This window comes from Macaca nemestrina, chromosome 18, assembly GCF_043159975.1.
Source record: "Macaca nemestrina isolate mMacNem1 chromosome 18, mMacNem.hap1, whole genome shotgun sequence".
NCBI classification, from domain to species: domain Eukaryota; kingdom Metazoa; phylum Chordata; class Mammalia; order Primates; family Cercopithecidae; genus Macaca; species Macaca nemestrina.
In genome coordinates this window covers 3,290,214-3,519,018 of record NC_092142.1, presented here as the reverse complement: position 1 = coordinate 3,519,018, position 228,805 = coordinate 3,290,214, and the positions used below count along the sequence as shown (strand labels likewise).

Genomic DNA, 228,805 nt, shown 5'->3' with positions numbered 1-228,805 from the left:
TCTAGTTATTCCCCAATATCTGTTCTCCCCTTCTATAATGGGAGCTTTTTGATGGACACATCAAAAAGAATTGCTTGGACTTGGGAGGGGAAGATTGCAGTGAGCCATGATCGCACCACTGCACTCCAGCCTGGGTGACAGAACCGTTTAAGAAATGCCGTTTAAGAAAAAAAAAGAAAGAAAAATAGAGAGGGCTAGGTGTGGTGGCTCATACCTGTAATCCAAGCACTTTGTGAGGCCCAGGCAGGTAGATAACTTGAAGCCAAGAGTTCAAGACCAGGCTGGACAACATAGTGAGACCTTGTCTCTACAAAAAAAAAAAAAAAAAAAAAAAAAAAAGGCTGGGTGCGTGGCTCATACCTGTAATCCCAGCACTTTGGGAGGCTGAGGCAAACACATCACCTGAGGTCAGGAGTTCAAGACCAGCCTGGCCAACATGGTGAAACCCTGTCTCTACTAAAAAAACAACAAATTAGCTGGGTGTGGTGGCGGGTGCCTGTAATCCCAGCTACTTGGGAGGCTGAAGCAGGAGAATCGCTTGAACCTGGGAGGCAGAGGTTGCAGTGAGTGGAGATCACACCACTGCACTCCAGCCTGTGCAAAAGAGCAAAACTGTGTCTAAATATATATATATATATATTTATATATATATATATATATTTATATATATATATATATATATATATATATATTTTTTTTTTTTTAGTTAGCTGGGCTTGCTGGCACCTTAGTCCCAGGTAGTCAGGAGGCTGAGAATGGAGGATCAGTTGAATACAGGAATTCCATCCCAGGTGCTGTGAACCAGGATCATGCCACTGCACACCAGCCTTGGCAACAGAGCTAGATACTATCTCTAAAAAATAAGTGAAAGTAAAGAGTATCTTTACTCCTTATATGTATTCGTATAATTTCTTCTAAGGGACATTGGCTACTCATAATTTCTATATCTTCTTGAGTAAATTTTGGTAGTTTATATTTTCCAGAAAATCGTTTCTTTCATCTACAATTTCAAATTTATTAACAGAGTTGTGCATAGTATTCACATGTGATTAAAAAATTTAAATTTGGAATTGTGAGATGGCACTTCAGTGCCCCAGGAGGGGTAGCTTCAATGATGGAGGGGCCGCAGGCTGCAGGGAACCTGAGTCCCTGATCACTTTGTGGGGTAGGGCTGCCGAACCGGCCCCACCCCAGACTGCCTGCCTCCTGCCCACCTCCAGATGCTACCATGAGAAATAGGCTTCTATCTCGTTAAAGACACTGTTGAAGACTCAGCACACAGTAAGTGCTCAATAAATAGCAGCTAGTCCCAGGGAACTACACATCACCAGGCATACCCCCAGCAGGGTGGGGCACATGACAGAGTGAAGGAAAACAGCGCAGGACAGACACAGGAGGGTCCATCTGTCTGACAAGTATGCAGGGGTATGACCCGGGCAAGAAGTCAAGTTCGGGGAAGTTCTGTTCTGTAGCAGCTCTTCGCAGGGCAGGCGAGTGCCCACAAAGGCAGTTCCAAAGGAATTTCCTTCCTCACCTATCAGTTCTGCTTTTTTGGATGGGCAGGAAGCACTTCTTTGAGAAGACCCAGGGCCCTGGTTAGAAACACTTGTTTCTGGACCCAGCAGGGAGTAAATTTTGCTGCCCACTGTCTTTACCATCGCGTTGTTTTTATTAAATGGATTTCTGTATTGAGAAGCAGTAGAGCTGAAGAGTTACAGTCTAGTGCTCTGGAGTTCAATGGACCTGGATTTGAATCTCAGCTCCACTGCAAATATCAGAGATCCTGGGAGGTGACAGCCTCTCCGAGCTCAGTCTTCACTTCTGTAGAATGAGGATAATAATGACGCCTTTAAGGGCTGGTGCAAGGACGGAAGATGACATAGGTCAAGTGAAAACATTTGTTTGCTGCAAATTTGACAGTTAAAAAAGCATAGGACGCAGCATGGGGACAGCCAACAGATGGCAGTAGTAACCCTTGGTATTGGCATATTACCACTGTAATCTATTTATTTATTTAGAGACAGGGTCTCACTGTATCACTCAGGCCGGAGTGAAGTGGCATGGGGACAGCCAACAGATGGCAGTAGTAACCCATGGTATTGGCATATTAGCGCTGTAATTTATTTATTTAGAGACCGGGGGTCTCGCTGTGTCACCCAGGCTGGAGTGCAGTGGCATGACCATAGTTCACTGCAGCCTCGACCTCGCCAGCTCAAACAATCCTACCCCCTCAGCCTCCCCAATAGCTGGGACTACAGGTGCATGCCACCATGCTGAACAACATAGTGAGACCCTGACTCAAAAACGATACATAAATAAAATAATAGGCCAGGCGCGGTTGTTCACGCCTGTAATCCCAGCACTTTGGGAGGCTGAGGTGGGCGGATCACGAGGTCAAGAGATCAAGACCATCCTGGTAATGTAGTGAAACCCCATCTCTACTAAAAATATAAAAATTAGCCGGGCATGGTGGCACACGCGTGTAGTCCTGGCTACTCTGGAGGCTGAGGCAGGAGAATTGCTTGAACCCGCGAGACGGAGGTTGCAGTGAGCCGAGATCGTGCCACTGCACTCTAGCCTGGCGACAGAGCAAGACTCCATCTTAAATAATAAGAAGAATAATATAATAAAATAAACTGTTTCATTGAGACACTTGTGTCCTCTGAAATATACTTGTCACTGTTCTTTGCTTGCATTGGAACCCCATAGTGCATGGCCAGACCCAATTCAATATGCACATGTTGTCTGCTGCCCCCATGGAAGGTTCTGGGTCATCCCTGGATCTAGGGCCCTTGTGGCTGAGACACAATTATCAAGTAGGTGGCATGGCCACCCTGTCCCCAGTGCTTCTCTTGTGCCTTGGAACAGAGGAGCTGGCAAGAGGAATTAAGAGAGTCCATGCAAGTCTCCCAAGGCCCCCAAATTTTTGGTGCTACCCACATAGCCCCCTGACTTACCTACCTCTTCAGTGCTGCCTCGTTGGCCCCATTCTGCCTCTTTAGCTGCACTGGCTGGAGTTTCTTCAGTGTTTACTTGGGGAAGTGGTTTACCTCAATGCTTTGAAGCAACAGAATCTCCTTGTCCAGGAATCATAAGAGGAAGTCCAACGTGTAGGAGATAGCAGTGGCTGCTCTGATTATATAGCTGGTGCCTGAGATTTGCCCAGCTGGCTGTATCCTTCATTGTCCCTAAAGCTCCAAAATGGACTGTTGTAGCCCCATGAGGGCCACAGTTGGAAGAACGCAGGCTCCAACACTAGCTACCGCCTAACATTTTGGGGAGGCTCCCATAGTTCCGCATGGGTGCTGCCTGCTTGCCTGGGGGATCTTGGATTTTTTTTGTTGTTTCTTGTTTTTGAGACGGAGTTTTGCTCTTGTTACCCAGGCTGGAGTGCAATGGCGCAATCTCAGCTCACTGCAACCTCTGCCTCCTGGGTTCAAGTGATTCTCCTGTCTGCCTCCTGAGTAGCTGGGACTACAGGCACCCACCAATGCGCCTGGCTAATTTTTATATTTTTAGTAGAGGCGGGGTTTCCCCACATTGGCCATGCTGGTGTCGAAGTCCTGACCTCAGGTGATCCACCTGCCTCAGATTCCCAAAGTGCTGGGATTACAGGCATGAGCCACTGTGCCTGGCTGGCTGGGTGCTCTTGTAACCACGCAATCGATTCTCCTTGCCAGCTGCCCAGATGAAGCCGGTTAATCAATACAGGGAATTGCAATAGAGAAACGGCTTAATTCACACAAAGTTGGCTGAATGGGAAACCGGAGTTTTACTACTCAGATCACTCGCCCTGAAAATTCAGAGGCTGGGGTTTGTTAAGGATAATTTGGCAGCTATGGGGGCCATGGAGTGAGGAGTGCTGATTGGTTGGGCCTGAGATGAAATCACAGGTTGTCTAGTCGGTTCTTGTTGTCTTCCCTTCCTGGGTGGGATTGAAGAACTGGTTTAGCCAGATTACTGGTCTGGGTGGCGCCAGCTGGTGCATCACAATGCAGGGTCTGAAAAATACCTCCAGCACTAATCTTAGATGTTAAGATAGTGATGTTGGCCGGGCGTGGTGGCTCACGCCTGTAATCCCAGCACTTTGGGAGGCCGAGGTGGGCGGATCAGAAGGTCAGGAGATCGAGACCATGGTGAAACCCCGTCTCTACTAAAAATAGAAAAAATTAGCCGGGCGCAGGGGCGGGCGCCTGTAGTCCCAGCTACTCGGGAGGCTGAGGCAGGAGAATGGCGTGAACCCGGGAGGCGGAGCTTGCAGTGAGCTGAGATTGTGCCACTGCACTCCTGCCTGGGCGACAGAGCGAGAATCCGTCTCAAAAAAAAAAAAAAAAAAAGATAGTGATGTTATCCCTAGGAGCAAATGGAGAAGTTTGGAATCTTACAGCCTCTGGCTGCATGACTCCAAAACCATAATTTCTAATCTTGTGGCTAATTTGTTAGTCTTACAAAGGCAAGCTGGTCAAGCAAGAAAGGGGTTTGTTTTGGGAAAAGGCTGTAACTATAAACTAAATTCCTCCCAAAATTAGTTCGGCCTACACCCAGAAATGAACAAGAGCAGCTTGGAAATTAGAAGCAAGATGGAGGCTGGCCACGGTGGCTCACGCCTGTAATCCCAACACTTTGGGAGGCTGAGGCGGTCGGATCACCAGAGGTCAAGAGTTCAAGACTAGCCTGGCCAATATGGTGAACCCCCATCTCTACTAAAAATAGAAAAAGTAGCCAGGCATGGTAGCACACGCCTGTAATCCCAGCAACTCAGGAGGCCGAGACAGGAGAATCCCTTGAACCCAGGAGGCAGAGGTTGCAGTGAGCCGAGATCACACCACTGCACTCCAGGCTGGGTGACAGAGTGAGATTCCATGTAAAAAAAAAAAGGCGCTGGGTGCGGTTGCTCACGCCTGTAATCCCAGCACTTTGGGAGGTCAAGGCAGGCGGATTACCTGAGGTTGGGAGTTTGAGACCAGCCTGGCCAATATAGTGAAACTCCATCTCTACTAAAAATACAAAAATTAGCCGGGCGTGGTGGTGGGTGCCTGTAGTCCCAGCTACTCGGGAGGCTGAGGCAGGAGAATCACTTGAACCTGGGAGGCAGAGATTGCAGTGAGCCAAGATCATGCCAGTGCACTCCAGCCGGGGCGACAGAGCGAGATTCTGTCTCAAAAAAAAAAAAAAAAAAAAATTTTTTTAAAAGGCTGGGTGCAGTGGAATCCCAGCACTTTGGGAGGCCGAGGCAGGCAGATCACTTGAGATCAGGAGTTTGAGACCAGCCTACCCAACATGGTGAAGCCCTGTCTTTACTACAAATACTAAAACGAGTTCAGCATGGTGGTGCATGCCTGTAATCCCAGCTATTCAGGAGGCTGAGGCATAAGAATCATATGAACCTGGGAGGTGGAGGTTGTAGTGAGCTGAGATCATGCCTCTGTGCTTCAGCCTGGGCAACAGCAAGACTCTGTCTCAAAAAAAAAAAAAAAAGAAAAGAAAGAAAGGAAGAAAGAAAAATATGCGAGCTGCTAAGCTAGGCAGTTCTGGCTCAAGATCATGATATTGCACACACCACACCAACGAGGACCCCAGTCCTCTGTCACTGGAGGACCCACTTGGAAGGCGGATCACTCACATGGCTCTTGGTAGGAGACTTCAGTTCCTCCCCACATAGGCCTCCCTATAGGACTGCTCGAGCGTCCCATTTGCCAAATGATCTACATATGTTCCAGTTTTGACTGGCTGCTCTGCAATGTGGACCGTTATCTAGCAGATTCAGTGGGGCTTGAAGGGTCAGTTCCTGCTGCAGGGATGTTATGTGGAACCTTTTGTGGGCCGCTATAGATGAATCATAATATAAACCTGTGCTAGTTATTGATTACGTCCCAGTTCCTGCATTGCCTGCTGTGTGAAATGGTTGTGGCCCTTTAGTTTTTCCTTTACTAGCTGGCACGATCTTATGCTTTGTCAGTAGAGGGCGCTGGAGAGACATTTCAGGAGAGTGGAGTTCCCTTCCTGCTTCTGGTGTGTTCTCTCCAGGCTCCGGCATGACGGGTGTCTTCCGAGTCTGGCTTCTGCAACACACAGGGCTTCGCCAGCACCCAGCTCCTGCAGCACGGGCAGCTCCTGTGACAGCAGGCGCCCACAGCCTACAAAGTTTCTCCAGTGCCGCCTCCTCAGTGAACCGCAACCGGCGGCACCTAGCAGCTTTCTCCACCGCTCTCTTCAGGTAGTTCTGTAACAGAGCCGTCTCTCGTGAGACCCCTCCCAGTGAGCAGTTTTTTCTACCCCTGCGGATGGATTTCCAGCAAGTTCTGCCCATGTGGTACCACAGCCACTTCTCTGCCATTCAGTTAAACTGCAGTTAAACCTCTTCAAGGTCTGGATCTAAGCCCAGGGACCAGGAAACCTCTTGCTTGAGTGCTGGAACTCAGGCCAAGAAGGTATGGCTGCTGCTCTCTGCTGTGACACAAGAGAATGAGAGTTCTCTTCACTTCTTACCAGCCAACCTCTTGAAAATACCAAGGTTTTTTTTTTTTTTTTTTTTTTTTTTTTTTTTTTTTTTGAGACAGAATCTCGCTCTGTTGCCCAGGCTGGAGTGTATTGGCTCACTGCAACCTCTGCCTCCTGGGTTCAAGTGATTCTCCTGCCTCAGCCTCCCGAGTAGCTGGGATTACAGGCATGTGCTACCACGCCCGGCTAATTTTGTATTTTTAGTAGAGACGGGGTTTCTCCATGTTGGTCAGATTGGTCTCAAAACTCTCGACCTCAGGTGATCCACCCGCCTCAGCCTCTCAAAGTGCTGGGCTTACAGACGTGAGCCACAGCACCCGGCCTAAGCCCTTTATAGCTTAATTCTGTATATTAAATTTCCCAGTTCAAATTACTGTGTGCTTCCCCTGTCCTGACTGGACCTTGCTTGATACAAAATTAGTATAAGGAGTGGTCTCAAGAGATAGATGCACAAAGAAGGGATATGGGGACTGATTTGGGTATTTGGGCTTGAGTGCAGACTGAGCTGCCTGACAATGAGAAATAGGATCTTTATTAGTAAGGGTTCTCCAGAAACAGAATAACAGAATCTATATATATATGTGTGTGTGTGTATGTGGAGAGAGAGCTTTTATGTAGATATATATTTTATATATATATATATACACACACACACACACACACTAAAGTATTGGCTCACATGATTATGGCGGTTGAGAAGCCCCACAATCTGCTCTCTGTAGGCCGGACACCTTACAGTGGTGTAGTGTTTTTTTTCAGACGGGGTCTCCCTCTGTTGCCCAGGCTGGACTGCAGTGGCACAATCACAGCTCACTGCAGCCTTGACTTCCCCAGCTCAAGCAATCTTCCCATCTCAGCCTCCTGACCAGCCGGGACTACAGGTGGACACCACCACACCCAGCTAATTTGTTCCATATGTATATATATGTGTATATATATATATATTTTTAATAGAGATGGCCTCTCCCTATATTGCCTAGGCTGGTCTCGAACTCCCCTGGGCTCAAGCTATCTGCCTGCCTCTGCCTCCTAACAGTTTTGTAATTTTAAGGCCTGAGAGCCAAAGGTCAATGGTGTAGTTTCCAATTCAAGACTCAAGGCCTGAGAATCAGGAGCACAAGACCAGGAGATGAATGTCCCAGTACCCAGGTCTCAAGTACTCAGACACAGAGAGAATTCATCCTTCCTCTGCCTTGATGTTCTGTTTAATTCTATACTGGATGAATGCTGCCCACCCATGTTGGGAGCTGTCTGCTTTACTCACTCGGCCAATTCAAACGTTAATATCTTATTGAGAAACCCTCACAGACACACCCAGAAATAATGTTTAACCAGCTGTCTGGGCATGCCTTGGCCGAGTCAAGTTTATACATAAAATTAACCATCACAGGATGCTGGTTATCCACGGCATGTGGTGATAGCATAATTAATCAAGTAGCCACCTGCAGGTGATTATGAAGTGCCAATGAAAGCACGTACCTGGTGGGAACAAGTAGCTGCCGCACTCAGCCATTACGGTGTCCACAGATGTATCATGATGATTATACAACCATGGGATGGGATACATGATTTTTAGTGCACTTGAGCATTTACAGTGAGAAAATGGCAAGCCCAAATCCCTTAGCTCAGTTCAAGTCACGGTCTGAGAACCTGAGAACTTCTGTGATAGCTTAAGAGCAGCACTTACTTCTTATAGCCATAATAGCATCACTGAAAATCAAACAGAAAACTTAACTGTAGAGTCGCTGAATAATAATGACAGCTAAATTCCCAGTCCCAACACATTTCTCACGTGAAAGCTACTGTGCAGATTGGTAAAGACAGTCATCCTGGCCAAGTGTAGTGGTTCAGTCCTGTAATCCCAGTTACTCAGGAGGCTGAGGCAGGAGAATCGCTTGAACCTGGGAGGTGGAGGTTGCAGGGGGCTGAGATGGTGCCACTGCACTTCCACACTGGGCAACAGAGCAAGACTCTATCTCAAAAAACAAAACAAAATGAAAAAACAGAAGGTGATCCTGAAACTCAAAGTGGGGATATATGTTTGGACCCAGATGAAATTGACAGTCTTGATTCCTTAAGTCACTCTGAGCCTCCTTTACCAGTAGAAGTAGTTTGCCCTCAGTATCTGAATAGATTAGCCTTTCTCTGCTTGAAAACCTTAGGATAACCTCCCCAGGGACAGATGACCTAAAAGGGGATGTCCATTCTCCTGAAAACCCACCACAATTGCGCTGCATTGCCAGGAAACTCATAACAACTAGAGTTGTCTCAACAGAATTTATATGTGTGTGTAGAGAGAGGCTGCACAAGTGTGTGCAAGAGACAGAGAGAGGGGGAAAGATACACATTATGACCCGGGAGGAAATAGCTTATACACTAAAATAATTCACTTTGTTAATACAAACTAGCAGAAACCTGGGGAACAGGTGCAAGAGTGGATTCTAAGGATAGCATACCAAAGTGAACAGAATATAAAAAGAGATAAGATTAGACCCGGTGTAGTGGCTCACGCCTGTAGTCCCAGCACTTTGGGAGGCAGAGGCAGGAGGATCATCACTTGAGTCCAGGAGTTTGTTGTCAGTTTGGGCCACATAGCTGAAACATAAAATACAAAAATTAGCGGGGTGTGGTGGTGAGCACCTATAGTCCCAGCTACTCAGAAGGCTGAGGTGGGAGAGTCACTTGAGCCTGAGAGGTCAAGGCTGCAGTGAGCTGTGATCATGCCACTGCACTTCAGTCTGGGTGACAGAACAAGACTGTGTCACACACACACACACACACACACACAATGAGAGATCAAATTCGATGATATAGGTGCATTTAGTACATTTCAAATTGAATGTTAGCATGTGTGGTGTTGGTGGCTTTTTAGCAGTTTACTCCATTGGTTGGCTGAAATTTGGACTCAATGGTGGCCTTCAGTTAACAAGGTTGAGATGGCTGAAGTGGCATGATAGGAAAGAAGGAACCCAAAGGCTCCTTTTCCTTAGAGAGATGGAAATGTTCAGTGGCCTTATCATGGGTGACCTATGTACCTACCGCATCCCCAGCTATCTTTTACCAGTAGACACTGGCCTCACTAAGTCTCTGAGAAAGGCATTAATGACAGGATCACCTGAATCCTTGAAAAGCTCTGTGGTTGCTCAGTTGCTCTGTGAGATGTGTGTTCATCTTCATGACTAGCCTAGGGCTTTGTTAGTTGAGAACACAAAAATCGCTGTCTTAAGTTACTGAGGTGCAGGCCATTCATTGGGTGCCGCCTTTACAACAGGCAGGAAGCCCGCCTGACCCCATGTCTCAGGCTGCCAGAGGAGCATGCAATGAGGAAGGCTGGACTATCTTCACAGGACACCAGGGAGAAGCCTCGAGCCACAGCCTCCTGACAAGTCTCAGCTCTCCAGCCTCATCTCCTGGCTCCCCTCCCCTCCACACGGGGGGTGGGGCGGGGAGGGTTGGGGGGCTGTCATTTCAGCTCCTGGGCACCAATCTCCTCCACGTTTGTCCTGTTCCCTTTGCTTGAAAGCTTCTTACTCCAGATCCTCGTAAAACGGCTTCTCACCCTTCGAATCTCAGCTTAAATGTCCCCTCCTTGGAGGGGTCTTCCCTGACAATGAAGCACGACCATCCTCTCCTGCTTTACCTTGTTTATTTCTTTCTGGCATTTGTCACTACTTGAAGTTAAAGTGTGTGCCATGTATGTGTCTGTCAGTCTCCCCCACCACACTGGAACCTCATGAGGGCAAGGGTCTTGTCTGGAATCTTCATCACTTAAGACTCAACATTGAGCAAAGGACCTTTGCTAAATTAGCAGGCATTCATTTCCTATTTGAAAAATGAACGAGTGAGGCTGGTCGTGGTATCTCACACCTGTAATCCCGGCACTTTGGGAGACCGAGGCGGGCGGATCACTTGAGGTCAGGAGTTCGAGACTGGCCTGGCCAACATGGTGAAACCCCATTAAAAATACAAAAATTGGCTGGGCGCGGTGGCTCACGCTTGTAATCCCGGCACTTTGGGAGGCCGAGGCAGGGGGATCACGAGGTTAGGGGTTCGAGACCAGCGTGGCCAACATAGTGAAACCCCGTCTCTACTAAAAATACAAAAATTAGCCGGGCATGGTGATGGGCGCCTGTAGTCCCAGCTACTCGGAAGGCTGAGGTGGAAGAATCGCTTGAACTCGGGAGGCGGAGGCTGCAGTGAGCTGAGATCGCGCCACTGCACTCCAGCCTGGGCAACCGAGCAAGACTCCATCTCTGGCAAAAAAAAAAAAAGAAAAAAGAAAAATGAATGTGTGAGGAACGCAGCAAAGCCCCTACTGTTAACGTTTGCCGCCCTCTGTCCCACAGGCACTCCAGAGCCGCGAGCAGCCTCGCACAGTCCGCGAGTTTCTTCTGCTGCCCCAGAAGAGGACACGGTCTCCTTCCTGGCCTCTCTCCGCCGGCCGTACCGCACGACAGCTGGCAGCACCGTCAGCCACTGCTCGGGAGTTAGGAAGATGCTCCAGCTTCGAGGCATGTGCAGCGAACGCACCCAGCCCTGGTGCAGGAGCCAGTGCCGCAAATTGGCAGGGCCGGAAGTGGCCCTGGCCCTGCGCCGTATGCTTTCTAGGACTGCAGGAGGCTCGGCATCTCGGTGATAGACCCAGGAAATGAGTGACGGGGCGGGGCGCGCTGTGAGGACTGAGCTCTGCAGCGAAGCCGAAGCCCAGGCCAGCCCCGTGGTCTTTGCTACCTTCGGCAACCAACGCCCAGCGAAGGGTAAGAGGGAATGTTTCAAAGACTGGCGCCTGGAGCAGTTGCCGGGGCAACCGTGCGGCTTGGGGCGTGGCGGGGGGGGAGAAGAGGGCCGGACACAAACGTCTGCCGTGATTGGCTGGTTCTGCTGGCGCCGCCTTTCTCCCCCGCCTCGATGCCTGATTGGCTAAGGGCAGAACGTGGGCGTGGCCTCCTGGATTCAGTCCTGCGGGAAATGGGGCCGCAGAGCGAGAGGCTAGGCCCAAAGGACCCTGCGGACTCTGGGCCTCACTACACGGCCGGGCCCGGGAGTTGGGAGACAGTATTCCAGGCTAGGAGGGCGCTGACGCCGATGCCCCCGGCCCAGGGGGGCAGCGCCGCCAGCCGATCCCTGAGCGCCTGCAACACGGACCTGGGGCCGCAGGGAAGCAGGTGGGAAGCCAGGATGGAAACGTTCTGCCTCTCCGCCTCTGCCCTCACCTTGCTCCTGACACTGCGTCGGTGATGATCTAGTGGGGTTCTCTAGTGGCCAAGAAGCCCCGAGGAAGCCAAGGAAACCTCTGAACCTGCTCACCCTCTACCCAGGGAGACACCAAGACCGTTCCCTGGCTTCTTCCCTCCAGCCTCCCACTTCTCAGTGATGCCCGTAACCCACCAAACTATGAGTACCCTTCAGCCTGGCGTTCCAGGCCCTTCCATGGCACAGCCACTACTCCTCCCTGTCTTATTTGTGCTTGTCGAATATTTCCCAAACTGCCAAGTTCCACTGTTAAGATACTTTTGCCAGATCTATCCCACAATGGGGCCTCTGGAGGGATCCCTAGAGGGAGAAGTGGGCCAGCCCTAGGGAATGGCCATCTGCAGGCACCCTCCATGGGGCCCTTGGAACCTGTGTCCCTGCACTCTGCCACAAAAGGGGAAACATTTCTCCAGGATACTTTGTGCTGTCTGGGCTCCCTGGAGGCCAGAGTGAAGTGTTTTGTTTTTGCAAAGGAGTCTCGTTCTGTTGCCCAGGCTGGAGTGCAGTGGCGCAATCTTGGCTCACTGCAACCTCCGCCCCTCCAGGTTTAAGCAATTCTCTGCCTCAGCCTCTGGAGTAGCCGAGATTAACAGGAGCGTGTCACCATGCCTGGCTAATTTTTTGTATTTTTAGTAGAGACAAGGTTTCACCATCTTGGCCAGGCTGGTCTTGATCTTCTGACCTCATGATCCACCCGCTTCTGCCTCCCAAAGTTCTGGGATTACAGGCGTGAGCCACCGCGCCCAGCCCAGAGCGAAGTTTTTAAATAACTCCCTAGATCACTCAACAGTCTTTTTTTTGAGACAGGGTCTTGCTCTGTTGCCCAGGCTGAAGGGCAGTGGTTTGATCACAGTTCACTGCAGCCTCAACCTCCCAGGATAGGCGATCCTCTCACCCCAGCCTCCCAAGTAACTGGTACTACAGGCACACACCACCATGCTTGGCTAATTTTTTTAATTATTCGGAGACGAGGGTCTCCCTATGTTGCCCAAGCTGGTCTCAAACTCCTGACTTCAAGAGATTCTCCTGCCTCAACCTCCCTAAGTGCTCAGATTACAGGTGTAAGGCACCACACCAAGCCTCGACAGACCTCTGAATCACTCAAGTCCTGACATCTGGTCCCTGGCACGCTGTTCATGGAGCCTAAGGAACTGAAATTAAAGGAAGCAATAGTCACTGTGCAAGTGAGTACTCTGCTCAGCTCTCTTGCCAAGTGATGACGGCTTCCAGGGTCATTTTAGCAACTCTCCCACCTCTGTCTCTCTCCTTACTTAGAAAATGAGCTCTTTGAGAGCAACCCTGCTTTACAAATGAGTCTCCCTCACCCCCTCACACTGAACCAAGCAGAGCAATCCTATTTCTGGCTAAGTGACTGGCGCGTGAAGACAAACTGAAGGTAGAAAACAGCTTTTTTTCTGGCCTGAGAAATAATCATTTAATTCAACCAATCCTGCCAGCCTCCCTAGCCTAGATTCCAGAGACCTCCTAGACACCATCAAGTCCTGCCTGGGCTTCCACTAGTGAGCAGACCCCTAGTGTCCATTTGATTACATCTCACCCCACCCACATCCCTAGCTGAGTCTAACATTCCTGAAGGTCAAATCTATTGTCTTACTCTCTCTCTCTTTTTTTTTTTTTTTTTTTTTTAGACAGAGTCTCGCTCTGTCATCCAGGCTGGAGTGCAGTAGCAAGATCTCAGCTCACTGCGACCTCCACCTCCTGGCTTCAAGCAATTCTCCTGCCTCAGCCTCCCAAGTCACTGGAACTATCGGTGCCTGCCACCATGCCCAGCTAATTTTTGTATTTTTAGTAGAGACGGGGTTTCACCATGTTGGCCAGGCTGGTCTCAAACTCCTGGACTCAAGTGATCCACCCACCTCGGCTTCCCAAAGTGCTGAGATTACAGGTGTGAGCCGCTGTGCCTGGCCTTGTCCTCCTCTTTTTAGATAGCCCTGCATGGGGCCTAGTAGGGTACACCAGTAGTCCCAGCTACTTGAGAAGCTGAGGTGAGTGGATCACTTGAGCCCAGGAGTTCCAGGCCAGCCTGGACAACATAGCAATACCCCATCTCTATTTTTTTTTTTTTTGAGACGGAGTCTCGCTCTGTCGCCCAGGCTGGAGTGCAGTGGCCGGATCTCAGCTCACTGCAAGCTCTGCCTCCCGGGTTTTTACGCCATTCTCCTGCCTCAGCCTCCCGAGTAGCCGGGACTACAGGCGCCCGCCACCTCGCCCGGCTAGTTTTTTGTATTTTTTAGTAGAGACGGGGTTTCACCGTGTTAGCCAGGATGGTCTCGATCTCCTGACCTCGTGATCCGCCCATCTCAGCCTCCCAAAGTGCTGGGATTACAGGCTTGAGCCACCGCGCCCGGCCCCCATCTCTATTTTTAAAAAGACAAAAAAAACCTGGGCTAACAATGCACACTTACATTGTTGTGGAGAGCCGGGGTGCTATATCTACAGTGCTTGGCCCTGTGCCTGGAAGAGCAGCTGCTTGACAACTGGCAGCTATGATTATCCTTCTCAGTCCACCATCCTCGGCAAGCCACTCTTTTCCTTAGGATCTGGGAGCCAACCAGGGCTGTGGCCACCCTGGTGGCCCCATAATCCACAAAGACAGGTAGGGTCTCAAGGGCCTCCCTGGTGCAGACATCCTCATGGTCAGTTGGTGTCAGAGCTGAAAGTTATCTTGGGACCTGGGCCACAAATAAGGGATGACAGGCCAGCTGAGTCCATCCCCACCCAGGGAAAAAAGCAGAGAATGGGAGTTGGGAGCTACAGAGGTTAAAACCAGGGGAAGAGGCCAGGCACGGTGGCTCATGCTTGTAATCCCAGCACTTGGGGAAGCCGAGGTGGGCGGATCACCTGAGGTCAGGAGTTCAAAACCAGCCTGGCCAACATGGTAAAACCCTGTCTCCACTAAAAACACAAAAAATTAGCCAGGTATGTGGCGCACACCTGTCATCCCAGCTACCCGGGACACTGAGGCAGGAAAATCGCTGGGACCCAAGAGCTGGAGGTTGCAGTGAGCCAAGATTGCGCCAGTGCACTCCAGCCTGGGCGACAGAGCAAGACTCAGCCTCAAAAAATGAAACAAAAACAAACAAAAAAGCAGGGGGCCGGGCGAGGTGGCTTAGGTCTGTAATCCCAAAACTTTGGGAGGCCAAGGTGGGTGGATCACAAGGTCAGGAGATCAAGACCATCCTGGCCAACATGGTGAAACCCTGTCTCTACTAAAAATACAAAAATTAGCCGGGCATGGTGGCGTGCACCTGTAGTCCCAGCTACTCAGGAGGCTGAGGCAGCAGAATCACTTGAACCCAGGAGGTGGAGGTTGCAGTGAGTGGAGATCAGGCCACTGCACTCCAGCCGGCGACAGAGTGAGACTCTGTCGCAAAAAAAAAAAAAAAAAGGCCAGCAGGAAGACTAGGAGTAAATCAAATCTCAGAGCCAGGCAGGGGCGAGCAGGGCGAATTATAAAGGACATATACCAAGAGGCCAAGAAGGTGAGACATAGCAGAGGCAGGTGACAGCAGCTGCAGCATGGGCCAAGAAGGAAAGTGGCCCCTGGTGAGGAGCACAGGCAGGCCACGGTGGGAGCAAACGGCAAAGGCCAGTCACAAAACTGAGCCACCGATGCCTCGGTGAGAAATGGGGCAGGCAGGAGTTTCCGGACCAGTTCTGCCTGTTCCTGGCTTCCAAAGAGAAGAGCCACGGGAGAGTGCGGGCTCAGTAAGCAGTGCCCTTGGGACAAGTGGCGGCAGCGGCAGACGGCCGGCGAGGGGTCCCCAGGTCCAGGAGTGGTTGACTGGCTTCAGCCCTGGAAACCTCTCTGTACTTGAAGCCTTTGCTTGCCAATGTGTGCAACGCTCTGGAATGGGCCTTTGACAAAAGGGAACCCAACCCCGGTGGGGTCCCAAGCCAAGAGTGGTGACTCGGGGATGCCTCGATGAGGACAGGAGATTGACCCAGGAGCTCCCCCACACTCGGGGAATCAGCACCAGGGCACCAGGAGACAAAGCTGTGTAGGCGGGCGCTTCAAGTCCAAGGCCTTTAATTCGCAGAGTGTCTGCCCCTTCTCGCCCTCCCCCGTCGCCATGCCTCACCCCATGCCCTCACCGCCCTAGCTCCCTTCCCGCTCCCCTCTCTCCTCCCTCGGAGCCTTGACTCCAGTGGGGCTGTCCCAGTGGCCCCGGGCCCCCCGCTTCCCCTCTCCTGGCCTCCTAGGTGAGAGCAGGTGGGGGTGTGGCCAGAGCCCCCGCCGCCGCCGCCCCCAGCATCAGCATGGCCAGGGCCTTGGGCCCGGTGGTGTGAATCTTCTCATGCCGGTGCAGGTTGGAGCGACGGCTGAAGCTCTTGCCGCACAGTGGGCAGGCGTAGGGCCGCACGCCGCGGTGGGTGCGCTGGTGCGCGGTGAGGTGCGAGCTGTGGCTGAAGCTCTTGCCACAGTCGAGGCAGTGGTAGGGCTTCTCGCCCGTGTGCGTGCGGTTGTGCGCGATGAGGTTGGAGCGCTGGCTGAAGCACTTGCCGCACTCGGGGCACGGGTAGGGCTTGACCCCGGTGTGGGTGCGCTGGTGGGTGACCAGCGCCGAGCTCTGCGTGAAGCACTTGCCGCAGATGGGGCACTTGTGCGGCTTGGCGCCCGTGTGGGTGCCCTGGTGGGTGACCAAGTCCGAGCGTCGGGTGAAGCGCTTGGTGCAGCGGTCGCACACGTAGGGCTTCTCTCCAGTGTGGATGCGCTGGTGCTGGATCAGTGTGGAGTGGTGGCTGAAGCTCTTCCGGCAGGCGGGGCAGGTGTAGGGCTTCTCGCCCGTGTGGATGATCTGGTGCTGGATGAGGTGCGAGCTGCGGCCGAAGCGCTTCCCGCAGTCAGTGCAGGCGTAGGGCTTCTCGCCCGTGTGCGTGCGCCGGTGCGTCACCAGGTGCGAGTGCCAGCTGAAGCCCTTGCCGCACTGCTCGCACCGGTAGCTCTTCCTGCCCGCCTCACTGTCAGGGGCCAGACCCTCCTCGCCACTCTCCGGGGCTCCCTTCTCTTCCTCGCTGGGCTTCTCCGGGACGCGGCCCTCCTGGGGCTCCGTGGGACTGGGGTCTGGCTGAGCTGCAACTGGAGTGCCATCTGGATTAGCCAGCTGCCCGGAGTCTTTGGCCGGCCCTGAGTTCCGGCCGCAAGCTGCTTCCTGCGCGCACTGCGGAACGCCCCCCTGGACTCTCCCCGCCCTGTTTCTGAAGGGCTTCACATCTCCAAGGGCTGCCACCGATGAAGTCGGCATCCTCTGCCCCACCTCGATAGCTCCTGGAAAAAGAAAGTCGTTTCCAGCGAGGGACGAGCTTTCCTAAGGGCGCCAGGAGGGTGGAGAAGGCAGAGCTAAGGGTGGGGGCTGGATTCTCGGAGACCAAAAAGCGCAAGGGCCGCCCTGGGCGCAAACGGTCCAGGAGGGGGTCTGGTGTCCCTGCCCCACTCCCACAGACAACAGCCAGAAGGCCGGCGTCTGCACCCCACTCCCGCAGACAAAGGCGCGCGCCAGTCCCTCACCTGAGTACGCGCCTCTCCACTCCTCCTTCTCATCTCCTGTCTGCCGGCTGGAGCCTGAGGCCTCGCCCTTGCCCAGCGCTTGAGGGGCCCAGAAAGGCCTGCTGAAGGGAAAGCCTGCCCAGAAAAGATGCGGTGCTGTTACAGGCCTTCTGGCACTGCCCAGCTGCAGACAGCATTCCCCCAAAACTGATGGGGCCCAAGTCAGGGGTGAGGCTCTGGAAACATGGGGTAAAATAAAGCAGTTTCAAGAAGTCCCCCTGGGTCAGGGGTCTGCCCCCTGGCTGGGGGCTGCCAGAGCTGAGTAGGCCTGTCTCTTTCCCTGAAAGAGCAACAGAGTTTAAGGGAGAGGAGTGGGCAACACCCTACCTCACCTGGAGGGGCGGGGGTAGTGGCCCTCCAAGTGGGAGGACCTGGGACAGGAAGGCCAGGGTCGCCAACAACTAAGGTCATCCCATTTGTCAAGTCTTAGGGGTGTGTGGCCCCAGGAATTTTGGTCAAGTCAGTAAAAGAGCAGAGGGGGCCCTGGCTTCCACCACCCCTGGGAAGAAAGGAATGTGTTGGACCAACCGGGTGGCTTGGGGCTCTGCGAGTCCTGCCGTGGGGCTGAAAATGGGTGCTGAGTTCCTTCTGATCCCCCAGGACTTGCCTGGGCTTGCTGGCCCAGGCACCGGGGAACCGTAAGAGGGGTGGTGAGCAGCCTGAGCTAATTAAGGGGTGAGCATCCCTGGTGCCAGCCAGCGGGGCCTCGGGACCACCATGACGCCACCAGCTGGAACTGCTGAATCCTGGATTCTGCCCGGACTAGCAAGTGTGCTAGCTGGGTGTTGGCCAGGCGCAGTGGCTCATGCCTCCAGCACTTTGGGAGGCTGAGGTGGGCGGATCACAAGGTCAGGAGATCGAGACCATCCTGGCTAACATGGTGAAACCCCATCTCTACTAAAAATACAAAAAAAAAAAAGATTAGCTGGGCATGGTGGTGGGCACCTGTAGTCCCAGCTATTCGGGAGGCTGAGGCAGCAGAATCACTTGAACCCGGGAGGCAGAGATTGCAGTGAGCCGAGATCACGCCACTACACTCCAGCCTGGGTGAAAGAGCGAGACTCTGTCTCAAAAAAAAAAAAAAAAGAAAAAAGAAAAAGAAAAAAAAGCTAAGTGTCAACTGAATGAGTGAATGAGTAAATGAATACTGATTTTTCCATATGAAAACTAAAGTCTGAAACTGAGGAGTCCAAAGCTGTGGGATGGCTGGGCACAGTGACTCATGCCTATAATCCCAACACTTTGGGAGGCCAAAGCAGGAGGATGGCTTGAGCCCAGGAGCTCAAGACCAACCTGGACAACATAGTGAGATCCTATTTCTACCAAAAAAAAAAAAAAGAAAAAATTAGCGGGGCATGGTGGTACCTGTAGCCCCAGCTACTCAGAAGGCTGAGGCAGGAGGATCACTTGAACCCAGGAAGTCGAGACTGCATGAGTCGTGATGGTGCCACTGCACTCCAGCCTGGGTGACAGAGCAAGGCTCTGTTTCAAAAAAAAAAAGAAAAAAAAAAAGCTCTGGGACTTAAATACTTACCATTCAAGAAGCAAAGGGAACCAAGGCCCCTCAGAGACAAGCACCTGCTCCTCAAAGCAGATGGGACACCCCAGGGTCTGCGGGGCCTGGGGAGTTTAGCTCATGCCATCTTCCTCCAGGGCAAGTAGCCCCCGGGCCCCGAAGCTGAGCTTGCTGCTCAGACACTTCTGAAGTAGGGGGCTTGGAAAGGCAGATGGAGCTACAGGAGTGAACCCTGGGGATGAACCCAGGAAAAGTGGACTTCCTGGGGCAGCGTCCAGTACAGTAGCTGCTAGCCATATGTGGCTATTTAAACTCTCATTTGAACTAATTAAAACCAAGTAAAACTGGCCGGGCATGGTGGCTCACGCCTGTAATCCCAGCACTTTGGGAGGCCGAGGTGGGTGGATCACAAGGTCAGGAGATTGAGACCATCCTGGCTAACACGGTGAAACCCCGTCTCTACTAAAAATACAAAAAATTAGCCGGGCGTGGTGGCGGGCGCCTGTAGTCCCAGCTACTTGGGAGGCTGAGGCAGGAAAATGGCGTGAACCCAGGAGGCGGAGCTTACAGTGAGCTGAGATCCGGCCACTGCACTCTGGCCTGGGTGACAGAGCAAGACTCCGTCTCAAAACGAAACAAAACAAAACAAAATCAAGTAAAATTAAAAACTCAAGGGCTCTACCCACATTTCAAGCGCTCAGCGGCCACACATGGCTTGTGGCTCTTATCCTAGCACACACAGAACATTTCCATCATTAAAGAAGTTTCCATGGAAAAGTGTGTCTCGAGGGACAAGGAGAAGGGTGGGAGGGATAGGGAGGGAAGGGAGGAGAGAGGAGATGGCAGAGCAGGACCCCTCCCTAACACACCAGTCCCCACTCCAGGCGAGTGCTTACCCAATGACAGCCCGTTTCCCTTCTGCAGGACATCCCTGTAGAAGTTCTGCTGCGTGTGGTCCAGCCGACCCCACTCCTCCCGGGAGAGGTATAAGGCCACATCCTCAAAAGTCACTGGCATCTGAAACAATATGAAACATCCACTCTCCAGGACATGCCGTGGACACGGTGGAGGGACACCATGTCATGAGATGTGTGGTGAGACCCTGGACTCCCAACCCGCTGTCTCTAGTGAGGTCTGCCACTTCCATCTGATGGGGAAGCAGGTGAGCCACCCAAGGCCTTCTGGGGCGTTGAGAAAGAACAAAGACCAAGCGGTATTTTCAGGGACCACAATTAAGACTTAGGATGTCCATGCAGCCCCCATCCTCAGCTCAGACCTCAGAGGATGGCTCCAAACGGCTCCCAACGAGAGGTCCTGTGTCTCTAATTCCTGATGCTTCTCCTCCAGCCTTGGCCCAGGCCTGACCATAGGCCTTGAGCCTGGAAAATTCCAGCAACACTAGCAAGAGCCCCAGGCTTCAGGCTTGGCTGCAAGTGGGGCCAGCGGGGTTCTGGCTTTGCACACAGAACCAGCAGATGCAGGAAGGGCTGAGCACCATGCAGGGGCTGGGGAAAGGCCACTCACCTGGGACCAGGCAGTAAGGAGTGCCGCGGCCATCTGCCGGTCTCTGGTCCTCCCCTCTCGGGAAAGCACCGGGATCCGGGGGGAAGGGAGGGCTGTGGAAGGAGAGGGGTCCTCAGGGTGACCAACTCATCCTGCTGGACCTGCTGCTACTCCAGCTGCCTCAAACTCCGCCCCTGGCCCGACCCAAGGACAGGTCAGATGGCTCTGAGGCTGCCATGGGGAGAACACGTCCTTTGCCAGCATGGAGACTCTCGGCCCCACCTGGACCTGGGCCGAGCCACCACCTCCCCATAGCTGCCTCCCTGGGAAAGCGCCTCTTCCCCATCCCTCTCCTACCTCCGCCAGGCAGGAAGAGAGCTTTCTCCTTAGAGCCGTGACTTAGGGGTGCCCAGCCCCAAGCACCTTGAGCCCCATCCTCCTGCGATGCCCCCTCGGGGTGTAGCTCTTCTGGCTCCATCTTAATGTGCAATGACTCCTGAGCGTCCCCTGAAGGCACTGCCTCCCCCAGCTTAGAAAGCATTTCCTGATGAGAATGTCCACGATCTGGAATCTAGAGAGGACAGCCTCATCAGCACCCGGATGAGTGGGAGAGACATCCAGAGCTGCATGCCAGGGCGTTCCAGCAGGGTTGGACACCAACATGCAAGACATAGCTTGAAGGACTGTCCTTGCTGCCTCCATTGAGCTCACCCCAGCAAGGATGGGTGGCAAGAGGAGGAATATTCATCAAGCTGCTGCCACAGTGCCGGTGGGCGTGGTGCCCGAGGGCAGCTAGCTACCCCTTCTCAGCTCTGCCTCACACTGACCTCAGCAGTGTAAACTGTTGTTTATTAGTGTATGAGGAAAACAAGCGTAGTGGCTTGAATAGTGTCCTTTAAGAATCCATGTTCTCCCTGAACCTCAGAATGGGGCCTTATTGGGGAAAAGGGTCTTTATACAGGTAAGTTAAAGATCTTGAGATTAAATCATCATGGATTTAGAGTGAGCCTAAAATCTAATAATGACTTATGTCCTTATAAGACTACGAGAGGACACAGAGACACAGAGAAGGAAGCAGAGACTGGAGGGATGCCCACATCAAGGACACCAGGAGCCCCCAGGAGTTGGAAGAGGCAACAGAGGATCCTCTTAGTCTAGAGCTTTCAAAAGGAGTGTGACCCTTCCAACACGTAGATTTTGGACTTCAGTCCTCCAGAACTGTGAGAGAGCCAATTCTGGTTGTTTTCAGCCCCTGAGAGGGTGGAAACTTGTTACAGCAGCCACGGGAGACTAACACACCAGGGCTGGGGATGAGACACCCCATGACCACATAGCTCAAAAGTCAGGGAGGGCCCTGGTGGGGCCTCATCCACAGCACAGGGACTGGCTGGCCTTCTGCTGGGGACTCACACCCCTTCCTCCATGCCCTGTCTGTGTTTGGGTCTTGAAGAGAAAGAACCTCAGGCCATGAGTCAGGGTGCCTGGGTGCGACACCCCTCCCCAACCAGGTAGCCTTCAGGACGCAGCTGCTCTGCCCCTGCACAGAGCGGTCGTGAGGTTCACACAGATAATGATGGAGAAGGAGCTGCCGGCTCAGGAAAGTCCTGGATAAACACAGGGCAGTGCTGGTCATTATTCCCTTCCCTGTGCGCCAGACAGAAGCCAGACAGAAGCCAGCGCCAGCAGAGAATGCCAAAGTGTGGGGCTCTACTGACACACACAAGGTGTTGAAGGTACACGGGAAGTGGATGGGAAACTGAACCATGCTAACAACTCTTTGTGCTTCTATGGTATGAAAACCATAGATGATGACGTCTCATGCCTATTATCCTTAGAACCTCCCCATGACCCTGCGAGACAGGTGGGAATGGCAGGCATGTGGTCTGGTTCCCAGAGGCCAGGGACTGGCCCCCGGCTTGTTGATGACTCACTCTCCTCCCACTCCAAGCCCGAAGACCCAGGTCCCCCACAAATAGTAATTACACACACACACTGGTAGCAGGTACAAGGAAGAGGAAGGACCGGGAGCTCGGACCCAGAGAGATGAGAAGCTGTGGTTACAGATGGAGAAGCACGGGGAAGGAGAACAGGTTTCCCTGTGTGCTCTGAGCACTGCTCAGAAAGAAAACCTCACCGATAGGACCCCCACCCAGACCCCTGCCATCTCTTGTGGCCACTGACTAGAGAATTCACCAGCAAAACAAAACTGTTATGCTGTAAATTCCAGACAGAGGGTGCTACCCAGCATGCCAGCTCTTCTTTGATCCCCCCACCCCAGTGAGTCTAACTCTTCCAGGGGTCCAGACTCCGTGCCTTGAAAATCTCCGCACCAGCCTCTTCCATCGCATGCCTCCCTCACCCAGCCCCATCTGTACCTCCGGGGGTGTCTCCTTGTCCTGGGCGGCCTGGATGCCTCCACCGTCTGCAGACATTTTCTATTTCCGAGCTAAAAAGAACAGCTAAGTTGTTTCTGCCTCTTTTTGTCCAAGCCCCCTCGAGCTTCTGGCCAGCAGCCTGGAAGAGCAGAGAGAAACCAGCCCTCGCTTCCTGGACACCTCCAAAGAGCCCTGAAAATCCCCACGAGGACCAGCGCTCCCTGTCCCAATCGGAAAGAAAGTCTCCCAGACCCTATCCAATGGTCCCACTCTCTGTGATGTTTTCTGGGTCCTATTTTTGAAAGAATGCTATTTTGTATTGTCCCCTTTATCGGTGAAGCAAGAGCCTCGCATCTCAGCGTAACCGGCTCAGGTAAAGCCGAGGCTAAATTGGAATTGCTATTTCCTGTCATCAGGAGCAGAAAGTTCTGCAGAGATCCTGCAAAACAGGTGCTGGTGGGGACCCGCCCAACAAGGCCAGGGGCAACCAGGCCCTGCTGTCCCCGACACCAGGACATGCACCGTGTCCCTACCTGACTCCCAGCCCCACCAGGAATTCAGAAATCAACCTGCCCGCTCTCAGCAGCCCCCTTGCAGCTGCAGCCACCTGCCCCAGGCCTGGAATGCCCATCCTCCTCTCGGTCCTGGCAAACAATGTCCTTCTCCTTCCCATACCCAGTCCTGGCCCCCTTCTCTCCTGCCAGCTTGAAGCCTTCCACCTTTGACCCCATCCCCTCCTGCAAGCTGATCATCTGCGCCGGTCTCAGGATCCAGATGCCCTCCCTAGCACCCCCTTCTCACCAGGGTGGAGGCAGAGGGGGCACCTGCAGCAGCGGGAGCCCCCTCCCCCGGGAAGGGAGTCTCCACAGCCTGCACGGGGCGGGCGGGGGAGCCGGGTGGAGACTGGGATTAGGGACAACAGGAAGTCCCTCCCAGATCCCATTCCCCATGCAGCCGCAGCCCTACAGCGTTCCCAGTTTTGAGGGTTCCGGGTCTGGAGTCCTGAGCCTGGGTTGCACCTGCTCTTGGCCTGGAGGTGACTCCCAGAGCCTCAATGCCAGCTCGTGAGGATGGCTTTACCCAGCCCGCGTTCATGATGCCAGCAAGGCAGGGCCACCAAAACAGAAAAACGGAAGATAAATTTTGTGGAAAGATTGTGTTATTTGAAATTTCAAAGAGAGCGCTGCAGTCGTCCTCACAGGTAGAAAGAAGGGCATTTTGCAGGGTGGAGAGGGCAGGACCATTTATTTTAGCACTCGGGGTTTCTGAAGGTTGTTGTCTCCTGAGAGATCCTGAATTCATTTAAGGACTGCTAGTCAAGGGCCCTCTGGGTCCCCCCAAGACGGGCACAGAACTCTCTCCCTGAGTGAACGTGGGAAACAGGCTGGGGACTCCCCCCAACCCGGATGCCCCACACCTCGGGAAGAAGTTGTTAAATCTGATTCTTCCAGACCCATTTCAGCTTGGGGATAGAGGGTGTGATCCTGCTATAAGTGGGGTCCTAAGTTCTCAAACACGCCTGGCAGCTGCAGATTCTGCCTTTCAGGCACCGTTTCCCTTTACACCCTGAGAAGTAAGGCCTCAAATGGAGAGGACAGAGACTGTGCTTTACTTTCTGGGGGAAGGAACCCTTTCTGCTGGGCAGGCATGGGGCTGGGTGTCAGGAAAAGGGCCAGGGACCTAGTCCTGGAATCAGATTCCAGGAAGGTTCCCTAGGAAATGCTCCCATGCCTGCTGCCTTTGGCTCACCAGAATCCCCTGAGATGCACAGCTTCACACAGTATGACAGGCACAGAGTTGCTCCTATACCAGCTCGTGATGTGTTGTGTGGGCTCTCAAGGGTTTGTTTATTTATTTTGTTATTTGAGACAGGGTCTCACTCTGTTACCGAGGCTCAAGTGCAGTGGCACAATCATAGCTCACTGTACCCTCAACCTCCTGGGCTCAAGTGATTGACCTCAGACTCCCAAGTAGCTGGGGCCACAGGCGCCTGCCACCATGCCTGGCTAATTTTTTTTTTTTGAGACAGAGTCTCGCTCTGTCGCCCAGGCTGGAGTGCAGTGGCACAATCTTGGCTCACTGCAAGCTCCGCCTCCCAGGTTCACGCCATTCTCCTGCCTCAGCCTCCTGAGTAGCTGGGACTACAGGCTCCCGCCACCACACCCGGCTAATTTTTGTATTTTTAGTAGAGACGCGGTTTTACCTCGTTAGCCAGGCAGGTCTCAATCTCCTGACCTCGTGATCTGCCTGCCTCGGCCTCCCAAAGTGCTGGGATTACAGGTGTGAGCCACCACATCCGGCCAATTTTTTTGTTTGTTTGTTTTTTGTTTTTTGAGACGGAGTCTCGCTCTGTCGCCCAGGCTGGAGTGCAGTGGCGCTATCTTGGCTCACTGCAAGCTCCGCCTCCCGGGTTTACGCCATTCTCCTGCCTCAGCCTCCCGAGTAGCTGGGACTACAGGCGCCCGCCACCTCGCCCGGCTAATTTTTTTTGTATTTTTAGTAGAGACGGGGTTTCATTGTGTTAGCCAGGATGGTCTCGATCTCCTGACCTCGTGATCCGCCCGTCTCGGCCTCCCAAAGTGCTGGGATTACAGGCTTGAGCCACCACGCCCGGCCTATCCGGCCAATTTTTAAAATTTTGTTGTGGAGATGGGGTTCTTGCTTTGTTACCCAGGCTGGTCTTGAACTCCTGATCTCAAGCAATCCTCCCACATCCCAAAGTACTGGCATTACAGGTGTGAGCCATCATGCCCAGAGGGTTTAATTTTTTTGTTTGTTTTTTGAAATGAAGTCTCGCTCTGTGGCCCAGACTGGAGTGCAATGGTGTGATCTTGGCTCACTGCAACCTTCGCCTCCCCAGTTCAAGTGATTCTCCTGCCTCAGCTTCCTAAGTATTTGAGATTACAGGTGTCCATCACCATGCCTGGCTAATTTTTGTATTTTTAGTAGAGACAGGGGTTTCACCATGTTGGCTAGGCTGGTCCCTGACTCCTGACCTCAAGTGATCCACCTGCCTCGGCTTCCCAACATGCTGGGATTATAGGCGTGAGCCACCGCGTCCAGCTAATTTTTTTTAAACTTAGTTTTTAACACGTAAAAATTGAGACTCATAAAACTGATTCTTTTTTTTTTTTTTTTTTTTTTTAGACGGAGTTTCACTCTTCTTGCCCAGGCTGGAGTACAATGGCGCAATCTCAGCTCACCCCAACCTCTGCCTCCTGGGTTCAAGCGATTCTCCTGCCTCCGCCTCCTGAGTACCTGGGATTACAGGCATGTGCCACCACACCCGGCTAATTATGTATTTTTAGTGGAGATGGGGTTTCTCCATGTTGGTAGGCTGGTCTCGAAATCCTGACCTCAGGTGATCCGCCCACCTCAGCCTCCGAAAGTGCTGGGATTACAGGCGTGAGCCACCATGCCCGGCCTATAAAATTGATTCTTTTTTTTTTTTTTTTTTTTTTTTTTTTTGAGACGGATTCTCGCTCTGTCGCCCAGGCTGGAGTGCAGTGGCGCGATCTCGGCTCACTGCAAGCTCCGCCTCCCGGGTTCACGCCATTCTCCTGCCTCATCCTCCCGAGTAGCTGGGACTACAGGCGCCCACAACCGCGCCCGGCTAATTTTTTGTATTTTTAGTAGAGACGGGGTTTCACCGTGGTCTCGATCTCCTGACCTTGTGATCCGCCCGCCTCGGCCTCCCAAAGTGCTGGGATTACAGGCGTGAGCCACCGCGCCCGGCCTAAAATTGATTCTTTAAAAAAAATTAGAACATTTACCGATGCTGGACCCGCCTTCCCCACCTTCAGGGTCCACTTTCTAGGTGGCCACAGTGCCTACTTGGCCCCTATAGCATTTGAGTTTGCAACTCTGCTTTTGGAGTTAAACATGTTTTAGGAGTCTTGGGATTCTGATTGATGCTATTGTCAATTTGATGAAAGAAAAATTACTCCTGGGGTTTGTGTCTGGTGTTTTCCAGGTGTTCTGTTTTTGGGATTTTGTTGTTGTTTTGTTTTTGTTTTTGTTTTTCTGAGACAGAATCTTGCTCTGTCACCTAGGCTGGAGTGCAATGGCACCATCTCAGCTCATTGCAACCTCCACCTCCCAGGTTCAAACAATTCTCCTGCCGCAGCCTCCCGAGTAGCTGGGATTATAGGAGTGTGCCACTGCGGCCAGCTAATTTTTGTATTTTTAGTAGAGACAGGGTTTCACCATGTTGGCCAGGCTGGTCTCAAACTCCTGGGCTCAAGCAGTCCACCCACCTTGGCCTCCCAAAGTGCTGGGATTACAGGCTGAGCCACTGTGCCTGGCCAGGTGTTCTGTTTTTGTTTTTGATTTTTTAGAGATGTGGTCTTGCTATATCACCCAGGCTGGTCTCAGACTCCTGGTCTCAAGTGATTCTCTCACCTTAGCCTGCTAAGTAGCTGGGACCACAAGTGCGAGCCACCACACCCGGCTTCTAGGTGTTTCAATCCTCAAGGCGAAGAGAGACATGCAACTTAGCAAGTCAGTACTGTATTCAAGCCAGAGTGAGCAATGAACTGAAAGCTGAAGTGGGGAGGAGTCCTGGAAATGATGACACTCTTCACTCTGCCAACCAAGAGGAGAGCTGAGTGTCCAGGGTCAGGGAATTTGTTCCTGAAAGGGACCCTTTCACCCCACACAGTCCCAGGAGTGCACCAAGCCCCCCAAAAGTGGATGTGTCGATGTGTCCTGACTCTTGGGCAGAAGTTTCTCTACCAGCAAAAGTGGACACTTTAGGGATACTGGGGGAGTCCAAAGGTTTGGATCCCTCCATGGGATCACCTAAACTAGGTCAAATGAAGTCTGAGCATCTATTTAATTGTTCAAAGAATATTTATTGGACATCTACTATAAGGCAGACATTAACTTCTTCTTGAGAATGAGAGGTATTCCTTCCAAGGCTGGCTTTTGGATCTAGGCAGGTCTAGGAGAGAGGGTTACCACAGTTCCCATGTGGCAATAGCAGCTTCTAAAAGAGCTCCAAAAGGCGTCAGGGCAAGGTGAGTCAGTAAGCAGAGCAGACATTAAAAACTTAAATGGGGCCGGGTACAATGCCTCGTGCCTGTAATTCCAGCACTTTGGGAGGCCAAGATGAGCTGATGGCTTGAGCCCGGGAGTTCCAGACCAGCCTCAGCAACGTAACGAGACCCCAAATCGATTTATTTCTTTCTTTATTCATTTAGAGACGGAGTTTTGCTCTGTCGCCCAGGCTGGAGTGCAGTGGCATGATCTCGGCTCACTGCAAGCTCCACCTCCCAGGTTCACGCCATTCTCCTGCCTCAGCCTCCCGAGTAGCTGGGACTACAGGCGCCAGCCACCACGCCCGGCTAATTTTTTGTATTTTTAGTAGAGATGGGGTTTCACCGTGTTAGCCAGGATGGTCTCGATCTCCTGACCTTGTGATCCGCCTGCCTCAGCCTCCCAAAGTGCTGGGATTACAGGCTTGAGCCACCGCGCCCAGCCCCCAACTCTGTTTAAAAACAAAAACTTAAATGCCTCCAGCCACCAGCTTATATAAGGGACCAATGGCTTGGGTGTAAGATGGGAGGGCGAAGGGACTTCAGAGGCCTTTGAGAAATCATTCTAGAAAAGCCAAGAAACCATTAGATTCCTCTGTGACTTCCTGACTTTTAAATTGATGAGAATTTTTTTTTTTTTTGAGACGGAGTCTCGCTCTATTGCCCAGGCTGGAGTGCAGTGGCCCGATCTCAGCTCACTGCAAGCTCCGCCTCCCGGGTTCCCGCCATTCTCCTGCCTCAGCCTCCCGAGTAGCTGGGACTACAGGCGCCTGCCACCACGCCTGGCTAATTTTTTTGTATTTTTAGTAGAGACGGGGTTTCACCGTGTTAGCCAGGATGGTCTCGATCTCCTGACCTCGTGATCCGCCCACCTCAGCCTCCCAAAGTGCTGGGATTACAGGCATGAGCCACCGCACGCGGCCGATGATGACAAAGTTTTAAAATTTAAGAATTCCATACAAGTCCAGCAGAACACACCTGCTGTCTGCATTCAACTCACAGGTCATCTGTGCAGGGACGTACTTACCTCTCAAGAATTGACTATAACTGGGGCCGGGCACAGTGGCTCATGCCTGTAATCCCAGCACTTTGGGAGGTTGAGGCGGGCGGATCACCTGAGGTCAGGAGTTCGAGACCAGCCTGACCAAAACGGAGAAACCCCGTCTCTACTAAAACTACAAAAATTGGCCGGGCGCGGTGGCTCAAGCCTGTAATCCCAGCACTTTGGGAGGCCGAGACGGGCGGATCACGAGGTCGGGAGATCGAGACCATCCTGGCTAACACGGTGAAACCCCGTCTCTACTAAAAAAATACAAAAAAAAACTAGCCGGGCGAGGTGGCGGGCGCCTGTAGTCCCAGCTACTCGGGAGGCTGAGGCAGGAGAATGGCGGGAACCCGGGAGGCGGAGCTTGCAGTGAGCTGAGATCCGGCCACTGCACTCCAGCCTGGGAGACAGAGCGAGACTCCGTCTCAAAAAAAAAAAAAAAAAAAAAAAAAAAAAAAAAAACTACAAAAATTAGGCGGGCATGGTGGCACATGCCTGTAATCCCAGTTACTTGGGAGGCTGAGGCAGGAGAATTGCTTGAACCTGGGAGGCAGAGGTTGTGATGAGCCAAGATCACGCCACTGTACCCCAGCCTGGGCAACAAGAGCAAAACTCCGTCTCAAAAAAAAAATTTGACTATAATGCACAAAGCCGCTTAGCAGAGCTTCGGGCATAGTAAATACTGAACAAATGCCAACTCCTGTAGCTGGCGGCTTCACTGACTCTGAGTAAGGAGAGGACTCCTCCATTAGTAAATAAATGATGATCTACTCTCAGAGATCGACCTGACAGTTAAGTCAAGACTTAAAGAATAATAAAAAATAGGGGAAAAAGACCCCTCTGAAGTAAGAAAAAAATAATAGGTACTAATTAAGATGGCTAAGCCAGGTTGGAGACAGGGAGATGTAGATTGCCTTAGGAAGGAAGGAAAGAAGGAGACGACCATAGGGGAAAATAAGAGAACTGAGCAAGGTAAAGAAAAATGAGAATAATAAAGAGCAGAGCAGGCCTGGCGCGGTGACTCACACCTGTAATCCCAGCACTTTGGGAAGCCAGGCGGGCGGATCACGAGGTCAGGAGTTTGAGACCAGCCTGGCCAACACAGTGAAACGCCATCTCTACTAAAAATACAAAAATTAGCTGGGCGTGGTGGCGAGAGCCTGTAATCCCAGCTACTTGGGAGGCTGAGGCAAGAGAATGGCTTGAACCTGGGAGGCGGAGGTTGCAGTGAGCCGAGATCGCGTCCAGCCAGGGCGACGGTGCGAGACTCCGTCTCAAAAAAACAAACAACAACAAAGAGCGGAGCAAATATTTAACTCTAAAAGAGGAGAAAAAGAAACCAGCAGAAGTGTTAGATAGGACCCAGGGAATACGCATTTTTAAAAGATGAGAATTCCTAGGGCCACCGGACACCAGGGCGTGAGAGCCTCCGGAGGCGGGGAGGCTACCCGGTCCCCGAAACCGACGCGGCCGCAGGAGGCCCAGGAGCCCCACGTGCATCTGTCCGCACAGCCCAGCTGGGCCGCACCGCCCAGCGACTCAGTTCACAGAACACAGACGCTGGAGCGAGTCGCCCAAGCAACGGCCCCGCCTCGCCCACGGGAGGCGCCGCTGATTGGCCGCATCCCCGTGGCCCCGCCCCCTCCCCTGCCCCCTACCTCCCCGCCGCCCTCACCTGCGCGCTCTGGTCCGCGTCCCCAGCGGGCAGCTCCACGGAGCGGGGAGGGTCACCCTAACGGGGCCGACCCCGGCCGGTGTCCCCGCGTTTTCCGTCCGGCTGCCCCATTGCAACTTCCGGCTTGCTGGGCCTTCTCGCGGCGCCCCACCTGTCCGGCCCGGGGCGCGGGGGCAATCGCCGCGAGGGCACCCCAGCCTGGAGTCGGCTTCCGCCCGTGGGGAAACTGAGGCTGCCTGGTCGAGGGCCTCCACGGGGGAGCGCCGAGGCCTCCTCCATGCCTGGGACCCGGGAGTCTTAAGAAGGAAGAGTCCAACCTCCGGGACTGGGATTCCGATCTATGAGGCGTCAACCCCCGCCAGGGCGCCCGGGTCCAGCCTCCCCGGCCGAGGGTCGGCCTCACACTCCCCTGCTTCGGGTGTTTGGTTTTGTTTCAAAAACGGGACTATACTATATGGTCTACCTGGGACTTGCCCCCTCTTTGTGGGTGATATATATCCTAGAGAATGTTCAACATAAAAAACATAGAGAAAAGGAGAAAAATAGGAGAAAAATGCAGCGTTGCCTTGCTTTTTTTTTTTTTTTTTTTTTTTTAAACTAGGCTGCATTCTCTTATGTGGGTCTGTTACAGTTTCCTTAACCAGGCTTCTACTCACCACCCACGTCTTGACACCCTTGCCTTGCAGTAACAGGAAACACCCCAACAGCTACTACCGTGGAGCCTTGGTGGCTTTCTAGGAATGAACAGACATCTGAGCTTGCAAATAGGGCGGGAGTGGAGGCTATCCTCATACGCCCGCGGGAGTGTCCTCAGCCCCAGGATCCTGGCCTAAGCCTGGCTCACAAATCTCAGCCTGGGCAGCCTGCCTATCACAGTTGGGAAAACAGCCTATTCCTGTCTTGAACAAACCCGGGGAGGACAGGAAGAGCATCCCTAGGCAACAACACCAGGTGCTTCTCACTCTGTCGCCGAGGCTGGAGTGCAGTGGTGTGAGCTTGGTTTGCTGCAACCTCTGCCTCCTGGGTTCAAGGGATTCTCCAGCTTTGGCCTCCCTAGTAGCTAGAACTACAGGTGCACGCCACCATGCTGAGCTAATTTTTTGTATTTTTAGTAGAGACGGGATTTCACCATGTTCATCAGAATAGTCTCTAACTCCTGGCCTCAAGCGATCTGCCCACCTTGGTCTCCCAAAGTGCTGGAATTACAGGCGTGAGCCAGCACGCCCAGTCAGCACTTCTTTATTTGATTATCAGGCTTGTTAGCTTCAGGCAAGCTGTGAACTTCAGGACAAGAAAACCCCAAATACCCACATCCTAGTATCCAGTACAGTGTCTCTACCTGGGAGCTGAGACAGCTTACAGGATGGGCAGGCCGGAGACTCTTTATTGGAACTAAGTTCAATAGTCCCTCACGCAGGCTTTGGGGTTGGCCCTGTGGGTTGGAAATTAGGGTAAATTAAATTACTCTCCCTTTAGGGGTTGGTGGATTTTTAGGAAGCCGGGACTCTGTCATCATCTGCAAATGCCCATTTCTGATGCTACTGCCATTCCCTGTTACCTGATACTCAAAGCATCGCCCAGTGTTGGATGGAGTTTCGGCTGCATTCACTCATACATGAGCCAAAGTCGCTGAAGCCGGCAGGGATGGGAGCCTGTAGGAGCCACTCTGACCAGCGCGGCATTGGAGGAACCCTACTGGAGGCCCCTCACGGGAGCAGATGGCAAGGGCGCCCAGGTACCTGCCTTGCTGTCCTTTTACTTCCTATCCCCACCCCAGTCTTGAGATTCCCTCCTCTCCATTCTTTCCCACAAATCTCTATCATGTTCTTCTCACTCTCTTGAGTGTGAAAAATGTAGAATTTCCATGTTTTCATCTCATTCTTTTAAAAATTGTGTTTTTGTGGCCGGGTGCGGTGGCTCATGCCTGTGATCCCAGCACTTTGGGAGGCCAAGGAGAGCAGATCACCTGAGTTCAGGAGTTTGAGACCAGCCTGACCAACTGGAGAAACCCCATCTCTACTAAAAATATATATATAAAATACAAAATTAGCCAGGTGTGGTGGCGCATGCCTGTAATCCCAGCTACTCAGGAGGATGAGGCAGGAGAATCACTTGAACCCAGGAGGCAGAGGTTGCAGTGAGCCAAGATCACACCATTGCACTCCAGCCTGGGCAACAAGAGTGAAACTCCATCTCAAAAAAAAAAAAAAAAATTCTGTTTTTGCGAATGCTTTATACTGTTTTGTTGTTGTTGTTGTTGTTTTAAGAAACCAATTAAGGATAAGAACCAGGGCTCCTTAGATAAATGGCCAGTTCTAGGACTCTGGTAAGAAATGTGAGATGAGGCTGGGCGCGGTGGCTCAAGCCTGTAATCCCAGCACTTTGGGAGGCCGAGACGGGCGGATCACGAGGTCAGGAGATCGAGACCATCCTGACTAACACAGTGAAACCCCGTCTCTATTAAAAATACAAAAAAACTTAGCCGGGCGAGGTGGCAGGCGCCTGTAGTCCCAGCTACTCGGGAGGCTGAGGCAGGAGAATGGCGTAAACCCGGGAGGCGGAGCTTGCAGTGAGCTGAGATCCGGCCACTGCACTACAGCCTGGGTGACAGAGCGAGACTCCGTCTCAAAAAAAAAAAAAAAAAAAAAGAAATGTGAGATGAGCCTGGAGAATCTAGTGGTACCAGGAAGGACAGGAATGCTAAACAAAACAAAAAAAAAGTTAGTGACAGGGCATGTTTTCATTTATTTTTATTTATTTATTTATTTATTAATCATTATTATTATTTTGAAACGGAGTCTCATTCTGTCGCCCAGTCTGGAGTGCAGTAGTGCAGTCTCCAATCTCGGCTCACTGCAACCTCCGCCTCCCAGGTTCAAGTGATTCTACTGCCTCAGTCCCCCAAGTAGCTGGGATTATAGGTACCCACCACCATGCCCAGCTAATTTTTGTGTTTTTAGTAGAGATGGGGTTTCACCAGGTTGGCCAGGCTGGTCTCAAACTCCTGACCTTAGGTGATCCACCCGCTTCAGGCTCCCAAAGTACTGGGATTACAGGCGTGAGCCACCGTGCCCAGACACCCAGCTAATTTTTCAAAAATTTTTGTAGTGACGAGGTCTCACTGTGTTGCTCAGGTTGATCTCAAACTCCTGGGCTCAAGCGATTTTCCCGCCTCTCAGAATGCTGGGATTACAGGTGTGGGCCACTATACCCAGACCTACTTCCTTCTTAATAATATATTTCTAAGTAATAACAGAATTGCCCAAATGAGCATCCTACAAGCAGTTGGCTCTGTGGAAACTCTGTTATGTCTCGGGGGTGCCCAGTGCCCTGGCTTTCCCTGCAGTACACAATTCTGCACTTGCAAAGGGGAGTGCCCCAAACAGGGAACTCTCTGCAGGTCTTGCTGGAATCAATATGTAAATACTAGAGAGGGATGTACTGCCACTCTTTAAGCAGTCACCTTGAAGATTGCTACTGGCAATAGAGCTTTCAGAGAGAATGACAAAGCAGAAAGTTCAAGGTCCTTTGAGAAGGAACTGACATGCAAATATTTTATGTTGTGTGTTTGTTTGTTTGTTTTTTCTTCTTAGAAACAGAGTCTTGATATTTGCTCAGTCTGGACTCCGACTTCTGGGCTCAAGTGAGCCAATGGCTCAGCCTCTCACGAAACTGGGACTACAGATGTGAGCCATTGCACCCAGCTTATGCTGGGAGTTATTCAGAATCATATGATTTGGCACTACCTTGCAGTAAGAAAACTAAGGTGCTTAACCAGTTAGAAGGGCCTCGCTCCTTATAGGGGTTTCAGAGCAGGGCCAAGATGGTCCTGAACAAGCCATGCTGGGACCACCCCCAGGACAAACCGTGGAGGTAGGTTCAACACTCTCTCTCTCTTTTTTTGTGGCCTGTATAGGGACCAAAATACTTTCCCAGTGCTGTGCAGTCTTTGCAGCTGGGACATGGTTCTCTCTCTCTCTCTCTCTCTCTGTGTGTGTGTGTGTGTGTGTGTGTGTGTGTGTGTGTGTGTTTGAGACAGGGTCTGGCTCTGTCATCCAGACTGGAGTGCAGTGGTGTGATCATGGCTCACTGCAGCCTCAACCACCTGTGCTCAAGTGATAGTCCTGCCTCAGCCTCCTAAGTAGCTGGGACTACAGGCATGCACCACCATGTCCAGCTAATTTTAAAATATTTGTAGAGATCTCACTGTGTTGCCCAGGCTGGTCTCAAACTCCTAGGGTCAAGTGATCTTTCAACCTCAGCCTCCCAAAGTGCTGGGATTAGAGGTGTGAGCCACTGCACTGGCCTGGACTGTGGTTCTAAGTGCTCACCCTCCCAAATCCCAAATCAACAAAAATTCTACTGACTGGGAGTGACCTACCTTCTGGGCAGGTCTTTTTTTTTTTTGAGACAGAGTCTCGTTCTGTCACCAGGCTGGAGTGCAGTGGTGCCATCTCAGCTCACTACTATCTCCGCCTCCTGGGTTCAAGCAATTCTCCTGCCTCAGCCTCCCGAGCAGCTGTGACTACAGGCGCCCGCCACCACGCCCAGCTAATTTTTTTTTTTTTTTTTTTTTTTTTTTTTTGAGACGGAGTCTTGCTCTGTCACCCAGGCTGGAGTGCAGTGGCCGGATCTCACTGCAAGCTCCGCCTCCCGGGTTTACGCCATTCTCCTGCCTCAGCCTCCCGAGTAGCTGGGACTACAGGCGCCCGCCACCTCGCCCGGCTATTTTTTTGTATTTTTTAGTAGAGACGGGGTTTCACCGTGTTAGCCGGGATCGTCTCTCGATCTCCTGACCTCGTGATCCTCCCGTCTCGGCCTCCCAAAGTGCTGGGATTACAGGCTTGAGCCACCGCGCCCGGCCCTAATTTTTGTATTTTTAATAGAGACAGGGGTTTCACCATGTTGGCCAGGCTGGTCTTGAACTTCTGGCCTCAGGTCATCCACCTGCCTTGGCCTCTCAAAGTGCTGGGATTACAAGAGTGAGCCACCGTGCCCGACCTTGCCGGGCCTTTAAAATAATAAATTTGCTGCAAATCAAGCTGCCTCGGCTCATTTTCTCCCTTCCCCGGTGTCCCCCAGGGCTCCTTCCTCATTTCCCATCTCCCCTTCTTCCTTGCAGAGGTTTTGGACTCCTAATTATTTCAGCAAGCAGCTGTGTTCTCCTAAGAGACCCCAGTGCCCTGCACTTCGCCTATTGTTATTCTTCCTCCGCCCTCCAGCAGCCACAATAGTCTTTCTCCGCAGGAAACACCACAACTCTGAGGTCCCAGAACCGCCCCAAAGCCACAGATGGCTATTGAGTGCTTTAAATGGGGCGAGGCGGAGCTCAGATGTGCTCTCACTGTAAAATGCACACTGGATTTTGAAGACTTTTATGAGAAAAAAGAATGTGCAGCAAGTCATTAACAATTTTCTGTGTTTGTTGAAATAACATTTTGGATATAACGAGTTAACTAAATCGTATTATTAAAATTAATTGCTGGCCAGGCACGGTGGCTCAGGCCTGTAATCCCGGCACTTTGGGAGGCCGGGGCAGGCGGATCAACTGCGGTTGGGAGTTCGCGACCAGCCTGACCAATATGGAGAAACCCCTGTCTCTACTAAAAATACAAAATTAGTCAGGTGTGGTGGTGCATGCCTGTAATCCCAGCTACTCAGGAGGCTGAGGCAGGAGAATTCTTTGAACCCAGGAGGTGGAGGTTGTGGTGAGCCGAGATCGGGCCATCGCACTCCAGCCTGGGCAACAAGAGCGAAAATCCGTCTCTCAAAAAAAAAAAAAAAAAAAAAAAATTAATCGCACCTGTTTCCTTTTACCTCTTTAATTGTGGCTACCAGAAAATTTAAAATTGCGGCTGTGAGTGGCACCACACTTCTCTTGGAGGACACTACTCCAAAGGTTCCCCCTCCCACTCGGCACACTTCACCCCAACCCTGTAGGGACCACACTCTCTTTAGCGCCCCCTAGTTTCAGGTACGGATTCATACATGTTTATTATCTTTAAGGTCTCAGTGCTTTTGCAAACCTCTTCTGCAACCCTCTCCTGCAATTCATCTGGCAGGTAGGATCATCGTTCATGCATTACAGAGGAGGCAGTGATGGTTTTCAAATGAAAAGTGAGTTCGCCAAGGACACATGCAGCAGGGCTGTGGAGGGCCTAGGGCTAGAAGCTCAGTCTGTCTCCTTTTACATCCCTCGTTTATTTCCAGAGCTGTTCCTACACCTGAAAAGCACCACTCCCCCTGCACACCCTGGCAGATGACCAGATTAGATGTCACTGGCAGCCTGAACGTCAACAGACACCCAGCATCTTTCTGAAGCAACCATAAGCCATTCGAGGAAACATGCACAGGGTCCTGCTTGTCCTGGTCTTGTCCCCAGTGCCCAGGGCAGTGAGAGCAGCTCTGCCCGGAGGCCAGTCCCTGAGGCTCCCTCAGTGGCCTCAGAACTCGGAGTATACACGTGCAGTCCTTACCTCCCAAAGATAAAACCTCCCACTTTCCTCTTCACCTATTTCAGACTGCTGTCCCATATATGGTCACCAGAGACATATGAGAACAACTACAGATAGCCCCAAACTGAAAACTGCCCACTGTCTACCCATAGTAGAATGAATAACTGATGTAATGAGGAAAATCATTCAGCAATGAGAGGGAAAGAACACTCGATGGCATGGAGTCCCAGCTGTAGTCCCAGCTCCTTGGTAGACCAAGGTGGGAGGATCACTTGAACCCAGGAGTTTGAGTCCAGCCTGGGAGATATAGCAAGACCTTGTCTCTAACAAAATAAAATAAAATAAAATAAGTGGAATTGGGAGAATTACAATTTTAAAAGAAACAAAAATTTTTAGTAGAGATGGGGTTTCACCATGTTGTCCAGGCGAGTCTTGAACTCTTGACCTCAGTTGATCAAAGAGGCTGAGTGCAGTGGCTCATGCCTGTAATCCCAGCACTTTGGGAGGCCAAGGCAGGTGGATCACCTGAGGTCAGGAGTTCAAGACTAGCCTGGCCAACATGGTGAAACCCCATCTCTACAAAACATACAAAAAAAAAAAAAAAAAAATTAACCGGGTGTGATGAGAGAGTCTCCACGCCTCTCGCTTCCCAGCCTCTAGTGGTTGCCTGGTCCCGCCAAGGCCACACCCGCTCCGGCGCTACAGCACCCCACCCCGCCCCGGACACGCCCCCTCCTGCCCTACAGAACCCCGCCCCGCCCCTTGGCCTTCGGACCCACTTCCCTGGGGGCGGGTTTTTCTGGCCCTGCCATTGGACAAATTATGGTGTGGGAGGAGCCCGCGACTGGAAGCGCGAGGCGCTGGACGCGGGGAATGCAGAGCAGACCAAGGAGAAAGACCGTCGTGCGCAGGGAGCACTAGACAACTGAAATAAGAACAGGATGAGCTCAGATGTTAAGTGCAGGAAAACAAAGACCCGGCAGATGAGCCAGTCAGGCGGGTCCAGGCCCCAACAGACCGAGGGGTCTAGGCCGGGGAAACGGCCAACACCTGAGAGGTGGTCCTGACTCCCCGCGGGCTCTGAACGCTCAGTAAGGCACGAGCTGCAGCCAAGGGCACAACCCAAGAAGGCACTTTAAGCACAGGGAAGGAATTGGTTTGGGCCCAAACGCTGTTGGTGAGGTCACTTCCCTCCTGGGGAGCCCTTGCTTCGTCATCGGTAAAGTTGGGACAAAACCACCTGGCAGGACTCGGAGGACTTTAGGTGACCGTGTAGATGGAGCAGCCTCTGCCCCACCACATCCTCCTGTTCCATTTTTTCCTAGCACCGTCGCTGCTCCTTTGCCTTAAAATGTAAGACCCTGAGAGCAGGGCCTTATTCCTCCAGTTTCTCTCTGGGTCCTTAGCCCCTGCTTTGTAACAGTGCCTGGCACACAGGAGGCCATTGCAAAGAGTAGTCACGTGAATGAAAAGCCTAGCAAAGAAACCAGCACACTGGGCATTTAAAAATGGCAGCTCTTAGCCCAAAAGAAAGATGGGCAGACCTGCAAGGGGCACCAGGCCAGTCTTCATTTGGGAGGTGGTAGTTCTGGCTTGGGGGATGGTTACACTCTCACACATGCTGGGATTGAAATCTGGATTTCTCACTTTGTCTTCATGTCCCTGGCCCCGCCCTCTTCCCATCCCGCTCCCAAACTGGGAGCTTAAGGGTTAACTCTAGGAAGCCCCTCATCACCTGGATGGGATGGGACTGGGGCAAAGAACTTCCTGTTCCATTTTCCCAGAGCCCTTCCCTAGGCTGGCGGAGGCTGGCTTTGGCCCTGGAGTCCTCAGAGAACCCCCCTAGCATCTCTGCCTGTGTAGTGGGGACTCGGAGTGGTGAGTTGGAGGGAGGCCGGGGTGCAGGCTGCCAGAACGGGTGCTAGGAGTTCACAGCAGCTTGGAGAGAGCAGGGGAGGCTCCAGGCCTTGGTGCTGGGGTGGGGGCTGGAAGAGCCTTGGGAGGATGTAGAGAGTCTGCTGGGGAGCCTTGTGTTAGCCAGCTTGGTGGACCTGTTGCGATGGGGGCGTTGGGGAGGAGGGAGATCGCAGAACTTCCTGTGACATTGAAGAAGGCTGGCTTCACATGCTCCCAGGTGGACTGATGGGCCTTGTCCACTCAGCCCAGCACACAGAGGGAAGCCCACCAACAAACAACAAATCAGGCAGCTGCCAACAGTGTCCAGGGAGAAAGGGGGTGTTCCTGGCCGCGGACCCCACTTTTGCCCCCTTCCCCAACTCTGGGCTCTCACATGACCTGGATGGGTCTCGTGGCAGCACCTCCACTCTGGGCTCCAAATTAAGCTGGTCAAATGTTGGATGGTGGCTGTAGAGCCTCCGCCTGCTTCCCTACCCAGCCCACCCCCAACAGAGGTGCATATTAACAGAGCTTTTGTCCTGGAGATCTGGGGGGAGGGAGAAATTCTCTGAAGCCAACTTGTCTCGAATTCCACCTCTTTGAAACCTTTTGGAGAGACCTCACCTGGAGATTCCGGCCTCCCTGTGTGGCTCGGCCTGAGGGCTGAAATTTGGAATCCTCTTATTTTTTTTCTGTTTCATGCTGTGATATTTCGGTTAAGGCTAGGAAAATGGCACAGAGCAGGTGGAGATCAGTTCCTTTTCTGTTTGAGAGCTTTGGCACTGTGTTCTAGACCTGCGTTCTCAGCCTAAAGCAAATCTTGGCTCCATCTGGTGTGACCCTGAGCACGTCACCAAGTGCAACTTTGCACTTCGCAAAGGGAGAAATGATTATTTAGTGCATGGGCTGGACCGGGATGAAATGAGCCTAATCGCTGGACGCTCAGTACCTGCCCGCTTCTTCTGCAGGGCAGTGGATGAGCAGTGATTGGTTTTCTTGTTATTTTGTGCATGCTACTAAAAACCAGTGAAACACAATCCCATTTTCTCTCCCCTCCCCCTCACTTTTTTTTCTTTTCTTTTTTTTTTTTTTTTTTTTTTTTTTTGAGACAGGGTCTTCCCCTTTTATCCAGGCTGGTGTGCAGTGGCGCGAACATGTCTCACTATAGCTTTGACCTCCCGGGTTCAAGCGATCCTTCTGCCTCGGTCACCCAAAATGCTGGGATTATAGGCATGAGCCATCGCATCCGGCCTCACAACACCATTTTTCTGATCATTTATCACAGACCTTTTCTGCCCTAGACGTTGTTATGTGCTTTCCTTTGAGATGGCCAGAATCATTGCCATTTCCTAATTTCTGCTAATAGACATTGAAGTAACTTCAAGTGCTGGATGAACACTCATTGAACTAGTCACAGCTCCTACTCCCAGGCCAGGCAGAGAAATACACTCATCTGTGATTGAGGCACTGCATCACCCTAGTGGGGAGAGACGGGTTGAGGGGGATGGGGGCTGCCTGGAGTGGATGCCAGAGGTCAGGAAAGCATAGTTCTGGCTCGGGGGTTGTTACACTCTCACACGTGCAGGGGTTGAAATCTGAATTTCTCACTTTGTCTTCATTTATCTGGCCCCACCCTGTCCCCATCCGGCTCCCAAACTGGGAGCTTAAGGGTTAATGCTAGGAAGCATCTCAACACCTGGATGGGATGGGACTGGGGCAGGGAACTTCCCAGTTTTGTCGGAGTCCTTCCCCAGGTAGCTGAGGTTGGGAGATGGAGGGGAGATGGAGTGGGGGTGAGGGGCTTGGAAGATACCGTGTGTTTCGGGGAGGTTGGGAGAGATGGGTCATGTTCTAGCATCACCTCCCCCTCCTTCTCAGCGGCTAAGCTTAAAATCCCCCATTCTGTACCACAACACACACCCCACCTGAGAAGGAGGTTCAGAGAACCCTCAGGCTCATATTAAGTGGGTACACCGAACTGGCCAAGGCTCTCAACTAGGCCATTGTTACCAGGGAGAGGCTGCCCAAGGCTGGGTTACCTTTTTTTTTTTTTTTTTTTTTTGAGACAGAGTCTCATTCTATCGCCCAGGCTGGAGTGTAGTGGTGCAACCTCAGCTCACTGCAACCTCTGCCTCCTAGGTTCAAGCGATTCTCCTGCCTCAGTCTCCCGAGCAGCTGGGACCACAGATGCATGCCACCATACCCGGATAATTTTTTTTTTTTTTTTTTTTTTTTTGAGATGGAGTCTCACTCTGTCGCCCAGGCTGGAGTGCAGTGGCATGATCTTGGCTCACTGCAACCTCCGCCTCTGAGGTTCAAGCAATTCTTCTCTCTCAGCCTCCTGAGTAGCTGGGGCTACAGGTGCATGCCACCACATCCAGCTAATTTTTGTAATTTTAGCAGAGACAAGGGTTTCACCATATTGGTCAGGCTGGTCTCGAACTCCTGACCTCAGGTGATCCACCCACCTCAGCCACCCACAGTGCTGGGATTACAGGCCTGAGTCACTGCACCCGGCCACTGGGTTACCTTTTTGCTGAGCCTTAGTGTCCTCGGCTGTAGAATGGGTGATGGGTCCAACAGAACTATGAGTCACTGCTGCGGTGCCTGGTGTTGTAATCAGCAGCAATGAGAACAGTAATAGCTCGTGCTCATGGATGCCTACTGTGTGCCAGCCACTATGTGCTGGACAGTGCCCTGTGCCACTCAGGTGGGGGGAGTGGTGCTTCAGGCTTTCTTCACATCCCCCTACCTGGGGTGCCAACTGGGAGTGGAGAGTGGGAGGCTCTAGGAGAGGTTCCCTTGTGTAGCCCTGAGGCTAGAGAACAGGAAGGGCAGAAAGCAGAGGGCAGGAGCCTGGGTTTCCATGTCTATAAAATGACCCCTGTCTGAAATAAAATGTAAAAAGTGCCTCAGAGATCTAACAAAAATACGAGCCTGCTCCGCTCAGAAAAGCTTCAGTCATCCAGCCTCAATTAGTTGAGCAGGACTGAACTGAATCCCCTGTGGGTGGCACTGGGCTACCAGACCAGGAAGGAGAAGCCCCACAGTCCTAGACTTGGGAGGAGGTTGGGGGAGGTTGTCAGTGCCCCCTGGTGGCGATAAATGACTTATTTTACATTTTTTATTTTTTGAGACAGGAGCTCACACTGTCGTCTAGGCTGGAGTACAGTGTTGCAGTCACAACTCACTCACCGCAGCCTCAACCTCCTGGGATCAAGCAATCTTGCCACCTCAGCCTTCCAAGTAGCTAGGACCACAGGTATACACAACCATGACTGGTTACTTTTTTTTTTTTTTTTGAGACGGAGTCTGGCTCTGTCACCCAAGCTGGGGTGCAGTGGCGCGATCTCGGCTCACTGCAAGCTCCACCTCCTGGATTCACACCATTCTCCTGCCTCAGTCTCCCGAGTAGCTGGGACCACAGGCACCCACCACCACACCTGGCTAATTTTTTGTATTTTTAGTAGAGACGGGGTTTCACCGTGTTAACCAGAATGATCTCAATCTCCTGACCTTGCGATCCACCCTTCTCGGCCTCCCAAAGTGCTGGGATTACAGGCAAGAGCCACTGCGCCTGGTAAGCTAAATTTTTAATTTTTTTTTTTTTTTGAGAGGGAGTCTCGCTGTGTCGCCCCGGCGGAGTGCAATGGCATGATCTCGGCTTACGGCAAGCTCCACCTTCTGGGTTCACGCCACTCTCCTGCCTCAGCCTCCCGAGTAGCTGGGACTACAGGCACCCGCCACCACCCCTAGCTAATTTTTTGTTTTTGTTTTTGTTTTTTTTTGAGACGGAGTCTCGCTCTGTCACCCAGGCTGGAGTGCTGTGGCCGGATCTCAGCTCACTGCAAGCTCCGCCTCCCGGGTTCACGCCATTCTCCTGCCTCAGCCTCCTGAGTAGCTGGGACTACAGGCGCCCGCCACCTCACCCGGCTAGTTTTTTTGTATTTTTTAGTAGAGACAGGGTTTCACCGTGTTAGCCAGGATGGTCTCGATCTCCTGACCTCGTGATCCGCCCGTCTCGGCCTCCCAAAGTGCTGGGATTACAGGCTTGAGCCACCGCGTCCGGCCTAATTTTTTGTATTTTTAGTAGAGACGGGGTTTTACCATGTTAGCCAGGATGGTCTCGATCTCCTTACCTTGTGATCTGCTTGCCTCGGCCTCCCATAGTGCTGGGATTAACAGATGTGAGCCACTGCACCCAGCCCTACATTTTTAATTTTTTTAGAGATGGGGGTCTTGCCATGTTGCCCAGGGCTGGCCTTGAACTCCTGAGGCTCAAGTGATCCTCCTGCCTAGGCCTCCCAAAGTGCTGGGATAACAGGCGTGACTCCAGCCCCTCTAACCTTTTATTCTGAAAATTTGAAAACATCCAGAGAACTTGAAAGAGCAGTGAAATGAACATTAATATATGTATCTCATCGTCAGTCCATAAATGTGGCTGAGCCTTCAGGCCCCTTCTCCAAACTCTTCAGCGTATCCTAAGAACGCAGCCATTTCCTATATATTGCAAGACTAGACTCTCATCTCAGAAATGGGTAGTCATACTATTATCGTCTAGTATCCATCCCCACCATACTCAAAATTTTCCAACTGGCCCCAGGATGTCTTTTAAAGCCTTTAAAAAAAAGGAATGAGGATCCAATTTAGGTTCACCCACTTGGTTGTGAGGCTTCTTTGGGCTACTCTCCAATAGCGCCTCCTACAGGCACTTACTTTTTATGACACTGAGTAACTCAGGCCAATTTCTTTGAGAGATGGTCTGACTTGTTCCATATTCCCTGCAAGGCCCTAAACATTGGAAGTTGGATCTAAAGGCCACAGTTAGGCCGGGCAGGGTGGTTCACGCCTGTAATCCCAGTACTTTGGGAGACCGAAGCGGGCGGATCACCTGAGGTCAAGAGTTCGAGACCAACCTGGCCAACATGGTGACACCGCGTCTCTACTAAAAATACAAAATTAGTGGGGTGTGGTGGCGCATACCTGTAATCCCAGCTACTTGGGAAGCTGAGGGACGAGAATCACTGGAACCCGGGAGGCGGAGGTTGCAGTGAGCCAAGATCTTGCCGTTGCACTCCAGCCTGGGCAACAAGAGTGAAATTCTATCTCAAATAAATAAATAAATAAAGGCCAGTTGGATTGAGATTAGGCATTTTTGGGCTAGGCACAGTGGCTCACACCTGTAATCCCAACACTTTGAGAGGCTGAGGCAGGTGGATCACTTGAGCCCAGGCGTTTGAGACCAGCCTGGGCAACATAATGAGACCTCATCTCAACAAAAAATAAGTAAAATTAGTCCAGCGTGGTGATATGCACCTGTAGTCCCAGCTGCTCGGGAGGCTGAGGCAGGAGGATCACTTGAGCCCAGGAGATCAAGGCTGCAGTGAGCCGTGATTGCGCCACTGCACTGCAACCTCGGTGACAGAGTGAGACCCTGTCTTAAAAAAGTAAATAAATTACTTAATTAAATTAAAAATTAAATAAACAGGCTTGGTGCCAGTGGTTCACACCTTAATCCCAGCGCTTTGGGAGACTGAGGCGGGCTGATCACTTAAGGTCAGGAGTTCAAGACCAGCCTGGTCAACATGGTGAAACCGTTGTGTCTACTAAAAATGCAAAAATTAGCTGGGCGTGGTGCCACAGGCCTGTAATCCCAGTTACTGTAAACCCAGGCTGAGGAACGAGAATCGCTTGAACCTGGAAGGTGGAGGCTGCAGTGAGCTGAGATGCCACTGCACTCCAGTCTGGGTGATATAGCAAGACTCCATATCAAAAAAAAAAAAAAAAAAGCTGTAAAAAACAAACATTTTTGGTGCCACGTGCTCCCAGTGGCTACATGAGGAAGAAGGGAAGGGCAGGTTGTTTCTCTTTCAGGGATGGTCACTTTAGTCACTTGGGAAAAGTGATGCAAATTTCTCTTTTTTTTTTTTTTTGAGACAGAGTCTCACTGTGTCGCCCAGGCTGGAGTGCAGTGGCGCGATCTCAGCTCACTACAAGCTCCACCTCCCTGGTTCACGCCATTCTCCTGTTTCAGCCTCCCAAATAGCTGAGACTACAGGCGCCCGCCACCAGGCCCGGCTAATTTTTTTTGTATTTTTAGTAGAGACAGGGTTTCACTGTGTTAGCCAGGATGGTCTCGATCTCCTGACCTCGTGATCCGCCTGCCTCGGCCTCCCAAAGTGCTGGGATTACAGGCGTGAGCCACCATGCCCGGCCTTTTTTTTTTTGTTTTGAGACAGAGTCTAGCTCTGTTGTTCAGGCCGGAGTGCAGTGGCATGATCTCGGTTCACTGCAAGCTCCACCTCCTGGGTTCACGCCATTCTCCTGCCTCAGCCTCCCCAGCAGCTGGGACTAAATTAGCTCCGCTAATTGTTTTGTATTTTTAGTAGAGACGGGGTTTCACCGTGTTGGCCAGGAAGGTCTCGATCTCCTGACCTTGTGATCCGCCCGCCTCGGCCTCCCGAAGTGCTGGGATTACAGGTGTGAGCCACTGCGCCCAGCCAAGTGATGCAAATTTCTAAATGCTTTAAGGAGGGATGATAATACAGAACTGTCAGTTTTCTCTGGCCTTTGCTTTGTTGGTAACCCTGAGACCGGGCGCTGCCCTGCCCTCATGAGCCATTACCCAGTGAGTAAAACTCTTCCTCTGGGTCTGCGTATTGAGTGTCTTTTAACATGGATGACCTAGGTGTGCGGCCAGCTTCCTCTCAGCAGATCCTAACCCAGGGTGTTCACCTTCGCAGGTGTGGGAAGAGAGGAGAGAGACCTGAGAGTGGGGCCGGCTGTAGGGAGGCATCCCCACAGTGAAGGATGCTTGAAGAATCAATCTTGGCTGCCCTGGAGCAGGAGCAGCTGGGGGAAGTCAAGTTGGAGGAGGAGGAGGCTGCCAGCCCAGAGGACCCCAGGCGGCCAGAGTCCAGGCTGAGGCCCGAGGTGGCTCACCAGCTGTTCAGATGCTTCCAGTATCAGGAGGACATGGGGCCACGGGCATCCCTGAGCCGGCTCCGGGAGCTCTGCGGCCACTGGCTACGGCCGGCTCTGCACACCAAGAAGCAGATCCTGGAGCTGCTGGTGCTGGAGCAGTTCCTGAGTGTGCTGCCTCCGCACCTCCTGGGCCGCCTGCAGGGGCAGCCACTCAGGGATGGGGAGGAGGTGGTGCTGCTGCTGGAGGGCATCCACCGGGAGCCCAGCCACGCGGGGCCGCTGGTGAGAGGGTGGGGCAGTGGACTGAGCAGTATACAGATGATGGGGACTTGATCGCCCCAGTGAACAATCTCTGGAAACTCCACTTTCCCCCACCTGACCATTCCTTCTTCACCTCTTAACTCCTGCCCTGTCTGACTCTCACCTCGTTTCTGTCCCATGTCCCCTCGGAGTCAGAAGGACACAGGCTGCCACCCCGGGAGTCATTTAACTTGAATGTGTTTTGAACAGGATTTTAGTTGTAATGCTGGCAAGAGTTGTCCCCGAGCAGACGTCACCTTGGAGGAAAAGGGGTGTGCTTCCCAGGTCTCCAGCCACAGCCCCAAGAAGGAATTGCCTGCAGAAGAACCTTCAGTGCTGGGCCCATCGGATGAGCCTCCCCCACCCCAGCCAAGGCCTGCCAAGCCTGCTGAGCTGGGACATTGGAGACTTCCCCCAAGTTCAAAGCAGCCACTGAGCCCGGGGCCCCAGAAGACATTCCAGGCCCTGCAAGAAAGCAGTGAGGAGCCTGTGCCCTAGGAGGCCAAGGACTGGGTGTTGGGGAGCGGCCTGGATGTCTGGGGTGGGGTGAGAAGTGGGGCCTCCCCAGGTGACCGGGACAGGAGAGCGCCAAGGTGTCTTCACAGGGCCCCGATGATGTGGTGCATGTCCTTGCAGCCACATGGCAGGCAGGGCTGCCTTCTAACAGTGCTTCCTCCCCTGTTCCCCAATGCTGTCAGGCCCCCAGGGCCCCTCACCATGGCCAGAGGAGAGTTCCGGAGATCAGGAGCTGGCGGCTGTGCTGGTGAGCTGGGCCGCACCCCAGGGTGTTCTCAAGCCCCAGGAACTTCCCTACCACTGTAGTTTTAGCAAATCCATACCTTCCCTGATTCAGTCCTGGGAAGTGTTTCATTCCCCACAGGTTCCTGAGGCATGATCCTCTCTCACCAAGGGTTTCTGCTCTTGATACAGGAGTCCCTGACCTTTGAGGATGTGCCAGAGAATAAGGCGTGGCCTGCACACCCCCTGGGTAAGCAACCCTTCCCTGGAGTAGTGACCACTGATGCCTCTTTCTTTTCTTTTTCTTTTCTTGTCTTTTTTTTTTAAGAGATGGAGTCTCGCTGTGTTGCCCAGGCTAGTCTCAACTCCCGGGCTCAAGCAATCCTCCCATCTTGGCCTCCCAAAATACTAGGATTACAGGCGCGAGCCACCGTGACCGGCCAACACCGTTTCTTTGCCTGAAGTTCCAGACCCTACCTGACTTTTTGGCCTTTTTGTTTTTTGAAACAGGATGTTACTCGCCCAGACTGTGGCACAATCATGGCTCACTGCAGCCGGGAACTCCTGGGCTCAGGTAATCCTCCCACCTCAGCCTCCCGAGTAGCTGGGACTACAGGTGTGTGCCACCATGCCCAGCTAACTTTTTGTTTTGAGGTCAAATAAAGGGGCACCCTTGTTTGACCTCTATCCTCTCTACCCACCTACCAGGTTTTTTTGTTTGTTTGCTTGTTTGTTTTGAGACGGAGTCTCTCTCTGTTGCCTAGGCTGGAGTGCAGTGGCACCATCTCGGCTCACTGCAACCTCCGCCTCCCGGGTTCAAGTGATTCTCTTGCCTCAGCCTCCCGAGTGGCTGGGACCACAGGCGCACGCCACTACACCCAGCTAATTTTTTATTTTTTGTAGAGACGGGGCTTCACCATGTTGGCCGGGCTGGTCTCGAACTCACTCCTGACTTCAAGTGATTCACCCGCCTCGGCCTCCCATAGTGCTGAAATTACAGGCGTGAACCACCGTGCCTGGCCTTTCACCTACCAGCTTTGCAGGATCCTGGGTTTCTTTCCACTTCCAGGCCAATCAGGTTCTGGTGATTGATAGGGGCCCTGGGAATAGGCCTGACCATCTCTGTTTTCTCTTGTTTCCCAGGATTTGGAAGCAGAACCCCAGACAAGGAGGAATTTAAACAAGAAGAGCCCAAAGGGGCTGCCTGGCCCACTGCCATCTTAGCAGAGTCTCAAACAGATAGTCCTGGGGTGCCGGGAGAGCCTTGCGTCCAGACGCTCGGACGGGGCGCTGCGGCGAGTGGCCCTGGTGGAGATGGGTCCCTTCTTGGCGGCAGTGAAATTTTGGAGGTCAAAGTGGCTGAGGGCGTCCCCGAGCCCAATCCGGAGCTGCAGTTCATCTGCGCAGACTGCGGGGTGAGCTTCCCGCAGCTGTCTCGCCTGAAGGCGCACCAGCTGCACTCGCACCCGGCCGGGCGCTCCTTTCTGTGCCTTTGCTGCGGGAAGAGCTTCGGCCGCAGCTCCATTCTCAAGCTGCACATGCGCACTCACACGGACGAGCGGCCGCACGCCTGCCACCTGTGTGGCCACCGCTTCCGCCAGAGCTCGCACCTGAGCAAGCACCTACTGACCCACTCCTCCGAGCCGGCCTTCCTGTGCGCCGAGTGCGGCCGCGGCTTCCAGCGCCGCGCCAGCCTTGTGCAGCACCTGCTGGCGCACGCCCAGGACCAGAAGCCTCCCTGCGCTCCTGAGAGCAAGGCCGAAGCGCCACCGCTGACCGAAGTCCTGTGCTCCCACTGCGGCCAGACCTTCCAGCGCCGCTCCAGCCTTAAGCGCCACTTGCGGATCCACGCCAGGGACAAGGACCACCGGTCCTCCGAAGGCTCCGGCAGCCGCCGCCGGGACTCCGACCGGAGGCCCTTCGTGTGCAGCGACTGCGGCAAGGCCTTCCGGCGCAGCGAGCACCTGGTGGCCCACCGGAGGGTGCACACAGGCGAGCGGCCCTTCTCCTGCCAGGCCTGCGGCCGCAGCTTCACGCAGAGCTCGCAGCTGGTCAGCCACCAACGGGTGCACACGGGCGAGAAGCCCTACGCCTGTCCGCAGTGTGGGAAGCGCTTCGTGCGCCGGGCCAGCCTTGCCCGCCACCTGCTGACCCACGGTGGCCCTCGGCCCCACCTCTGCACCCAGTGCGGGAAGAGTTTCGGCCAGACCCAGGATCTAGCCCGCCACCAGCGCAGCCACACTGGCGAAAAACCCTGCCGCTGTAGCGAGTGCGGCGAGGGCTTCAGCCAGAGCGCCCACCTGGCGCGCCACCAGCGCATCCACACAGGGGAAAAGCCCCATGCCTGCGACACCTGCGGCCACCGTTTCCGCAATAGCTCCAACCTGGCCCGCCACCGCCGCAGCCACACGGGCGAGCGGCCCTACAGCTGTCAGACGTGCGGTCGCAGCTTCCGGCGCAACGCGCATCTGCGGCGGCACCTGGCTACCCATGTGGAGCCAGGGCAGGAGCAGGCCGAGCCCCCGCAGGAGTGCGTGGAGTGTGGCAAGAGCTTCAGCCGCAGCTGCAATCTGCTGCGACACCTGCTGGTGCACACGGGCGCCAGGCCCTACTCCTGCACGCAATGTGGCCGCAGCTTCAGCCGCAACTCCCACCTGCTGCGCCACCTGCGCACCCACGCCCGCGAGACGCTATACTAGCTTGGCCCGCCTTCCGCCAGCCGTGCCCTGCGCCACCTACCCGGGGTCCTCCACAGCGGAGGCCTGCAGGAATGTCCTTTCCTACCACACCCCACTTCCCTCTCCTTCCACTTTCATGGCTGTCCTTCCCTGCCCGAGGCATTGCTTTCTGGCCTCAGCAATGTAATTAAAACGCCCGAAGTAAAATGGCCTTCTCCAAAATGGCCCCTCTTTATTTCTTTACAAGTCCACCAAAATTTGAACTGTCAGCTGTCCCTCTGGGGCACAGGGACACAGCTGCACCTCTGGAGCAGGCTGCCTGGAAGCAGGTGGGGGGAGAGTGTTGCCACCCGAAGTGGGAGAAAAGGGGGAGATGTCAGCCTTCACAGCCAGCTGTGGGGAGGGCCAAGGAATCTGACCCTGGAATGTTTTCTCCTCTGGAGTCTGCCCTTGATCTGTGCTGTGCAGTAAGTACTCACTAGTCACATAAGACTCCTTGACTTGGCTCAGCGTGGTGCCCATGCTCCCAGCACTTTGAGAGGCCGAGGCAGGTGGATCACCTGAGGTCAGGAGTTCAAGACCAGCCTGATCAACATGGTGAAACCCCTGTCTCTACAAAAAATACAAAAATTAGCTGGGCGTGGTGGTGTGTGCCTGTAGTCCCAGCATCCTGGGAGACTGAAACAGAAGAATTGCTTGAACACGGGAGGCAGAGGTTGCAGTGAGCCTAGATCATGCCATTGCACTCCAGCCTGGGCAACAGAGTGAGACTATGTCACCAGATGTTGCAGGAGAAATTCCTCTCGTGGAAGACCCCAGGAAAGGACATTTCAAGGAGGAGGGATCAGTCAACTGAGAGATGGAGGTTGAAGAGTTGGGAGAGGCCACATTTGAAGCACGGGAAGCCCTCCTGATGTATTGAGTGCCTACTGTGTGCCAGGGAAGGTGCTGGGTTATTGAGGGGAATAAGGGGAAGGCGGCCTGGGAAGAATGTGGGAGGGGCGTCCCAGGCAGAGGGAGTAGCAGGAAGCCAGGCCTGGGGAAGGGAGGATCGCCAGATGCAGCTGGACAGCATCGTCCCGGAGGGGGACAAAAAAGCTCCCAATGCCTGGGGCCTGACAGGTCAGCCCTGGGCTCGTGTGCAATGGGAGACCTGCAGAGGGCTCAGGAAGGGAGGGATTTCTTCTCTAGTAATAAACTCACTTCAGCTTTGGCTACTGCATGGAAATGGCTTGAGAGAGGCAAGACCAGAAACACCAGCTAGGAGGCTGCGACTGCTGTCCAGGCTGGGGGTGACAGAGTGCCTGGGGACCACAGCACAGCAGGAGGGATTTCTAGGTAAGAGGAAGCCAAGGGGGACATGAAGGGTGAGTCAAGGGGGACACGGAGTCACTGGAGAGGTTGGGGAAATGGTGGAAAGAACTTGAGCAGCTGGGCGCGGTGGCTCACACCTATAATCCCAGCACTTTGGGAGGCCGGGGTGGGTGGATCACCTGAGGCCAGGAGTTAGAGACCAGCCTGGCCAACATGGAGAAACCGCGTCTGTACTAAAAATACAAAATTAGCCGGGCGTGGTGACATATGCCTGTAATCCCAGCTACTTGGGAGGCTGAGGCAGGAGAATTGCTTGAACCCAGGAGGCAGAGATTGTGCCATTGCACTCCAGCCTGGGCAACAAGAGTGAAACTCTGTCTCAGAAAAACTAAACAAAACAAAAAACTTGAGCAGTGGTGGACAGGAGATCCCAGCATGTGGCACAGGGTAAGGAGAGGCGGGGCCAGGGTTGGGCCATGGGCGGCCCCTCAGAGCTGGGGTCTCAGACCAGAGACAGTCCTTCCAGGATAAAGGGACATCAGAGGTTTCTGCAGGATGCGGAGGAAGAAAGCCTGTGGGGCCCTTTGAGGCTCTGCAGAGAGAACTCTGGATCCAGCTGCCTCCTTCCTCAGGAAGGCTGGGGGCAGCAGGGTCCAGAGAGCCTGGTGACACCTTTCCTTCCCCCTGGTCACCTCCCTCAGCCCTGCAGGAGCTGCTGGGACAGGGGCTGGAAGCAAGCAGGGCCCCTCAGAGTGACCAGGGCCACCAAAGGTGACTGTCAGGGTTGCTGTCCTGCTGTTTCCCCAGCTGGGCTCTAGGTTGGAGCCAAGGAGGGCTTGCTCCGAAACTCAAGAGTGCATCCAATGCTCTGAAAGGGCAGACCAGGGAGGGGCATACTGACCTCCAGCAGTGTTCCTGGTCCCCAAGCCCCCCACACCCTTGAGCACACCCCAGTGTCCCTCCCAGACCACAGGCTCAGCCCTAGGAGAGCTGCTCAGGGAGCCTCCCTGTGGGTGTTTGCTCTTCCCCAAGCCGTGGCCCATTTCCCCTTCCTCCTTCCTCCTCAGCCCAAAGGCAAGAGTCATGGAACCCCAGGATAGGATGGGACAGAACAGGACAGGGCCCCCAACCCTATCTTTATCTCACCAGCTGCTGCTGGCTGCCAAGCCTCCCCTAAATGGGGTAGGCTGGTCTGTGTGAGTAAGCAGAGGCAGGAAGTGGAGGACGACGGGAGCCTCTGCAGGGCCAGTTGAGCGTGGCCTCCGAAATGGTGAGAAGTGCCCTCCCAGTCATTCCTCCTGGCTGCCCCGGGCTCTGCAACTGCAGGGTGCTGAGGCCTCAGGCCCAGAGATCTGACCCCTGCCTTCTTGCCTCTCCCCTGAAACCAGGGCCTGGTGGGGGACTCCGGAGTCCCCTCTGCCTCAGCCCCTGGGGCCCTTGATCTTGGGAGAAAACCAAGGAGAATTTGTGGCCCCAGCCCTGCCCGGGGGATGAGGACGGAAGAGGGAGTCATGACAAGAAAGATGTGGGGGCCAAAGTCCCCTCACGCCGGGGGCCCAGGGGTGGCGATCAGGGAGGAGTTCTGTGCTTCCAGCTCTGTGATCAAGGACACACCAGGCTGAAATCCTCTAGTCCTCAACCAACCCACTAGGGCACGGAGACCCATGCACCATTATCAGTAAGAAAGTCAGGGGCCTGGCCTTGCTCTTCCACATCTAGAACCTGGGTAGGTCCATCGGAGCCACAGTCTCTGCTGTCACTACTGGGCCCCCTGCCTCCCTGTGCCTGCCTGTCAGAGAAGCCTGGAGATACGCACCTGATTCCATTTAAGCAACTGTTATTTTATTTTATTGTTTTCAGGGGAAAGCATGAGTGCAGTACCCCACTACCACAAATTATGCAGCCGGGTGTCCCACACTTGGGGAAATCACAGGGGTCAGCACATCCGGGGTGCAATTGAGACGGTTTGGCTCTGTGTCCCACCCAAATCTCATCTGGAATTGTAATCCCCACATGTCAAGGGAAGGACGTGGTAGGAGGTGATTGGATCATGGGGGCACTTCCCACCATGCTGTTCTGGTGAAAGGGAGTGAGTTCTCACGAGATCTGACGCTTTTCTTGTTTGTTTTGCTTTGTTTTGTTTTGTTTTGAGATGGAGTTTCATTCTTGTTGCTCAAGCTGGAGAGCAATCGTGCAATCTCTGCTCAGCACAACCTCCACCTCCTGGGTTCAAGCGATTCTCCACCTCAGCCCCTCTAGTAGTGGAGATTACAGGTGTACGCCACCACTCCCAGCTATTTATATTTTTAGTAGAGACGGGGTTTCACCCATTGGCACAGGCCGCAGAGCTCCCTGGAGGGTGTGCTGTGCCTCACATTTGGGGTGGGGCAGTGGTAGAGAATGAGAGGTCGGAGGGAACCCAGGAAAGGAGGAAGAGACACCCGGACCCACACAGGCCCTACTCTTGGGCCTGCCCAGCTGAGCCAGCCTCTGAGAGGATCGTTCTCTGAGTCGTTTCCAGGAGAGCCCTGCCCCATCCCTGCCCCGGGCTTTCTGCGCTGTGAGGGGCTCCTGGGACAGGTGCTCCCTCTCATCTGCACCCCTGCCATTCTTCAGCGCCCCCGACAGATGTGACCTCCAGCGCCTCCAGTGACACTCTCACCCCATCACTATCCTCCTGCCACTGGGCGTCCCTGACTGAGCCCTGACACACAGGCACCTCGGGAAATACTGAGGGCACCCGCACCCTTACGGTCTGTTTTCAGACATGCCCACAAAACACACGCATCCTCTCACTCACCTTCATGAAGCACATGGCGGCCAAAAGTTCCAGGAGCCAGGGCCCGCTGGCGAGGAACAGGTGTGAGGAAAAGTGTCTCAGAGAAGCACCCTCCTCCCCAGAGGGTCCTCACCTTCAGAAACCCCAACTCCCCACCTGAGATGACCCAGCTCCACTGAGACAGTCACCTTCTACACCCAGTCTTCCTGGCACAAAGACACAGCTGGTTTCATGGGGGAAGTGGGGAGTAGTGGGCGGAGCCTCTCCCAGGGCAGGAGAGAAGGAGGCCACTCCTGCACCAGCTAAGTCATGCTCTAGGCTTCAGCTCCAAGAGACTGTCTCTCCATGCCCCCCAATCCTAGACCCTCCATGACTCTCACAAAGGCCACCATCCGAAGGCATCTTGGGATCCATCCAGACTGTACCTTGTTTTTATAGCTTTACGGTGATGCAATTCACAGGCAAAGCAATTCACTCACTGACCTGTGCAATTTAAAGCACAGAACTGTGCAGCTATCACCACAACCCATTTTAGAACATTTTCATCACTTCTAAGAGAAATTCTGCCCCTCTGAGATCACCACCAGTCCTCATTTCCCTGGACAACCACTCATCTACTTTCTTTTACTTTTTCTTTTTTTTCTTAGACAGAGTCTCCCTCTGTTGTCTAGGCTGGAGTGCAGTGTCACGATTTCAACTCATTGCAACCTCTGCCTCCCGGGTTCAAGCAATTCTCCTGACTCAGCCTCCCGAGCAGCTGGGATTACAGGCACATGCCACAACAACCAGCTAATTTTTGTACTTTTAGTAGAGACGGGGTTTCACCATGTTGCCAAGGAGTCTCGAACTCCTGACCTCAAGTGATCTGTCTGCCTCGGTCTCCCAAAGTGCTGAGATTACAGGCGTGAGCCACTGAGTCAGGCCTCATCTGCTTTCTCACTCAATGGATGCATCTCCCCCACACGTTTCCTGTAAGTAGAATTACATACTAGGTGACCTTCTGTGTCTAGTGTCTTTCACTGAGCATCGTGTTCTTGAGGTTCATCTGTGTTGTAACATGGATCAGTCCTTCATTCCTTTTTTCTGGCTGCATAATATTCTACTGTGTGGATAGACCACAAGCGGTTTCTCCATTTACCCGTCAAAGGACACTTGGGTTCTTTCCACTTTTTGGCTATGCTGAATAATGCTACTGTGAACATTCACGCACAAGTTTCTGTGCAGACATATGTTTTCACTTCTCTTGGATATGTATGAAGGGGAAGAATAGCTGGGTTACATGGTAAATGTGTTTTTATCCTTTTGAGGAACAGCCAGACCATTTTTCAAAATGTCTGTCATTTTACATTCCCAGCAGCAGTGTGCGAGGGTTCTTGTTTCTCCACATCCTCAGAAACATTTGTTATGCTCTGGGTCTTTTTAATTCTAGCTATCTTAGTGGGCTGAAATGGTATCATGTGACAATTTTTTTTTTTTTTTGGATACAGTCTCACTTGGTCGCCCAGGCTGGTGTGCCATGGCATGATCTTGGCTCACTGCAACCTCCAACTCCCGAGTTCAAGCGATTCTCCTGCCTCAGCCTCCCAAGTAACTGGGATTACAAGCATGCGCCACCACACCCGGCTAATTTTTGTATTTTTAGTAGAGATGGGGTTTCACCATATTGGCCAGTTGGTCTAAAACTCTCGACCTCAAGTGACACCTGCCTCTCAAACGACTGCATCAGCCTCCCAAAGTGCCTGGATTACAGGTGTGAGCCACCGCACCTGGCCTTTTTTTTTTTTTTTTTTTTTTTTTTTTTGAGACAGATCTGTTGCCCAGGGTGGAGCGCAGTGGTGTGATCACAGCTCATCGTTGCCAAGACTTCCCGCCTTCAAGTGATTCTCTCCTCTTAGCCTTCTGAGTAGCTGGGACTACAGACTCGAGTCGCCACCACGCCCGGCTAATTTTTGGATTATTTTGTAGAGACAAGGTCTCACTATGTTGCCCAGGCTGGTCTTGAAATCCTGGGCTCCAGCCATCCTCCTACTATGACCTCCCGAAGTGTTTGGATTATAGGCATGAGCCACTGCGCCCAGCCTCTTTCCAACTTTCTGGATTATGTCCTTTGAAGCACAAAAGTTTGAAATTTTGATTATGAGAACATTTTAAAAATAAAAATAATTGCTTTGACATGACATTTTTGTGTAGCAGTTATAAAATTTTAAAGGCTCTGGAAGTCTACATGGAGCCATGAGGCAGTCTCAATTCCACAGTGGCCGACTGTCCTCCAGGTGCCCCATAACCAACTTTTGGGTTCCTCTCTACTTCTTCCTCCCACTCTTCTTTCTTCTTTTTCTTCTTCTTTTTATTTTATTTTATTATTATTTTTTTTGAGACGGAGTCTCGCTCTGTTGCCCAGGCTGGAGTGCAATCATGAGATCTTGGCTCACTGCAACCTCCCTCTCCCAGGTTCAAGAGATTCTCCTGTCTCAGGCTCCTTAATAGCTGGGATTACAGACATGCACCACCATGCCTGGTTAATTTTTTTTTTCTATTTTTAGTGGAGATGGGATTTCTGCATGTTGGCCAGGCTGGTCTCAAATTCCTGACCTCAAATGATCTGCCTGCCTTGGTCTCCCAAAATGCTAAGATTAAGGTGTGAGCCACCACACCCAGCCCCACTCTTCCTTCTTAGATTCCCCATCAACCCTGGATTCCTTCTTCTGCAAAGCAGGGAGATTCAGGTCGTCCAGTTCCCGCCACCACACTTCTCCCTAAGTCCATCAGTGCTCAGAAGAATGAAAGGGCTTTTTGTCCATTCATTTTTATTGTCCTGACTGGGATGAATAAGTTTCTAAAATACAAATTTCTCCCTCCTCATACATGGAAAAGAAACTGACAGAGGCCCAAATCGTTTCTCAGAAGCCCAGAATTTCCAGGTAACTGACTGACCAAAGTCTCCTGCCTCTGTCCTCATGCTGATCTGTTTGTATGAGAAATTGGGGGAACCCCTTCCCTGGTCGCGGGGATGGCTGCCCACAGCCTCAGCTCCAGGAAGCACTAGGGGGTCATGGAGGCTGGACAGCAACTTAGGAAGTGGCCCCTAAGTGACTACCCATGGGGGTCAGGCCGTCAGTGTGGCTCTGTAGAGAAGATATGAAGAGATTGGTCCTGGGATGGGGGAACACTTCAGAGCCACAGAAACGCCACGAGACAGTCAGCTACTGCCCCCCACAATCCCCGAAACTAGTTAAAATGCAGATTCCTGACCCCACCCTGAGTGAGGATTCAGGGTGAGGTGTGGGATCTGCAAACTTAAATTTCCCAGTGATCCTGATGTGGGATAGCCTAGAAAAATAGTTCCAGAGGCAATCATTTAGATCCTAAAACTGTGGGGAGTAGGGACAGGGTGAATCAGGTGCCCCCAGGTTCCACCCACCCCTCACTCTAGAACAAAGGCCTTCCAGGAGAGAGTGCTGAGGGGGCAATGACCAGGCCTGAGCCACGGTTCGTCCCTGTCTTTCCACCAGCATTGAGTTGATGGGAGTTAAGCTGTTCTCTCCAGGGTGCAAGCAGGGAAGGGGTTCTTGGGGATAGAAGGGTGCTCCATTCAATGGGAGGCAGTTCTGGGCCCAGGGAGGTGCCCAGGCTGGGTGGCCTGAGGAGGAGGAGACGGGTGGCAGGGGAGGAATGGAAACAAGGTTAACAGGGTCTGGAGAGCAAGGATCATCCCTCCAGCCACTGATGCCACCACCCAGGACGTGGCGCATGTGTCCTCAAGGGTGGTATCTGGGCTGGTTCCGGGTCTGGGTCCCAGGTTCCCACCAATGTGGCAATGACTGTAGAGGGGCATCGTGGAAGCAGAACGGGGTGAGAAACTGCGGGTGGGAGAGGGCAGGGCCCAGCTTCGCAGTAAAGCCTGTCCTCTAACGACCCAGGAACGCCAGGCACAGTGGCCAGGCAGGGCGGGGCTGCGGAGAGTCCCGGGACTGCGCTCCGAGAAAAGCTGCCTTTTCCTGGAAAAGGACAGTCCTTCGGGGGCAGCTCGCGGCCAGGGACCGCCGACCCTCCGGGTGAGGCCGCAGGCCCGCCCCTTGTCCTCCCCGGGCTCGGTCCTATCCCCCGGGCAGCTGCCGCGAGAGAACGACGGGGGCGGTGACCGACACGTGGACCAAGCGCGCGCGCGCCCCCTGGCGGCCGGTTCAGGTGGCATCGCAGGGGGCGGGAGATCCAGCGGAGACTGAGCCCAGCGCCAGGGCGACCAGTTCCCGCTGCCGCCGCCCCTGCGCGGGAGATCCACCCTGCTTAGTCCGCGCCCAAGCCCCCGTCTGTGGGAACAGACAAGGGGCCTCCCCCCAGCGCCTCACAACCCCCGACCAGGTCCAGCTGCGGGGGACTCGGCCGTGGCGGGCGCTGTTCCGTCTGGATCGCTCCCCTCATCAGCGGGAGGCGACCACCCTCACCAGCAGGGGCAAGAGGAGCAGCGGGAGGGGAGCGGGCCGCCGTCCTGCGGCCTGGTTGAGCTCGCACTGACAATCGCAGGCTCTGGACTCGGGGGTCGCTTTGGGGGGCCTGGGGGCGCGGGGACCAAAACTTGGGGCGGGGCAGTCCAGCCAGTTGGGACCCATGGGCTGGGGGGCGTCCGGCTCGGCCTTGATGCTGTTCTTGGGGAAGCGCCAGTAGTGGGCACCCTTGAAGAAGTAGGTGTCACCTGGGAGAGCAGAGCTTGAGTCCCGGTCCCGCCCCGCCCCGCCCCGCCCCCCCTCCCCGCTGCCCAAGGACCCCCATCCCCGCAGGGTGGTCTCCATGTCCCCATTCCCCACACCCCTCTCCCCACGCAAGGCCCAGTAACCCGCAGGTCACCGCGCTTCCCACCTGCGTTGCTGACGGTGACATCGTCAGGGGAGGGGGGCGCGCCTTCCCAGAGGCTCAGGTCGCGAGGGTAGCCAGGGTCCGGGCGCGCCGCCGACTCATCGTAGCGCCAGTACTGCCGGCCGCGGACCAGGTAGGTCTTCCCGTTCTGTGGCCACGAGAACACGGCATCCACCTCCTCCCCGGGGGGCAGCCCCAGCTCCGTGAGCGGCCGCGCCCCGCGCTCCAGCTGCCGGTCCTGGAACACCCAGAACTGGGGCCCTGCAGAGCGGAGGCCGGGAGGTCAGCGTGGGCTCCCCGCGCCGGCCCCAGCGCGCTCCACGGCCGGCCCCACTCACCGCTGAAGAGAAGGATTCGGCCGTCTCCGTGCCGGGCATAGGCGGCCTGCACTACCCTCACCTGGGCAGGCAGCCCCTCCCAGAAGCGGTGCAGCCGCGCAGGCCGCGGGGACACCAGCTGTCCAGAGGGCTGGAGGCGCCAGAACCAGGGGCCTGCAGGGCACAAAGGGGTTCACAGGAAGGCATGAGACAGCAGGAGGTCTCCTCCCGCAGCGTGTGTGGCTGGGTAGGGAGGGGTCCCATCTGGAAATCAAGGGCGCAATGGATCTAGGGTGACCAGCCCATCCTGGCCTGCCTGGGACTTTTCCCTTTTTAGCACTAAAAGTCCCAGGGCCGTGCCTGGTGGCTCAGACCTGTAATGCCAGCACATTGGGAGGCTGACAATGGAGACTCACTTGAGCCAGGAGATTGAGACCAGCCTGGACAATATAGTGAGACCCCATCTCTACAAAATAAAAAAATAAATTACTAGCAAGGCATGTTGGCATGTGCCTGTGGTCCCAGCTACTAGGAAGGCTGAGGTGGGAAGATCACTTGATCCCCGTATTTTGAGGCTGCAGTGAGCCATGATCACACCACTGCACTTCGGCCCAGGCAACAAAGCAAGACTCTGTCTCAAAGAAGAAGAAAAAAGTTCCACTTCCAGGGTAAGCCCACAACCCCAGTGGGTCACTGAAGTGGGCAGGAAGCCAACATACATGAGGCCACATGAAATGACTCACCTTTGAAGAAGAAAGTTTCCCCTCGGATGTTGGCGATGGCGTCAAAATTGCCCTCACATCGATCAGGGATGGGGAAGGATGGGCTGGGGAGGAAAGGAAAGGTGAGCGGGGTAGGGGGCTTGTTTCCTCCAAGGCGGAGACTCCCACCATCCCCATCTCAGAGGACACTGAGGCTGGGCAGCTGGTCACCCAAGGTCACCCATTTAGTGGGGGACTCACCTGTCTGGGGGTGAGACTGGGGGCCGGGGAGGAGGAGCCAGGGGTTTCCTTGTGGGCTTGTCATATGGGGTTTGTGGTGCCTTCCCTGTGGGGAAAGAGTCAAGCAAGTGTGGGTCCCCTGGCCTGCTGCAGAGGACACTGGATGTGGCAATGATGGTTTCACGGCGGGTCCCTCTCCTCCTACCATAGAGCTGCTGCAGGCCATCACGGTCATCCGGAGACAGGCGGTACTTGTCAGGGTTGCCCACCGGACCCTGGTAGAAGGGCCTCATAATGGAGTTGGGGGCTGAGGAGTGGCCCAGGCCCAGGGCGTGGCCAAACTCATGGACAGCCACGGCAAACAGGTCCGTCCCCTCGCCGTCTGCAGGAGAAAGTGGACGGAAGCTGAGGCTGCCCCTGCCTGGGGAAAGGGGGCACAGGAAGGCCCTGCGAGTGCGGCTATGGAACAGCAGGACACCCTCCAGAGGTGGCCCCAGCCTCCTCTGCCCGGGACCCCCCCGAACTCTCCATCATCCCTGTCTCGTCACCCAGTCAGCATGGCTGTGCTGGACACTGGACCACAAGGCTGAAAAGACCCAGAGAACACGCAGAGGAAGAGGCCACCTTACACACAGATGGAGCCCCTCCTCTGGGAAGGGAGCACTTTTTGCACAGAAGTTTGAGGGGAGGAGCTGGATGTGGTGACTCACACCTATAATCCCAGCACTTTTGGCGTCCTGGGTGGGAGGATAGCTTGAGCCCAGGAGTTCAAGACCAGCCTGGACAACATAAGGAGATCCCCATCCCTATAAAAATAAAAATAAAAAAATTAGCCAGGAATGGTGGCGCACGCCTGTAGTCCCAGCTACTCAGGTCCCAGGTTGAGGCAGGGAGGCAGGAGTATTGCTGGAGCCCGGGAGGTCAAGGCTGCAGTGACCCATGACCGTGTCATTGCACTCCAGCCTGGACGACAGAACAAGACTCCGTCTCAAAAAAAGAAAACAGAAAATAAAAGAAACTTGAGAGGGCGGTGGGGCGAGGGCAGGAGCCTACAAGGTGCGTGCCATTCTCTGCAGACAGCCCCAGCCCTGGGAGCATCCCCTCCTCCCAGCTACAGTCTATGGTCAGCGACTCCCACCCCTCTCCCCCTTGCCACCCCCATCCGCTGGGGATGTAGGTCCATGTCCTTGACCCAAGACCTTCTCCCATTCCTGCCTCCTACCCCATTCCTACCCCCATCCCTCCTCAAGTCATACCCCTTACATTCCTTGAGTCCTCCATCCCCCCTCCCCATCTTCCTGTCCACAGCCTCTACCCCTCCTCATCCTACCCTGTACCACCCCCACCCCAAGTCTTCCTGCATCTCCTTGGGAACACAGAGCTCCTCTAGCAGGCACTCTCAGACCACAGCCTGCTGGCCCCAGCACCCGGCCTCACTCCCAGCCTCTTCCCACCACAGCAGCCTCTTCCCTCCAGATTCAGCTCAGGCGCTCAGGACCGCCAGGACCCAGAGGATTCACACGCCAGCCTGGCTGAAGCCCAGCTCCTCATCAACTGGTGAGCCGCCTGCTGCCTCCTGCTCCGGCTGCTGAGAGGCCAGAAGAGACCAAGACAGAGACACAGCCCCGCAGCACCACAGGGAGGCCCCGATGGCCCCATGCGGATGAGTTTCATGGCCATCTCCAACTAAGGTCAGCACTGTTCAGGGCAGGCTCGTAGGTAACGACCTGGTGAACTGAAAAGCAAACTTATCGTACTCGCTAAAGCCACTTGCTGAGCGTCTAAGCATGAAACGTGAGTCCTAAGAGGGGTAGCAAACACGTTTTCATTCACTTCTCACCAAACCTGTCTCCTAAGCCCATTTTACAGAGGAGGAAACTGAGGCACAGAGACTTCAAGGTAGATGGCCAGGTACCCTGGCTCTGCCGGCCTGCCTTTCATCAGGGGTTTCAATGGTCTTGGTCAAATCACATCTGCACTGATGAATTTCCCTGTCGACTGTAGGTTCTCTTGTTGCTCTGAGTTCTTTTTCTGAGAAACTGGGGGAAGTTTGGTGTTTCAATCAGAGCGATATCATTCATCTCTCACCTTCTTCCCTGCCTTGTCTCTCCTTGGCCATACTGAGCTTCCGGACCCTGCACCCCTTCCTGCACCCTTGTCACGCCATGCATCTCGGGGAAATTACACAACCACAACTGTGCAGCCCCAGCCCTACGAGATTCTCAGAGGGCAGTCCACAGGGGCCCCAGTACCTCCTATCATCCTTGCCCCAGGCTCTGGCAGGCAGCTCCTGCACGCTTCCCTCAGTCCCATGGCAGGCTCACAGCCCCTCGAGCTTCCAGTCAACCCCAGCCCCCAATTCTCAGATGATAAATGTGTTTCCTGTTTCATCAAGACAGGACATCAATGTTATCTGTAACTTCCGGTGCACTGGGGCACACAGCTGCATCTCCCCATGCTCACCTCCTGCCTCTTGCTGTGCTCAGTGTGAGGACTTAGCCTGGATCACCTCCTCCAGGACAAGAACAACCTACCCTCATCTGTCCATCCAATCTACCCACCCATCCATCCCTGCCTCTGGACATGTATCCTTCCATCCATCCATCCCCCGCCTCTGTGCATGCATCTGTCCGTCCATCCATCCCTGCCTCTGTGCATGCATCTGTCCATCCATCCCTGCCTCTGTGCGTGCATCTGTCCATCCATCCATCCCTGCCTCTGTGCATGCATCTGTCAGTCTATCCATCCCTGCCTCTGTGCATGCATCTGTCAGTCTATCCATCCCTGACCCCTTCTTTGTATCAGCTCATCCAGTGTTCAGTGCTCACAACTCCCTCATCCTAAGATGCTCATTGGACCTATTCCCTCCCCTCACCCCACGCGGCTCTCTGCCCTCCCTTCCCAGTCAAGTTCTCCAGCCAGTGGTCTCAACTCAATCTTCACTTCCTCTGCTCCTCTCATGCCTAAGCCCACTGTGGCCTAAATTCTTCCCCAATGCGCTGGGTCTACAGGCACTAAAAAGGTGACTTTGTCCCTGGATGACCAAATACAAGCCAATGTAATTTACTGGGCTTGTTTTTGTCCCAGCCACGGCTGACCACTTCCTCCTTCACTCTTGTTGTTGATCACCTTTGGGCTCAGTCTTTCTCCATCTCTGTTGATGTCACCTACCCCTTCATGGTGGGGTTCTCTGTAGCTCTGTATCTGACCGTCACATTCCACCCTTTCCTCCCAGAAGCTTGCCAGCCCCCATGGACTGCTGGCTCTCAAGGCGGCCACTAGCCCAGCTCTGACAGCAGATGGCAATGCACACTATGTGGCCCGGGGCAGGCCCTGTGCTGAGAGGCACGGGTGAATCGCTCATTTCATTGGCAAGCCCATGCCACCAGCAGGCACCATTCTCCTTGCATTTCTCAGGCAAGGAACCTGAGACAATGAGGTGAAGGAAGTTATTCATTACGAGGGGAAGAACCCTGACTTACTTGAATTCAACTTTGAAGCCCACATCCTCCTTTTGTGTGTGACAGGGTCTCACTGTGTCACCCAGGCCGCAGTGCAGTGGTGTGAACACAGCTCATTACAGTCTCAACCTCCCTGACTCAAGCAATCCTCCCGTTTCAGCCTCCTGAGTAGCTGGGACTACAAGCATGTGCCTCCACGCCTGGCTGAAGCCCACATGTTAATGTTGCGGCACACAGCCTCCCCAGCTTTTGCCTCGCCCAAGCCCTCCGCAGGACCTAGGCACCTCCCTGGCTTCCCCTCTCCCCCCGTCACTCAGGCTCCCCAGCAGCCCACAGCCAATGTAGTTAATATGGGGCTACAAAGAGCTGGGCCTGGCCTCAGGCGGGATCGCCTCCCTGGCATTGCCATCCCTGCTGCAGAGCTCCCGTGGGATCAGGCTCCTCTCCAGCTGAGACCACATCCTCACTCAGCTTCTAGACTGTTCCTGCTTACCATCCCCCTTAGCACACGGCCCCTGAGAAACTGCTTGCACAAGAATTTCCCTCTGGAGCTCCACCTCTAGGGAACCTGACCTCAGACAGAGGAGACCAAGCTCTAGGGCAGGATCCTCAACTTCCTGGGCCCCACCTGCATGGCCAGCCCGGAGCTCTGCAGACTCCCACCCAGAACTGCACTCATGCCTGCCTTCTGCAAGCCTGCTCCTCCCTCTCCCACTCTCCCACCTGCATTAACAGCACCACTAGGACACCATCCTCCAAAGGCCCCAGCGTCATCTCTCCTGTCACCAGGATCCAGCCAGATCTCAATCCGTGCCCATCCTAACTGAACCTCCCTTAGATCCATTCACTGCCCCCTTCCCCGGGAGCACACTCCACCATCTCCTGCCTGGACCGTGCGAGAACTTCCTGCCTCCCTGCCTCTATCCTACCCCCGGACCCCGCTGAAGTTGATGATAGTTCCAGAATGCAAAACCCCTTAATGATTCCCCAACTGAACAGTCTTCCACATGCTTTCAAGGTCCTTGGTGATCTGGGACCTGCCACCTTCTGCAGTCTCCCTACTGATGCCATAGTTTTGGCGTCCGGCCTCAGATGTCCCGGGTCATTTCCCTGTTCACTGGCTCCTCGTACCCTTGACTGAGCTGACTCGCTGCCTTCCTATTGGATCTCAACCCTGTGTGCCCGGGGAGAGCGGAACCCTGTATGTCTGGTCTTGTGCTAGTAGGCGCTCAGTGTGTATGTGTGGATATTCACATATATATATATTTGAGATGGAGTTTTGCTCTTGTTGTCCAGGCTAGAGTGCAGTGGCACGATCTCGGCTCACTGCAACCTCTGCCTCCTGGATTCAATAGATACTCCTGCCTCAGTCTCTCCAGTAGCTGGGATTACAGGTGTGTGCCACCACACCCGGCTAATTTTTTTATTTTTTAGTAGAGACGGGGTTTCAACATGTTGGTCAGGCTGGTCTCAAGCTCCTGACTTCAAGTGATCTGCCTGCCTGTGCCTCCCAAAGTGCTGGGATTACAGGCGGAAGCAATGGCGCCCGGCCTATATTCATATATATATTGAGGGAATGAAGTCATCTCTTCTAGGAAGCCTCCTCTTGCCCAAGAGCTTTGGGCCAACATCTCTGAGCCCCTGCAGGCTTGAGGACTTCCTCTGCTGGGACTCTGTGCAGCTGTGTCACTGTGGGTTTTGTCATTGCCAGTCACTCTTCTGACTCAGCTGCCAGGTAGAGATTGGTTTTCATCTCTGTAAGCCCCCAGCTCTGCATTGGAGCTAGGCACCTGCTAGGCCTCTGTGATGGTCAATTTGGCCCAGCTGTCGTGCCCAGCTGGTTGGTGAAACACCAGTCTAGATGCTATGGTGAAGGTGCTTTGTAGATGCAATTAACATCTACAATCAGTTGACCTTAAGTCAAGTAGATCATGCTCCATACTGTGGCTGGGGGTGGGGCGGGGGCAGAGCCAATCGGTTCAAGGCCTTGAGAGCAAAAGCTAAGGTTTTCTGGAGAGGAAGGAATTCTGCCTCCAGACTGTCACTGAAATCCAGAGTTGCCAGCCTGCCATACAAATTTTGGACTTGCTAGCCCCTACAATCACATGAGCCAATTCCTTAAAATAAATCTCTTTACATACACACACACACACACACACACACACACACACACCCCTCCCCACACACACATACACACACAGACACATCCCACACACACACATCTTATTGGTTTTGTTTCTCTGGAGACCCCCTAGATGATAGAGCCTCCATCAATAAATATAACTTAAACCTAATTATTGGCCAGGAGTGGTGGCTCATGCCTATAATCCCAACGCCTTGAGAGACCAAGATGGGAGGATTACTTGAGCCCAGGAGTTCAAGACCAGCCCTGGCAACACAGTGAAGCCTGGTCTCTACAAAAAATTTTAAAACTAGCCAGGTGTGGTGGTGCACATCTGTGGTCCTGGCTACATGGGTGGCCGAGGAAGGAGGATTGCTTGAGCCCAGGAGGTGAAGGCTGAAGTGAGCTATGATCGTGCCATTGCACTCCAGCCTGAGCAAGATAATGAGATCCTGTTTCTACAAAAGGTAAAAAAAAAAAAAAAAAAGGCCAGGTATGAAGGTGTGCACCAGTGATTCCAGCTACTCTGGAGACTGAGGTGGGAGGATTGCTTGAGCCAGAAGTTCATGGTTGCAGTTAGCTCTGATTGCACCACTGCACTCTAACCTAAGGAACAGAGCGAGACCTTGTGTTTTTTTTTTTTTTTTTTTTTTTTTTTTTTGAGACGGAGTCTGGCTCTGTGGCCCAGGCTGGAGTGCAGTGGCGCGATCTCGGCTCACTGCAAGCTCCGCTGGGTTCACGCCATTCTCCTGCCTCAGCCTCCGGAGTAGCTGGGACTACAGGCCACCCGCCACCGCGCCCAGCTAATTTTTTGTATTTTTAGTAGAGACGGGGTTTCACCGTGTTAGCCAGGATGGTCTCGATCTCCTGACCTTGTGATCCGCCCGCCTCAGCCTCCCAGAAAACTTATTCTGACCGAGACCAGACCTGGCAAGAGGATCTCTCATAAGAAAGGAGATTTTACCTGTTGACCCAAAAGTCCAGGTCTCCTCATCGTCAAAGTGAGTGTCCCCAGAGATGGGGTGCTCCCCGGGGAAGAAGGCATGGGCTAGGGTGCCCCCTAACCCGTCGAAGGGGTAGCTGTCCTGGTGGAAGGCGCGGGCAAAGTCGATGAGGATGTCGGGCTCCTGGACCTGGGAGTAATCCACCTCATGAAATGTGAGGTCTGACTCCATGCCCCAGGCCATCAGGGCATAGTTCATGAGGACCCGCACGGTCTCCTGGCTCAGTTGGGAGCTCTGGGGGAAGGAACGTACCCTGGGGAGAGGGGAGCAAGGCGTAAGGGTAGCCGTGGAGGGAGTAGGCAGCCATTCAAAGCTGGAGCCCAGCAGGCAGGCCCAGGGTGTGGGTGGGCCCCGGGACCTACCTCCATGTCAGGGTTCGCTTCTTCCACACGCTGCCGCTCAGAGCATACCTGCGACGTCGCCTGACCAGCCCCGCCACCCCCAGCACGTCAGGCAGGGAGCAGCGGGGCTTTCGCATGGTGGCCACTGTCTCTGGGTCTGTGGGAGACATTTGGCGATGTGGGGGAAAGGGGTGCACAATAGGAGAGCCTGCCTTAATCATAGCACCAGTCAACTTTCTACATGGGAAAACTGAGGCTCAGAGGGCTTAAGAAACGTGTCCTCGAAGGCCCCACAGCCCAGATTTGAACCCAGGTAGTCTGTCTCTAGAAGCCAGCTCCTACCAAGCTATTCCCACTGCCCTTTGGAGTGGCGTCACTTGGCCTGGGACAAACTGGCTGCATGCAGGTGGTGCTCAGAGGCTCAGGCCAGGATTTCGCATCCAGCTTTCCTGGGCCCTGGTGGGCAGACTCTGGAGAAAGGAACCCTGGGTATGTAGTGAGGACCTTTGAGGCTGGAACCCTCTGGGAGCTGTGCAGGCCTCACACCATCACTGCAAAGCTCTCCTCAAACCCAGATTAAGTCCAAAGTCCCCAGGCCGGCTGGGTCTCTGGCCTCCTGTGGCAAGCCACCTCCTCCGGGGTTAGGTCTCTCCGGGGTCCCCTTTCCCAGTCAGGCTCCATCCCCAGTAGCCTCATTTCCAAATTAAGGTCAAACTGCACCTCATTTGTTGAGACAGCAAATAGTAGTGAAGGACATATAGATGCCAGACACTGTTCTAGGCTGTTCGTGAGTCACCAGGACAGAGAAAGGGCCTACCTTTCCTTGTAGTGAGCCAGATCCTTCAATTTCCCTCTTCTTACCCACTTAACCCCACAGAAGAGTTCCTTGGCCCTGCCTCCAAAATATACACCCCGAATCTAACTACTCCTGGCCACATATGCCACCCATCCTCCTGCCACCATCCCTCGTGTGGACTCCGCAGCCATCTTCTGCCTGGTCTCAGGGCTCCTGCCTTTCGTTCTCCATCAGGACTCAGAGGAAGCTTAAAACTGCAAGTCAAGGCCGGGCACAGTGGCTCATGCCTGTAATCCCAGCACTGTGGGAAGCCAAGGTGGGCTGATCGCTTGAGACTCAGAGTTTGAGACCTGCTTGGCCAACATGGCAAAACCCTGTCTCGACTACACATAAAAAAAAAATTAGCTGGGCATGGTGGCGGGTGCCTGTAGTCCCAGCTGCTCAGGAGGCTGAAGCACGAGAATCACTTGAACCTGGGAGGCAGAGGTTGCAGTGAGCCGAGATTGCACCACTGTACTCCAGCCTGTGCAACAGAGTGAGACTCTGTCAAAAAAAAAAAAAAAAAAAAGAACTGCAAGTCATACCAAGTTCCAAGTTACTTCCCTTCTGAGAACACTTGCGCAGTTGCTAATCACCGTTGGAATCAACCCCAATCACCTTTCAGGGCCCTTGGCTGAGGCCTCTCGCCAGAGCTCTTCAATGCTCCTTTCGCTCCAGGCACACAAGCTTGTGCGTGCCATGGGGTCTTTGCACTTGCCCGGGACATTCTTCTTCCACATCTTCCCATGGCTGGTTCCTCCTCTTTGTGGTCTCAGCTCATATGACACTTTTCAGAGGGACCTACCCTAACCTGACCAGCCCCTCGGTGCCAATAGCATTTTATTTTTTTCCAAACACTCACCACTATCTGAAATTATCTTGCATATTTATGTTCTTGATCTGTATCTCTCTCCCTCGAGAAAGTTAGCTCCATGAGAGCAGGAACTTTACCTACTTTATTTATCACTATACCATTGGAGCTGAAAGGGCATGCCATCTAAGAGATGCTCAAAGTATATTTTGTTAGAGAGACTGGATCTCCATGTGTTGCCCAGGTTAGAGTGCAGTAGTGCAATGATAGCTCATTGCAGCCTTGAACTCCTGAGCTTAAGCAATCTTCCCACCTCAGCGTTCTGAGTAGCTGGGACCACAGGCCTATGCCACTACACTCGGCTAAGTTTAAAAAAATCAGGCTTTAGGCCAGGTGCGGTGGCTCACGCCTGTAATCCCAACACTTTGGGAGGCCAAGGCGGGAGGATCAGGAGGTAAGGAGATCGAGACCATCCTGGCTAACACAGTGAAACCCCGTCTCTACTAAAAATACAAAAAATTAGCCGGGCCGGGTGGCGGGCACCTGTAGTCCCAGTTACTCGGAGGCTGAGGCAGGAGAAGGGTGTGAACCCGGGAGGTGGAGTTTGCAGGGAGCCGAGATTGCGCCACTGCACTCCAGCCTGGGCGACAGAGTGAGATTCCGTCTCAAAAAAAAAAAAAAAAAAAAAAATCCTTAGAGGGCTGGGCACGGTGGCTCACACCTGTAATCCGAGCACTTTGGGAGGCTGGCCACCTGAGGTCGGGAATTCGAGACCAGCCTGACCAACATGGAGAAACCCCCTCTCTACTAAAAATACAAAATTAGCCTGGCGTGGTGGCGCATGCCTGTAATCCCAGCTACTCAGGAGGCTGAGGCAGGAGAATCACTTGAACCTGGGAGGCAGAGATTGCGGTGAGCCAAGATCCTACCATGGCACTCCAGCCTGGGCAACAAGAGCAAAACTCTGTATCAAAAAAAAAAAAAAAAAAAAAATCCTTAGAGAGTGGGAGGCGTCTCACTTTGTTGGCCAAGCTGGTCTCAAACTCCTGGCCTCAAGCAATCCTTGAGTCTCCGCCTCCCAAAGCCCTGGGATTACAGGCATGAGCCACCAGGTTCTTGATAAATGCTTATGGAGAGATGAATGTCTGAGGCCCTCTGGGGTTGGGGCCTGAAATCAGCATCTTCACAGCTCCGTGTTCCAGGAGCACGCTGAGGTCTAAAGACTGTAGGGCGGTGGTCAGGCCGTATGCAGAGGCAGGGCTGGGGAGGGGTGGGGGCCACCTACCCATGCGGCCGGTCTCAGGCAGCCCCGCGAACCTCTGCATGACCTTGATGGCATCACGCAACTTCGCAGGGCTCTGCAGCTGGGCCTGGGCAGGGTTGGGTGGCGGCAGGTAACCATAGCGCGTCAGCCAGTCCTAGGGCATCGGAGGGGACAGGTGAAGTGGGCTGGTGAAAAGTATGGGCTCTCCCTGCCCACCACCATCCTGGCAGCCCTGCCCGTCTCAGGCACTCAGAGCCGAGCGCCCCAGCCCCGGATGCCTGCCTGCTCCCCTCCGGAGGTCCCCACTTCAGTCCCGGGTTTGTCAGTCTTTGTCTGGACTTCAGCTCCTCACCTCAGCTCCTTTCCAGAGCTCCAAATCCCAGCCCCAAACCTCCCCACAGACCAAGAATCTGGGAGCCCAGACTCCATCCTCAGTCACTCTTTGGATATTGGAATCTTGCCCCTGCTTTCTCCGGACCCAGGAGTCCGGACCCGGCTTCCCTCTCAATCTCCCTGCAGACCCCAAGAAACTGCAGACCCCAAGAGCCTGCGGACACCGCGCTCACCACGCCCAGGCTCACGTCCTGCGCCGAGGGCTTCGGAGCGCGCGCGGGTGGTGGCAGCAGCGGGAGCAGCAGCGCCAGAAGCCGGAGCCGCAGCCGCATGGCGCGCCCCAGCCCTGGCCGCCGGCGGGGTTCGAAGGGGGCCTGGCTGGGGCCGCCCCGGGAACCTGGGGAAAGAGATCCGGGTCTGGAGAGGGCCGGGGGCACCCGGCACGGAGCAGGGACGGATGGGCTGGAGGGCTGGGGTGTGTTCGAGGGTCCTGGAAAGCGCGCAGTGGAGTCAACGGAGGGTCCAGGAGGGCCAGGGTCGCGCCGCTGGGTGGGTGGGCCTGGGAATCCCAGGACGGTAGAGAGGACGCGGGAGCGGCGCAGCCTCTCGGGGTCCCGGGGCTCTGCGCCGGCGGCCCCTCCTCTCTGGGCGCGAGCTGAGGGCTGGGTGGGGCGGGCCGGGCCGGGCGCACCCCGATAAGCGGTAAGGGCGCGGCAAGGGAAATGGCCCAATCTTCGGACGTCCAGGGACAAGGGGCGGGCCAAGAGGTGGCCCCTGCCCGACCCAGAGACCCTCCTCCGACGCAGGACGCCCGGGCGGGGGCCGGGGGTCCACGGCTCCAACTCCCTCGCTCGCAAGTTTCTCTTCCTAGATCCCCCCTCCTGTGGGACTCCCCGGGGCAGGGTTCGCTTCTGCTTTCTTGAAGCCGCGCGGCCTGGGGGAGGGCGGCCCGGGCCTCCGACTTAGCCAGCCCTCCCCATCCCTGTATCCCGCCCCGCTCCTTCCCCCCAGGACCGGTGCTGCGGGTTGTCTGAGAGCCGGGGGGATTTCCGGGCAGCAGGAGGCTGGGAAGGAAGCCTCCTTCCCTAAGGGGTCCCGGTCCGCCCTCTGCCCCGCCAGCTCCAGCTGTGCGCGGTTGCAGCTGCCAGAGGGCCGGATACTCAGTCCCCCAGCCCACGTGGGCTGCGCGCGGGACTCGGCTTGGGCAAGCGGGGGTTTGGGCCGCTCTAGATCCCGGGAACAGGAGCTGCTCTGCGACTGCGCCCGTCTCCCCAGGTGCCGGACATTTAAATGCAGCAACCACTGCGCGGAAGCCGCAGCGCCGGCCAGTGCCGGGAGCCGGAGACCGGGGAGTGAGTGGGCGGCGGAGATCCGGGAAGCTGAGACCTGGGGGTCTGCGAGCCACCCCCTCCCGCGCCGAGACCACAGGGCTAGGAGGCCGGACAGGTGGGGAAGGAACTGGAGGAAGCGGGCGGGAGGCTTCCTGGGGAGGGCGGGTGGGCGAGTGTGAGTTACTAACTGCTCAGTCCTGGAGCAGCTGAGGTGCACCCGCCGGGGCTGCTCACAAAATAAACAGCGAGCAGGATGCGGAGCTGGAGATGCAAAGGCAAACACTGCGATCCAGCGCCGGCTCGCAGGGGCCGCCAGAAAAAAACACCACGGACTGGGAGGCTCAACCAGAAGTTTACGTTCTCACAGTTCTGGAAGCTGGAAGGCCAAGATCAAGGTGCCTGCGGGGCTGGTTTCTCCTGAGGCCTCCTCCTGGGCGTGCAGATGGGCGTCCTCTTGCTGTTCCCGCAGATGGTCGTTCCCCTGTGCCTGCACACCTCAGAGGTCTCCACTTTTTTTTTTTTTTTTTTTTTTTTTTTTTTTTTTTTTTTTTGAGACGGAGTCTCGCTCTGTTGCCCAGGCTGGAGTGCAGTGGTGCGATCTCGGCTCACTGCGAACTCCGCCTCCCGGGTTCACGCCATTCTCCTGCCTCAGCCTCCAAGTAGCTGGGACTACAGGCACCTGCCACCAGGCCCGGCTAATTTTTTGTATGTTTAGTAGAGACGGGGTTTCACCGTGTTAGCCAGGATGGTCTCCATCTCCTGACCTCGTGATCCGCCTTCCTGGGCCTCCCAAAGTGCTGGGATTACAAGCGTGAGCCACCGCCCCGGCCATCGACCTCTTGTAAGAAGTCAATCATGTTACAAGGGACCACCCTAAAAGCCATCTTACAAGGGACCACCCTAAAAGCCTCATTTTAACTTAATCACTTTTTGATCAGCTCTATCTCCAACTACAATCACATTCTGAGGTATTGGGGCTTTAACATACAAATTATTCTTCTCTCTCTGGTGTTTTTGTTTGTTTTTGTTTTGTTTTTTGTTTGTCTGTTGGTTTCGAGCTGGGGTCTTGCTCTGTCTCCCAGGCTGGAGTGCAGTGGTGTGATCATGGCTTACTGCATCCTCGAACTTCTAGGTTCAAGCAGTCCTCCTGTCTCAGCCTCCCAAGTAGCTGGGACTACTGGCCCAAGCCACCATGCCCATCTTTTTTTTTTTTTTTTTTTTTTTTTCTGGTAGAGATGGGGCCTCCCTGTGTTGCTCAGGGGTTTCTTGAACTCCTAGGCTCAACCAGTTCTCCTGCCTCAGGCTCCCAAAGTGCTAGGATTACAGGCGTGAGCCACCATCCCGGTTCAACATAGGAATGTTGACAGGGCACAATTTATTCCATAACAGATCCCATGTTTGTCATCAGATTGGCAAAATTTTAAAGTCTGACAATGCCAAGTATTGGCCAGGTGTGGCCCAGATGAAATTTGTGCTGTAGCCAGGTGTGTGGTGACTCACACCTATAATCCCAGCACTTTGGGAGGCCAAGGCAGGAGGATCCTTTAAGGCCTGGAATTTGAGGGACACCCAGCCTGGGCGGCATACTGAGACCCCATTTCTACCAAAAATGGAAATAAACAAATTGATGCTCTGCAGGAGAGGCAACATTTGTTCATACAGAAATAAAATAAATAAATAAAAAGAAATTCACTCTCTGCAGATAGAAGCATGTTTTGTGATTTACCCTATGTCCCAAATTTGGTTCAGATTAGAGACCAATAAGGCCACAAGCACACCAAGAGAATAAGAAGAGTTTGATTACTCAACGATGAGGCTTTCTGGGAGAGCAGAGTGGGCTCCCAGGCAGCTCTGAAAGTGGTTTGAGAGAGCAAGGAGGGTTTTGTTGTTGTTGTTTTGTGTGTGTGTGTGTGTGTGTGTGTGTGTGTGTGTGTGTGTGGTTTTTTGTTTTTTGTTTTTTAATGGAATCTCACTCTGTCGCCCAGGCTGGAGTGCAGTGGCACGATCCAGGCTCACTGCAACCTCCATCTCCCAGGTTCAAGTAATTCAAGGAGGGGCTTTTATTGTTGTTAGGGGATAAAGTGGGATGAAGGTCCCTTCCAACCAGTCAGGGCTTTCCTAATTTAAATTCCTCTGTAGTGCAAGGGAGAGAGCACCAGGGCCTTCGGATTAGCTTGCCTAGATGTGGGCACAAGGAGAAGAGAGGCAGGGGCTTTAAAGCTGCCAGCTGTAAAACATCAGAAAGGGAGTCGGATACTTTATTACCTAGTATAAATTAAAGCCTATGCGTTAGGCCAGGCATGGTGGCTCATGCCTGTAATCCCAGCACTTTGGGAGGCCAACACAGGCAGATAGCTTGGGCCCTGGCGTTCGAGACCAGCTTGGACAATATAGTGAGACCCTATCTCTACAAAAAATACACAAATTAGCTGGGAATGGTGGTGCACACCTATAGTGCCAGCTACTTGGTAGGCTGAGGCAGGAGGATCACCTGTGTCTGGGACATTGAGGCTGCAGTGAGCTGTTCCTGCACCACTGCACTCCAGCTAAGTGACAGAGTGAGACCCTGTCTTAAAAATAAATAAGCTGGCCGGGCGCGGTGGCTCAGGCCTGTAATCCCAGCACTTTGGGAGGCCAAGGCGGGTGGATCACGAGGTCAGGAGATCAAGACCATCCTGGCCAACACGGTGAAACCCCGTCTCTACTAAAAAGATAAAAAAATTAACTGGGCGTGGTGGCGGGCGCCTGTAGTCGCAGCTACTCGGGAGGCTGAGGCAGGAGAATGGCATGAACCTGGGAGGCGGAGCTTGCAGTGAGCTGAGACTGCGCCACTGCACTCCAGCCTGGGTGACAGAGAGAGACTCCATCTCAAAAAAAAAAATAAATAAAATAAAAATAAAACAATAAAATAAATAATCCAGGCAAGGTGGCTCATGCCTGTAATCCCAGCACTTTGGGGGGCCGAGGTGGGTGGATCACTTGAGGCCAGGAGTTCCAGACCAGCCTGGCCAACGTGGCGAAACCCCATCTCTACTAAAAGTACAAAAAATTAGCCAGATGTGGTGGCACTCACCTGTAATCCCAGCTACTGGTGAGGCTGAGGCAGGAGAATCACTTGAACCCGGGAGGTGGAGTTTGCAGTGAGCCAAGATCACACCACTACACTCCAGCCTGGGCAACAGAGCACGACTCTATCTTGAAATAAATGAATAAATAAATAAAAATAGGCAGGCACAATGGCGTGTGCCTGTAGTCCCATCTACTTGAGAGGCTAGGGTGGGAGGATCGCTTGAGCCAGGGAGATGAAGGCTGCAATGAGCCATGATCATGCCACTGCATTCCAGCCTCAGTGACAGTGAAAGACCCTCTCTCAAGAAAATAATAATAAAATATGAAGATAATACCTGTGCTTTGAAAACCAGCTTGGCTATACTGACTAGCGTCGAAGGGCCGGGCATCTGTGATCAGGATGGCTGCCATTCCTTTGCTGCTCCTCTCAGTAGAGGTGGAATCTCATCTTCTCTGCCTGAGCCTGGGCGGGCCTCAGTGCCTCCCTTGACCAGCAGAATGGTATAGAAGTGATGGTTCTAGGACATCCAAGGTAGGTCTTAAGAAGCCTTACAGCTTCTACCAAAGCCTTCCGGAACCTCACATTAGAAGAAGTCGGCCATGATATAGGAAGTCTGGGACAGACCTGCGGTGAGGAGGTCCAGGCAGGCCACATGCAGAGGCTGTGTGGAGAGCGAAATGCTGCCGGGCCCCGCTGATCCAGCTATCCAGCCCAGGCACTCGACATGGGCATAAACAGCCCCAGCCATGTCTCCCTGCAACTTAATGAGATCATGGCAGCAAGAACTGCCCAACACAACTCAACCTGCCTGCAAAACTGAGAGAGAGAAAAGCCAATTGTCTTTTTATTTATTATTTATTTTAAGGCAGGGTCTCCCTCTGTCATCCAGGCTGGAGTACAGTGGCACAATCACAGCTCACTGCAGCCTCCACCTCCTGGGCTCAAGTAATCCTCCATCTTAGCCCCCAAGTAGCTGAGACTATACACATGCACCACCATGCTCAGTTAATTTTTATAGAGTTGGGGTCTCATTGGCCAGGCGTGGTGGCTCACGCCTGTAATCCCAACACTTTGGGAGGCCAGGGTGGTCAGATCACAAGACCAAGAGATCGAGACCATCCTGGCCAACATGGTGAAACCTCGTCTCTACTAAAAAAAACGAAAAGTCCCAGCTACTTGGAAAGCTGAGGCAGGAGAATTGCTTGAACCCGGAAGGTAGAGGTTGCAGTGAGCTGAGATCGTGCCACTGCCCTCCAGCCTGGCAACAAAGTGAGATTCCGTATCAAAAAAGAGAGAGAGAGAGACGGGGTCTCACTATGTTGCCCGGGCTGGTCTTGAACTCCTGGGCTTAAGTGATTCTCCTGCCTCAGTCTCCCATAGTGCTGAGATTACAGGAATGAGCCACTGCTCCTGGCCACAAACTGTTGTCATAAGCCTGTAAATTGTGGAGTAGTGATGCCACAAGAGATTACTGGAACTCTCACCCACTAATTTGACTTCTAGGTGGTGACAAAGTGAGAATTCCGCCGTGTGTCTATGGAGATCTATGTACAAGGATGTTCTCTCATACTCCTATGAGAAATGGGAGTGGAGAAATAGTGGGAGTTTATTTTTATCATATTACGTTCTTTATGTTTGTTTGTTTGCTTTTATTTATTTATTATTTTTTCTTTGTGTTTTGGGGGGGTTATTTTTGTTTTTTCATCTTTTTGTTTTGTTTTTTTCTAGGAGTTTAAACATTGGATGGGTTACTATACAGTGGTTAATAAACGCAAGCTCAACCCAGATGCGTCATCCTGGATACAACTCAGAAATAATTTTTTTTTTCTTAGACAGAGTCACGCTCTGACACCCATGCTGGAGTCCAGTGGCGCAATCACAGCTCACTGCAGCCTCGGACTCCTGGGCTCAATTGATACTCCTGCCTTGGCCTCCCAACGCATTGGGATTATAGGAACAAGGCACTGCACCTGGTCTTAGAAACATTTTAGAAACAACTGCCTGAATTATTCAAAACATGTGAATGCCCTGAAAGACACAGAAGACGGCAAGGTGACTAACCCCATCTCTACTAAAAATACAAAAAATTAGCTGGGCGTGGTGGTGGGTGCCTGTAGTCCCACCTACTAGGGAGACTAAGGCAGGAGAATTGTGTGAGCCCGGGAGGCAGTGCTTGCAGTGAACCAAGATCGCACCACTGCACTCCAGCCTGGGCAACAGAGCAAGACTCTGTCTTAGAAAAAAAGAGAGACTAAATAAAAATGACAGCTAAAGGCCGGGTGCAGTGGCTCATGCCTGTAATCCCAGCACTTTGGGAGGCCGAGGCGGGCAGATCACGAGGTCAGGAGATCAAGACCATCCTGGCTAACACAGTGAAACCCCGTCTCTACTAAAAATACAAAAAAATTAGCTGGGCGTTGTGGTGGGCATCTGTAGTCCCAGCTACTCGGGAGGCTGAGGCAGGAGAATGGCATGAACCCGGGAGGCGGAGCTTGCAGTGAGCCGATATTGTGCCACTGCACTCCAGCCTGGGCGACGGAGCAAGACTCCATCTCAAAAAAAAAAAAAAAAAAAAAAAAAATGATGGCTAAATGAAATATATGCAGGCCGGGCGCGGTGGCTCAAGCCTGTAATCCCAGCACTTTGGGAGGCCGAGACGGGCGGATCACGAGGTCAGGAGATCGAGACCATCCTGGCTAACACGGTGAAACCCCGTCTCTACTAAAAAATACAAAAAACTACCCGGGCGAAGTGGCGGGCGCCTGTAGTCCCAGCTACTCGGGAGGCTGAGGCAGGAGAATGGCGTGAACCCGGGAGGCGGAGCTTGCAGTGAGCTGAGATCCGGCCACTGCACTCCAGCCTGGGCGACAGAGCATGACTCCGTCTCAAAAAAAAAAAAAAAAAAAAAAAAAGAAATATATGACCTTGGATTGGATCCTGGATTTTTAATTGTTTTCTTTTTGAGACGGAGCCTCGCTCTGTCACCCAGGCTACAATGTGGTGATGCCATCTTGGCTTACTGCAGCCTCTGCCTCCCAGGTTCAATCGATTCTCAACCTCCGGATTAGCAGGGGTTATGGGTGTATACCACCACACCTGGCTAATTTTTGTTTGTTTGTTTGTTTGTTTGAGACGGAGTCTCGCTCTGTCGCCCAGGCTGGAGTGCCGTGGCGCAATCTGGGCTCACTGCAAGCTCCGCCTCCTGGGTTCACGCCATTCTCCTGCCTCAGACTCCCGAGTAGCTGGCACTACAGGCGCCTGCCACCACGCCCAGCTAATTTTTTGTATTTTTAGTAGAGACAGGTTTCACTGTGTTAGCCAGGATGGTCTCGATCTCCTGACCTCGTGATCCACCCGCCTCGGCCTCCCAAAGTGCTGGGATTACAGGCGTGAGCCACTGCGCCTGGCCTAATTTTTGTATTTTTAATAGAGATGGGGTTTTACCATGTCGGTCAGGCTGGTCTTGAACTCCTGACCTCAGGTGATCCACCCACCTGGACCTCCCAAAGTGCTGGTATTATAGGCGTGAGCCACCGCACCTGGCCTGGATCCTGGATATTTAAAAAAGTAATCTAAAAAGGGCATTCCTGGGAACATTTGAAAGTGGGAACATGGGCTGTATATTAGATACGGTCATTGTATCTATTTTACCAGTGTTCACTTTTTTGAATGAGATAATGTTCGAGATTATGTAGGAGAACATCCTTATCCTAGGGAGATGCCAGCTGAAGTAGCCAATGGTTTAGCAAAATGTTTATGGGTGTGTGTAGGCTGAAAGGAACATAATGCAAAATCTAATAGAATATTCATCGTTGTAAGCCTACTTGGAGGCTATTCATTGCACTATTCCTGCAAATTTTCTTTTCTTTTCTTTTCTTTTTTTAGAGACAAGAGACAAGGTCTTGCTGGCTGGCGTGGTAGTTCATGCCTGTAATCCTAGCTCTTTGAGAGTCCGAGGTGGGTGGATTACATGAGGTCAGAAGTTCAAGACCAGCCTGGCAAACATGGTGAAACCGCATCTCTACTAAAACTACAAAAATTAGGCCGGTGCGGTGGCTCACACCTGTAATCTCAGCACTTTGGGAGGCCAAGGTGGGTGGATCACCTGAGGTCAGGAGTTTAAGACCAGCCTGGCCAAAATGGTGAAACCCCGTCTCTGCTAAAAATACAAAAATTAGCCAGACATGGTGGCGCATGCCTGTAATCCTAGCTACTCGGGAGGCTGACTCACGAGAATCACTTGAACCCAGAAGGCAAAGGTTGCAGTGAGCTGAGATCACACCACTGCACTCCAGCCTGGGCAAAAGAGTGAGACTTTGTTTCAAAAATAACGATAATAATAATAAATACAAAAATTAGCTGGGCCTGGTGGCACGCATCTATAATCCCAGCTACTCAGGAGGCTGAGGCAGGAGAATTGCTTGAACCTAGGAGGTAGAGGTTGCAGTGAGCTGAGATCACACCATCATACTCCAGCCTGTGCAACAGAGAGAGACTCTGTCTCAAAAAAAAAAAAGGCCGGGCGCGGTGGCTCAAGCCTGTAATCCCAGCACTTTGGGAGGCCGAGATGGGCGGATCACGAGGTCAGGAGATCGAGACCATCCTGGCTAACACGGTGAAACCCCGTCTCTATTAAAAATACAAAAAAACTAGCCGGGCGAGGTGGCGGGCGCCTGTAGTCCCAGCTACTCCGGAGGCTGAGGCAGGAGAATGGCGCAAACCCGGGAGGCGGAGCTTGCAGTGAGCTGAGATCCAGCCACTGCACTCCAGCCCGGGCTACAGAGCAAGACTCCGTCTCAAAAAAAAAAAAAAAAAATAGAGAGGGTCTTGCTGTCTTGCTCTGACTGGAGTGCAGTAACTATTCACAGGCTCCATCACAGCACACTGCATCTCCCACTCCTGGAGAGTTGGAAAGAAAAAAGGAAAAAAGAAAGCAGATTAGTGGTTGCCAGAGGCTGGGGTGGGGAAACAGATGGACTGCCAAGGGGCAAGGACAACTTTTTGGGGTGGTTCATCAAGATTGTGGTGGTAGTTTTGTTGCTGAATATATTTGTCAAAACTCGTCAACTGAAAGACATAAAATTGATAAATTTAATTATATGTAAAGTGTTCCTTGTAGTGGGTTAAATTGCATCCCCCAAGCTGGGCACAGTGGCTCACACCTGTAATCCTGGCACTTTGAGAAGCTAAGGCCGGTGAGTTACCTGAGCTCAGGAGTTCGAGACCAGCTTGGGCAATATGGTGAAACCCCATCTCTACTAAAATACAAATATTAGCCAGGCATGGCAGCGTGCACCTGTAATCCCAGCTACTCAGGAGGCTGAGGCAGGAGAATCGCTTGAACCTGGAAGATGGAGGTTGCAGTGAGCCAAGATTGTGCCACTGCACTCCAGCCTGGACAACAGAGTGAGACTCCGTCTCAAAAAAAGAAAAAAAAATTGTGTCCCCCCTAAAAAAAGATATGTACAAGTCCTAACCCCAGGTCTGCAAGAACGTGGCCTTATTTGACAATAGAGTCTTGCCGAGTGCAGTGGCTCATGCCTGCAATCCCAGAACTTTGGGAGGCCAAGGCAGGCAAATCGCTTGAGCTCAGGAGTTTGAGACTAGTCTGGCAAACATTGTGAAACTCCATCTCTACTAAAAATACAAAAATTAGCTGGGCGTGGTGGCACGCACCTGTGGTCCCAGCTACTCAGGAGGCTGAGGCAGGAGAATTGCTTGAACCCGGGAGACAGAGGTTACTGTGAGCCAAGATCGCGCCACTGCTCTCCAGCCTGGGTGACAGAGCGAGACTTCATCTCAAAGAAAGAAAAGAAAAAAGAAAAATGGGTCTTTGCCGACATAAGTTAAAAATCTCAAGATAAGATCATCCTAGATTTAGGGTGGGCCCTAAATTCAACAGCTGATATCTTTATAGAAGAGGGAAATTCAGAAGGAACCAATCCTCATTTCAGGCTTCTGGCCTCCAGAACTGTAATACAATAATTTTCTGTTGTGTAAGCCCAGTTTGTGTTTTTTCTGTTTGTTTGTTTCCTTTTATTGTTTGAGACAGGGTCTTGCTCTCTCATTCAGGCTGGAGTGTAGTGATGCAATCATGGCTCACTGCAGCCTCGACCTCCTGGGCTCAAGGGATCCTTCCACCTCAGCCTCCCAAGTAGCTGGGACCGCAGGCATGTGCCACTAATTATTATTTTTGTTTATAGAGAGGGGGTCTTGCTCTGTTTCCCAAGCTGGTGGATATTTTGTTACATACATCAGCCCTAGGAAGCTAATACCTACCTCAATAAAGCTGATTTTTTTTTTTTTTTTTTTTGAGATAGGGTCTTGCTCTGTCACCTAGGCTGCAGTACAGTGGCACAATCTCAGCTCACTGCAGCCTCCATTTCCTAGACTCAAGTGATCCTCCTGCCTTAGCCCTGTGAGTAGCTGGGACTACAGGCACACGCCACTATGCCCTGCTAATTTTTATATTTGTTTGTAGAAACGGGGTTTTGCCATGTTGCCCAGGCTGGTCTGGAACTTCTGGCCTCAAGTTATCTGCCCACCACAGCCTCCCAAAGTGTTGGGATTACAGGTGTGAGCCACTGTGCCTAGCCAAAGCTAATTTTTTTTTTTTTTTTTTTTGAGACAGAGTCTCGTTCTGTCGCCCAGGCTGAAATGCAGTGGCGCATTCTCAGTACACTGCAATGTCTGTCTGTCTCCCAGGTTCAAGCGATTCTCCTGACTCAGCCTCCGAGTAGCTGGGATTACAGGCGTCTGCCACCATGCCCAGCTAATTTTTTGTATTTTTATTAGAGAGGGAGTTTCACCATCTTGGCCAGGCTGGTCTTGGACTCCTGACCCCATGATCCACCCGCCTCCTCAGCCTCCCAAAGTGCTGGGATTCCAGGCGTGAGCCACCATGCTTGCCCTGATTTTTTTTTTTTAAATAAGTGGGAGAAAACACTTGGAAACATAAGCATACATAAAAAAAAAAAACGAACAAAAAACCAAGCTGCAGAACAATGAATTCTGTGTGAAATATTTTATATAAAGGTTTTTACTGTTCCAAACAATACTACCTACTGTTCATGGACTTAGCATATGTCATAAAAGCCTGGAGGCACCTGGATCTGGACCCAAGTTATTTCTACCAGGCTGCTTCTGGGGAAGGGCAAGAAGCAGAGTGGGGTCCTACTGGCCTCTGGATGCCCAGCATAGACTCCCAAGGCATTGTGAAATCTGAGAAAGCTTCCCCAGGGACGACCCCTCCTCAACTCCCAGCCAAGACTCAGAACCCCCCAGGGCTCAGTGGGTGGATGGAAAGGCGGTGAGGGCATTCCAAAGTAAGCACCTGGGAAGCTGGCTTGCTTGGGCTGGAGAGCAGGTGAGGCTGAGTGATCATCCTTCCCTTCTTTTTTTTTTTGGAATGGAGTCTCGCTCTGTCACCTAGGCTAGAGTGCAGTGGTGCGATCTCGGTTCACTTCAACCTCTGCTGTCCGGGTTCAACTGATTCTTCTGCCTCAGCTTCCTGAGTAGCTGCAATTACAAGCGCGTGCCACCACGCCCAGCTAATTTTTATATTTTGTTTTGTTTTGTTTTTTGATTTTGTTTTTGTTTTGAGATGGAGTCTCGTTCTGTCTCCCAGGCTGGAGTGCAATGGCATGGTCTTGGCTCACTGCAACCTCCATCTCCTGGGTTCAAGCGATTCTCATGCCTTATCCTGCTGAGTAACTGGGACCACAGGCGCGTGCCACCACACACGGCTAATTTTTTATATTTTTAGTAGAGGCGGAGTTTCACCGTGTTAGCCAGGATGGTCTCGATCTCCTGACCTCATGATCCACCTGCCTCGGCCTCCCAAAGTGCTGGAATTATAGGCGTGAGCCATTGCGCCCTGCCAAATTTTGTATTTTTAGTAGAGATGGGGTTTTAGCATCTTGGCCAGGCTGGTCTTGAGCTCCTGACCTCACGATCCACCCTCCTTGGTCTCCCAAAGTGCTGGGATTACAGGCATGAACCACCGTGCCCGGCCAATCCCTCCCTTCTTAACCAGACATGTCCCAGCCTCCCTGGGCCTTCCCTGAGGTCACTGTGTCCCTCCTATTCATCTTTCTCCTGGGATCAGCAAGGAGCCTGGGGGTGAGGCGAGGGCTGAGGGCCCCTGTGTGCTGGGTGGCCAAGACTCTTAGGCCCAACAGGGAGATGGAGGCCAGGACTCCTGGGTCCAGAGGAGACTGAGGACCAGATTCAAATATACAAAGCCAGGCACACTGGCTCATGCCTCCAAGTCCATCACTTTGGGAGGCCAAGGCAGGAGGATTTCTTGAGGCCAGAAGTTGAGACCAGCTTAGGCAATATAGCAAGACCACATCTCTACAAAAAGTAAAAAGGTTAGCAGGGCATGGTGGCATCTGCCTGTAGTCCCAGTCACTCAGGAGGCTGAGGCAGGAGGATCGCTTGAGCCCAAGAGTTCAAGGCTGCTGTGAGCTATGATCATGCTACTGTACTTCAACCTGGGTGACAGAGTGAGACCCTGTCTCCGAAAAAAACAAAAACAACACAAATTTCCCAAGAGTGACTGAGGCTGAGAGCTAGGCAAGCTGGGATGAAGGCTGTGCTATGTACCCACAGACAAATGACTTCGCCTTTCTGAGCTGACCTCCTCACCTGTGAATGGCATGACCTCATGGGGTTGCTCTGAGGATGAAATACATTGTGACATGCAGGTGAGTCATCTCTGGTGGCCATGCGGAGATCACCAGCAAGGACTAAGTGCTGGCACTTCACCCTCATTTAATCCTCACACCTGGCCAGGCACGGTGGCTCACACCTGTAATCCCAGCACTCTGGGAGGCGGAGGTGGGCATATCACCTGAGGTCAGTTGAAGACCGTCCTGGTCAACACAGTGAAACCCTGTCTCTACTAAAAATACAAAAATTAGCTGGGTGTGGTGGTGCACGCCTGTAATCCCAGCTACTTAGGTGGCTAAGGTGGGAGAATCGCTTGAACCCAGGAGGCAGAGGTTGCAGGGAGGCGAGATCTCACCACTGCACTCCAGCCAGGGGGACAGAGCGAGACTCCATCTCAAAAAAAATCCTCACATCCCTATAAGCTAGGAACTATCATCCTCATTTTACAGATGGGGAAACTGAGGGCTGCAGAGGTTAATCAGCTGAAGGGCACAGGCACACACATCACATCTGGTATGTGGCCAACTGGCTCCTGGACTGAAGCCATGTGATGCCAGCACCCATGGGCCAAGCACCTTTGCTGTACTGTTTTATTGGTTCATTTCTGGTTTATAGGACTATGCTCCCTCCCATGGCCCAGGTGAACTATGAACCTTCTGGAAGTAGGGCTGTGATCACTTCATCCCGGGATGAGCTCAGTCTGCCTGGCAGGAGACGCTCAAGATGTGCTAAGTGTGGGTGTGAGTGGGGCCCAGGGTGACTGGCATTTGGAGGGGACACTGAGCTTATATTTCCAGAGGGTCACATAGCAGCACTCGGGGAGGCTGGGATGTGTTCAGCCCTCCGGAGGCTACCAGGCTGCTCCCACAGGTGCAGTGGGAGAAAGTGGCAGCCTTGCTGGGCAATGTGGCTCTAAGACAAATCAGCTCCCCTACTCTCTGCTGGTGGAAAACCCTGTCCCAGCCCCAGGATCCAGGAGTCCCAGTTCCTAAGTCATCCCTCCAAGGAGTCCTTGCTCCCCTTTTCCCACAAGCCAGGAGTCCCAGTGCCCACCTTCCTCCTATTTTTCTAGAACCCAGGTAAGTAGCCCCCAGTCCCCCAAGACTCAGGGGTCCTGACCCCCAGCCAGAGGTGCACGGACCCACCTGACACCGGCCAGCCACAGCTGATGTGCACGGCCCCTTCTACCTCCGAACTCAGTGAGGCCAGGTGAGTAGCTGAAGTCAGCCAAGGAGCGTGTGTTGCATCATGGAAATTGGCAAATGCAACCAGCGAGGGCTTCTGTTTTAACCAGGGAGCCTGTTGTTAAATGCTTACCAGCACATCGCTGCTCCCAGCCTTCCATCTGACCTGCTCTCCAGGCCAGGAGCCCCTGTCACGAGGCCCAGGGAGCCCTGGAGTCTGGAGATAAATCGTGACAAGACACAAGGCCATGGCTGGGGCATCACTGCTGCCCAAGCCACCCTGGGTCCCTAGTCCCAGACCTTCCCATCTCCACACCAAGGCCCCTGTCCCAGACAACAGCATGGTCCTCAGCTCTGCATAACTCAGGAACTGAGAGCACCAGGTCTGGAGCCATGTGGACTCGGGCATGGCTCTGGGCAAGTCACTTTCACTGCCTGTGCTACAGTGTCCTTGTCTGTGGTATGGGAATCAGTAAAGAGCATGACCCTAAAGCCACACTTGTGCTGTTCACCTTCAAGTTCTGACCGGGGACCCCAAACAAGGTGGAGGACCCCCCCGCCCCCGAGCCTTAGCTTCCTCATCTGTAAGATGGGGATGACAACAGTTCCTCCTCATCAGGTCATCATGAAAGTCAACAAGTTGAGCCGGGGCGGTGGCTCACTCTGTAATCCCAGCACTTTGGGAGGCCCAGGTGGGCGGATCACAAGATCAGGAGTTTGAGACCAGCCTGGCCAACACGTTGAAACCCTGTTTCTACTAAAAATACAAAATTAGCTGGGTGTAGTGTTGCACACCTGTAGTCCCGGTTACTGGTCAGGCTGAGGCAGGAGAATCACTTGAACCCAGGAGAGGAGGCTGCTGTGAGCTGAGATGGCACCACTGTACTCCAGCCTGGGCAAGAAGAGTAAATTTCCATCTCAAAAAAGAAAAAAAAAAGGTCAACAAGTTATGCCTATAAAAGAGTTTACTTGGCCAGAAGCAGTGGCTCATGCCTGTAATCCCAGCACTTTGGGAGGCTGAAGCGGGAGGATTACTTGAATCCAGGAGTTTGAGACCAGCCTGGGCAACATAGTGAAACCCCACCCCTACAAAAAGTACAAAAATTAGCCGGGCATGGTGGCATGTACCTATAGTCCCAGTTACTGGAGAGGCTGTGGTGGGAAGATCACTTGACCCTGGGAGGACGAGGTTGCGGTGATGGTGCCACTGCACTCCAGCCTGGGTGACAGAGCAAGATCCCATCTCTAAAAACTAAAAAAGTTTAGTTAGCCGAGTGCTTAAGATGTCAGATTCAATGTTGTTGTCATTGCTAATGAGTTCCTACCCCCACAGGGCAAGGCAGTCCTGACGGCAAAGAAGCGGCGGCTACCTCAATGTAGGATCTGCACACAGTAGGTGCTCAGTTAACTGGCCGGGCCATGTGCAACCACAGCAGGATGGGCCAGTGCCCCCCACCCAGGTGGAAGCGACTCTCCCTCGACCCCGCCCGGCCATTCAGGCAGCTAGGGAGCGCCCCGGCCTCTCCCGCGGCCCCGCCCCTTCACCTGTGTCGGCTGCACACCTGGAGCCGCCTCCGGAAGAGGGGACCGGAGACCGCGGGAACCTCGGAGGGAGCCCGGCGGCTTCGGGTGAGAGTCTGGGGGACGCCGAGGGCAGGGCCCCTCGAGTTGGGGAGGGACTTGTCCGGCCGCGTCGGCAGAGAAGGTTGGAGAACCAGGGCGGGGGCAGGGGAACCGAGATCGCCGGGGAACCGGGGGCGCCGGCAGGAACTCAGCCGTCGGGGGTGAGCCCAGCCCCTTCTCCGGGCTTCCGACACCTGGGGCCAGGGGTCGGGGGGCTGGAGGCCCCAACACCTGGGCAGCTAAATGCGGAAGGGTAGGGGGAGAGGTTTCCATGTCCGGGTCTCTTGGGTGGAGGGGGTGGGGGGAGCGGGGCCAGCGAGGGCCAAGTCAGGGAGATTCTCGGGAGCGGCCTAGGGGCGGCTGGGCTAGGACCACGGTGACACTCAGGTCCTGCGAGCAGGACTGCACATGGACATCGGGCGAGAGGAGGAGGGGGAGCACAGGTGTGTGCACCTAGTGAGTGGAGACCCCCCTGAGGGCTGGGGCTGGTAAGCCCGGTGCGTCGGGCCCTCTGACCTGAGCCCCTGAACCCCAACCCCTGAGCAACCCTAGGGGAGCGCGGGGCTCCCGTCCCCAGGGGCGGGCCAGGAAGTAAACAGAAACTCCGAGCCGCGCTGCAGTCGGGCGGCCGGCACAACCTGTTACCTCGCCCTGTCCTGGGCCCTACGCCAGGGCCCTGGGAAACTGGGGGGTTGAGGGTCAGGACTCCTGACTCCGGAGGGGTGGGGACGTGAATGCCTGAGTCCTGTGGAAAGTGGGGACTGAGGTGGGAATCCTTGGTGGGGGACATTGGAGGTGGGGACCTCTGAGTCTGGAGGGCGGAGTCAAAGCACCTGCTCAGGAGGTAACAGGAGAATGAGTGCGAGAGAGCTGGGAGGTCAGCAGCCGGGATCCCGGCTTCTGGTAGGGAAGGGAGCTGGATTCCTGGGGGCGAAGACACCTCAGTTCCCAAGTCTTAGGGTCCTGCATTCCTGGGAGGAGAAGGGGCTGGGCTCAACACCAACTGCTGAGTCCCTGAGAACCTGGGTTCTGGGAACTGTCTCAGATGGCAGGGGGCTAGGAGCCAAACTGCTGGGTTCTGGGAAGAGAGGGGAGAGGGAGCGGAGGTGGCCTGTGGCTCTGGAGCACTGGAATGAACTTTCCTGGGGACAGAGATTGTCTAGCAGAGGCCAAAGGCTGGGCAGGTCATTTCCTTCTGCTTGCTGCCTCAGTTTACCCCAGGGACATTAACGGAACTGGGTGGCCAAAACACAGGTCATTAACCCTTCGTGGCTCAGGAAGCCCTGGCTGCAGGACCTGGCAGGCTGGCAGCAGGTGGAGAATTCCTGGAGGGCCAGGTGTTGGGCGGAGGGTGAGCCCCTGTCAGACTGCAGAGTAGAGTGTCCCGCAGTCACCTGTCCCCGCAGATGCTGCAGGTGACATGAATTCTCCAGATGGGCCCAGCTTCCCGTCGGGGCTGCTCTCGGGGGGCGCCTCTCCCAGCGGCGACGAGGGCTTCTTCCCCTTTGTGCTGGAGCGGAGGGACTCATTCCTGGGAGGGGGCCCAGGGCCTGAGGAGCCCGAGGACCTAGCCTTGCAGCTGCAGCAGAAGGAGAAAGACCTGCTATTGGCGGCGGAGCTCGGCAAGATGCTTCTGGAGCGAAATGAGGAGCTGCGGCGGCAGCTGGAGACGCTGAGCTCCCAGCACTTGGAGCGTGAGGAAGTGAGCTAGCACTGGACTGGGTGGGTGGCCGGGTGGGCAGAGGAGGATGGGTGGGCCTGGAGAGGACAAGGGAAGGGGGTCAGGCACAGGACGGAGAGAGGAGCCAGGGAGGACAGCGGGGCAGGGGGAGGACATTGGAACAGATCAGAGCTGGGCCCAGTCCCCCTGGCAGTGTTGCCTAGTGGTAAATAACAGGAACTCTGGGTGCCGAGCACAGTACCTCACACCTGTAATCCCAGCACTTTGGGAGGCCAAGGCAGGAAGATCACTAGCCCAGTGTTCAAGATCAGCCTGGGCAACATAGCGAGACTCTGTCTCTACAAAAAAATAAGAAAATTAGCTGGATGTGGTGGTGGCACCTGTAGTCTCAACTACTCAGGAGGCCGAGGCAGGGGGATCACTTGATCCCAGGAATTTTAGAGTTTGAGGCTGCAGTAAGCTATGATCCACTGCACTACAGCTTGGATGACAGAGTAAGATCCTGAAAAAAAAAAAAGAAGGAAGGAAGGAAGGAAGGAAGGAAGGAAGGAAGGAAGGAAGGAAGGAAGGAAGGAAGGAAGGAAGGAAGGAAGGAAGGAAGGAAGGAAGGGAGGGAGGGAGGGAGGGAGGGAGGGAGGGAGGGAGGGAGGGAGGGAGGGAGGGGAGGGAGGGAGGGAGGGAGGGAGGAAGAAAAAAGAAAAGAAAGAAAAAAAAGAAAAGAAAGGAAGGGAAGGGAAGGGAAAGGAAAAAAGGCGTGAATTCTCAGGCCAGGCATGGTGGCTCACACCTGTAATCCCAGCACTTTGGGAGGCTGAGGTGGCTGGATCACTTGAGGTCAGGAGTTCGAGACCAGCCTGGCCAACATGGTGAAACCCCGTCTCTACTAAAAATACAAAAAAAATTTAGCCAGGCATGATGGGGTGTACCTGTAGTCCCGGCTACTTGGGAGACTGAGGCAGGAGAATCACTTGAACCTGGGAGGCAGAGGTTGCTATGAGCCAAGATCATGCCACTGCTCTCCAGCCTGGGTGACAGAGTGAGACTCCGTCTCAAAAAAAATAAAAAATAAATAAAAAATAAAAAATAAAAAACTGGGTTCAAACCCTTGTCCAGCTGTGTGACCCTGGGTCAGCTGCTGGCCCTCTCTGGATCTTGTGTCTAGCTCCTCAGCAGTATCACAGAACACCAGGCAACAGTCATGGGTGTCTACACCCTGCCTGGCACTGGGCTGAGTGCTTTCCATGACTCTCCATTGATTCTTGCCCAGCCCAATGAGGCAGGAACAGTTCCCTCTACCCAGGTTCTATTTTTGGTCAAATTCTTGCTCTGGGGCTCACATCTGGTCTCCTGAACACCCTCCTTCATCTGCTGCACTGGCCCCAACCACTGCCCTGAGCCTGACCTGGGTAGCTAACCCTCTCCACCAGGCCACCTAGTGGGCATCTCAACACAAGTTGCACTTGATTCCACACCCTCGATTCCATGCCCACATCACCTGCTGTCCCCATCCTTGCCTTCCCACTTGAGGACCAGGGCCTGTGCACCTCCTTGGCCTTTTTTTTTTTTTTTTTTTTTTTTTTTTTTGGCAAGACACGGGCTCCCTCTGTCACCCAGGCTGTAGTGCAGTGGTGCAATCATAGCTCACTGGAACCTCAACCTCATGAGCTCAAGCAATCCTCCCATCTCAGCCTCCTGAGTAGTTGGGACTACAGGCACACATGCACCACCATACCTGGCTAATTTTTGCATTTGTTGTAGAGATGGGGTCTCACCATGTTGCCCAGGCTGGTCTCAAACTCCCAGGCTCAACCAAACCACCTGCCTCAGCCTCCCAAAGTGTTGGGATTACAGGTGTGAGTCAATGCGCTCAAACTTTCTTGAATGTACAAACTCCCCCCAATATCCACAAGCCCTTTTGATTCTTCTAGACTAGACTCCAACCACCCACTTGTTGGCTCTGCAGCCTCCAAGCTGATCACAGATCACAGCCTCCATCACCTCTGCCCCAGACACTCCAGCCACCTGCTCCTGAGTCCCCAGCTTCCACTCTTTTATTATTATTATTTTTTAGATGGAGTCTCACTCTGTTGCCCGGGCTGGAGTGCAGTGGTGCGATCTCAGCTCACTGCAACCTCTGCTTCCCGGGTTCAAGTGATTCTCTCACCTCAGCCTCCCGAGTAGCTGGGATTACAGGTGTGTGCCACCAAGCCCAGATAATTTTTGTATTTTTAGTAGAGACGGGTTTTTACCATGTTGGCCAGGCTGATCTCGACTTCCTGACCTCAGGTGATCCACTTGCCTCAACCTCCAAAAATGCTGGGATTATAGGTATGAGCCACTGCGCCCAGCCCCCAGCTTCCACCTTTGACCCCTGGAGCCCATTCTCTAAGGGACAGCCTGGAATTTTCAAAAGCTGCAAATCACATCATTTCACTCCTCAACCAGAATCTCCCCCTCACACTTAGAATGAAACCGAAACTCTTCCCCAGAGCCTAAAAGTCCCAGCGAGCTGGGCTCCTCCCTGACCTCACCACAGCAACACCACCCCTTTCTCCCTTCCTCCAAGAAGGGCAGCCGATCCACCCTCTCCCCGACAATGAGGGCTCTTTTCAGTTCCTCCAAGAACTCACGCTTGTTCCCTCAGGAACTTTGCACTTGCTGTCCCTTAATGCCTAGCCTTCTTTCTGGTGGCTCTTCTTGTCCTGCAGAAGTCAACTCAAACACGACATCCTCCTTGAAGGACCCTCCACCCCCACCCCACTCCTTACTCTCCATCACTTCCTGGGTCTCTTTGCAGCCCTTACTGTCCCCCTGAAATTACCTGGCTCCGGCATGTGTCCATGCCCTCTGGACTCTAAGCTACTTGAAGCAGTGAACTTGGTGGTCTCATGTGCCGCTGACAGCAGACCCCAGAGCAAGCGGAGCTCAGGAAATATGGGAGTATTGATAGTAGTGTGGGTGAATGGACTTAGAGATATTGTGTCCAGGCCACAAGGCATCAGCAGAGCTGAATATCAGCCAGGACAATGTGACCTTGAACCTGACAGCTTAATCCTGAAGCTGTATTGTCCCTACAGGATTTGGTTAAAAGTTTTGCTGCCTGAGTTGGCATCCCTGCTTTGTGAAGTTATTGTGTGGGCATGGTGGCTCACGCTGGTAATCCCAGCACTTTGGGAGGCCCAGGAGGGTGGATTGTTTGAGACCAGGAGTTCAAGACCAGCCTGGCCAACATGGTGAAACCCCATGCCTACTAAGAAAACAAAAAAAAATTTGCCAGGCAAGGTGGTGCACACCTGTAATCTTAGCTACTTGGGAGGCTGAGGCAGGAGGATCTCTTGAACTTGGGAGGCGGACATTGCCATGGGCCGAGATTGTTCCACTGCACTCCAGCCTGGGCAAAAGAGTGAAGATCTGTCTCAACAAAATAATAATAAATAATAAAAACAAAAATAAATGACTGTGTGTCCTTAGGCAAGGCACTTAGCAACTATGAGCTTCAGTTTCATCTAAACCCAGGACATTAGTGATTCTCCCTCTAGTGGACGAAATGAAGTAATGCAGATAAACCCCTAATGCAGGGTACCTGCCAGTCACTGCAGTAGCTGTGGCAATTGTCACCTTCGTCCAAGCCCATCCCGCTTTGAGGGCCTAGAGAGAGTGGGCCAGAGGTTAACCCCCGACTCATCTGCTTCCCCACGCTGGGCATCTGGGTGTGCCAGGGCGTTCCCCCGCTGGTCAGACAAGTTTTGGGGCCGGGGCAGGGCTGACCAGGGTTAATTAGAGGGAACTGGCTAGCAGGAGCTGGGGAGGGGGCTGGGCAGAGTCCAGGCCTCCAGAGCCCCTGGGACACAGCAGGTGTGTGCTGCCATGGGCCGGGGCTTGAACTCTGCCAGACTCAGGCGCCAAAAACGGCGCTTGCGACCTCGGGTCCAGAAGCCCAGGCAACAGCTGGAGGTGAGTGGTCATCAGAGAGCCCCATCCCCACCCTTGCCCTGGGCCCACGCGTCCTGTCTGCCCAGAACCTTCCCTCTAAATCTCTGGGTCTTGCTCATTCTTCCTCCCTCATTCTCCCTTGCTTTTGTGTCTATCTTGGACACAAGGCCCCCTTAGGCTTTCTCCCTAGGTGTCTGTCCCTCCATCCCCATCTCTCTGTGCCTGTCCAGTCTCATCGGTGCCTCTCTGCCTCTGTCCCTCTGCCCTGGCCCCTACAGCGGCTCCAGCAGGAGAACCATGAGCTCCGGCGAGGCCTGGCAGCCCGAGGAGCCGAGTGGGAGGCCAGGGCCGTGGAGCTGGAGGGGGACGTGGAGGCCCTGCGGGCCCAGCTCGGGGAGCAGCGCTCGGAGCAGCAGGACAGTGGGCGAGAACGGGCACGGGCCCTCAGCGAGCTCAGCGAGCAGAACCTCCGGCTCAGCCAGCAGCTGGCTCAGGTGGACAAGGTGGAGGAGGACGCCTTGGTCCCCAGTGGGGAGTGGGTGCATTGGGCATGGTGCTGAGGCTCCTCTGCCCCCCTTTCTACCTTCTCAGGCCTCCCAGACTGAGCAGGAACTTCAGAGGGAACTGGACACCCTGCGGGGACAGTGCCAGGCTCAGGCACTGGCTGGGGCAGAGCTGAGGACGCGGCTGGAGAGTCTGCAGGGGGAAGTGAGTTTCAGCTGGGGCTGGGGGATTGTCTGAGACAAAAAAGCCGGGCTAGGGGCTGGGAGGGGGCTGCCCCCCTCCCCAGCTCTCAGGCCTTTCCCCAGAACCAGATGCTGCAGAGCCGCCGGCAGGACCTGGAGGCCCAGATCCGAGGCCTGCGTGAGGAGGTGGAGAAGGGCCAGGGCCGACTGCAGACCACGCACGAGGAGTTGCTGCTGCTGAGGCGGGAGAGGCGGGAGCACAACCTGGAGGTGACCTGCAGGGCTAGGGGATACAACTGCCTGGACCCTTAGCAATGGCTTCAGGGTTTTCTGGGAGATGAGGCCAGAGCTGGATCACTGGGAGGTCCAGAGGCTGGCCCACAAGAGCATGGGCATTAGCCCATGGGCAAGTGGGAGCCATGGAAGGCTGTTAAGCAGGGGAGGCATGCTCTTAGAATACATCAGAGCCTGGCAGCTGAAAGGGCAGGGAGGGGGCTGATGCCAGAGCTCAGGCCAGGAATGACAGCCCCTAGACCATGGCTGGGCAATGGAGATGGAGAAAAAGAAATGAAAAGAGGACGCGGGGTCTGATGTTAGAGATCAAAGGAGTCTGCACTTTGGGGTCAGCTTGCCTGCCTTCACATCCCAGTGCCCCTTTTTGCTACTGTGGGACAAGCAGCCTCAGTAGCACCGATAAATGCTGCATGAAACAATTAGTGAATGAGGAGGTAGACTGCGCAGGGGAGGGAATAGGGCTCTTCGAGGTGGGGCCCTGGTTTATAGGCGAGGAAATTGTGTGTCTGCTGAGGGAGGTGCATGGCCCAAGGCTCCCAGCGATCCAGGAATGGGAACAGCCTGGGCCGATGGGGTGCGGGGCCCTCCACGGCGCCCCCGCGTGGACCTGCCGCGGGATGCCGGCGCTGGGTGCGTCCCGCTGACCACCTGCGCTTCCGTCTGCGGGACCGTCCACAGCTGGAACGCGCACGGTCCGAGGCCGAGGAGGCGCTGAGCGCGCTGCGGAGGCTGCAGCGGCGCGTCTCCGAACTGGAGGAGGAGTCACGCCTCCAGGACGCCGACGTGTCGGGTGCTTCGTTGCAGTCAGAACTGGCCCACAGCCTCGAGGACGGCGACCAGGGCCAGAGCGCCGAAGCACGCGGAGACACCCCGGTGAGCTCGTGGGCCCTCAGCCCCCTTACCTGTGCCATCGAGAGGGTCGCAGGCTCCGCCTTTCCTCCTTTCCCTAATTGACTCCACACCACTAACCCATTTCTTTGGCCCACAGACCACCCGGTCCCCAAAGACCCGAGAGGTATCCAGTCCCCAGCCTTCACCCCCGGAAGAGAGCTTAGAGCCCCCCAAGAAGCGAACATCCCTCAGCCCAGCGGAGATACTGGAGGAGAAGGAGGCGGAAGTGGCCAAGCTGCAAGATGAGGTGGGGGAGAGGGCACTGTGCTGGATGCAGGGCCCCTCTAGCTGTCAGTTTCTGTCTCCCATGTCCACTTCCCAGCCTTTGCCCACTAAGCTCCCCTATACCTGGATCGGTCTTCATCTCAACAAACTTACTTCAAGAGCCAGCCTGCATGCCACCTCCTCCAGGAAGACTTCCTAGACAGCACCTCCCCGCTTAGTTCCACTTCCACTGCTTCTCCCTGCATCCCTCCTGCAGGGTTATACCACTCCCACTAGCCCTGCTCCACCCCACCCTGCACCAGCCTGAGGGTCTCAGAGGGCTCATCTTGGAGTCTCCAGCACAGGGCTACAGCTGCCTGGGGTGTCTGTCGCAGGCAGAGGAGGGCTGGGGAAAGCCAGAGTCGGGGCTGCTGGGAGAAGCAGGGACTGAAAGGCCCATTGGATCATCTGCCGCACGGCCCCTCCTCTGCTCACAGATCTCGCTGCAGCAGGCAGAGCTGCAGTCCCTGCGGGAAGAGCTGCAGAGGCAGAAGGAGCTGCGGGCGCAGGAAGACCCTGGGGAGGCCCTGCACAGTGCCCTCTCAGACCGGGACGAGGCCGTGAACAAGTAAGCCTCAAGCCATCCACCACCACCACAGCGCCCTCTGGGCCCTCCTGGGCTCCTGATTCCTCTTCTGATACGGGTTATAATGATCCCCACTCCCACCCAGGGGCCCACTGACCTCCTTGAGCTAGGTGTTGGCAGCCCTCCTCCCGTTCGGGTCCAGAATTCCCCCGCCACCCCGGCTCCCTGAAGCCCTAGCGCCCTCAAACGCGTCGTCCGCCCCTCCCCGCCTAGGGCCCTGGAGCTGTCCCTGGAGCTCAACCGCGTCTCGCTGGAGCGAGACTCCCTGTACCGGGAGCTGCTGCGCGCCATCCGCCAGAAGGTGGCGCTCACGCAGGAGTTGGAGGCCTGGCAGGTGAGGGGCGGGGTCCGTGTGCGGAGGAGGGCAGGGGGCGGGACCGGTGCTGAGCCGACCACGGCCTCCCGCAGGACGACATGCAGGTGGTGATCGGGCAGCAGCTGCGCTCACAGCGCCAGAAGGAACTGAACGCCGCCGCGTCGTCGTCGACCCCGCGCCGTGCCGCGCCCCGCTTCTCGCTGCGCCTGGGCCCCGGGCCCGCCGGTGGCTTTCTCAGCAACCTCTTCCGAAGGACCTGACGGCTGGGCCCAGGGGCTGCCCTTGCCCGCTTAGGGGCTCACTTTCCTCTTCTGGCCAATTAAGTGACAGGGCCTGGGGCCTGGATTATCTTCCAAAAGGAGATGATGCCCTCCCCACCCCAGGATGCTGGGCAAGGGCTCATCGGGAGCAGGGGCTCATCCGGAGCAGGGGCCAGCTTTGTGGGGCAGGAGCCCCTGGTGGGTGGCAGGGGCAGGTGAACAGAGCTATTTTCCGAATCAATATAGGTCTATCTTTTCTAGGGCAAGGATGGGGCTGGGTATTTATGTATCAAGATGGGACAGAGTAATATATAAATCACTCCACCGATTTAGCCTCCATTCGTGGAAAGAAAGAGCACGGAAAAAAAGCCTGAAACTTTATTGTAAAAAAGAAAATGAAAAACACTCTAAAACCCTGGGTTGGCTGGGGGTGTCGTCGGAGGTCAGAAGGACAGGGAGAAGGCTCGGTAGCCCAGGTTGGTGAAGACATCCACCCGGCAGCTGTTACCTGCAGCTGTCAGGACCTGGAGGAAAGAGGGGCATGACTGGCCTGCCCACACCCCTGCCTCCCAGCCACCCCATGGCCCCTGCCAGACCCACCTTGCACTCGGGCGCGGCGGGCTGCTGGTTGAGGCTGAGGCTGAGCAGCCCTGGGGAGGAGCCAGGCACCTGGGCCTTCAGCTCCCCGCTCAGCTGCCACTGGTTGACACAGCGGCCCTGGCCAGCCGACAGAATCTGCAGAGGACAGAGAAGGTGCTCGGGGGTCACGACTGAAGGGAAGAGTCAGTTGGGGTGGCAGAAGTGAGAGAGAGGGACTCACCAGGTCCTGGTAGAAGGTGACATGCTTCTGTGGCGCCCGGATGGGGAAGACAGTGGTAGGTGTGGAGGATCGGAGGTGCCAGAGGGTGAGGGCTGGGCCCCCTCCACAGACCTGGACAGAAAGGTGGGAGTCCCCAGCTGTGAACTACAGGCCCACAGCTGACAGGGCCCGGAGCTGCCATCCAATCCCACAGTCTGCCCAGCTCACCATCCAGTCGGAATCAGTTGCCAAGCATCCGATCCAGCGTCCATTGTGGGGCCTTGAGCACTCCTGGGCGGCGGGGGAGGGAAAGAGGTGAAGACATGCAGAATTCAAGGAGCGGGAGGGGAAGAGGACAATGGCCATGGACAGACCCTCACCTCGTGCTTATAGACCTCGATCGTCTGGACCTCCTTGGCTGTGCGCAGGTCTGCGGGGAAAGAACTGTGAGTGGTGCCCCATTCACCTCAGCCTCCTTCACTGCCATCTTGCCCTCCAGCCAGCCACCTCCTTACCCCAAAGTCGAACAGCTCCGTCCTCGCCACCTGACAGCACCTCTGGGCTCCTTTCCCGCAGTGCCAGGCAATGGATGTAGTCTGTGTGGCCCCGGAGGACCCGCTGCATGTAGAGGGGCGATGTCAGGAGGAGACCTAGGAAGAGTGGCCTCTCCCTGGCCTGGACCTGCTCTAGGGCTCCAAGACCCTGCTCACCGTGAAAGTCCCAGTTTCAAGGTCCATAGTGTGCAACTGACAGTCTCCCCCAGCCAGGATGAGGGAGTTCTCCTGTGGAGGGAGCAGGGTGAGGCAGGAAGTCAATGTCAAATCAGGGTAGGCAGAGGGTGAAGGATCAAAGTTTGGACAAGAACAGTCACATGGGGCTCAGACCTTGGGGACCAGCAGCAGAGCATTGATCTCGGGCACTTCCAGGCTGGTCCTGGGGAAGGAAAGGCAGGGTCAGTGAGGAAGTCACTTCACCCCGATGCCCCCTCTATCCATGTGGCCCTGGCTCACCTGTATGGAGGCTGCCGATGCCACAGCTCCTTACACCCCTTCAAAAGGGAAAATACCAGTTGACCTCAAAGGCTCTCTCTGGGTCCCGGCACCCCAGCCCTTTCCCGAGCTCAACTCCTTACCTTCTTGAGCATCTCCGCCCAAAGCCAGGCCTTCACCTCCCCATCCCCAGCACTAAGCAGATGTCGATCGGTGGAGACCATGCTATAGACAGGCCCATCATGGGCTAAAGAGAAATGCAGAACTGAGTTGACCAATTCCACCCAAAGTCCCGAAGCCAGACTCCACAGCTATACCCACCTTGGAAAGTCACCACCGGCTTCTTACTTTCCTCTTTGGCTTCGGAGCTCAAAGCAGCGGACAAGCTGCAGGGGACAGCGGAGGGGACCCAGGAGTCAGAAACAGGGGCATCCGTCCCATGAGGGCCAAGTGCCAGGGCTAATGGGTGGACAGCGGCAGAGGGTACCTGAAGATGGCAATCTGCCCATAATTGTTGCCAGCCGCCAGAAACTTCCCACACGGTGAGACGCTCTGGGAGAAGATGGTCATATGGAGCCGCTGCAAGGCCTGGAACACCTCTGTCTGCAGGGAAGAACTGGATGAGGCCTGCCTGGGATGTATGAAACCTCTCAGCCACAGACTCCTTCCTGCTTCCCCCAACACCTGCCAGGCCTCCCACTGTCCTGACTTCTCAGCCCTCTTTTGAGGCGGCCCGGCCCCAAGCCAGCACTTGCCCATGCAGTCCCATGGGCGGCTCCAAGAAGACACTGAAGAAGGGGCGAGTCGAGGTGATGCCTCAGGGACCTCTGAGCAAGCACCCAGCACTCTCCTACCAGCTTCCTCAACTGTCAAGTGGAGCTCACAGAAGATTCCATCACCATTAGATGAGCTAGTGTATAGACAAGAGCTTTCCATGGGGCTGTCACTCAGTGCTGAAGCCGGGTGTGGTGGCTCATGCCTGTCATCCACTGCTTGGGGAGGCCAGGAGTTCGAGAGCAGCCTGGTCAAAATAGTGAGACTCCGTCTCAACAAAAAATTTAAAAATGTGGGGCCGGGCGCAGTGGCTCACGCCTGTAATCCCAGCACTTTGGGAGGCCGAGGTGGGCGGATCACCTGAGGTCTGGAGTTCCAGACCAGCCTGACCAACATGGAGAAACCCATCTCTACTAAAAATACAAAATGAGCTGGGAGTGGTGGCGCATGCCTGTAATCTCAGCTACTTGGGAGACTGAGGCAGGAGAACTGCTTGAATCTGGGAGGCGGAGGCTGTGGTGAACCAAGATGGAGCCATTGCACTCCAGCCTGGGCAACAAGAGTGAAACTTCATCTCAAAAAAAAAAATGTGGCCAGGCATGGTGACTCACACCTGTAATCCCAGCACTTTGGGAGGCTGAGGCGGGAGGATCACCTGAGGTCAGGAGTTCGAGACCAGCCTGGTCAACACGGTGAAACCCTGTATCTACTAAAAACACAAAATTAGCTGGGCATGGTGGCACACGCCTGTAGTCCCAGCTACTCAGGAAACTGAGGCAGGAGAATCGCTTGAACCCAGGAGGCGGAAGTTGCAGTGAGCTGAGATCGTGCCACTACACTCTAGCCTAGTTGACAGAGTGAGACTCCGTCTCAAAAAAAAAAAAAGTGCTTTGCAGGAACTAGAAAATTAAAAAAAAAAAATAGGGGTGGCTCTACTACCCCAACATAGAAAAACGTACTGATTTATAATCCCTACTCTCTGACTTGCGTTAAGCCCCTGAGGCAGTGCTGGGTTACTCTCCCGCCCCCCGGTCAGCGTCTGAGTTCCACAAATAGCCCAGGCAAAATAGGACTCAAAGGGCACAATTCCCTGCCCGCCCCGTCCCAGCCATGAATGGACTACAAATCCCAGAAGGCAACGCGCACCACGTCCGTCTCACCTGACCCAGCGGTACCGCGAGCGGCACAGCTCGCTCCATCTCCAGAACTACAAGTCCCAGAGTGCTCCGCGTGCGACGCAACTTCACGAGGCCTTACGTGCCTACAGCGGTTCCTCTCCGTGGCGCCCTACTGCCTTCGGCGCGAAGGTGGCTGCTGCGTACCGTCCTGAACCCCAGGAGCCGAGGTGAGCGCCGCGAAGACCCCCGACATTAAGAAGTGGTGTCCACCGCAGCCCCGCTAAGCCGGATACCCTCCCCCACCCCGAGGAGCAAGCCTGCCTTCCGCCACGCGCCGCCCTTCTTCCGCGCCCGCGCAGAACCTCGCCGCTGTGCCCGCCTAAAGCCACGCCCATCCTCGCTGGGCCACGCCCTCAGAGACTCCTCCCCTGTCGCCCAGATCCCACCCGCAGGACCCCAAAACCCAATGATCCTTCAGCAGCCCTTGGAGCGAGGCCCCCAGGGTGGGGCCCAGCGCCTCCCGCGGGCCGCCTTGGGGGTGACTCGGGGCCTGGACGCCAGGTGCGTGTGGGGGACCAGGGTGGGCCTGACCAAGGGCCGCAGGAGCTTTGGCTGGGTGCTCAGGGCTGGTCTGCAGGATGAACACGGGGTGGGGCGAATCGGTGGGGCTTAGGCGTGAGCTGAGATGGTATTGGGGCTGCAGTTCAGGGTCCAGACTTCCGAAGTACGCTGCTGGATGGCCCAGGAGAGGGGGGACCAGCACCAGCTGAGACAGTAATGGGCTTGGGGCTCCTGGCTGATGCTGCAGGCTCAGGCAGGCATATCCTTGGGAAGGGGCCAAGAGGGTGGGGTGCACCAGGCTCTCTTTTTTCCCCAGCTCCCCTCTCCGAGGAGCTGTGCCCATGAGCACCAAGCGGCGCCTGGAGGAGGAGCAGTGAGTTTGGGGGCAGGGAGGGACTCCCAACGAGAGCTCTGTCACCTCTGGTCCCCAACAGGCTGCCTCCTGTCTCAATATCCCAGCCTGCCTCTCTCCCATCTCTCCCCAGGGAGCCTCTGCGCAAGCAATTTCTGTCTGAGGAGAACATGGCCACCCACTTCTCTCAACTCAGCCTGCACAATGACCACCCCTACTGCAGCCCCCCCATGGCCTTCCCCCAAGCCCTGCCCCCACTCAGGTAGGCTCCTCCACTGGCCAGGCCTTCTGCAGAATCACAGGCGGTCCTCGCAGCTGACCTCAGGCCCTGCCTCATCGTGCCATTTTTAGCTCTAGCTGACCTCTGGGTTGTTTCTCATCTTCACTCTTTGGAAAGTGCTGGGAACCCAGGAGTCCCTGGGGACCTGGACCTGGTGGGAGGTGCTCAGCTAGGCCAGCCTTAGCCCCATGCCCTGACAGTCATTTCTTCTTCTAGAAGCCCTTGCTCTGAGCTGCTTCTCTGGCGCTACCCTGGCAGCCTCATCCCCGAGGCCCTCCGTCTGCTGAGGCTGGGGGACACCCCCAGTCCCCCCTACCCTGCAACCCCAGCTGGAGACATAACGGAGCTCTGAGTGCTGGTGGACTGCCCCTCCCACCTTCCTTCTTCCCCACAACAGAAGAGACCAGCGACTCCTGCAGAGGGACAAGGTTCCTCCCTCTCCTGCAGACCAGGCATCTGGGCACCAAGACCTTCCCTCAACAGAGGACACTGAGCCCAACGGAGCTCTGGGATGGGAGGGGTGGGAGCATGGGAAGGGAGGCATCCCACCCCCAAGAAGAACTGAATAAAGATTGCTGAGCAAAGGAAGGCTTCAGTCTAGAACCTGGGGCTTTTGGGGATGGTGGAGAGGGCAGAGGTGCGGGATGCTGGGGTTTCTCCTCAAGATCTTCCCTGGAAAACTGTTAGGGCCAGCCAGGTCCTGGCCGGCTGAGTTCCAGGCATTGAGAATGTGTGAGTCAGAGCCTCACCCCCGCCCCCGCGGCTGGCTGACTCACTCCCTCCCTCCAGCTCAGGGGAGTCAGTCGGGGATCACTGCCTCTCCAAACCATTTAAAGTTAAAGATTCTTTTATTAATAAATTCTCCCTCCCCTCCAAACTCTCCCCAAAATAAATATCTCCTCCCCTCTTTAGGGAGTTGGGGGGGTCGGTATCTTAGGGCCAGCCCTCCTAGTGGGCCAGCCCCCTAGTGTTAAAAATAGGTCCCTAACCCCCCAGGGTGACCCCCATGGTGGAATTTCAGGACATCTGAGTGGGGCCTAGTGTCAAGTCTGCCCCCCAAGTCAGCCTGGCCCCCAGGGCCTCTAGGAAGGAGGACACCCCCCCCTGTGCAAATGCTGCAGTTCCTTAGTCAGTGTCAGCTGTTTTGTGTGAGCCAGCGTGAGGCTCCCTTTCTGTTCTGGGGCCAGAGGCAGGGCAACCAGACACCTTGGAAGGTTCCTCTGAACCCTGGGCCCAGGCCTCAGAGGTGATTCACCGCCCCCCACCCCCCTTGTGGTTGGAGGAGCTTGGCTCCTGCCGCGTCTGGGAGGCAGAGACTGGCTCTAGAATGGATGAATGAATGATGAGTGGGCGAGCCCCGGCTGGCAGGGGGCACATTGTCACTGGATCAGCGCCACAGCTGGGCAGCCCTCTCCGCCGGTCTCCTCTATGGGGGCTGCAAGATAAGAGGTGGGGTCGTCAGGGGCAGAGAAAAGGTCGAGTGCTGACAGGGCTGGGCAGGCCAGGGCGCACTTACTGGTGAACTTCTCTCTCCTGCGGCATCGTCTCCAGACCAGAAAGCCAGAAAGCAGCCCCAGCACGAAGGTCAGACTCAGAGCGCCCCCAAGGATGGGCCAAAGCAGCCGGAAGGGGGCAGGAGGTGCCGCAGCGCCTGGGGGCGGGACTCGGAGTCAGACCTCGCCCCTCTCCAGGCCAGCCCTGCCCCCTAAGACTGAGCCTTCAGCCTTCTCCCAACCGTGGCCTCCTCCCTGACCCGGGCCACCTTCCAACTCCCACCTTCTCCCGATTGACTTCCCCGATGCAAAGCTCTCGGCCCCCCTCTCCGCACCAGCCACCCTCTCTCCCAGTCTGGGGTCCGCTGGCCACTGGCCCTGCCCCCCAACTCACAGCCCAGGCAGAAGTCGCTGTGCGGTCGCGCCCTGCAAGACGCGCAGTCCATGCACTTGTCCAGGTCCGCGCTCCAGGAACTGCCGCGGGAGCAGGGGGCGGTGCCTGGGGAGGGGGCCTCGGGTCAGAGGCTGGGGGCGGGACTCGGCTATTCTGGGGTCTGAGGTCAGGGTCGGCCGGCTCGAATAACGTGAGTCACTGGCGCCCTCCCCGCGCATTCCTCACAGGTGACCGCACGGCCCGACCGGGACACGGCAGCTCCGGGAGGGAGGGCGTAGCGCGGGACGCTGGGGGTGGGGGGGGGGGGTCAGGTCCCCACAACCCCCCTGCCGCCGGCGAGTGACTCACTCCTGGGCACCGGGCCCGACCCCGGTCCCTCCCCCCGCATAGCTGGGCACTGAAGTCACCGGATGGAAGGGGGCACCCCACATGGTATAGAGGGCACAGACCCTAGTGCCTCTCGACGGCCTCCCCAACTCGTCGGTCACTGGGGCTAGTTAGACCCTGTACTGACCAGGCTGGGGGCGTGCCCCTTCCTAGACTAAACATCCCGCCCTCACTCACTTTCTCTCTCCACTTCCAAGTACTTTCGGACTTTCGGAACCGAAGAACCCACCCCAACCCCAATTGGACGGTGGGAGAAACTGAGGCCCGGATTGTGAATGAAACTTGGAGAGTGATGGAAGTTCCCACAGCCGGGAGCGAGCTGTTAGAAGGCCACCTGAACCCAGATACCCACATCCGCCTGTTCCCCCAGTTCCGCGCTGTTCTCCAGGCACCCAATCCGGCTCCCGAGCCCCGGATCGGGGTTCTCCGACCCCCAAGTCCCGCGTACCTGGCGCTTGCTCCCCAGCCACGGAGCGCAGCAACGCCACCCAGAGCCCCAGCACGAGGAGCCGCAGCAACCGGCGCAGCGAACCCCGAGCCATAGTGCACGTCCCGCACCCGCCGCTGTCTGCGCCCGCCGCCGGCCGGCAGGGACCCACGGCAGCCGCCCCGCCCCCGCCCCCGCCTTCCGGGGCGGAGCTCTCGCCTCCGCCCGCCTTGAGTTTGGCTGCGGGACGCCCCGCCCCGCGGGGCCCGCTCAGTTCAGTCATTCATTCAACAAAGTCCTGGTGCGGGAGCTGCCAGGACCCCGCAGGGACGCAGACCCCTCCCTTGCCCAGCAGGTGATCTAGTCCAGCGCGCATGGGGTGGGGAAATAAAAAATCAGACACGAGTGCTCTCTTCGGCATCTCATATAGAAATCAGACATGAACGGCCGGGCGCGGTGGCTCACGCCTTTAATCCCATCAATTTGGGAGGCTGAGGCAGGCGGATTAGGAGGTCAGGAGTTCGAGAGCAGCCTGACCAACGTGATGAAACGCCGTCTCTACTCAAAATACAAAAATTAGCCGGGCGTGGCAACGCGCGCCTGTAATCCTAGTTACTCAAGAGGCTGAGGCGGGAGAATCGCTTGAACCCGGGAGGCGGAAGTTGCAGTGAGCCGAGATGGCGCCACTACACTCCAGCCTGGGTGATAGAGAGTCCTTCTCAAATAAATAAATAAATAAATAAATAAATAAATAAATAAATAAATAAATAAAATCAGACACATGAACAATCCATGCAGAGATCACTGCAGCTTCCTTTTTTTTTCCTCCCCTTGAGATCGCGTCTTCCTCTTGTTCAGCCTGGAGTGCAGTGGTACGATCACGGCTCTCTGGGCTCGAGTCTCCCACCTCAGCCTCCCAAGTAGGGACCACAGGCACTGCGCCAGCACACACGACTAATTTTTGTATTTTTTGTAGAGACCAGGGTCTCACTATGTTGCCCAGACTAGCCTGGCCACTGCAGCTTTCTTAAGGCCCCTGGGGGTATAACAATTAAACCTGAGGTCAGGAGTTCGAGACCAGCCTGGCCAACATGGTGAAACCCCGTCTTTACTAAAACCAAAAATAAAAAAAGAAAGAATGGCCGGGCGCGGTGGCTCAAGCCTGTAATCCCAGCACTTTGGGAGGCCGAGACGGGCGGATCACGAGGTCAGGAGTTCGAGACCATCCTGGCTAACACGGTGAAACCCCGTCTCTACTAAAAAATACAAAAAACTAGCCGGGCGAGGTGGCGGGCGCCTGTAGTCCCAGCTACTCGGGAGGCTGAGGCAGGAGAATGGCGTAAAAACCCGGGAGGCAGAGCTTGCAGTGAGCTGAGATCCGGCCACTGCACTCCAGCCTGGGCGACACAGCGAGACTCCGTCTCAAAAAAAAAAAAAAAAAGGCCGGGCGCGGTGGCTCAAGCCTGTAATCCCAGCACTTTGGGAGGCCGAGGCGGGCGGATCACAAGGTCAGGAGATCGAGACCACAGTGAAACCCCGTCTCTACTAAAAATACAAAAAATTAGCCGGGCGCGGTGGCGGGCGCCTGTAGTCCCAGCTACTCAGGAGGCTGAGGCAGGAGAATGGCGGGAACCCGGGAGGCGAGCTTGCAGTGAGCCGAGATCGCGCCACTGCACTCCAGCCTGGGCAACAGCGTGAGACTCCGTCTCAAAAAAAAAAAAAAAAAAAAAGAAATTAGCTGGGCGTGGTGGTGGGCACCTGTAATCTCAGCTACTTGGGAGACTGAGGCAGAAGAATTGCTGGAACCCGGGAGACGGAGGTTGCAGTCAGCTGAGATAGCGCCATTTCACTCCAGACTGGGCGACAGAAAGGGCCCCCATCTCAAAAAATCAAAACAGGCCGGGCGCTGTGTTTCAGGCCTGTAATCCCAGCACTTTGGGAGGCTGAGGCGGGCGGATCAGAGGTCAGGAGATCGAGACCATCCTGGCTAACATGGTGAAACCCCATCTCTACTAAAAATACAAAAAATTAGTCAGGCGTGGTGGTGGGCGCCTATAGTCCCAGCTACTTGGGAGGCTGAGGCAGGAGAATGGCGTGAACCCGGAAGGCGGAGCTTGCAGCGAGCGGAGATCGCGCCACTGCACTCCAGCCTGGGCGACAGAGCTAGACTCTTTACAAACAACAACAACAAAAATCATAACAACATAAAAATAATATTATCTGGCCGGGCGCGGTGGCTCAAGCCGGTAATCCCAGCGCAGTGCGAGGCCAAGGTGGGCGGATCGCTTGAGCCCCAGAGTTCGAGACGCCTGGGCAATATAGCAAGACCCTGTCTGTACAAAACATAAATTAGCTGGGCGCGGTGGCGTGTGCCGCCTGTAGTCCGAGCTACTCAGGAGGCTGAAGCGGGAGGATCGCTTGAGCCCGGAAGGTCGAGGCTGCAGTGAGCCGTGATCGCACCACTGCACTCCAGCCTGGGTGACACAGTGAAAATATTTCTCTAAAATAATACCAATAGTTTGCCCTGTAATTTGTAACTTAGGACGTAGTTACATAATAAAATGCAGACTTACCTCCATTTTACGGAGTAGGAAACGAAGGCTCGGGTAGGTTAGGTGAGTTCCCCATGTCATCGCGCTGCTTAAGTGGCAAAGCGGAGACTCAAGCTCTGTTCTCCCCTAAGCCTGGCGCCCTCACCCTGGGTGAGTCTGGCAGCTACCTCAGCCTCCAGCGCCCCCCTCTGACAAGCCTGGGATTCGCACGCCCGCTGCCGTCGGGGACAGGGTCTCTGCCCCTCCTCCGGGGCGGTGGTCCAGTGACGTCACCGCTTCTTTAAGACCCCCGCCTCCGCCCTGTCCCGACACTCGGCCTAGGAATTTCCCTTATTGTCTTCGCAGGTGAGTCCCGGGCAAGTGTGAGTGTTGGAGAGACGCCTCTTGGGGCCGGGTGCAGGGTGCTGGCGGCGTGGGTAGGGGTGCGTGCGAACTCGGGCTGCGGCCACCTGGATGCGCGAGTCCCTCAGGGGGTCGGGCGGTCTGCGCCCAAGCCGCCGAGGTGATCGGGTCCTTCGAGGCTCCCAAGGGTTAAACGCCCCTCCCCCCTCCCCAGGGACAAAGACACCGAAACCCCGCGCGCCCCTCCCCCACCTGTCTTGCCTTTCGGGGCGGGGCTGCCCTCCCCCTTCCCCCTCGCTTGGGGGAGCAGACCTTGCGGCCACTGCAGCTATAGAACCCTTCCTGGGCGAGCGGCTCCCAGGCTGGAGGGGTCGGGTGGGCCCGGGCGCCCTCGGACAGAGTCGGGCCTGCAGTGCATGGAAAAGAAAGGGGCAGGGGCACACTCACAGGGGAGAGGCTTGGGGCGCCTAGACCAGCGTGGCCCCGACCCTAGCTCAGCCAGAGGCCTAACGGCCGGACCTGGGCGTTGGGGCAGCCTGCCCCAGCCAGTCTCCCCAAGGTGGCCTGCTCTGCCCAGGCCTGGGACCCCCGGCTAATGAGTAGAGCCTGCCCTCCGGCCACTGCTGGCCGGGATAAGTTTAGGTCCAAGCTGTACAATGGAAGAACTCTGGGCAGTGGGAGGCCCCAGCAGTGGGAGGCCCTGGTCAGAAATGATCCCCTCCGCGACCTCCAACACTGCCTGGGATATGAGGGGACACAGGTGCAGGCCAGGTGGTGGTGGGAGAACTGCTGTCCAGGGGAATCTAGCACAGCATTTGGTCTAGAATTCACAGGAAAAGGCCCTCAAGTTTTGAGGCTATGCTCTCCAGCCCCTAGGGGAGGTCAGAAGGGTGGGACCAGGGAGTCATTGAGTGACTTTGGGGAAGGAACTGCTTTTAGGTGGAGGATTAATGATGTTTTTCTTCATCTCTCCTGCCACTGGTGTCTGCCAGCCTGGGGTGTGGAACCAAGTTGTGAGGAATGTTGGGTGGTGGGAGGAAGCTTGGGATCTTCAATCTTAGTGTTGAAATTAACAAGTTTTGGTCCGGTGCGATGGCTCACACCTGTAATCCCAGAACTTTGGGAGGCTGAGGTGGGCGGATCACCTGAGCTCACGAGTTCAAGACCAGCCTGGCCAACTTGGTGAAACCCCATCTCTACTAAAAATACAAAAATTAAGGCCAGGTGCGGTGGCTCATGCCTGCAATCCCAGGACTTTGGGAGGCCGAGGCGGGCAGATCACGAGGTCAGGAGATCGAGACCATCCTGGCTAACACAGTGAAACCCCGCCTCTACTAAAAATACAAAAAATTAGCTGGGCATGGTGTCGGGCGCCTGTAGTCCCAGCTACTCGGGAGGCTGAGGCAGGAGAATGATGTGAACCCAGAAGGAGGAGCTTGCAGTGAGCCGAGATCGCACCACTGCACTCCAGCCTGGGCGACAGAGCAAGACTCCCTCTCAAAAAAAAAAAAAAAAAAAAAATTATCCGGGCGTGGTGGTGTGCAGCTGTAATCGCAGCTACTTGGGAGGCTGAGGCAGGAGAATCACTTGAACCTGGGAGGCACAGGTTGCAGTGAGCCGAGATTACACCACTGCACTCTAGCCTGGGCCACTGAGCGAGACTCCTTGTCTCAAACAACAACAACAAAAAGAAATGGACAAGTTTTGAGCCTTAAACTCAGGGCTAGAACTGAACCATTCTACACGGAGACTGCTTGGAAATCACACTGTCTTCTCATCCTGCTTTTTGCTGCCTTGCAGCCTGATCACTGGCTCTGGCCTTGGACTGTCATTGCATAGGTTTCATCCTGTTATTTTTCATTTGCACTCAGAATAGCCAGGGCAGGGCTGCTTGCACATTCACTGTTATGAGCCAGTGCCTATCACATAACTAGAAAGAATAATAAATGCTAAAGCATTAAGTGTTCATTTTGCCCATGAGAAGTGAGGCTCAGGGAGCATGTCTTGACCGAGTTCCGGGATGTGATGACCACTTTCCATGGTGTATGCCCCTAGTGTCCTGTCCACATGTGGCCTGAGGTCTGGGCCTGCCAGGCCTCACCTTGCTGTGCTTCTGTCCCAAATACAGTGCAGCTCCTTCAACCTCGCCATGGCCTCTGCCGGAATGCAGATCCTGGGAGTCGTCCTGACACTGCTGGGCTGGGTGAATGGCCTGGTTTCCTGCGCCCTGCCCATGTGGAAAGTGACCGCTTTCATCGGCAACAGCATCGTGGTGGCCCAGGTGGTGTGGGAGGGCTTGTGGATGTCCTGCGTGGTGCAGAGCACCGGCCAGATGCAGTGCAAAGTGTACGACTCACTGCTGGCACTGCCGCAGGACCTGCAGGCTGCACGTGCCCTCTGTGTCATTGCCCTCCTCATGGCCCTGTTCGGCTTGCTGGTCTACCTTGCTGGGGCCAAGTGTACCACCTGTGTGGAGGAGAAGGATTCCAAAGCCCGCCTGGTGCTCACCTCTGGGATTGTCTTTGTCATCTCAGGGGTCCTGACGCTAATCCCCGTGTGCTGGACGGCGCATGCCATCATCCGGGACTTCTATAACCCCCTGGTGGCTGAGGCCCAAAAGCGGGAGCTGGGGGCCTCCCTCTACTTGGGCTGGGCAGCCTCAGGCCTTTTGTTGCTGGGTGGGGGGCTGCTGTGCTGCACTTGCCCCTCAGGGGGGTCCCGGGGCCCGAGCCATTACATGGCCCGCTACTCGACATCTGCCCCTGCCATCTCTCGGGGGCCCTCTGAGTACCCCACCAAGAATTACGTCTGACGTGGAGGGGAATGGGGGCTCCGCTGGCACTAGAGCCATCCAGAAGTCCAACAGCTTTGGGATAGGTTGGTATCTTTTGTTTCTGCCTTCTGCTGTTTTTCTTTTGACTGAGGGTATTTAAAATTCATTTGAAAACTGAACCAAGATGGCTCAGACTCCCACTTAGGCTCTGCTGTTTCTCACCCTTGGATGATGGAGCCAAAGAGGGGATGCTTTGAGATTTTGGATCTTGACATGCCCATCTTAGAAGCCAGTCGAGCTGTGGAACTAACGTGGGGGCTGCTTGCTGTGCTGGCCTTTGCAACAAGACAGACTGTCCCCAAGAGTTCCTGCTGCTGCTGGGGGCTGGGCTTCCCTAAACGTCACTGGACAGCTGCCCCCCATCCTACTTGGGCCTCCGGAGCTCCTCTCATCACCCCCTGGAAAAGCAAGTGATCTGCTAACAAAGGACTGCCCACCCCTGGAACTTCTGACCTCTGGCTCTTCCATCCTGATAGGACGTCCACCCCCGGGGCCAGGTCCCAGCTATGTAGACCCCCACCTCCACCTCCAACACTGCACCCTTCTGCCCTGCCCGCCCCTTTACACTCACATTTTTACCAAATAAAGCATGTTTTGTTAGTGCGTTTGGTGTTGCAGGGGGTTACTGAGTGCCCACCCTGGCTAGGGGAAGAGGTGGGCATAAGTGAGTCATGATCTCCTCTGCCCATGGCTTGAGTGAGCATACCTACCAGGCAGAACCTGGAGCCAGACCTTGGCCTGACAGCCACCAAGGGAGGCTACCTGGCTGTCCCTGCCCAGCCCTAGTGGCGGCACACAGATTAGAGGGAGCCCAGTTACAAATGCTCTTTATTTCCAACTCGCGGGTGGGGGTGTTGGGGAGGGGAGGTGATGGGCAGGCCCTCCCTGCCAACTCCAGGGTTGGGAGGGCATGGTCTGCTCCTTGGTTTTGGAGCCAATGAGCTGTTGCCCTTTCGGTGAGGTCAGGGTTCCTGGGACAGGGGAGGGCTCAGAAGAGAAGGAAGGCCAGCCAGTATCCTGGGCAACGGAAGGAAACAACTACTGGGGAGGCGGGGGCAGGCCAGGGTGCCCAACACCTCTAGGCTGCCCAGCTTGGGGGAGAACATCAAAGGGGACCCCATTGAGAAGAGCTCAGCCAGGCCAGCTGACCCAGCCCTGCGGCCAGGTATAGCTTAGGCTTTTGGAAAGTGGGTTTTCCTGGGGAAGGAGGTTGTGGGGAGCAGGGCATCTGGTCACCAGGCCAAGGTGGAAGGTGCGGAGCAGTGGGGAGCAGCGGGCTCCCAGGGGAAGCCTCTGCCTCACACGTAGTCCCTCTTGTCCAGTCCAGACGCGCCTGAGCGGGAGGGGATGGAGTAGCCCAGCCTCGGTCCACGGGGCCGCTCGACCTGGGGCGGGGGGCACGTGCAGCAGAGGAGCCCCCCGCCCAGCATAAGCAGTGCAGCTGCCGCCCAGCCCAGGTAGAGGGAGGCTCCCAGCTCCCGCTTGAGGGCCTCAGCCACCAGGGGGTTGTAGAAGTCCTGGATGATGGCGTGCGCCGTCCAGCACACAGGGATGAGCACCAGGATGCCAGCGAGGAGAAGGATGACTCCCGCGGTGAGCATGATACGGGCCTTGGCACCTTCATCCTCCACACATGTGGTACACTGGGCACCTGTGATGGCCAACAGGAGGCCAAGCAGGGCCAGCAGGAGGGCGATGACACAGAGGGCACGTGCAGCCTGCAGGTCCTGTGGCAGTGCCAGCAGCGAGTCGTACACCTTGCACTGCATCTGGCCCGTGCTCTGCACCACGCAGGACATCCACAGCCCCTCCCACACCACCTGGGCCACTACGATGCTGTTGCCGATGAAGGCGGTCACCTTCCACAGGGGCAGGGCACAGGACACCAGGGTCCCCAGCCAGCCCAGCACAGCCAGGGTCATGCCCAGAAGTTCTAAGCCAGTCGAAGCCATCTGGCCCCTCGGTTAGGTCTTCTCAGCCCCAGGCAGCCTAGGTGACTCAAAGGGTGTGTCTGGTGTGCTGGGTGGGTGTCTCTGTGCCCAGCAGGAGGGAAGGCTTGTTGGTGTCCCCAGGCCAGGCCAGTCCTCAGTTCTGTGAACCTCTTGAAAGGCTCCTCCTCTCCGTGCCTCTTGCAGGTGTCTCTGGTCCTTGCAGAGTACAAAGCAGACTCCTGGTCCCACTCAGCTGAGTGGTGGGTGTCACCTTGAGGGGCCTCTGCCCATCAAATGCCGTGAGGGTGCTGCTGCTCTTGCCACCCTGCTGTCACACCTGGGCTGAGCTCACACGGGCCCTCCGGATGCACTGCCAGGCTGAGGACATCTGCGTCCCCTGCGGGCTGGCACAGGTTCCCACCAAGCGACTCTGACAGTGCCACCTGAGGACTCTGCAGGCTCTCAGCTGCAGGCGGGGTTTTAAGGCCCAGGTAGGGGAGGAGCAGAGTGAAGTGCAGGGAGGCCAGGATAGGGGAGACCTGAGCCATGGGGAGGGTGCGGGGCTGGGGATTCGTGGGCAGCGGGTGGATGAGGGGCCTGGGGGGTCAGTGGGGGACGCCACGACTGAGTGGCGACAGGGGAGGAAAAGCATCCATAGCATCTGTGCATGTGGGAACCAAGGGTAAAGGAGGGGAAGATGGAGGACAAGCTGAGGAAGAAGAGAGGGATTGGGGGCCAAAAAAGTAACAGGCTCAGGACAGAAACACACACAGGGGGCGTTGGCCTGCCTTCCTGAGCCTCCTTCTCCCACAGCCCCTCCCGGCCGCCTCTGCTCTCCCCCAGCCCAGTTCCGTGATGCAAACATGCCCCAGCTCCCCGAGTATCACACACCCCCACCCGCCTGGGACTCTCAGGAATCTGATCCATCCCCGTCTCAGCCCAGTGGCCCTGCTAGCTCCCAGGGGAAGAGCCCCGCCCGTACTGTTCCCCGGACGACAGGTGCCTGGCACCCAGCTCAGGTGGCGTCACCCTGGCAACGGCCTAGAAAACTACCCCCCCTTCAACCTCAGCTCAGGTGCGCTCTTGCCACCCCCGCTGCTGAAACCAAGGTTGAGCTGAGCTGCCTAAGGTCTCCAGAGGCCAGAGGATAAGGGGCCTGTTGTGAAGTTGGGGGACCCTCAGGAAGGGGGATGGAGGTGGGAGGGGCTTGGGCTGGAACCCAGGGTGAGGTGCAGCCCAGGATCCAGTTATCTTCCATGAGTGGGTGAGTGAGTGGCCAGTCAGGCCTCCCGGGACAAGATACCCCAGAGGTGGGCACGGGAGTTAAGTCCGGGGACTCAAGTGTCCCCAAGACCTGCCTTCCAGTGTGCAGGAAATCCTTTCCTCTGGAAAAACTCCCTCAGAGCCTGTGATTCCACTCACGGGGACAGCCTGGGAGTCCCAGTGACCGAATCTCAAATCCTGACCCCTATCTGGGACAGATCATGGAAGGTCAAGGTCCTTAACCTCCTTTGGTCAAAGACCCACTTGAGAAACCCCATGGGACTCACAGAAAAAGCACCCACAAAAATGTGCCCCTCATTTGTGGGGGAGTATTCATGAACTCCCTCAAGCCCCTGCCCAGGTGCTAAGAACCTCTGAAGATTGTTGTCTGAAAAGGGGGTGTGACGGCCGGGTGCGGTGACTCACGCCTGTAATCCCAGCGCTTTGGGAGGCCAAGGCGGGTGAGTTACCAGGGCAGGAGTTTGAGAGCAGCTTGGCCAACATGGTGAACCCCATCTGTACTAAAAATACAAAAAAATTAGGTATCCCAGCACTTTGAGAGGCCGAGGCAGGCAGATCAGGAGGTCAAGAGATCGAGACCATCCTGGCCAACATGGTGAAACCCTGTCTCTACTAAAAATACAAAAGTTAGCTGGGCATGGTGGCACGAGCCTGTAGTCCCAGCTACTCGCTACTCTGGAGGCTGAGGCAGAAGAATCACTTGAACCTAGGTGGCGGAGGTTGCAGTGAGCCAAGATCGCACCACTCCACTCCAGCCTGGCGACACAGTGAGATTCCGTCTCGGAAAAAAAAATTAGCTGGCCGTCGTGGCGGGCGCCTGTAATCCCAGCTACTTGGGAGGCTGAGGCAGAAGAATCGCTTGAACCCAGGAGGCAGAGGTTGCAGTGAGCCGAGATCGCACCACTGCACTCCAGCCCAGGTGACAGTGGGAGACTCTGTCTCAAAAAAAAAAAAAGAAAAGAAAAGAAAAAGAAAAAGAAAAGGCGATGTGAGGAAGATTCCCTCCATTCACACACTTTCCAGGGAGGTACAGAGGATCCTCAGAGTGGGCCCTCACCTGGGACTGCTTCTCACCCGCCTGGTGCTGGGAGGGCTAGGGTGTGCTGGAGCCCACACTGGCCAGTGCGGGCAGGGCTGGGGTGCCCACCACACACATCTGGTGGCTGCACCACTTCATGGCACTGCCTTCAGGGAGCCAGTGGCCAGGCACGCCCCTGCTCAGTGCCCCTCACCTATTCGGTGGGACATTATGTATAAAGGGCTCTAACCTCAAGGAGCGTTCAGGGTACAAATCCAGGAGTATGAGCATCACTTCTGTGAAAGGTTTTAGCATCTTTTGGGTCTGGGCACTGAGGCTTACACCTGTAATCCCAGCGCTTAAGAGGCCAAGGTGGGAGGATTGCTTAAGGCCAGGAGCTTGAGACCAGCCTGGGCAACATAGTGAGACCCCATTTCTAAAACAAACAAACAAACAAAATACAAAAATTAGCTGAGTGAGGTGGTTCCTGTCTGTAGTCCCAGCTACTCAGGAGGCTGAGGTGGCAGGGTCTCTTGAGCCCAGGAGTAGTGAGCTATGATTATGCCACCGCAGTCCATCCTAGGTGAGACCCTGTTTCTATTTAAAAAAAAAAAAAAATGATACTTTTGGAAGAGAGATTTATACTTTCCTTCAGATTTGCAAAGGGGCCTTGACCCAAAACAACTTAAGATCCTCCTCCGCAAACACAGAGACTGAGGCCAGCCCCAATCAGCTGGTCTGTAAGGTAAACAGAAGCCTCACCTCCTCTTCACCACCCCTTTCCACTGAGGGGGGCTCTTCCGGTATGAGGGGCTGACCTGGTGGCCCCACAGAGTCTGGAGAATGGGGGGTGATGACAGGGGCTGGAAAATGGCCGTCGATGGACTCAGGGAATCTTGTGGTGGGTTTGTCTAGCTCACCCAGCCCCCGGGGCTTGGATTTCACAGGGTGGGGGTGGGGAGAGCGAAGAATTGCAGACGGAGGCAAGCCGGTCAGTGGGCTCCCTCGCAGCCTTCCAGGGGCCTCCAGGAATCCAGTCGCACAGGTTTGGGCAGCTGTCAGGAGGCAACAGCAAGCCTGGCTCTCTGGAAGGCCCCCCACCCTGCAGCCCCATCCTAGGGGCTATTCTCTTCCCCGGGCCAGAACCAATCCTCCTCTTCCTAGGGCCTAAGGCGATCGGCTCATCCCACTTTTTCGAGGGACATTCCCAGTTTGAATATTGGGTCCTGCATCCCAGGGAAACCGGGACAGCTGGTCCACTTGCCATCGGGCCCTGCAGTTCCACAGGCAGCTCTAAACCCTTAGGTTGTAGCCCAGTGGCGGGCTGCACACATCCGGTGAGCATTGTGCCTGGAAAGGGCATAAGAGGACCCCAGGGTTTTTTTTTGTTTTTGTTTTTTGAGACGTGAGTTTCGCTTTTGTTGTCCAGGCTGGAGTGCAATGGCACAATCTCAGCTCACTGCAACCTCTGTCTCCCGGGTTCAAGCTATTCTCCTGCCTCAGCTTCCCAAGTAGCTGAGATTACAGGCATGTGCCACCACAGTCAGTTATTATTTTTTTTTAATTTAGTAGAGACAGGGTTTCACCATGTTAGGCTGGTCTTGAACTCCTGACCTCAGGTGATCCGCCCGCCTCAGCCTCCCGAAGTGCTAGGATTACAGGCGAGCGCCGCCACACTTGCTCAGCGACCCCAGGTTTTTTTAATTTTGTTTTTTGAGACGGAATCTCGCTCTAACGCCCAGGCTGGAGTGCAGTGGCGTGATCTTGACTCACTGCAACCTCGCAACCTCCGCCTCCTGGGTTCAAACGATTCTCCTGCCTCAGCCTCCCGAGTAGCTAGAACTACAGGCATGCACCAATATGCCCAGCTAATTTTTGTATTTTTATTAGATATACGGGGTTTCACCATATTGGCCAGGCTGGTCTCGAACTCCTGACCTCGTCATCCACCTGCCTCGGCCTCCCAAAGTGCTGGGATTACAGGTGTGATCCACCGCATCCAGCCAACTCCAGGTTTTTAAGACTCCAATTCCTCTTTGACCCAACATCTCCAGATTGGAGCAAGGAGGAAAGCAAGCCAACACTCCAGGGACTAGCCAGCTGCGTGTGTGGTGGCTGCTCAGTGGACACACATACCCCCACCTCAGGGACCAACCCGCTGAACTTGCCTTCACAGTGGCCTGGTGTGGCTTCAGCCTCCTCCCACCCCGACTCCCACTCCAGGTCTCTAAGATAAAACAAAGTATCTCTCCAAGCCCCTTGGGGAGAGTAAAAGTGGGGAAACATCTCGGAGCCTAGGAGAGGCTGGAAGAGGGTGGTTGGGGACCTGCCCACGGTGGGAGGATTCCCAGGACACATGGGCAGCAATTCACCTGTTGTCCTCAGCCCTCGCTAGGCCTGGGTTGGGGAGGTCCCAGACCCTCTCCTAGGCCCCCGTGCACCTGGATTCAGTTGGATCTTGGGAACGGAAGGGTTAAGGTTGGGGCTGAATCGGAGACTTCAAGGGCCAGAATGCCATTGATATGGAGAAGTGGTAGCCCCCTGGTGTAGTTACCATCTCAATGGCACTTTAACACATCCAGTGAAGTCCCCTCCCCCATCCGCCAGGTCGGGGGAAAGAGGTGGGGGAGGGGAACCTTCCCCACTGGACTACCCTGGGAGGAAAGGAAGTCGGCCCTCCACCAGCCCCTTCCTGGAGCGACAAAATGGACCTTGTTTTTGTTCCGTCTAGGAGGAAAGAGGGGCAGGGAGACTCAGGTGGGCAGAAGAAACCAGGGATCAGCTTGGATAGGGTCGAAGTGGGTTAACCCGCAGCTCTTAAGAGGGGGAAGTGGGGCCCAACGACCAAGAAAGGGAACTAAGTTACCAGGAGCTATCATGAGGCAGGAATGGTGCGGGGGTGGGTTTGGGGACTGCACACTAAGAACCCCAAGGGCACATTCACCCACTGCGCCTGGAGGAGCTGAGACCCTGATCTTACAGGTAGAGAAGCCGGTCCCCTGGCTCCCAGACCAAAACGTGCAGCTAAATCTCGGTGGTATGGCCGTCACCCTCACGGGTTCACTGCCCACCTTCACGACAGGAACAAGCTCAGGGAGCTGAGCAAACCTGACCAAGTGCACAGCAGGGAGCAGGACACGCCTGACACCAACCCAGACCCTGACTTTGGAGCCAGCCCCCTGGGTGGGCTGAGAGAGCCTCCTGAACCTTTTTCCCGACAGGCAGCCGGGCAGGGCCTCTCCTTCTGGGCCTCCCAAGCAGCACCCCGTTCCTCCTTTTCCCAAATTATTCGAGGCTCCCAGTACAGGAAAACCTCTGCAGAGAACTGCATCTGGATCTGATTACGGAGGAGGCCCCCTCCACCTGCTGGCTCACTCTCACTGCCGCGTCCCTGGCAAGGGACGTGCCCTTTGCTCCCCACTTGCAGGAGGCAGCGGGCTGGACTCCCAGAACCCCATGCGGGCCCCACCCCAGGGATCCCTGGGCAAGTCACAGCTGCCCAAACCTCAGGTGCCTCCTGGCTGTAAAGCAGAGAGGGGACAGTTCTGCTTCAACCCTGGCACATCCCTGCGCTAGTGCCTTGGGGATCGAAGTAGGTATTGACTCAAGGCAAGCATATTTTGTCAGAAGCATAATGGAGGTTTCACTTGTAAACCTGGGCAGACTCCATTGACTGGGTAACAATTAACTTTATTATCAGTAGAAATTGTCAGTTTCAACCAGCAGCAGTTGTGGCTCCCACCCTTTTGAGGGTGGGGGCCCCATGGCTAATGCTGTCTTTAAGAATACACATCCGTCCGTGTACTTCCTGTTTCTTAGCTGAGAGAGGAGGCCTCAACAATATAAAGTACGGGGAGCTGGGGAGCGGCAAGCCAATGGGAATGGGCACCTGGCCATAAGTCAGAGAAGAGGAAGGAGTCACTTTATTCTCTTTTCTTCTGGTGCCAGTAAGAACTTTATCAAGGTACTAGTGCCATCAGCTCCTACCCAAAGGCACCCAAGGCTCCAGGTCAGCAAGACAGATTTAAAACACATTGTGTTCGGCGGGTGCGGTGACTCACACTTGTAATCCCAGCACTTTGGGAGGCCGAGGCGGGTGGATCATGAGGTCAGGAGATCTAGACCATCCTGGCTAACACGGTGAAACCCCATCTCTATTTAAAAAATACAAAACAATGAGCCGGGCGTGGCGGCGAGTGCCTATAGTCCCAGCTAATCGGGAGGTTGAGGCATGAGAATGGCGTGAACCCGGGAGAGGGAGTTTGCAGTGAGACGAGATTGTGCCACTGCACTCCAGCCTGGGGGACAGAGCAAGATTCCGTCTCAAAAAAAAAAAAAAAAAAAAAAAAAATTACTTTCTGGGAAGACAGCTGGAAAGATAGGCCAGCCCCACAGGGGAGAGGACACTACCTGTCCGGATTGGATGGGGGCAGGCAAAACGATACCTCCACCCACTAAGCCCTGGAATCTGTGAATGCGACCTCACTTGATAAAAGGGCCTTTGCACATGTAATTAAACTAAGGATATCAAAATGAGGCTATCCTAGATTTCAGGCAGGTCCTACATTCAACGACAATCCAACCTCTTACAAGATAAAAACAGAGGGAGATTGGAGACAGACACGGGAAGGCGGCCATGTGAAGACGGAGGCAGGAACTCCTGTGATGCGGCCACAAGCCACAGAGGGCCTGGAGCCAGCAGGAGCTGGGAGAGGCAGGAGGCATCCTCCCCTAGCACCTGTGACGGGAACAGGGTCCTGCCCACACCTTGATTTTTGACTTCTAGCCTCCAGAACTGTAAAGAATAAATTTCTGTTGTTTGAAGTCACTCAATGTGTATAAATTCGTTACTGCAGTCACAAAGAACTAGTACACTGCCCTTCTTGGTGGTGGGTCTCGGGCTCTCTGAGGTCCCCTAGGGTCAAGGTTGGCTTCCTGATACCAGTCCTGGGCTGCTGGAGCGGAGCCCACTGAGATAGAACTTCTGCCTGATTACCTGAGCTCAGGCCACCTAGGGAACAAAGAGAACTTTATTAAGTTGTTGAGGCTGCACAGAAACTGGCGGGTGGGGTGCAGGCAAAGCTGGAAAGAACAGGAGCTTCCTCTCAGGGCCCAGCGCGGGTGGGGGTGGGGGAAGCTCTCCTGTCCCGTGGGGATGATTCACAGCCTTTGCATGTGACCCTCGGGTCCAGTATCGATCCACACCGCTGCTTCCCTGGTGCGCACAGCCAGCCCGACCCCTGGATCTGTCAAGTTGAAAATTTGACTTCTGAAGACTTTTGAGAGGCCGAACTCGGTGGCTTACGCCTGTAATCCCAGCACTTTGGGAGGCCGAGGTGGGCGGATCACCTGAGGTCTGGGGTTCCAGACCAGCCTGACCAACATGGAGAAACCCGTCTCTACTAAAAATAGAAAATTAGCTGGGCGTGGTGGCGCATGCCTGTAAACTCAGCTACTCGGGAGGCTGAGGCAGGATAATCGCTCGAACCCAGGAGGCGGAAAGTGCCATTGCACTCCAGCCTGGGCAACAAGAACGAAACTCCGTCTCAAAAAAAAAAGGACTTTTGAGACAGTATCAGAATTTTGAAGAGCCATACACTGAGGATGGCCTTAACCATGGCATCCAGACCCTTTATTTATAAGAGAAATGAAATATTTGGACATAAAGCACTTTCAACTTTTGTTTTTATACCCTTGATCCCCATGCCCTTGGACATGTGCTGTGGGCCCCGCTCGCTGCTCTGATCACTAACCAGGTTATCAGCTCAGCGGATGGGTTACATTCTCAAATAACCGAGCAAGAGGCCCGCTGGAGGGCTAGAGGGGAAAATGGAAGAAAGACCCGAATCTTTAGACGAGTCTATTTTCTATTTGGTAGAGAAAGTCTCGCTTCTGTCTCTACCAAACCTGGGCTGCTTCCGATTCCCCTTCTCTCTTCCCCAAACTGGGCTCTAACCCCCGTCCTCTGAATCCATGCTCGGGGAAGGTGGCTAGGGGCACTGGCCCTGTCGGGGGCTGCCTACTCACCCGCCGCGGGAGGGGCCGGGTCAGAAGGGTGGCGACAGGAAAAAATGCAGCGGCGGGGGCGAAGGGAAGGCGGGCAGCGGCCACATGTCGCGGGTCGCGGGGGGCGCCAGTAGGCTGAAAGGAGAGGGTCGCGCTGGCAGCGGAGGCAGCGGCTGCGGGGGCGGCTCGGAGACCAGAGGCGGGAGGCCGCGCGCGCCCACGGGCCCGGGGACGGCGGCGACGGCGGCCTCGGGCAGCGGAGGCAGCGGCAGGTGCGCGGGCGGTGGCGCGGGCGCAGGTAGGCGCGGCAGGTCCTGCAGTGCGAGAGCGGCGGGGGGCGGGGCGGGTGCGCAGGCTTCGGGCGGGAGCTCCGGTAGCGCCAGGTATGCGCTGGGGCCCCAGGGCAGCAGCGGCTCGGGCCGCAGCGGGAGCGCGGGAAGCGGCGGCAGCTCAGCCAGGGAGAGCATGGAGGGCGGCGACGGCCCGGGGCTCAGGCCGGGCGGCAGGCCGGGCAACGGCGGGTGCGGCAGAGACGGCGCGGGTAGCGGGGTTGGCGGCAGCGTAGAGCGGGCCCGGCCCAGTCGCGAGTGGGCGCGGGCGCGGGCGAGCCGCGGGTGCGAGCTGGAGCGGGACAGTCGCGCCGCCAGCTTGGCTGCGGCCGCCACCTCAAGGCTCCCGAGCGTGCAGCCCGCCGTGACCTCGTACCTCTGGAGGTGGCCACGCGCCTCGCTCCGACCGGCCCGGCCAATGGCAGACGCCCGCCGCCGCGCTCCAACCAACCAGGGGCCAGTGCGCTCGCGGCCTACGGTTCCGTCCCGGCAGCTGGCAAGGGCTACCCTTGGCAGCCAATCAGAGGTATCAGCGCGTTCCTCCAAGTTCTTCCCGCCCTCTCCTGGTCCCAGCCAATTGCTGTGTCCCAGGTGTCACAGCTGCTCCCCGCCCTCAACTAGCCTGGAGACCAGGCGCTGCACACGCGCAGTGAGCGCCCCCACTTGGCCTGAGGGTTTGCAGATTCGCTGCGATCCCGAGGCGCCTCGGCTCAAAGATTTGTTTTTTTTGTTTGATTTTTAGGTGGCTTTTTTGGGGACTGAGTTTCACTCTGGCGCCCAGGCTAAGTGCAGTGATGCGGTCACGGCTCAGTGAAGCCTCGACCTCCCGGACTAAAGCAGTTCTCCTGCCTCAGCCTCCCCAAGTAGCTGGGACTACAGGCGCGCGCCACCACACCGGCTAATTATTATACTTTTTAAATTTAAAAAAAAAACTTTTTTTTTGTTTTTAGATGGAGTCTTGCTCTATCCCCCAGGCTGGAGTGCATTGGCGCAATCTCAGCTGCAACCTCCGCCTCCTGGGTTCAAACGAGTCTCCTGCCTCAGTCTCCTGAGTAGATGGGATTATGGGCGCCCGCCACCATGCCCGGTTAATTTTTGTGCTTTTAGTAGAGACGGGGTTTCTCCGTGTTGGCCAGGCTGGTCTCGAACTCCTGACCTCATGTCCTCAGGTGATGCACCCGCCTCGGCCTTCCCAAGTGTTGGGATTACAGGCGTGAGCCTCCGCGCCCGGCCTAATTATTATATTTTGTGTAGAGATGGAGTCTCACCATGTTGCTCAGGCTGATCTGGAGCTCCAAGGCTCAAGCGATCCGCCGGCCTGTCTTCCAAAGTGCTGGGATTCCAGGCATGACCTACCGCGCCCGCCCCGCGACGCCACCAATTTGGAGTGTGAGATTGTCCTCTCGTTGCTATTTACCCATTGCAACTCAGGTATGAGGATCCTGTGTGGATGGGTCATGGTACACAGATTTCCATTCAGTTATCTTATAAGAAAGATAAAACGGTATCACAATTCAAAAGCAAAGTTTGGTGATAATATACTTAGTGTTTGTGTTCAAGTTCCTAAGAACCATTGTAAATGATAGATGGGTGAGAATCTGGTAGCTCAGAACAAAAAGGATAAAATGGTCAATCTATTCAAAATTGGAATATAGAAACTTTTTCTTTTTGAGACAGGATCTTGCTTTTTCGCCCAGGCTGGAGTGCGTATCGCCATCATGGCTCACTGCAGCCTCGACTTTCTGGGCTCAAGTAATCCTCTCACCTCAGCCTCCCAAGTAAGACTACAGGCATGCGCCACCCTGCCAGGCTAATTTTTTTATTTGGGGAGATAGGAGTCGCCAGGCGCGGTGGCTCACGCCTATAATCACAGCACTTTGAGAGGCCGAGGCGGGCAGATCACGAGCACTTTGGGAGGCTGAGGCGGGCAGATCACGAGGTCAGGAGTTCAAGACCAGCCTGACCAACATGGTGAACCCTTGTCTCTACTAAAAATACAAAAATTAGAGGTTGCAGTGAGCCGAGATTGTGCCACTCCAGCCTAGGCTACAGAGTGAGACTCCATCTCAAAAAAAAAAAAAAAAAGAGATGGGAGTCTCACTATGGTGCCTAGGCTGCTCTCGGACTCCTGGGCTCAAGCAATCCTCCTGCCTCAGCCTCCCAAAGTGCTGGGATTACAGGCGTGAGCCACTGCACCTGGTGGAGACGTTTATAAGAACAATTAAAACAATATTACAACAGTGTTTCTTGGTGTTAAGGGATATCATCCACTGCCCTGAGAGTCTGGTCAGTGGCCACTGAGCAGATGTTGGCTCCTAATCCTATTCTACAGTAAAGAGAAAAACCTTGGAATGTGGTTTACTCCATGCTGTGCAGAGAAAGACAAGATTGTTTGAATATTTTTATTTTTTTATTTTATTTATTTATTTATTTGTGAGACAGAGTCTCCCTCTGTCACCCAGGCTGGAGTGCAGTGGCGAGACCTCGGCTCCCTGCAACCTCTCCCTCCCGGGTTCAAGCAGTTCTCTTGCCTCAGCCTCCCGAGTAGCTGAGACTACAGGCATTTGCCACCACACCTGGTAAATTTTTGTATTTTTAGGAGAGATGGGGTTTCTCTATGTTGGCCAGGCTGGTCTCGAACTCCTGACCTGAGGTGATCTGCCTTCCTTGGCCTCCCAAAGTGCTGGGTTTACAGGCATGAGCCACTGAGCCCAGCTGAATATTTTTAAAGAATCAGTAATTCTGTGAAAAAGCAAAAGTCTATGATTCTCCAATAGAGCAAATTAGATGAAGTAGTCAAGAAAAATCAGGCTGGAATTCCAGTACTATTTACAGAATCTCCTGAATGTTGATCAACCCAAAACTTTGTGCATACTGAGATAAGTCTTTGGTCTACACCCAAATACCATTATCATAAATCGGACTAAGAAAAGAAGAGCTAGGTGCCAGATAGGAATGCCAGATCCCATCAGTGAACCAGCTTGCAAGAAGAGGTTTGGATTTGGAAGGGTTCAACTCAGAGCGTAAAGATTTAGCCAGGTACAGTGGCTCACACCTGTAATCCCAGCACTTTGGGAGGTCTGGGTGGGAGGATCACTCGAGCTAGAGTTTGAGATCAGCCTGGGTAACATAGTGAGACTTTGTCTCTACTAAAAATTTTAAAAATTAGCTGAGCCTGTTGGCATGTGTTTATGGTCCCAGCATCTCAGGGGCCCAAGGCAGGAGGATCACTTGAGCCTGCCTGGGAGATTGGGACTGTAGTGAGCTATGATCAAGAGACCCTGTCTCAAAAGAAAGAAAGAAAAGAAAGAGAGAAAGAGAGAGAGAGAGAAAAGAGAGGAAAGAGAGGAAAGAAAGAGAGAAAAGAGAAGAAGAAAGTAAAAGTTCTGGGACACAGCCGGGCATGGTAGCGTGCACCTGTAGTCCCAGCTACTTGGGAGGCTGAGGAGGGAGAATCCCTTGAATCCAGGAGGCAGAGGTTGCAGCGAGCCAATATTGCGCCACTATATTCCAGTCTGGGTGACAGAACAAGACTCTGTCAGAAAAAAAAAAAAAAGGCCTGGCGCAGTGGCTAACACCTGTAATCCCAGCACTTTGGAAAGCTGAGGCATGCAGATCATGAGTTCGAGACTAGTCTGGCCAACACAGTGAAACCCTGTATGTACTAAAAAAAAAAAAAAAATAGCTGGGTGTGATGGTGTGCTCCTGTAATCCCAGCTACTTGGGAGGCTGAAGCAGGAGAATCGCGTGAACCCCAGAGACAGAGGTTGCAGTGAGCCGAGATCACGCCACTGCACTCCAGCCTGGGCAACAGAATGAGACTCCATCTCAAAAAAAAAAAAAAAAAAAAAAAAAGGTTCTGGGATTGGCCAGGCTCTGAGTCAAAGTTCAGCATTGTGGGTCAATTTCTTTCTTTTTTTTTTTTTTGATACAGAGTCTCACTCTGTCACCCAGGCTGGAGTGCAGTGGAGTGATCTCCGCTCACTGCAAGCACCATTCTCCTGCCTCAGCCTCCTGAGTAGCTGGGACCACAGGCACCCACCACCACACCCAGCTAATTTTTTGTATTTTTAGTAGAGACGAGGTTTCACCGTGTTAGCCAGGATGGTCTCGATCTCCTGACCTCGTGATCCGCCCGCCTCAGCCTCCTAAAATACTGGGATTACAGGCGCGAGCCACCGGGCCTGGCCATTGTGGGTCGATTTCCAATTGCACAGCCTCCACTCTGGACCTTGCCTTGCCTCTGCATTTACTGTTCGAGTAAATTTGTAATCATGAGATGAAAAATTAAGCTGTCCTGTAGCTCTGACACTGATCCAGGGTTAGTAACTGGCTTTTTAAGATGTTTGAAAGAGTTCATCCGGCCATGGTGGCTCACACCTGTAATCCCAGCACTTTGGGAGCCGAGGCAGGAGGATTGCTTGAGTCCAGGAGTTTGAGACCAGTCTGGGCAACATAGTGAGATCCCGACTCTACTAAAAATAGAAAAATTTAGCTGAGTGTGGTGGTACATGCTGGCGATCCCAGTTACTCGGAAGGCCGAGGTGGAAGGGTGCTTGACTCTCCCAGGAGGTTGAGACTGCAGTGAGCCATGATCACACTACTGCATTCCAGCCTGGGACACAGAGTGAGACCCTGTGTCCAAAATAAATAAATAAATAAATAAGAGAATTCAGTCATCTGATATACTAAATGTCTGATTTATTCATTTCCAAGAGCCCCATCAGTGCTTAGGAAGATGTTGATTTTGGATTTGTGCTCAGCTCCATTAAGAGAATCAACAGAATCAGTGGGGTGCGGTGGCTCACGTCTGTAATCCCAGCACTTTGGGAGGCTGAGGCGGGCAGATCACAAGGTCAGGAGATCGAGACCATCTTGGCTAACATGGTGAAACCCCATCTCTACTAAAAATACAAAAAATATTAGCTCGGCATGGTGGCACACGCCTGTAGTCCCAACTACTCGGGAGGCTGAGGCAGGAGAATCACCTGAACCCGGGAGGCGGAGCTTGCAGTGAGCCGAGATTGTGCCAATGCACTCCAGCCTGGGCGACAGAGCAAGACTCTGTCTCAAAAAAAAAAAAAAAAGGAATCAAGAGTCGAGTCGATTATGTTTCTAATTGTTATTTGAGATGTCTAAAGGTATTTTGTTAATCAGGCATTTAAGGCATGCAAAATATTTAGGGAAAAGTTGAGCTGTGAAATTAATATTTTTATTTATTTATTTATTTATTTATTTATTTATTTATTTATTTTTTGAGATGGAGTCTCATGCTGTCGCCTAGGCTGGAGTGCAGTGGCACTATCTTGGCTCACTGCAAGCGCCTCCTCCTGGGTTCACGCCATTCCCCTGCCTCAACCTCCCGAGTAGCTGGGACTACAGGCGCCCGCCACCATGCCCGGCTAATTTTTTGTATTTTTAGTAGAGACGGGATTTCACCGTATTAGCCAGGATGGTTTTGATCTCCTGACCTTGTGGTCCGCCCACCTTGGCCTCCCAAAGTGCTGGGATTACAGGCGTGAGCCACCGCGCCCGGCCTACTTATTTATTTTTTATAGAGATGGGGCATGCATTTAAGGCATGCAAAATATTTAGGGAAAAGTCAAGTTGTGAAATTCATATTTCTTTTGATTTACTTATTTATTTTTTATATTGCCCAGGCTGGTCTTAAAATTGTAGGCTCAAGCAATCCTCCTACCTCAACCTCCCAAAATACTGGGATTACAGGTGTGACCTACCATGCCTGGCCAAGCTGTGAAATTTATAATCTAATGATCATTCATCAAAAAATGTGAAAGTGAATTTTATAATTTTCCAAATTATTAGTCAATACCATATCTGGAAGGCCACTATAAAGGCTTAAGGAAAATGAGATTTTTATCTAACAACTTTAACAAATCGATTATAAATTAAAACGCAAAGAATGAAGTGTTCTTTTCCATGCATAAGTCCCCTAACTTGGATGTGGTTCCCCCACTAGGCGGTGACCAAGTGATGCCCTCCCTGAGGGCAGGCGTCGATGGAGTCTGTTTGCTTCTCATGGTTTCTCCTATTGGGAACATGGTCCCTGGCACATGGCCTCATTGATGTTTGTCGAATGAATGAATGAGGTACTGGGCAGTGGCTGCAGGCCCATGCCACTCCCACCCTGGTCAGCAAGCCCCTTGCATGGCACGCAGAGGCAAGCAGGGAAGCGTGTTTGTGGTGCTAGCACGGAGGAGGTCGACGGCCAGGAGGCACCAGACTCCAAGCCCGAGGGTCTGTCTTCATTGCTGGGCAGGCTAAGGTGTGAGGCAGAGGCCCTCAGGACCCGCAGGGGCACTGCAGTGCTCAGCATTTCCCCAGAGGGCAGTGGCCTGGGAAGAGATAGAGCCAGGCTAGAGAGGGGTGGGGCCCTGGTGAGGCCTTGCCCCCCCTCCCCTCCCAGGGATCTGAGCTTCTGGGGTCAGTCACTCAGCAGCCACCTACAGGTGGCAGAATCTGCTATCCTTCCCAATGGCTGGGTGTCCCCCAGTGCGGCTGGAGGGGTGACCATGGGGGGCCTTTGGGCAGGTGGCTCGGCCACTGCACCTCCCTCTCACCTCCGTAGCCATTCCCCAGCTGGCCGTTGCTGCCTCTCTTCACCTCAGGGCCCCCTACAGCACAGACGGACAGATCAGGGGCACTTGGGTCACCAGAGAGCTTCCGTCCACCCAAGCTTCAACTCAGGCTCTGGGAGACCCCCCCTCTCCGGAGGACCCAGGGCTCAGCTCTGCCTCAGCTTCTCAGAGGACCGTGGGGAGAGGGACAGAGTGTGGAGAACTGAGTCCCTGATGGCCCAGCTCCATCACCTCCCCTTCTTGGTCCAGTGTCCGGGCTGGCTCTCAGGGTCCTGGGCTCTGCTGGCCTCTCCTCCAGCCCCGTTCCTTCCTGCTCCTTCCTGCCTATGCCCTCCTGGCCTCTTCCCACTCACTCTATCCCCTCCACCAAGAGGGCTGTACCTTCCATCTCTGTGGGGCTGTGGGTAGACCTGGGCCCAGGGCCCAGTTCCCTGAAGCCACCTCTAATGGCTCCAACACACTCATCCAGGCATCCCATTACCTGGCTGGCTCCTGGCCTCAGCATATTCACCTCCAGCCTGATATCCAGGCTTCAAGCCAGCCCCCCAGGCCTGAAGGGTGGGCCAGCGAGAGTCCCACAGCACCCGGGCCTGCACTGTGGGGAGAAAAGCTGGCATGGGCACCGTTGCCCACAGGAGCTGGGATCCCCTGGCCCCTGTTGGACTTGGCTCTGCTCCCTGAAGGCTCATTTCTTACCATTTCCTTCAGGGGCTGGAGCTCCTGCTTTGGGGTACACCAGAGCTTCTGCCTCATCCCCTGCAAGAGACTCTGGTCATTCCCGCCTAGCCCCTGGGCTGTTGTCTCCCCAACCCCACTGCACTTTGTCCCCTGGGTCTGACTCACCATTCCTAAAACCTCTGGCCCCAGGGAACTCTGGAGGAGGAAAGAGGGTGTCAGAGGCCAGGCTGGGGCTCTAAGCCCAACTCTCCTACCCCCACTCCTGCTCCCCAGACACCTGGCTGTGGGTGGGCCTCAGGGAAGACCCTGGCTCCCAGGACAGCATTCCCATAACCAACACCTGCAGGACAGAGATTGGAGAGGAGCTAGGGACAGGCTAGTGGAACAGGGACAGCATCAGGAGGGCCAGGTGACCAGCTCATAGACGGGGGATGCGGACAGACAGACTGACTCAGGCATGAGGGAGATGCCAGCTTCTGCCCGACATGGGGGAGCCCAGGAGGACTCACCAATTTTCTGTGGCTGGAGGCCACCATTAAAACCTGGGGGAGAGAAAACTGTGACTCAGAGATGAAGGTCAGCGAGAGCCACTGCCCTGGCCTCCCCTCTTCCTGGGATGCCAGAAGGAAGAGAAGGGAAGAGGAGGGGAAGGGAGGGGAGGAACTCCAGGAAGGGCCTCCTCACCCGGTTCTGCTCCTGGTCCATAGCCATTTGGAGGCTGGTGCCCTGTGAGGAGAAAGAAGGTCAGTGCAGAGGATCCAGGTCTCCCCTGACTCCTGGGGGGCCAAAGATGGACCTTAGGGACTCTGGAGGGGAAGCAGGGACTTTTTGTGTCCACAGGGAATGGAACCAGAAGAAACAGAGAGCAGCAAGAGGCTGGGCGTGGTGGCTCACGCCTGTAATCCTAGCACTTTGGGAGGCTGAAGCGGGCTGATCACTTGAAGCCAGGAGTTCGAGACCAGCCTGGCCAATGTGACGAAACCCCGTCTCTACAAAAAAGACAAAGATTAGCCAGGTATGGTGGTGCGTGCCTGTAATGCCAACTACTTGGGAGGCTTATTTTGCAGTGAGCCAAAATTGCAGCACTGCACTCCAGCCTGGGCGACAGAGCGAGACTATCTCCAAAAAAAAAAAAAAAGGAGCAAGAGAGTAGAAGAGGGTAGACTCGGGGAGGGACTTCCTGGCCTTAGGGTGCCTGAATAGCTGAGGCAGCCTAGGGAACAAGGGTGATGGAGGAGTGACCCTGATATGGGGTGGGGATAGAGGACAGACCTAGCTGAGAGTTTGTCCCTCTGGGATGTGGGGCCTGGGGGCAGACAGACTCACACCTGCTTTCTGAGGTTGCAGTCCCCACTGGATGGCTGGCATCGGTGCTAGGAGGAAAGTCAGGGGCAGGAGTGAGCCCAGCCCAGGGCTTGAGAGGCTGCGGATGCCATGGGGCAGAGATTGAAAGGGCTCCCATACTGGGGGATACATGGGGTCCCAGGGAAAGAGTTCGGGCTTCTCGTCCGCAGATGACTGTGTGACAAGTCACTGCCCTCTCTGAACCTTGGCGTCCGAGGACAGAGTGGGACATGGCGGCCAGGTGCTTCCCAGTGCTCCCCAGGCACCCCCACTCCACACTGACCTGGGAACTTGCCATTCTGCACTGCAGGTGGGGGCTGGGATTTCAGGCCCCAGCCACCCTCTTTGTCCGAAGGGACCCCTGGAGTGGGAAGCCTGGGAAGGAGCTTCAGAGCGACCCTCGCATTGCAGGGACCTAAGATGGGAAGGAAGGGAGGGATGGAGCTATGCTCCAGGCCAGTCCTCACCGACGCCACCCAGGAGGCCTTGGCCTGGCCAAGCTACCGGCCTCTAGTGGCTTCTAGGGCAGACCCAGCACCTAAGGGGGACATTAGCCAGGCTGGAAAAAGCCCAGCTCCCTCGGGCCACACCCTGCTGGGGGGACCTGGGAATCCAGGCAGGGCATAGAGGGACATAGGGATCTGTCAGGGATGGGGCTCCTGGTGTTGGTCCACGAGCCCGTCCATCCTTCAGCAGCCTCCCTCTCCCTTCCTCCTGAGCCCCCAACCCTGGTCCCAGTGGCCTCACCTGGCTGGGGCCCATTTTCATGGCCATATCCTGGAGAGGGAAAGCAGAGATGAGTGTGGCAACACTGGGGGCAGGGGCTAGAAGGGCTGAGAGGCAGAAGGAGGTGTGGGGCAGAGCCAGGGGTCCCCCACTCGCCTGGCTTCTGAGGCTTCAAAGTCCCTCGCAGGCCTGGGGAGAGAGAGAAAGAGGCCAGTTCAGACACCAGTCCACCCCAGGGGTGTAGTGAACCCCTCTCTCCCCTGCTGATTCCCCTAGCCGCGCCTTTTCACCTGGCAGGAGCCCCAGCTGGGTCCCTGGTGTGTATCCTGGGAGGGAGAGCAGGGCATGAGGGCAGGTTTGGAGTGAGGGACCTTGGAGGAGGCAGGAAGAGGGGCAGAGAGGAACTCAGCTTTGGAGGTTTCTGGCTCCCTCCCAGTCCAGAGACCCATGGAGAATGATGGACAGGCCGACCCCACCCCTCCCCTTCTGAGACCTATCTCTGCCCCTTGGAGCCCGTCCTCCTTCCCCTCTCCTCCAGTTCCCACCAACCTCCCTCACCTGGCTGGGCTCCTTCCCACAGGAAGGCTCCAGCCCCAGCCCATTCTTGCACCCTGGGGAGACAGGGTGCGGCTTGGGAGGGGAAAGAGTGGAAGGGTAGGCAGTTTCTGCAGGCAGGGAGAGTGAGGAGGAATGGGAAGGGCTTACCTGGCTTCTGAAGTTTCATGCCCTCTCCAACGCCTGGAGAGATGCGAGCAGGTGAGAGACCAATGGTCCACCCCTTGCTGAGGGGCCTTTTGCAGTCCCAGCATCTGCCCCCCTACCCGGTGCCCACGCCAACCTACCCTACCTGGTTCATGGCCAGTGGGAACTGCAGGGCCTGTGGGGGCGGTACAGGGAGAGGCTGGGGTACAGAAGGGGGCTGGAGCCTGGCCCCCCTTTCCTCTCAGTTTAGGAACTGGAGCTCGCGGCACCTCCGTCCACCTTGTGCCACCTCCTCTCCAGACTCCACCCCCTCTAAGGCTGCAGAAGCCCCCGAGAGAACCCTCAGAACAGTGTCGGGGAGACCCAGGCCCCTACCTCTCTCCTCCTTTGCACTCCCAGCAACCCCAGCCCCCCAGTATCTGCTCTGTAGCCATTCTGGGCTGAGGGGCCTGTGGGGAGGGAGGGGTGAGCAGGGGGTTTGGGATTCTAGCTAAGGAGAGGGCGAAGGGCCTTTGGATCCCCCGTCAGAGCCAAGTCAGAAACCAGGGATCCTGGAGCCGCCTCTCCTCCCTCATTTTGGTGCCCACCTGCCTTGGAGGCCTGGGAGCGAGACAGGAACAGCAGCCCGACACCCCCTCACTGGCTGGGCTCCCAGGCCCCTTTTGAATCCCGGTGGAACTGAGATGGGGTATGAATGAGGGAGGGAGCTCAGGGTTTGGGGGAGGCAGAGGGACAGGCTGGGCAGGGCTCACCTGGCTTCTGGGCCTTCACAACCCCTGAATAGCCTGGTGGAAAGACAGGGAGCAAGTGAGGGACCCAAGGCCTCCGCTCCGGACCTCCTGGAACCCCAGCCCCGCCTCTACCTGGTCCATAGCCATTTGGAGCTCCCAGGCCTGTGGGGCAAAAAAGGAAGAGTGGTAAGGCTGGGCCAGTGGGGGACAGGGAGGCAGGGCCCAGGAAGGGGGCTCTCAGTCTCTCCTCCACCTACTCTCCCCTCGGTCCTCGGTGCTCCTACAGACCTCCCCTCACTCATGAGGCAGGGGTCACCCCTCCCCTGGGAGTCCCACACGGAACCAACTAGAGCGCCAGGATCTAGGGGAGGTGGGGCCACAGACGCAGGCAGTCCCCTCACCTGGCATCTGAGGCTTCATCCCTGCTCCTAGGCCTAGGAGAGACAGAGACACTGACATCAACTCCAGCCAGTGCTGCTGATCCTCAGACACCAGCCCTCTGTCCCTGTGGCCCCAGCTTCTCTCTGCCTGCCCACCTCCTGACCCCTTGTGAGCCAGGCCCAGCTACCCTCACCTGACTGGACTCCCGGTCCATTTCTGTGGCCATATCCTGGGGGGAGGGATGGGGTGGGTGTGAGACAGCGGCATTTGGAGGGGGCATCAGGAGGAGGCAGCTCAGTCGGCTGTGGGCAGCTCTAGAGACAGGGCGGGGGGCCAGGGCCCTCCCCAGCCTGGCTTCTGAGGCTTCACTCCGGTGACAGAGCCACACTGGGCCAGACAGTGGCACTTAATTCCTCAGGGTTCAGACCCACACTCTGCCCTCCTGGCCCCCTGGCCCGCTCTCTGTCTTCCCCCTTCCTTCTAAGAAGCCTGGGCTCAGTCCGGCGCCGTGGCTCACGCCTGTCATCCCAGCACTTGGGAGGCCAAGGCGGGTGGATCATCTGAGGTCAGGAGTTCGAGACCAGCCTGACCAAAATGGTGAAACCCTGTCTCTACTAAAAATACAAAAATTAGCCAGGTGTGGTGGTGGATGTCTGTAATCCCAGCTACTCGGGAGGCTGAGGCAGGAGAATTGTTTGAACCCAGGCCTGGGCGACAGAGCGAGACTCCGTCTCAAAAAATCAATAAATAAAAAGCCTGAGCTCCTATTCCAGGTGTCCTCACCTGGCTGGGTTCCAGCCTCAGGGAAGGCCCCTGCTCCCAGCCTCTTCCCATATCCTGGAGAGGGAGAGGGAGCAAGAACCGGATGCTTATGGCTTCAGGGGTGCGTGCATGGAGAGGCAGACCAGGGTGGGGCTCACCTGGCTTCAGAGGCTTCACACTCCCTCCAAGGCCTGGAGGAGATATGGAGGGTTGGTGAGTGACTCAGGGGCCCCACCCACGTTCTCCCCCAGCCCCTCCCCACCCCTGCTCTTACCTGCTCCAAATCCAAATCCATTCTGGGCTGTCAAGACTATGGGGAGAGGAGGGTGGGGTGATGATTTGGGGTTTGGTTGAGGTGGAGGTGAGGGAATACTGGAGGCTTCCTCCCAGCATCCCTTCAGGTATTCACCAGCTCAGCCCTCCATGAGACTGGGAAAGGAGGCAGGGAGAGGACGCCCCAGGGGTAGACCCCCAGACCCCACCTCTTTCACCTGGCTGAGCGCCCAACCCATTCCCATTCCCTAATCCTGGGGGACAGATGGAGGTGGGGATGAGAGCGGGAAGGGGGCTCTGAACATTGGGGAGACAGAAGCCCGGGGAGAGTCAGGCTCACCTGGCTCCTGTGCCTTCATGCCCCCTCTAAAGCCTTCGGAAAAATGGGGAGCAGATGAGGTACCCAGGAGCCCCCAACTCAGATCCACCTTAGAACCTCAGCATCCGGACCCCAGCTCCTCCCATCCCCTCAGGAACTGCTCCAGGGCCATTCTGAGGTGGGGGGCTTATTGGGGAGGGAGGGCTGAGCTAAGCTGGGGATACAGTGCCTATGGTTCCCCTTCAGGGCCAAGCCAGAAGCCAGGGTTGGAGACGCCCCGTCACCCCTCCCCATCATTCACCAATCCCACCTCTGGGAGGAAGAGGCTGCCCAGATGCGGACCCCGGAACCCCAGACTCTACCCCCTTCACCTGGCTGGGCTCCCAGCCCAATCCTGTACTGGAATCCTGGGGGAATAGATCAAGACGGGGTATGAATAAGAGGAGAGAGCTCAGGGTTTGGGGAGGCAGAGGGACAAGCCGGGGCAGGGCTCACCTGGCTTCTGGGATTTCATGGCCCCCCCATAGCCTGGTGGAGAGACAGGGAGCAGCTAAGGAACCTGGGGCCCTAGCTGTGGGTCTCCCCAAACCCAAGCCCCGCCCCTACCTGGTTCATAGCCGTTTTGAGCAGTGGGGCCTGTGGAGGAGAGAAAGGGTTAAGGCCCTTCGGAGCCCTGGATGCCATCTCCAGCCACCTCAGGCAGGGGTGTCCCCACTTCCAACTTCAACCAGCCAGAAAGATGGGTTCCTTTCCTCAACAGCCTCCAACTGTCAAGCTCCAGCTCCTGCCACATCTTGAGTCTGACTTTTTTTTTTTTTTTTCTCTTGAGATGGAGTCTCGCTCTTGTTGCCCAGGCTGGAGGGCAATGGCGTGATCTTGGCTCACTGCTGCAACCTCCGCCTCCCGGGTTCAAGCAATTCTCCTGTCTTAGCCTCCTGAGTAGCTGGGATTACAGGCGCCCGCCACCACGCCCGGCCAATTTTTAGTATTTTTAGTAGAGACGGAGTTTCACCATGTTGGCCAGACTGGTCTCGAACTCCTGACCTCAAGTGATCCACCCACCTCGCCTCCCAAAATGCTGGGATTACAGGCATGAGCCACCGTGCCCGGCTAGGTCTGAGTTCTTGCTGGAGCCGGTACCTTCTTTGTTCAAAACTCTGTTTTTGGTCCAATTTCTCAGCGGCTTGGGCCACTCTCTCCTCTCCTCCCTGGCCTCCACTGCCTCCTACCCAGAATGCCCAGGGCCCAGCTCTGGGGCAGCCTCAGCTCATACTGTATGCCCCAGCGTGGCCCTAGTTGGGGAGGGCCTGTCCCCAGCACCTGCTTGGCTCAGAACAGGCATGGTTCACAGATTGTTTGTTTGTTTTTTAAACAGGGTCTCCCTTTGTCACCCATGCTGGAGTACAGTGGTGAAATCTCCGCTCACTACTATCTCGACCTCCTGGGCTCAAGTGATCTTCCCCTCTCAGCCTCCAGAGTAGCTGGGACCACAGGCACGTGCCACCACAACTGGCTAGGTTTTTTTTTTTTTTTGTAGGTGGATCGCTTGAGCCCAAGAGTTCAAGACCAGCTTGGGAATGTTGCCCAGGGTGGTCTTGAACTCTTGGGCTCAAGTGATCCACCTAACTCCGCCTCCCGAACTGTTGGGATTACACGTGTTAGCCACCGCTCCAGGCCTGGATTGGTTTGCCGAATGAGGTTTGTTGTGTGAGACCAAGTTGGGAGGCTAGAGGTTGGGGCTCGCCTGCTCTCTGAGGCTTTAGTTCCCCTGCCAGGCCTGGGAAGAGAAGGGGAAGGACTTTCTGTTAGTCCACCCAGCCTTTCCTCTCTGCTCAGGACCAGGGACAGGCCCCCATATCAGTAACCCCCAACTCCTAAGACCTCCATGCTCCCAGAACTCCAGGGCCTCACCTGCCTGGGTTCCAGCTCCCAGGAAGGCCCCGGCTCCCCGCCCATTCCCATTCCCAAATCCCACGGGAAAGAGCCAAATAGAATGGGGAGATCCGGGACTCTAGGGAAGCAGTGGCAGATGCATAGGAAATGGGCAGCGAGACAGGAACAGGGTGGGGCTCACCTGGCTTCTGGAGTTTTCCACTCCCTCCAAAGCCTGGGGGAAAGATGAGAGGGTAAGGGATCCTTTCCTCTGGACCTGTGCCCAGAATCTCAGCCCCAGATTCCCCGCTTCCGTCCCCACCCTCTTCACCTGGTCCAAAGCCATTTTGAGTGGCAGGACCTATTTGAGGGGCAGACATAGGAGTGTGGATGGTGGTGCAGTGGGAATGAGCTAGGGCCTGGAGCCCTGCCCTCCCGCTTTCTGTCTCGCAGGACCCCTGCCCTATCCCTTCCTGTCTCGTGTGACCCCTGCCCTCTCCCTTTCCGTCTCTGTGAACTCCCTCCCAGGCCCGACCGCAGTTGAAGCTGGATTTGGCTCTTGACCTAGGAGTCCAGATCGTGACCACACTTGACCAGCTCGGGTGTCCTCCATGCCCAGCCGAGGCCTGACTTGGGGCAGGTGCTCAGGGGAGACTGGGTGAATGAATGAACCCCAAGAGCCCATCCGTTGGTACCCAGAGTGTGGCCCCGGGCCCCTGACCTCTCCCTCCTAGCCACCCCAGCCCCTTCAGCCCTGACCTGGCTGGGTTCCCGGTCTGTTTCCATTGCCGTATCCTGGGAGGAAAAGCAGGGTGTGAGGGGTGGATATGGGGAGGCCTTGAGGGTGGGACAAGGCCGTAGATTCAGGGGAAACAGTCAAGATAGGGGAGGGAAGAGCAGGGGCTCACGGACCCCACCCATCCCCTGTCCTCCCCCAGAAATAAGCTTTCTGCCCTCTGGACCTCTGACATCCCCTGGCTCTTCCCTGTGCCTCCTAGAATCCCAGTGTGGTCCAGGTGCCCTCACTTGTCTGGGCTCCAGCTCCTGGGAAGGCCCCAGCTCCCATCCTGTTCCCATCACCAGATCCTGGGAGACCAAGGGGAAGGAGGAAGCAGAGGCTGGGGCTGGATGTGTGTGTGCGGGGAGTGGAGGACAGGGACACAGGAAAGGAGAGGCACACCTGGCTTCGGAGGTTTCACCCCCCACCCCACATCAGGAATAGAGAGAGAGAGACCAGGTAAAGGAGCCTGCTCCTCCCTGGAGCCCCCAGACGCAAGCCCAGGCCCTCAGCTCCACCCTACTCTCCCTGACCTGGTTTTGGGCCTGTGGGGCGAGGGAGGCAGAGGCTGGAGCTAGGCCATGTGTAGTGCGGGTCCGAACACCACCCCAGGGCCGCTGTGCTCCATGCTCTGACAGTTCTCTAAGGGCGCATGCCCAGGGAGCAACTCAGAGACCTCCACAGGAGTCCCCACCCCAGGAATGGCATTGGCAGGCCAGAGAGGGACCAGCGCCTGGGGAGGATAACACAGACTGAGAGGGGGACAGAGAGGGACGAGAGATGGTGAGCATAGCAGGGAGGTGGTATGTGGGCGGGGTCCTTCCTTCATCCGCTTCTGAGGTTCCCTCTCCCCCAGGCATGGGGAGAGCTAGAAAGAGGCTGACATTGACCCCAAGAGCTCCTCCCCTAAGAATGAGAGTTGGGACCCTGAACCCTCCTGCCCGCCCCTCCCTGCGGCCCCTGCCCAGCCACCCTCACCTGGTGGGGTTCCTGTCCCTGGAAGAATGCCAGCGCCCAAACTACTTCTGCTCCCCAATCCTGGGGAGACAGAGGTAAGGGCCATGAGCAGTGGGGTGGGCAGGCTTGGGGGATACAGAGGCGCCTGGATATAAGTGGTCAGGGCGGGACAGGGCTCTGCCTCACCTGGCTTCGGAGGTTTCACGCCCACTCCCGGGCCTGGGAAGGGACAGAGTGGCCGAGCCCTGCCCTCCCTCCAGAGCCCAGCTCTCCCAGCTCCTGGTTCCCTGACTCTGCTCTACCCCTTCCCCCTCCCTCCTGGAAGCCCAGGTCCTGTCCCACGTGTCCTCACCTGGCTGGGCTCCGGCCACTGGGAAGGCCTCTGCTCCCAGCCCGTTTCCATATCCTGGGGAGACAGAGCCAGAGGAACATGAGGAGGGGGGAATGGGGCGTCGAGCAGAGACAGAGACAGAGGGCGGGAAGTGGACACTGGGACAGGTGTGGGGTGGGCTCGCCTCTGGCTTCTGGGGTTTCACAGCCCCTCCAAAGCCTGGGAAGAGAGATGGGCAGATGAAGGGGCCCTGCCTTCCTGCCCCGGGCTCCCTGCTCCACAGCCATACTGAGCTGAGGCAGGGGTGAGGCCCAGGTGCCCCGTCCCCTTACAAAGCCAGACATCAGAACTCCTCATGGTTCCCCTCCTGCCCACCTCCTGTGAGACACCCACCTGTTCTGCCCTCTCTGAGGCCTGGGGGAGCCTGGAGAGGAACCTGGAAATGCTGATCTGGTTGCATCCCCTCCCCCACAGTATCAGGCAAAGATTAGGCACCCCCAAGCCCCTCCCATTCCATACCCACATCCCCACCTCACCTGGCTGGGCTGCAGCACCTGGGAAGGTCCTGAACCCTGGGGTGAGAAGGCAGGAGGGAGTTAGGAGGAGTGAGGCAGGCAGGGGCTGGGCGAGCTTCACCTAGGTTCTGGGGTTTCATGCCCCCTTCAGTGTCTGGGAAAGAGGGGGATCAGATGAGGGGCTCAGGAATCTCCATCCCAGGGATACCCCTAGAATCCTGGCTTCCAGCTCCCCCACTCCCACCTCTACCTGCTCCATAGCCAATCTGAGTGGAAGGGCTGGTGGGAGAGAGAGAGGTGAGTTGAGAAGGTTTGGGGTCCCAGCTGAGGTGGGGGTACAAGACTCTTGGACCCCTCCTTGGACTAAGCCAGACACCAGCAAACCTGAGAGGCTCCCTGTGCATCCCCCCACCACAATGACTCTCCAATCCTGCCTCTTCCCTCTGAGGCCTGGGAGGGAGGCAAGGAGGGGACCCCACAGCTCGCACCTGGCTGGATACCCAGCCCATGCCTGACCCTGAATCCTGGAGAGACAGATGAGGTGAGGTTAGGAGTGTGAGAGAAAGAGGGGGAGACAGGAAGAGCTGGGGCCGGGGCAGGGTTCACCTGGCTTCTGTGGGTTCACGCCCCCTTCAGATCCTGGAGAGACAGGGAGGTGAGGGATACCCTTCTCCCAGGATCTCCCCAGAACCCCGCACCTGGCCCACAACCTGCCCAAGCAGCGGGCCTGTGGGAACTCAGTCCCTTCCCATGAGGGTGGAGGGCTGTGGGGCACAGGTGGGTGCTTTCAGCTGCCTTCCCTCCCTCCTTCCCTCTCTCTTTCCTTTCTTCTCTCTTTCCTTTCTTCCCTGCCCTGCTCCATTTCTTCCTGCCTGCCTTCCCCTCTCCCCAGCCAGGGTGCCTGGGGGACACTCTGGGGCTCAGCTCTGTCCCCGCGTATTTCTGGTATTTCTGAGATGACTGCTTTCCCCTTTACCTGCCCCCTACCCAGCTTTCCCTGCTCCTGCCCTGCCTCCTCCCTGCCCTAGACACTGCCCTCAGATGCCTCCCTTCCCTATGCCAGGCCTCACCTGCTCCCAGACCACTGTGGGGGCCATAGGCTGTGGGAAAACTGAGATGTTGAACTGGGGTGCTGGAGCAGCTGGGAACTGGTGTGCCACCCTCCCCGAGCACCCCGCCACCAGCTTTTAACGGATCGGTAGTCATTTGGGCTCTCTAAGCCTGTGGGGTTCAGGGAGAAGCAGGGGAACTTATGGGGGGCAAAGGGGCCCAAATCTGGATGCCACCCCCTTCTCCAGGTCTCAGTCTCCCTGCTGTCACAGGAGGGTAGAGGGCAAAGCAGGTAAGTAGTCTGGGGCCAGGGCAGTGGAGGCTAGAGGGTCCCTGGACCTGGAGGAAGGTGTCTGAGCTGGGGCTCTGGGGGGTTGTGGGGCAGATCCCACTCCGCCCTCTTCCTCTCCTCTCCCATCCATTCTCAGTACTAGGCTCCCCTCCCTTCCTGGAAATCTCCTCCTCCGCCTCTCACCGCCTCCGCCCCCCAATCTTTCTCTCCTGAAGCTCAGATGCATCAGGGCTTGGGGGGAGCCCCTCCTCCTACCTTTAGGACCCCCCAGGTCCCTGAAGTAAAGACCCTTCCATGACACTCGCTTCCTGCCCCTCAGCAGACTCTGCTCTTCTTGTCCACTCCCTCTTCTCCCCCTCCAGGCTCCTTTGGGCTGCTGTGAGGTCCGCCCCTGCTGTCACACCTGCCCACCCTTCTCAGGCAGCCCAGGCCCCTCCTCAGGGCTGTATGTTCTGCCTGGTGGACTCTTCCCAGAGCGCAGGGTGTCTGTGCTCCCCACCGAGTGGATACTTGATGAGACTCCTTGCCCGGAAGACAGCAAGGGCCCTGAGCTCTCCTGGGCCCCGCATCGGGAGTCCAGAGAGCTCCCACGCACCCCAGGGCGGGAGAGATGGGAGACTCTTCCCTGACCGCAGTGCCAGAGGGGCCACTACCTTTCCCCAGGCCAGGAGGCAGCGGGGGCAGCCCTGGGGGAGCAAAGTGGTGCTGACTCAAGGCTGGGGGCCCCAGAGGCTGAGATGGGGAAGGGCCCAGGCATCTAACCTCCAGCCCCCAGAAACCCTCACTGTCTGAATTCTCTGCCCAGACCAGGCTTCCCACACCCCAGCCCTCCTTGTCTCCAGAACCCCAGTATCCGGCCAGGGCCCCACCTGGACCCCTAGCCCCAGTCACAGATGCCCACTCTACAACCCCTAGCCCCGAGCTGCCCTCACCACCTTGCAGGCTCTTAGAAGTCAGGCAGAGAAGGAAAAGGGCTGCAGGGAAGGCCCAGGCACCCATGACTCTAGGCAGAGTGGGAGTGCCACAACCTTTGGGCCTTTAAACACCCCTGGCTGGGTGGGGACCCTCACCCAGGCACCCCAGCTGCGAGAGGCAGAGGCTCTGCCTGCAGACCCTGGGGGGTCAGCCCCCCACCTCTCCCTGTGGCAGAAGTCTAGCTCTGGCTCCTCATCCATCATGGGCGCTGACAGCAGGACAGGCCCCCTAGACTTCTCCACCCCTGTCAGCGACTCAGGCCCTGGCTCCAGGCCCAGAGGGCTCAGATGTCCCCCCAGCAAGGGGCAGGCAGGCACCCTAGGCCCAGCCCAAACACAGCTGGGGAGAGGGCAGGAACCAGGGCTTTGGAGTGTTGCAGACAGCAGGGGTGGAGGTGACAGCATCTCAGACCCTGTCTGACAGGCGGTTGGTGGTCCCAACAAAAGCCAGGAGTCATCCCGTCTAGTCCTGAGACTACACAGACCCCACCGGGGGGTCCTTTGTCCTCATGGAGGCTCGGCCTGCCAGAGTGGGCCAGAGCCCCAAACTTCAGAGCCACCCCTTCCTCCTCTTTCCTCCTTCCAGGAGGGGCAAGGACACATGAGGATGGACCAACTGTGCCCAGCCTCTCCGAGAGTCCTTGGAGGCCCTCCAGCTCTGCCTCATCTCCTGCCTCAGCAGCGACTCTAACTTTGGATCACAGACTAGCGGAGCCACCGATCAGGGTTGGGGGGCGGGACTGCAGGAGAGGCTGAGAAGGGGACGTGGAGGGCTTGGAGCAGCTCTCCATGCCTGGGGCTGGGTGGATGGACTTGGAGCTGGGGCCCCGTGCTGGGGACCTGGAAGGGAGGCGCCGGGCATGGAGGTCTGGACAATAGGCACCACCCCTCAATGAGCCTTCAGACCCCACCAGGCTGGCTGGGGATGACAGTGACTCAGCCCCTAGCCCCTGCACCCTCGTCCAGAAGGTCCCACACCCTGTCTGTCTGCTGGCCTGTCCCTGGCCCAGCCAGCCCCTCCTGGCACCTCTGGCTAAGGAGTCCAGCCTGCCAAGCCAGGCAGCGCAGCTAGGCTGGGGGTCTGGAGAGGGCTATAATGAGGAAGGGGCAGCAGAGGTTTCTCCGAGAGAGGTTCCTGAGCCCACACCTCTGTGGCCAGGTCCAGCCGCCAATAGACTACAGGGTTAGTTACCACCAGGTACCCTTACTCATAGGCCAGCCCAGCACTTAGGTCCCTGCGCCCCCTCCCTCTCTGCCTCCCCTCTCACCCACATTGTAGGCTGTACCCCACTGCTGCTCTCTCTCCCCACACATGAAGCCCCCCACAGGGCTCACACCCACAGGCACACTATGATGCCTGTGGTGCCCACCTCCCCACTACAGACCCACCTTTGCACAAGGCTTGCGTGCTCACGGCAGGGCCCCTCAGCCCAGCGCCTCAGAACAGTGCCCTGAATGCCCCGCTCCTGTCCTGCCTGGCAGACAGCCATGAGTTGGGGTCCCAGAGGCTGGACCTTCATGGGTGGCTGACAGGGGCTCAGGGATGCCCCCTGGCCCCATCCATCCTATGAGTGCCCAGGGTAGCAGGGACGGTCCATTCAGACTCCCTGGGAGGACTTTCCTGCCAGGCCACCTGCCCCGCCCATGGCAGCAGGCACATGTCCCCCGCATATTCATGGAGGGTAGCCGAATAGCCCCGTGGCTAGCAGCTGAGTGCTGGATTCACACAGGGTGCAAACACCCACTCCATCTGGCTCGGGGCCTTCCCGTGTGTGTTCACTCTCCCCTAAAATGACAATAAGAGCACCTCTATGTTGGGGCTACTAGGAGGAGCTGCTGCTCTTCCTCATTTACAGATGAGGAAACAGAGGCAGGGGGAAGGGACTTGGCTCAGATTGTGCACCTCCCGAGCGGTGGGGCTGAGATCTGAACCCCAGCAGTCTGGAAGTCCCCATGCCTGCTGTCCCTGCTCTCAAGCATCTTACATGCTTACAGGCGGGCAGTAGGCCCAGTTTTGCCAGACGGGATGAGGTATCTGCTTGAGACCGAGGCTAGCTGAGAGCTCCTACACAGACACATGGCTTGCCCTGCAGGGCACTGGGAAAGCGTAGCCCAGGAGGAGGCAGGCAGGAAACCAGGAGGTGCCCTGTGGGAGGTAAAGGATGGGCGCCTGCTTGGCCACTGCCAGAGGGAACACCAGTGCCCGCCACCACTGCCAGTCTGCCTGGTGCTAGCATGGCCTTGGAAAATGCCAGCCAGCCCAGGGCCTTGGGCCAGCCTGACAGTCACTCAGGACCAGGTTGGGTCCAGTTGGGTGTCCCAGCCCCCGCAATGCCACCACTTGTACTCCTAGCACAGCCAGTCCTCTCTACTCACCCCCAGACCCACCCAGGCAGGGCCTGCCTGACAGCACAGAGTCTATGTGTGGGCTGGGAGAGCCCCTGATGGAGTCTTGACCTGGGCTACCCTTTGCTCCCAGGCACCCTGGCCTGAGGGGGACACAGCACAGCCTCTGAACAGAGGAGCAGCTATGAGGGGCTAGGGCTGAGGGCCAAGGGCAGGGCGACAGCAGGGATGTTGAAAGTGCAGGACCCAGGCCCAGGAAGTGCATTGCCCTAAAATGGCAAGAGACTCCCTGCCAGCTGCTTGACACCAGTGGCACCTGTGAGGGCAGGAATTTGGGGAGGACAGCTGGAGCGGTGGCCAGGCGCCAGCCGGGCTGACACCTTCTGCACTCGCAGCTGTGCTGAGGGTCCTGCAGGCCACTCTGCTTGGGCAGCTCTTCAGCCCATACCCAAGCATCGGAGCCTCTAGTGTACCTTCCTAGGCGTCCCAAGGCAACTCACACCAGCAAAGCTGACCTCTATGAACTCCTTCTCCCCACCCATCTGCCAGTTCATTAAAACCTTATGCAGACCTGGCGCAGTGGCTCACGCCTGTAATCCCAGCACTTTGGGAGGCCGAAGTGGGTGGATCACGAGGTCAAGAGATCGAGACATTCCTGGCCAACGTGGTGAAACCCTGTCTCTACTAAAAATACAAAAATTAGCTGGGCATGGTGGTGCACGCCAGTAGTCCCAGCTACTCGAGAGGCTGAGGCCAGAGAATCGCTTAACCCGGGAGGTGGAAGATGCAGTGAGCCGAGATCGCGCCACTGTACTCCAGCCAGGCGACAGAGCAAGGCTCCATCTGAAAATAAATAAATAAATAAAATAAAAAACCTTATTCAAGTGTGAAACATAGCATGCAAAGATTAGCGCACACGAGAATGTGCTGTGTAGCAATCGTACTTATGAGACAACCCCTATGCACCCAGCACCTGGGTCAAGAAATCAGTTCCGCAGAAGCACCCATCACAGTCTCCTCCCTCCCATTAGGATAGCCACATTTGCCCTTGTGGTCGTCATTCCCTCGCTTTTTTTCTTTTGAGACGGAGTCTTGCTCTTGTCGCCCAGGCTGGAGTGCAGTCGCGCGATCTCGGCTCACTGCGACCTCTGCCTCCCGGGTTCAAGCGATTCTCCTGCCTCAGCCTCCTGTGTAACAACCTCCTGTGTAACTGGGATTACAGGCGCCCGCCACCACGCCCGGCTAATTTTTGTATTTTTAGTAGAGTAGGGGCCACGTTGGCCAGGCTGGTCTCAAACTCCTGCCCTCAGGTGATCCGCCCGCCTCGGCCTCCCAAAGTGCTGGGATTACCGGCGCGAGCCACCGCGCCGGGCCTCGCCTTTCCTTTTGTGGCCAAAACCGGATGTGCGCCTTCCTGGGAGAGTCTGGGCGGAGCCGCGGGTGCTGTAGCGGCAATGGGACACATGGGGGCGCGCGCGGCCCGCGCCTATCGTACGGGTGGGACTAGCGGGAACTGCGTTCCTGGGCTGCGGCTGGGAGGATTCCTCCCGGAAGGAGGTCGGCCAAGCGCTTTGGTCCGGAACCCTGCGGGCCAGTGCCTCGGTCCCTGTGACCCCAGGGTGGTTAGAGGAGTCCCGGCTTCTTTCCTCCTGGGGCCTCTTTTTGGCCCAGACTGCAGCGTTGAAAACTGCAACAGACTGTACAGATGAGGGGGTCTTACTGTTTTATTATTATTATTATCATTAATTTGAGACCGAGTCTCGCTCTGTCGCCCAAGCTGGAGTGCAGTGGTGCCACCTCGGCTTACTGCAACATCCACCTCCTGGGCTCAAGGATCCTCCCACCTCACCCTCTTGAGTAGCTGGGAGCACAGGTACACACCACCATGCCCAGCTAATTTTTGTATTTTTTGTAGAGATGGAGTTTTGCCATATGCCCAGGCTGGTCTCAAACTTCTGAGCTCAAGTGACCTGCCGCCTCAGCCTGCCAAACTGCTAGGATTACAGGCGTGAGCCACCTCGCCCAGCCTGTTATTCTTAAACAGTGAGTAAGCCCCTACTGTGTGTTCGGCTCGGTGCTAAGCACTTCACAGGCATTTTCTCATTTAGTGCTCATACTCCCCGAGGAAGGAGGAACTACTATTATTATTACTCTATATTTTTCACAGGGTCTTACTCTGTTTCCCAGGCTGGAGTACAGTAGTTCAATCATGGCTCACGGCAGCCTTTTTTTTTTTTTTTTTTTTTTTTTTGAGACAGTCTTGCTCTTGTCACCCAGGTTGGAGTGTAGTGGTGCGATCTGTGCTCGCTGCAACTTCTACCTCCCAGGTTCAAGCAATTCTGCCTCAGCCTCCCGAGTAGCTGGGATTACAGGTGCCTGCCACCACACCCAGCTAATTTTTGTATTTTTAGTAGAGACGGGGTTTCACCATTTTGGCCAGCCTGGTCTCAACTCCTGACTTCAGGTGATCTACCCGCCTCAGCCTCCCAAACTGCTGGGATTACAGGCGTGAGCCACCGCGCCTGGCCCTCACTGCAGCCTTTAACTCCCTGGATCAAGTGATCCTCCTGCTCCATCCTCCTGAGGAGCTGGGACTCCAGGTGTGTGCCACTGTGCCGCACTGATTTATTTCTTCTTTATTTACCTTTTCTCTCTCTTTCTTTCCTTCCTTCCTTTTCTTTCCTTTTTCTTCTTTTTTTTTTTAAATTTTGAGACGGAGTCTCGCTCTGTCGGCCAGGTTGGAGTGTAGTGGCACGATCTCTGCTCACTGCAAGCTCCGCCTCCCGGGTTCACGCCATTCTCCTGCCTCAGCCTTCCGAGTAGCTGGGACTACAGGCGCCCGCCACCGCGCCCAGCTAATTTTTTGTATTTTTAGTAGAGACAGGGTTTCACCATGTTAGCCATGGTTTAGATGGTCTTGATTTCCTGACCTCGTGATCCGCCCGCCTCAGCCTCCCAAAGTGTTGGGATTACAGGCGTGAGCCACCCCTCAGGCCTCCCTCCCTCCTTCCCTCCCTCCCTCCCTTCCTTCCTTCCTTCCCTCCCTCCCTCTCTCTTTCTTTTTCTTTCTCTTTTTCTTTCCCTTTCTTCCTTTCCTTTATTTCCCTTCCTTCCTTTCCTTTCTTTTCTCTTTTCTTTCTTGAGACAGGGCCTTGCTATGTTGCCTCCGCTAGAACACTTTTATTTTTATCCCCATTTTACACATGCAGAAACTGGGACAGACAGGATCGCAGCCCTAGTTTCCCTCACACCAGTCCACGCACTTACCTGCTCCCTCTCCTTATTTCCATTTACATATATTTATATTACAGCCTTTCCTCACACAGTGAAATTTACATCGGAAGCATGTGTTTCAATGCTTTTTTTTTTTTTTAATTATCATTGTGAATCAGATTTTCAAAAATGGGCGGTTGGAAGGGGACCTGTCGGGGAGATGGGGCTGGCAGAGGTAGCGCTGGGGAGGGGCCTGTGTGTCCCCCAGGCCTCCTGGGGGCCAGTCTGGAGTCATCAACAAGGATCCTGCCTGAGTCACTGGGGCACAGCTGCCAGAGATGCAAAGGACAAGGAAAGGGGCAGGCAGGTGGGCTGCCGCACCCAGCCAGGATCCCAGCCTCTCCTCCCCTACACTGCTGCTCCATGCACAGAGCGTTTACAGAGGGTGGAGGCACTGAATGGGTGGGAAGCTTTGCAGTCCATCACCTGTCAGAGACTTCTGGGGGGCACGAAGGGTTTGGGGGGCTGGTTCTGGAGGCCACGGCTAGGAGGAGCAGGTAGTCAACAAGTAAACTCACAAACAAAAGATAGAACATCAGACAGAGATTAGGACAATAGCAAAAATAAGGCAGAAGGATAGCAAAAATAAGGCGGAAGGAGAGGTGTGGGTGAGAAGGCCAGCGTTTGGGGGAGGGTTGGCCGGAAGCGTGACTCCTCCCACCCAGTTAAACGGATAAAGAGCCCCTCGGTGAGGGAAGTAACAATCCCTAGCCCGGCTTGCCCCGCGAGGGCCTCTACTAATCACATTAGGGGATCATCTCAGCATCCTCAGCTGTTTTTTTCAGGAGAGGAGACTAATCCCAAGCTCAGAAAGGCTCAGTGCATTCCCAAGGTCGTTCAGCCAGGACGGCGCTGAAGGGATTTGAGCCGAGAGCAAGTCTCAGAGAATGGAGGAGCTGCCCCGGAAGTGGCTGCTCGAGGCTGCAGTGAACTATGATCCTGCGGCCAGTCGCTGTGTAATCCCAGCCCTCTGGGAGGCCGAGGCGGGCGGATCGCTTGAGGTCAGAAGTCCGAGACTAGCCTGGCCAACATGGTAAAACACCGTCTCTGCAAAAAAATGCAAAAATTAGTTGGGTGTGGTGGCGCGCGCCTGTGGTCCCAGCCACTCAAGAGGCTCAGGTGGGAGGATCGCTTGAGCCTGGAAGGCGGAAGTTATAGTGAGCCAAGATCTCGCCACTACACTCCAGCCTGGACGACAGAATGAGACACTGTCTCAAAATAAAGTAAAATATATGAGCCGAGTGCGGTGGCGCGGGCCTGTGATGTCACACACTCGGCAGGCTGAGGTGGGAGGACCGCCTGAACCTGGGGACTGCACCACTGCATTCCAGCCTTGGTGACAGTGAGACCCTGTCTCAAAAAAAAAAAAAGTGGCTGGGGCCTGTTGGCAGGGAAGCTGCAGGTAGGCGAGGTCGGGCCAAGCAGAGCCCTGCCTGTCTGGAGAGTTTCCTGGAAGAGGCGGCTTTTTCTGGCTCCCGAAGCCGCGCGCTAGGAGTTGGGGGTCGTGTGTTTGGCCTGCCACTGCGACCCTGGCTCAGAACATGACCGGAGTGAGAAGTAGGGTGCCGGGACCCGGGAGGTCGTAGGGACTTCCTGGTCCTACCCGGAGTAACCCTGGGGCTATGCCTGCTTCGAGCATCGGGATAGCCGTCCCTTTCATGGACCCAAACACTACACCAGCCCAGGGAGGGCGGTGAGTGTCGGGAGCGAGGCCTGGAGTGCAGTGGACGTCCCAAGGACTAGGCGGCAAGCGCTAGAGGGCGAGTGAGGTCCGGCCGCCCACGCCCTGGGCCAGCGCAGAGGACCCTGTGCGCCTGCGCAGTGAGCGGCGGGGCGGGGCGGCGGCGCGCACGCAGCACGAGGGGAGGAGCCCCGGAGCCTGGGCACCCCTGACGGGCTGCACAGGGGAGGGGGAGGGGCCTCGAGGCCGGTTTGGAATTTTTGGCGCGAGCGGCTCCGCGCGCGTTCACGGGCCGTTCCCCCTCAGGGGTGTCCTCCGCCCGGGCGTCCGGAGCAGTCGACGGCAGACTCCGGCCCGCTGGGCCACCCGAGGGCTCCCGTGGCCTCCGCGGACCCGGAATCTGGGCCCTCGCGGACCCGCGCCCCGCCCAGCCGCCCCAGGTAAGTCCAGACCCCGCCATGAGGGGCCTCGGCGTGGCCACCTCGCCGCTCCCCTCCGCCTCGCCCGGTCGGCGTCACCCCTGCCCCTCAGGCCTCCCGGGCGGCCCGCCCGCATCCCCTCAGGCCCGCCCCCGCCAGCCCCTGCCTCTCGTCCTCCCCAATTCCTGGTTCCCTTGCCCCGAGCCCTTTCCCAGCGGCGGCCCCGCCCTACGCGTCCCTCCCGGAGACCCCGCCTGCTGTCCATCAACCCCGCGCCACCGCGCTCACCGTGACGGCCCTTCCCCCGTGACAGCCCCTCCCCCAAAGACAGCCCCTCCCCCGGTGACACGCCTTCCCCCAGTGACAGCCCCTCCCTGGTGACAGGCCCTCCCCCAGTGACAGCCCCTCTTCTCCTGCAACAGCCCCTCTTCCTTGGTGACAGCCCCTTCCCGTGACAGCCCATCCACTGCTCTGTTTGCCAGGGTTTCCCCACACCCACGGAGTGAACTCAGCCGCGGCCCTGCCTGGAAGGAACTTACAGTCTACCCGGAAGGGTGGCCCGCAGATGTGTTGGGCCTGGTGAGAGGGTGAGGCGAGACGGCCCAATCGCCCAGGGCCCTGGAAGCTGCGGAGGTCACCCCTGCCTGGCCTTAGCTCAGGGACACCCTGGATTCACGTGGGAGCCCCTGCTCCTACCTCCCGCATCCCACCACTGAGGCTGTTGGGCCAGGCCAGTCATGCTAGAACGTAAGTCATAGGGATGGTGGGAGAACTGGGTTAAGATGCACAGGTCCAGGTCCCCGAGGGTGCCAGGGTTGGGCCTGGAGGCTGTGTTTGTGACCAGTGACCTCGAAGATCCCAATACGGTGGCTCCTGACTTGGAGAAACCCTGGTCTGGGACTCTGAGGTAATTAGAATCAGAGGAAGAGTCTCCGCAAGATGGAGGGCAGCCTGCCAGCCAGGCCCAGGTAGCATCCCTCCCCTTCCCTCTCTACTCCCTCAGATACTGGAGACTGCTCTTTTTAGATTTTTATTTATTATTATTATTATATATTTTTTTTTGTGATGGAGTTTCACTCTGTTGCCCAGGCTGGAGTGCAGTGACACAATCTTGGCTCACTGCAACCTCTGCCTCCTGGGTTCAAGCAATTCTCCTGCTTTAGCCTCCTGAGTAGCTGGGATTACAGGCATGCACCAGCACGCCCGGCTAATTTTTGTATTTGTAGTAGAGATGGGGTTTCACCGTATTGGCCAGGCTGGTCTCGAACTCTTGACCTCAGGTCATCCACCTGCCTCGGCCTCCCAAAGTGCTGGGATTACAGGCGTGAGCCATCGCTCCCAGCCTGCTTTGAAGTCTTTGTTAAATCTGACATCTGGAGGCCGGATGTGGTGGCTCACCCCTGTAATCCCAGCACTTTGGGAGGTTGAGGTGGGCAGTTCGCTCAAGTCCAGGAGTTTGAGACCAGCCTGGGCAACACGGTGAAACCCCGTCTCTACATGATATACAAAAATTAGTCAGGTATGATGGTGCAAGGCTGTAGTCCTAGCTACTCAGGAGGCAAAAGTGGGAGGATCCCTTGAGCCTGGGAGGCAGAGGTTGCAGTAAGCTGAGATCCTACCACTGCACTCCAGCCTGGGTGATATAGTGTGACCCTGTCTCAAGAAAAAAAAAGTGACATTGGGGCAGTTTCTGTTGCCTGTTTTGTTCTTTCGTGTGTATGGGTCATACCCTCTTGTGTCTGTATATCTTGTAGTTTATTGGTGAAAACTGGACATTTTTGGTAATATGTTGTAGTAACTGTGCATACTGGCTCTCCACCCTCCTCCAGGGTCTGTGATCGTTTATTTGTTGGTGACTGGCTGGACTATTGTATTGCAGTCTATGTACCCTGCAATGTGAGGCCTCTCATGCCACTCCCCTGAGGATGCAGCCATGGGCATGTGCACAGCCACCCTGGGACAAGCGTGGTTTTAGGAGTGCCCACTCTATTTTTTTCCCCCAATCACACCCAACTATTAGGCTCCACCAGTGACCAGTTTGTTGCTCTATTGTTTTTTGTTTGTTTGTTTGTTTGTTTTGAGACGGAGTCTCACTGTGTTGCCCAGGCTGGAGTGCAGTGGCATGATCTCCGCTCACTGCAACCTCCACCTGCCGGATTCAAGCAATTAGCAATTCTTTGCCTCAGCCTCCCGAGTAGCTGGGATTACAGGCACCCGCCACCACGCCCAGCTAACTTTTTTTTTTTTTTTTGTATTTTTTAGTAGAAATGGGGTTTCACCATCTTGGCCAGGCTGGTCTTGAATTCCTGACCTTGTGATCCACCTGCCTCGGCCTCCCAAAGTGCTGGGATTACAGGTGTGAGCCACCATGCCAGGCTGCTCTATTGTTTTTTATAATACTTTGGTGCACCAGCCTCACCAACACAGTGAAACCACATCTCTACTAAAAATATAAAAATTATCCTAGTGTGTTGGCACATGCCTGCATTCCCAGCTACTCAGGAGGCTGAGACAAGAGAATTACTTGAACCTGGGAGTTGGAGGCTGCAGTGAGCCGAGATCATACCACTGCACTCCAGCCTGGGCAACAGAGTGAGACCCTGTCTCAAAAACAAGCAAACAAACAATACCTTGGGGCATAAATTGTTCCACAGGCTCATCCAATTAAATTTTTTTTTGTGTTGTTTTGAGACAGAGTCTCGCTCTGTTGCCCAGGCTGGAGTGCAGCAGCAGGATCTCGGCTCACTGTAATCTTTCCCTCCCAGGTTCCAGCAATTCCCCTGCCTCAGCCTCTCGAGTAGATGGGACTACAGGCATGCACCACCACACCTGGCTAATTTTTGTATTTTAGTAGAGATGGGGTTTCACCATGTTGGTCAGGCTGGTCTTGAACTCCTGACCTCAAGTGATCTACTCACCTCAGCCTCCTAAAGTGCTGGGATTACAGGCATGAGCCACTGTGCCCGGCCAGATCCAATTAATTTTGAGCTCCTTTGACAGGGTGGCTTTTGAGGTCAGTGAGGTTTGTTCTGACTGCAGGCAGACTTTTTCTACCTATCTCTTTCCCCACTTCTCTGTGGTAAACCAGCTGGCTTATGGTTCAGCTGGTTGCCCTAATACAGGTACCAGTCTCTTAACAGCTCACCACCAAAACCTCCACTGATTTTGACAGCCCCTTTAAACTTGAACTTCCCTATGCACTGTTTCAAATCAAGCCAATTTTCAGGGGGGTGGTGGGTGGGGAGAACTCTGTTTTTTTGGTGTGTGGTTTTTTTTTTGTTTTTTGAGACGGAGTCTGGCTCTGTCACCCAGCCTGAAGTGCAATGGTACGATCTTGGCCCACTGCAACCTCTGCCTACCAGGTTCAAGCAATTCTCCTGCCTCAGCCTGCCGAGTAGCTGGGATTATAGGCGCACGCCACCATGCCCAGCTAATTTTTGCATTTTTAGTAGAGACGGAGTTTCACCATGTTGGGCAGGGTGGTCTTGAACTCCTGACCTCAAGCCATCCACCTGCCTCGGCCTCCCAAAGTGCTGGGATTACAGGCATGAGCCACCATGCCCGGCCTAGAACTCTGTTTATGACCTATGTTTACCCTTAGGCTAAATCTCTGTCTGAGCCGTGCTGTGAAACTGGGGGCAGGACAGCAGTGTACCTCTCTGAGCGCTGCTGTTGCTTTAGGAGCAGGTCGCTGGGTCATGCAGGAGCCTCTGGCCTTCTTGGTTTCCCTCTCCCAGTGTGGAACCTCCTTCCTACAAATGAGCTGGGCCTCCACGTTCCCAGCCTGCCAGGCCTGAGATACAGCTTCTATTCTGTGTGTGGGGGCAGGTGGAAGAAGGGAGCCCCCGGCCTGTCTGCCACACTCAGCTGGAATTTAGCCTCTGCCACGTGGAGCTTGGAGGGTTGAGAAGTGCTGAGAACCTGGCCCTCCTGGGCAAACACCCTAACCCTTGACAGGGAGCTGGGGGAGAGGGAGCCCTTCTTCTTGGCCACACCTGCCCACAGTGCTAGGCGGGGGGAGAGGGGTGCTGGAGGTGGCAGGGCAGGAGTGTCATGGCTCAGGTACCAATAGGCTTGCTGTTATTCCCAGGCCTTGGCAGGTTTTCTTGTGTAAACCTTTGTTTGCTGTGTGCCCTGGGCACCATGCCCAGAGGCTTTCAGTGCTTGCTTTTGAATAATCGTCACCAGTTGTGCTGTTTCCCTGGGGGAGGCGTCCATGGGGCTGTGCACACTGCCATTCTGGAAGTGGACACCACTAGCTGGGTTTTGGCATGACAGATATGAAAAAGAAAGATACTTGAGGGATTCTGGGTTTTCACTTTGGAACTGGAGATAAGGGATCGTGGGCCCGTGTGGTCTTGGAAGAAGTTGTGTAGTCTAGGGTCAAAGAGCTGACCAAGACAAGGGCAGGGATGCAGGCGCAGCCCGTCTGACCCCAAACTGCCTTGGTCTTAACCTCTACCCGACCGCAAGACCCTCAAGAACACGGGCCCCATGGTTTTCCTCTTATGTTTCTATCGTCTCTAAAATACAACAGCCCAGTGGGCAGGTGAGTGTGAGTCTGTCCTCTGCCTTTTCTTGGTAGGTGCGTATTGCCCCCATGGCCGTTTGAAGTAGAGTAAGTGTGTGGTGTAGACAGCTCTCTTCTGTGGCCTCTTTGGGACCACAGGGTCAGGTGGTATCAGAGTGGACACACTGCCGTGTACTCAGCCTCTGTCTCTGCCCCCAGGGCCTCCTGCACTGGCCATGCCCATGCCCACGGAGGGCACCCCACCACCCCTGAGTGGCACCCCCATCCCAGTCCCGGCCTACTTCCGCCACGCAGAACCTGGATTCTCCCTCAAGAGACCCAGGGGGCTCAGCCGGAGCCTCCCACCCCCCGCCCCCTGCCAAGGGCAGCATCCCCATCAGCCGCCTCTTCCCTCCTCGGACCCCAGGCTGGCACCAGCTGCAGCCCCGGCGGGTGTCATTCCGGGGCAAGGTCTCAGAGACTCTGCAGAGCCCTGGGTATGACCCAAGCCGGCCAGAGTCCTTCTTCCAGCAGAGCTTCCAGAGGCTCAGCCGCCTGGGCCACGGCTCCTACGGAGAGGTCTTCAAGGTGAGTGAGGGAACACCTTCCAGGCCCATCTAGAGGACCTCCTTTGTGTCTCTGCCCCTCCTGTGGTGGGACAGGGTCCTGGGCAGCCTGATCCCCTTCCGTTCCCTACATCCTGTCCCTACTGGGCTCACAGGCTCCCTCCACATTTGACTTGGCTGCTCCCATCACCCCCAATGCTGGCCCCTCCAGGGGCTGCTCTGTGCACACTGGCCCCTTGTCCAGAACCTGGCACGTGCTGTGGCAGCCCCTGTGCCATCTCCTCAGGCCCTGGCGCCAGCTGTGCAGGGTCCTTGGCGAGTCTGCCTGGCCCCTGGCACCGGCCCTGAGTGCAGTGCCTGGCCAGCCCTCCCCAGGCTGGCAGGCTCTGAGCTACCCCCTGCCTGCCACCTTGTTTTTCTTAGACACAGTTTCCAGTCATTTATATTTTCTTTTAAAGAATAGTTTTCCCTTGTACGAGTCCTATATGAAGACAATTTTGTTAAAAAGTACAAACAACATTGGCCCCCAGGTCAGCTTTCTCACAGGGGAGCCCACTTTTCACATCACAGCCTGTGCTGCCTGTGTTGTTCTGCAGCTGCTTTTTCTACCTTCTGACACATCCAGGAGGTCCCCTGGGGTCAGTGCAGGTCGGCCCTGGCTCCTCCATCGCTGGGTCTCCACAGACCCAGCCTCAGGGATGGAGGTTTGTCTGGTTTTGCTGTTGCCCTGGGCAGGGGTCTAAGACAGATACCAGCTATACCACTGTCCCCCGTGTGTGAACCCTTAATGGGATCTGTCAGGTTGTCCCCCTACCTGATTGTGCCACTTGTGGCTCACCCCCACCCTGCGTGTGGGTACCACCTCCCTTCCAGGTGCGCTCCAAGGAGGACGGGCGGCTTTATGCGGTAAAGCGTTCCATGTCACCATTCCGGGGCCCCAAGGACCGGGCCCGCAAGCTGGCCGAGGTGGGCAGCCACGAGAAGGTGGGGCAGCACCCATGCTGCGTGAGGCTGGAGCAGGCCTGGGAGGAGGGCGGCATCCTGTACCTGCAGACGGAGCTGTGCGGGCCCAGCCTGCAGCAGCACTGTGAGGCCTGGGGCGCCAGCCTGCCTGAGGCCCAGGTCTGGGGCTACCTGCGAGATATGCTGCTTGCCCTGGCCCACCTGCATGGCCAGGGCCTGGTGCACCTTGATGTCAAGCCTGCCAACATCTTCCTGGGGCCCCGGGGCCGCTGCAAGCTGGGTGACTTCGGATTGCTGGTGGAGCTGGGTACAGCAGGAGCTGGCGAGGTCCAGGAGGGAGACCCCCGCTACATGGCCCCTGAGCTGCTGCAGGGCTCCTATGGGACAGCAGCGGATGTGTTCAGGTGGGGACCAGGGCATGCCAGGTGTTTGGCAGGCTGTGGGAGGCCCTTCCTGGGACGGAAGCTCTGTTCCTCAGGAGGGAAGCTCCACCCTAGCCCAGGACACCCGGCCTCAGAGCCACGAGGCTGAGACACTGTCCCTGCCCTCCAGTGGAGAGGCTCTCTGGTCAGGCTGCCTGTGAGCCTCGAACCCTCCAGAGCCACTTTGTGTAACCTGCCGCCTCCTCACAGCTCTATGGGAGAAACAATTGTCACTCCATTTACAGCCAGGTTAAGGGCTTTGCTGGAACCCACTGCTAGCAGGTGGCGCAGCTGAGACTGGCCCCAGGCACTGGGTTCCAGGGTCCACACTGGTAACCACTGCCCTGATCATCAGGATGGTCATACCTGTCAGCAGTAACTGGTGTCTGTCCATCAGGGCACTGGGCGGACTCACCACTGTGGCATGTGGGTTCTCTGGGCACAGGGCCCATATTCCATGATATCCCCATCCTGCCCAGGGTTCATGATCAGCCCTGCTGGGGCCTCCCTTCCCCCTGCTTCCCGCCCTTCCCCGACTGATGAAGGAAGGCAGCATCCCTCTCCCACCCACCTGCAAGAGGCAGCCCGGGACTGGGTCTGTGTCCCAGGGCCAACCCTGCCCCCTTCTGTCCCCATCCTGTCCCTGCCAGTCTGGGCCTCACCATCCTGGAAGTGGCATGCAACATGGAGCTGCCCCATGGTGGGGAGGGCTGGCAGCAGCTGCGCCAGGGCTACCTGCCCCCTGAGTTCACTGCCGGTGAGTGGGTGAGGGCGGGAGGGGGTGCTGCCATGGGCTCCTGGGGAGACAGTGGCTAGCCATGGAGGCACTGCTGGGCTTAGGGTGCAGTCGGCATTCTGGGACCCTGATGTGGTCCTTCCTCATGGGCAGGTCTGTCTTCCGAGCTGCGTTCTGTCCTTGTCATGATGCTGGAGCCGGACCCCAAGCTGCGGGCCACAGCCGAGGCCCTGCTGGCACTGCCTATGTTGAGGCAGCCGCGGGCCTGGGGTGTGCTGTGGTGCATGGCAGCGGAGGCCCTGAGCCGAGGGTGGGCCCTGTGGCAGGTAAGCTCCTGACAGTGGCGGCTGCCTGCCCTGCCCCCAGCCCCAGGGTCTGCCTGCCCACATCCTGAGCTTCTCTCCCCCACAGGCCCTGCTTGCCCTGCTCTGCTGGCTCTGGCATGGGCTGGCTCACCCTGCCAGCTGGCTACAGCCCCAGGCCCGCCAGCCACCCCGCCTGGCTCACCACCCTGCAGCTTGCTCCTGGACAGCAGTCTCTCCAGTAACTGGGATGACGACAGCTTAGGGTGGGTTTGAGTGCAGGGTATGGGGGGCTGGGAGGAAGGTGGGGATATCACTGGGGCTCCATGGAGATTTGTGAATGGGGACCACTCCCACAAACCTGGCCCCCATCACACCCTGGGGAAGGGAACCAAGACTGGTGGGGTGCGGCCGGGCTTAATGCAGCTGGGCATGTGGACTGGCTGCTCAGGGCATGGCTTTACATTAGGGCACAGGCACCCAGGGAGTGGCCGGCCGTGCATCCCCGACACCAGTGGAGGCTGCCAGTGCCCAGGGACAAAACATTGTCCCTTCTCTGGGAAGAGAAAGCCTCTAGAGTCTGGGGAGCACTGCCCCGGGAACAAGTCCTTGGTCCCTGGGGCGTGGTAGCTGAGTGAGAGGCTGTAATTAGGAAACCACACACTTGGGGCAGGCAGCTCTTGGGGACTCCGGTTAGCCCCTTCCTGACAAACATCACCTCCTCCCTCGGGGGCACTTGATAGCGAACAAGAAGTTCCAGAAGGCTTACATTCACTAAAAGTTTACTTCAGATCTGCCTCAGTCAAGTCCATGTGTTCTGAAAAGGACAGAGGGGGCCTTGGAGTGCAGCCAGATGGAAGGACTTTGAAGGCTGTCCAAGTGCTGCTTTCAGAGTGCACCAAGTTTTTATTGTCCCTGACTGTGGTCCCTGCCTGTTTGTCAGGCGGGAGCCTGTAGCCTTTGTAGGGACGGAGCTGGTTTCATCCCGTACTCCCTAGCCCTGGACACCCTGTTTGTCTTGCCCGCCCTCCTGCAGGCCCTCACTCTCCCCTGAGGCTGTCCTGGCCCGGACTGTGGGGAGCACCTCCACCCCCCGGAGCAGGTGCACGCCCAGGTAAGCAGATCCATGGGCTCGGGTGGACAGGGCTGGCTTTTGGATCCTGAGTGTCACTACTCTCTCCTCCCTACTCCCAGGGATGCCCTGGACCTAAGTGACATCGACTCAGAGCCTCCTCGGGGCTCCTTCCCCTCCTTTGAGCCTCGGAACCTCCTCAGCCTGTTTGAGGACACCCTAGACCCTACCTGAGCCCCAGGCTCTGCCTCTGCACTTTTAACCTTTTATCCTGTGCCCCTCCCACCGCCCTTGAAAGCTGGGGCCCCTCGGGAACTCCCATGGTCTTCGCTGCCTGGCCATGTCCAATAAAAAGTATTTGAGCCTTGGGAGCACCCAAGCTTGCTCATGTGGCAACATGGCCCTTCCTGTCCCCTTATTGATGTCATCCAGGGTCTTAGGCCCCTGAGGCTGAGCCCTGCTGTAGAACCCAGCACTCCTAGCCTTGGGCCAGCAGCTGAAGCCCCATGCTGTGTGGAACAAAGAGGTTTCCTGAGCAGGCACATCCCTGGTGGGCACCTGGAGCTGTTGGAGTATGGCACTCAAGGTGGAGGGCAGGCACGGCCCAGAGGTCCCAGGATCCGAGGCCACTGAGCTCCATGTGCCAGTTTCCTAGAAGCAGCAGCGGCAGCCCTTGTGCCCGTGGCCAGCTGGTACAAGAAGGGTCCACGCCCCCTTGGTCCTTTTGCCCTGAATGCCTTACTCCATAGTCTCTGGGCGGAGGGAGCCAGGGCAGGCAAGCTTGTGGCTGCTGGGAGGGCTGGTATGCAGGGCAGAAAGATGGAGGTCAGGAAGCCTGGGCCCAAAGGGCTGGCCAGAGGCCTAGTGGGAGGAGGAGGATGGGGTGAGGGCTCCGGGCTGGCGGCCTGGCAGGACTTGAACTCTCAGAGCAAGACATGACCCCAGAGTCCCTCTGGTCCAACCCCACAGGTCACAGAGGGTAAAGAGGTCCCAAGAGGGAAAGATTTCCTTCCAGCTGACACAGTAAAACAGGAGCTTGGAGGGAAAAGGCAGGGAAGGAAGTTGGAGTGCCACGGCATGGGCAGAAGAGGTCAGTCCACAGGGAAGAACGGGTGAACAGGGCTCCTGCTGAGACGTCTCGTGAGCTGGAAGCATCCAGGGAGCCAACCTCTTGCAGACAAGTTGGGAAGAACACCTGGTGGCTGCTTTGGGCAGGCTGGCATGGCAGCTCAGTCCCGGGGACAGGCGTGGTGGGCAGCCCAGAGTAGGTCGGGCACAACGCCGGCATGCAGCTGCAGGATGGAGCCCACGCTCAGCAGGTGCATGATCTGGTGGGAATTGCCCCAGTAGTCGAAGCGGCCGGGTCCCCAGCGCTCGGGCAGGCGGGCTACGTTCACCAGCCCCCCAAGCAGCGCCAGTGCGTCCATGCGAAGGTAGCAAGGCAGGGAGCCTGGAGCCCCTGAGCCCAGCCCCACTCCCCGGGCCCCAAATACCAGCAGGCGGGCAGCAGCCTGCCAACCAAATGCCCGGAGCCGAGCACTAGTGGAGGGGGCGGTGAGGGCACGCCAGCCGGCCACACCCGACAACACGGTGTAGCCCACCAGGGCAGCCGGGCGCAGCCAGGGCCTGCAGGCCAGGGTGCAGTGGATGATGGGCAGGGCCCCTGCACAGAGGAGAGAACAGGAGAGGGCACGTCAGTGTGAGGGTCCGCCCGCCCTTCCCTACCCATGGCTTGTATGCGTGTCCCATGCCTCCCCCACCAGGGGCTCCAGCTCCCATCCCTCGGACCCTGACTCACCAAGGGTGTTGACAAGGCAGACCCCACACATGTCCAGGGCGAGGAGCCGGGCGTACACAGTGCTGCCCCCTTGGTGGCACATAAAGAGGTGATAGAGCACGGAGCCTGCGGGGGGTGCCAGGCAGGCCACGCAGTGTGTGCCTCCCAGCCAGCCATCCTTGCCCAGCTGACCCCAGGGCATGGTCATTGGCACCAACACCAGGAAGCCCAGCAGGGCCAACCCTAGGGAGGGAGACAGTCATCTACCAGATAGCTTCAGTCACATCCTCAAGGGGACCACAGTCCAGACACAACACAGGGCAGAGCAAGACAGGTCCAGGTAATGCTGTCATCCAGCTGGTCGCCTGGCCTTGGCCGGAGGCAGGCCCTGGGCAAACGGCTTTTGGCACTGGTTACTTATTATGGCTCAGGATGGTCTGGGAAGTAGAGATCATGATCCCCACTTTGCAGGTGATGAAACAGACTTGGAGGGGCTGAGCAACAGGCCCCAGGTGAGCCCAGCAAGTAAGCAATGGCAGAGGACAAGCCTGCGCCCTCCCACCCTCACACTGCTCTCCCCACACAAGCAGGAGGTCAAAGGAGAAGCCTAAGGCAGTGAAACCTCAAGCTGAGTTGTGAAGAGGACACATGAGCAGTGATGCCAGCCCAGGGCCACTTAGCTTGCTCTTCCCAACCCAAGTCCTCCCCTCTTCATAAGTGTCCAGACAAATAGAGGCACTGGGCCTTTTTATCTTCCAAAAAGGGGTGAGACCAGGCAGGGGAAGACAAGTCCAGAATGAAGGGAAGGGGGCTGTGAGGGGCTCGTCCCATCTCCCCAGGCCTCTCCCCGGGGAGTTTCATTCCAGCCTAGCCCTTTCTGGGAGTTCTCCACCCCTCCCCGCCGGCCTCTAGCACTGGCCTCCCGGGGGCCAAATGGGGCTCCGAAGGCTGCCCACTCTTGTGGGATGTGGCCTGGCAAAAACTCGGGGAAGGCACCCAGGCCAGGCCCGGCCGCTCAGGGTCCCTTGCCTGCCTGGGGCAGCTCAAGGACGGGCAGGGCTGTGTCAGCAGAGCTCCGCGGGGCGCGGAGGAGGGGCCGGGCGCCTGTTGGGGGAAGAAGGAGCCGCCACCAGGCGGAGCCCCACGACAGAGCTGCTTGGGGCGGGGGCGTCAGGACGGCTGCACTGGGAGGCTCCTCCTGGGCCCTCTTCACCGCAGTCAACACCATCTCCCGGCTGGGTGCTGGCGGAGACGGTGCCCAGGGCGCTGGGATTACAGAGGCTGGACACCAGGCTCCCTACCCCTGGGGCTCAGAGGGATTAAGCAGGCTCAGACCCCACTCTGCTTCGCTCTCCTGACCCGGCCCCCACCGCCGGGAAAGCGGAAGCTGGCAGCGCGGCCCGGGACAATGGCAGCTTTGTCACCGCGGCTACTGGCCGTGCCAGGGCCGGGGCAGCCCAGGACTTGGGCGCTGGGGCCCTCCTCGCCTCAAAGCCCCCGGCCCAACGCGGGGAGGGCGGCCACGGGTGTGGGAAGCGCGTTGCGGGACGCGGCTCACCGTGCGTGTAGATGTTGCCCAGTTCGTTGTGCAGGTAGAAGAGGCTGCGCAGGCAACCTGAGCCACTGCTGGCGGGCCGGTACCCGGTCAGCACGAACTTATTGAACTGCAGGTGCGGCGGCGAGCTGGCCCAGTCCAGCAGGCGCGGCCCGGCCAGGAACGCCATGGTCCGTACCACGCGGGCAGCCCGTACTGCTCCTGTCCCCGAGCCGCCGCCTCAGTGGGGCCGCAGCGTGGGGAGGCCCATCACTGCCAGGCGCCCGGCGCCCACCCGCCGCCCTGCGCTCGATCGGCGCACGCGCTGGCTAGGGGGTCCCAGCCCGCGCCCCTCCCGCGCTGCGCACGCGCGAGTCCGACGCCCCCGCGCCGGGGTGGAGGCTGGGGACGCACCGGACGCCTGAGCTCACTGCGGTCGGCTTCGCCGAGGCGGTCGCGCCGCAGGGACTGCTCGCGGCGGCAGCGGTGGCCGGTAGTCTCTCTGCAGCCGGGAGGACGGGCGCGGCCGGACGCGGGAGGGGACGCCAGGCTCCGCCCAGGCTCATAGTCCCCGCCGGCAGGCCAGCGTTTCGCGCGCTGGGCTCCTGACGTCGGCGCAGCGAGAGCCAATGGGCGCGGCCGGCGGGGAGGCTCCGCCCCGAGGCCGCCCAGGCCTCGCCTCCTAGCATAGGATGCGCGATCCCAGTCTCATTTGCATGGGGTGGCTGGGGGCTTGCGACCCGACGTTCCGGGTCCTGCGAGCTCCGCTAGAATGACCCTGGCACCTCGTGTCCCTCAGAGCTGTGCATCCGGGCTTTCCGCCTGACACCCAGGTCTCCGCACCTTTGGGCACCCACCCTCGAGGGCACAGTCCCGCCACCCAGCCCCACCCTGCAGACCGGGCTCTGTCCAAGGTGCTGCCGGACGGGTCCGGCCTAGATTCGGTGCGCCCCCACTCCAGAGTGATCTTTCCGCCGGCCGGACTCCTCCGGAGTGCAGCAAGGCGCTCCACGGTACCCAGGCCTGTGAAGGCGTGCCTCACGCGCCCGCAGCTGTCCTGAGAGGCCCTGCCCTTCGCGCCAGGCTTCTCGGAGCGTGGGCTCAGCCCAACTCGCTCCCAGTTATCGCCCACAAGGCGCATCCTTGCGGGGCCCTGCCCAGGACAGACAGGAAACAGAAAAGATGTAAGGTTGGAGGCCAAGGAAGCAAAGTTGGCCTCCGCCCCGTCCACCCTGAGCAGGGACCAGGAAGGCACCCCTTCTTCAGCATAACGCTGCCCACGATCCTCCTCCTCTTAAGCCCCCGCCTTCTACAGGACTCCACCCACCCACCCATCTGTCTGCGTTCCGGGTCCTTCTCTGCATTCTAGGCAGCTCCACCAAAGTCTGCGTGCAACGCCCTTCATTTGCATGGACACATGCAACCCTCGGCGCCTATATGGTCATTAACATGCTCCTCCCACCGCGGAAGAACTTTCGAGGCCCGGACCAAAGTAGATCCTTTATTCAAAGTCTGTGGGGGTCTTTTTGACCGTTTTTATTGACCTGTGACCTCTCACTGAGGACAGCAGTCTAAGATCACCCCCAGAGGGGTTCAAAGACCTCTAAAACCAGAGACCACCCCCACATAAAGGTCCATGGAGAGGGGACTGGATTTCTCTTGCCCTTTGGTCTGGACCATCTGGACCCCCACGGTAAGGGCAAGTCCCAGATAATAGCACCAGATGTTTCCTGTCCGACTTCTGGTCTCCCCAAGATGACCACAGGCCGAGCTGCCCCTAAACAGGCGCAAGGCCGAGGTAGGGCGCGGCGCAGCACAGCATCTCAGTATCTCGCTGGTGGCGAGTCCAGCGGACCCTGGGGGTCCAGAGTCAGAGAGCGGAGATGAGCGAGCGCAGGGAGCTCTGGCTGGAGGCACTCAGAGGCCGGTAGCCCGCAGCAGAACCCTCAACCTGGGGGTCCCCGGGGGAGCAGGGCAGGGGCACCCCTCGGGGCTGTCGGTACCACACAGCCCAGCTTCTCCTGGGGCCCCTGGAAGGCCCCAGCGCCGGGGACCCTTTTCCCGGAGCCAGCAGACAGCTCCTAGAGAGGGAGCAGACATCAGCCGAGCCCGACCAATCCTGCTGCAGCGTCCTGCTCTACCTGCGATCCCGCGCGCGATCCTGTGTGTGGACCCAAAGCCTCGCTCCCTTAAGAACCCAGGAGTTCCTTCCTAGCTCCGTTCCCTTCTGGGGCCCCAGCTCCCCACCACAGGTCCGCCCTCAGGCCCTGCCCCAGCGCCCCGCACCGTCGGCGCAGCGGACGCAGCAGCCCCAGGAGCAGCAGCAGCAGCACCGAGACAGCCGTCACCGTCGAGAAGACCCGGGCTGCGGGCACACGGCTGCGGTGAGGATGGGCTTGAGAGGGCGGCTCCCTGACTCCCTCCCGTCCCGCGCGCCCGCCTCACCCCCCATCGCAGCCTGCGGAGCCCCAGGCCTGGGGCTGCAGCTCACGTTGGCCCCGTCGAGGGGCGCCGCGGGGGTCTGGGCCGAGCCCTCGGGGGCCGCTGGGTCCTCGGCGGCGTCCTGCAGCCCTGCGGAGAGGGGCGTGAGGCGGGGTGGGGAGAACGGGGTGGGAACAGCGGGCAGGGCGCACCGGGCCGGGGCTCACCGCGGTAGGTGAGCGCGAAGCCTTGCGCGTGGCCCCGCGCGTCGCTTCGGAAAGTGAGCAGCAGCGCGGCAGTGCCCAGGCGCAGCGGCCCGGGAGGCGGTGGGCGGGCGCCATCGAAGGCGCGGAGCAGGCTGCCCGAAGCCGCGTCGCGCAGCTCCAGCCGGTCGCGGGGGTCGGCCAGCTCGAAGAGGCGGAAGGTGAGCTCCAGCGCGGCGCCCGGCGGGCCCAGGGCCCAGCTGCAGTTCCGGTCCGGCCCGTACTCGTCTGGGAAGTCCGGGGAGTAGATGACGCCCTGAGGCGCCGTCCAGTTCCCCTGGCAGGAGCCTACGGACACTGAGGGCGGAGCCGGCAGTCAGGACCCTGAGGTCCAAGACACGGCGGCTCCCCTGCCCTGCGAGGCCCCGCTGGTCCCCGCCCACTCCTCACCTTCATAGACGCCCAGCCGCCCATCTCCGCCACACAGCTGTCCGGGGTGGCCGAAACAGATCTGATCACAGTCGGTGGCGGGGGCCAGGCGTCCCCGGGCCAGGTCGCTTTCAGAGCCACAGAAGCAGGCGTAACCGGCCTCCACGCCCGCCAGCTGGGAGCACAGTCTGGGTGACCCCAGGGCAGGGGCTGGGGTAGGGGTGAAGTGGTGGGGCCTGGGGTCGGGGTGGGAATCGGGCTGGAGGTTCAGAAAACGGTGTCTGGGTTTGGCAACTGAGTGATAGGAGTTGAGTGGGGTCTTTAGGTCCAGGTCAGGGGTCACTGGTCTGGGCCCGTGAGCGGTACCTGGTACCCCTTCATGCGGCAGAAGCGAAGGCACACCTGGACCGTGAGCTTCGTGGAGGTGCCGCTGGGGCCGCTGAGGGCTGGGGGTGCCCCTGAGTCCACAAAGCATCCCAGGTAGCCTGGCACTGAGGGGGGAGAGTCAGACTTCTATGACTCCAAAAACAACCCTCCTTCTCACCTCTGTCCAGCTGCGCAACTCACTGTGACAGGTGGGGATGTCGCAATAGCGCCAGTAGATGCCCTCCTCTGTCTCAGCCACATAGCACCACGGCTGCACGTCACCGTCTGGGTTACTGCGGGTGGGAGGGAGGTGGTGGGGGTCCCACCACCCCAAGAATAGCAAACCCAGGTCTGGCCCTGTGGCCTATACTCAAAGTGGCCTTCAAGGCTCTGTGCCTGTAAGCGGCTGTGCTCCCTGCTGTCCACCCACAAATTCCAGTTTTGTCCACGCAGAGCTCTGCCTGATGAAGGAACTGGACCGTAGACTTCCGAGTGGACAGCGGGAAGTCATTAAAGGGGCCTTGAGAGCTGTTTTTAGGCTTCAGCTGTTGCTAGACTTGACTCCATATATGAGGACTTTGAGGCCATCTGTAGTCTTCACCCCCACCCAGCGTGGGCCTCAGCCACTTCCATCCCTCAAACCCCCCCTTTTTTTTTTTTTTTTTTTTTTTTTTTTTGAGACCAAGTCTTGCTCTGTCACCCAGGCTGGAGTCCAGTGGCGTGATCTCTGCTCACTGCAAGCTCCACCTCCTGGGTTCAAGCGATTCTCCTGCCTCAGCCTCCTGAGTAGCTGGGATTACAGGCGCCCGCCGGGTCCGGCTAATTGTTTGTATTTTTAGTAGAAATGGGGTTTCACCATGGTAGCCAGGCAGGTCTCAAACTCCTGACCTCAGATGATCCGCCCGCCTTGGCCTCCCAAAGTGCTGAGATTACAGGCTTGGCCACCGCGCCTGGCCTCCAACCTCACTTAAAAGCAGAAGAGCTTTGCGGCTCTCCTCCCGCTCGGTCCATCCTGCCTCAGACTGCAGCTGTGGCTCTGAACCCCAAAATAAGTTGTGTGACAAGAGCCGGTCCCCTCACTCCAGGGACCGCCCCCCGACCAGGTCCCGCCCATACGGGTCCTTTGAGTGCCCCGGTCCGTTTCTCTCCTGGCCCTGAAATGAGGCTCTGCAGAAATTGTGCACCTGAGGAGGACCCCTTTTTCGCCAGGGTTCCGCGCCCCCCGCCTCGCCCCGCCCCTCGTTCTGGCCCTGCCCCGCCCCTCGTTCTGGCCCTGCCCCCAGGTTCTTTGGGCAGCTGGGTTGCCGGTCCACCGCAGACCTCCACCCCGCCCGCACAGAGACCCCGCCTCGGGCCATCCCCGCAACGGCGAGCCCAGCCTCGCCCCCAGCGCAGGCCCCGCCCCTCACCGGCAGAAGTTGTGCGCGCCCAGCCCCCAGCGGCCCTGGGGGTCGCTGGCGCTGCTGTAACTGTGTTGCTGCGTCTGGTCCCAGAAAAGGCACGGGCGGCCCGCCCCGCGCGGGCCAGTGTGGTTCTGGTGGCCGCGGTAGTCAGCCCCATTCACCTGGAAACACTCGGACAGGCCTGCACGGCAAAGGCGGGGCCTGGGGAGGTCCAGACCCACGCCGGGCATCCTCGCGCCCCTACGCCACCTCCCGCCTGCGTCCCCAGCCAGCTTCCCCGCACCAGCCCCTGCGGGAACCCTCGGGCTGCTCAGCTGCTCCGGCCACCTGCTCTGTGCCCTTCCCCAGCCTTGGGGGTCTGGCCCTGGGGGCGGAGGCCGAGGAGAGCGTGGTGAACACGGCCAGTCAGCCGTGCCCATACTTACCTGGACTGTGCAGGCTCCCAGCCGAGGCCCCACGCGGCTGCAGCAGCGGGAGGAAGAGGAGAAAGAGGAAGCCCTGCAGGTCCTGTGTCCCCATCGCCCCCAACCAAGGATAGGTCACCCTCGCCCGGACACGGCCCGGGCTGCCCCGGGGTCGCTCCGGGTTCTCCCAGGAGACCTGGGGGGCGTTGTCCTCTGACAGTCTGCCCTCGTCCGACTCTGAGCCGCGCTCTCGGTCTGGGGTGGGTAAATCTCTCCTGGTGTCTTTGCCTCCCAGGGCCTCTGCCCCTGGAGGCGTCTCTCTGCCCCTGTCCCTACCCGGGTCTCTCCGGGGGGGATCTGGCCGGGGGCGTTCTCAGTCTCCGTCTCAGGGAGCTCTGGGCGGTGCCTCGGCCTCTACACCCGCCCCCTCTCACTGCGCCTCGCTCTCGGCGTCTCCCTCGCCCAGGTCTCCAACACGCTGACTCCTGCCCCCCTCGCATCCCTCCTTAGGTCCCTCCCCTTGGGTCTCTCCCTCCCCCCGTGGGAGGCCGGGAAGCCCCGCCCAGGACTGGAGCGGAGGCAGCAGGTCCAGACGCCTCCCACGCCCGCTCCCCAGACCCCAGGCGTCCCGCGCCTCCCCGCCCCCTCTCCCTCAGGTCGGTGCGGGTTCAAGTGGGAGGGTGTGGAGGGGGACAGGTGGGGCAAGCGAACGGAAGGCCCTTAAAATGGGAGATACAGAACCCCCTCCCGTGGCCGCAGGCGCCCCAGGATACCCCGGAATGTCAGAGTTACAAGCGCCCTCCTTCCAGTGCACGCACGCGTTCGCACTCTCACTCGTTCATTGCCAGGTGCTCACGCGCACACTTTCTTCGGATCCGCACGCCCCTCCCGCCCCTGGTCCAGATGCCGCTGGCCTGAAGGAGGAAGCGCCACTCCCTGCCGCCCCTGCGCCCACGAGACAGGCGGGAGTCGTGGACGCTCAGTCCGGGATAGGCAGGGGCAGCTGGTGTCTGGGGAGAAAGGCAGCTGTGCCCCAGGTCCCAGTCTGTCCCCTCCTCCCCCCGCGCCCTTCCCTGGGACCCCTAGCCCAGACTCTCCCGAGCCTTCGCTCTGCAGTGGAATTCCCCCAGCGGCGCCCCCCACCTGGCGGAGAAGGGGGAGGGGAGCAGGCCCAGGCAGGCGTGGGGGGAAATTCCCGCCCCCTCCCCCTGGGCCCGACTCCTCTGAGTCCTCTGATCTCCCAGCGCCACCCGCCCGCTGCCCCCAGGGCTTGGGGGGAGGCCAGCGCAGGTGCGTGGGAGGGCAGAGGCGGGGGCCGGGGGAGGAACTGGTGGGGGCCAGGCGCCCAGAGCGGCCCCGCCCCGCCCAGACCCCTTTGCCCCTCAGTCCAGCCTGCCCAGCCCGCACCAGGCCCTCGCTAAGCTGTTGAGCCCAGGCCAACCTGTCCCCGCCCTGCAGCCCCCACACCCTCTCTGCCCCGCTGCCGATGGAGAAGCAAGATGGGATTCAGCGAGGTTCTGCCAGGCCCGGGCACCCACTGCGGTGCTGGCACCCGCAGGGATCTTCCAGCTAGCGCCTCACACGAGTGCGGTCTGGAGGAGGGGTGTGGAGCCAAGGTGGGGGCATTTGAAGGAGCTTGGCTTGCTGAGACTCTAAACCAGGGTCCCGGTCGGGTCGCCTCCTCCGGGAGCTCTCTCAGCGGCCAGGCTGGTCCGGCTCACTGAGCCCTGAGCTGGGGTCCTCCATCACCCATTGACTTCCTGGAACCCAACTGCGCTTTCTGAGGAGGGAGCAGCCGAGACCACCTGTCTGCCCGGTCTCTCTTGGAGGGGGCTGAGTGAAGTCCTCCCAGGCTCCAGTCCACAGAGGGTGTCCTAGGGGCAGGCCTGGTCGATGGTGGTGCGTGGGGAGCTTCACCCTCTGATGATGGGGCAAGGTGGGGACAGGGACAATTAAGGACTCTATGTGGGGAAAGGGGGCCGGGTTGGGACGCTGGTGGAGGAATCGGCCCCTTCCCTCGAGAGAGCACTGTCTAAAAAATCTGTCCCTTTGTCCCTGGCACTGTGACACCCGGTTCAGTTGGCCCAGGCCTGTCTCCTCCAGAGGGGGCAGTGGGTGAGAGGAAGGGGGTGCTCAGTGCTGAGGCTGGGACACTGAGATGGAGTGGGGTGGAGATCCCTGCGGCAAACTCCAGTCTCAGGTCACTCATGGAAACTTCCAGAACTAAGAAGCCCACCCCCCCCACCACTTCCCAAGCATTTGGCACTTAGGGCTCTGCAAGCAGCAGCATGTCTGCCCTCCTGACACCCTGCGAGGGGGGACAACTTCATCTCCCCATTCTGCAGATGGGGCGCAGAGGTGGTAACTGGTGACTCGTGGGCGTCACCAGCTATTAAATGTTGGAACTGGGCTTCAAACTCCGCTTAGTCTGATCCAGGTTCTGGACGCTGACTGACACCTCCATCTGGCTTCCAGGGTCTCTGATTTTTCAGGGATCTCTGGGTACACAGAGATACTCTCATGCCTGCTCCTCACCCCTCGAATATCCTTGCCGCCAGCTGACACCTTCGAAGCAGAATCTCCAGCAGCCTATTTCACAGACAGGGAGACTGAGGCCAGACCAGGGCAGGGGTCAGCGTGGGGTCCCTAGGGCCTGACAGGCTTGGCTTGTCATCTCTGAGGGAAGCAGGTTCGCTGGTGTACATTGGCCACATGGGGGCGGCAGAGAGAAAGGAGCCAAAGAGGTAGGTGCAGAAGCAACCCAGAGGCCAGCCTGGCCTTTCTCTCCTATGGAACATGGAACACAGGTTTTGCCCTGCCCAAGGTGGAAGAAATTGAGAAGCTGGGGGACCTAAGCAAGAGGAGGGACCAGGCCACTTTGCCCCAGTAAGCAGCCTCCCAGGAAGCAGCCTCCCAGGAAGGGAGGAGCAGGCTCAGTCCTGGCCTTTTTTTTTTTTTTTTTTTTTTGAGATGGAGTCTCGCTCTGTCGCCAAGGCTGGAGTGCAGTGGCGCGATCTCGACTCAATGCAAGCTCCGCCCCCCCGGGTACACGCTATTCTCCTGCCTCAGCCTCCCGAGTAGCTGGGACTACAGGCGCCCGCCACCTCGCCCGGCTAGTTTTTTTTGTATTTTTAGTAGAGACGGTGTTTCACCGTGTTAGCCAGGATGGTCTCGATCTCTTGACGTCGTGATCCGCCCGCCTCGGCCTCCCAAAGTGCTGGGATTACAGGCTTGAGCCACCGCTCCCAGCCCAGCCCTGCCCTTCTTAAGGCAATGCAGGGTGGGCGTGTTTGAGCCCAGACCTTTCCTGCCCGAAGCTCTGGGTCTGGGCCAGACCCGGTGCAGTCAGGATACCTGGGTTCCACCTGGGGCTGCTCAGCTGCCCTTGGTCTTCTTGCTTTTTTTTTTTTCTTTTTCTTTTCTTTTTTTCTTTCTTTTTTTTTTTTTTTTTTGAGACGGAGTCTTGTTCTGTTGCCCAGGCTGGAGTGCAGTGGCACGATCTTAGCTCACTGCAACCTCTGCTTCCTGGGTTCAAGCGATTCTCCTGCGTCAGCCTCCCGAATAGCTGGGATTGCAGGCAGGCGCCACCACACCTGACTAATTTTGGTATTTTTAGTAGAGACGGGCTTTTGTCATGTTGGCCAGGCTGGTCTTGAACTCCTGACCTCAGGTGATCTGCCCCCCTCGGCCTACGAAAGTGCTGGGATTACAGGTGGGCGCCACTATGCCTGGCTAATTTTTGTATTTTTAGTACAGACAGGTTTTTTTTGTTTTGTGTTGTTTTTTTTTTAGACAGAGTCTCTTGCTTGTTGCCCAGGCTGGAGTGCAATGGCGCCATCTTGGCTCATTGCAATCTCGAGACCGGGTTTTGCCCTGTTGGCCAGGTTGGTCTGGAATTCCTGACCTCAGGTGATCTGCCCCCTTCAGACTCCCATAGTGCTGGGATTACAGGCGTGAGCCACCGTGCCTGGCCCTTCCTTCCTTTTTCTCACCTCTCTAGTGAGGACAGTGTTCCATCTGGGGCCCACTCCTCATGGCAGAGGCACATCAGGGCCACCAAGGCAAAAGGAGGCCCCAGAAATCTGTGGGCAGGGGGTCCCCCTGGAGGCTGGGGAGGCCCTGGGAGAGATGAACCAGGCTGGGCCTCACCTCCACACTCTGTCTTCAGAAGGGCAGTGGGTCAGTGGGGCACCTCTCCAGGGTGACAGCTGGATGAGGAATGGGTGGGGTAGGGGTTCATGGGCCCCTCTGAGCCCCTGAAAGCAGCCCCGGGGGATCTTTCGGGGCCTTCCCAGGAGTTCAGAAAGAGGCCCCTGCTGAGGGGCCGCAAGTCCTAGTTGTGACCTCACCCATCCTCAGCAGCAATGATACTTTGCCCTGTCCCCCTTCCTGGGACAGCTGTGTTCCTCCTGCCTTCTTCCTAGCCGCACCCCCTACCTTTGTTTACTGATCCCGGTTCCTACAGCTCCTGCACGAACACTGGACTCATTTCCCCACTTCCCCTACATGAGGTGTGGCTAGAAGGGCAACAGCAGGAATGACACCTCTCAGTACTCAAAGTTTGGTCCCTGGACCAGCGCCATTATTACTGGGGAGCTTGTTAGAAATGTGGTTCTTGGGCCAGGCACGGTGGCTCACGCTTGTAATCCCAGCACTTTGGGAGGCTGAGGCAGGCAGATCACCTAAGGTCAGGAGTTTGAGACCAGCCTGACCAACGTGGAGAAACCCCATCTCTACTAAAAATACAAAATTAGCCGGGCCTGGTGGCGCGCACCTGTAATCCCAGCTACTCAAGAGGCTGAGGCATGAGAATTGCTTGAACCCAGGAGGCAGAGGTTGTGGTAAGCCAAGGTTGTGCCATTGCACTCCAGCCTGGGCAACTCCGTCTCAAAGATGAAAGGAAGGAAAGAAAGAAGGAAGGGAGGGAGGGAGGGAGGAAGGTTCTTGGCCAGGTGCAGTGGCTCATGCCTGTAATCCCAGCACTTTGGGAGGCTGAGGTAGGCAGATCATGAGGTCAGGAGTTTGAGACCAGCCTGGCCAACATGGTGAAATCCGGTGTCTACTAAAAATACAAACAGCTGTATATGATGGTGGGCACCTGTAATCCCAGCTACTCGGGAGGCTGAGGCAGGAGAATATTTTGAACTCAGCAGGCAGAGGTTGCAGTGAGCCGAAATGGCACCACTGCATTCCAACCTGGGTGATGAGAGCGAAACTCCATCTCGAAAAAATACAAATAAACAAACAAATAAATAAATAGAGACATACTCTACCTATGTTACCCAGGATGGTCTGGAACTCCTGAGCTCAAGTGATCTACCACCTTGGCCTCCCAAAGTGCTAGGATGACAGGTGTGAGCCGCCACACCCAGCTAGAACACTTACAAGATCCCTGGAAAGTCCCTGCCAGGTCTGGCCTGCCATAGCCTCAGCTTCTCTCTTCACCATTCACCAACTGAGCGGAGGGGATACGTAGGGGAGGATGGAAGGAGCTGGATCCCTGAGTGACCTGGTGGAAGGTGCCTGCTAAACAGAAGTCTTGGCACAAATCTCTGAATGACTGAAAAACAAACATCTGTGGGTTAGGTTACCAAGACTGGGAGCTTGCTGTGTACGGCACCTGGCCCAGTCCCTCCTCCCTTGCCCATCCCATTCTTTTCTTCTGTGTTGCCTTCCTTGGTTGTGGAAGCCTCACTCTAACTGCCTTCATCTTCACATGCCGTTCTTCCTGTTTGCAGCTGTGTCCAAATTCCACCCCTGCCCCTGTCACCTTTTATTTCTTTTATTATTATTATTATTATTGTTTTGAGATGGGGTCTTGCTCTGTCGCCCAGGCTGGAATGCAGTGGTGCGATCATGGCTCACTGCAGCCTCAGTCCCCTGGCCTCAAGAGACTCTTCCACCTCAGCCTCCCAAGTAGCCGGGACCACAGGGGCGTGCTGCCACATTCAGCTGTTTTTTTGTGTGTGTTTTGTGTGTGTGTGTGTGTGTGTGTGTGTGTGTGTGTGTGTTTTGTTTTGTTTTTTTTTTTTTTTGAGATGTAGAATCGCTCTATCGCCCAGGCTGGAATGCAGTGGCATGATCTTGGCTCACTGCAACCTTGCAACCTCTGCCTCCCAGGTTCAAACACTTCTCTGCCTCAGACTCCCGAGTAGCTGGGATTACAGGCATGTGCCACCACACCCAGCTAATTTTTGTATTTTTAGTAGAGACAGGGTTTCACCATCTTGACCAGGCTGGTCTTGAACTCCTGACCTCGTGATCCACCTGCCTTGGCCTCCCAAAGTGCTGGGATTACAGGTGTGAGCCACCGCACCTGGCCAGCTTATTTATTTATTTATTTATTTATTTATTTATTTATTTATTTATTTTTGAGATGGAGTTTCACTCTTTTTTTTTTTTTTTTTTTTTTTTTTTTTTTTTTTTGAGACGGAGTCTCACGCTGTTGCCCAGGCTGGAGTGCAGTGGCGCGATCTCGGCTCACTGCAAGCTCCACCTCCCGGGTTCCCGCCATTCTCCTGCCTCAGCCTCCTGAGTAGCTGGGACTACAGGCGCCCGCCACCGCGCCCGGCTAATTTTTTGTATTTTTAGTAGAGACGGGGTTTCACTGTGGTCTCGATCTCCTGACCTTGTGATCCGCCCGCCTCAGCTTCCCAAAGTGCTGGGATTACAGGCGTGAGCCACCACACCCGGCCCGAACATGTAAATTTTATTTATTTATTTACTTATTTATATATTTTTGTGCTCTGCCACCCGGGCTGAAGTGCAATGGTGCCATCTCGGCCCACTGCAACCTCCGCCTCCCGGGTTCAAGTGAGTCTCCTGCCTCAGCCTCCCAAGTAGCTGGAATCACAGGCACCTGCCAACACATCTGGCTAGTTTTTGTATTTTTAGTAGAGTCAGGGTTTTGCCATGTTGTCCAGGCTGGTCTCAAACTCCTGACCTCAGGTCATCCACCTGCCTTGGCCTCCCAAAGTTCTGGGATACCCTTGAACACCCTATTGATGTCTAACTCCTCACTCGCACCCTCTGTCATCCTCACCAGCAACCAGTGTTTTCTCAAGTAATTAAACACTGAACTATCAGATAAGTGATTAGAGAGTCATTAAACTTTAAATCAGATTGTGTCGCTGGTCTGATAAGAATCCTCTGGAAACTGACCAGGCTCAGTGGCTCACGCCTGTAACTCCAGCACTTTGGGAGGCCGAGGTGGGCGGATCACTTGAGTTCAGGAGTTCGAGACCAGCCTGGACAAAATGGAGAAATCCCATCTCTACTAAAAATACGAAAATTAGCTGGATGTGGTGACATGCACCTGCAGTCCCATCAACTTGGGAAGCTGAAGCAAAAGAATCGCTTGACCCTAGGAGGCGGAGGTTGCAGTGAGCTGAGATCGCGCCACTGCACTCCAGCCTGGGTGAGGGAGCAGGGAAGAAAAAAAAAAAAAAGAACGCTCTGGAAGCTCTCAGAACACTTCAAGGTGCTGCCTGGACTGGCTCATGCCTCCCTCCCTGACCTCACCCCCACCGCATCCCCCACACCCCAGCATGATCTCCTCCTGGTTCCCCAGGTCTGGTCCTTTCTGCCTTCTGGGCTGCTGTACTGCTGTTCCCTCGGCCTGATGTGCTTCTTGCCTGCATCTTCACTTGGTAAATTCGTGCCTCGGAGCTCAGAGCTGCCTCCTCTGATAAGCCTTCCTTGATCTCCACCCCTCCACCTCCAGCCTGCTATCTGCCCCACCCACCATTGCCTCCTGAGCTGCCTGGTTCCTCTGTGCCTCTCCTACCACCTGGGGAACAGGTGAGGGTGGGACACAGCAGGGGGCGAGATGCCCAAAGTCAGGCTTATTTTGGTGGGATGGGGTCACCTGCTGCCGGCTTGTCCTAGATGCTCTGGTCACCAGCATAGGCAGAGCCAGGAAGGGGCCCTGATTTGGAAACTCAGAGCTCAACTCAGCCCTTGAACTCCCTGGTGGATGTGGAGGGGTTTTCCCATGGGGATGCTGGATGACTGGCCCTCACCCCAGTGGCTTGGTCTGCAGGACCTGCCCTTCTCAGATAAGGACCCCAAGGCTGGCAGGGTCTGGGAGTGCCCAGGGCTGGCTGACTTCATTTGGGCCTCAGGCCAGCCGGCTCAGAATGGCTTCTGGGGAGCTTGTGGCCTCGGCCTCCAAAAAGTCTGCATGAGTTGCTGGAAGCTGCCCTGCCCTGGCTGGGCTGGGGCTCTGTCTGAACGCAGGAGTCTGTCTGTCTCTCTATCTGTCTGAATAGGTCACTGTGTTCTTGTGCAGGGGCAGGGAGGGGTCCACACGGGCAGCTCCAGGGGCTGGGGGCGGGTGAGCCAAGCTCTTTCTTCCTGTTCTTTCCCGCTCAGGTTGAGGCTTCACTTTCCATCAAGAGAGGCCCCTTCCTGCACCCTGGGGAGGGAGGCTGTCCACAGGTAGGCCAGGCCTGGTCAGTGGTGCACGGCCTGAGTGGGGTGTGGGGGCACGGGATCCCTGGAAGGTGAGAGACCAAGAGCCTTAGCTGGTCTGGGGGCTGGTGTGGGGGCGAGCAGAGCCAGTTCGGCCCTTCCCAACAAGCGAGGATGACCATGACCTGGTTCCTGGAGGGGGTAACAAGGAGGTGAGCCACCTGCCCCCACCCCGCCCACTCCTTCCTCCACGGGCTCCTCCCTCAGTATCATGGAAGGTGGGGGGCTTCACATTTCCCGGGGACCCTCATTGCCCTCAGAGTCCTGGCCACCCTCACCCTCCTGACTTTGACCTGCTGCTGCCTAAAAAGCGGTGCCCACCCCCCGGACTTTCAGTGGCTCCCCCTGCCCACCGGCTCCCCCTGCCCCAGGCCTGCAGGCCCGGTGAAGTTTCGCTGGCAGGGCTGGGGGTGCCCTCTCCCCAGGAAGGCCTCAGCTGGTCTCCACCCCGTCTGAATGAGGGGTGACTGGAAGCCCCCTCAGCGGGGTCCAGTCCCTCCTAGCTGCCTACCCCGCCATCCCCTCCCTGAGGGCCTGAGGGGCACTAGAAGGGCCCTCAGCTTTGGATAGAAGGAGGACCCCCAGCCCACACTGCTTCATAGAAGGGAGGAGTATTTGCCTCGAACATAAGTGCTCAGAACAACTGTTCTTGTAGCCTGAGTGACAGTGAATCCAGGAGGGGAGGGCGGTGTAGACACAGGTGGGGCTCCTGATCCGGCCCCACAGGTGTCAGGCGTGGAGGAGGGAGGGACTGGGCAGAAGCGGCCCGTCCCCAGCGTGGGGCTTGGGCTTCTTCCGGGAAACACCGAGGGAGGTAGCAGAGGCCGCTCCTCCCCGCTGGGCGGCACCCTCCCCTGCAGGGGTGGATGGGCACCCCAAAGGTGGGGGCTGGTGGGGGCCGGAGCAGGTGAGGAGAGGGCTGGGCAGCATCCAGCAGGTGGGGTCCCTGGGTCCTGGCATGCCATGCTGTCCTCAGGCCTCGCAGGGGGCATGGCTTGGTGTCCGGCCTGTCCCCCAGGGGGGCCTTCCCTCGACCCCTGCACCCCTAGCAGATCTGTGAGGTCCAGGCAGGCCTCTTCTCAGGACCCCAGTAAGGGCCACTCGGGCACCCCACACAGTCCCCAAGGCTTCCTGCCTTAGACTGGGCAGTACCAGGGAGAGTGGGGCCCACAGGGACTTGTCTGGAACCACACGGCTGGCAGGGGCACAGCCCAGTGGGGTCCCTCCAAGCCAGGGCACTTCCACAGGCAGGCCCCCAACACCCCTTCCCTGTGTGGTGCTCCTCCCAGGTCAGGGAGGGGATTGGTGGTTAGTGAGGGGTGGGCTGGGAGCTGTGGCCAGCAGGATTCTGAGGTGGCCCTGAGATTCCCCCTCGGGGTCTCTGTGCTCTGTGACCCCCTCCCTAGAGTATGGGCCACCTCTCCTGTGATCGGATTGTTCTGTGGCACCGGTGGAGGGCCTTTTCCTGTTTTTCTTTTTGCCTCTCCGGTGGTGTTGCAGTGAAGGGGTTTCTGCGGGTGTAACCGGAGGTTCTAATCAGGTGACTTGGAGTTAATCAGAAGGGAGGTTGATCTGGCTAAGCCTGGCTAGCTCAGGTGCAGCCTTTAAGAGGCTAGAAACTGCAGAGCCGCCCCCTCCTGATGCCAAAGAAGCATATGACCATCGGCTCCACAGCTGCAAGAAAAAGATTCTGCACACAACGACAAGCGCTCAGGAGAGGACCTCAGGCCTCGGTTGAGATCCCAGCCCTAGCTGACACCTCGAGTGCAGCCTGTGAGACCCTGAGCAGAGGTTCAGCAGTCCCCTCCCGGGACTCCTGCCACACAGAAGCCATGAGGTAAGTGGGTATTGTTTCGAGATGATAAATTTCTAGTAATTTGTTCTGCAGCAATTGTGTGCTGGAGTGTGGAGGAGCTGGCAGGGTGGAGGGTGGTGAGGGGCGAGGCTCATTAGGCAGGGTGTGGACCCCCAAAGGCTGCAATGACAGGCTGCTCAGGCCCAGCGCCCTCCTCATCAGGGGCCTGGTAGGCAGTGTGCACAAAGTGGCCCTGACTATGGTTAAGTGCCCCCAGCTGGACCTATTCCTCTGGGGCTTCAGAATGGGGACCGGGTGATTGGTCTCGTTCCTGGGCAGCTGGATGTCTTCTGTTGGCCACGCAGGTTGGGAGGCAGAGCAGGTGGCTGGAGGCAGGAGGAGGGCCAGTGGAACGGGTATCTGGAGGCAACCGTGGCTGGTGCTAGCAGCCTGAGGCCAGGGACTGTCGTCCCCTTGGGCTCTAGAGAACCCCCTTGGGTACGTCTGGCTTCTGGTCCTTGAACCAGGTAGTCACACCTGATGCGAAAAACAGGGCGAGTACACCTGAGGCAGGTGTTGTATGCTTCAATTTGCATTTTTAGAGCCAGGAGCAGTGGCTCACACCTGTAATCCCACCACTTTGGGAGGCTGAGGCAGGCGGATCGATCTCCTGAGTTCGGGAGTTTGAAACCAGCCTGGAAAACACACAGAGACTCTGTCTCCACAAAAAAATTTAAAAATTAGGCCATGGTTCAAGCCTGTAATCCCAGCACTTTATGAAGCTGAGGCGGGCAGATCACCTGAGGTCAGGAGTTCGAGACTAGCCTGACCAACATGGTGAAACCCTGTCTCTATGAAAAAAAAAAATACAAAATGAGTCGGGGGTGGTGGCACATGCCTGTAATCCCATCTACTTGGGAGGCTGAGGCAGGAGAATCGCTTGAACCTGGGAGGTGGAGGTTGCAGTGAGCCGAGATCACACCACCACACTCCAGCCTGGGCAACAAGAGCGAAACTCTGTCTCAAAAAAAAAAAAAAAAAAAAAAGTTAAAAAACTAGCTGGATGTGGTGGTGCACACCTGTGGTCCCAGCTCTTTGGTAAGCTGAGGTGGGAGGATCGCTTGAGCCCAGGAGTTGGAGGCTGCAGTGAGCCAAGGCCGCATCACTGCACTCCAGCCTGGGTGACAGAGTGAGACTGTTTCAGAAAAGAGGCCAAGGAAAGTGTGCCTGGGCAGGTGCGTGTGCTGGGATGTGCACTGAGGAAGTGCCCTGTTCTCGCTGAGCTATGATGGGGCCAGGTTTTGCAGAGGAACAATGCAGGCAGGGAGACAGGCTTGGAGACTGCTGTGGTCACACCTGCCATCGGCTGGGCCCTGCATGAGTCAGGGACTGAGGGATGGGAATGTTTATGAATACAGGGACCCATGAAAGGGTCTCCTTTGCTGTCCTCGTGCCTTCCCCGGATTCTCTAGATCCTCTCAGCATTACACTCTAGAGGAAGGGGCCCATCAGCCCCTTAGCACACGAGGGAAGGAAACAGGCAGAGGGGCCGGGAGTGTGGCTCACACCTGTCATCCCAGCACTTTGGGAGGTTGAGGGGAGCTGATTGCTTGAGCCCAGAAGTTTAAGACCAGCCTGGCCAACATTTTGAAACCCTGCCTCTTCTAAAAGTACAAAAATTAGCTGGGTGTGGGAGTGCACACCTGTAATCCCAGTTATTCAGGAGGCTGAGGCAACAGAATTGGTTGAACCCAGGAGGTGGAGGTTGCAGTGAGCCAAGATCACACCACTGAACTCCAACCTGAGCAGCAGAGTGAGATTGTCTTAAGAAAAAAAAAAAAAAAAAAAAAAAAAAACGGCAGAGGAGAGGGACTGCTAATGGGGAAGGGGCTGCTTTTCAGGGTAATGAAAATGTTCTGGAATGAGATAGTTGTGATAGATGCACAACCCTGTGAACTTATTAAAAGCCACTGATGGGCCGGCACTTTGGGAGGCCGAGGCGGATGTATCACGAGTTCCAGAGATCAAGACCTTCCTGGTCAACATGGAGAAACCCTGTCTCTACTAAAAATACAAAAATTAGCCGGGCGTGGTGGCAGGCGCCTGTGGTCCCAGCTACTCAGGAGGCTGAGGCAGGTGAATCGCTTGAACCAGGAAGGCGGAGGTTGCAGTGAGCCTAGATCATGCCATTGTACTGTAGCCTGGGTGAGAGCAAGACTCCATCTTAAAAAAAAAAAAAAAAGACAAAGCAGGCAGGTGGCAGCCCCTGACGACTGATGGGACGCAGGACAGGCAGGGCATCGAGGATAACTGTCACTCATCCGTGGTCTCCTCCCTCAGGCAAGAGGGCAGGGGACAGTCCCCTCTGCCGCCTGCATTGCTGGTGCTCACGGGAGATGGTGGGCAGGGCCCAGGAGGCAGCTGGACACGACACCCAGGTCTCATTTGCAGAAGGGAGGGCTGACTGACAAACCGTGAACCCCAAATGTGGCAGAGCAGAAGCGGGCTGAGGTCCAGCTCCCAAATCACCAACCCCCACTCCAAGGTTGGGCTCATGAAGGGGACTGGGAGGGGAAGCCAGAGGAGCTGGCATTGGAGGGGACCTGGGAGGGCAGTAAGTGCCTGCGGACAGCTCAGAGACACACCTGCTGGCCTTAGTGGCAGGGGTCCTGTGCCACTCTGACTTGGCAGAGGAGGTGGGACAGGAGGCTAGGCTGGGACCACGGGGGGATGGGGCCCACCTGACGACTGTGGGTCAGGGACCGGGGGTTCAGGGGCTCCCAGAGCTGGCCACTGCCCCTACCCCCATTTTCAAACTTAGAGTTCTTTGTTGATACCATTCTGATGCCTTGGGAATTTATTTTAAATTTCATGAGACGTTGTTGGCACTGTCACGTCAAAGGGCACCGACACACACCACGTGGTGCAGATGGCACACAGCAGGGTTTGTGGGCGAAGCACCAGCAGAGCCAGGGCTGGAAGCAGGAGCTGCCCCGCTGAGCCGCTGCTGGGCTGCACACTCTGCAGCCAGCGTTCACCCGCACGCTTTAACTCTGTGACAGTGACTGGGCAGGGGACATCTGGTGGCTCTGGCACTTTCCAAAGGAAGGCTCTGAAGCTCACTTAGTGGCTGTCAGGTCCTTGTCATGGCTGAGTGGCCACCAGGGTGCAGGTTGGTGGCTGTGAACCTGCCCAAGGCAACAGCATCATCCAAATTCACGTACTTTGGAGAGTCTCAGCCCAGCAACGTAGGCTGCCATCTCTCCTCTGAGGTCAAAGCAGACGCGAGGCAGAGGAAGAGTGGGCCAGCCCCGGTCAATGACGCAAATGTCCAAAAGAGAAGAGAAGCTGATATCCTTCCTCTGACTCGTCTCACACTCGCTTAGGGATGCCTAGAGCCCAGCCAAGTGACAGGGCATGGCATGATGTGACCATGGCAGGAAGATGCTGGCCATGGAGGCCCCATCACAGAGGCAACCAGCCCACAGGTGCAGAGGCTGCAGTGACTCAGGCTGCTGTGACCCGGGCGTTTCTCTCGTATCTTGGGCACGTGTGGAGCTTCCCCCTCTGCAGGGAGCCTGACCAGAGGTCCAGCTGGTGGCGGCATGAGCTGGACCATCTTTCAGCAGATGCCTTCCTCGGGCATGGCTGCCTCCTGTGGGCGTGCACATTTGCACCACACAGTGAGAGTCGGGATTGGAGTACTGGATCTGTAGCCTTGGCCCCGAGTCCAGCTGGGGGCAGTTCGGTCCGCCTCAGGGCAGGATGCTTCAGGGCCACGAACAGCAGCCACTGTGTCCCATGTCCTCTGCCATCGGCAAAGGATGGACAGGTGGGCAAGTCTGCCCTTGGCCCAAGGGTGCCACTTGCCCAGGCTTATGCAAATGACTCCGGGGGAACTCAGGCTAATGGCCAGAGCAGAGCATCCCGCCTCTTTCAGCAACATGACCTGCCACATCGGGCCTGGGAGAGACCACGGGCTGCAGCTGGCCCCTCAGCAGTCCCTCCAGAGGCCCCAACTCCAGGTGTCCCCATCCACTGTTGGTCCAGGTTATATCTGGGCCAGGTGACCATAACTACCCAGGCATGGTGGGGCAGTCGCCTGCTGGGCACTGGCATGGAGACATGATGGGGTGTGACTTCACGGTGGCCAACTGTTGCTGCAAGGGGGATGTGAACAAGCACCTGCTCTACACGGTGAGATGGAAAATAGGATTTATTGGGGGAACCGTACAAGCAGAGGAGAAGCGGGGGTGCCCGGGCTGTCACAGCCTTGCAATGGATGGTGGGCTCCGTGGCCAACCTGCCAGGGGACAGACCTATTGCTGGCACACCCCCCACAATTACAGGGTGGGAGTGAGGGACCTCGCGGCTGAGGACGGGTCCTTGTTAGTAAGCAGGAGGCTCTGCAGTCCCAGTGGGGTCATCTTGCTTCTCCGGACTGTTCCCTCTGACTGCTGAAGCCGCGCTGTGCAGCTTCCTGACAGAAGGGGAGGCGCCTCTGCTGCCCAGGCATTCACGTTGCTGAGCAGAGCGCGGCCTCGCCAGGTGGAAAGCCCTGGGAAGGCTGCTTGCTCTGCAAACCCAGGGGTGCTGTGGCCGGAGAGCAGGGGCGTCTGTGTCCAAGCAACTGTGTCACCACCTTCAAAGGTCAGGAAGGTGCCACCGCCCTGCCCCACGACACCCGAGTCTGCAAGCGCCAGCTCTGAGCACTGTTCTCCGCCGACACAAGGACACCATCCAAGAATTCCTCCCAGGGGACACCCTGAGAAGATGCGAAGACCATCGATGCTTTGGAAGAATGAAAAGAAGTTTCTGCCAAGCAAACCGAAGTGTCTGGGAAGCACCCGTATGGATGGGAAGCCACCTCAGGTGGGCGGCTCAGAGCTCCTCTGCCAGTATCAGCTCACTGGGACTCGCCGTCCAGTCTGACGTCTTTGATGTCCCTAATTACAAAGAGACACATGTTCTTTACACACATCAAAACATGGTGGAAATAGATAACACAGAAAGTTCAGGATTCCTGGAATCCTTTTTCCTGGGGATATCACAGGCTAGATCACTTATTTATGAGATAGAGTCTTGCTCTGTCCCCCAGGCTGGAGTGCAGTGGTGTGATCGTCGCTCACTGCAGCCTCGGCCTCCCAGGTTCAAGCAATTGTCCCACCTCAGCCTCCCTAGTAGCTGGGATTACAGGCACCTACCACCAAGCCCAGCTAATTGTTTGTATTTTTAGTAGAGATGGGATCTTGCCATGTTGGCCAGGCTGGTCTCGAACTCCTGACCTCAAGTGATCCACCCACCCTGGCCTCCCAAAGTGCTGGCACTACAGGCGTCAGCCACCATGCCCGGCCAGCTAGATAATTTTTTTTTTTTAAGGTGGAGTCTCACTCTGTTGTCAGGCTGGAGTGCAGTGGCGTGATCTCGGCTCATTGCAACCTCTGCCTCCCGGGTTCATGTGATTCTCCTGCCTCAGCCTCCTGAGTAGCTGGGATTACCGGCGCATGCCACCATGCCCGGCTACTTTTTTTTTTTTTTTGTATTTTATTAGAGATGGGGTTTCACCATGTTGGTCAGGATGGTCTCGATCTCCTGATGTCAGGTGATCCGCCCATCTACCAAAGGGCTGGGATTACAGGCATGAGCTACCTCACCTGGCTGATGATTTTTACACACACATCCATCCATCCGTATCAATTCCTTTACAACATGAGGTTGTTCCATGACACACACTTGGGGAATTCCCTGCTTCCTACACCAGCATGTTCGGGGGAGAACCACCCAACACTTCCAAAACGTTGCAATTCCTGCCCTGGAAGTCACAGGGGCATCACTCCGAGCTCCTCAAGGTTCTTCATCAAGAAACACAGAGTTCTCCTTTAATAATTTTCTTTTTTGAGATATGGTTTCACTCTGCCACCCAGGCTGGAGTGCAGTGGTGCCATCACAGCTCACTGCAGCCTCGACCTCCTGGGCTCAAGTGATCCTCCCACCTCAGCCTCCTAAGTAGCTGGGACCACAGGTACATGCCACCACGTCTGGCTAATTAAACAAATTTTTTTTTTTTGGTGGAGATGGGGTTCTCCCTGTGTTGCTCAAGCTAGTCTTGAACTCCTGAACTCATGTGATCAGGTTCTCTTTTAGTACTGTAAGGGATTTTTTTTTTTTTTTTGAGACGGAGTTTCGCTCTTGTTGCCCCAAGCTGGAGTGCAGTGGCGCAATCTCTGCTCACTGCAACTTCCGCCTCCCAGGTTCAAGCGATTCTCCTGCCTCAGCTTCACGAGTAGCTAGGATTACAGGCACCCACCACCACACCCGGGTAATTTTTTGTATTTTTAGTAGAGATGGGTTTTCACCGTGTTAGCCAGGCTGGTCTCAAACTCCTGACCTCAGATGATCTGACTGCCTCAGCCTCCCAAAGTGCTGCGATTACAGGCGTGAGCCACTGTACCTGGCTGGGATTTTTGTTTTTTATACTTCATGTTCTAGGGTACATGTGCATAATGTGCAGGTTTGTTACATATGTATACATGTGCCATGTTGATGTGCTGCACCCATTAACTTGTCATTTACATGAGGTATATCTCCTAATACTATCCCTCCCCATCCCCCCACGGATATTTAAGAGCTCTACTGAGCTATAATTCACATACCATAAAATCCGTTAAGTGTACAATTCAGAGTTGTGCAACCATCACTGCAATCACATTTAGAACATTTCACCCCCCATCAAAAGAAACCTCAAATCCTTAGTGTCCCTCCTCAACTTCCCTTGCCCCAGGCAGCCACTAATCTTTCTGTCTCTCTAAATGTGCCTATTCTGGGCACTTCATATGAACAGAATTACATATACTCCATGTGCTTTGTGACTGGCTTCTTTCATTGAAGATGGTGTTTTTTTTTTTTTTTTGAGACGGAGTCTTGCTCTGTCGCCCGGGCTGGAGTGCAGTGGCCGGATCTCAGCTCGCTGCAAGCTCCGCCTCCCGGGTTCACGCCATTCTCCTGCCTCAGCCTCCCGAGTAGCTGAGACTACAGGCGCCCGCCACCTCGCCCGGCTAATTGTTTTGTTTTTTTTTTTATTAGAGACGGGGTTTCACCATGTTAGCCAGGATGGTCTCGATCTCCTGACCTCGTGATCCGCCCGTCTCGGCCTCCCAAAGTGCTGGGATTACAGGCTTGAGCCACCGCGCCCGGCCGGCTGTCTTTTTAAATAGCCATCGCAGTGGGTGTGAAGTGGTATTTCACAGTGGTCTTGATGTGCATTTCCCTGAGACTGATGATGTTGAGAATCTTTATCCCTATTGACAATTTGCATATCTTTGAATTCATCGCAGAAATCAAATCTTCTATGGGAAACTGTTTATTCAGGTCCTTTGGCCATTTGCTAATTGGGTTGTCTTTTCATTGTATGAATTCTGGGCCAGGCACAGTAGCTCACTCCTATAATCCCAACACTTTGGGAGGCCGAGGTGGGTGGATCACCTGAGGTCAGGAGTTCGAGACCAGCCTGACCAACATGGTGAAACCCCATCTCTACTAAAAACACAAAAAATTAGCCAGGTGTGGTGGCAGGTGCCTGTAATCCCAGCTACTCGGGAGGCTGAATATGTTCTGGATACAAGTTCCTTATCAGGTATATGATTTGCAAATAATTCTGTGGGTTGTCTTTTCATCTTTTTACTTTCTTTTTTTTCTTTTGAGACAGAGTCTTGCTCTATTGTCCAGGCTGGAGTGCAGTGGTGCAATCTCGGCTCACCTCAACCTCTGCCTCCTGGGTTCAAGAAATTCTGCCTCAGCCTCTCGAGTAGCTGGGATTACAGGCGCCCGCCACCACGCCCAGCTAATTTTTGTATTTTTAGCAGAGTCAGTGTTTCACTGTGTTGGTCAGGCTGGTCTTGAACTCCTGACCTCAGGTGATCCACCTGCCTCGGCCTCCCAAAGTGCTGGGATTACAGGCATGAGCCACCATGGCCAGCCTGTTTACTTTCTTGATAGTGTTATTTGAAGCATAAAAGTTTTTAACTTCGATAAAGTCCAATTTATTCTTTGATTGCATATGCTTTTGGCATCCTATCTATAAACTTTTGTCTTGTCCAGTGTAGCGGCTCACACCTGTAATCCCAGCACTCTGGGAAGCCAAGGTGGGTGGATCACCTGAGGTCAGGAATTCGAGACCAGCCTGGCCAACATGGTGAAACTCTGTCTCCACTAAAAGTACAAAACAATTAGCCGGGAGTGGTGGTGCGTGCCTGTAATCCCAGCTACTCAGGAGGCTGAGGCAGAAGAATTGCTTGAATCTAGGATGTGGAGGTTGTGGTGAGCTGAGATCATACCACTGCACTCCAGCCTGGGTGTCAGAGCAAGACTGTCTCAAAAAAAGAAAGCTGACTGGGCGCGGTGGCTCCCGCGTGTAATCCTAGCATTTTGGGAGGCTGAGGTGGCTGGATCACTTGAGGCCAGGAGTTCAAGACCAGCCTGGCCAATATAGTCAAACCCCATTTCTACTAAAAATACAAAAATTAGCCAGGTGCACTGCAGTGTGCCAGTGATCACAGCTACAGCTACTCTGGACGCTGAGGCAGGAGAATCACTTGAACCTGGGAGGCGGAGGTTGCAGTGAGCCGAGATTGCACCACTGCACTCCAGCCTGGAGATAAGCAAGACTCCACCTCAAAAAAAAAAAAAAAAAAAAAGGTACGGTCCACTTATACAGGACATGTATTACAAATGGAGCTTGCGGGGGGGAAGTTGCTGTGGGTGAGTGAATGTGGAGGCCTAAAGCATTACTGTGTATGCTGCAGACTTAATGTACAACACTCAACACTCAGGCTACGCTCATTTTTTTTTTTTTAATATTTTTGTGTTTGTTTATTTTTTGAGACAGAGTCTCGCTCTGTCGCCCATTCTGGAGTGCAGTGGCGCAATCTCGGCTCACTGCAAGCTCCGCCTCCGGGGTTCATGCCATTCTCCTGCCTCAGACTCCCAGGTAGCTGGGACTACAGGCACCCGCCACCTCGCCCGGCTAATTTTTTAAATATTTTTTAGTAGAGATGGGGTTTCACCGTGTTAACCAGGATGGTCTTTTTTTTTTTTTTTTTTTTTTGAGACGGAGTCTCACTGTGTCTCCCAGGCTGGAGTGCAGTGGCGTGATCTCGGCTCACTGCAAGCTCCGCCTCCCGGGTTCACGCCATTCTCCCGCCTCAGCCTCCCAAGTAGCTGAGACTACAGGCGCCTGCCACCACGCCCGGCTAGTTTTTTGTATTTTTAGTAGAGACGGGGTTTCACCATGTTAGCCAGGATAGTCTCGATCTCCTGACCTCATGATCCACCCGCCTCGGCCTCCCAAAGTGCTGGGATTACAGGCTTGAGCCACCGCGCCCGGCCAACCAGGATGGTCTGGATCTGCTGACCTCGTGATCTGCCCGTCTCGGCCTCCCAAAGTGCTGGGATTACGGGCTTCAGCCACCGCGCCCGGCCTGCTATGCTCATTTTTTAAAATTTTCTTTGGTAATAAATGAACCTAAGCTTACTGTAACTTGATGTAACTTTTAGCTTCTTTTGTAATAACGCTTGGTTTAAAATACAAATACATGGTACAGCAGCACAAAAATATTTTCTTTAGAACCTCATTGTATAAGTTTTTATTTTTCAGGAATTTAAAAATTTTTTTAAGTTGGACTTCAATTTTTTGAGACAGGTTTTTTTTTTTTTTTTTTTTTTTTTTTGAGATGGAGTCTCGCTCTGTCGCCCAGGCTGGAGGGCAGTGGTGCGATCTGGGATCACTGCAAGCTCCGCCTCCCGGGTTCACGCCATTCTCCTGCGTCAGCCTCCCGAGTAGCTGGGACTACAGGCGCCCGCCACCTCGCCCGGCTAGTTTGTTTGTTTTTTTTTTTTTTTTAGTAGAGACAGGGTTTCACCGTGTTAGCCAGGATGGTCTCGATCTCTTGACCTCGTGATCCGCCCGTCTCGGCCTCCCAAAGTGCTGGGATTACAGGCTTGAGCCACCGCGCCCGGCCCAGTTTTTTTTTTTTTTTTGAGATGGAGTCTTCCAGGCTGAAGTGCAGTGGCACTATCTCAGTGCACTGCAGCCTCAGCCTCCCAAGTAGCTGGGATTACAGGTGTGTGCTACCATGCCCGGCTTTTTTTTGTTTTGTTTTTTGTTTTTTTTGGAGATGGAGTCTCGCTCTCACCAGGCTGGAGTTCAGTGGCGTGAATGTCAGCTCAGTGCAACCTCCGACTCTCTGGTTCAAGTGATTCTCCTGCCTCAGCCTCCCAAGTAGCTGGGATTACAGGCACGCGCCACCATGCCCAGCTGATTTTTATATTTTTAGTAGAGATGGGATTTCACCATGTTGGCCAGGCTGGTCTCGAACTCTTGACCTTGTGATCTGCCTGCCTTGGCCTCCCAAAGTGCTGGGATTACAGGTGTGAGCCACTGTGCCTGGCTAATTTTTGTATTTTTAGTAGTAGAGATGGAGTTTCATCATGTTGGCCAGGCTGATCTTGAGTTCCTGACCTCAAGTGATCCACCCACCTCAGCCTCCCAAAGTGCTGGGATTACAGGTATGAGCCACTGCGCCCAGCCAAGGATTTTTATTTTTTTTTGTTTAAAAACGAAGACACACGTTAGCCTAGGCTTGCACAGCGTCAGGGTCATCCATGGCACCATCTTCCACCTCCACATCTTGTCCCACTGGAAGGTCTTCAGGGGCAGTAACACTTACAGCTGTCATCTATGACGACAGTGCCTTTTCCGGATACCTCCAAAAAGTCCTGAAGGACCTGCCTGAGGCTGTTTTACAGTTAACTTTTTTTTTTTTTTTTTTTTTTTGAGACAGAGTCTCACTCTGTTGCCCAGGCTGGAGTGCAGTGGCACAATCTCAGCTCACTGCAACCTCCACCTCCCAGGTTCAAGCGATTCTCATGCCTCAGACTCCCAAGTAGCTGGGATTACAGGTGCCTGCCACCATGCCTGGCTAATTTTTGTATTTTTATTTTTTATTTTTTTTATTTTTTTGAGACGGAGTCTTGCTCTGCCGCCCAGGTTGGAGTACAGTGGCCGGATCTCAGCTCACTGCAAGCTCCGCCTCCCAGGTTTATGCCATTCTCCTGCCTCAGTCTCCCGAGTAGCTGGGACTACAGGCGCCCGCCACCTCGCCCGGCTAGTTTTTTGTATTTTTAGTAGAGACGGGGTTTCACCGTGTTAGCCAGGATGGTCTCGATCTCCTGACCTCGTGATCTGCCCGTCTCAGCCTCCCAAAGTGCTGGGATTACAGGCTTGAGCCACCGCACCCGGCCAAATTTTTGTATTTTTAGTAGAGACGGGTTTCACCATGTTTCCCAAGCTGGTCTCGAACTCCTGCCCTCAGGTGATCTGCCTGCCTCGGCCTCCCAAAGTGCTGGGATTACAGGTGTGAGCCAACGCTGTGGCTGACCTATAGTTGACTTTTTAAATAGGAGTATATTCTAAAGTAATGATAAAAAGTATAGTAAATATATAATCTAGTAACATAGTCATTTATTATCATTATCAAATATTATGTACTATACATAATTGTATGTGATCTCTCTTTTGAGACGGAGTTTTGCTCTTGTAGCCCAGGCTGGAGTGCAATGGCACAATCTCAGCTCACTGCAACCTCCACCTGCCAGGTTTAAGTGATTCTCCTGACTCAGCCTCCCAAGTAGCTGGGATTACAGGTGCATGCCACCACGCCTAGCTATTGTATTTTTAGTAGAGACGGGTTTCTCCATGTTCCCAGGCTGGTCTCGAATTCCTGACCTCAGGTGATCCACCTGACTCAGCCTCCCAAAGTGCTCACGCCTGTGATCCGCCATGCTCTACTTTTATTTTTGAGACAGGTTCTCTCTCTGTCCCCAAGGCTGGAGTGTAGCTGCATGATCACAGCTCACTGCAGCCTCAACCTCCCAGGCTCAGGTGACCCTTCCATCTCAGCCTTCCAAGTGGCTGGGCATGCAACACCACACATAGCTAATTTTTAAATGTTTTGTAGAACCGGCATCTCACTATGTTGCTCAGGCTAGTCTTTTTGTTTGTTTTTTCTTTTTTTTCAGCGGTGGCGGGGGGCTTGCTCCCAGGCTGGAGTGCGGTGTCGTGATCTTGGCTCACTGCAACCTCCGCCTCCCGGGTTCAAGGGATGCTCCTGCCTCAGCCTCCCGAGTAGCTGGGACTACAGGTGCCTGCCATCACGTCTGGCTAATTTTTTGTATTTTTAGTAGAGACAGAGTTTCACTATGTTGGCCAGGCTGGTCTTGAACGCCTGACCTCAGGTGATCTGCCCGCCTTGGCCTCCCAAAGTGCTGGGATTACAGGTGTGAGCCCCCGCGCCTGGCCTGCTTTTGGGGTTTTTACAGATGCTCTTGATCAGGTTGAAGAAGCTCCTTTTATTCCTAGTTTGTTGAATGTTTTTATCATGAAAGGGTGCTGGACGTTGTCACATGGTTTTTGTCCTTTTCTCTACTGATCTGGTGTGCAGGCATCCCCGCCACACACTAGTCTTGGTGACTGCGCTCGAAGGACTCACGGGACTTGGTCTACCGTCATGCTCATGGCTGAGATTTACTACAGTGAAAAGATGCGACGTGGAATTAGCAACAGGAAAATGCACTTGGGGTGAGGGCCGGAGGAAACCAGGTACAAGCCCCCCAAGTCCTCTCCCCCGGAGCCCCCTCCCCTGGGGTCCTCTCTCCCAGAGTTCCGCAGAATGTGCTGAATCCTCCAGCCTCGAGCTGTGACATGTGCAAAGTGTTCTGTACCAGGGAAGCCTGCCTGAGCCTAGGAGGCCAGGGTTTTTCTGGGGGTTGGTCATGTAGGTACGTTGTGCCTGGGTGAATACGGCACCGAAATTCCAGGCTCAGAAGAAAAGTGTTCAGCAAATATCACATGATTTGTACAGAAAAGAGTGAGCAATTGTTATTTGGGGATAGCATTGTATTCACGCAGGAACTCTACTGGTCAAGTTCCCAGATGCCAGCTGGGCATGGTGGCTCACGCCTATAATCCCAGCACTTCAGGAGTTTGAGGCAGGCAGATCACGTGACGTTAGGAGTTCGTGACCAGCCTGGCCAACATGGCAAAACCCCGTCTCCACTAAAAATACAAAAATTAGCTGGGTGTGGTAGTGTGCACCTGTAATCCCAGCTACTCGGGAGGCTGATCACTCACTATGATCTTGCAGTGAGTGGAGATCACACCACTGCACTCCAGCCTGGACGACAGAGGGAGACTCCATCTCAAAAAAAACAAAAAAAAGTTCCGCCGGGCGCGGTGGCTCAAGCCTGTAATCCCAGCACTTTGGGAGGCCGAGATGGGCGGATCACGAGGTCAGGAGATCGAGACCATCCTGGCTAACACGGTGAAACCCCGTCTCTACTAAAAAATACAAAAAACTAGCCGGGTGAGGTGGCGGGCACCTGTAGTCCCAGCTACTCGGGAGGCTGAGGCAGGAGAATGGCGTAAACCCGGGAGGCGGAGCTTGCAGTGAGCCGAGATCCGGCCACTGCACTCCAGCCTGGGCGGCAGAGCAAGACTCCGTCTCAAAAAAAAAAAAAAAAAAAAGGTTCCCAGATGCCAGCCCAGGGTGAACCTTGCACAGAGGCTGTTCTTAGGGCAGCAGTCTCGGGCCTGCCGTGTTAAGGCTGATCTGTACAGATACTGTGTTACATTAATTGGTTTTTCTTTTTTTTTTTTTTTTTTTTTGAGACTGAGTCTGGCTCTGTCGCCCAGGCTGGAGTGCAGTGGCGGGATCTCAGCTCACTGCAAGCTCCGCCTCCCGGGTTTACACCATTCTCCTGCCTCAGCCTCCAGAGTAGCTGGGACCACAGGCGCTCGCCACTTCGCCCGGCTAGTTTTTTGTATTTTTTTAGTAGAGATGGGGTTTCACCGTGTTAGCCAGGATGGTCTCGATCTCCTGACCTCGTGATCCGCCCGTCTCGGCCTCCAAAGTGCTGGGATTACAGGCTTGAGCCACCGCGCCCGGCCAATTGGTTTTTCATGTTAATGCATTCCTGGGAGAAATCTTACTGAGTTATGGTATATGATTCTTTTTTATGTTGCTGGATTCTGTTTGCTGGTATTCTATGTTCTGGAGAAATACTGGGCTGTGGTTTTCTCTTTGTGTTTCTCTGCTTGGTTTTGGTATCAGGGTGATATTGGTCTTACAGAATGAGCTGGGGCCAGGCATTGTGGCTCATGTTTGTAATTCCAGCACTTTGGGAGGCCAAGGCAGGTGGATTGATTGAGCCCAGGAGTTGGAGACCAGCCTGCACAACATGGCAAAACCCCGTTTCTACTAAAAATAGAAAAATTAGCCAGGCGTGGTGGTGCGTATGTGTAGTCCCAGCTACTCAGGAGGGTGAGGTTGCAGTGAGCTGAGGTGGTGCTACTGCACTCCAGCCTGGGTGTCAGAGTGAGACTGTCAGAATGAGGTCCATAGTAAGGTCTCATCTTTATTCCCGATTTTAGTATTTTCAGTATTCTTGCTCTTCAGTTTTTTTGATCTTTAGGTAGAGCTAAATATTTGTCAATTTTATTGATCCTTATACAGAACCAACTTTTGGTTTTATTTACTATTTATTTCCTTCCTTCTACTTTAGTTCTTTTATTTTATTTATTTTTTTGGGACGAGTCTTGCTCTGTTGCCCAGGCTGGCGTGCAGTGTTGCAATCTCGGCTCACTGCAGCCTCCACCTCCTGGGTTCAAGCTATTCTCCTGCTACAGGCACCCGCCACCAAGCCTGGCTAATTTTTGTATTTTTAGTAGAGGTGGGGTTTCACCATGTTGGTCAGGCTGTTCTCGAACTCCTGGCCTCATGATCCACCTGCCTAGGCCTCCCAAAATGCTGGGATTACAGGTGTGAGCCACCACACCTGGTCTTTTAGTTCTTTTTTATGTTTTTTGTGGAGATGAGGTCTTGCCCATGCTAGTATGGAACTCCTGGGTTCAAGCGATTCTCCCACCCTAGCCACCCAAAATGCTAGGATTACAGGTGTGAGCCACTGTGCTTGGCCCTGTTTATTCATTTAGAGACGGGATCTTGCTCTGTCTCTCAGGCTGGAGTGCAGTGGTACGATCACACTTCACTGCAGCCTCGACCTCCCAGGTTCAAGCGATCCTCCCAGCAACGCTACCACGTATGGCTGATTTTTTGGTAGAGACAAAGTCTCACCATGTTGCCCAGGCTTCTTTTTTTTTTTTTTTGAGACAGAGTCTAGCTCTGTCACCCAGGCTGTAGTGCAGTGGTGCGATCTCAGCTGGCTCACTGCAAGCTCCACCTCCTGGGTTCACGCCATTCTCCTGCCTCAGCCTCCGGAGTAGCTGGGACTATAGGCACCTGCCACCACGCCCGGCTAATTTTTTTTTCTTTTTGTATTTTTTAGTGGAGACGAGGTTTCACCGTGTTAGCCAGGATGGTCTCGATCTCCTGACCTCATGATCCGCCCGCCTTGGCCTCCCAAAGTGCTGGGATTACAGGGGTGAGCCACCGCGCCTGGCCGGCTTCTTCCTTTCACTATAGATTCCCCTCTAAGCATGACTTTCAGTGCATCCCATAAGTTTTGTTATGTTGTGTCTCCATTTTCATTTATTTCTAAGTATTTTATATTTATCTTCTTTGGCTCACTGTTTGTTTAAAATTACACACAGCATCATGCTCTGTTGCGCCAACTGATTTCAAACTCCTGGGCTCAAGTGATCTTCCTGCCTCCGCCTCCCAGAGTGTTGAGATTACAGGCATGAGCCACCGTGCCCAGTCTCACTCACTGGTTTCTTATGAGTGTCTTAATTTCTTCATATTTATGAGTTTCCCAAATTTTTCTGCTTTTGATTTGGTTTTTGTTACCCAGGCTGGAGTGCAGTGGCACAATCTTGGCTCACTGCAACCTCTGCCTCCTGAATAGCTGGGATTACAGGCATGTACCACCACGCCTGGCTAATTTTTGTATTTTTAGTATAGACGGGGTTTTACCATGTTGGCCAGGCTGGTCTCGAACTCCTGACCACAAATGATTCGCCTGCCTTGGCCTCCCAAAGTGCTGGGATTACAGGTATGAGCCACTGAGTCCAGGCCTGAAAGGAATGAAATCATACAAAGTATGTTCTTTGACCACAGTGGGATGTAATTCCAAATCAATCACAAGGCTGGGCGCAATGGCTCTTGCCTGTAATCCCGCACTTGGGAGACCCGAGACAGGCGGATCATATGAGGTCAGGAGTTTGAGACTCAGCCTGGCCACCATGATGAAACCCTATTTCTACTAAAAATACAAAAATTAGCTGGGCGTGGTGGTACATGCCTGTAATCCCAGCTACTCAGGGGGCTAAGGCAGGAGAATTGCTTGAACCTGGAGGGTAGAGTTTGCAGTGGGCTGAGATCATGCCACTGTACTCCAGCCTGGCAACAGAGAGACTCGATCTCCAAAAAAAAAAGGACTCTTGCTTTATGGCCTGGCTGTGGTTGAGAAGAACCTGAATTCTGCTGCTGGCAGCTTCCCTCTTGTTCTCTCTCTGTCCCATGTCTGTCATGTGAAGGATGCTCAAGTGGGCCCAAGGAGGGGTTCCCATGGTGAGGAACAGGGCCTCCAGCCTCACTTGAGCCTTCAGATGACTGCCTGACAAATTCTCTTCAACCTCAGGAGTCAGAACCACCCAGTCCAACCACTGCCATGATGTTGACCCAGAAAAGCCGAGACAGCAAATATTTGTTGTTTTAAGCCCACTACGTTTTGCTGTAATTGGTCATGCACCATTAGATAACTAATACAATTACCCATACATCGGCTGGCTTTCGGGAGGACACGTCTTGAAACACAGCTGAACTTGAATCTTTTCTGGGGAAAAAAAATTGAAAACATGAATTAATAATTCTTCTCTTGTTGAAGCTGACAGAACCAAGGACGCACACCTTCTTAACGATGCTCTCAAGGCTGTGAGGAGAAAGACAACCAGTGGGAATTCAACGCATCAATTACCTTCTATAGTAACATGAGCTACTGGAGCCCCTAAGAGTCGATCTTCAGCTGCTGTCATGGAAAGTCCTGGGGGTCAACTAGACATCAAAGATGAGAGACCAGGCCTCCAGCACAACTTTTTGTTTAAGCTCATTTAGTGGCTTTCTCAAAGAAGCCCTTTTTTCAAAAAAATTTTTGTAAAGATGGGGTCTTGTTCTGTCACACAGGCTGGATTGCAGTGCATGGCTCACTGCAGCCTCAACCTCCCGGGCTCGGGTGATCCTCCCCTTTTCTGAGGAGCTCAGACCACAAGCATGCACCACTACGCCCAGCTGATTTATAAGCTTTTTTTAGAGACAAGGTTTCACCATGTTAGCCAGGCTGTTTTCTTCTCTTTTTTTTTTTTTTTTTGAGATGGAGTTTCACTCCTGTTGCCCAGACTGGAGTGCAGTGGTGCGATCTTGGCTCAACGCAGCCTCTGCCTCGGCCTCCCAAGCAGCTGGGATTACAGGCATGTGCCACCATGCCCAGCTAATTTTGTATTTTTAGTAGAGATGGGGTTTCTCCATGGTGATGAGGCTGGTCTCCAACTCCTGACCTCAGGTCATCCACCTGCCTCAGCCTCCCAAAGTGCTGGGATTACAGGCGTGAGTCACTGTGCCTGGCCAACTTGGATTTGTTACTGTTTTACAGGGCATGGCCCTCAATATTCACATGAATGACAGTGAGACACACAATGCTTTCTAAAGATTGGTTTTGGCTGGGTGTGGTGGTGCATGCCTGTAATCCCAGCTACTTGGGAGGCTGAGGCAGGAGAATCGCTTGAACCCAGGAGGCGGAGGTTGCAGAGAGCTGAGATCGCTCCATTGCACTCCAGCCTGGGCAACAAGAGCAAAACTCCAACTCAAAAAAAAAAGACTGGTTTTACATTCTGTTGATGTGAATAATTGGTGTGTGCACAAAAGCAAAGTCTCGTCAGTGGGTGCCTGGCCTGGGGCATCAGTTCTGAGCTGGCAGAGATGAGGATACCCTCACCCCTGCCTCTGCCCCACACCCTGTCTGTACCTGGATCCTCCTGCTGGGCCGTGCTGGGGAGCCGCTCCTTTTGCCTCAAGGCCTCCAGGCCTGCCAGGTCGGGCTGGTGGCAGTGGCTGCGCATGACCATGACGCGGTGGCCCTGGGTGATGGCGCGGCTGCGGCAGCCCAGCCGAGCCTGGTCCCGGCACATCCAGTACACCTTCTCCCCGGCCGCCTTCTCCTTCCTATAGAGGAAGGACTCGTGCACCAGGAACCTGCCCCCCAGGGAAGTCCTCAGGAACTCCAGGGGTCGGAGGGGTTCTGAAAGGGAAAGTGACACTGTGAGTAGGGCCACAGGGGCCTGGGTGTCAGGGGTGGGGGTCTAATTTGTCCCCCAAGCCAGGCTCCACCAGGAATCTGCAGTCCCCTAGCAGGCCCCATGGTGGACACTGCCCTCCTCCCCTCTGGGCCCTGAAGCATGAAGCTCAGGCCCTCCAGCCCCGACTTCCACGCTGGCTGGCCCTTTCTAAGGGCTCTGGTGATGCCTGAGCAGGTGGCCTGGCAACCACTAGACCCCGAACACTCCCGAAGGACTCTCCCAAGCCCTCAGACCTCATGCTTGCAGGCGCATCTCCCAGGGCTGGGGAGAAGCCATTCTGGACCGGTCACCAGGGCCTCCTGGCTCCCTGTCCACCTACCCCTCAGCCAGCTGGCAGCCATCTGGCCTCTGACTTGTAACAAGCTGAACTGAAAGGTCACATGATGTTGTGACTGGAGAGAACCCCACGAGACTAGAAGCTGTGTGGGTGGTGTGGGGGGTAGACTAAGAGTGTCCGGGATCCACCGTATGGCCCGTCAGCAGATTCCAAGCAGTCTCTGCCAATGCTACCTGTGGCCGCCATCCCCTTTCTTGAGAGAGCTGAGTGGGTTCCTACCCCTGACAGCCAGTCCCTGTTGCCCTGAAGACCAGCTGCAGGAGCTCAGAGCCTGCAGATGGAGCCTCCTGCCCTTGGGGAGTTTATGGCCCAGGCTGCAGACCCCCATGCGCAACACACACGGCAGCCCACGGGCAGCCTGCAGCCAGCATGTGGCGCACGGGTCCCGGGAGACTAGGGTCACCTGGCCCAGCGCCCTCTGCACGCACCTGGACTGTCCCACTGTGCCAGGTTGGGGAAGTGCTCCCGCTGCCGCAGGGCCTCCAGGCCACCCAGGTCGGGTGGGTGGCAGTGTCTGCGCATGACCATGACCCGCCGGCCCTGGGTGATGGCGCGGCTGCGGCAGCCCATGCGGGCCTGGTCCCGGCAGGTCCAATACACCTTCTCCCCGGCTGCCTTCTCCCGCCGGTAGAGGAAGGACTCGTACACCAAGAAGCTGCCCCCCAGGGGCGTCTTCAAGAACTCTGGGCCTCCTGTTGAGAAATGGGAAGGGAGGAGCAGAGGACACCAGCTCTCAGAGCCAAGATCAGCATGGCCCTGAGGTGAGACCTCCCGCGATGCCTACGCCCCCTCCTCACAGTGAGGTGGCCCCGGAGCCCAGGACACAGATGCTACCATCCCTCCAACTCCACTGGGGCTCCAGCTGCTGGGGTCCCTCTCCTGAGGCTGGGGACTGGTGAGGTGAGGCCCCTGCAGGTGGAGGCCAAGCGTCCCACGCTGCGATGCCTTCAGGGAGGCAGTGTCTGCTGCGTCACGCGTCCGTCCCCAGCGTCCGCCCAGGCTCGCATGCAGGGTGCACTGTGCCTGATGGGTCAGAGTAATGACCCAGGGCCCTCAGGGGACAAAGCTGCTCGGGAGCTGGATGGGGCTGAGAGGGGTGGTCCCCGAGAGCTGGGCAGGTAGAGAGGTGACCCGAGGACTGTGAGGAAGAGGTAGGAGCAGCGTCCACTGTCCTGGATGTGGTGAGAGGGAGGACCCTGTGGGGTGGCAGTGCCTGGCCCAGAGAATACCCTTTCCTCCGTGCAGGCTCAGGGGCCACGGAGGTGGGGAGGCAGCCTGGGGCGTCGTGGGCACATCAGGTGGCAGTGGAAGCAGGGGATGGGGGTGGGTAGCAAGCCCTAGAGGAGAGGCCGGAGGGGGCGGTGTCTGGCTGTGGAACCACCTTCAAGAGGGATGGAGCGGGCTGGGCAGGGGCCATGTGGAGTGGGGAGGCTCGGGAGGCAGGAGGACCCTGCGGGGTACAGCAGCACAGAAGCCTGGGGACCGCAAGACAGAACAGGTCAGGAGGAAGGTGGGGACCCCAAACCACAGGAGGGGGTGGTGTGACCATGGGGCACGCTTCATCCCTTCCACATGGATGCAAACACCAGCAAGGGGCTGGGCGCGGTGGCTCACACCTGTAATCCCAGCACTTTGGGAGGCCGAGGCGGGTGGATCACCCGGTCAGGAGTTCGAGACCAGCCTGACCAACATGGTGAAACACCATCCCTACTAAAAAAATATAAAAAATTAGCTGGGTGTGGTGGCGTGCACCTGTAATCCCAGCTACTCCGAAGGCTGAGACAGGAAAATTACTTGAACCTGGGAGACGGAGGTTGCAGTGAGCCAAGACTACACCACTATACTCCAGCCTGGGCAACAAGAGTGAAACTGTCTCAAAAAAAAAGAAGACCGACCCCTCATCTGGGAGGACCAACATCTGATTAACAGGAGCAACAGAAAGGGATGATGATGGGGAAGTTAACAGAGAGCACGAGAGGATGACCCCACCATGAAGGCCACAAGCCCGAGGCCTAAAAAGGCCCCTAGTGCCCCCAGCACAGCCCAGTGCAGCTGGGAGGGAGCAGAGACCCTAAAACCTCAAGCAAATCCGATTGCACACACAGGATCAGTCACACAAAAGCCACAGTTCAAGGGCAGGCTCTGCACCTGTGACACCAGGGAGGCCAGGCTGCCCCTCGGCGGAGGGAGGCTACAGACATTTCACACCTGCAAGGCCTCAGCGTGCTACCTCCCAGGACCGGCTCAGGAAACAACCGGAGGCAGGAGGACTTCTCCAAACCACAACACCATGAAGAAAACCAAGAAAGAGAAAGGCAGGCCCAGAAGCAGAGAGTTGGCACAGTGAACCCCGAGGGACAGCTGGGCCCAGCCTCTGTTCCCAGATCAGGCTGCACTGGCACGAGGCTCCCTGGCAGCTCCAGCAACCTGGGGTTGTGGATGATCGGATCCAGGTGGGGTCGACCTGGACACACAAAACCAGGCAAACAAACGCAGCAGCTGCCGTTGCACAGAGAAGACAGAGCTGTGTTAGAAGATGGGACCACAGAGCAACCCCCCGTCAGCCGCGAGCAGGTTTCTAGGCTAAGGGAAAACCAAACGTGGCCGGGTGTAGTGGCTCACGTCAGTAATCCCAGCGCTTTGGGAGGCCAAGGCAGGCGGATCACCTAAGGTCAGAGTTTGAGACCAGCCTGGCCAACATGGTGAAACCCTGTCTCTAATAAAAATACAAAAATAGCTGGGTGAGGTGGTGGGCGCCTATAATCCCAGCTACTCAGGAGGCTAAGGCAGGAGAATCGCTTGAACCTGGGAGGCAGAGGTTGCAGTGAGCCGAGATTGCACCACTGCACTCCAGCCTGGGTGACAGAGCGAGACTGCGTCACACACACAAAACACCTGTGCAAAAGTGCACTGAGTAGCTGACAAAGAAATGGAAACACTGATTAACAGTAGTGGAGGCACATTTTAGGGAATGGGACAGCCAAGACCCTAAGAAACAATTGCTTAGAGGCCAGGCGTGGGGGCTCACGCCTGTAATCCCAGCACTTTGGGAGGCGGAGGCGGGCGGATCACAAGGTCAGAAGATCGAGACCACCCTGGCTAACACGGTGAAACCCCGTCTCTATTAAAAATACAAAAAAAAAAAAAAAAAAAATTAGCTGGGCTTGGTGGCGGGCTCCTGTAGTCCCAGCTACTCGGGAAGCTGAGGCTGGAGAATGGCTTGAACCCGGGAGGTGGAGCTTTCAGTGAGCCGAGATGGCGCCACTGCACTCCAGCCTGGGAGACTCTGCCTCAAAAAAATAAATAATAAAAAATAAAAATTGCTCAGAGCAGTTATTTGTGGGGCAGGAGCGGGGGTGAGGACGAGGAAGGGGCAGCTGCATTACCTTGTAGCACCATCTCCCTGGAGATGGAACAAAAAAAACTTCAGCTCTCAAGTCTGAGAAAACTTTAGGGCCATTAGGCAACTCAGCTGACCCAAAGCTGCAGGATGGAGAAGAGCCACTGGAAAGAGAGGCCAGCGCCTCAGGGCCATGAAGAGCAGGTGAGTGGAGGAGGCCGCGCTGAAATGGCTCCTCAGCCAGACGGGATGGGGACATGTATGCCACTGTGGTCATGAAGTCAAAACACCAGGTGCTGCGGGGGGCCGACCGTGTGGATAAAGATGGAGACAGCCGTGACCCTCCTCAGGCCAGCGTTTCAGTACATTATGGGTGTCTATGGAACTACTGGCCGAGAGGAGAAACTGATTGCATGTAAATATCACCTCCTCAATCCTTTTTTTTTTTTTGAGATAGAGTCTCGCTCTGTCGCCCAGGCTGGAGTGCAGTGGCCAGATCTCAGCTCACTGCAAGCTCCGCCTCCTGGGTTCACGCCATTCTCCTGCCTCAGCCTCCGGAGTAGCTGGGACTACAGGTGCCCACCACCTCACCGGGCTAGTTTTTTGTATTTTTTAGTAGAGACGGGGTTTCACCGTGTTAGCCAGGATGGTCTCGATCTCCTGACCTCGTGATCCGCCCGTCTCGGCCTCCCAAAGTGCTGGGATTACAGGCTTGAGCCACCGCGCCCGGCTATATCACCTCCTCAATCCTTAACCGCTCAGACCTTTAGACAGGCTCACACCATAGCAACGAGACTGACCATGTGCAGTCAACGCCCTCTATTAATCCTATGAAATCTTAAGACAAATGGAGGAAGAGGAGGAGGAGGAGGGCAGGGAGGTCTATCCCTGCTGCTGCCGCTGTGGGGCAGGTCGGGCTGGACGGGTGAGGCCAGGCTGAGCAGGAAGGTAGCGCCCATTGAAAGCAGCACGGCGGGGAAGAGGAGGAGGAGGACAGGGCCATGGCTCCTTCTAGGACGTTCACAGAAGGGAAGAGGACGTTTGCCAGCGGGATGCGCAGGGTGGAGAGGGAAAGGCAGTGTGGGGCCTCCTGCCTGCTTTCTGCAGCCCAGCTCCCCGCCCAACCCCAGGTACCTGGGCTCCCCCGCTGCGCCATGTTGGGGCGTTTCTCCCGCTGCCTCAGGGCCTCCAGGCCCCCCAGGTCGGGTGGGTGGCAGTGGCCACGCATCACAGTCACCCGTCGGCCCTGGGTGATGGCGCGGCTGCGGCAGCCCATGCGGGCCTGGTCTCGGCAGGTCCAATACACCTTCTCCCCGGCTGCCTTCTCCCGCCGGTAGAGGAAGGACTGGTACACGAGGAAGCTGCCCCCCAGGGGCGTCTTCAGGAACTCAGGGCCTCCTGGGGAGGTTCGGGAGGCAGTTAGGAGAGGAGGCAGGGGCTGGGCAGGCCTGATCCCACTCCCTTCCCTCCCTGGGCCTCTGATGGCTAAAGAGTCAAGGCAGGGCCAGCGAGCCCCAGAGGAAGGCGGCTCACCAGGGTCTGCATCCACATCCTGGTCCTCGTCCGGGGATCCTTCCAGGGCTTGCGGCTGGGTTGGCAGCTCCTGGTCTTCGACCTTCGCTCGCTTTCTGGGCCGGGGCGTGGTGAGAGTCAGGGGACCAGGACCCCTGTGGTACAGCAGACTATCCACACCTCGGAGCAGCGTGTCCACTTGGCTCCCAGGGCCGTCCTGCCCAGCCTGCAGTGTCTCCGTGGCCTTCTCCTGCTGCCGCCGGGCTTCCAGGCCCTCCATATCGGGAGGGTGGCAGTGGCCACGCATCACGGTCACCCGCTGTCCCTGGGTGATGGCCCGGCTCCGGCAGCTGTGCAGTGCGTGGTCCCGGCAGGTCCAATACACTTTGTCCGCGACAGCCTTCTCCCGCTTGTAGAGGAACGACTCATGTACCAGGAAGCTGCCCCCGTAGCACGTCCTCAGGAACTCGAGGGGCTGGGCCTGTCCTGGAGGAGGGACTCGAGTGGTCACAGCCACCAGGGGTGGGGAGAAGCCCAGGAGTGGCAGCCACTGCAGACTCTGGGGGCTGACATGGGCCTTTCTCCTTTAAGGCTGAAATTTACCCTGGCTTCCTGAGCCAGATATGCCAGAGCCCCCAAGCCCATTCCCATGGAACCCCTACACCAAGCAACCCGGAGGGGAGTCTCATTCCTCTCCTAGCAGCCAGTGAGGCCGCCCCAGCTCAGGCCTGTTAAATGTTGCATCAAGATCACACCTGGAGGGGCCAACCTGGACTCGGACTCAGTGGCCTCTGCTGTCTGTCACTCCTGCTCATGCTTTTTTTTAAGGGTTTGTTTAAATAATCTACCCATTTTTGAATAAAACACACAAGTTATAATACAGTCAAATGGTTCCAAAAGATCACAGTGAAAAATAAGTCTCCCTGTTCCCTGCCCTTCCCTTCCCGCCCCAGGTGCCCAGGGCAGGGGCCACCTCAGATCCTTAAAGCTGTGTCAGGAGGCAGCTGGCCTCCTTGAACCCAAGCCCATCTCCTAGTTACTGGTAATAAAACAGCCAGAACTCCCATTTGCAACTTGCTAAGCCCCAAATGTGCAATTTACACAGCAATCTAGGTTATCACAGCCAGCTTAAGATAAAACTCCTGAAACTCCAGAAATGAGGTCAATTTTCTAAGGCTACAGAGCTACCATCAGGTGGGGCTGGAATTTGAACCTATGACCCAAAACCCAAGACTCTCCCACCAGACTTTTTTTTTTTTTTGAGACAGAGTCTCGCCCCACCACCTAGGCTGGAGTACAATGGCGTGATCTTGGCTCACTGTAACCTCTGCCTCCCGGGTTCAAGCGATTCGTCTGCCTTGGCCTCCCGACTAACTGGGATTACAGGCGCCCGCCACCATGCCCAGTTAATTTCTTTTTTTCTTTTTTTTTGAGATGGAGTCTCACTCTGTCCCCCAGGCTGAAGTGCAGTGGCACGATCTCGGCTCACTGCAAGCTCTGCCTCCCAGGTTCATGCCATTCTCCTGTCTCAGCCTCCTGAGTAGCTGGGACTACAGGTGCCCACCACCACGCCCGGCTGATTTTTTAATTTTTTATTTTTTAGTAGGGACGGGGTTTCACCGTGTTACCCAGGATGGTCTCAATCTCCTGACCTCGTGATATGCCCACCTCAGCCTCCCAAAGTGCTGGGATTATAGGCGTGACCCACTGCGCCCAGCCTCGCCCAGCTAATTTTTTGTATGTTTAGTAGAGACGGGGTTTCAATATGTTGGCCAGGCTGGTCTTCATCTCTTGACCTCATGATTCATCCGCCTCAGCCTCCCAAAGTGCTGGGATTACAGGCGTGAGCCACCGCACCCGGCCTAGGTGTTTTTCCTGAACTTAATGGACACCAGAATCGCCCGAGAACCAGATAAAATTCTGATTTGTTTTTGAGATAGGGTCTCACTCTCTTGTCCAGGCTGGAGGGCAGTGGTGTGATTCTGGCTCACTGCAGCCTCAATCTCCCTGGCTTAAGTGATCCTCCCACCTCAGTCTCACAAGTGGCTGGGACCACAGGCGCACCACGACAGCTGGCTGATTTTTTGTACATATGGGGTCTCACTGTATTGGCCAGGCTGGTCTTGAACTCCTGGGCTCAAGAGATCCTCCTGCCCCCAGCTTCCCAAAGTGCTAGGATTATAGGCATGACCACTGTGCCCAGCCCACATTTACATATATCTATTTTTTCTTTTTTTTTTCTGAGACAGTCTTGCTCTGTCGCCCAGTCTGGAGTGCAGTGGCACAATCTTGGCTCACTGCAACCTCTGCCTCCCGGGTCCAACCGATTCTCTTGCCTCAGCATCCCGAATAGCTGGGATTACAGGCATCTGCCACCATGCCTGGCTAATTTTTTATCTTTAGTAGAGGTGGTCATGTTGGACCATGTTGGTCAGCCTGGTCTCGAATTCCTGACCTCAGGTGATCCACCTGCCTGGGCCTCCCAAAGTGCTGAGATTACAGGCGTGAGCCACTGCGCCCAGTCACATTTTTATATACATACATAATTTTTTTTTTTTTTTTTTTAAGGTTGAAGTCTCGCTCTGTCACCCAGGCTGGAATGCAGTGGAGCCATCTGGGCTCACCGCAACCTCTGCCTCCTGGGTTCAAGTAAGTCTCCTGCCTCAGCCTCCCGAGTAGCTGGGATTACAGGCATCCACCACCACACCCCACTAAGTTTTGTATTTTTAGTAGAGACGGGGTTTCACCATGTTGATCAGGCTGGTCTCGAACTCCTGACCTCATGATCTGTCCACCTTGGCCTCCCAAAGTGCTGGGATTACAGGCATGAGCCACTGCGCCCGGCCACATTTATATTTTTAAAAGTCATTTTAGCTTCGAGTACATTTTAAAAGACCCCGTGGGACCCCACATTTCTATTTGGGCTCAGGAAGGGCCCTTGGGTCCCCTGCCCCAAGTGGACATGGCGGGGGGTGGACTGTACTCACCCAGCCCCAGGATCGAACGCTTCTTGGGCGGCAGGCTCAGCAGTGACAGGGCTCGGGGTCCCTCATCCTCCTCCGAGGCTGGCTTGTTCAGCACCAGCCCAGGAGTGGGCTCTGGCTCTGGCTTTGGCTCCTCAGGACACTGCCACGGGCCCACCCCCTCCAGTGGCTCCTCCACTGGGCCTCCAGGGCCCTCAGGATCCTGGGGCTCTCCCAAGCCCTCTGGCAGGGCCAGGCTGGGCAGCTTCTCTCTCTGGCGCCGGGCCTCCAGGCCTTGCTCATCGGGCACATGGCAGTGGCCCCGCATCACTGTGGCCCGCAGGCCTCGGGTGATGGCCCGGCCCCGGCAGCCCAGCTCAGCATGCTGGCGACACTTCCAGTACACCTTGTCCCCCACAGCCTTCTCCTGCTTGTACAGGAAGGACTCCAGCACCAGGAGGCGGCCCCCGAATGGTGTCCTCAGGAACTCCAGGGACTGAGGGGCTGCTGGGGGAAGGGGAGGGCGGGGTTAGCCAACCTAAAGCCAAGCTCCAGGTCGCAGGCACAGAGGAGAGCCAGGGAGGACGTGGGGGTTCTGAGTGTGGCGGGTGCCTTCTCCTGCTCCCAAGCAAGAAGCCCAGACTCTCAGGGCTGGTTTTTATTTTGGGGGTGGTAGTGGATGTTTTTAGGGAGCTGAAGGAATTCTGCACATCACTGCAACTCCCATGAGCCCTGGTACCTGACTGTGATCTTCACACCAGCCTGGGACAGGCTCAGGATCAGAGACCAGGAGGCTCAGCTGGGAGCAAGGACAAGACACTGTGCTAGAAGTGGGGTGTGCAGGGCCTGCTGTGAGCACTGGAAGCCACAGGGTGGCTGGGCAGGGGCAGCAGGCCACACCTCACCTGTGTCCAGCTTGCTGCACTTCTGTTCAGGCATCTGCAGGGCTGGCTGGACCACCCTTCCCTGCTCCTCGACTGGCAGGATCTGCAAGGTGCTGGCGAGGGTGGCAGGGCCAGCCATCTCCAGGGAAAGGACGCAGTGCACTTCCTGGGGCTTGGAGCCCACCCCATCCTCATCTTGGTTGGAGGCTGTGAGCAGGACCAGTTTGGAGAACTTCCTGGGGGCTGCTGGGACGACATCCGTGGCTGGCTCGGGGCACGGCTCCTGGCCAGCCTTCACGCTCTCACCCTCCTGCTCGCTGGGCTCAGGCAGGGGCATCCCGGGACCCACGGCCTGTCCCTCAGGCCACACTCAGCCCCCAGCAGGTGGATTTCTCCTACTCCCAGGCAAGCAACCTGGAGTTCAGCGGTTCCGTCCTAAGGAAGGAAGCAAAATCCCGTCAGTGGAGGAAGCCCTTGGGGGGCTCTAGACACCACTCTGGGAGGGAGGTGGGCAGATGGGGCTGCCTCACTGCTCGCTGGAGCCAAGGCTGGCGGGGGCCCTGATGGAACTAGGCTTCTGTTCTGCCAGTTCCTCTCCTGGCAGCCTTGGATATGTCACCCCCATCTAACCCCATCTGGAAAATGTGCACAGTAAACAGTCTCCACAAGGGGCCATCAGAGTGACTAATGGACTAAGAGCCCAGCCACTACCGAAGGGCCTCCCACGTTCTGAGCATAGAAGAAGGGTTTCCACCTGCATTTCCAGTACCCTCTCCAGCCCCTACATTATGACGGCAGGACATTCTTTTTTTTTTTTTTTTTTTTGAGACGGAGCCTCTCTCTGTCGCCCAGGCTGGAGTGCAGTGGCTGGATCTCGGCTCACTGCAAGCTCCGCCTCCCGGGTTCACTCCATTCTCCTGCCTCAGCCTCCCAAGTAGCTGGGACTACAGGCGCCCGCCACCTTGCCCGGCTAATTTTTTTGTATTTTTAGTAGAGACGGGGTTTCACCGCGTTAGCCAGCATGGTCTCGATCTCCTGACCTCGTGATCTGCCCACCTCAACCTCCCAAAGTGCTGGGATTACAGGCTTGAGCCACCGCACCCGGCCCAGGACATTCTTACTGACCCAGTTGTAGATGACGACAGTGAGGCACAGACAACTGTGGGAGGCGGAAAGCTGAGACCCGTTTCTGCTCAGATGCCCAAGGACTTGCTAGGACCTTTTTGGAAACCACGCGCTTCACCAGGACACCGGGCACCTGTCTCCGGAGCGTGGGCCTCGCACACAGAGCCCTTCCAGAGGACAGTGCTGCACCTTGGCCTGGGAGGCAGAAAGCCCTTTCTGGGCTCGGGCAGACCCAGTCCCTATCCTGTCCTGGAGGCCCCAGGCCACCCCTGCTTCGGGAGATACCAGGGCCCCAATGTGGCAGCCACCTTGTGCCCGAGCTGTTGCAGTTGCTGCCTCGGCTGGTCGGGGACGGGGCTGCGGTGGTGTCTGGAGAATCCCCAGGTCAACACGGGTTCCAGTCTGGAGAGGCAGAAAGGGCAGATAATGGGGAACCGGGCAGGGCTGGGGGGGAGTCCTGGGGGCAGTCAGTGGCAGTCACAGTGTGGGGTGGGGCTTTTTGTGTGGGGAAAAGAGGGATCAGATTGTTACTGTGTCTATGTAGAAAAGGAAGACATAAGAAACTCCATTTTGATCTGTACTAAGAAAAATTGTTCTGCTTTTAGATGCCATTAATCTGTAACTTTAACCCCAACCCTGTGCTCACAGAAACATGTGGTGTATTGAATCAAGGTTTAAGGGATTTAGGGCTGTGCAGGATATGCCTTGTTAACAATATGTTTGCAGGCAGCGTGCCTGGTAAAAGTCATCACCATTCTCCATTCTTGATTAACCAGGGACACAATGCTTTGTGGAAAGCTGCAGGGACCTCTGCCCAAGAAAGCCTAGGTATTGTCCAAAGTTTCCCCGCACTGAGACAGCCTGAGATGTGGCCTCGTGGGAAAGGAAAGACCTTACATTCCCCCAGCCCAACACCTGTGAAGGGTCTGTGCTGAGGAGGAATAGTGAGAGGGAGACTTCTTTGCAGTTGAGATAAAAGGAACGTTTCTGTCTCCTGCTCATCCCTGGGAATGGAATATCTCGGTGTAAAGCCGACCATTCATTCTATTCTGATATAGGAGAAAATCGCCCAGTGGCTGGAAGTGAGATACACTGGCCGTAATACTGCTGTTACTCTTTGCTACACTGGGATGTTCGTGTAAAGCGAAACATAAATCTGGCCTACGTGCACATCCAGACACAGTACCTTTCCTTGAACTTATTCATGATACAGATTCCTTTGCTCACATGTTTCCCTGCTGACCTTCTCCCCACCATCATCCTGTTGCCCTGCCACACTCCCCTCGCCAAGATAGTAAAAATAGTGATCCATAAATACTGAGGGAACTCGGAGACCAGCGCCAGTGTGGGTCCTCGCACGTTGAGTGCCCATCTCCTGGGCCCATTGTTCTTTCTCTATGCTTTGTCTCTGTGTCTTATTTCTTTTCTCAGTCTCTCATCTCCACCTGATGAGAAATACCCACAGGTGTGGAGGGGCAGGCCTCCTTCACCTGGCACCTAATGTGGGGCACGAACCCATGACCCTGAAATTAAGAGTCGCATACTCTACTGAGCTAGCTGGGCAATTCTTTTTTAGATGACCAATTTGGCCACAATTATAACATTTTCCCCTAAATGTTCTAACTTGTCCTCCTAAAGTGACTCCAGTCATTGCTTGAGCCATTAGCATAGCCTTATGCATGGCTCCTTCAGTCCTATTACAAGCCTTCACTTACTCTGTAATTACATCAACTCCTGCTGAGCACTGGAATCTAATCTCTCATATAAAGGGAGTTGGGTCCATATTGTTTAACTCCTTCCTTCATGTCTTTTAACATTTTCATGGTGAAAGGTTCATATCTAGCATTAGCCACCGCAGGTGCTCCTGCTGGAGCCCCTTCCCCGGCCAGTACCCATTGTAAAACTACCAGGAACTGCCATGCCTCAAGACCTCCGTTTTCTAACTTCATCAAAGACCGCATGCAGTGTGCTACCGTGTCCACTAGGTGGTGCTGGTGGATTAAGTCTCATAGTGGACGGCTGAGGATACAGTGCTGCGCCCTGTGGTGCTGATGGACAAACCACCACTGCCGTGGGTTGCTTGGATGATGCCGTGCTATTTGGCGTGGGACACACCGCTTGAGATCTGTATTGAACCTCTGGAGGCGGCCAAAACTGAGGCTCGGCTGGCTGCCAGTATTCATAAGCGAGCCACGGTTGGGTTTTATTTTCTACTGGCTGATACTGTGGATACCGTGTCTGGATTGGCTTTGCTGAGACAGAGACTCTATCCTTTTCTACGTGATTTTCTCTTGGGGTTTGTACTTGTCTAACCTGCATTTGAGGTTGTAATGTTACAGGTATCTGAACCGCGGGAGGAAGAGTTGGCCATCGTGGTTTAGACTCTGATGGCCCCAGTGATTCTGGAGCTTTCCCCCCAATTTTGATGATTCAGGATATATTACCTCCTGTAATTGATTGTAGTCAACATGGCTTTATAGCCAATTGACATTCCGGATTTGTATCTTCAAAGGCCATTAATTCTACAATGGCCTTTTGGGCGTTATCATCTGTAGTAGATTTTTGAGCGGTATCTTGCAATCTTGCCAGGGTAGGGCTCTTTAGAGCCTTGTCTAATTGAATTAAAAGACAGGCAGGTGGTTCCTGGTTCCATGAATTTTTTCCCAGGCCCTGAGGCAAATCACTCTTACTTGTTTAAGTCAACATTTTGAGTTCAGGAGCCATTACACTCTGCTGCATATTTACAATGTGAACTTTCCATTCCTTTCTCGAATTCTGTCCCTGCCTCTTCTTCACAATCTATTACACAGCTTTCAGGCGCATCAGAAACTGAAATGCTGTCTTCTCCTGTTTGAAGCAGTTCTAAAGCTGCTTTAATAACGGCCCAATCAGGCCGGGCGCGGTGGCTCAAGCCTGTAATCCCAGCACTTTGGGAGGCCGAGATGGGCGGATCACGAGGTCAGGAGATCGAGACCATCCTGGCTAACACGGTGAAACCCCGTCTCTACTAAGAAATACAAAAAATAGCCGGGCGAGGTGGCGGGCGCCTGTAGTCCCAGCTACTCGGGAGGCTGAGGCAGGAGAATGGCGTGAACCCGGGAGGTGGAGCTTGCAGTGAGCTGAGATCGTGCCACTGCACTCCAGCCTGGGGCACAGAGCAAGACTCCGTCTCAAAAAAAAAAAAAAAAAAAAAAAAAAAAAAAGGCCCAATCATTCCATACTATAAGTGGGGTTATTTTACCTTTCCTATTTGCTTGTTTTAATTCTTTGCCAATTTTTTCCCAATCTTTTAGATCTAAATTTGTTCTGGAAACCATGGGCAGAATTGTTCTATTGTTTGAATGAGCATAATTAGATTTTCTGCAGAGGCTCTAACTGAACCCCTAAGTCACCATGGGTGCCTGGAGAGGCAGAACGGGCAGATAATGAGGAACCGGGCAGGGCTGGGTGGGAGCCTGGGGGCAGTCAGGGGCAGTCATGGTGTGGGGTGGGCTCTTTGGGGCAACCGAGTGTGGGCAGATGGTGGGGTCTTTCCCACCTCAGCCTCGAATTGAGACTGCAGTCCCCTGACATTTTTAGCGTCCTCACCCCCACCTCACATGTTACAGTTCCAATTCCCACGGGTCTCCCACTTTGCTCCAAAGTTCCCTGGCCTGGGGCCCCACATTCCGCTCTGGAAGCCCTGGTCGGTTCCAGGGACAACATAGAGGGGAGTGGCTCCTTAACTCCATTAAGGCTCCGTCCCCAGGAAATCACAGGTACCAGGAGGGCCAATCCCTCGGGCGAACACTTCCCACTTCTGTTTACAGGGCTTCCAAGACCCATGTGCTTCAACACATCTGGAAAAAGTTCCAATACAAGAAAAGGCCCTGGCCATCGGCTTGTGGAAGGTTGAAGACCCCTTCCCACTCTTGCCCTTTTAAGCTCTTGGGTGGTAGATCCTGACCCAGCACCACTCCGCCCATTAAAGTCCACAGGCCCCTTGGCAACCGGGCTTTGTCTCCACCTGCCTGAACCTTGACTGGCCTGGGGCGGCTTGCCTGACCAACAGTGTGGCAGGAGCGCAGGGTCCACATTCCCACACTTCACGGGCCAGGGCCCTGAGTCTGCAGGGAAGGCAGCTGTAGGAGAGGCCACGTGCAGGGCACCACCACATTCGGGGAGACCACCTTGTACCCTCCAGCCCAGCAGCCTATTAACTGCCTGCAGACATGAAGGAACCGGGGGACCCCACAGAACCTGATCACCGGGGAACTCCTATCATTTTAAGCCAGTAAGATCATGCGTCTTATGCTACACAACAATAGCGGATACGCCTGGCAAGTAAGTGACTCTAGCGGGTTCCGGCTTTTTACTTTTTTGAGACAGGGTCTCGCTCTGTTGCCCAGGCTAAGTGCAGTGGCACCATCTCAGCTCACTGCAACCTCCACCTCCTGGGTTTCAAGCTATTCTGCTGCCTCAGACTCCCAAGTAGCTGTGATTACAGTTGCCTGCCAACATGCCTGGCTAACTTTTGTATTTTTTGGTAGATATGGGGTTTCACCATGTTGGCCATGCTGGTCTCAAACTCATGACCTCAAGTGATCCACCCGCCTCAGCCTCCCAAAGTGCAGGGGTTACAGATGTGAGCCACTACACCCGGCCAATTCTGGCTTTTTGATAGATGGAATAATACAAACGGTTATGAAATATCTGACATAAAACCATTTGTGAGCTCGAATGCCATGCTACGCTACACAAATGCCACATCCCCCAGATGGGTGCATATAAAGGGCTAGTAGCGAAGGAAACAAAAATATGAAGTAGAAGGGACAGCAAAGGAGAATTATGCATTTTAAAACATCTCCACTGGCCAGGCGTGGTGGCTTGCCCCTGTAATCCCAGCACTTTGGGAGACTGAGGCGGGCAGATCACCTGAGGTCAGAAGTTCGAGACCAGCCTGGCCAACATAGAGAAGCCCGTCTCTACTAAAAATACAAAAATGAGCCAGGCGTGGTGGCAGGCACCTCTAATCCCAGCTACTCGAGAGGCTGAGGCAGGAGAATCGCTTGAACCAGAAGGCAGAGGTTGCAGTGAGCAGAGATCACACCCTTGCACTCCAGGCTGGGCAACAGAGCGAGACTCCATCTCAAAAATAAAAATAAAAATAAAGCAGCCTTTTCACAAGATGGCGCCGAAAGCAAAGAAGGAAGCTCTGCCCCTCGTAAACCCAAAGTCAAAGCGAAGGCTTTAGAGACCAAGAAGGCAGGGTTGAAAGGTGTCCACAGCCACCAAAAAAAAGATCACCCACCTTCTGGCAGCCCAAGACGCTGCGACTCCAGAGGCAGCCCAGATATCCTCGGAAGAGCCCCCGGGAGAAACAAGCTTGACCACTCTGCGATCATCAATTTTCCACTGACCACTGAGTCCGCCACGAAGAAAACAGAAGACAACAACACACTGTGTGCACTGTGGATGTTCAAGTTCACAAGCGCCAGATCACACAGGCTGTGAAGCAGCTCTGGGATATGGATGTGGCCACAGTCAACACCCCGATTCGGCCTGATGGAGAGAAGGCATGTGTTCAACTGGCTCCTGATTACGTTGCTTTGGGTGTTGCCAACAAAACTGAGATCATCTAAACTGAGTCTAGCCAGTTAATTCTAAATATATGTATATCTTTTCACCATTAAAAAAAAAAAAACTGCAACATATGACATGCCAGCCACAAGGGGACAAACACTGTCCGATTCCACTTGTATGAGGTCCCCATCGCGGTCAAACTCATGGGGACAGAAAATAGAATGGGGGTGCCAGGGGCCGGGGAATGAGGAGTGAATGTTTCACGAGGACAAAGCAGAAGTTGGGGAAGATGAAAAGGTTCTGGAGACGAACAGTGGTGACGGCTGCACAATGAATGTACACCACTGACCTGAACACTTCAACATCGAGCTCAGTGAGAGCAGCTGCCCACAAAGACCAAGGGTTGCAGGATGCAATTTACATGAATGACCAATATGGTAAATTTTACGTCATGTATATTTTACCACACACACACGAGCCATCTGTAACAAACTATACGCAAAACACCCCATTTCCCTAACATTATCAGTGAACAAGGTTCTCCATACAAGGTAGATTTTCTAGTAACTAAAGTTATCCCTCTATGATTCAGAATCATATGATTTTTATCTGATTCAAAATTTACCCATCTAGGATGGATTTTTTTTTTTTTTTTTTGAACTCTGTCGCCCAGTCGCCCAGGCGGGAGTGCAGTGGCACGATCTCAGTTCACTGCAACCTCTGCCTCCCGGGTTCAAGTGATTCTCCTGCCTCAGCCTCCTGAGTAGCTGGGACTACAGACGCGTGCCACCACGTCCAGCTAATTTTTGTATTTTTTAGTAGAGATGGGGTTTCCCCATATTGGCCAGTCTGGTCTCGAACTTCTGACCTCATGATCTGCCCACCTTGGCCTCCCAAAGTGCTGGGATTACAGGTGTGAGCCATTGCGCCCAGCCAGAATGGACACCTTTTGCTTTTTATTTTAGTGGCAGGATTTCACTATGGCCCAAACTGGAGTGTGGTAGCACGATCACTGCAGCCTCTGCCTCCCAGGTTCAAACCATCTTCCCACCTCCGCATCCAGAGTAGCTGGGACTACAGGCACACACTACCATGCCTGGCTAATTTTTGTACTCTTTGTAGAGATGGGGTTTTATCATGTTGCCCAGCCTGGTTTTTTAATTTAAATTAAAAAAAATTTTTGGTAGCAACAAGGTCTTGCTATGTTTCCAGGTTGGTCTTGAACTCCTGGGCTCAAGCGATCCTCCCAGCTCAGCCTCCTAAGCACAGGATGGATGCCTTTATAAGCTCTTCTCATCCTCTTCCCTGTCCAGGGAAAGGGAGCATCCGTCCTCCCTCTGGCTTTAGAAGGGTCTCTACCAGCTCCCCGATGCACCCCTCCCTGTTTTGCTTCCCTGTCTCCAGAGCTATTGTACCTCTGCTCTTTTACTTCCACTGGGCTTGTCAAGGTACTTAGGTTATTTTTTTTAGGACACAGGAGATCTGACAAAAACTCCTCCCTCCCTCAGCCACCCAAATGTGCAGCGCGCCACTTCCTTCTCACCTCGGCCGCCTTCGGGCTGCCCCCAGCTCTACTGACATCACGCTCCTCTGAAGCCACCGTGCAGGTGGGACCAGCTTGGTCATTCCACCAGTCACAATCTCCCTCACACACACCTGCTCCAGCCTGGGGCTGGCCTTCAGGGAAGAGAGTCCTCTGTGTGAGGCGACACAACCCAAAATGTGGGTCTATTCAAACAGTGGAATATTACTCAGCAAATTAAAAAGAAATGATGTTCTGATACACGTTACACGCAGCCAGTCACAAAGATCCAGTGTCACACGATTCAACTGACATGAAGTGTCCAGAATGGGCCAATCTATGGAGACAGAAAGCTGACGGATAGATGCTTAGGGCTGGGAGGGACCGAGAGATTGGGAGTGATGGCTGAGGGGTCTGGGGTTCCTTTCTAGGGTGATAAAAATGTCTTAAAATTAGCTGGGCACGATGGCTCATGCCTGCAATCCCAGCACCTTGGGAGGCCGAGACGGGTGGATCACGAGGTCAGGAGATCGAGACCATCCTGGCTAACACGGTTGAAACCCCGTCTCTCTAAAAATACAAAAAATTAGCTGGGTGTGGTGGCGGGCGCCTGTAGTCCCAGCTACTCCGGAGGCTGAGGCAGGACAATGGCCTGAACCCAGGAGGTGGAGCTTGCCGTGAGCCGAGATCGCGTCACTGTACTCCAGCCTGGGAGACACAGCGAGACTCTGTCTAAAAAAAAAGTCCTAACACTGATGGTAGTGATGCTTGTACAACTTTCTGAATATATTAAAAGCAGTGAATTGTAGACTTTAGATGGAGAAATTGTATGGTATGTAAGTTATACCTCAGAAAGGTTACTGAAAAGCAATCCCTGGCTGGGCACGGTGCCTCACGCCTGTAATCCCAGCACTTCGGGAGGCCGAGGCACATAGATCATGAGGTCAAGAGTTCGAGACCAGCCCAGCCAATATGGCGAAACCTCATCTCTACTAAAAATACAAAAATTAGCTGGGCATGGTGGCAGGTGCCTATAATCCCAGCTACTCGGAAGGCTGAGACAGAAGAATTGCTTGAACCCAGGAGGTGGAGGTTGCAGTGAGCCGAGATGGCGCCACTGCACTCCAGCCTGGGCCAGAGAGAGAAGCCGTCTCAAAAAAAAAAACCAAAAAAAAAAAAAAAAAAACAGGGCCAGGCATGGTGACTCATACCTGTAATCCTAGCACTTTCGGAGGCGAAGGTGGGCAGATCACCTGAGGTCAGGAGTTTGAGTCCAGCCTGACCAACACGGAGAAACCTGGTATATACTAAAAATACAAAATTAGCTGGGCATCTTGGCGCATGCCTGTAACCCCAGCTACTCGGGAGGCTGAGGCAGGAGATCGCACCATTGTACTCCAGGCAACAAGGGCAAAACTCCATCTCAAACAACAACAACAAAGCAAACAAAAAAACAATGGTCGGAATGACTCACATCCCAAGGGTCTCTTGGTGAAAAAGTTTTTCTGTTTTTTTTTTCCAGACAGAGTCTGTCACCCAGGCTGGAGTGCAGTGGTGCCATCTTAGCTCACTGCAACCTCCGCCTCCTGGGGTCAAGCGATTCTTAGGCCTCAGCCTCCTGAGTAGCTGGGATTATAGGCACCCGCAACCACGCGTGGCTAAATTTTGTTGTGTATTTTTAGTAGAGACGGGGTTTCACCATTTTGGCCAGCCTGGTCTCGAACTCCTGGCCTCTAGTTACCTACCTGCCTCTCAAAATGCTGGGATTACAGGCGCTCTACTGAACAGCAGAAGCTTCTTGTTCTTGGGTTTGCTTTACTCATCTAAGAAGGGGTGGCATGCATTATATGTTGTGAAATTTTCTAAGATCTAATATCATATTCTAAAAATATATAGAAACCATTTCAGAATGTTAAGACTATAATACTAAATTACCCCAATCCTGCCACTCAAATGCACAACTACTTCCATTGTTGAATTAATGCCTTTAACACACTTCCTTTTCTGTAGCACACACTGCGTTCAATCATGTCTGCTACTGTATCCCTCTCGAGAGCAGGAAGCCCCCACCCGAGGCCACCTGGAATCTTTCCGCAGGACCATTGCATGAGGCAGGACCACCTTTAATGAGAAAGCGCCAATTTAAATCCTCAGCAGCAATACTCGACATGGCCACAAGATGGTGGTGTTGCTCCTGAAATGTTCCTATTGCCTTGGTAAAGTCACACGGGTGGCAATGATTTCAAACAAGAATTTGGAAATTTTTCCAAGTTGGAAAAAAAATTCAAGAGGATTTCCAAAATGTTGTATTTACAAAAAGTATTACTTAGAACTGGGCATGGTGGGCGTATCTGTAGTCCCAGATACTTGGGACGTTGCCGCAGGAAAATGGCTTGAGCCCAGGAGTTTGAAGCCAACCTAGGCGACATCTCAAGACCCCATCTCAAGAAACAAAAACTAGGCCGGGCGCGGTGGCTCACGCCTGTAATCCCAGCACTTCGGGAGGCCGAGGTGGGCGGATCACGAGGTCAAGAGATCGAGACCATCCCAGGCCAAAATGGTAAAACCCCATCTCTACTAAAAATACAAAAATTAGCTGGGCGAGGTGGCGGGTGCCCGTGGTCCCAGCTACTCGGGAGGCTGAGGCAAAACAATCGCTTGAACCCAGGGGGCAGAGGCTGCAGTGAGCGGAGACCACACCACTGCACTCCAGCCTGGGAGGCAGAGCGAGATTCCGTCTCCAAAAAAAAAGGAAAAAAAATTAAAACAAAGGAATAAATATATACACATATATAAGAGTTAGAGGCCGGGCGCGTTGGCTCAACCCTGTAATCCCAGCACTTTGGGAGGCCGAGATGGGCGGATCACGAGGTCAGTAAATCGAGACCATGCTGGCTAACATGGTGAAACCCCGTCTCTACTAAAAAATACAAAAAATTAGCTGGGCGCGGTGGCGGGCGCCTGTAGTCCCAGCTACTTGGGAGGCTGAGGCAGGAGAATGGCGTGAACCCAGGAGTCGGAGCTTGCAGTGAGCTGAGATCCGGCCACTGCACTCCAGCCTGGGCGACAGAGCGAGACTCCGTCTCAAAAAAAAAAAAAAAAAAAAAGAAGGAGTTAGAGCGGCTGAGCGCAGTGGCTCACGCCTGTAATCCCAGCACTTTGGGAGGCCGAGGCGGGCAGATCACCTGAGGTCGGCAGTTAGAGACCAGCCTGACTAACATGGAGAAACCTGGTATCTACTAAAAATACAAAATTGGCCGGGCGCGGTGGCTCACGTCTGTAATCCCAACACTTTGGGAGGCCGAGATGGGTGGATCATGAGGTCAGGAGTTCGAGACCATCCTGGCTAACATGGTGAAACCCCGTCCCTACTAAAATTACAAAAAATTAGCCGGGCGTGGTGGCGTGCGCCTGTAGTCCCAGCTACTCGGGAGGCTGAGGCAGGAGATCGCGCCATTGAACTCCAGCCTGGGCAACAAGGGCAAAACTCCATCTCAAACAACAACAACAACGAAGCAAACAAAAAAATAACGGTCAGAATGACTCACATCCCAAGGGTCTCTTGGTGAAAAAGTTTTTCTGTTTTTTTTTCAGACAGAGTCTGTCACCCAGGCTGGAGTGCAGTGGTGCCATCTTAGCTCACTGCAACCTCCGCCTCCTGGGGTCAAGCGATTCTTAGGCCTCAGCCTCCTGAGTAGCTGGGATTATAGGCACCCGCAACCACGCGTGGCTAAATTTTGTTGTGTATTTTTAGTAGAGACGGGGTTTCACCATTTTGGCCAGCCTGGTCTCGAACTCCTGGCCTCTAGTTACCTACCTGCCTCTCAAAATGCTGGGATTACAGGCGCTCTACTGAACAGCAGAAGCTTCTTGTTCTTGGGTTTGCTTTACTCATCTAAGAAGGGGTGGCATGCATTATATGTTGTGAAATTTTCTAAGATCTAATATCATATTCTAAAAATATATAGAAACCATTTCAGAATGTTAAGACTATAATACTAAATTACCCCAATCCTGCCACTCAAATGCACAACTACTTCCATTGTTGAATTAATGCCTTTAACACACTTCCTTTTCTGTAGCACACACTGCGTTCAATCATGTCTGCTACTGTATCCCTCTCGAGAGCAGGAAGCCCCCACCCGAGGTCACCTGGAATCTTTCCGCAGGACCATTGCATGAGGCAGGACCACCTTTAATGAGAAAGCGCCAATTTAAATCCTCAGCAGCAATACTCGACATGGCCACAAGATGGTGGTGTTGCTCCTGAAATGTTCCTATTGCCTTGGTAAAGTCACACGGGTGGCAATGATTTCAAACAAGAATTTGGAAATTTTTCCAAGTTGGAAAAAAAATTCAAGAGGATTTCCAAAATGTTGTATTTACAAAAAGTATTACTTAGAACTGGGCATGGTGGGCGTATCTGTAGTCCCAGATACTTGGGACGTTGCCGCAGGAAAATGGCTTGAGCCCAGGAGTTTGAAGCCAACCTAGGCGACATCTCAAGACCCCATCTCAAGAAACAAAAACTAGGCCAGGCGCGGTGGCTCACGCCTGTAATCCCAGCACTTCGGGGAGGCCGAGGTGGGCAGATCACGAGGTCAAGAGATCCATACCATCCCGGCCAACATGGTGAAACCCTGTCTCTACTAAAAATACGAAAATTAGCTGGGCGTGGTGGCGGATGCCTGTGGTCCCAGCTACTCGGGAGGCTGAGGCAGGAGAATCGCTTGAACCCAGGTGGCAGAGGTTGCAGTGAGCCGACACCACACCACTGCACTCCAGCCTGGGAGACACAGCGACACTCTGTCTCAAAAAAAAAAAAAAAAAAAATTAAAATAAATGAATAAATATATACACATATGTAAGAGTTATAGCGGCTGGGCGCAGTGGCTCACACCTGTAATCCCAGCACTTTGGGAGGCCGAGGCAGGTGGATCACAAGGTCAGGAGATCGAGACCATTCTGGCTAACATCTAATAAAACACAAAAAATTAGACAGGAGTGGTGGTGTGCACTGGTAATCCCAGCTACTTGGGAGGCTGAGGCAGAAGAATTGCTTAAATCAGGAAGTTGGAGGTTGAAGTGAACCGAGATCATGCCACTGTACTCCAGCCTGGGCAAAAGAGGGAGATTGCCTCAAAAAAAAAAAAAAAAAAAAAAAAAAAAAAAAAAAAAAAAGAAAGCAAAATCCAATTAACAAATTCAGTAAAGACTATCTTTCTAAACATGTTTTTTGTTTTTTTTTTTTCCAAAAAAGACCAAAATATTACTTAGAGAAGATGCTACCTTCTAGTTCTCAATCCACTGGTCCTTCTTATTTCCTTTCTACTCTGGTCATATTTGTTATTCATTGGTGAATTTTATTTTACATGTTTATAACTTAAAAACATTTAAGGCCAGGCGTGGTGGCTCATGCCTCTAATCCCAGCACTTTGAGAGGCCGAGGCAGGAGGATCACCTGAGGTCAGGAGTTTGAGACCAGCCTGACCAACATGGAGAAACCCCATCTCTACTAAAAATATAAAAATTAGCTGGGTGTGGTGGTGCATGCCTGTAATCCCAGCTACTCAGGATGCTGAGGTAGAAGAATCACTAGAAGCCAGGAGGTAGAGTTTGCGGTGAGCCAAGATTGCACCATTGCACTCCAGCCTGGGTAACAAGAGCGAAACTCCATCTCAAAAACAAAAACAAAAAAAGTTAAATAACTAGTAAGAGATATATTGAAATATTAAAAGTAGTAAGAGTATTGATTTTTTTCTTGAATTTCTTGTTCTCAAAACGGTTTCCCATGTGCACAAACTTTTTTTTTTTTTTTTTTTTGAGACAGAGTCTCGCTCTGTCGCCCAGGCTGGAGTGCAGTGGCGCAATCTCGGCTCACTGCAAGCTCCGCCTCCTGGGTTCACGCCATTCTCCTGCCTCAGCCTCCTGAGTAGCTGGGACTACAGGCGCCCGCCACCGCGCCTGGCTAATTTTTTGTATTTTTAGTAGAAACGGGGTTTCACCGTGGTCTCGATCTCCTGACCTTGTGATCCGCCCGCCTCGGCCTCCCAAAGTGCTGGGATTACAGGCGTGAGCCACCGCGCCCGGCATCCCATGTGCACAAACTCTTTTTACAGTGGGAAAATATTAAACAAGTTCAAGACAGGCCGCATCTCCTGAGTAGTAATTTAATGTTATGCAGGAGGATCAAGAGTAATATCAAGTAGAACAGAGGAATTAATTAAATTGAGGATATTAAAATCTCTATTGTAGGGGCTAGGTGTGATGGCTCATGCCTGTAATCCTAGCATTTTGGGACGGTAAGGCAGGAGGATCTCTTGAGGCCGGGAGATTGAGACCAACTTGGGCAACACTGTGAGACCCTGTCTCTACAAAAAGTTTGGCGTGATGGCGGGTGCCTGCGGTCCAGCTACTCAGCAGGCTGAGATGGGAGGATTGCTTGAGCCCAGGAGGTTGAGGCTGCAGTGAGCAAAGATCTCACCACGACTGGTCCATGAAGCTTTTATTTCAATTATTTTTACATATAATTCTAGTCTATATAAGAATTACGTGGAACATTTGATAAAAATGTAGATTCCAGGATTTCACATCTAAAATTCCAGCTGAGGTTCTAGAGAGGGATTCAAGAAGAATCCAAGGCCAGGCATGGTGGCACATGCCTCTAATTCCAGCACTTTGGGAGGCCGAGGCGGGTGGATCACTTGAGGTCAAGAGTTCAAGACAAGCTTGACCAACATGGCAAAACCCCATCTCTTCTAAAAAATACAAAAATTAGCTGGGCATGGGGGCGGGCACCTGTAATCCCAGCTACTCTGGAGGGTGAGGCAAGGAGAACTGCTTGAACCCGGGAAGTGGAGGTTGCAGTAGGCCAAGATCGCGCCATTGCACTCCAGCCTAGGCGACAGAGTGAGACTCCGTCTCGCGGGTGGGGGGAAAGGAAAAAAGACTCCAGATTTCGGGCGGTGGGGAGAGGATCGGGGAAGAGGCAGGAACAAGAATCTAGATTTTTTTTTTTTTTTTTTTTTGGGGACGGAGTCTGGCTCTGTCGTCCAGGCTGGAGTGCAGTGGCCAGATCTCAGCTCACTGCAAGCTCCGCCTCCTGGGTTTACGCCATTCTCCTGCCTCAGCCTCCCGAGTAGCTGGGACTACAGGCGCCCGCCACCTCGCCTGGCTAGTTTTTTGTATTTTTTAGTAGAGACGGGGTTTCACCATGTTAGCCAGGATGGTCTCGATCTCCTGACCTCGTGATTCGCCCGTCTCGGCCTCCCAAAGTGCTGGGATTACAGGCTTGACCCACCGCGCCCGGCCAAGAATCTAGATTTTTAGCAAATACTCCTGATAACTGATAGACTATGAACCAGACTTTGACAAACACTAGAATAGATGCCCTTGAGAAAAAGAAGACTGTGGCTAAAGTGATGAGCCTAAGACACACACGAGGTTTGCTTTGTCCTGGGCACTAAAACACCTCAAGTATTTTATCTACATCATCTCATTTAATCTTTAATATCATACAGGTTTCCTCATTAATGTTGCATAAAATCGTTAACGGCCAGGCGCGGTGGCTCACACCTGTAATCCCAGCACTTTGGGAGGCTGAGGTGGTGGATCACCTGAGGTCAGGAGTTCGAGACCAGCCTGACCAACATGGCAAAACCCTGTCTCTACTAAAAATACAAAATTAGCTGGGCGTCGTGGTGAGCGCCTGTAATCCCGGCTACTCGGGAGGCTGAGGCAGGAGAATTGCTTGTACCCGTGAGATAGAGGTTGCAGTGAGCTGAGATCCCACCATTGCACTTCAGCCTGGGCAACAAAAGTGAAACTCTGTCTCAAAAAAAAAAAAAAAAAAAAAAAAAAAAAAAAAAAGTTGGACGCGTAATCTTTGCACTTTGGGAGGCCGAGGCAGGTGGATCATCTGAGGCCAGGAGTTTGAGACCAGTCACGCCAACATGGCAAAACCCCGTCTCTACTGAAAATACAAAAACTAGCCGGGTGCGGTGGCTCACACCTGTAATCCCAGCACTTTGGGAGGCCAAGGCAGGCGGATCACGAGGTCAGAAGTTCAAGACCAGCCTGGCCAACATGATGAAACCCCATCTCTACTAGAAATACAAAAACATTAGCTGGGCGTGGTGGTAGGCGCTTGTAATCCCTGCTACTCGGGAGGCTGAGGCTGCAGTGAGCAGAGATCGTGCCACTGCACTCCAGCCTGGGCAACAGAGCGAGACTCTGTCTCAAAAAAAAAAAAAAAAAAAAAGGAAAGGAAAAAAAACTAGCTGGGCATGGTGGCACATGCCTATAACCCAAGCTACTCAGGAGGCTGAGGGAGAAAAATCGCTTGTACTCGAGAGGTGGAACTTACAGGGAGCGGATATCCCACCATTGCACTCCAGTCTGGGTGACAAGAGCCAAACTCCGTTGCAAAAAAAAAAAAAAAAAGGCCGGGCGCAGTGGCTCAAGCCTGTAATCCCAGCACTTTGGGAGGCCGAGACGGGTGGATCACGAGGTCAGGAGATCGAGACCATCCTGGCTAACACGGTGAAACCCCGTCTCTACAAAAAAAATACAAAAAACTAGCCGGGCGAGGTGGCGGGCGCCTGTAGTCCCAGCTACTCGGGAGGCTGAGGCAGGAGAATGGCGTGAACCCGGGAGGCGGAGCTTGCAGTGAGCTGAGATCTGGCCACTGCACTCCAGCCTGGGCGACAGAGCGAGACTCCCTCTCAAAAAAAAAAAAAAAAGGCCGGGCGCGGTGGCTCAAGCCTGTAATCCCAGCACTTTGGGAGGCCGAGACGGGCGGATCACGAGGTCAGGAGATCGAGACCATCCTGGCTAACACAATGAAACCCCGTCTCTACTAAAAATACAAAAAAATTAGCCGGGCGTGGTGGCGGCGCCTGTAGTCCCAGCTACTCGGGAGGCTGAGACAGGAGAATGGCGGGAACCCGGGAGGCGGAGCTTGCAGTGAGCCGAGATCGCGCCACTGCACTCCAGCCTGGGCGACAGAGCGAGACTCGGCCTCAAAAAAAAAAAAAAAAAAAAAAAAAAAAAAAAAAAAAAGTAACATGCTTACTTTGTATCATTGGGAAAGTCATGGCTTCCTTTTTTCCTTTTACTTTTTATTTTATTTTCTTTTTTTTTTTTGAGACAGAGTTTCACTCTTTCACCCAGGCTGGAGTGCAGTGGCATGATCTCAGCTCACTGCAACCTCCGCTTTCCGGTTTCAAGCAATTGTCCTGCCTCAGCTTCCCAAGTAGCTGGGATTACAGGTGTGCGCTACCACGCCTGGCTAATTTTTGTATTTTTTTCAATAGAGACAGGGTTTCACCATGTTGTCCAGGCTGGTCTCGAACTCCTGACCTCATGATGCACCCATCTCGGCCTCCCAAAGTGCTGGGATTACAGGCGTGAGCCACCACGCCTGGCTGAGTTCCTCTTTTTTGAAAGTATCAGCAATTTAACAAGTTTCAGGAGCCTTACGGGTATTGGGGGGGAACCTCAAGAAGAGAGGAATTTGCTCAAATTTTAAGTACTACAGGCAAAATCTGATGGAGAAGGCATCTTGGGCTTGCCTTCTGTGTCTCAGGATATCAAACAACAGATTATTATTTTTTTTTTTTGAGAGAGAGTCTTACTCTGTCCCCCAGGCTGGAGTGCAGTGGCACGACCTCGGCTCACTGCAAGCTCCGCCTCCCGGGTTCACGTCATTCTCCTGCCTCAGCCTCTCCAGTAGCTGGGACTACAGGCGCCCGCCACAATGTCTGGCTAATTTTTTGTATTTTGTTAGTAGAGACAGGATTAGCCAGGATGGTCTCGATCTCCTGACCTCCTGATCTGCCCGCCTCGGCCTCCCAAAGTGCTGGGATTACACGCGTGAGCCACCACGCCTGGCCTCTCTTTTCATTTTGAGATGGAGTCCCACTCTGTTGTCCAGGCTGGAGAACAGTTGCGTGATCTCAGCTCACTGCAACCTCCACCTCCCAGGTTAAGTTATTCTCCTGCCTCAGCCTCCTGAGTAGCTGGGATTACAGGCGCGGACCACCACGCCCAGCTAATTTTTGTTTTTAGTAGAGACGAGGTTTCACCATGTTGGCCAGGCTGGTCTCGAACTTCTGACCTCAAGTGATTGGCCCGTCTTCGCCTCCCAAAATGCTGGGATTACAGGTGTGAGCCACCGCACCTGGCCGAAACAACAGACTTTCAAAAGTCTAAGGTTCCTTATGGAGACTTCCAGCAAGGCAAATTCAGGTGAGCTTATCTGGTAAATGAGTACTACATAATCGGGCCAAATCTAATGAGATCAGCCTTATTATCAAAAATACGTTTCCTTGGCCAGGCACAGTGGCTTACGCCTGTAATCCCAGCACTTTGGAAGGCCGAGGCGGGAAGATCACTTGAGGTCAGGAGTTTGAGACCAGCCTGGCCAACTTGGTGAAACCCCGTGTCCACTAAAAATACAAAAATTAGAACTGAAAAAAAAATACAAAAATTAGCTGAGTGTGGTGGTGTGTGCCTGTAATCCCAACTACTTGGGAGGCTGAGGCAGGAGAATTGCTTGAACCCGGGAGGTGGAGGTTGCAGTGAGCTAAGATCACACAACCACACTCCAGCTTAGGTGACAGGGTAAGACTCCGTCTCCAAAAAAAAAAAAAAATTTTCCTTGATTATGAGATCAAAAGAAAAATGTGTGCTTCAGTGGAAAATGATACATTGTTTAGAACACATCTTTCCAGATTATCTTACTCTCCTCTTTGAGCTATTTGTACAACTCTGTAAATTGTGAACACCTGAGAAAAATGCAAAGTAATTCTAGCATATAGGAGACAGGGTCTAGCTCTACTGCCCAGGCTGGAGTGCAGTGGTGCAATCACTACAGCCTCAAACTCCCAGGCTCAAGCGATCCTCCCACCTCGACCTCCTGAAGTGCTGAGACTACAGGTGTGAGCCACCAGGCCTGGCTTCTCTTTTTCTATTTAAATAAATACGGCCGGGCGCAGTGGCTCACACCTGTAATCCCAACACTTTGGGGGGCCAAGGTGGGCAGATAACGAGGTCAGGAGATCGAGACCATCCTGGTGAACACGGTGAAACCCCGTCTCTACTAAAAATACAAAAAAATTAGCCGGCCATGGTGGTGGGCACCTGTAGTCCCAGCTACTTGGGAGGCTGAGGTAGGAGAATGGCGTGAGCCTGGGAGGCAGAGCTTGCAGTGAGCTGAGATCGTGCCACTGCACTGCACTGGGCAACAGAGCAAGACTCTGTCTCAATAAATAAATAAATAAATAAATAAATACAGACATGTAAATAAATTCCCCCACTGTGGAAGAGGCCAGTTTTGCCTCCATTTGCACATTCACTTCAATATTCCTGATCTAGAATCTTCCAGATTATTCTTTGGATTCTCTTTTTTTTTTTTTTCCCCCATCACAGAGTCTTCTTCTGTTTCCCAGGCTGGAGAGCAGTGGCTATATCTCAGCTCACTGCAACCTCTGATTTCTGGGCTCAAGTCATTCTCCTGCCTGTGCCTCCCATGATCTGCCCACCTTGGCTTCTCAAAGTGCTGGGATTATAGGCATGAGCCACCACGACCAGCCCATGTAATTTTAAAAATTGCTGACTGGAACCTAATGATTTTAACACCAATGACTAAGCAGTTTGAAAAACAGTGCCCTAGACCAAAACAAAGGAAATAAAACTGTTTTATACTCATGTAAAACAAACACATGTTAAAGATTTCACTTATTGTTAAAGAGCCAGTGAGCCGGAGCTCGGGAGTTCGAGACCAGCCTGGCCATCATGGTGAAACCCTGTCTCTACTAAAAATACAAAAAAATTAGCCGAGTGTGGTGCGTGCCTGTAATCCCAGCTGCTCAGGAGGCTGAGGCAGAACTGATTGAACCTACCTGGGAGAAGGGAGGTTGCAGTGAGCCAAGATCGCACCACTGCACTCCAGCCTAGGCAACAAAATGAGACTCTGTCTCAGGGGGAAAAAAAAAAAGAAATTTTCAGTGCATTTAACAAAAAACAAGTATATTTTATGAAACTTTTGTTACTTTTTTTTTTTTTTTTTACAGTGGATACCCGTTGTTTTGTGGTAGATACAGGGGCCCTAATGTGTTTCTTTTGTGATGTTCAATCTTCATTCGTACAATTTTTTTTTTTTTTTTTGAGACAGTCTCACACTGTCACCCAGGCTGGAGTGAAGTGGCTCGATTCTAGCTCACTGCAACCTCTGCCTCCTGAGTTCAAGCGATTCTGCTCCTCAGGCTCCTGAGTAGCTGGGATTACAGGCACCCGCCACCACGCCCAGCTACATTTTCTGTATTTTTAGTAGAGACTGGGTTTCACCATATTAGCCAGGCTGGTCTCAAACTCCTGACCTCTGGTGATCTGCCCGCCTCGGCCTCCCAAAGTGCTGGGATTACAGACACGAACCACCATGCCTGGCCGCACTCAGTACAGATTTCTTAAGTGAATGGAGCACGGGCTGGCAGATGTGCACGGAAAGCTCCAAAGTCTCAGTTTATGGTGCATCACTCTTATCCTCTCTCCCCATCTCCCAGAACTGTGGGTGCGGAGCAATTTGAGTGCAATGCCAGATGGCCTGCTGAGACACTGCGGTCCTGCCGGTGGCCACAAGGGCTCAGTGTAGCCTGCTGGGACACTGCGGTCCTGCTGGTGGCCACAAGGGCTCAGTATAGACCTAAGGGTCACATGTCAGCAACTGTCAGGTGTCTTTCAGACACCAGCAGGTCCAAACTCTAATCAGTAAGGCTGGAAAACCAGGAGGCTCTTTTGGCAGCTGAAGGAGCAACAGAATTACCTTTACACGTGAGTGAGAGACGCCACCATCATCTCCCACACCTGGGTCACGGCGCTGGCTTGCTGGGCAGGAGACCCCGGGGGAAAATCCCGTAACTTCTCTGGGCTGGTTTCACCTGTGAAGAAACAAAAGTGGCAAATGAAATATCGCAAGTGAAATTATTCCATGCACTGTCGAGTGTTACAGAAGAACAAGGCATTCTGCATCCAGGTGCAGCAGGGGTGCTGAGGGATAGGAGCAGGAGGAGGGAAGGCGCTTTGTTTAAAAAGCTTCTGGGCCGGGCGCGGTGGCTCAAGCCTGTAATCCCAGCACTTTGGGAGGCCGAGACGGGCAGATCACGAGGTCAGGAGATCGAGACCACCCTGGCTGACACAGTGAAACCCCGTCTCTACTAAAAAATACAAAAAACTAGCCGGGCGAGGTGGCGGGCGCCTGTAGTCCCAGCTACTCGGGAGGCTGAGGCAGGAGAATGGCGTGAACCCGGGAGGCGAAGCTTGCAGTGAGCTGAGATCCGGCCACTGCACTCCAGCCTGGGCAGCACAGCGAGACTCCGTCTCAAAAAAAAAAAAAAAAAGCTTCTGAATGGGCTGGTGGCAAGGTGGCTCACACCTGTCATCTCAGCAGTTTGAAAGACTCAGGTGAGAGAATTGTTTGAGCCCAGGAGTTCGAGACCACCCCTCCACACACACCATTTCTACAAAATTAAAAAAAAAAAAAGCGCTCCTGGAAGACTCCAATGTCTACCTACCTCCCACCTACCCACTACTGAGCCATGAGCATTGGAGGTGCACTTGCCTTGGACATGAACCCCTATGGTGATAGCACACGCTCAGTGGGTGCACACAGACCTTCCTCCTGGAGAGGCTGAAGGTGGCAGAGATGCCCAGATAATTAAAATGGACTCAAAATGAGCTTCACAATCTCAGCACTGTTGACATTTTGGGCCGGATGATTCTGCTGTGGGAGGCTGTGCTGTTCAGTGTGGGGTGTTCAGCAGCATCCCCGGTCTCTACCTGCCAGATCCTAGTGTCATGCCTTACCACACGTTGTGACCATCAGCATTGCAGAATGTTCCCTGGGGTGCAAAACTGCCCGAGAGCCACAGCTCCAAAGCAACTTAGAAATCAGAGGGCACCGAAAGGGAGAGCTTGGCCAATGAGACCCCCCAAGCCGGGTATTCCCCAATCACCCTCCATCATAATCTTAGCGAAGTTTATTTACTCCTTCCCATAGCTTAATGCATCCTCAAATCTCTCTCCCTTTATGCCTGATATACCCATCTTCCCTCTCCTTTCCATTCCCACCACCTCAGGACATCATCCCTTACCACAACCTCTTTAGCCCAAGCCAAAGCCTCTGAACGATCTTGCCAGCTCTGGCAAGCAGCCACTCCAATTCTCCCTATAGGGTGCTGACAGGCCACTCTTCCTAAAGCTTAACTTTCAGCCTGTCTCTCCCCAGCTAAATCATCTCCATCTCCAGCTTTAGTGCATCATCAGCTGGGTGTCATAAACGCTCCACAATGTAGTCCCAACCTCAGGCTTGTTCCTTCCACATGTGCCGCCAGTAGCATTTGGGAGAGGAATAAGAGAAACATGATAGAATCACACGAGAAAATCTAGATCAAGCCCTGGAAATCATATTGACCCTGGAAAGCAGAAATATGAAAATAAAAATAAGCCGTTTCTTCGGAATTGGAGTTCGCACATGATTATCTGACTATGGAAGTTCAGTTTCCTCCCAGGACAAGGAATAAAGGGAACAACGGGCAGGGTTTCGAGAGAGGGTTTCAACTACGTCAGACCCGTTATGTGCAGGCTCCATGGGTTAGCCGCGGCCTTTTGGAACCGGGTGGAAGAGAATGGAACGGAATTGAATCCGAACAGATCCAGCTGCGTCATGTGAGCTTAAACAAGCGTCTCCCTTTAAACTTGTGCTTCAGTCATCCAGACCCACAGGCGCAGTGTACACGCGTAAAAGGCATTTCTCAGTGTCGGCTGTGGGTCAGCAAAGTTCGAAAGCCGTCACCGGAGATCTATAGAGTCAGAAGCCGGAGCGGGGTGCGTCCAGATCCGCAAAAGTGCAAGGTCACTGGGACCGCCCGAGCTGCAACCGTGGGACGGGGCTGGTGCTGCGGGTTCAGGAAGGCAGCGCTGGGCGGGGCGGACACCGCCAGGGAACGGAGGGCGAGTGCTGGGGTCCTTGAAGTGGGGGTGTCGGGCTTAGGCCAGGGGACGGGGGTGGGGTGAGGAAGGAGGGGCAAGGAGCAAGGGGGGAATCGCGGGACACCCCACAGGAGGCGGCTGAGCGCCGAGACGCAGACCCCTCCCCAGCACCCGCAGCCCTCGGGACCCCCGGGAGAGCCGGGCCGGGGGCGCGTCCACGCCGGGGACGCGGGACTCTCCCGGCCCGCAGGGGCCCGTCCTCACCGACGGCAGCGGGGCCCTCCCTCTCCGGCGACAGCGCCGCGGCGGGTCCCTCAGCCTCTGCCGCTGCAGCAGCGGGGGTCGACCTCGCGGCCCAGGCAGTCGCCGCCACGCCGACCCCGGCGCCCGCTCCCAGCCCAGACCTGCCCCGCGGGAGCGAGCCCCGTGACCGCGCGCGCGACCCCGCCGGGCAGCCGGCCTTGCGGAACGCCCAGGCGGGCTCCTTCCGAGCATGCGCAGCAAGACCGCGTGGCCCGTTCCTCAGGTAAATCCGCTCCTCCGGGTCTTCCCTGCGCGTCGCCGAGCCGCAGGCCTGGCCTATCAACGCATGGGGGCGGGGACGAAACTCACTGAAAAGGCGGGGCCATCCCGAGATTGGACGCCGGCGTCCAGGGGCGGAGCTAGGATGGGGGTGCTGGATGGGACGCTCTTGGCGTAAAGTGGCTGGAGTAGGGGGCGCTTAATTGAGACCCCAGGACGGTCCCCAGGATCTGAGGATGCCCGCAGGAAGCGGAGCGCTTGCTGAGATGCACCCTTGGGTCTGTCAGTTTCCTGAGCCCGTGAAAAGGCGATTCTCATGCATCTCATTGACGCCCCCAGTGACCCTACCCCAGAGCGGAGCCAGTGTGATATTCAAATAAACAGCGATAGCAACGGATTATAACCTTGACTACAATAAGAGTCCAAACTGAAGGAAATAAGTCAATGCGGGAGAAGGGACAGTTCTTTCTTACATCAGAAAGCCAACAAAAAAAAAAATACCTGGGCCGGGCGCGGTGGCTCCTGCCTGTATTCCCAGCACTTTGGGAGGCCGAGGCGGGTGGATCACCTGAGGTCAGTAGTTCAAGACCAGCCTGGTCAACATGGTGAAACTCCGTTTCTACTAAAAATACAAACATTAGCCGGGTGTGGTGGTGGGCGCCTGTAATCCCAGCTACTCGTGAGGCTGAGGCGGGAGAATCACTTGAACCCGGGAGGCGGAGGTTGCAGTGAGCTGAGATGGCGCCACTGCACTCCAGCCTGGGCAACAGTGAGACTGTGTCAAAAAAATAAAAAATAAAAAATAAAAGCAGAAATATTACATAGTATTACAAAGGCTGCATGACGAGTGATGTAACACATAGAATGTAGAAGCAGATATGACAGCCAGTAGTCTTCTGTTACGCCAGCAACAAAGATATTTGCAAAAATGTAAAACTATGTCACTGTTCTCTCTAAATTTCTTTGGAAAAATATTGTAGTTTTCCATAAAACTATGTTATGTTAACAATCAGTTTACTGTTTTTTTTTTTTTGTAAGAGCTTTATTGAAATATAAATCACATACCATACATTTCTCCCATTTAAAGTGTACAATTAAATGATATTTAGTATAATCACAGAGTTGTGCAAGCAGCACCATAGTCAGTTTTAAAACCTTTTATCACTCCAAGAAGAAACCCTTAGCCATCACCCTCCAATTTGCTAATCACCCCAGCCCTAAGTAATATGATCTATTTTTTGTCTTTATAGATTTGCGTATTCTGCACATTTCGTATAAATGAAATCATGCAACAAATATGTGGTCTCTTGTGACTGACTTCTTTCACCTAGCCTTAGCATAGCACTTTCAAAGTTCATCCATGTTGGCCAGGTACAGTGACTCGTGCTTGTAATCCCAGCACTTTGGGGAGCTGAGACAGGAGCATCGTTTGAGCCCAGGAGTTTGAGACCAGCATAGGCAACACAGTGAGACTCTTTCTCTACAGAAAAAAAAAAAAAAAAAAAAAAGAGGAACAAGAAAAAATTAACTGGATGTGGTGATGCACTGTAGTCCAAGCTACTCAGGAGGCTGAGGTGGAAGGATCGCTTGAGCTTGGGAGTTTGAGGATGCAGTGAGCTGCGCTCATGCTACTGCACTCCAGGCTGGGCGACAGAGCAAGACCCTGTTTTAAAAAAAAAAAAAAAAAAAAAAAAGTGGCAGAACTTAATTACTTGTTTTTTTTTCTTCTTGAGATGGAGTCTTGCTCTGTCGCCCAGGCTGGAGTGCAGTGGCACCATCTCAGCTCACTGCAACCTCCACCTCCCGGGTTCAAGCGATTCTCCTGCCTCAGTCTCCTGTGCAGCTGGGATTACAGGCACTTGTCACCACGCCCAGCTTTTTTTGAGAGAAGTCTGACTGCCACACCCAGGCTGGAGTACAATGGTGCTATGTCGGCTAACTGCAACCTTTGCTTTCCAGGTTCAAGCGATTCTCCTGTCTCAGCTTCCCCAGTAGCTGGGACTACATGCCTGCGCCACCATGCCTGGCTGATTTTTGTATTTTTAGGAGAGACGGGGTTCCACCATGTTGTCCAGGCTGATCTCGAACTCCTGACCTCAGGTAATCTGCCCGACTTGGTCTCCCAAAGTGCTGGGATTACAGGCATGAGCCACCATGCCTGGCCAGGATGCTGTTTTTGTTTATTTGTTTTGTTTTTGAGACAGAATCTCCCTCTGTCGTCCAGGGTGGAGTGCAGTGGTGAGATCACAGTTCACTGCAGCCTCAATCAAACTCTTGGGTTCCATTGATCCTCTTGCCTCAGCCTCCAAAGTAGCTGGCACTATAGGTGCACAACACAGCACCCTGCTAATTTTTGTATTTTTAGTAGAGACGAGGTTTCACCACGTTGGCCAGGATGGTCTCCTGACCTCAGGTGATCCACACGCCTCGACCTGCTAAAGTGCTAGGATTACAGGCATGAACCACTGCAATCTGCCTGTTATTCCTTTTCAATATTCTTTTGCCACCTCTGGGTCTCTTGAGTTTCCAGTTGTCATCTTTCTTGTCAATCTTTGTGAAAATGAATCACTACCTTTAATTTTACATCATTGAGACCACTGCAATTATTATTATTATAATTATTTTGAGGCAGAATCTCGCTTTGTTGCCCAGGCTGGAGGGCAATAGTGCGATCTCGGCTTACTGCAAACTCTGCCTCCGGGTTCAAGCGATTCTTCCACCTTAGGCTCCCGAGTAGCTGGGATTACAGGTGTGCACCACCGCCACGTCTAAGTTTTTTTTTTTTTTTTTTCAGACGAAGTTTTGCTCTTCTTGCCTAGGCTGGAGTGCAATGGCGTGATCTCGGCTCACCGCAACCTCCGCCTCCCGGATTCAAGAGATTCTCCTGCCTCAGCCTCCCGAGTAGCTGGCGCCACCACGCCTGGCTAGTTTAGTATTTTTAGCAGAGACGGGGTTTCTCCATGTTGGTCAGGCTGTTCTTGAACTTCCGACCTCAAGTGATCCGCCCGCCTTGGCCTCCCAAAGTGCTGAGATTACAGGCGTAAGCCACCCTGCCCGGTCTTAATTTTAATTTCAATTTTTACTAGAGACGTAGTCTCCCTATTCCCGAGGCTGGTCTCAAACTCCTGAGCTCAAGCGATTCTCTCGCCTTGGCCTCCCGAAGCACTGGGAAACAGACGTGAGCCACCCCAGTCAGCCTCCTTTTGGGATTCTTGCAACTTTTCTGTAGGTGAGAAATTATGTCAAAGTAGAAGCTGGACAAAGGAAATACTCCCTTCATCCCCTGAGCATTCCACGAGGTGAAAGCCTGCTTTTCCCGTAGGTCCAACCCTCGCCCATTGGTTCAGCCCCGGCCCATCCCTCGACCATTGGTCCAGCCCCGCCCTACACCCATTGGTTCCGCTCCCTTCTATTGGCTCAGCCCCCCTTTGGCCCCGCCCCACCCATTAGTTCAGCCCCCGTCCATTGATGTCCAGCACTCTCCCATTGGTCCAGGCCTTGCCCATTGGTTTAGCCCTCGACCATTGGCTCACCCCTCGCCCATTGGTCCCACCCCCACCCACAGGCCCCGCCCTCGCCGCTGCGCGTCCCTGGCCCACCACGCGCCATTCTCCAGCAAGAATACACTCTGCATTCTCCAGCAACGCGGTGCGGTACCGGGTTGACTCCAAGTGCGAGGAGCCGCAGTGTCCTGGTTACTGTTTTCCTGTGACGCTTGGCGGCGGCGGCCAGAGCGGCCCCAGCACCGCGCCCTGGGCTCACTGCGGCTCTGCTATCATCCCGGGGTCATCACGGTCCGCTTGCACCCTTCTCCCCGCCCAAGCCTCCCTCTGGCTGCGCCTCATCGGCTGGCTCGCGGAGGGCGCCGCTCCACCCTGGGAGACCCCGCGCCCCCGCCTCACGGCCTGCCCATCTCCTCTCACTCTAAAGCGGCCGCTGGAGGAGCCCCAGGTCTGGTGGGTCCATGTCCAGGTGCCCTGGGTTCCCGCACGACCCACGGCCTCCTGCGTCCCGCACCTCTTGTGTCCTGCAGCCGCCCGCGTCCTCTCTGGGAGCCCTTCCTTCCCTGAGTCCGTCCACATCCCCTGCGCTTCCTCTGAAATCCGCGCCCCAATCCCGGAACCTCGGCTCTTCCGCGCGCTCTTCGTCCCCGCCTCCCCAGCCCCCAGGTGTCCTCCGCGTTCCGTATCCCCCTGCACCACACCGCTCCCTCTCTCCTTGCCCTCCGCACTGGGACCCTCGGGGACCAAAATCGTCCAAAATGCCTTCCCTGGTGTCGAGTTTATGTTAAGGGGTGGGGTGGGGAGACCAAAAAGCAGTGGATGTGGTAACCACGGGGACGCCGTGTGTCCGAGTCGGGGGCCTTTCGGCGGAGACGCAACGGGAGGAGGGGCTGCGGCTCGTGCCCTGGGCAGCGACAGTGTGGACTCCATTGCAATTCTCCAACGGCTGCCACCCGCAGTGTCAACACACAGGTCCCCTCCATCCCTTACAGTCGCCCACCTCCCATCCCTGCAGAAGGCACCTTAGAGCCGGTGTCTGGGCCTTAAGGAGCCCGGGTGGGGGTCAGGCGGGTGGGCTGAGCGGGACGGAGGCTGCGGGGAGGAACCGCACTCTTGGCTGCCGGCACTGCCTGGGTCCTGGGAAGGCTGCTGGGCAGCCGCTGAGTCCGCGCGCGTCCTCTCCTGACCGCCAGGAGCATGGGCCAGAACGTCTCCACATTTCGGCCCTGAACCCGGATGAGGCCCTGCCCAGCGCTCGGTGCTGTCCAAGGAAAATGAGACCTCGAGGTGAAAAGCGCAGAGGC

The 228,805-nt window shown here is 55.1% G+C and overlaps 15 protein-coding genes and 1 long non-coding RNA gene across 45 annotated transcripts; 5 read left to right on the top strand and 11 right to left on the bottom strand.

Moving 5' to 3' along the window:
- Window positions 1-8,759: 8,759 nt before the first annotated feature.
- LOC139359805 (uncharacterized) lies at window positions 8,760-11,070 on the bottom strand. Its single transcript, XR_011616249.1, has 2 exons — window positions 10,949-11,070; window positions 8,760-9,096 (listed from the first exon to the last, which is right to left on the bottom strand). It is a non-coding gene; the product is annotated as an uncharacterized lncRNA (long non-coding RNA).
- Window positions 11,071-15,787: 4,717 nt separating this feature from the next.
- On the bottom strand, window positions 15,788-23,615 carry LOC105467883 (zinc finger protein 205). 4 transcript variants are annotated; one of them, XM_071083991.1, is made up of 7 exons: window positions 23,251-23,615; window positions 22,718-22,856; window positions 20,700-20,913; window positions 20,364-20,455; window positions 19,736-19,856; window positions 17,285-17,398; window positions 15,788-17,044 (listed from the first exon to the last, which is right to left on the bottom strand). In XM_071083991.1, the coding sequence occupies exons 2-7, from the start codon at window positions 22,772-22,774 to the stop codon at window positions 15,975-15,977; spliced, it is 1,668 nt and encodes a 555-aa protein (XP_070940092.1). In that variant the 5' UTR covers window positions 22,775-22,856; window positions 23,251-23,615; the 3' UTR covers window positions 15,788-15,974. The 4 variants fall into 4 exon arrangements, with proteins under 4 accessions (XP_070940092.1, XP_011715993.2, XP_011715994.2 ...); XM_011717691.2 differs by having other exon boundaries at window positions 23,393-23,488; XM_011717692.3 differs by lacking the exon at window positions 23,251-23,615 and having other exon boundaries at window positions 22,718-23,145.
- Window positions 23,610-50,813, top strand: LOC105467885 (zinc finger and SCAN domain containing 10). Of its 7 annotated transcripts, none has more exons than XM_071083985.1 (10): window positions 23,610-23,918; window positions 25,865-25,987; window positions 31,950-32,208; window positions 34,067-34,346; window positions 41,965-42,086; window positions 45,568-46,030; window positions 46,259-46,526; window positions 46,747-46,811; window positions 46,979-47,036; window positions 47,930-50,813. In XM_071083985.1, the coding sequence occupies exons 6-10, from the start codon at window positions 45,635-45,637 to the stop codon at window positions 49,483-49,485; spliced, it is 2,343 nt and encodes a 780-aa protein (XP_070940086.1). In that variant the 5' UTR covers window positions 23,610-23,918; window positions 25,865-25,987; window positions 31,950-32,208; window positions 34,067-34,346; window positions 41,965-42,086; window positions 45,568-45,634; the 3' UTR covers window positions 49,486-50,813. The 7 variants fall into 7 exon arrangements, with proteins under 7 accessions (XP_070940086.1, XP_070940087.1, XP_070940090.1 ...); XM_071083986.1 differs by having other exon boundaries at window positions 41,961-42,086; XM_071083989.1 differs by lacking the exon at window positions 25,865-25,987.
- A 5,108-nt stretch (window positions 50,814-55,921) lies between these two features.
- Window positions 55,922-70,509, bottom strand: LOC105467888 (matrix metallopeptidase 25). 3 transcript variants are annotated; one of them, XM_011717695.3, is made up of 10 exons: window positions 70,074-70,509; window positions 69,529-69,661; window positions 66,619-66,754; window positions 66,217-66,509; window positions 59,875-60,051; window positions 59,691-59,775; window positions 59,472-59,554; window positions 58,750-58,902; window positions 58,415-58,672; window positions 55,922-58,250 (listed from the first exon to the last, which is right to left on the bottom strand). In XM_011717695.3, exons 1-10 carry the CDS (start codon window positions 70,170-70,172, stop codon window positions 57,979-57,981), a joined length of 1,689 nt encoding a protein of 562 aa, XP_011715997.2. In that variant the 5' UTR covers window positions 70,173-70,509; the 3' UTR covers window positions 55,922-57,978. The 3 variants fall into 3 exon arrangements, with proteins under 3 accessions (XP_011715997.2, XP_011715998.2, XP_011715999.2); XM_011717696.2 differs by lacking the exons at window positions 69,529-69,661; window positions 70,074-70,509 and adding an exon at window positions 68,051-68,887 and having other exon boundaries at window positions 55,926-58,250; XM_011717697.3 differs by lacking the exons at window positions 69,529-69,661; window positions 70,074-70,509 and adding an exon at window positions 67,415-68,144 and having other exon boundaries at window positions 55,929-58,250.
- Window positions 70,510-74,336: 3,827 nt separating this feature from the next.
- Window positions 74,337-94,956, top strand: LOC105467891 (BICD family like cargo adaptor 2). Of its 5 annotated transcripts, XM_011717706.3 has the most exons (14): window positions 74,337-76,293; window positions 78,127-78,198; window positions 82,855-82,949; window positions 83,530-83,648; window positions 85,432-85,727; window positions 87,112-87,423; window positions 91,614-91,829; window positions 91,927-92,043; window positions 92,145-92,291; window positions 92,994-93,188; window positions 93,304-93,453; window positions 93,908-94,038; window positions 94,270-94,390; window positions 94,465-94,956. In XM_011717706.3, the coding sequence occupies exons 5-14, from the start codon at window positions 85,518-85,520 to the stop codon at window positions 94,630-94,632; spliced, it is 1,767 nt and encodes a 588-aa protein (XP_011716008.2). In that variant the 5' UTR covers window positions 74,337-76,293; window positions 78,127-78,198; window positions 82,855-82,949; window positions 83,530-83,648; window positions 85,432-85,517; the 3' UTR covers window positions 94,633-94,956. The 5 variants fall into 5 exon arrangements, with proteins under 5 accessions (XP_011716008.2, XP_011716009.2, XP_070940080.1 ...); XM_011717707.3 differs by lacking the exons at window positions 82,855-82,949; window positions 83,530-83,648; XM_071083979.1 differs by lacking the exons at window positions 74,337-76,293; window positions 78,127-78,198; window positions 82,855-82,949; window positions 83,530-83,648 and having other exon boundaries at window positions 85,167-85,727.
- Window positions 85,870-86,511, bottom strand: LOC112424281 (putative uncharacterized protein FLJ46214). The gene has a single exon (XM_024788538.2). The coding sequence runs from the start codon at window positions 86,509-86,511 to the stop codon at window positions 85,870-85,872; it is 642 nt and encodes a 213-aa protein (XP_024644306.2).
- A 40-nt stretch (window positions 94,957-94,996) lies between the features above and the next one.
- On the bottom strand, window positions 94,997-98,493 carry LOC105467890 (THO complex subunit 6). Of its 4 annotated transcripts, XM_071083981.1 has the most exons (14): window positions 98,355-98,468; window positions 97,172-97,441; window positions 96,908-97,019; window positions 96,742-96,806; window positions 96,564-96,685; window positions 96,442-96,479; window positions 96,316-96,364; window positions 96,142-96,213; window positions 95,947-96,049; window positions 95,812-95,861; window positions 95,660-95,722; window positions 95,453-95,563; window positions 95,233-95,367; window positions 94,997-95,156 (listed from the first exon to the last, which is right to left on the bottom strand). In XM_071083981.1, exons 3-14 carry the CDS (start codon window positions 96,988-96,990, stop codon window positions 95,076-95,078), a joined length of 972 nt encoding a protein of 323 aa, XP_070940082.1. In that variant the 5' UTR covers window positions 96,991-97,019; window positions 97,172-97,441; window positions 98,355-98,468; the 3' UTR covers window positions 94,997-95,075. The 4 variants fall into 4 exon arrangements, with proteins under 4 accessions (XP_070940082.1, XP_070940081.1, XP_011716006.1 ...); XM_071083980.1 differs by lacking the exon at window positions 97,172-97,441 and having other exon boundaries at window positions 96,908-97,023; window positions 98,355-98,493; XM_011717704.3 differs by lacking the exon at window positions 97,172-97,441 and having other exon boundaries at window positions 96,564-96,667; window positions 96,908-97,023; window positions 98,355-98,493.
- Window positions 98,431-100,098, top strand: LOC105467889 (host cell factor C1 regulator 1). Of its 2 annotated transcripts, XM_011717700.3 has the most exons (5): window positions 98,431-98,539; window positions 98,752-98,873; window positions 99,190-99,246; window positions 99,359-99,487; window positions 99,722-100,098. In XM_011717700.3, the coding sequence occupies exons 2-5, from the start codon at window positions 98,779-98,781 to the stop codon at window positions 99,855-99,857; spliced, it is 417 nt and encodes a 138-aa protein (XP_011716002.1). In that variant the 5' UTR covers window positions 98,431-98,539; window positions 98,752-98,778; the 3' UTR covers window positions 99,858-100,098. The 2 variants fall into 2 exon arrangements, with proteins under 2 accessions (XP_011716002.1, XP_011716004.1); XM_011717702.2 differs by lacking the exon at window positions 99,190-99,246.
- A 236-nt stretch (window positions 100,099-100,334) lies between these two features.
- Window positions 100,335-102,380, bottom strand: LOC105467892 (TNF receptor superfamily member 12A). The gene is made up of 4 exons (XM_011717713.2): window positions 102,228-102,380; window positions 101,393-101,497; window positions 101,022-101,156; window positions 100,335-100,940 (listed from the first exon to the last, which is right to left on the bottom strand). Exons 1-4 carry the CDS (start codon window positions 102,319-102,321, stop codon window positions 100,885-100,887), a joined length of 390 nt encoding a protein of 129 aa, XP_011716015.2. The 5' UTR covers window positions 102,322-102,380; the 3' UTR covers window positions 100,335-100,884.
- Window positions 102,381-104,987: 2,607 nt separating this feature from the next.
- Window positions 104,988-108,537, top strand: LOC105467893 (claudin 6). Its single transcript, XM_011717714.3, has 2 exons — window positions 104,988-105,103; window positions 107,229-108,537. The coding sequence occupies exon 2, from the start codon at window positions 107,250-107,252 to the stop codon at window positions 107,910-107,912; it is 663 nt and encodes a 220-aa protein (XP_011716016.1). The 5' UTR covers window positions 104,988-105,103; window positions 107,229-107,249; the 3' UTR covers window positions 107,913-108,537.
- Window positions 108,538-108,744: 207 nt separating this feature from the next.
- LOC105467894 (claudin 9) lies at window positions 108,745-110,318 on the bottom strand. Its single transcript, XM_011717715.2, has one exon. The coding sequence runs from the start codon at window positions 109,883-109,885 to the stop codon at window positions 109,232-109,234; it is 654 nt and encodes a 217-aa protein (XP_011716017.1). The 5' UTR covers window positions 109,886-110,318; the 3' UTR covers window positions 108,745-109,231.
- Window positions 110,319-114,111: 3,793 nt separating this feature from the next.
- LOC105467895 (glycine rich extracellular protein 1) lies at window positions 114,112-138,115 on the bottom strand. Its single transcript, XM_071083682.1, has 35 exons — window positions 137,747-138,115; window positions 137,465-137,497; window positions 136,540-136,569; window positions 136,076-136,108; window positions 135,958-135,993; window positions 135,491-135,526; window positions 134,976-135,029; window positions 134,645-134,704; window positions 133,648-133,683; window positions 133,220-133,249; window positions 133,091-133,123; window positions 131,623-131,652; window positions 131,512-131,544; window positions 131,388-131,423; window positions 131,038-131,070; window positions 130,699-130,734; window positions 130,583-130,615; window positions 130,446-130,499; window positions 129,856-129,891; window positions 129,683-129,715; window positions 129,303-129,443; window positions 128,554-128,586; window positions 128,005-128,037; window positions 127,870-127,899; window positions 127,406-127,537; window positions 127,107-127,151; window positions 126,463-126,504; window positions 126,288-126,320; window positions 126,054-126,118; window positions 125,944-125,971; window positions 125,797-125,856; window positions 125,582-125,695; window positions 125,083-125,136; window positions 118,194-119,064; window positions 114,112-117,177 (listed from the first exon to the last, which is right to left on the bottom strand). The coding sequence occupies exons 1-34, from the start codon at window positions 137,808-137,810 to the stop codon at window positions 118,214-118,216; spliced, it is 2,430 nt and encodes an 809-aa protein (XP_070939783.1). The 5' UTR covers window positions 137,811-138,115; the 3' UTR covers window positions 114,112-117,177; window positions 118,194-118,213.
- Window positions 138,116-145,320: 7,205 nt separating this feature from the next.
- LOC105467897 (protein kinase, membrane associated tyrosine/threonine 1) lies at window positions 145,321-154,476 on the top strand. Its single transcript, XM_011717720.3, is given in 11 exon segments — window positions 145,321-145,525; window positions 145,987-146,251; window positions 150,234-150,379; window positions 150,381-150,602; window positions 151,454-151,947; window positions 152,616-152,722; window positions 152,855-153,027; window positions 153,113-153,176; window positions 153,179-153,269; window positions 154,040-154,117; window positions 154,198-154,476. Coding segments are annotated over 10 exon segments (1,497 nt in total). The 5' UTR covers window positions 145,321-145,525; window positions 145,987-146,241; the 3' UTR covers window positions 154,310-154,476.
- Window positions 153,769-157,935, bottom strand: LOC105467896 (progestin and adipoQ receptor family member 4). 2 transcript variants are annotated; one of them, XM_011717719.3, is made up of 3 exons: window positions 157,801-157,935; window positions 155,874-156,095; window positions 153,769-155,738 (listed from the first exon to the last, which is right to left on the bottom strand). In XM_011717719.3, the coding sequence occupies exons 2-3, from the start codon at window positions 156,058-156,060 to the stop codon at window positions 155,305-155,307; spliced, it is 621 nt and encodes a 206-aa protein (XP_011716021.1). In that variant the 5' UTR covers window positions 156,061-156,095; window positions 157,801-157,935; the 3' UTR covers window positions 153,769-155,304. The 2 variants fall into 2 exon arrangements, with proteins under 2 accessions (XP_011716021.1, XP_011716018.1); XM_011717716.3 differs by having other exon boundaries at window positions 157,411-157,890.
- Window positions 157,936-158,829: 894 nt separating this feature from the next.
- Window positions 158,830-163,158, bottom strand: LOC105467898 (kringle containing transmembrane protein 2). Of its 2 annotated transcripts, XM_011717721.3 has the most exons (9): window positions 162,634-163,158; window positions 162,215-162,389; window positions 161,007-161,098; window positions 160,806-160,930; window positions 160,461-160,614; window positions 160,035-160,367; window positions 159,832-159,957; window positions 159,673-159,751; window positions 158,830-159,467 (listed from the first exon to the last, which is right to left on the bottom strand). In XM_011717721.3, exons 1-9 carry the CDS (start codon window positions 162,725-162,727, stop codon window positions 159,257-159,259), a joined length of 1,389 nt encoding a protein of 462 aa, XP_011716023.1. In that variant the 5' UTR covers window positions 162,728-163,158; the 3' UTR covers window positions 158,830-159,256. The 2 variants fall into 2 exon arrangements, with proteins under 2 accessions (XP_011716023.1, XP_011716025.1); XM_011717723.3 differs by lacking the exon at window positions 159,673-159,751.
- A 13,919-nt stretch (window positions 163,159-177,077) lies between these two features.
- LOC105467899 (FLYWCH-type zinc finger 1) lies at window positions 177,078-223,965 on the bottom strand. 9 transcript variants are annotated; one of them, XM_071083973.1, is made up of 11 exons: window positions 223,741-223,884; window positions 221,312-221,426; window positions 206,695-206,945; window positions 200,301-200,714; window positions 199,420-199,902; window positions 196,454-196,918; window positions 196,055-196,318; window positions 192,009-192,272; window positions 190,913-191,185; window positions 189,667-189,727; window positions 177,078-177,825 (listed from the first exon to the last, which is right to left on the bottom strand). In XM_071083973.1, exons 4-11 carry the CDS (start codon window positions 200,614-200,616, stop codon window positions 177,786-177,788), a joined length of 2,166 nt encoding a protein of 721 aa, XP_070940074.1. In that variant the 5' UTR covers window positions 200,617-200,714; window positions 206,695-206,945; window positions 221,312-221,426; window positions 223,741-223,884; the 3' UTR covers window positions 177,078-177,785. The 9 variants fall into 9 exon arrangements, with proteins under 9 accessions (XP_070940074.1, XP_011716030.2, XP_070940075.1 ...); XM_011717728.3 differs by lacking the exon at window positions 206,695-206,945 and having other exon boundaries at window positions 199,420-199,899; window positions 223,741-223,965; XM_071083974.1 differs by lacking the exon at window positions 206,695-206,945 and having other exon boundaries at window positions 189,673-189,727; window positions 223,741-223,885.
- Window positions 223,966-228,805: the final 4,840 nt, after the last annotated feature.

What these genes read in the sequence shown, in the direction of transcription:
- LOC105467883 (XM_071083991.1), bottom strand. Translation starts at nt 22,774, where the DNA reads ATGTCTGCAGACGGTGGAGGCATCCAGGCCGCCCAGGACAAGGAGACA. An exon ending in ACAAGGAGACACCCCCGGAG is followed by an intron (nt 20,914 to 22,717) that starts GTACAGATGGGG and finishes TGTCCTCTCTAG; the next exon opens with ATTCCAGATCGTGGACATTC. An exon ending in TCTCTTCCTGCCTGGCGGAG is followed by an intron (nt 20,456 to 20,699) that starts GTAGGAGAGGGA and finishes CTCCTTCCACAG; the next exon opens with CCCTCCCTTCCCCCCGGATC.
- LOC105467885 (XM_071083989.1), top strand. Translation starts at nt 45,635, where the DNA reads ATGCTTGAAGAATCAATCTTGGCTGCCCTGGAGCAGGAGCAGCTGGGG. An exon ending in CCAGGCCCTGCAAGAAAGCA is followed by an intron (nt 46,527 to 46,746) that starts GTGAGGAGCCTG and finishes CAATGCTGTCAG; the next exon opens with GCCCCCAGGGCCCCTCACCA. An exon ending in AGGAGCTGGCGGCTGTGCTG is followed by an intron (nt 46,812 to 46,978) that starts GTGAGCTGGGCC and finishes CTCTTGATACAG; the next exon opens with GAGTCCCTGACCTTTGAGGA.
- LOC105467888 (XM_011717695.3), bottom strand. Translation starts at nt 70,172, where the DNA reads ATGCGGCTGCGGCTCCGGCTTCTGGCGCTGCTGCTCCCGCTGCTGCCA. An exon ending in GCCTGAGACCGGCCGCATGG is followed by an intron (nt 66,755 to 69,528) that starts GTAGGTGGCCCC and finishes TGTCTCCCACAG; the next exon opens with ACCCAGAGACAGTGGCCACC. An exon ending in CCGAATCCTTCTCTTCAGCG is followed by an intron (nt 58,673 to 58,749) that starts GTGAGTGGGGCC and finishes TCCGCTCTGCAG; the next exon opens with GGCCCCAGTTCTGGGTGTTC.
- LOC105467891 (XM_011717707.3), top strand. Translation starts at nt 85,518, where the DNA reads ATGTGCAACCACAGCAGGATGGGCCAGTGCCCCCCACCCAGGTGGAAG. An exon ending in AGCACTTGGAGCGTGAGGAA is followed by an intron (nt 87,424 to 91,613) that starts GTGAGCTAGCAC and finishes TGGCCCCTACAG; the next exon opens with CGGCTCCAGCAGGAGAACCA. An exon ending in CGGGACGAGGCCGTGAACAA is followed by an intron (nt 94,039 to 94,269) that starts GTAAGCCTCAAG and finishes CTCCCCGCCTAG; the next exon opens with GGCCCTGGAGCTGTCCCTGG.
- LOC112424281 (XM_024788538.2), bottom strand. Translation starts at nt 86,511, where the DNA reads ATGTCCCCCACCAAGGATTCCCACCTCAGTCCCCACTTTCCACAGGAC.
- LOC105467890 (XM_071083980.1), bottom strand. Translation starts at nt 98,393, where the DNA reads ATGGAGCGAGCTGTGCCGCTCGCGGTACCGCTGGGTCAG. An exon ending in GCCGGTGGTGACTTTCCAAG is followed by an intron (nt 96,686 to 96,741) that starts GTGGGTATAGCT and finishes TGGTCAACTCAG; the next exon opens with TTCTGCATTTCTCTTTAGCC. An exon ending in CGGAGCTGTTCGACTTTGGG is followed by an intron (nt 95,862 to 95,946) that starts GTAAGGAGGTGG and finishes CTTTCCCCGCAG; the next exon opens with ACCTGCGCACAGCCAAGGAG.
- LOC105467889 (XM_011717700.3), top strand. Translation starts at nt 98,779, where the DNA reads ATGATCCTTCAGCAGCCCTTGGAGCGAGGCCCCCAGGGTGGGGCCCAG. An exon ending in CGGCGCCTGGAGGAGGAGCA is followed by an intron (nt 99,247 to 99,358) that starts GTGAGTTTGGGG and finishes ATCTCTCCCCAG; the next exon opens with GGAGCCTCTGCGCAAGCAAT. An exon ending in CAAGCCCTGCCCCCACTCAG is followed by an intron (nt 99,488 to 99,721) that starts GTAGGCTCCTCC and finishes TTCTTCTTCTAG; the next exon opens with AAGCCCTTGCTCTGAGCTGC.
- LOC105467892 (XM_011717713.2), bottom strand. Translation starts at nt 102,321, where the DNA reads ATGGCTCGGGGTTCGCTGCGCCGGTTGCTGCGGCTCCTCGTGCTGGGG. An exon ending in GGCTGGGGAGCAAGCGCCAG is followed by an intron (nt 101,498 to 102,227) that starts GTACGCGGGACT and finishes CCCCCTCCCCAG; the next exon opens with GCACCGCCCCCTGCTCCCGC. An exon ending in CAGGAGAGAGAAGTTCACCA is followed by an intron (nt 100,941 to 101,021) that starts GTAAGTGCGCCC and finishes CTTATCTTGCAG; the next exon opens with CCCCCATAGAGGAGACCGGC.
- LOC105467893 (XM_011717714.3), top strand. Translation starts at nt 107,250, where the DNA reads ATGGCCTCTGCCGGAATGCAGATCCTGGGAGTCGTCCTGACACTGCTG.
- LOC105467894 (XM_011717715.2), bottom strand. Translation starts at nt 109,885, where the DNA reads ATGGCTTCGACTGGCTTAGAACTTCTGGGCATGACCCTGGCTGTGCTG.
- LOC105467895 (XM_071083682.1), bottom strand. Translation starts at nt 137,810, where the DNA reads ATGGGTGCCTGGGCCTTCCCTGCAGCCCTTTTCCTTCTCTGCCTGACT. An exon ending in TGTGAAGGCCCAGAAGCCAG is followed by an intron (nt 128,587 to 129,302) that starts GTGAGCCCTGCC and finishes GCATCTCTCCAG; the next exon opens with GCGTTGGAGAGGGCATGAAA. An exon ending in CCTCCAGCCACAGAAAATTG is followed by an intron (nt 126,119 to 126,287) that starts GTGAGTCCTCCT and finishes TCTGTCCTGCAG; the next exon opens with GTGTTGGTTATGGGAATGCT.
- LOC105467896 (XM_011717716.3), bottom strand. Translation starts at nt 157,576, where the DNA reads ATGGCGTTCCTGGCCGGGCCGCGCCTGCTGGACTGGGCCAGCTCGCCG. An exon ending in GGGCAACATCTACACGCACG is followed by an intron (nt 156,096 to 157,410) that starts GTGAGCCGCGTC and finishes CTCCCTCCCTAG; the next exon opens with GGTTGGCCCTGCTGGGCTTC. An exon ending in CTGCCTTGTCAACACCCTTG is followed by an intron (nt 155,739 to 155,873) that starts GTGAGTCAGGGT and finishes TCCTCTGTGCAG; the next exon opens with GGGCCCTGCCCATCATCCAC.
- LOC105467898 (XM_011717721.3), bottom strand. Translation starts at nt 162,727, where the DNA reads ATGGGGACACAGGACCTGCAGGGCTTCCTCTTTCTCCTCTTCCTCCCG. An exon ending in TGGGAGCCTGCACAGTCCAG is followed by an intron (nt 162,390 to 162,633) that starts GTAAGTATGGGC and finishes TTTGCCGTGCAG; the next exon opens with GCCTGTCCGAGTGTTTCCAG. An exon ending in TCCGCAGGCTGCGATGGGGG is followed by an intron (nt 159,752 to 159,831) that starts GTGAGGCGGGCG and finishes GTGTGCCCGCAG; the next exon opens with CCCGGGTCTTCTCGACGGTG.
- LOC105467899 (XM_071083973.1), bottom strand. Translation starts at nt 200,616, where the DNA reads ATGCCCCTGCCTGAGCCCAGCGAGCAGGAGGGTGAGAGCGTGAAGGCT. An exon ending in GGCGCAGCGGGGGAGCCCAG is followed by an intron (nt 192,273 to 196,054) that starts GTACCTGGGGTT and finishes ATTTCTCAACAG; the next exon opens with GAGGCCCAGAGTTCTTGAAG. An exon ending in GAAAGCCAGCCGATGTATGG is followed by an intron (nt 177,826 to 189,666) that starts GTAATTGTATTA and finishes CTTTGTAATTAG; the next exon opens with GGACATCAAAGACGTCAGAC.